Consider the following 288358-nt stretch of genomic DNA (forward strand, 5'->3'; position numbering starts at 1 on the left):
ACACACCTGGAGCCCGTGCTCTGCAACGAGAGGCCTGTGTACCACAATGAAGAGTAGCCCCTGCTCGCTGCAACTAGAGAAAGTCCGTGCGCAGCAACGAAGACACAACACGCCCCCCCACCCACCCACCCAAAGACAAGAAATAAGTTGGTGAAGATGAGGAGAAAAAGGAAACTCTTGTGTACTGTTGGTGGGAACGTAAGTTGGTGCAGACACTGGAAAATAATATGGAGAATCCTCAAAAAAATTAAGAATAGAATTACTAAATAATACAGCAGTTTCACTGCTGGGTATTTATCCAAGGAAACAAAAACACTAACTTGAAAAGACGTATGATCACTGCATTATTATCACAGCATTATTAGAACAGCCAAGACGTGGAAACAACCTAAGTGTCCATTGAAAGATGAATGGATAAAGAAGATGTGGCATATATATACAATGGGATATTACTCAGCCATAAAAAGAAACGAAATTGAGTTATCTGTAGTGAGGTGGATGGACCTAGAGTCTGTCCTACAGAGTGAAGTCAGAAAGAGAAAAACAAATACCGTATGCTAATGCATATATATGGAATCTTGAAAAACAAAGAAGGTTCTGATGAACCTAGGGGCAGGACAGGAATAAAGACGCAGACATAGAGAATGGACTTGAGGACATGGGGAGGGGGAAGGGTACACTGGGACAAAGTGAGAGAGTGGCATGGACATATATACACTACCAAATGTAAAATAGCTAGTGGGAAGCAGCCGCATAGCACAGGGAGATCAGCTCGGTGCTTTGTGACCCCCTAGAGGGGTGGGATAGGGAGGGTGGGAGGGAGGCACAAGAGGGAGCAGATATGGGGACATGTGTATGCATATGGCTGATTCACTTTGTTATACAGCAGAAACTAACACAGCATTGTGAAGCAATTATACTCCAATAAAGACGTATAAAAAAAACAATATAGCATATTCGAGAGTTGCTAAGAGAGTACATCTTAAAATTTCTCATCATGCACAAAAGATGTATAACTCTGTGGTGACGGACGTTAACTAGATTTACTGTGATCATTTTGCCATATATGCAGATACTGAATCATTATATTGCATACCTGTAACTAATAACATGTCAACTGTATCTCAATTTAAAAAACGGAGCACCTTGAGCAGAGTGATAAAAGTACTGGGGCATTGCTGACCTGGTTTACACGAGCCGACCAGGTGCAGCTAGGAGTTGAGCCCCAATTCCCAAGTGTTTCCATTTGGATGAGAAACCATATGGTTGCTTAAAAAACATATCAAACCCTTAGGGACATTGGACAAAACAATGGGAAGTGTCACAGCCACGAGAGACAAAGGACTGAGGGACTGTCACAGACTGAAGGGCCCTGAGCTGCAGAGGCTGGACCCTGGGGCAGGGAAGAGGCATGAGTAGGAACCCTCTGAAGGTCACAGTTCAGAATATGGCGCCATATCCACGCAGCGCCTCATCTTGGTAACTTTGCTGAGCTGTGATGCTGACATTTGGGCAGTCTGGGTAAAGGGTACAGGGATTTCCTTGTACTAATTTCACAAATTTTCCTGTTACGTTTAAATTTCAAAGCAAAGAATTAAGTAATAAAAGAAAAAACTTTAAGTTTTAAAAATATGAGACAATCAAGAAAATCTAAACTGGACTATTTGAAGATATGAAGGCAGTATTCAATTTTAGGTGTGTTCAATGGTATTGTGGTTTTTTTTTTTTTTTTGGTATTGTGGTTTTGTTTAACAAAGAGTCTTTACCTTTTAGAGAAACTACCAAACTTGTGTGTACACACACACACACACACACACACACACAGTGACCGTGTGCCTCTGAACCTGTCTCAGCAGGTCAGCAGTGAGCCTCGATTTTCAAGCTTCCGCCGCGCAGCCAGGGGTCGGACACACCCACGCGTGGGACCCAGGGGAGGCCCAGGGGTGAGGTGAGGCCAGAGGGCTGGGCTCGCAGGTAGTGGGGGAGGGAGCCAGGGGAAGTGGCGCGCACGCGTGTGTGTGTGTCTACACGCGTGTGTGCGGTGGGGCAGGGACTTGCGAAGGAATCTGCGACGTGGCAGGACCCCTGAGCGCAGAGCAGAGAGTCTGGAGTTACGGGTCCCGGAAGCCACAAGGGGCTGTGAGACGCAGACAGGTTCAGGCTGACAACAGGAAGCTCGTGCCGACGGCAGTGTAGACGGCTGTGTGGACGCAGCCATGGGACAGAATCGGGTGTGGGAGGGAGGCCCCAACCTGAGGGCGTAAAGATTCCTTTCAAACAACTGGGGTTTCTCTTTCTACACAGGTGACAGTCCCCGTGTCACGTGCTAGTTTTGTAGGTGGACCTGATGGCCGCCTGGATGTGGTGACGGGTCAGAAGCCTCATCCGACTAAAAATACCCCCCCGACTCCCGCCAGTTGGCCCGAGGGACTGAAGTTTCCACTGTCACAGGGACACCTCTGGCCAAGGCACTGTGACCATGGGACCCCTGCCCACCCCACCTGGGATGGGAACATGGATGGCTCAGCAGTCATGGCCGGCGTTTCTCTCAGGATAGAAATGTGCTCCCACGGGATGGGGTGCAACGCGTCCATCCCACCCGACACCCAGCACTGCAGGTAGGGGGCCGGCGGGGACCACGACAGGGCGTGGGGCTCAGGAGCAAAGTCCAGAAGCCTCGGGACATGGGACAGACGCAGGCCCGTCACCCCACCCCCCTGCCCTGAGATTCTGGGAAAATCCTCAGGAGTGCTTTCGGGGTAAAGAAAGCTGCCAGCAGGGATCCTTTGTCGCCCCGCAAGGACACGCGGTCGAATGGCCCCCAGCGCCCACTGCCTCAGCCTTCCCGCTTCTGCTGCCACCGTGCGCGCGCACCCAGCCAGAGGGAACATGCAGGAGCGAGGCCAGGTCCCCTCTGCAGGGACCCCACGTGTGAAGCTTGGCCGCAGGGAGCGACAGCTGGCCCAGCTTAATCCAGGAACAAAGGACGTGAGGAGAAGGGATGGAAACCGAGCCCAGAGGAATGTGAGTGACGGCAGGGCCAGAAAAAGAGCCGCTCGGGCCCTGGACAGGGTAGGAAACAATTCGAGGCAGTTCCCCGAGGAGTGCAGCAGGTCACCGGCAGAGCCGCCACCGTGTTTATGCATAAACCCATCCTCCCTCTTTGCAAAACACAAATGAGTTTAATTTCAAAGAGCAGAGGCTGTGTGATCACTTCTTTCACAGCAATCCCAAGACCCCAGGCCCCAAAGCCAGGAAGAAGTGGGGAAAGGCCCCTCCGCCCAGAAGCAACGGATGGAACCAAGTGGCCTCAACAGTCCGGGGTCCCCAGATCCCAAGGTCAAAACAGACTTTCTTAAAGGGGTGGCCTGGAGTCAGTGTCCTGAACTTACAATTTTGGTCCAACCTGGTTACCAACCAGTGACACTGGACGAGTCATCGCCCCTGCTGGTTCTCTGCAAAGTGTATGGGATGGATTTGATGGGCGGGCTGCTTCCTCCACCTTCTTGATGGCAGGACTAATAAAGTGATATTTTTATCAACATTTTCTGCTTAGAAGAGACGCCTGTAATCCCCTGAGTTTCTAAGATATCAGAGACTCTCCCCGAAGTAATTTATGAAGTCAGTGCAATTCTCGTAGATTTCTCTTAGGACTTGGCAGGCGGATCCTAAAACTCGTACAGAGAGAAAAGGGCCCAGAGCAGTCTAAACAGCTGCGAGGAAGAACAGGAAGGGCTTTGCTCTACCCGCCTTCAAGACGCTGGTAACGGGAGGACATCGGGCGGCCCTCGGGGAAGCTGAGGGGGACAGTGTCTTTTCCCAAGCGCTGTTTCTCCTGGACGTGGGCAATTAAGGCAGAAACAAGGTTTCCAAACTGTGGTTTTCAGAACCGTGTGGCATGGGGCCTGTTCAACCCCGGATTCCCACACTTCCCTCCACACTCAGGAGCTCAGCCCGCTGGCTGCCAAGTGACCGCCTGGCTCGTGTCTGGGAGCCCCAGAGAGAAGCCCCCCAGCACCTCCGAGGGGGTGACTGCACACAACCGGGGCACTTCCCCATCCCCCCAGCCCCCATCTCAGGACCCTCCCACTGGACGCCCATGCCAAGGAGTCTAATTAGCCCACAAGGTCACTGCTGAGCCAGCATGGACAGCAGCGCTGCGACTGGCTTGCTCCCTGCTGGGATGCTGTCCCCTCCCCAGGGCTGTGGAGCTCAGGGGGGCGCAGGGCTGGGCCGGGCCAGGTCTAAAAGCCCCCTGGACAGTCCTGACCAGACCCGGGGGAGGCCACTGGGCCCGGGTCTGAGAGACCACAGGGCACTGAGGCAGGTCTGTGCCAACGGGTCTGACCACCTGGGGCGCAGGGACAGGAGACAGCAGCCCCCCGTGCGGCGCCGCCGGCCCTCCTGTTGCTCCGGTCGAGCCGGACAGGCTTTCACCACGGCTGCCAGTAAGCCCCGAACACGGCCCCACCCGACGAGAACCTGAGTGTGTGTCCCTGGGGAAGAGGACATGGGACCAGCTGGGAGGCAGAGGGACCTGACCGCATGGACCCTGAGGCCGTCCCCGCGGGCGCACCTGGCCCTATGCCGGCGAGGACGTCCAGGGGTCAGTGACCCTGGGCCGAGGCCACCGAGCTGCGATCCTCAGCCTGGCCTCGGACAGCCCTGACCCCAAGCCAGGGAGGCCGATGCAGACCCACCGGCTCCTCTGCCGCCAGGCTGGTCCCCGCGGAGCCTGGAAGGCCCGGCCCACCCCCCAAGGGTCAGTCCCGCACGAGGGGCCCGAGGCCCCCAGGGGCTCAGCCCTACCACCACGGGGCCATTGGAAAAGGGTGACCCGCTGATTCCATGCAAGACCTGACCACCTGGGAGCTCAGGGAAGAGCAGAGACACTTGGAAAGAATCTGGAAGACGATTCAGGACAAAAGCCCTGCTGAGGGACAGAGAAATGGAGCCAGGGAACGAATGAGCCAGAGCTTCTCTAGGGCCCTTTTCTCCCTCAGGGCAGATGCCACACATTCTGGGCAGCTGGGAAGAATCTCTTCAGAGGAAAAACAGAGCTCCTGCCACGGCGGCCTGGACTCTCTGTCCAGGGAAGCCGCAGAATCTGGCGTTAGAGCCACGTCCGCTGCGTCCGTCCTTGGGGCGGGCGGGCCAAGCACCTCGTGCGCGGTGTGAGGAATAATCCACACGGAACACGAGCCCAGACGCTGCGCCTCATCCTGGGAGCATTTTGGAAGGTCATTTTCCCCTTGACCGCGGGAGCCAGGCACCCACTGCCCTCCTTCAAGCCTCGTGTGTCGTTTCCACAAGACCAAGGCCAAGAGCACGCGGCAGGCGTGCTCGCCACCCAATCCTTCCACCCGCGTGAAGGACACAGACGTTTTATTCAGGGGACGACGGGATGGAATATTCACTCATCTTACGTAGAACAAGACCCAGCAGTCAGAGAAGACAACCTTCAAAGCAAAACGAACGGCCTATTTTCAGGAGAGACCGTCACCCCACGACGGCGCTCCCGACAACGCTTCTATTTCTTACTCTGGAACGCTGGTGGCCGCAGCCCAGCCCGCTGTGTGCCGAGCAGCTCAGAGAAAAAGATCGTGCAGGACGTGGACCAATTAAAGTCACTTATGCATAAAAATATTTGGGGGGAGAAATACCACCATTTCCTACCAAGCTGCTTTAAATGATCAGTTTCTCCTTCTCTACCACGGAGTCTGACGATGTCCCCTCCCGAGCCCAATGTCCTGTGCTGTCACTGGAGCCCCACCCCCAAAGGCAGTCGACTGCCTCCGTCCTTTCCTCCCTCTCTGCCCTTCTTAACAGAGAGGACACGACACCTGTACTGAGAAACCCGGGAAGGCAGAAAGGCTTTGCTTCTAAATCATTAGAATAACGAAGCCCGGCGCCAGGCGTCAGTGAACTTGCCAACGGAAAACAGACAGAAGCAAGGTCTCCCCAGGTTCAAAGATGACCGGGGCCGGCGGGCGGGTGGGTTGGCCGGTGCTGCCCCCTGCCGGCCACCTCCCTGGGAGCCGCGGCTCCCGTCTGTGGGGACCTGGGCTCTCGGTGCCGGGACACAGTCTGACCGTGCACCCGGGGGGAGGGGGCGCACGAGAGAAACAAGCGGGAACATTAGAAAGGGGGCGGACCTTCTCTAACATGATGCTTCTCACCTCTGTACTTTCTCTAATTAACATTCTTTTACAATTTGAAGGACAACATAATGAAGAAAAAGCGATGTCCACAGCACCGCCTCGCACAGTGGATTGGACAACTGGGCGACACTTGTTGGGGAAGGGGCGCGGAGGCGACGCTCGGGGGTGGCGTGGCGGACTCAGGGTCGGAGGAGGGGCGGGCAGAAGCGCCCTTCCTGTTTCAGCCCTCCTGAAACCAGCGTGGCTAGATATCCACCCACCGGCTCGTGGGAACGTGTAGGTCATCGCCGCGGGCATCTCGCTGGCCCGGCCAGAGACAGTGGTGACCTTCCCCCCGCCACGAGCTGGGAGCTGTCGCTGCTGCCGCCCTGCTCCCAGAGTCCCCTGCTGAGAGTCCCGGCCACAGAGCAGAGCCAACCTGGGTTCTCCGTGCGAAGATTCCACTTTCCTGACGCTTCCTAACACCTGGCCAGCGCCCCTGCTGGTACCCCCAGTGCAGGCTCACCCGTAAAGGGCCGATGTGCCCACAAGCGGGTGGCCCCCCTGCCCCTCCCGTTAGGTCCCTCGACCTCCCTGTCCTGTTTCTTTTTCTTTCCATTTATTCCCTTGCTGCTATTGTGACCCATGGAGTTGTCTATTGCAAAATAAACGTAGGTGTAGTTGCTTAAATTCCCAGGAGGAATTTATAAAGAAAAGTAGCAAAGCCTAAAAATAAATTGTTGTGCATTATTCACATCCTAGAGAAAAGCTACCTTTAGACTAAGACCCAAAATTGAGAAATGTAAACAAGTTACGTGGAGTGTTGGTGGGTGTGTATCGTCGGGGTGTCAGTGTGTGTCTTTAAACTGTAATAAACCTCAGTACTCCTACAATGTTTCTTACTGTGTCAATGTGACTTTAAAAAACTTACTGAGCAATCACATTGATTTTATTTTTGTCGTATTTGTTTCTAAAGCTTAAGAGAAACAAACACGATGACACAAAGTAAGTGAGAAAATATTTTTATATTCTGGAGGCTGAATGTTGCTTTTCTAACAGCCCATATGTGGGGAGCACAGCCAGGGGAACCAGAGCGGTCTGGACCTGGGTCCTGGCTCTCCCCACCCAGTTCCTTGTGTCCCCAGGCTGTGGCTCCCGGGGGCTCTGACCTCCGTGAAGGCAAGTAAGGCCTCTGCCGGGAGCCCACAACTGGCGAGAGCAAACAGTTCCCTTGGAGCCAAGTCTCTTGGGAAATCGATGGCTGTCGTGACCCGCTGAAGCTTGGTTTCTTTAGTGTCTGCTCTTTCCTCGCGGTTGGTAAATTTCCCTTCTTTCCACTTTAAAGTTAAGATGTTTCGGCCCCTTTCTTGGAGCTTGGCCATGATGGTGGAGCAGGAAGACCCCCAAGCTCACCAAAATGACAAATATTTACAGAGCAACTACCAATAAAAAAAAGACCAGAAACTACCAGAAAAGATGTTCTACAACTAAAGATATAAAGAAGGAAGCACAATGAAATGGAGACGGGTAGTAGTGGCAGAGCGTATACATAGGAGCATGATACTGTGCATAGAAAATCCTAAAGACACTACCAGAAAACTACTAGACTCATCAATGAATTTGGTAAAGTTCCAGGATACAAAATTAATACACAGAAATCTGTTGCATTCCTATATACTAACAATAAAATATCAGAAACAGAAATTAAGGAAACAATCCCATCTACCATTGCATCAAAAAGAATAAAATACCTAGGAATAAATCTACCTAAGGAGGCAAAAGACCTGTAGTCTGAAAACTGTAAGATGCTGATGAAAGAAAGTGTAGTGACACAAACAGGTGGAGAGATATGTTCTTGGATTGGAAGAATCAATATTGTTCAAGTGACCATACTACCCAAAGCAATCTACAGATTCAATGGAATCCCTATCAAATTACCAATGGCATTTTTCATAGAACTAGAACAAAAAAATTTTAATTCATATGGAAACACAAAAGATCCTAAAGAGCCAAAGCAATCTTAAGAAAGAACAACAGAGCTGGAGGAATCAGGTGCCCTGACTTCAGACTATACTACAAAGCCACAGTAACCAAAGCAGTATGGTACTGGCAAAAAAAAACAGAAATATAGCTCAATGGAACAGGATAGAAAACCCAGAAATAAACCCACGCATCTATGGCCAATCTACCACAAAGGAGGCAAGAATGTACAATGGCGAAAAGACAGTCTCTTCAATAAGGGGTGCTGGGAAAACTGGACAGCTACATGTAAAAGGATGAAATTAGAACATTCTCTAACACCATACACAAAAATAAACTCAAAATGGATTAAAGACCCAAATGTAAGACTGGATACTATAAAACTCTTACAGGAAAACACAGGCAGAACACTCTTTGACATAAATCTCAGCAATGTCTTTTTGAATCCACCTCCTAGAGAAATGGAAATAAAAACAGAAATAAACAAATGGGACCTAATTAAACTTAAAAGCTTTGCACAGCAAAAGAAACCATAAACAAAATGAAAAGACAACCCACAGAATGGGAGAAAATATTTGCAAATGATGCAACCAACAAGGGATTAATCTCCAAAATATACAACACTGTAGCTCAATATCAAAAAAACCAAGGAATCCAATCAAAAAATGAGAAGACCTAAATAGACATTTCTCCAAAGAAGACATACAGGTGGCCAAAAAGCACATAAAAAGATGCTCAACATGACTAATTATTAGAGAAATGCAAATCAAAACTACAATGAGGTTTCACCTCACACCAGTCAGAATGGCCATCATCCAAAAGTCTACGAACAACAAATGCGGGACTCCCCTGGTGGTCCAGTGGTAAAGAATCTGTCCTGCAATGCAGGGAACATGGGTTCAATCCCTGGTCGGGGAACTAAGATCCCATATGCCATGGGGCAACTAAGCCCGTGCGCCACAACTACTGAGCATGCATGCCTCAACTCAAGAGCCCTCATGCCACAAACTACAGAGCCCACGCACTCTGGAACCTGCGCACCACAACTAGAGAAGAGAAAACTCACACACTACAACTAGAGAGAAGGCTGTGCGCCACTAGAGAGTAGCTCACACGCTGCGAGGAAAGATCACGCATGCCGCAACAAAGACCCGATGCAGCCAAAAATAAAAACTAATTTTTTAAAAAGAATTAAAAAAAAGAACTATAAATGCCAGAGTGTGTGTGGAGAAAAGGGAACGCTCCTACACCATTGGTGGGAATGTAAATTGGTGCAGCCACTATGGAAAACAGTATGGAGGTTCCTTAAAAAACTAAAAACAGAGCTACCATATGCTCCCACAATCCCACTCCTGGGCATATATCCAGAAGAAAACATAATTCAAAAAGATACATGCGAACTTACCTGGTGGCGCAGTGGTTAAGAATCCACCTGCCAATGCAGGGGACACGGGTTTGAGCCCTGGTCCGAGAAGATCCCACATGCTGCGGAGCAACTAAGCCTGTGCGCCACAACTACTGAGTCTGCACGCCTAGAGCCCGTGCTCTGCAACAAGAGAAGCCACCGCAATGAGAAGCCTGTGCACTGCAGTGAAGAGTAGCCCCGGCTCACCACAACTAGAGAAAGCCCGCACACAGCAATGAAGAGCCAATGCAGCCAAAAAATAAATAAATAAAATAAAAATTTTTTAAAAAGGTCTACAAACAATAAATGCTGGAGAGTGTATGGAGAAAAGGGAACGCTCCTACACCATTGGTGGGAATGTAAATTAGTGCAGCCACTATGGAAAACAGTATGGAGGTTCCTCAGAAAGCTAAAAATAGAGTTACCATATGATCCTGCAATCCCTCTCCTGGGCACATAACTGAAAAAGATGAAAACTCTAGGGACTTGCCTGGTGGCACAGTGGATAAGACTCCGCACTCTCAATGCAGGGGGCCCGGGTTTGATCCCTGGTCAGGGGACTAGATCCCACATGCATGCTACAACTGAGAGTTCACATGCCACAACTAAGGAGCCCTCCTGCCACAACTAAGGAGATCGCAAGCCATAACTAAGCAGCTGGTGAGCTGCAACTAAGGAGCCTGACTGCCGCAACTAAGACCAGGTGCAACCAAATAGATAAACATTTTTTTAAAAAGATGAGAACCCTAATTCTAAAAGATACATGCACTCCAGTGTTCACAGAAGCACTATTCTAAATACCCAAGACATGGAAGCAACACAGATGTCCATCAACAGATAAATGGATCAAGAAGGTGTGATATAGGGGCTTCCCTGGTGGCGCAGTGGTTGAGAGTCCGCCTGCCGATGCAGGGGACACGGGTTCGTGCCCCGGTCCGGGAAGATCCCACATGCCACAGAGCAGTTGGGCCCGTGAGCCATGGCCGCTGAGCCTGCGTGTCCGGAGCCTGTGCTCTGCAACGGGAGAGGCCACAACAGTGAGAGACCCGCGTACCACAAAAAAAAAAAAAAAAAAGGTGTGATATATATACACAATAGAATATCAGCCATAAAAGAATGAAATAATGCCATTTGCAGCAACATGGATGGACCTAGAGATAATCATACTAAGTGAAGTCAGAAAGAGAAAGACAAATATCATACGATATCACTTATATGTGGAATCTAAAATATGGTAGAAATGAACTTATTTACAAAACAGAAACAGACTCACAGACATAGAAAACAAACTTGTGGTTACCAAAGGGGAAGGGGAGGAGGATTAATTAGGAGTTTGGGATTAGCAGATACAAACTACAATATATAAAATGGATAAACAAGGCCATACTGTATAGCACGGGGAACTATATTCAGTATCCTGTAATAAACCATGATGGAAAAGAATATGAAAAAGAATGTATATACATATATGTGTGTATATACATAACTGAATCACTTTGCTCTACACCAGAAACTAACACAAAATTGTAAATAAGCTATGGTTCAATTTAAAAAAAAATTTTTTTAAACCAGTTCTAAGAGGGAAGTTTACAGCGATACACACTCGGAAAAAAGAAAAATCTCAGATAAATAACCTAACTTTACACCTAAAGGAACTAGAAAAAGAACAAACAAAACCCAAAGGTAGTAGAAGGAAAGATACCATAAAGATCAGAGCAGAAATAAATGAAATACAGACAAAACAAAACGAATAAGAAGATCAATGAAACTAAGTGCTGGTTCTTTGAAAAGATAAACAAAGTTGATAAACCTTTATCCAGACTCATCAAGGAAAAAGAGAGAGGGTCCAAATCAATAAAACCAAAAATGAGAAAGGAGAAGTTACAACTGATACCACAGAAATACAAAGGATCATAAGAGATTACTATAAACAACTGCATGCCAACAAAATGGACAACCTAGAAGAAATATACAAATTCCTAGAAGTGTACAATCTCCCAAGACTGAACCAGGAAGAAATAGAAAATATGAACAAAGCAATTACCAGTAATCAAACTGAATCAGTAATTGGGAAAAAAAAAGAAAAACACTCCCAACAAACAGGAAGTCCAGAACCAGATGGCTTCATGGGTGAATTCTACTAAACATTTAGAGAAGAGTTGAAGAGTTGATTCCTATCCTTCTAAAACTATTCCAAAAAATCAGAGAGGAAAGAATGCATCTGAACTCATGCTATGATACCAAAACCAGACAAAGATATCACACAAAATAGAAAACTACAGGCCAGTATCACTGATGAACACAGATGCAAAAATCTCCAACAAGACATCAGCACATTGATTCCAACAACACATTGAAAGGACCACACACCATGATCAAGTGGGATTTATCCCAGGGATGCAAGGATTCTTCAACATCCATAAATCAATCATTGGGATACACCACACTAACAGACTGAAGGATAAAAACCATTACGATCATCTCAATAGATTCAGGAGAAGCTTTTGACAAAATTCAACATCCATTTCTGATAAAAACTCTCCAGTAGTGGGTATAGAGGAAACATACCTCAACATAACGAAGGCCATATATGATAAGCCCACAGCTAACATCACACTCAATGCTGAAAAGCTGAAAGCATTTACTCTAAGATCAGAAAGAAGACAAGGACGCCCACTCTCACCACTTTTATTCCACATGATATTGTAAGTCCTAGCCACAGCAATCAGACAAGAAATAAAAGGGATCCAAACTGGAAAAGAAGAAGTAAAACTTTCACTGTTTGTAGCTGACATGATGCTATACACATAAAATCCTAAAGACACCACCAGAAAACTACTAGAGCTCATCAGTGAATTCAGTAAAGTTGCAAGATACAAAATAAATACACAGAAATATATTGCATTTCTATACACTAACAATGAACTGGGAGAAATGGAAATTAAGGAAACAATCCCATTTACCATATCATCAAAAAGAATACTTAGGAATAAATCTAAGGAGGTAGAAGACCTGTACTCAGAGAACTATAAGACACTGATGAAAGAAACTGAAGATGACACAGATGGAAAGATACACTGTGTTAATTGACTAGAAGGATTTATACTGTCAAAATGACCATACTACCCAAGGCAATCTACAGATTCAAAGCAATCCTTATCAAAACACTGATGACATTTTTCACAGAACTGGAACAAATAATTTTAAAATTTGAATGGAAACACAGAAGACCCTGAATAGTCAAGCCAATCTTGAGAAAGCAGAACAGAGCTGGAAGAATCACACTCCCTGAGTTCAAACTATACTACAATGCTACAGTAATCAAAATAGTATGGTACTGCCACAAAAACAGACAAACAGATCACTGGAACCGAATAGAGAGCCCAGAAATAAACACACACACTTATGGGCAATTAATCTATGACAAAGGAGGCAAGAATACATAGTGGAGAAATGACAGTCTCTTCAATAAGTGGTGTTTGGAAAACTGGACAGCTACATGTAAAAGAATGAAATTAGAACATTCTCTAACAACATATACAAAAGTAAACTCAAATGGATTAAAGACCTAAACGTAAGATCAGACACCATAAAAGTCCTAGAGGAGGGCTTCCCTGGTGGCGCAGTGGTTGAGAGTCCGCCTGCTGATGCAGAGGACATGGGTTCGTGCCCCGGTCCGGGAAGATCCCACATGCCGCAGAGCGGCTGGGCCCGTGAGCCATGGTGCACGGAGCACAGAGCCTGTGCTCCGCAATGGGAGAGGCCACAACAGTGAGAGGCCCGCATACAGCAAAAAAAAAAAAAAAAAGTCGTAGAGGAAAACATAACCAGAACACTCTGACATAAATTGTAGCAATATTGCTTTCAATCTGTTTCCTAAGGCAAAGGAAACAAAAGCAAAAATAAACAAATTTAAAAGCTTTTGCACAGCAAAGGAAACTACTGACAAAAGACAATCTACTGAATGGAAGAAAATATTTGCAAGTGTTATGACCAATAAGGGGTTACCATCCAAAATACATAAACAGCTCATACAACACAATATCAAAAAACAAACAAAAAAAACAATTAAAAAATGGGCAGAAGACTTGAATAGACATTTTTCCAAAGAAGATATACAGATGACCAAAAGGCACATGAAAAGATGCTCAACAATGCTAATCAGAGAAATGCAAATCAGAACCACAATGAGCTATCACCTCATACCTGTCAGAATGGCTATCATCAAAAAGAACACAAATAACAAATGTTGGCAGGGATGTGGAGAAAAGGGAACCTTTGTGCACTGTTGGGAATGTAAATTGGTGCAGCCACTGTGGAGAACAGTGTAAGGATTCCTCAAGAAAAAACAAAAATAGAACTACCATATGATCCAGCAATTCCACTCCTGGGTATGTATCCAAAAAAAGAAAAATGAAAACACTAATTCGAAAAGATACATGCACCCCAATGTTCACTGCAGCATTTTTTACACTAGCCAAGATATGGAAGCAATCTAAGTGTCCATCAACAGACAAATGGATAAAGAAGACGTACATACTAGCCATAGAATATTAGCCATAGAAAAAGAATGAAATTTTGCCACTTGCAGCATTGTGGATGGACCTGGAGGGTATTATGCTTAGTGAAATAATTCAGACAGAGAAAGACAAATACCATGTTGTCATTTGTATGTGGAATCCGAAAAAAGAATATAACAAAACAGAAACAGACTGACACAGAGAACAAACTAGTGGTTGGTTACCACTGGGGAGAGGGAAGGGGGAGGGGCAAATAGGGATTTGAAATTGTCGTAGTTAATACCTAACTGCATAAAAGCTGTACCAGTCACATCCCCAGTATAGGGAGAGCCCTCCCCTCACACCGTGCCAGCTCGGCTGGACGGGCACTCCCACCAAAACACCTCTCTCAGCACAGTGATTTTCTTTTTTTTAAGAAGAGTTGGCTTTGTTTTTTCTTTTTCTTTTTGGCTGTGTTGGGTCTCTGTTGCTGCGCAGGCTTTCTCTAGTTGCAGTGAGCGGGGGCTGCTCTTCGTTGCGGTGGCTTCTCCTGTTGCGGAGCACGGGCTCTAGGCACGTGGGCTTTAGTAGTTGTGACACACGGGCTTAGTTGCTCCGCGGCATGTGGATCTTCCCGGACCAGGGCTCGAACCCCTGTGCCCTGCATTGGCAAGCAGATTCTTAACCACTGTGCCACCAGGGAAGCCCCTTTAATATTTATTTAGTTGGCTGCACGGGGTCTTAGTTCCAGCACTCAGATCTTCGTTGCGGCATGCAGGATCTAGTTCCCCAACCAGGGACCGAAGCCAGGCCTCCTGCATTAAGAGCGTGGAGTCTTAACCACTGGACCACCAGGGAAGTCCCAGTACAGTTTTGTTTTTTGTTTTCGGTACGCGGGCCTCTCACTGTTGTGGCCTCTCCCGTTGCGGAGCACAGGCTCCGGATGCGCAGGCTCAGCGGCCATGGCTCACGGGCCCAGCCGCTCCGTGGCATGTGGGATCTTCCCGGACGGGGGCATGAACCCACGTCCCCTGCATCAGCAGGTGGACTCTCAACCACTGCGCCACCAGGGAAGCCCCCCAGTACAGTTTTAATACGCCTGAGGGCGAAGTCTGTCCTCCTTTCAGAGTTGGGGTCATGTGACTTCCCTCCATGAGGACTGACCACGGCCTCTGTCTTCCTTTCATTGGGTCTTTTTTTTTTTTTTAACTTTTATTGGAGTACAGTTGCTTTACAATGTTGCTAGTTTCCACTGTATAGCCATGTGAATCAGCTATACATATACATATATCCCTTTTGGATTTCCTTCCCATTTAGGTCACCACAGCGCACCGAGTAGAGTTCCCTACACTATACAGTAGGTTCTCATTACTTATCTGTTTTATACATAGTATCTATAGTGTGTATATGTCAATCCCAATCTCCCAATTCATCCCACCCCCTCTTCCCCCCTTGGTATCCATACGCTTTGCTCGCTACATCTGTGTCTCTATTTCTGCTTTGTAAGTAAGATCACCTATACCAATTCACTGGGTCTTTTTCTTGGTTTGTAGGAGCTCTTCATGAAACAAGCCCTTTGTCACATGGGTTGCAAGTTTAGCCTTGTATTTTTTTCCAATTTTGCCAAGAAGAAATGGCAGATAATTATGTAATTAAATTTATCAATCTCCTCTTTAATGACTTTGGGGGCCTGTGAGCTACAAAATAGGCCTTCTCCACTCAAGAGTATAAATATAATTGACTGCGTTTTTATGTGTTTGTGGTTTTACTTTTCACGTTTAAGTCTGAGTCATCGGGAACTTATTTCCATACACGAGTGAGATCCAATTGTATCCTTTCAGCTGCTTACCCAGTCCCAACGCTATTTACCGAATGATCCATCTCTCCCCTAAAGATACGGAAAACCACCTTATACTCCAAATTTCTATTTTAAAGCCTAGCTTACCCAGCTGAAGTGATCCTTTCTGTGGCTTTCAGGTTTGACGTGCAGTCCATTTCCCTATCCATCTTTAAGAGTTCTCTGTTTGTAGCCTTAAATAGCACTTCTGAGTCTGAGCTGACACAGCACAGGTGAGGCCACTCTTCCGCCCGCGATCCCGCCCGGCAGTAACATCTAAGCACACCGCTTAGAAGAGGCTCTGGGGTGCCACGTGTATTGCTTTATCTAATCTTCCCAGAAACTCGGGAGGTGGGGAGGTGATCCGAGGTCAAGGCGCAGGTCGGGGTCTGCCGGCAGCACCAGGCAGGGCCGGCTTCAGCGGCCAGCCACCTGCAGTCCCGGCCCGTGCCCATCCTGGAAACCATCCTTCCCGCAGAGCGTGGAGCCACTGGGCCTCCCCGTGCTCACTGAGGGGCAACCTCACGAGGCTCGAAATGTCTGAAAAACGACGCAGGCGTAGCTCCTAGCCCAGGCCCGCGAGGGGCAAAGGCTCCCCAAGCAGAACCACGCGATGCTGGGTTCCTTCCTGACAGCTACCTGCCCAGGCCGCGCCCTGCTCCCTCCACTCTGGGGTCTTTCCTGGGGAGACACAGGCGTCAGTGCCAGCAACGTGCAAGGGCAGCTCAACTCCACCACGGGGAGCTCTCGGGCTGACAACTCCTGGTCTGCGCTCCAGCCCCGACCTCTCGCGAGACCACACCTCCGCCCGCGTGCTCTCAGGGACCGAACTCAGCAGCCCAGCACTAAATTCGTTTCCTCCAGGGAGCCTGCTTCCTCGTCCTGTTGCTAAAATGCGTCCACAACCCAAGCCAGACGCGTGGCAGACGCGCTCAACAGGAGGTCCTGAGTTAACAGCTTCCCTGCTGCCTCGTGGTCCTCGTGGTCCACGGGCCAAGGCCTGGCCTGGGAGGAGAGTGTAGTCTGATTTTCCGCGATGCCACCTCGCACATCAAGGGTGTGACATGAGGCTCGAGAGAGAGGGGCGGGACAATAACCCACCCTTTGGGGCCCTGGGATTGGTGGGGAGAAAGAGGAAAAGGCGGAGACGAAGCACCAGCGTGAATGGCTGGCAGGTGTGTCCCGAGGGCGCCAGCCGCTGGTGGGAAGAGCCAGCACGCGGGGCGGAGGGGGCTGGGCGCCATGGCAGGCGGGGGAGGTCTTCGCACGTCCCCGCACAGCACACCGTGGGGACTGGGACGCTGTGGGCCCCTCCGTCCCACACGGAACCATCCTCCACTAAATCCTGTCCCTTTTCCTTTAAGCAGTGCCATTCAAATTGGTCCTGGTCTCACCTCCTCCACCATCCTAGCTGCGTGTGTCCAGTATTCCCCCCTCAGGGACAGCTTCTCGAAACACGAGTGGCTGTATGGCTTCCTCGAACGAAAAAACACCCTCAAGGATAAATGTCAACCTTGCAACACTGCTAAGGGCAAACCCAGGCCTGCGCTCCCCGTCCCCCGCTCCCCCCCGCCCCCCGCCCCGGCCTGAGCTCCTCCCTCCCTTTCCTCCGGGTCACCCCGTCCCTTTCCCGAGGCTGTGGCAGTGAAGGATCCCACCTTCTCCAGCCTGAGAGCCCCTCGGGACGGTGACACTCCGCAGCGACAGCAGGGAAAGAAGCGGACGGCCATACGTGCGCTGAAGACGCTCTGACCACACTGTGCCCTGTCTGCACGCCGCTGCTTTCCTGCGAGATAACCTCTCCCCCGAGCGACCCCGGAATGACGCCCGTCCTCCAGCGTGCTCGATGCCCCTCCGTCCTCCCCCTCCCCCCGCTTAAACCACCGCACACTTAACTCCTCATGTCCAATCACGTCCCGCCTCGTCTGCTCCCAATGACCGCCACCCCCCCTCCTGTCGACCACAGGCTTGACGAGCTCGGAGGGTCGAAGGCCAGCAGCACCTGGACCAGCACAGGCGCCCGAGAAACGTCCGCAAGACCGCACGTCAGACCCCGCACAGGCCTCCTGCGCACAGTCCTCTAACAATCAACGAAGGCTCCCCGGGCTCGGCCGCGTAGACCCCTCTTAACCACGTACCTGACAAGGTACAGGTGCTCAAGAAACTGAGGCGTCGGAAAGACCGGAAAGGTGAACGGAGGACGCGGGTCCCTCGGAGGGAGCTGCCCGGCCTCTGCGGGAAGGAGCCGCTGCAGGTCCGGCGCCCCCCGCGCCCCCCAGCGCGCCCGCTCACCTGTAGGCCCAGGGAGACACGCTGCGCAGGTTGGTGGGCGGCCGGAAGCGGCGGTCGGCGGGCCTGCCCCCGGCCGGGCAGCTGGCGTTGCGCGCCTGCTCGCGCGGGCCCAGCTGCAGCGTGTGGTGGAAGGCGCCGAGCACGCCGGCCGCCAGTCGCCCGTACAGCTGCTCCAGAAGCTCCTCGGGCCGGTCCGCGCAGCCCCGCGCCCGCGCCGGCCGCCGGCCCGCCCTCGGGGCGCCCTCCGCCCGGCCCGGCGACAGCGCCAGCAGGACGCCGGCCACCAGCGCCCAGACCTGCGGGACAGGCCGCGCTCAGCGCCGCGCGGAGGAGGGGCCCGCGCCCCGCCCCGCGCCCCCGCCCCCGGGGCCCCGCCCCGCGCCCCCCGCCCCGCGCCCCCGCCCGGAGGATGGGTGCTGACCACGCCGGCCCCCGCGCGCCCTCCCCGCCCGCGCGCCGCCCGCGGGCACCCCGGGGCCCTCCCCCGAGGCGGCCCGCTCGCCCCCCGCCGCCGCCGCCCCGAGCAGGGGTCCGCGTGGGCCGCGGGTGCGCGGTGCGCGTGTGCGTGTGCCGGCCGGGCTGCTGCGCCGCGGGCTGCGAGTGCCTATGACGGCGCCCGGGCCCCTCGGCGGCCCCCGCGTGTCCTGGGCGCGCGGGCCCCACGAGGCGGCCCGGGACGGAGGGCGGCGGCGCCCGGGGACCGAGACGCGGCCGCTGCGCCGCGCACTCACCGGCGGCCCCAGCATCGCCCCGAAGTGGCTCCGGTGGTCGCGGAGGCGCGGACACGTCCCGAACGGAGCCGCGCGGCGCTGAGCGGAAGGAGGCGCCTCGGCTGGAAGGGAAGTCGGCCGGGTCCGGCCGCCGCGAAGAGCCTACCAGACGAAGGCGCCGCGGGAGCGGGACGGGCACCTGGAGAGGCGCGCGCGGGGCCTGGAAGCAGCTTCTTCGCCACGACTTCCTCTGAGGGACTGGAGATGGAGAGCGTTCCGAACGGGGGGCGGGGGCGCTTCTCCTTCCCCCAGACACCAGGAAGCGGTCCTTATCTGCCCCACTAGCACCTCCGAAATCCAAGCACCATTCTACCCAGCTTGCACTTTTATGGCCGGAACTGGGCATCCTTGGGCGCTACAGGGTCGGGAACTCCTGCTTCGTGATGCCGGGACTGTAAGCGCGCGCAGTCATGTAAAATAAGCCTAATACTTTGTAAATAAAGAAAATATACTTAACACGAGGGAATTCTATTTCAAGAACCAAAGCAAACGTGCTCGTTCGTTCATTCTGTAAATGAATGCTTAATGCTTTTTAGGTGGTGGGCTAGTGAATACGCTCATTTTACGGCAGTCATACTTGGCCAATGAAAACAAATGATTGATAACAGCTGAAAGGTTTTCGAAGGTATAGAAAATACATAATTGATTGTTCTCTAAATGCTTTCCAGCTTTGGTATTTGACTGCCTTGTAACTCACTGGTTAAACTACATTTCAGTTATGCTGTGTAGAAAAACAACACTTGTATGCCTTGAATATTCTATAACTGAAGAGTTTAGGGATTGTCCTATTGACTGCTCAAAATCCCACAGAAATCTCCAATTTAAGCCATTTAAGCTATTTACAGCTTGGTGAGTAAACGTTTGTTTTGAGGTTACAAGACTTTTTTTCTGATTAGTAGAGAAACTGTTCTTTCTGGTAAAATGGGAATAAACGTATCAGTGCACGAACACACACTGTTTTTTTAAATGTGGTAGAAGTGTGGGAGTCCTTTAGGAGACAGCAGTTTCATCCTTTGAAAGGTAAGGCAATACAGCGCCACACCGCTCGTTCTATATATTATTCAACAAAATATCTTCCATTGTCTGATAACATGGCAACTTCTCTCTCCTCCCCTGTTACTTGGAAACGAAGGTATTTACTTTCCAACACTTTTCATTTTATGAAAGATCATAAACTACTGAAGATGCTTGCCCACTTGATAGAACATAAAATGCATTTCTGTGATGCTAAGCAGAGTTGAGAAATTGTCTTCTCAACAGGTGCAAAATGTCTGCAGTCAACTGCCCTCAAACCTCAACATACTTATGAACGTGCGAAATAAACATGCTCTTAGTTCGGCCCAACATTAAGACGAGTGAGAAAAAGGCGACAAAACACTCAAAGGCAGCCTCGTCACGTTCCCTTGGAAGCTAACTCCTCTACAGTGTTCTCCGCAACGAGAGCCGTTCCTCTCTCAGCCCCTGGATCACTCAGTCCCCCAGTGCCAGACCGGCTGTAGCTCCCTGGCATGGGAGCCGGGGTAGGGGTGGCTACGTCCACTTACCTTCCTGGGTTACTGACGGATCCAAACCTCCTTCCCTCCTCCGAAGGTCAGGTCTCCCCACCAAGAGTTCTTTCTGTCGTCTTCTCGGGCAGCACCTGGAGGTCCCACCACGCCTGCACCTAATTCCCGCACCTTTAACACCTGTGGAGGAGCCACCCAAGACCCGGCCTCTAACTGGCTACCCCAGCTCCACCTGCTTTCCCCCCGCACGTCTCGACTCTGGAAGCCTGTGCTCCCCCACCGCGACCCCTGCGCTCATTACCGGGAGCGGCTCCCCGTCCGTCCGAGTGTGTGAGTGGCCCCCGACACCAGCACCTTCTCTCCGCACCTGTCCTGTAGCTGGCTGTCTGACCTCGTCTGCTGACCCTGCCTTTTCACCAGCCACCCCAGGCGAGTCCTAGTTTCCCTTCTCGGCTGGGGCAGAGTTGGTGGTTCGACGCGATCACCACGCCCCTGCAAATACCCTGGTTCCTTGTTCCTTTTTCGCTCTGTGACATCTGCCTGAAACAACCCCACTCTGTTCCGTTCATACAGCTGGGCGTGCACCGCATCTCAGATGGCCATTCCACACGCGGGCCTGCCACACATTCCGAGTTATATACTTCTCCCGAGATGTCTAACTTCCGTCTCCCTCCTCGGATCTCTCCTCCCCACCTCTCGCCTGCCTGGGCTCCGAACGCACGTCTGTCGCTTAGCCCTGCTGCTCGCGGCCCTCCTGACGCACAGCACACGGTCTGCTCGCTGCTTTCCCGGGGCCCTAGCGTGGTAGCACTGGCTGACCGGACGCGACCACCTCAGAGAAAGGCAACCCCGGCCGTTCAGCGCCTCCGCCACAAACGCTGCCATCGTGCTTTTCTCCTCTTGCTCACAACCCGCACACAGGCCACCGGTAACTCTCCTGAGCTCTCCCTCCCAAACGTGTGCTGGGCCGCACCGACCCTCACAGCCCCCAGGCGCCCCTCTCCCACGCAGGCCGCCCGCCCCAGCCAACCCCCTCAGGGCGGCGGGCTCGCTGCTCCCGAGGTTAGACCACGTCACGGGCGCCTTCGCTGTTACAGAGTGAAGCCTCAGGCGCCGCTGGGCTCCACGAGGCCCGGCCCTGCCCCGGGCCTTCAAGCTCCCCACCGGCGCGCAACACCCCCGAAGCGCGTCTGCCTGCTGCTGATACAAATGCCCCGGAGGGCTTCCCCAGCTCGCCCCCTCCACCACCGTCACGCTCCGTGGCACTCCTCCACTTCACTCTTCGCCGCCCTTAACACCACCCAAAGCCCATCAAAAAAATACACTTGTCCGCCTCCCCCGCCAGCATTTACGCTCCTTGAGGGCAGGGCCCTGCTGTCTCGGTCACGACCGTAGCCTCAGCCTCTCGCACACACCAGCCGTTTAGTGTATTTGGTGAACGGCTGCCCCATCAGATCGTAACTTCTTCTGCGAGCAGGGAATGTGCTCTGGTTTTGGTGTTTCCCCTCCCGCACCCAACACGAGTGTGCATGCCGTGGAGACAGCGTAAAGTGAGGTGGAGGGCCCACTCTCTCTCGTGAGGTGTGACAGACCGGCCGCGTCTCCCCGGACTGCCCACCACCGCACTCCTCTGGACGGTGCCCGCCAGCCAGACGTACCGTAAGAAGGATGCCCGCAGTCCTGGCTTCGACCCCGCATTTCACCGGGAAGCACAACTCGAGGCTGCCGCGCTGGGGGCTGAAGGGGCCACGGGCTGCTGCTCTCTCACTACTTTACTGCCCCCAAACAGCTGCTTTACTAGTGCTGGAATCCCCACAACGCAACACTTCCAAAGCAACTTACCTGAATACAGACTCATCAAGGGTGCGTCCCAGCACAGCTGTCAAGCTGCAAACCATGAAATCACTAGAGTGTTTCCATTACTCACACGTTGTTTCAATGAAATTACAGAAGACAGCAGCACAAACTGTAATAATCAGTGAGTAATAATACTTACGTGTGTGGAGGTACTAGGGAGTGCTACAAGATCTATTTCTTACTGTGGGTCAATGTTTTCAAGAGGGTAAGTCAGTCTCTGGCCTAAAGTATTATTTTCACGTTTTTATTCCATTAAAAGCAAAACAAAATCTAAATCCATACTCACAGAACAGAATACACTTATTTAAAGTTTTGACAGTGTGCAAAATTAAAGTTTGGGTATTTAATCCAAACTTTAACATGAGTATTATCTTGTAAGGCGATTCCTTCCCTTTAATTAATAAATAATACATTAAAATATATATTATTCTGGAAGCAAATCATCTCCTAATTCTTCATCAGCAAAATCATCCTCGTCGACTCTCTTTTTGGCTGCAGTTCTGGGTCTTTCTATTTGCGGGCCAAGCGGATCCACATAGGAGGCGTCTAGGTTTCAGAACAGATGGTTGCATTAGAGGAACAGGGAAAAACAGCAAATGTGAAACCAATGAGGCTCATCTTCAAAACTGAACCACCCAGAATGAAGAGAAACGCTCTCCCAAGTCATGTAAAACTTCTGTCTGTGCTGGAAAACCCTTAATAACGCCCAGGTGGACGCGTCTGCCCGTCCCTTCCAGTCCAGACCTGCCAGGCCCGGGCACTTGCCTAGCTCCTTGTTACTGCTGCTGTCATAAGGCTCCTCCGTCCTGGGCAGGGCTCGGAGCTGGGCGCTGAGCCGCTCGCCTCTGCTACCGGCACCACAGTTCTGGCTGCCGTCTGGAGACACAGGAGCAAAAACACATGTGTTCAGCACAGTGGGCAACATCACACTGCGTTACAAATCTTAACGTCTACTTATCTGTCAAGAAACAGGAAGGCTGTTTCATTTGACAGCCAATTTCCAAAGGATGTAATCCTTGTTTTTTGAAATTTAAAAGAAATCTCTTGTTGGGAACCTATAATATAGTCAAAGCATCACTCAAGAGTAGGCTTCATCAGACCCTTTCCACCGTGTGCTTGGAGACACTGGCGAACACCCCCTGGAGCGGAGTGGGGCAGCGGGTGGGGGGAAGGGGCTGGGTCGTCGCCCACGTGGAGCCTGGGAGCCGTCAGAGGCCTGGGCAGGTGAGGGGCGGGAGAGGCCGGCGAGCCTGGCCCAGGCACCGCCCCCCAACTCTTCACAGGCCTGGAGAATGAGTACAGAAGGGGTCAGATGTGCCCGGCAGAGGAGGATAGATTCTGGCCCAATTTAAGGAAAAACCTTAAAAGGATTATAGAATCCAAATATGGAATGGAAATAGTGCATAAGAGACGTTCACACCCAAGACAGAATAAAAATTAGACTGAAAAACGCAGTAAACCATTAAGTATCACACGCAGTAAACGACCAACAATTTTAACACAAAACCTTCATAACCCAGTACGCGGAGTCAGTCAGCAAACCCGCTGTCCCCCAAGGGCAGACAGGGCCGCAGGAGAGGCCACCTGTCCGGCTCCCGGCCTCGGGAACATGCTGTCCCTCTCACCCCTCATCCCTGCGGACGCTACGGGGCGGCCATGTGGACCCTGAACTCGTGGAGCTCAGCTCTGCCTGTGCACGTGCATTTGATTTAATTGTTTTTCTCAACTGATGTTTTGGCACCGAGCTGTTAAAACCTGAAGCCAAAATTTTGCATTTAAGGGTAATGCATTTTTTATTTCAAGTACTTAAAACAAGTTCATTTCATTTTAAGCTTATTCTGTAAAAAACAAACTAAAGTACTGAAAATCCTGCAAAGCTCTAAAGCAAACGCTGCTGCTTCCCAGCGCGATTTGTGTAAGTGATAATAATAACATACTGTGTGCCCAGCATCGGCGTGTGCAGGTGGGTCTCACGCCACCTCCCGGGGGGAACCCCCTGTGGGTGACGGAGCCCGGAGGCTGGGTGACCAGAGACTGCCACATACGTGAACGTGGGTTTGGTGGTAGTAGTGGTGGTGACCTTTTACATACACGAGGCCGCATGTAATCTGCATTCTCTCCTTTGAGATACAGCATTGGTTCTCCAGGTGTGGTCCCAGGACCAGCAGCGGCAGCTGGGACCTGGTCAGAAACACAGGACCCCGGGCCGGTCACCGGGGTTGGGGGCTCGGGTCTGTTTTAACCAGCCTTCCCAGTGACTCTGCTACACACTCAAATCTGCTACACGTGAGGAAGGGTGCTGAGGTCAATCAGCAAATTAACAGAGACCAGAGTCTGGTGCACAGAAAAAGAACAATTTTCAAGGGCCCTCAGGCATTTCAGAAACAGCCATTTTATACAAACGAATAATTATGATGACATGTTCCCTATGGTCCTCTCTCCTAGGCAACACTTTTAAAAACCTAGTTGTAGGCGCTGCACTTAATTTTAACACATCATACTTAACAGCTCCAGGCTGGCCTCACCTGGATCCACATAGAAAATTGTCCCTTTCCCCTATTTGAGCTGCGGGTCTCATCCAGACAGAGTGCCAGAGAGTTCCAGGCTGAGACGTGTGCCGCTGGGTCTCCCGGGGCAGAGGTGGAAGGTGGTGGGCCCCGGGCACCCTTCAACACGCAGGCCGTGCTGGGAGCTAGAGGGATGGCCAAGCGACCTCGGCCCACGGGGGGCTGCAGGGGGCGGGGGCGGGACGCTGCTGAGGGGGGGCTCATCCACAGGGCCCAGGGTGTTCCGGGGGCCGCAAGGCGAAGCAAGGAGGAAGCCCAGTGGGCTCAGACCCCAAAGCTGGGCGGGCCGGTCCCCGGCCTGTGCGAGCTGGAGGGGGGCCGAGAGCCAGGCTCCGGGGACAGGGAGGGGCCCCAGGAGGAAGTGGGGTGTCGGCGATGATGGGAAACAGGAACAAAAGAGCAAGTGTAGAGAGAGAGAGAGGCAAGCCCCCCCGGGAGCCGGGAGCTGCTTTAAACCTGCCCCAGAGCCAGGTCCACGACCCCTGGCCCACAAGGCCCACGGCCGGAGCTTCGGCTCCAAGAAGCGTGTTTGTGCCCCAGGACTGCCTGTTTGTGCTGGGCTGCAACGCACTGTATGGGAGAAAGGAAAACCTACTAAGAGAGAAACGGCAGTGGTGGGGAGGCTGGCCCAGGAGGCGCCCTCCTCTGCGCGGGGTGGCACGTGGGAGGCGGGTCGGGGGCCACTCTCTGGGGTGGACACCGTCGTCTGGGCTCCGGCTCAGCACCGGCAGCTCTCAGGACACCTCGCTTGGAGGGCTGGAGTCTCCCAAGTGGACCCTGAACGTGAGGACCCCCAGGGGCCTCAGCGACACGTCACAAGCCCACGGTGACCAGGGAAGGCCCTGCGGACCGAGGGCAGGCTTGGTGATGGGTGTGCGTTAGGGTTACTCTGAGCTCAAGATTTTCAGCGGGACGTGGAGGATCTTAGAGGGTGGTGAATCTGGTCCTAAACTCAGTAAGTAACTGACACTTCCCTGGGGGTTACTCCTTCGAGGGACACGCAGTTCAAGAGCTCCCACCTCGGCCAGCTGGCAGGCTGCCCAGACCCTCCCCAAGCTGCTTCAATGCTTTTGGCAGACGCAGGCCCACAGCCCCTCAACGACAATCCAAATTCCAAAGAGCTCTAAAGCCAGGTTTCCAGGCAGAAACACAACTTCACGTCAAGAATAAAACCTGACTTGACCTGCAGCTATTCCGGGCCATTGCTTATCCTTAGTGTGAATATTCACGCTTCCCTGAAGTAGTGAGACTCCTTGACTTGGAGGTGCTCCCCAGGGGAGGTGCTCCCCAGGGGAGGTACAGGGTACATGGCTAATGCGTCACAATACATACTTCTCTAAACTCCGCAAGATGCTGAATTCCACCGCAGGTGGCCCTGCTGGACAAGGGACTGAGAGCTGCTGGGACAGGTCTCCAGACCAGGACCTGGATGGAGGGCCACCCACACGCATGGGACGGGGAGGGGCAGAGGCGGGGAGGTGAGGGGCGGCCCCGGCACACACAGGGCCCAGGCTCAGGGCCGCCCTGCCAACTTCTCAAGCTCTGGGTGCTGGTCCCTGGGACCAGGCCTGGGGCTTCTGCTGGAGCAGCGGGACTGACCCTCGGGGAATCCAGATGTCCCGCTGGACCAGGCACGGCACTGGCTGTCAGCGCCTGGGCGCACCGAGGGAGCAGAGCTCCGCCGTCGAGGGTGCTCTCCGTCCCAGCCACGCCCCCACCCCCGCCAGGCGGCGCCCTCAGCAGATCAGGGCCCGAGTGTCTTTCCAAGTCGATCCTGATTTCCTTGAGGGCAGGGGCCCTGTCTCATTCGTCCCCATGTCCTCGGCACCCAGCGTGCATCCAGTAAATGAACGAACGAACGAAAGAAAGGCCTCCCTAAACCGAGGGTCGCATTTCTCTTTGTTGTGACTCCTGACCACAGACAGACACAAGAGGATGACGTCGGGTCCTGTCTGCACGACGGTGCTACGAGCGGACATGATACGGATCCCAATTTAGCATTTGTTTTTCTAATTAGTTTCTTTAAAACCATCCAATTTCCCCTAAATATAACTTCTACTATCCCCTGAAGTAGAGACAGAAGGTAGATTTTGTTGATGGGGAAAAAGGGGAGGAAAACTTAACAAACCTTCTTATTAAGTAACAGTGTCCCCAGCAGCCACAGAATCGCCCAAAGCGACAGCATTTGCGTGGCTGGTCCAGAGACACAGGGCTACGGCTGGGACCATGGCCATGCCGCCCAGTGCCCACACCGGCACCACTGCTACACTACAAGTGTACAGGTCTGTCAGCATCCAGGTGACGACCCCAGGCCCCACGGCGCCTCCTCACAACGCAACCTAAAAAACGTGACACAGTAAAACCCACTAGTATGGACACCCGTGATAATCTATCCAATGTGAACTGTCTATTCATCAATTAGCAGAAACAGGTCCGTTTATTCAGGAACCAACACCCACTAACACCTACAAACACTCGATTACACAGCAGCCTGATGCTCACAAAAGTAGAGTAGGTGAAGTTTAACTGTGTATAAAACAAACAAACAGGACATCTTCAGATTACTTCAAGGTGCTTCTAGAAGCCCGTGTACTAGAAATCTGTCAACTGGCACGTCCGGGGAGACAGGAACAGGGACACTCACCACTGCCAGCGCTCCCGTCTCTCCTGCCGCGGGGACCCCCGCTGCCATCCCTGCCGGACTTGGTGCGCTAAAGCAAGAAGGCGACACGTTAGAAGGGCATACTGGATGTCAGCTGTACTGTAATGAAAACAGGAATAAATGATAGTCCTTCAAGGTCAACGATAACCAAGCACCGATTTCTAAAACACACGTTAAACTGTGCGTCCCTTAGGCCTTACTGTCCTGCCTCCCGAGGCTGGGCTCACTGGGAGTGGCCCCTGAGTCGGCCCCGCAGGAGGGAGGCCCGGCTGCCTTGTAAGTACGGGGGAAACCCTGAGAAGGGCCACCAGTCCCGCCAGACACGCGAACGGCACTCAGGCTTCAAAGTGCAGGGTCGTCCTTGCTTCTGCAAACAACTTAAAAACCAAGTATTTCCCAGATGTGAAAGCTCAGGTCTTAAACGCAGTGGCTGAAGGGGTGGAGGGAGAAGGGGACCTTGCGAATGGGCTATTTCTGCTTTAGCCCCACTTGACATGATTAAAGGACAACAGGGTTTTGAAAGTCAGCTTCCACAATAAAGGCACTGTTAAATCTCTATACCTAAGATCTGCCCAACAGTCTATTTTCTTAGACACCAACTCACCCTTAAGACATAAGAATTATCTCCAAACTGTGACATTCTTAGGTTTCTTTTTACACGCTTTGCTGCGCCTAAGTTAGAGCTTCTGATTAAATGCTGACTCCAGGCTCTTGTATGAATAATGGTTTGTTTAGAGAAGAGGGTAGTCAGTGAGCAGAAACAGACGGCTTTTGACAACTATTTACAATTGAATTAAAATTTCTTAACATAGATTGGTATCTTATTTAGATCTTCAGTAACGTAAACATAATTTCATCATTAATTCAAAGGACACCATTTATTCCCCCAACCCTGACAACTCCCCAAATATTTATAAATTATCAGGTCACAGATGGGATTACTGACATTGTAGTCTCCTAGGAAGAAAAAAAACAATCTTTTTCAATGATTCAAGACTCATTTCTGTAGAGACACAGATGTAGAGAAACAAACGTATGGACACCAAGGAGGGGAAAGTGGCAGGGGGGTGGGATGGTGGTGGGATGAATTGAATTGGGATTGACATGTACACACTAATATGTATAAAATAGATGACTAATAAGAACCTGCTGTATAAAAAATAAAATAAAATTCAAAACACTAAAAGACTGGGCTTCCCTGCTGGCGCAGTGGCTGAGAGTCCGCCTGCCGATGCAGGGGACACGGGTTCGTGCCCCGGTCCGGGAAGATCCCACATGCCGCGGAGCAGCTGGGCCCGTGAGCCATGGCTGCTGAGCCTGCGCGCCCAGAGCCTGTGCTCCACAACGGGAGAGTCCACAACAGTGAGAGGCCCGCGTACCGCAAAAAACAAAACAAAACAAAACAAAAGGCTCATTTTTGTAAAATGAAACACTCTCCTAAAACTTAGGAACTTCAAATATATGTAAACATGCTTGAGTTTCTTCTATTAAAAAGAAACCTCCCCAGAACTCCATCTCTCCCTCTGCCTTCACAAACAAAAGAAAATCTAAAAATGATGCAACAAAATAAATATTTTAATATCTCTAATCAGATTTTATTTCAGATTAGTAATTGCCAGCATATCTGTAAGACGTAGACAATAAAATAATTAAACTCATAAAAACAAATGTCCACGTAACTTGAAACTTTTTTCCAAATCAAACGTGGGAAAGATCTAAGAAACTGTAAGCTTAGCACAGGACAACCTAGGAAAGTGAGCACGCGCGTCGATGACTGCCCCCGTCACACCGTCTTTGCGCCTGTCTAGAACTTTCCCATGCTTTGGCTTCCACCCGCCTTTGCCTAATTCACCCCCTCAAGCCCTCGCTGTTTTCCAGCCTGGAAGCCCCCTGCCATGGCAAGCCCATCTGCATCAAGACCCCCAGGTGGGGCACGTGGGGACGTGGCCTGCTTTGCTCCCGGGAGAACCCAGAGCCGGCTGACTCAGCCGAGCCCCATGGACCCGAGTGGACTGGCGCCCGCCGTGGGCTCAGACTCCATCCTCCTGGGCCCGGGACCGCACGCCCCCTCCCCGGTGCGGCCTCCTCCTCGTGGGCTTGTCCCCCAGCTCCACCAGCTCCCCCGGCCAGCCCCCCTCACTCCCCGAGGCCCCCATGACTCCACTCACTCGTCTGTGGGTGGAGGTCAGGGTTCTCGTCCTCTTCCACCCATTTGCCACTGGAAATCAATAAACCCCACCGTGATCAATCTTGTGTCCCCGTCGCCATAGCAGCTGGAGCAGCGAGTCCGTGTGGAGGTTACAGAGACGGCGATGTCACAAGTGAGACAAGAACGTTTACCGGCACATAGGCTCGATAAGGTTCTAAGTTTAAAGCAATGTGACCTGTGGAGACTCGGCCAAGTCTTCTCTCAGACCATCCACACCCAGAGGCTGGGTCGCGGGGCCTTCAGGGGACGGAATGAAGGGGAGCCCTCAGAGGGTCAGGTCCCGCCACCCCCCGGAGCCCCGGGAACTAAAGGGACAGGGAGGGGATGACAGAGCGGGGCTCCGTCAGGCAGGTTGGAAAGGTCAAAGTGGCCGCTACATTCACACCATGGCCGTGAGGGTCTCGGGGAGGGACGCGTCAGCCGCGTGACTGGAGGGGGTTAAGCTGAGGTCCAGTTTGGGGAAACCTTCTGGAGAAAGAGAACATGAAACTCTGAAAATAAAGTAGGCACAACAATAACAACTTATTGGGAGGGGCCGGTGCAAACGGGCCCCAGCCCCACAGCGAATGCCAGGGGGCAGACCACAGGCCCAGGGACACAGGCGCACTAGAGCGTCACGTTTTGTTCTCAGCAGGAGACACTGCCGCCTTCTCAGAGTTTCAACACCTCATAAAGTTCCCAGGAATCCGGACTCACTTCCAGGGGTGTGAGGTACGGAAGCGGGACTGACAGAAGATTCTCATCACAGCAACACTGACACGTCAAACAGCCACAGAAAGGGGCAAAAAACGACAGAGGCCTGCCTTTGCTGACATGGGAAGCTGCCATGTTATCTTCCTCAGTGAGGGGAAAACTCAGGTTACAAGACAGTATTTTTATAAAAATCCATTTTTGTTTAAAAAAAAAAGTCCCATTTAAAAAACGTATTGATAGGGCTTCCCTGGTGGCGCAGTGGTTGGGGGTCCACCTGCCGATGCGGGGGGCGCGGGTTCGTGCCCCAGTCCGGGAGGATTCTGTGTGCCACGGGGCAGCTGGGCCCGTGAGCCATGCCGCTGGGCCTGCGCCACGGAGCCTGTGCTCCACAACAGGAGGGGCCGCGGCAGTGAAAGGCCCGCATACAGCAAAAAAAAAAAAAAAAAAAAACGTATTGATATGTTTGCATATATTTGTAAAAATGCCTGGGATTATGAAATGTCAAAATGCTAACAGTGATCTCAAAGTCGTGGCTGAACGATTTTCACTTTTTCCTTAACACATTTTTATTTGAATTAAAACGTTACTTACAAAAGTAATCTACCTGAATTTTTAGAATAACATTTGTTTCTTCAATAATATGAAAAAAAAAAGATGCCATACCCACTTTGGGGGAAACAATGAGAGAAGAAGGTACAAAGAGAAGAGGAGCAAAGTAGATATAAATAAAATGATGGAAAATTGAACAGGTAAGTGTTGGGAAAGTGTTTTCTCCCCGCCGTGAACACACGACACTGCTCTCCTGCAGGGGACAGGCAGAGTCTCCAGGACCCGCGCAGCCCCACATTGTCACACTGTCACCTGCCCCCGGAGGACAGTGGTCACAGGACCCAAGGGTGAGGGCTGCAAACTCTCGCAGCGATTTGACGTTTCTGACATCCAAGGATGCGGTCGTTTTCTAGCAATGTCGGTGACAGACTGGGACAAACCTAAGTTCACCGTGGACGGTTGTGAAGGCCAGCCGAGAACACTGTCCTCATCTTACTGAAGAGAACCAGGTCTGGAGCGGACTGGGGTTGGGGAGGAAAGCCCAGGGTTCCGTCCACCATCCTGGGCTTTTATTCCGTAAGAATTAGATTTCTGTCTTAGAACAAGGAGCAGTTGTTACCTAGTTAAGGATCCTTAAGAAGATTGGCTCTGACTTCAAATTCAAGAGAAAACAGAATTTAAGACGCTTCTTTGCAGCTTCAACTCCAAAGAACTCACGAACGTGGCCGCACCTTCCTGCCCTCGGACCTCTCTCACACCTTCCCGTCTCCACGCCAGGCCCTGAGGTCCAGCCACACCTCCCCCGGGGACCATTCGGACCCCTGGTCGTGGGCCGAACCCCATCCAGTGCACACGCTGCGTGTCTCTGCTGGGCAACAAGCGACCTGTGTTTGTCTCGTTCTCCTGCCAGGTGACGAGCAGCTGGAGCACCTCGTCCATGTCAAGTGTCTCCTGAACAGGTGAACCAAGGACCCAGCACAGGGTGATGCCAGCAGGCGAGGACTCCACGGCCTTTAACCAGAGCATTGCGGAGTCTCACCCTGGAAAACGTCACGGCCCAAATCACCACACACTTGATACCAAGGATGAATGCTATATGAATTACCCTGTGTTTCTGTTGAACTTTATAAATGCAGTAATGTATAAAATGGGCGAAACATTCTCGCAGCTTTCATTACATACGTAAACTTTAAAAATTTTGCATTTTTCCTTCAGTTAATTTAAAGCTGTGTCTTTATGAGATCTTCATACAAAATCTTTTTCTTTTTAAGAACTTTTAAGAACGCTTTTGAGACCAAAAAGGTTTCTGCTCAACTAGCTTCTGGTATAACTGGAAATTTGAGGATAAGTACCAACTATATTTTACATTAGTTTTGAATGTCACATATTATTTTAAGTTGGCCAAAACAAAGAATTTCTTGAAATTATTTGACTTCTTTGGGGGGAAAATGGCAAATACTGGGAGAGGAATTCTCCTTTTGAATATTGTAAAAATTTAGAAATTCGATTTTTAAAAAGGAACAAATTATTAATGTACTTCATTTGTGAATGAGCAATTAAAACTTTGTGTTTTGGGGGCTTCCCTGGTGACGCAGTGGTTGAGAGTCCGCCTGCCAATGCAGGGGACACGGGTTCGTGCCCTGGTCCAGGAAGATCCCACATGCTGCGGAGCGGCTGGGCCCGTGAGCCATGGCTGCTGAGCCTGTGCGTCTGCAGCCTGTGCTCTGCAGCCAGAGAGGCCGCAGCAGTGAGAGGCCCGCGTACCGGGAAAAAAAAACAAAACAAACTTTGTGTTTTGTAAACTCTCTCTTTCCCCATCTTCTTTTTCCCTCCTAATCGTTTCCTTTTGTCCCTTAATCCTCTTTGGTGTGGGCTGGTATTTTTCTCTTCCTTGGCATTTTTAAAATACTCAGCCTTCAACTCCTGCCTTCCCATTTTGCTCTCTTCCATTCGTGCAATAAAGTTTGAAGAGTTCCTTGCAGCTAACGTTCTTCTGTTCAGCGAAGCGAAAATGCGAACTGTCTCTTAAAACCCAACAGTGCTGGGGGGCGGCTCCACCCAACGCCCGGGACTGTTTGCCACGGCTCTGCGAACAGGGCACAAAGCTTCCTCCCTGCCCAGGAACACAGGCCCCCAGCACAAAGGCGAGAACAGCCGCCTTCTCCATAAATGTTCCAGAAGAGGACGCACTTCTCTGAAAAGTCAGCCCAGAGAAATGAGTTTCTAGCTTTCATGCTTTAAGACTGGAGCTGGGGGCCTGGGGAGGTCCATCACCCCCATCCACATAACCCTGAATCTGTTTATCTTTCCTTCTTAGGTCTACACAAATCCCTTTCCGTTTTAAAACAGTTTTTAAAAATCCACGGCCTGATTTATTTTGTGTTTACTTTTCCCCTTAAAGCAGATTCTGTATCCTGAGCTGGTGTTTGATCGTTTGAAGGTAACCCTTCGGAAGCATAACACTACACCAGTGCTTCTGGAATGTCTGTGAATAAAAAATTAGTTTGAGAACTTGTTTAAAAACCACATAGATTCTTGGACTCCATATCCGGAGACTTTAATTCTGGGGTTGGGGTAGTCTGGGGTGAGGCCCAAGACTTTGTAAGAAGCCCAGGCGATTCTGAGGCTCTGAGGGTCCACAGGCCACACTTGGAGAGCACTGTTCTGAGGTCCTAGCTCTGATCAAATTAGAGTGAGCTCACAGAGGTACATTCCAGTTTAGCTCATGGAGTGAGCTACCAACTTCCTGGATGCAGAAAAGTAAGGACTATACACCAACTGAAAGTAATTACTCTCATCATCCTTTTTCTCTACTATCTGTAAGGGAGCAGAGCATGGCAGCCAGGAGCCTGGACTCAGAAGCTGGCCTTCCTGGATGTGAATTCGAGGCCTACCCCCCAACAGCTGTGTGACCTGGAGAAAGTTGCTTTGCAACCACGGGCCTCAGGTTTCTCATCTTAAAGAACAGTAATAATAAAACCACATCCAACATCATAGCATAGGACTCCTGTGACGATTAAACTGGCCAGTACGTGCAAAGGGCTAGAGCGGCCCACACTCATCACGCACTGGGTGTTGCCGCTGCTGGTCGCTGATGTCCAGCTGAGCAGACGTCATCAGGTCGGAGGAGGGGAAACTGCAAGCAGAGGAGGGAGATCAGGAAAGGCCACCCAGCCTCTTCACTCCTTTTCTTTTCTGCTGCCAAACTTCTGCCACTGTCAGCACTTGCAGGGGAAAGGACGGGATAAAGACTGGGGCTGAGCTCTGCATTCCTTCTAGCAGCTCAGGTAAAGGTGTGGCGTGGTTATCCAGGACATCCCTGGTCTCAACCCTGTGGGTGGTTCCCAAACGTCTCCAGTTAACAATATGGACGAGCTCGACTACAGACGCTCACAGAGGCCCACAGTGCTTTAGCAAGGAACACCTGAAAGCTAGACAGACTGTAGAAAGTCACCAACTGGAAAAAAGATACCTAACCATGTGGAAATATTCAAAGAAATCAAGATATATCTGTACAAGAGGTATTACACAGGCCTCGGCAATTATTTTATGAAGAAATCCTAATTACGAAGGAAAAACGTTAAGTTTTTGCATTGAGACAGATTCTAAACAGGAGACACACAGGAAAAGTAACAAGAAGTTTTAAGTTCAAATTTAGAAAAGGATAGCATCCTTACTTCAGGCATTGATTTGTGACATTTTGTTTCATAACGAATAGCGTCTCATGCACCACGCAGCCAGGAAACAGGGTGCCTGCCCCACGGCTCACAATCTAGACAAACGCATGGGGGCACGCAGCGATTTCCCGAGTAGGCTGCTCTCATACCCACAGGACTCCTTCTCTGTAAGCCTCTGCTCTCTCTCCTAGGACTGACCTTTTCCACTAATTTCCCCCTCAATTTTGTGTTCATACGTAAAATATAAGTGAGAAAACACCAAGAAAATGTTTCTCTTTATGTAAGATTTAATAAGCAGTCCCGAAGAACAATGGAGAAACTGATCTCAAGGAAACAGAAAGAAAGTGCTCTGTGGATAAGGACTGAGACGTAAAGGAAGACGAAGGAACGGCTGGGACGAGAGCGTGCATCTAAGTGATGCAGGTGCAGTGCGGCAGTGATAAGGCATTAGGAAGAGAGACACTGCTCGAGCACAGTGACACAGCACTCACATGGGTGAGCAGGTAAGGTAAGCACTGCGTAATTTAAATGTATCAACTGTAACTCGTCTGAGCTTACTAAGTGTCCTTAATTACGCCATGGCGAGTACAACATAAGGATAAAAGGTCAGGTCTATGAGAGACACAGACAAAAGCTGACTATGTTCACTGAATACACAAATACTGTGATGAAGAGGAATCAACAGGCCGAGTAGTAATTAGAAAGGGAAAGCCACTGCAGTGACATTCGGTACTCATTGACAACAGTAAAATCACAAGCCCCCATGAGCAAACGAGAACAATCAGGACAGGGGGTGCAGTGTGGGGGGGGAACCGCGGGGTGATGGGCCGCCACGTCAGGAGAGGAGCGCCTGTAGCGGCCCAGGCCGTCTAGATTCAAGGAGGGCAGGGGCTGGCGGGGGGCTCTGAGGAGGGTGCGTGGTGGGCACAGGTCTCGACCTGACCCCTCAATTTCACTTCCCAGGAGTCCTCGGAATCCATGTTTCCTAAAGCCTGAGTGCGGCCCCCGGAAGCAGGAGCTAGAAGGCTCCCAGCTCCTCACTGGGGTGGGAGGCGTCCGGCCGGGAGGCCCACTCCCACTCGGCTGCGGGGTCAGCACATGGGCCCCATGCGGGATCCAGAACTTGCCTGAGCTCATGTGCACCGTTCGGTCACCATTCATAAGTGACAAACCACTGATGCTTAAACTTACGAAGTCTGAAGACTTCCAGATGCACCCACGGTTCTACACTAAGTAACTTCACAGAACTAGTTTTGAGCTCCAAAGAATTTCATGGTTTGAAATAGATACTTCTTTTTGATTCTTCTTCATGAAACAAATGTAATAGTAATTATGATGACAGTTATGATAATTTGATCTTCCAATTTGTACTAGTTTAATTTTACAAAACTTTCACACAGGTTATCTAATTAAATTAGCAATTGGTATGTGGTATTCAGTTGGTCTTCACAGCAGGTTGTAACTATATACCCTAGCAGTGGCATTTTAATACCAACTTGATGTTTTATAGGATTTTTAAGGTCATGCTCATAATGCTTTTGCAACCGACAATTTAAAAAAGAGAATAAAACAATCAGGTCACATCCTCAAAGCAAAAACAAGATAACGACATTTGGAAAGCAAATACGAAATTTAGATTTAATTACCCAAGGTAATTAAATTTTTGGAAAAGCTTAAGCTTAAAGAATTTTCTTTCTATGAAAGGCGGATACTCAGAAATCATGTTAAAGATTTAAATATTCTAGGCTCAAACACAGGAGGGATTATTCTCTCACAGAAGTAAAACACTGCAGGGAACACAGAAATACACCTGAAGCCTCTGTATCAGCCATCCTCAGAGCCGTGCCCTACGATGCAACACAGCAGCCCAATGAACTGCTGTTGTAGGCAAGTGACTGTCTCCTGGTTTCCACAGGCCACGAGACTCTCCAGCTGAAGTTACGTCTACAACTTAACCTGCAGCTATTTTGTACTGGAGAAATTACAATTGTTAGTCTATTAGTAGATTTCCACTAAAGACTACACTGAATCTACTGCACTTTCTCTGATTAGGAACTAGATTTTGACTGAATTTTATCCTAAAACTAGAGTTTTAGTTATTTTTCCTTTCATGCCACAGCAGAAAAATAACTGCAACTTAATTTTACTGACAGAAGCCCAGACATCACTCAGCTGAGCTACAGAAGGCTGACATTTTCAAAACTGACAGCAGTTTTCGGCTCACATGACATACCTGTTCCCTGATTTCTTTCATTTTTTCCAATCTCTTGAGTTTTGTTGCATATTCTTGAACTTCTTTTAATCCAATATCTGTGCAGAGACGAACCAAGAAACGTAGACCTAAATTATGAAAAATATTTTTAGAAAAGTATTTATCCATGGTGTTCAAAGAACAATAAATCAGTAAGCTCAGTCTTCTGGGACCCGGGTAGGAATGCTGCTCACAAACAGGGTTTGTTTCTCTTGAAAAATCACTGCACTTTGTATTCCTGGCCCTCTGAGAACTGACCTCCTGGGAAGACGGTTTAGAGGGACTCTGCCACCCGCCCTTCAGGAGAGACCACAGCATCTATAACCCGAGCCTTTATCTCCTCACCTGCTTCTCCTTTATACCACTTACGACTCCTGACATACTATATACTTGTTTATTGTCTTTTTCTTCCCACTAGAATCCAAGCTCCATGAGGCCAGGATTTTGGTCTGTCTTGTTTTCTGCCACACCCACAGGGCGGGAACAGTGCTGTGTACCAGCACTGCAGTCACCCCATAAGAATTTGTAAGTTAGTGACTAATTCATGACCATTAATGTATTACAAAAGTAATGGTACTAAAATAATCTAAAATGTCACACATTACTACTGCGTAAATTGCCTATGTATACATTTACCCTGATAATGCACAGTAAGAAGGTAATTTACATTTTCTACAAATAATACTCGACTACAGGTCAATTTTTGATAACAGAAGAATGTATTTTAAGACAAAATCACCCTTTGGGTTCATCAGAAAAGTACTCTGCTCAAAGTGAGACCTTACATGAGTGCAAGTGTTTTTCCTATGCTACCATAAGGCAGACTACTGATTACACCTGTTTTGAAAATTAAACAGGCCAAAGTACCTTGGACATTCCCCACGGCACAGATAATCACTCAACTTTTTTTTTTTTAAACAGTTTTTCAAAAAAATAAATTATTTATTTATTTTTGTCTGCGTTGGGTCTTCGTTGCTGCACGCAGGCTTTCTCTAGTTGCAGCAAGCAGGGGCTACTCTTCATTGCGGTGCACGGGCTTCTCATTGCGGTGGCTTCTCTTGTTGCGGAGCACGGGCTCTTGGCGCGCGGGCTCAGTAGTTGTGACTCGCGGGCCCTAGAGCACAGGTTTAGTAGTTGTGGCTCATGGGCTCTAGAGCACAGGCTCAGTAGTTGTGGCACACAGGCTTAGTTGCTCCGCGGCATGTGGGATCTTCCCGGACCAGGGCTCGAACCCGTGTCCCCTGCACTGGCAGGTGGATTCTTAACCACTGCACCACCAGGGAAGTCCCAATCATTCAACTTTTACAGTGAATCTTAAACTCTCTCTAAAGAAAGAAAAGTGGCCTTGCTTGGAGATGCTCTCTTTGCTGTCCGGTGCGGAGGTGCTGCAGCTACTGCAGTGGTCCTCAACCGGCAGCAGCTGCATCCCCAGGGGACACCTGACAATGTCATAACAGGAGGTGTGCTCCTGGCACCCAGTGGGTGGAGGGCAGGGATGTTGCTAGAACATTCTAGAATCCACAGGATGGCCCCACAGCACAGGATTATCCGATCCCAAATGTCAGTGCTGCTGAAGCTGAGAAGCTCTGCCCAGCGGACTGTTGGGTTTCCATTCCCCAAAAGCTATTACTGCTCTCATTTAATCTTTAAAGTATCAGTTCCCCAATGTGACTGAAGTTAAGAATCACATTAAAAGCTGTTAAAAAAGAAACAGAAAAATAAATAGATGAGAAAAAAAAAAGAAATAGGAAAAATCAGAGACCCGGGTCCACTGCAAACCTGCATGAGAATCTCTGTGGGCTGGGCTACAGATTTGTAGTTTTTACAAGTTTTACAAGTAATTCCCATGTATCCTGTTTTCTGACTGGCATTCAGAAACTGCTGTGAGCTAATGGACCCACATGTGACCAGCATTACAAAACTCCTCGCCCCTAGGCTCTTACCAAAGGCCAGAATTCTGAGCTCTCTGCTTTCACAAAAGTCAAATTGAGAAAAATATTACTGAAGGAACATGCAGCACATCTAACCCCTGGATCAGGCTGCGCCACTGAAAACGTGGCCCAGAAAAGATCTGTTTTTACTGAAATGTGCTGTTTTGTGTGCATGGTCATTGAAGGACAACATTCAAAACGGTCTTTTCAAACACATTATTTTATTTGTTGGACGGATGTTAGTAAAGCTAGGAGCTATGACGTCTTCCAGTGACCTTTTATCTACTCTCCTCTGTGTCTCAACACAACTGAAGTAAGAGTTGAAAGGATTTTCTTCTTCCCAAGGAATTACTTTTTATTTTCTTATAAATAGTAAAGATTATAAAACCCACTGTATCTTCCCTTTTTCCTTTAGTCACAAAGCTACTGGGGCCATATATAGTTTAGTGAGAATATGAGACCTATGAATATGGTTATTTTGTACTTTTCCGGATCCTGATCTTGTTGCTGTTACTGTAACACTGTTACTTCAGGTTGCATCAAATCCACTGTGCTATAAGATTGGAAGAAATGAATATTTTATACAAAGCCAACTTTATAAAAGGGAAATAAGTTACATATAACATAATGTTTTAAAATTAATTTGCTACCAGTATCAGCAAGATTATTAATGTTCTATTATCATAAACTCTAAAGGTATTTTTTCAGTCTCAAAAAGTTATAATTAAATGGATGGTTTAAAATGCTTTTCTAGGGCTTCCCTGCTGGCACAGTGGTTAAGAATCCGCCTGCCAATGTAGGGGAGATGGGTTCGATCCCTGGCCCGGGAAGATCCCACATGCCGCGGAGCAACGAAGCCCGTGCGCCACAACTACTGAGCCTTCACTGTAGAGCCTGAGAGCCACAACTACTGAACCCACGTACCACAACTACTGAAGCCTGCGCGCCTAGAGGCTGTGCTCCGCAACGAGAAGCCACTGCAATGAGAATCCCGCGCACCACAACGAAGAGTAGCCCCCGCTCGCCGCAACTACAGAAAGCCCGCCTGCAGCAACGAAGACCCAATGCAGCCAAAGATAAAATAAATAAATTTATAAAAAAGAATTTTTTTTAAATAAATAAAATGCCTTTTCTATAAAATACCAGTTTATGAACTTTAAAAAATAATAAAACAAAATTTATTCTTAAAATTTCATAAAGCTTTGAAATATAGATCTGTTTACTACTGAAGAGAATTCAGTGGTATATTTAAATCCGTCAAGAATTAAATTCTATAAAAATGTGTACTTGCATAGTCAAATTTTCTGATCCTATAACCACATATTTAAACATGTACCGCAAATTATAGGTTGGTATCTATGTATGCAATTACTGTAGCAAAGGTAATTATTACATATTAGGACATAAAATGTGAGAACCTATACTTTCAAAGTTACAAAATGTAGTCTCACTTACATTCAACATTTTCTGGAAATTTTCTGTGAATATCTTTGTACGTATCTAATGCTTTTTGGTAGTTACCTATAAGTGAAGGAGGAAAAACAAACATACTAGCAGATTATAGAAATGAACAGGTTCAGCAAAATACTAATTTAAATTCAATATTCCGGCACCATTTCATTGGTTTAGAAGGATGACTTCCATGTTTGCCACAGGCATAAACAACCGTTCCCAATATAACTTCTGTTTTTTGTTTGTTTGTTTTGGCTGTGCAGCACGTGGGATCTTAGTTCCCGACCAGGGATCAAACCTGTGCCCCATGCGGTGGAAGTGTGGAGTCCTAACACCTGGACCGCCAGGGAGGTCCCTCAATATAACTTCTGGCAGAAAATGTACAGACAAAATAAATCTGAAAAAGGCGCAGAGCGGAAGTAAATGGTTGAAACTTAGTTCTACTTCTTAAAATGAAGTAATAACATTAATTTCAATGTTATTCACTTGGAAAAGATGAAAAATAACTTGTTTTGCAGTTTTTATATTCAAACATTAAAAAGTTTACAGAAAGCATTTTGTTTTGTAATAAAATAATTTAGCTTCACATGGCAGCAAAGAATAGGAAAAACGAATTTTGGATCAAAGACCTGTGCTAAAATCTCAGGAAAGAGTTATGCCCTTACGTCTGGGCCTCCTGCACAAGGGGGTGGCCCGCCGGCCGTGCGCAGGCAACTCGGACTCGCCCTGACATAAATGAAATGTGTATACAGAGAGGTCTTTCCGCCAACAGGAAACACGGTAACATTAGAGACCAACCCGCAAAATGACCTGAGGTCACACCGCACCTGTGTCCCGCTGCCACCTGAGGGGCTCTCGGAGGCAGACAGAGGGCCCTAAGAAACGGCGGGGACCGCTGCCGGTGGTCACGGCTCGCGCTTCCCTGGGTGAGGGAGCTCTCCTGGACATCTGGTTGCTCTATAAGAGGGACTGCATTTTTCACACTTAACTACATTAGCATGTTATTTTAACTAAACATTTTAACCACAGTGTTAACATTTATCTCCTGCTTAATCCTGACATTTTAACAGTATCATTCACTTCATGGCTAGTCCCAAACCATTAACACACTGACACTGCAGAACAGGCCAGCAGCACAGGACGCGATAAAGACTGACACTGAAAACACAACCAGGATGACTAGTAACATCTGCTGTACAAAATCAGGTCCTGCGGCCCCAGTTCTGGGCTCTCCTCAGCTTTTCAGGTGTGAGAGAGGCTCACACATTGGGCAGAGCACACAGGATGTTTAGAATGAGGTGACTAGATGGGACTTCCCTGGCGGCCCAGTGGTTAAGACTCCCCGCTTCCAATGCAGGGGATGCGGGTTAGTAAACGTAACTTTTAACTGTACGTAGTAAACACTGTGTCTTTCGTATAATGTTTGATATGTGTACTATCAAAAGTTAATCTTAATAAATAAATCTACAATAGGAACACATTTATATGCATAATTACCTAAAAGATAGAAACAAGCAACATATATTAAAGTGAATAAAATTAAAGCATTTACCACTTCTTCTAAAACAGCTAGCTACCATCAGCTGCCACTTCACTTGTGTAGGCCTGTAAAAGAAATTATGTGAAATTAGAGATGAAACAAAAATAATCTGTGATGGCCAAACAGTTTTATAAAGCTAAGCTACATATCGGTACTAGCTTTCAATTACTTTTTGACATTTGATTAGGTCGTCTTTATTATTAACAACAGCATATATACAATTTCCTTCATTATTATCTGTCATACTGATATTAGGAAATTTACATTTAGAGCCCTTCAATTAACTCACACCTTTGTTTAGACATTCTTAGAAGAACTGCCTCGCCAGTTTGCGTAAAGACCACAGCATTCTATTTTAACCATTTTTATTACCTTTGCCATATCTTATACTTAGTACCTAAGGCTTAGAAACCTAGGTTTAGGCTTGCAAATTTAGTATCCAAGAGGCAATTTCTGACCTTGTGTTTGAACAATTAGACTTCAACTAAAAAGAAAGTAAAAAAGAAATCTATTCATTCTTTTTTTTCCCTTAAAATAGAAGTGAATTTCTTTTCTAAAATAAACATGACCAGAATTTCTAAAGACTACTACTAAAAATTTCTGAGAAAAACAAAATTTGAAGGAATAAAAGACTAGGGAATAATTTAATGCTCTCCTCACTTCTCTTTTATTTTTTTTCAAATTGAGGTATAGCTGATTTACAATATTAGTTTCAAGTGTACAACACAGTGATTCAAAATTTTTATAGATTATACTCCATTTATAGTTATTATAAAATATTGGCTATATTCCCTGTGCTGCACAATACATCCTTGTATCTTATTTATTTTATACATAGTAGTTTGTACCTCGTAATCCCTTACCGATACCTTGTCCCTCCCGGCTCCCCTTTCCCCATATCTAATGTTAAAATTCAATTTGGCCAAACACAAAACACAACATGACATATCCCAATTATTTTTGAATAATGTATAAAACATTCTGATATGAATTTAAAGACATTTTTAAGAATTTTATTTTTTTATAAGTTTGATTTCTGTTCTGTCTGAAGTTAATATTGCTACTACTGCTTTCTTTCTTTTTTTTTTTTCTTTCTTTTTTTAAAAAAATAAATTTATTTAATTTTGGCTGCGTTGGGTCTTTGTTGCTGCACGCAGGCTTTCTCTAGTTGCTGTGAGCGGGGGCTACTCTTCGTTGCGGTTCGTGGGCTTCTCATTGCGGTGGCTTCTCTTGTGGGCTCTAGGCGCGTGGGCTTCAGTAGTTGTGGCACATGGGCTTCATTAATTGTGGCTCGTGGGCTCTAGAGTGTAGGCTCAGTAGTTGTGGCACACGGGCTTAGCTGCTCCGTGGCATGTGGGATCTTCCCGGACCAGGGCTCAAACCCGTGTCCCCTGCATTGGTAGGCGGATTCTTAACCACTGCGCCACCAGGGAAGTCCTGATTTTTAATATATAATGTATATCAATTACAAACTGAGACCAATGAAACATTTCAATTAGGACTCTTTCAGAAATGAAACTTTGTCTTTGGAATGAGAGAGTCATTTTCTGATTGATAAAGAAATAATACTTGTTTACTGAAATGTGAAAAAGAAAAATACACACAGAAAAGTACCTTGAAGGTATTTTTTAAAACATTTGCATAAAAAGGAAATATATTTATCATAATAAAGACCAAGTCAAATGAAACACAATACAAGAAAATCAAAACGATGCCTGAATGTTCACTAATAACTGTTCATGAACTCAGTATGTCTATCAGATTGTAGACATTTAACTAAACATAAAATCGTAACAGTTACCTACTGTATAAGAGAAGCTCTTTCAAAGTACTGAATGGCTTTTTCACAAAACTGGGTGTCGATGTAATAGGCCCCAAGCCACTCGATGACTTCAATATTGGACGGGAAATACCTATACGACTGGAAAGAGAGGTGTGACAAAAGAACTTCAGTCACAATGCACAGTTCACTCCCCAACATCTTCCCCACCAGCTGGATTAATGTATACAGTGTGATATTTCTTACTTAAAAAGTATGAGCTGTCACAAGTACTGTTCAAGTTTTGAAACTATATAAGATTTGGAAAACTTAAGATTTGTTTGACACATTTTTCAATTATCTATAAATATCTTTTTGATGTACTGATATATGATCTGAGTCAAATTAAGTATGCAATAGACTCAAAAGGGATTAAATCACCCTTCAAGAGAAAAATGCACTGGTACCTTTTATTTTACCTTTTATTAAAATAATCAAAAACTAACTTTATATTCCACAAATGTTTTATTTTAAATTATTTATTTAAAAGCTAATAAGCATTTATAATTTTTAAAAATTAAAAGGCCTGCTGTCTTTTTTATAACAATTCATAAAAGGCTAAAAAGCAGAAGGAAGGCAAGACTGCACACCCACCTCATAGTAATATTGGAATGCTTGGGATTTATCCCCCTCACTGTCATATAATCCTCCCAGTTTAGACAAAGCTCTGGAGTCAGTTGGAACAACACTGATCAGCTGCATTAACCATTCCATAGCTTGATTGGGATCTTCCATTAACTCGTATCTTAGACAATTTCAATGAAGGATAACACAATTTTTCTAAATTCATTGATCAATAAGCAAACCTAAAACCAACATTTCATAAAAATATTTCTTAGTCTATACTAATGTGCTACTTAATACTGTTTACTCTGGATTTCGTCAGGGATGAGGATGAAAAATGGTAACACTTCTGTCCCCTATATATGTATATGGGACACACATATATACATACACACACACATCTTGCTTTTCCTTTTACTTCACTACTACCCACTAAGATCAACGGCCACACTAGTAGAATTAATAGTGTGCTGTTTTATTCAAAGTTTTGTCCAAAATTTGTCCTTAATAAAAATGCCTGGGGCTTCCCTGGTGGCACAATGGTTGAGAGTCCGCCTGCTGATGCAGGGGACACAGGTTCATGTTCCGGTCTGTGAGGATCCCACATGCCGCGGAGCAGCTGGGCCCGTGAGCCATGGCCGCTGAGCCTCCCTGGTGGTGCAGTGGTTAAGAATCCGCCTGACAATGCAGGGGACATGGGTTCCAGCCCTGGTCCAGGAAGATGCCACATGCCACGGAGCAACTAAGCCCGTGCACCACAACTACTGAGCCTGTGCTCTAGAGCCCACAAGCCACAACTACTGAGCCCGTGTGCCACAACTACTGAAGCCTGCTCGCCTAGAGCCCGCGCTCCGCAACAAGAGAAGCCACCACAATGAGAAGCCCGTGCACCACAATGAAGAGTAGCCCCCGCTCACCACAACTAGAAAAACCCTGTGTGCAGCAACCAAGACCCAATGCAGCCAAAAATAAATAAATAAAATAAATAAATTTATTTAAAAAAAAAGAAGAGCCTTCTACTTTTAATGATGACAAATGTGATACTATAAGAAAAACATTAAAATAAGGAAATGTATTCAAACAGCCTCAAACACAACAACTGCTTGACTGGATCCACACTGATCAGGAACTGGGCACCAGCAGGTCATGACACTGGCACCTTCAGAGAAATGAACTGGACAAAACAAAAAGGCTAAAAGAAATAACTATGCCGCTATCTGCTCTAAAATTAACATTTTTTATCAAAAAAATTTTATCTACCCTACCAGAAGCACAGGAGACAATACTTAAAATTTTTTCATCATTATCGTTATTTATTTATTTATTTTTTGGCTGTGCCACATGGCTTGTGGGATCTTAAGTTCCCTGACCCGGGATCAAATCTGGGCCCTGGCAGTGAGAGCGAGGAGTCCTAACCACTGCACCGCCAGGGAATTCCCTAAAGGGTCTAAATTATGCTCAATGAACATCTTGTGTGGACTCGACATGATACCCAATTACTTCAATTACTATGTCTAAAAATTAATAATAGTTGCAACTTCTAAATAATTCCTCCTATAATGCAAATGACCCTTTAAAACAGGATCACTCAAATCATATTTTCATCACATATTAATTTGATAGTCAGGTTTTAAAATATACCCCCATCAATTAATTCACTGGTTAAGCTTATTTAATAAGTGGTACTCAATCACCAACTGAGTGAATTAATAACTATCCTTAAGTTTTTCACATAAGATACATATTTGCTATCTGGTAAAGGACTTGGGCGCTGTTTCTTAGGATTGCGTGAAGTTTCAGGAAACAGTCCAAAGCTTCATCAAGCCGGTTTAGCTTCTTACAGGTAAGGCCTTTACAAAGAAGGAAGAGAAAGAAAGGTAAGCCATAAATACCGGTACTGGCAGTAATTTTCTCAAAGTAACAGAATGAATATTTAAATATAGGTAAATATTCATCCAAAAGAGAAAATAAAGATAAACACAATTTAAAAAAAAAAGGAACAAGGCAGGGGCAGGAAATTCCACTAATGTTTGGCAGACACTAAATTATGAAAGCTTTAGTGTATGTTTTGAAGTGTTGAGGGGAGCAGGAATGACAAACATTGAAAGAACAGCACAAACAGTTCAGAAATGGGCTGGGTTACAGAATTCAGTTAAAGTCAGGGAGGACTAGGACTTCCCTGGTGGTCCAGTGGGTAAGAGTCTGTGCTCCCGGGCTTCCCTGGTGGCACAGTGGTTGAGAGTCCGCCTGCCGATGCAGGGGACACGGGTTCGTGCCCCGGTCCGGGAAGATCCCACATGCCGCAGAGCGACTGGGCCTGTGAGCCATGGCCGCTGAGCCTGCGCGTCCGGAGCCTGTGCTCCGCAACAGGAGAGGCCACAACAGTGAGAGGCCTGCGTACCGCAAAAAAAAAAAAAAAAAGTGCTCCCAATGATGGAGGGCTGGGTTCGATCCCTGGTTGGGGAACTAGATCCTGCATGCATGCTGCAACTAAGACCAGGCGCAGCCAGAATGAATGAATGAATGAATGAATAAATAAATAAATAAATATTTAAAAAAAATAAACAAACTCAAGGAGGACTAAGGGACAAGTAATAAACAGTGCCAGGACAAGTGATTACACATGACGAAAAACCCACACATTCCTCTCTTGAATTTATTCCTTTTTCAAATAAATTCAATTTTTATTTCAAAACTAAATAGAAAAACAAAGCTATAAAAGCATGAAAGGAAAATGATTTTGTAATCTTGGGGTAGGGAAGGGCTTCATAAAGCAATAAACAAATGAAGCCACAAACTTTCAAAAACCAAATTTGACTACATAAAAAATAGAAAAATTCTGTTTCACAGAAGAAATTATAAAGCTCCCTTAAGCGACGGACTAAGAGAGGCATTTAAACATATGAAGAGGTCAAATGGACGGAGGCCTGGTGAGTGACCTCGTGCCCCCCAGGCCCCCATACTCACCCCTCTTCTCCTAACCCCTCAGTGCCAGGTAGAGTTGCTAATGCCCCCTGGTGGCCGTCCCACCCAGCCCAGCCCGGGGAGGAGAGATCCAGCTGCCTGGACACCCTCAGGACACAATGAGACAGACGGTGCATGGTGGGGAGTGGGCAGGCCTCGAAGGTCCCACTCCGCCTCAGCTGCAAACTCCTAGATACGAGGAGAAGGCCAGGCTCATCAGACAAGGAGGAAAGATCGTCACAGTAAAGAGAGGATAACATGAACAAGCCAACCAAAGAAGCAGGAGAAGAAACCTTCAGAGGAAACTTCACTGAAGCCAAGACATGAGCCTGCACTGCATCAACATGTGTCTGCAACAGCACGAGCTCATGATGGGGTGGGGGTGGGGGAGATGAGGGGGACACAACGGGGGGATGCCACGACGGGGGCACACGATGGGGGTCATGACTGGGGGACACGACGGGGGGGCACGACCGGGGGGGCATGACGGGGGGGGGGCACAACCGGGGGGGCATGACAGGGGGACACGATGGGGGTCAGGTGACCTCTGACAGGCAGGGGAGGGATGGGGTGGTGTGAGCCTTCAGGTCTTTAACAGTTTATTAAAGACAAAATCTGAAGTAAAAATAACAAAATGTAAAAATGTGTTAAATATAGGTGGTAGGTACAGAGGTATGCTTTTTCTCTCTCTTTTTTAATGTTTGAAATATGTTTGTAATTAAAAAGGAAGGGACTTCCCTGGTGGTGCAGTGGTTAAGAGCCCACCTGCCAATGCAGGGGACACAGGTTCAAGCCCTGGCCCAGGAAGATCGCACACATGTCACGGAGCAACTAAGCCTATGTGCCACAACTACTGAGCCTGCATGCCACAACTACTGAGCCCACGTGCCACAACTACTGAGCCCGTGTGCCACAACTACTGAAGTCCATGCACCTAGAGCCCACGCACCGCAAAGAAGAGTAGCCCCCGCTCACCGCAACTACAGAAAGCCTGTGCGCAGCAACAAAGACCCAACGCAGCCAAACATAAAAAAATTTATAAAAGAAAAAAAAGGAAGAAAATGAGATTTTTTCCCCCACCTATCAATTTGGCAAAAGTTGAATTATAATATCCAGTATTAGCAGGAATTCGGGAAACATTCTCATACCACGGTGGGAGGAACCTGGAAGTCTTTTTAGAGGGAATTTCGGCTACATCTACCCAAATCTCACAAGCGTCCAGATTCTGAGTCATTAATTCCATTAAAAATAGTCTATAATCCAAGAGTCTTCTTTTCAACTTTTTGTTGCAAGGAACTCTTCCTCTCAATGAATTGGAGCTTTATAAGCAAAAAAAAAAAAAAAAAAGGCAATTTTGCCTGTTTCACTTACCAATATTATAAAGTGCTTCAGTACAAGAAGAATCATTTCTTAGAGCCTCTTTATAGAATTCAGCTGCCTTCTCATAGTCACCATTTGCAAAAACTGTATTCCCTTTATTAGTAAGAGCTGATGGGTTATATCTGTCAGAGTTCACAGCTAAATCTGCATAGCTACTGGCTTGTGAGAATTCATTCTCCTGAAGTACAAAAATATACAAATTATTTGAAGTTCATTGTACCCCTTCTGCCTCTTCTGAGATTACAGACATGATAAAGGGACTTTCTGAGATTACAGACAGGATAAACAAGCACATAGTTTACATATCTTGGTCTCGCTGGACTCACTCCACAAAAGGTTTTACTTGTCACGAAGTTTCTTACAACCGACTGCTCCGCAGTCATGGTCTGGACACCACCACCACTTCCATAGCAGCGGTTCCATCTCCAGCACCCACTGACTGCAGGTGGGAGCTCTCCACACCTATGGCACCCACACAGCTAGAGGCCCCACTACCCTCCTGCCCCGTCACCCTGGCTGCATGGCCGGTGGGTACCGCATCGCCACAGTCCACGCCTCCGTTGCGTCCCCACTGCCAGTGCCTAATTAGGACACGGCTGGGCTGGCATTCACCTGTGCCGCGAGGGCCTCACTCCTCTCACAGCGTAGCTGCTGGTGCCTCGTGGGCGTGGCTGAGGGAGGGGCACTGCTTCCCACCTCCCATCCCCCCCCCCCCCCCCCCCGGTGGTCCTTGTCCAGTGGCCGTGGATGTGAACGTGTGGCGGCACCTTACCCTCTGAAGGCCCTTCCCAGTCTCGCCCCCCCGCCCAGCTCACCCTCGCTCCCCACCCATGTCCAGCTCTTCCTCCTGCAGAGGACCCAGATCCGCGCCGGGCTGGGCTGTGGACCACAGAGGGCATCCGAGTCCCACAGACCTCTCCACCAAGTTCATGGGCACCTGGGTTGTTTCCACCCACTCCTGGTTATCATGAATAACGCTGCTCTGAACATTCACATACAAGTATCTGTGTGGACTCCCTAAGAGCGGGGTGCTGGTGTCATAAACACTAAACCATGTAACACTGTCTTTTAGATTAAGCTTCAGGCACAACTTAGAAGAGCAGTGACAGGTTGCTGACGGGACTGGAGAGCTGTGAGGGGATGACCTCAGGGTCCCGGGAGGGCAGAGCAGCGGCACATGGAGGGGAGGGGAGGGGAGGGGCTGGGGTGGGGGGAGGGGAGGGGAAGGGGGAAGGGAGGGGAGGGGGGAAGGGAGGGGAGGGGAGGGGGGAAGGGAGGGGAGGGGAGGGGGGAAGGGAGGGGAGGGGGGAAGGGAGGGGCAGGGAGGGGAGGGGAGGGGAGGGGAGGGGGAGGGGGGAGAACACAGGCAGCTGCAGGTGCAAAGGCCCAGCCCTGCTCCAGCGGACCATCCTGCAGGGTGGGCTGAGCCTCGCTTGGCTGCACTGGCTGAGCCTTCCCCCGCCCCCCACCCCGGGGGCCTTCATTCTCTTGTGCCTCCTCTCCGCTCTCACGATGCCTGCCCCCCGAAAGCCGTCATGCTTTGCTAGTTCCTTTCCTGTCTCCTCCACGGTTCTGCACTCTGGCCTCCTCAGCCCCCAGCCCTGCGCCCTGCTCACACCCTGGAGACACCGCCTGCTGTCTGCGTACCAGAGACGGGGCTTCAACAATTCACAGTTACTTCTCACAGTTCCGGAGGCTGGAGGTCGAAGACCAGGGGATCAGCAGGCCTGGTATCTGGTGAGGGCCCACGTCCACATCTGCAGATGGCCTCCTTGCTGTGTCCTCACAGGGCACAGGGCTCTGGTCCCCTTCTCCTCTAATAAAGGCACTAATCCCATCATGGGGGCTCCCCTCATGACCTCAGCTAACCCTAAGTCCCCACCTCCAAATACAGTCGCGTTGGGTGTTAGGGCTTCAAAGATGCATTTTGGGGAGACAACCATTCCGTCCATGGCATCTACCATCAAAGCTTAAACCTCTACAGAGACAACCACGCATTTTACCTCTAACCCTGATTCCCATCTGAGATCAGCTCCACAGGTCCTCCCTCTGTCCTCCTTCTGAGACGGCCTCGCGCTCACATGCACCACCCAAGCGGCCCGCAGACCAACCCAGCCGTGCTGTCCTTCTCCACCCCACTTCTCCAGAGCCCCTCCTTGGGCAGCAACCTAAAAATACCACAGTACCAACGTAGTCATGAAAAGCAGAACTCACCAAATAATACAGGAATGAGAGGTTGGTTGCAGCTGCACTCTTCACACTACTGTCCTTTTTTTCAAACATTTTTAAGGTCTCTACAGCCTAAAAATGAAATGTCTGCCAGTTATTACCTCTGTAATATGATAGCATTTAGGCTTCAGTTTGGGGACAAGACCAGGGAATGCAGAGGGGTGATTAGTGTGTTCAGGAAAACAGATGACAGATGAGAATTTCACTTGATTATCAGTACTTGTGAAAAAGAATTCTCAAAACTGGGATAGAAAGCAATTCTGGGAGCGTCACAAAGTGACCTGATACAGATCCAAATGTAACTACACTCTGAAGCCATGAGGAATTTAAAGCACGTTTTTACCCCCTGGCAAGTCTGAGATGCCCCGACATGGCAGGACACTTGGGATGCCAGGCTCCTTGCACGAGAGGTGGATGAGTTCTCCACCTAGAAGTTACTGAGAGGTACCAGAAACAGGAAAAAGACGTGGTTTTTCCTTCCTTCCTTTACGCTACATTTACTGAATAGAAAATGCTTGGCCGCTGGCTCCTGGGGAGCAGCTGTGTCCAAGCAAAGCCCTGCTCAGCTTCTGCAGGGGCCGCAGCTGCTGCTGCTGGACGCCCGTGCGGTCCGAGCCCTGCGCCGGTGGACGCCGTGCGGTCTGAGCCCTGTGCCGGTGGGCGCTGTGCGGTCCGAGCCCTGTGCCGGTGGACGCCGTGCGGTCCGAACCCTGGGTCGGTGGACGCCGTGTGGTCCGAGCCCTGTGCCGGTGGACGCCGTGCGGTCCGAACCCTGGGTTGGTGGACGCCGTGCGGTCCGAACCCTGAGCCGGTGGACGCAGTGCGGTCCGAGCCCTGAGCCGGGCCACCGAGCACTTGACTCCCCTGCGGCCAAGGGCAGGAGACCTGCACACGCGGTCGTAGCGCAGTAAAGAACTGCTCTCTTAAAGGGTCTTGATTACTCGAGAGAAAACTGTTGGAAGTTTCTAGACCATTAGTTTATAACCCCACAAAGTAAATTCTGGAAGAGAAAAACCCGAACGCCACACCGTCCATCTTGAGAGCCCCTTTCTCACTTTCTTTCTTGGAAGGCTCTTCCATAACAAGAAGCTCCTAAAACTTACCTGGAAGTGATTCCCTGCAGAAGCTACCTCACCAACCCTACCCAACCCCCAGCTCCTCTTCCGAGCCTCCAAGCTTTACAAGCTGCATTTCACATTGAATAAGAATTGAGATGTTTTTATCTTTACTTTCAGATTGTGTCACTATAAATGTATGTGCTAATTTAAAATATAAGGCAAGTGGGGACTTCCCTGGCGGTCCAGTGGTGAGGACTCCACGCTGTTGCTGCTGAGGGCGTGGGTTCAACCCCTGGTCAGGGAACTAAGATGCCACAAGCCGTGTGGCATGGCCAAAAATAATTAATTAATTAATTAAATATAAGGCACGTGAATAGGCATAACTCACATATCCACTGAATCCTCTGCCTCAAGTAGACTGCAGAGGGGAAGAAGGCTGCTCTCTGATATTTCTGACATCCATAAAGCAGAACCGAAGGCAAACTAACGACAATGGTAATTTTTTAAAAACAGAACGCTATCAGTTTATATCGCTGCTTTCAAAGCAGCTGTTCATATTACAGTCAAGGAAATGTGGGGGCTGGATCTTAAAATGCTGATATTTGTTAATCTGTGGCTCATCGATAACAATACTTTAAGACTACGTTTAACACCAAATCTATTCTCCCCACAAGATCGCTACGAATCCCTGGGGGCTTCCCTGGTGGCGCAGTGGTTAAGAATCCGCCTGCCAATGCAGGGGACACGGGTTCGAGCCCTGGTCTGGGAAGGTCCCACATGCCGCGGAGCAACTAAGCCCGTGAGCCACATCTGAGCCTGTGATCTAGAGCCCACGTGCTCCAACTACTGAAGCCCACGCGCCTAGAGCCCGTGCCCCACAACAAGAGAAGCCACCGCAATGAGAAGCCCCCACACACTGCAACAAAGAGTAGCCCCCGCTCATCGCAACTAAAGAAAGACCACACGCAGCAATGAGGACCCAACACAGCCAAAAATAAATTAATTAATTAACTAAAAAAAAAAAAAGAATAAAGTTGTGTAAAAAAAAAAAAAGATTGCTACGAATCCAAACAATACATAAAGAACAATGCAACCCAAAGCTATTACTCAGAAGAATTAACAAAAATATTTAGAACTTAAAACATTCATTTAAAAACATGGACAGAGTAAAAACATATTTCAAATTTTAAGCTTCTAAACTACAACTATCCTGAAAAGGCTAAATATTCTAATAAAAGGAACATTCTCAGGTATTTTTGGCTTTGAAATAGGCTGTTTTCATACTGTTCTTTACACATTCAATGAATGCATCTCTAATATTTCTGTTTTTAAAAGTAAAATAATGTAAATCAATTTATAAAGAAAACAGATAAAAGTTCACAATAAAATTTAGTTGTAAATGGCAAAACAAATAATGAAAATAAACACTGTTAGTTTGGGGTTTTTTCCCCAAGAAGAATTAGGAAAATAGACAAATCTCCGTTTGGGTTTTCTTTCCTGGCTGATTCCGTCCGCTACGGGCTTCAGCTTTCCTCTGGGTATGTCTGTCCACCACCACTGGCCTTCACCCCATCCACCTGTGGCTTTAGTGGAGTTCTTTCTCTGCTACAAAACAACACTATCACCACAAAAAACCATACTCTGAGATTCCAATTTCAGCATTTTTTTTTGAAAAACATTTACAACATTACGCCAAGTTGTAAGTGAAGCATCTTCGGGCTTCCCTGGTGGCACAGTGGTTAAGAATCCGCCTGCCAACGCAGGGTACGTGGGTTCGAGCCCCGGTCCGGGAAGATCCCACGTGGCACAGAGCAACTAAGCTCGTGTACCGCAACTACTGAGCCTGCGCTCTAGAGCTTGCGCGCCACAACTACTGAAGCCCGCACGCCTAGAGCCCGTGCTCCGCAACAAGAGAAGCCACCGCAATGAGAGCCGGTGCACCGCAAGGAAGAGTAGCCCCCGCTCGCCGCAACTAGAGAAAGCCCGCGTGCAGCAATGAAGACCCAATGCAGCCAAAAATAAATAAATAAATAAATAAAGCATCTTAATCAATGATCCTTATGAGTTAAGTCAATCCAATCCTTTTTAACCTAAAAGTGTTCCTTCCAAACTGCAACTGTGTTATACCTACCTCGTCATACTTACAATACACAACAAAAGAAACACAAAGTAAAAGCAGCGATGTAAAAGAAAGCAGAAGTTACATTTTTAAAACATCAGTAAAATAACTGATATTAAAATTGTATATAGGCAAACGGAACAAAGAATATTTTGAATGAGAACAGCTAGGAAAGCAGCAAACAATATGATTTGGGTTAAATGAATTTAAATATGAAAAAATTAGCGGGTTTATTCCTTAGTGAACACACCTTTAAAACATGGACGATAATACAGTGTTAAACCTTTCTAAAAAGACCATTTAAAAGTATCAACAGAAAACTCGGAAAACGGCTTTCTCTATTTTGTCATCTGTAACAGTACTTCTCACACAGACACGAACTTATTTTTCTTGGTCCACAGATGACTCCAGCAAGATAGCAAAGACCAATCTGTCTCACTTCACTTCTACTTTTCAGCATCCCAACAGGATCAGAGTTTCATCTGTGGCATTTTTAATGCCCAAGGGTGTGATGCTCAAATGGCAGAACAGACACAAAGATACCTAGAAAGTCTTTTTATGCTTTACAAACAATCATTAAGCACGCTGAAGCCATACACACCGTGGGCCAGCCGGTGTGCTGCCCTAGTCTTCACGACACAACAACGCCATGGGCACCGGGCTGCTTCCCCTTCGCTCACGTCCTCGGGGCAGATGCCCTTTTCCCTCCTCCCCGAAAAAGGGGTCAGTTACTTCTACTGTCTCCAGGAAAACAGAAGGTCTTAAATAGGAAGAAAGCCTGAAAACTGGCTCAGGAGAGCGTGGAGGAAAGACACTGGGGCTCCCTCTGGCCCTCACTCTCTGGGTCTAAACGCGGAAGAGCTGAGTTTTCTACATTGCAGGCATATATGCTACTAACCACTGGTTTTATAAACTAGGGTATCAAGTTTCATTCTCTATTCTCCTTTGTGATCCCCGCCCCCTTTTAAAAAGCTGTTCTTCTGTTCTCCTGTGAGGCAGACTGTGGAAGGGGAGCACCGTTCCACCCCACCCCAGGCGGCAGGACAGTGGTGGGACCAGTGACAGATTCCTTTCGTGCCCAACGCAACGTCAATGAGTAAACCAAACACGTAAAACAGATGCCAGGAGAGCTGCTCAGGCACCAGGCTGCTGCTCCGGCTCCTGGCCTCCCCCACTGCCCGTGTACGAACCCTGACTCTGAACAGCCTCTGAGCTTCAGGAAACACTTTGAAAACCTCTGGGGAAAGCTGACCTCTGGACTAGAATACGGTTTAGTCATTTAGCAGCCATGTTTTACATGGCAAGCGTTTATATTTTAAGAAACAGGACAGGGGAATTCCCTGGTGGTCCAGTGGTTAGGACTCCACGCTTCCACTGCAGGTGACATGGTTTCAATCCCTGGTCAGGGAACTAAGATCCCACATGCCGTGCGGCCAAAAAAAATGAAACAGGACAAACAGGTCAAAATTAAAACCATGATATATTAGAGGAAATTATGTTAAGGTAGAAATAAAAATATTATTCAACTTCAGAATAATCCCAGGTAACAGTAATCTAGAAAGGAGTTTCACAGTATTATCGCTTTGACCAGTTAACATTAACTTCCATCTAAACATTTTTTTAAACTTACTTGATTAAAGTCCTTTTGTCTCAGGTACATAATTGCTTTGTTTATTTCCAGATCATTTGCCAGCTCTACGTACTGAGAAGCTTTCACAACTTCAACACACCTATAAAGTAAAGCGTAAAAACGGTTATTTTATTTTGTTTTAATATATCTAGGTTTTCTTAACTGTGACTTTTCAAAAGTGTTTAAAAGTGCCCCTAGTGTTCTGTAGGACTGAGCACCTGACTCCTTCCAACACAGGCATTAAGTTACAGAGCTCTTCAGTTCCAAACCCGTTTTATCAGCCAATTCTTCATTAGCCTCTTGCCACGTCTAATTATTTATGGTATTTTAAATAAAATTCTCATTTTAAAATTAATAAAACAACTTCAGTTTGTAACAGGCAAAATCGTTTCTATATATTTTTTCATCTTAAATGCTCTGATGGTGAGAAAAATTCTACAGAACTTGAGAATATATTCAATTTTTTGTGTACAAACTTGAACAGACTTTCGTGGATCCGTTGCTCAGGGCACACAGAACATCTACTGTTACTAAACACCAGGCAATGTGCCAACTCCTGTAAGCATGAGCACACTGTCCTCACCACAGCCCTGAAAGACGGGCATTATCTCATGTCATAGATACAAAAATAAATCGCACAAGTAGAAAACTGCCAAGTAAGAACCTGAGCCCAATTTCTATTGCTACCAAAGCCCACTGCACCAAGACTAATGCTTTCGAAATTGAGGGTCATGACCTTTCAAATAACAGAAGAGAAAAGGTATCAAAGGGTTGTGCATAACAAGGGCAAGGCGGTGCTGCGTCGTTTTCTCACTGAGGGTCTGGTTCAAAGAGGTTTCAAAGCCACTGGCTTAGACAAATAATCTAAAAATACTGGGACTTCCCTGGCAGACCAGTGGTTAAGACTCCACGCTCCCAATTCAGGGGGCTGGAGTTCAATCCTTGGTCAGGGAACTAAATCCCGCATGCTGCAACTAACACCTGGCACAGCCAAATAAATAAATATATAATTTTTAAAAATAAAATTAAAAAATAAAATTATTAAAGCAAAAGATCCCTTTCTTCAAGCAGAACATTTTTTAAACCCTGATTTATAAAACAGTCCTTCTGCTTGGAGTGGTGAGAGAGGATGTGAAACCCAGCCTGTCAGGCCCCCCTGGAGGACCCTCTCAGCAAAGCAGCGTGGAGGGCTCCCCAAAATAAGGGGGAAACCCTCTATTCCACAACGCACGCAGCAAACAGTCACCGAATGTCTACAACGTGTGAGACGTTACGTCTGGTACAGGGCTACCAGGACACACAAAATACAGTTCTTGCCCTCGAGGGGAAGCAGACCTGTAAACTGAGTTAGGTGTAAGAACCGCAGTGAAGAAATACAGGAATGGAGGGGTGGAGACACTAGGAAAGGTATTCCAGACATGTCTGAGCTCGGTTTAAGGGAAAAGGATGAATCGATTTGACAAAATGGGAAGGGTGTTCCAGGAAGAGGGGCTCACAAACCCGAAGATGTGGAAGATTAGAAAAGTGGGAAATATTTAAGACGCTGACTCATTCCCTGAGCTGCCGTCAACAAATCAAGTGGCTCAAAGACAAAAGCATGATGCTCTTCCCCTCCTGTTCCCAAACAGGATTCTGCAAAAGGATTATGCCCCACAGAAAATTACTGGAGTCACTTTTTTTCTCAATTTTCTAAAGATGGAACAAAGCTCCCACCATGCTAGACAGACAGGATGCCTTAGAACCTTTGGGCTAATTATCCAGAAGAATCTATACAGGAAGGGCTGCCAACATCTCGGCCCTTGAGACACTCTTCCCTCTACTTACAACATCCTCCCTCCCTTCCCCCACTTTTATTCCTACTAATCCTTCAAGCCTCAGCCCAAATGTCACTTAATCTGGGGAGCCTTCCATGACACCATGACAACAAACTACAGTAGCATTAGCAATTGGGACTAAGAAATCACACAGCACACAATAAAACACAACTTGTTACATTAGTATAACATAGCACTCACAATGCTTTGTGATTGCTAATATAATTATCTGTCTACTTAGCTAATCAAGGAGATCTTAGGTGACAACCAACATTAGCTAAACTGTACATTTCTCGAAGGCAGATACTTTTTATCCTGAACTTCCAACTGGCCTGCAATAAACAATAAATTTTTTTTCTTGTTATATACAACACTGTAAGTCAACTATAATTCAATAAAATATTTTAAAAAAGAAATAATGGCTGAGAACTTCCCAAATCTGGGGAGAGATGTGGACATCCAAGTTCATGAAACTAAGAGACAACCCCAAAAGTTCAACTCAAAACAATTTTCTCTATGATACGTTGTAATAAAACTATCTAAAATCAAAGATAAAGAGAGAATTTTTAAATCAGCAAAAGAATCTGCCTGACAATGCAGGCCCTGGTCCTGGAAGATCCTACATGCCGTGGAACAACTAAGCCCATGAGCCACAACTACTGAGTCTGTGCTCTAGAACCTGCGAGCCACAACTACTGAAGCCTGTGAGCCTAGAGCCTGTGCTCCACAACAAAGAGAAGCCACCGCAATGAGAAGCCTGTGCATCATAATGAAGAGTAGCCCCCGCTTGCCACAACTAGAGAAAGCCCGCGCGCAGCAACAAAGACCCAACGCAGCTAAAAATAAAATAAATAAAATTTTAAAAAGTCTAATATGACAAAAGTAATTAGTTTTGATAAGTTAAAATGTTAAATTAGTGGAAAATTTCACTCAGACTGGTTGGCATTTTATAAATACTTAAAATTTCACTTACATACCAACTACTAGATTGCAAAGACACAACTATAATCATCTTCTTAAAAAGCTAAAAACATTAGAAAATTAAATGTATATGATTTAGTAAACATTAAGAGAATTCAAGTTAGATTTAGTAACAGTAAAACAACATTTACTATTCAGTATAATTAAAGATGAACAGAGTTCATTTACTGTGAGATGCTTGTCTCCCAAATCAAGGAGATCTTAAGGTTACAACCAACATTTGGTGTTCACAGAAAGGGATAGAGTGACTTGTACTATACATTGATCAAAACATATGTGGAGTACATGTACAGATACAGGGACATTTTAAGGAACTTGTTTATAAACTAGGCAAGCAACCAGTCAGGTAGAAAACCAGCCGTTTTAGAAAAACACATTGTATCTGAAATGGATGAAAAAACTGGAACTGTTTATCTGAAAAGAGAGAAAACTTTGAAGAAAGCCCTAACCGCACTATCAGCAATAACTGGCAGAGCCGCTGATTCCAAACAGTAGCAGGCACGCGCTGTTTCCCATTGCTGCCCCCATGAGGAGCGCCATCCTGGAAGCGTGAAAAGCGTGCTGGCTTATGAAGCAGGGAAAAGGAGGCTACAGTAAGAAAGTGACACGGAGCAGGGCGCTTCCTGCTCCACGTGAGGCTGGGGATCCCGGATGGGTAGCGAAGCGCTGAGCTGGGCAGCGGGAACCACTGACCGCCATCTCCGCCTGCAGACCTCCCCTCATACTCAACAACGACAAAGAACAGCCAGAGAAAAAGAACGTGCTCTTGGAAATGTAAAAGAAAACAATTAAATGGAATAGTTGAATGAGAAATTCAAAGAAGTCTCCGAGAAAGCAAAGCAGAACCAAAGTTGGAAAATATAAGAAAGATAAGTGACAAGGAAGTCCAAATCCAATTGATAGAAATTTATAACTGGAAAAGGAAGTAAATTAGCAGAGAAATAGTATAACATTTTCTCAAATTAAAGAAAACAGACTGCAAATTGAGGGGTCTATTGAGTGCTTAAGAAGAAAATAGAAAAAAAAAGACAAATTTAAACACATTATGAAATTTCAAAACAAAGCTACAGAGAAAATGATAAAAATTACCAGAAAGAAACTGCAGGTCACCTACAAATAGCAAGGATGAGACTAGCATCAGAATTCTAATCAGCAACAGTGCTAGTTAACAGTGAAGAAATGCTTTTTGAGTTCTAAGAGAAAACAAGTTACAACTTAGGGTATTATACCCGATCAAATAAATGATCAATCAAGAATGAGGACAGAATTAGACACTTACAGACATGCACAGACAGATCTTAGGGGGTTAATTCAGGAAGAAATCAAGGAAAAAATAAAGATGATGTTCAAAAAGAAAGAGGATCCAACATGGGAAAAAAATGAAGGTAAACCCCAAGATGACATTCAACGCCAGCCTAAGGGAACCAACGGCTTACAGAGACTGGGGCAGGGAGAGTTCCGAGAGGGAGAACTCCAAATAACCTAAGAGAAGCAAAGAGTGCAAGAGAAGACAGAGAGGTAACTGGAGACACCAGAAAAACAAACGTCATAGGCCAAATATGAAGCCTCCAGAACAAACTAAACCAGGGAGACAATGGATTCCATGGTGAGAATCTGGATCGTAATGAGGATATGGTAAAGAAAGCATACGTTACTTCCACCAAGAAGAAACATGAAAAGTAATTAGAAAACGGGAGCTGTAACTCTTCTGTACTTACTTGGTTTTCTAACCATGTACATGTATCTTGGATTTTAAAAATTCTGGTAGGGTACCACGCAGAACAGGTCACAGACTCACTCTATACTGGTTCGAAAAATCATAGAAAAGAGTTTCATGAAGGGCAACGTTGGATTCAATACAATGAAGAATTTTCTAACCCTTAGAGATGTTCAGAAATAAAGCAAATGATTTGAACACCATAAGAATCCAAGCAGAGGATAGATGGCACCTACATGGGATGCTATAAAGAGGATTCTCGTACCGGGTGGAAGAAACAAATTCAACTACTCATCCAAAAAATGACCTAAGATTTTTCCAGCTCTAAAAACCCTTCACTCCTATCTGGGAAATATATCCACAGACAATAGCCTTTTTAGGTGTGAGAGGTATTGCTCAGGATAAAAAGTTTAGTAGTACTGACAAATTTAAGGTAGAAAAAGGACATAATGAGAAAAGATAAAGTAAAAAGGAAGAGGGCACAGGCTGGAATTTATACAACGAAAGCAATTATGTACCCACATATCAAATGTAGCACACTTGCCTTAGTACTTAATTTACAAAATGACATGAACAATAAGAAAAATATGTTAGAACTTTTAGAGTGGCCTATACTAATCTTACCATATAATAGTATTTGCTTGATAAGTAGAAATCAATATTTGCAATTATTTACTTTTCTAATAACAAAATTTTAAATCAATAAAAGTATAAACTAGAAAACATCATGTCCATCCAGTTATACTGAATTTCTCTCTTACCAATCATAACCTACAGCAAAAGATGTTTCAATTACAGGAGCAATGAGTTTTGCAGCTGTCATGATGTATTTTTCTGCCATGGCTTTCCTATATCAAACAAACAAAAAATATTTAGAAATATGGTATAAAAAGAGTTTCGATTTATTTCTTAAAATGTAAGTGTAAACATTGTCTGGGCAGCTATGCTAGCAATCTGTTTACAAATCAGGTTGAAAACCACGACTGGGAAATGCGATCAGTAAGCCATGACTGCCCTTGGGGTCAGCAGTTCTTGGTCTGTGATCCATTCTGAGGAAAGAAGGAAAGAAAGAAAGTGGGGGAAGGGAGGGAGAAAGAAGGAAGGAGAGAGAGATACACAGGACTCTGCAGCTGAAGCTGCATAATCTGCACTGTCTGTGGAAATGAAAGGGTGAAAACTGCCACTACAGTGGTAAATACTAAAACTGAACTCCTACACGTCTCTATAGATTTGCCTAATCTTCACCTTTCATTTTATAAATGGAATCATAGAATATGTGGTCTTTTGTGACTGCCTTCTTTCACTTTATCACAATGTCCTCAAGGTTCATGTGTACTGTAGCATATGTCAATATTTCATTCATTTGAGGGCTAAATAATATTCCATTGCATGGATGGAGCATATATTTTTTACCCATTCATCAGTTGTGGACATTTGGGTTGTTTCCACTTTCTGGATACGAATAATGCTATGAATATTCCTGTATAACTTATTATGCTATTATGTGGATGTATGCTCTAATTTCTTTGGGGTATGTATCTAGGAGACAAATTGCTGAGTCATATGTTGTTTAAGAAGAACTTCCAGACTTTCCCAGAGCGGCTGTACCAGTTTACATTCCCGCCATCAGCATACAGGGTTTCAGCTTCTCCACATCTGCATCAACACTTACTGTCTGTCTTTTGATTCAGTCGCACTAGTGGGTGTGAAGTGCTGCCTCACTGCGGTTTTGAGTTGCACGTCCCTAGTGAATACTGAAGTTCAGCATCTTTTCATGTGCTTATTGCCATCTGAATATGTTTTGAAACAGTGTCTATTCATAGCCTTTGTACATTTTTAATTAGGTTTTGGCGTTTTTATTATTGAGTTGGAAGAGTTCTTCTACCTACTGGAGAAGTAGGCCCCTTCTTGGATACATGGCTTGCAAATATTTTCTCCCATTCGTTAGGTTGTTTCCACATCCTTTTTTTTTTTTTTGGTGGTACGCGGGCCTCTCACTGCTGTGGCCTCTCCTGCCGCGGAGCACAGGCTCCGGACGCGCAGGCCCAGCGGCCATGGCCCACGGGCCCAGCCGCTCCGCGGCATGTGGGATCTTCCCGGACCGGGGCACGAACCCGCGTCCCCTGCATCGGCAGGCGGACTCCCAACCACTGCGCCACCAGGGAAGCCCTATGATCCATTTTGAAGTAATTTTTCTGTATGGTGTGAGAGAGAAGTCCAACTTCATTCTTTTGCATGAGCATATTCAATCGTTCCAGCACCATTTGCTGAAGACTATCCTTTCCCCATGGAATTGTCCTGACAGTTTTACTGACTATAAACGGAAAAGTTTATTTCTGGACTCTCAATTCCATCCCATTGCCTTTTATGTATGTCTTTATGCTTCTAACATAAAGTATTATCACACTGTCTTAATTAGTGTCGCCTTGTAGCTTGAGTCCTCGAACTCTTCTATTCTTTCTCAACACTGTTTTGGCTGTTCTGGACTCCTTACATTTCCATATGAAGTTTAGGATCACCTTGTCACTTTCTGCAAAAACACTACTGGGATTCTGATAGGGGTTACACTGAATCTGTAATCTGGGGGGCACGGCCATCTTAGCAATACTAAGTGCCTATCCATAAACATGTGATCTCTTTCCACTTATTTAGCATTTCTTCCAATGATGTTTTACAATTCTCAGAGTACAAGTTTTGCATTTCATTTGTTAAATTTATTCCTAATAAATTATTTTTTATGCTACTGTTAAATGTAATTGTTGATTTCATTTTCAGATAGCTCACTAGCACTGTGTACCACACTTCTCTAGTATTCTGTTGATTCTTGCATGTTTATCTTTTACTCTGGAACCTTGCTGAACTCGTTTATCAGTGGTAAATTTTTTTAGTGCATTCCTTAGGACCTTCTATATACAAGATCATGTGATCTTCAGAGGTAAGTTTTACTTCTCTCCAATCTGGATAAGTCTTTTACTTTTCTTTCTGTCTTTCACCATTAAGTATTATAATGCGAAACTGTGGGGTTTTCATAGATGTCCTTTATCAGATGGAGCAACCTCCTTTCTACTCCTAGCTTTTGTTGAAGTTCTTTTTGTTTGTTTGTTAAACAAAATCCAATATGGATTTTGGATTTTGTTCCCCCCCAGTTTTCCCTGTTTTTTTTTTTTTTTGGTTTACTGAGATGATCACGTGGCTTTTGTCCTTTGTTCTACTGATATCCTGTATCATATTAATTGAATTTTAGATGGTAAACCATTCTTGTAGCCTTGGGATAAATCCAAATTAGTCATGGTACATAATTCTTTTCCTATTGTGTTAGTATTGTTGGTTTGCAAATATTTTCTTGAGAACTTTTAATCTATAGTCATAAGATATTTTTCTGTAGTTTTCTGTCTCTTCTGTTTTATTTTGGTATCAGAGTAATACTAGTTCATAAAATGAACTATTTTCTGGAAGAGACTGTATAGAAATGATGTTTATTCTTTAAACATTTTCTAGAATTCTCTACTAAAACCATATAGGCCTGGAGATTTGCCTTATAAATTCAATTTCCTTAACATTCAAAGGGCTATTCAAACGATCTATTTCATATTAACTGAGTTGTGGTAGTTTGTGTTTTTTAAGAAAGTGGCCCATTTTGTCTAAGTTTCAAATTAATGTGTACAGGGTTGTCTGTAGTATTTCCTTAATATCTTTTTGATGTATGCAGGGTCTGTAGTGATAGCTACTATTTTGTTCCTAATACTAGTATTTTGGGTCTTCTCTCTTTTACCTTCATCAGTCTTGTTAGAAGTTTGTTAACTTTACTGATCTATTCAAAGAATCAGCTGTTTCACTGATGTTCTGTATTGTTTCTCTCTTCAGTGCCAATGATTTCTGTTCTTTTATTATTTCTTTCCTTCTGCTTCTTTTGGGTTGACTTTGCTCTTCTTTTTCTAGGTTCTTTATTTTTTAATTGAGGTATAGTTGATGTACATTATATATATATAAAATATATAATACTTGAAAAATATTTATATATATAAAATCCCTGAAACTTATAAGTTTCAGGTGTACAACATAGTGATTCACAATTTTTAAAGGTTATATTCCATTTATAGTTACAAAATATTGGCTATATTCCCTGTGCTGTACAATACATCCTTACAGCTTAATTATTTTATACTTTTTCTAGGTTCTTAAGCTGGGAGCTTAGGTTATTGATTTAAGACTTTCCCATTGTCATTCTAATTGCTTTTCCCTTATGGGTTGTTTTCTCTGCCTCCTTACAAGACTTTGTGATTTTAGGGACTTCCCTTTTGGCCCAGAGTTTGAGACTCCACACTCCCAAGGCAGGGGGCCTGGGTTCAATCCCTGGTCAGGGAACTAGATCCCACATGCCGCAACTGAGAGTTCGCATGCCACAACTAAGGAGCTGGCGAGCCTCAAAGAAGATAGAAGATTCTGCATGCCACAACTAAGTCCTGGCACAGCCAAATAAATAAAATAAATATTTTAAGAAAAAAAGACTTCGTGTTTTTAATTTTCAGAAGTTTAATCATGATATATCATGACATGGATTTTCTTGGGTTTATCCTCCTTGGGATTTCTTCAGCTCCTTGTACTGTAAGTTTATTTTCCTTGCCAAATTTAGGAAGTTATCAGCTATTATTTCTTTAGCCTAATCCCCTTCATCTCTCCTTCCCAGATTTGATGACACAAATGTTGGTTCTTCTGTAATAGTCCCAGAGATCCCTGAGGCTCTGGTTGTTTTGGTTTTCGGTCTATTTTCTCTATTTGTTCAGATTAGATAATTTCCATTTTCTCTTCCAGTCACCAAATCTCTCCTGGCTCCCCTTCATTCTCCTGTTGAGTCCCTCCACTGAGCTTTCCATTTCAGCTGTTATATTCTTCGGTTCTAAAATTTCCATTTGGTTTTTCTTTATATCGTTTCTTTGCTGAGACTCTATTTCTTTTCTGAGGCTATTCTGTCATTTGTTTTAAGTGTGTTCATAATTGCTTGTTGAAGCATTTTTATCATGATTGCTTTAAAATTTGTCAGATAATTCTAACATCTCTGTCATCTCAGTGTTGGCATCTATGGACTATCTTTTTTCACTGTTTGAGATATTCCTGGTTCTTGGTATGACGAGTGATTTTTGATCAAAACTTGGACATTCCCTGGTGGTCCAGTGGTTAGGATTCCAGGCTTTCACTGCCGTGGCCCAGGTTCAATCCCTGGTCAGGGAATTGAGACCCCCTGCAAGCCACGGCACAGCCAAAAAGAAGCTTGGACATTTTTACATTATGAGACTGAATTTTAGAAGATGTGGTATATATACACAATGGAATATTACTCAGCCATAAAAAAAGAATGAAATAATGCCATTTGCAGCAACGTGGGTGGACCTAGAGATGATCATACTAAGTGAAGTAAGTCAGACAAAGACAAATATCATACAATATTACTTCTACATGGAATCTAAAAAAATGATACAAATGAACTTACTTACAAAACAGAAACAGACTCACAGGCATAGAAAATAAACTTATGGTTACCAAAGGGGAAGGGGGGGTGATAAACTAGGAGTTTGGGATTAAAATATACACAATACTATATATAAAATAGATAACCGGGACTTCCCTGGTGGTGCAGCAGTTAAGAATCCACCTGCCAATGCAGGGGACACCGGTTCAATCCCCGGTCCGGGAAGATCCCACATGCCGTGGATCAACTAAGTCCGTGCGCCACAACTACTGAGCCTGGGCTCTAGAGCCCGTGAGCCACAACTACTGAGCCTGCATGCCACAACTACTGAAGCCCATGTGCCTAGAGCCCGTGCTCCGCAACAAGAGAAGCAATCACCAATGGGAAGCCCGCGCACCAACAGGAACCTACTGCATAGCACAGAGAACTATACTCAGTATCTTGTAATAACCTATGGAAAAGAATCTAAAATAAATATATATATAGTAAATCAACTACATTTCAATAAAAAAGTAAAAATAAAATAATGTTCATTCAGGCTCTTCAATACTACTTTCACCCTGATTCTGAAGATTTGGGCAAGTGATGTATTTTTATTTTGTTATTTATTTTTAAAAATTATTTATTTTATTTTTGGCTGCATTGGGTCTTCGTTGCTGCGCGTGCATGTGGGCTTTCTCTAGTTGTGGCGAGCGGGGGCTACTCTTAGTTGTGGTGTGCAGGCTTCTCACTGCGGTGGCTTCTCTTGTGGCGGAGCACAGGCTCCAGGTGCACGAGCTTCAGTAGCTGTGGCACACGTGGGCTCAGTAATTGTGGCTCGCGTGCTCTAGAGTGCAGGCTCAGTAGTTGTGGTGCACGGGCTTAGTTGCTCCGCGGCATGTGGGATCTTCCCGGACCAGAGCTCGAACCCGTGTCCCCTGCATTGGCAGGTGGATTCTTAACCGTTGCGCCACCAGGGAAGCCCCAAGTGATGTACTTTAAAGAGCTGAATGTTTTTGTATTTTATTGTGAAAAAAAGAAAAGTGACGTAGAAAAAAAAGACTGAATTTTATTTAAATCTTCTGTTTTAGCTGTCTTTCCTGACACCACTGCAGCAGGGAAAGAAGAGACACCACCGCATCACAAGCCAGATAAGGGGAGAAGCCCATATTCCCCGCACAGCCTGCTTTGACACCTACGTGGGAAGAGGTCCTTGCTTCTGCTGGGTGGGATGGGAGTCCCTGCATCCCCCGGTCCCTACTGACACCATGGTGGGATGGTCTTGTTATGGCTGAGTGATGACTGAGGCCCTGATTCCCCACTGCCCCTCTGACACCAGGCAGGAGGGAGGGTCAAGAGCGCCCTGTTACTGCTGGGTAGGGTGGAGTTCCAGGCTCCCCACGTGCTGTCCACTACACCACAGAGTCAGAGTGGCAGGGCTCCATGAGGGCCTTGGGGGTTAAAGTCCTGCTCCCTACTTGGTCTGCTGGGGTACTGAGTGTCTCCTTACAGCCCTGGGAGTTGGCTGTTGCTGGCATGTGTGGGGATGGGACCACAGCTCTTTTCTGTGCATCTGTCTGAAAGTTTTCTGTCTTGCTAGCCTACCCCTTACCTTGTCCTCTGGCTTTTCTTAGAGCCTTTTTTAAAAATGCAGCCCCTGGCTCTCTGACTGCCAGCTTCTTCAGCTCCAAGTCTGAGCAATGTGAGGGGAATCACTGCCATGCTGTTCCTCAAGCCCCCGGGTCCCTTGATGATTTGCCCTCTTGTCTCTACCTTTCTTCTCATTTTGTTGTACATACAATTTCTGGGGTTTTAATTTGTACTCAGAAGTGTAAGTTTAATTTTTACTGTTAAACTAAATCCTAAAGATTAAGGGCCCTCCATCCACACAATGGAATATTATTCAGCCTTAAAAAGGAAGGAAATCCTGTCACCGGCTACACCGTGGATGAAAAGTGAGTCACAGACAGACAGTACCGTGATTCCACTTCCATGAGGTCCCTAGAGCAGGTCACATTCATAGACAGAAAGCAGAGTGGTGGCTGCCAGGGGCTGGGGGAGGGGGATGGGAGTTGTTTAGTGGGTACAGAGCTGCAGTTTGGAAGATAAAAAGAGTTCTGGAGACTGGCTACAAATCAATGTGAATGCACCTACCACTACCTTTGAAATGAAGAATTACATATCTTGGTTAAGATAAATTTTATGTTATGTGTATTTTATCACAATTAAAAAAAAACAAACTAAGAGCCCTCTGTGATGTGATATAACTTCTAAGATACCTGTTGCATATTCAATAAATATTAGAAGGTACAAGCCATACTTGACAGAGACTAGGTACCATATCAGAGAAAGGAAAAAATGAAATAAATAATTTTGTCTTTGGGAGTTGAAATTTATTTGGGGGGCATGATAAAAATACAGAGAGATATAAATTTTTGAACAAAGGTAATATGAACAAAGTTCTAATATTGCACCAGAGGCAGAGGGAAAGCAAATTACAGAGAAATAGAGTAACTGAGTAATAATAATTGGGATTAGCATGAGGACTGAGATTATATTGAAGGAGAAAAAAGAATCTGGTGGAATATAGAAATGGTGAAACGACAGCACTATTCAAGAAATATACTGAATACAACAAGTTTTGAAAGAAATAATCAGAATGCACATTCAACTCTTACAGAAGTTAAGACTACATTATTAAGTTTTAATCATGAAGTGCCCAAAATATTACCTTTCACGTTCCATTTGCCTTAGATGATCATTTTTTATAGCTTCAATCACTAAATTAGTATGTGGGTCATCCTGGGGGAAAAAAATGAGTGATTCAGAAGTAAGAATCAAGAACTAGATTTCTAATCAACCTCACCCCTAGGCTAGCTGTATAAAATGGAGAATATATTAATCTTTCTAAACTATTTTCCCTTATGTAAACTTTTTCTTCTTACTTCTGATTACCTATCACATTCTCCACCGAACTAACATAGATTCTAGCAGCTGATACAAGGTCAGGCTGGAAAGAATAGGGCCAAGTACACAGAAGCTGTGGTTGTTAGTACAAATGTGTGATATTATAAATTCTTAACTCAAATATAAATGCTTTAATGATCATCAATTACTTAGTATGATCCATATTGCTACTTCCTACTGAAAACATAGATGATTTCTTTCACAACATGTATGACTTTTTCTCAATATGGAAGTTATATATAATAGTTAACATCTACCCAGCACTTACTATGTTCCAGGTACTATTTTAAGCATTTCACATGCATTACCTCATTTAATCCTTACAACCCTACATGGTAGGTTGTTCTAATTAGTGCTATTTTAAATATAGAGGAACAAGGAGAGTTAAGTACTGAGTAGTGGGGCCAGCCACTATGCTGCGACACCCTTACACCCTATCAGGAAGACCTATTAGGTTCAATTTATGAAACTGACATTACTATACATTGTGATGTATCAACACAGGCAAGTGCACAGGGTACGACTCCATATAAAATAACATTAAAGAATGACAATTTTTCCTAAGATTCTCCTTTTTGTTTTTTTGACTAAAATTGTGCAGTCTGTTTTAACCACAATCTCTAGCCCTATTTCAATAGCCCTGGTGTCGACCTAATTTAAATAACAAATGAAAATGATAAAACACATTAATACAGGGCTGGGAGAAACCTGAAATGTCATCCACTCCAACTTTCTCATTTCTGGAGACAGAAAAGCACAGGTAATTAGGAGCTGGCTATGTAACAGTCTTCCTCATACTCACATTTGGTGAAATGTATTTACCATCTTCATCAGTTTCTAATGGAACAGCAATCAGCTTTTGGAATGCCTTCTTCATTTTTTCTCGATCTCCAACAGCAAAGTAACTAAGAATTAGGTTGAAGCCTGCCTTCAGGTTTGGTGCCACACTCATTATGTGCTCAAATGAATTAATGGCATCTGAATACTGCCCAGTTTTAATAAATGTAACTCCAATGTTCTGCATAATTTTAATCCTAGAGAAAAATAAACATGGATTTGCTTTAAAGGTCTGAACTCCCTAGTATGGCAATCAAGACATTCCACAAATAATTTCCTTCTTTTCTTTCCCACTTTACTTCTTTTTTGTTTTGTTTTGTTAAAGCTATATTGATGTTTACTTTACACATCATAAAATTCACTTATTTTAAGTGTATGATTCAATAATTATTGCTATATTAACACAGTTGTGGAACCAAAACCACATTCCTACTTTGTCATTTCCATCACCCCAAAAAGAACCTGTGCCCACCTGCAGTCATTCCTCGATCCCACCTGTAGCCCCAGGCAAACACTAATTTACATTCTGGCTCTCTGGATTTGCCTTTCTAGACATTGTACATAAATGGAGTTACAATACGTGATATTTTGTGTCTGGCTTCATTCAATTAGCATAACCTTTTTGAGGTTCCTCCATATTACAGCATATAAGAGTACTTCATTCCTTTTTTATTGCTGAATAGTATTCTATTGTATGGCTATACCACATTTTATTTATCCATTGACTACTTGATGGACATTTGGATGGCTTCTACTTTTTGGCTATTATGAATAATGCTGCTATAAACATTCACGTACAATACTTTGTGATAACACATGTTTTCATTTCTCTTGGGTATATACCTAGGAATGGAATTGGTCATATGGTAAATTTGTGTTTAACTTTTAAAAAAAAGCAACCTAATTATTTTCCAAAGTGTCTGGGCCATTTTATATCCCCAACGTATGAGGATTCCAATTTCTCTACATCTTCCTCAACACTAATTATTGTCCATATTTGATTATAGCCATTCTAATGAATGTGATCCCACCTTATTTCTAACCACTCCTCAATATAACCCCATTTGAACTAAATCCTTTTACTCCTAGTTCTCTGATCAGATCACAGTATTTCCCGGACTTTTCTCACAGTGCTCCCTTTGTCGGGAATGTTACCCCTTCGCTTGTCTTCACTTTAGTAAGCAATCCAAGTATACCTCCTTTCGTTAAGCCTTTCTTGACCTTTCTTGTTCTCAATAATTATTCCTTCAACTTAATTACTATACTATCTCTTGATTATGGACTGTTAAGCACTTAACATATACTATATAATATTATTATCTTTTTCTAAAATGCTCAAATTCTTGGCCTCACCTGGGTTAAAAGTACCTCAAGGGCATTGTGTTCCGTAAGTTAGATATTTGCTGATGATAATGAGATATCATGCATAATTTGAAAACAAACTATTGTGAAAAGTGGTATTTACAAAGAAATTAACTTTCACAGAGGCTTTGTACTGTGCCTAGGAGAAATTATGACCAGTGAGTATCCTGGTACCTTCCTATGTTCCCATAGTTATAACCAGACCATAAGGTAGTCTACTGTTTCTGCTCCTGAAATACTGTAAGAACAGGAAACATCCCAGCATCCCCCTCTTCCCCCCTCTTCTAAGATTCAACAGTAACCCTTCCTCTCACGCTTCCCTTCTCAAGCTGTAGTAAGAATGTAAGGAGGTCTTGATTTCCAGTCTTGCATTCTGGAGTCTGGTATGTTCTAAAGAACCGCTGTTTGATTTGGTGTTGGCAGTAAGCTGTATTCTGGCGCTAATTGCCCGCAGCGTTATTCCCTATATAGGCCCATTAGCTTAGTTTTACTCCAACTGATCACATATTATGCCTTCAACCTTTAACTTCCATCACACAAATGCATGCAGGTAGTCACAAGGGGACAGACCAAAGTACTACAGCTACAACAAGAATCTAACACCTCTCATGTACAGATACCATAAAGCACTCAGCCCACTGGCAACGCGTCAAGAGTGACCTTGTTTCTGAAGAACGACACTTAAATTCTACACACTTACCTCATTTCTTTATGGACACTTGGAATTTGATCTAAGGCCATTCGGTAGAATTTAATGGCTTTGGAATAATTTCTTTGCTTTAAATAAATATTTCCCATATTCACTTTCAACCGTCCTAATTGAAAAAAATTTAATGAATATATAATATCCTACTTTGTTCACTTTTTCTATGATATTTTAGATGACCTTAATTTATATTTTTTGAAGGTCTTCTCAACTTATGAAGCTTCAGACATTAACTAAATTTCTCACTTTAAAACAGTTATACTATTTTCATGTATGTGCACACTAAACTTCTGCAAGGAATTGGAACTTAAGACAGATGGATTCCTGGAAACATGGCTAGAAAACAAGAGTGACATTATAAAACTGGAGTTCTGTTCTTCTAAGAAAACATGGGACTTAAAAAGTATTAGATAATTCAAAATTAGACCTTCTTTTGGGCGTTATTCCAGCATCTCCCAGAGCTGCAAGATGTACAGTTTATCCTTTTTTCCCCACATTTTCTACGGTAAGCATTTATGAATTGGTGAGAAAAAGTGTTTCTACAAAACTTGAGACTCAACTCAAATGCAACATCCACTCAGAAAGCTTGTCTAGACTTTCCAACTCGTACTCAAGTGACCCCACACCTCTTTTCACCAGGACCTGGGGGTCTGAGGTAACGGTCAGCTCTCCATAGTCCTGACCCTTCTCCACTCTGCAGGGCCCACCCCACGGCGCAGGATGAAGAAGCCTGGAGCTCAGGAACAAAAAGAGTACACTTACCCGGTTTAAACTATATGATGTAATAGTTTAATAAAATATTAAAGAAAATGATATTCTGATACACTTTAATACTGAGACCAAAAAATTACACAATATAAATGCTAAATATAAACAAAGGTCTCTTGTGGATAATTATACAAGGGAAAGCATGTTCTGTAGGTTGCCCTGGCTCATTCTACCTGTGATACAGAATACTGTTTTCATTTACTGTTAGGCAATGTATCTTATACCAACTGTATTTCTTCATTTGTATTTGTGTGAATTTTCATATCTTTAAGCAGGGCACCTCTATCATAAATATGAATTTGCTCAGAGTACAGATCATTTCATTATAAGAAAGCATAAAATGAGGAAATGGTAAATTAACGGTACAAAAGAACTATACTTATTGGAAAAACTGACTATACACACTTACCTGCATTGCTAAACATCTTATTTTTCACTATAACTTGATAGGTGTTTAGTGCTTCAGGATACATTTCATTAGCTGAATACTGACTGGCCAAGTTGAAAAGAACCTAAGGAAAAAATATTGCAAAGAGACACATAATGATCATTTTAGGTCCCTTTTGCCTATAATCTTTCTAGAGATTAAAACACTATAACAAAGTTAGATGCTTCTATCAAGATTCCCAACCCATTAAGCAATGAAGTACACAGAGAACACCTTGCATTCCAATATGAACCAGAACATTAAGACAGGTGGGAGCTTCCCTGGTGGCACAGTGGTTAAGAATCCTCCTGCCAATGCAGGGGACACAGGTTCGAGCCCTGGTCTGGGAAGATCCCACATGCCACGAAGCAACTAAGCCCGTGCGCCACAACTACTGAGCCTGCGCTCTAGAGCCCACGAGCCACAACTACTGAGCTCGTGTGCCGCAACTACTGAAGCCCGCGCACCTAGAGCCCGTGCTCCGCAACAAGAGAAGCCACCACAATGAGAAGCCTGCACACTGCAACAAAGAGTAGCCCCTGCTCACCGAAACTAGAGAAAGCCCACGTGCAGCAACAAAGACCCAATGCAGCCAAAAATAAAAAATTAAATAAATTTATAAAAAAAAGACAGGTGGAGCTTTCCTCTAAATTTCACCTAATTTTCCATGTATTCTTTCTAATTAATGGATTTGCTATCTTTTAATCTCAGGAAGATCCACAAAGAATAAATGTGTATTATTACTATAGCTGGTAATAAAAGGAATAAGGAAGAGAGTGGACCAAACTCTCTTTGTAAATATAAATTAAACATCATGTGGAATACCTTAAACCTTAATTTGTACAGTATTGCTGCTCTACGTGCAAATTTATAATTTAAATCATTAAGTTACAGTAAATTATGTTCCTAAAGGAAAAAAAATAATCATCACAAATTATTCCCAAATCTAAAGACTCCATGGAATTTAAAAATATTAGCTATAAAAAAAATATTAGCTATAAATAGTAAACATATAAAAATTCTTCTTGGGCTTCCCTAGTGGCGCAGTGGTTGAGAGTCCGCCTGCCGATGCAGGGGACACGGGTTCGTGCCCTGGTTCGGGAAGATCCCACATGCCGCGGAGCGGCTGGGCCCGTGAGCCATGGCCGCTGAGCCTGCGCATCTGGAGCCTTGCTCCGCAATGGGAGAGGCCACAGCACTGAGAGGCCCGTGTACCGCAAAAAAAAAAAAAAAAAAAAATTCTTCTAAGTTCTAACGTCCTTTTTTCCACTTGTTTAGCATACGAAGACTTTTCCTACTGAAAACATACCCTTTTAAACAGCAGTATAAATATCAAAGCAGTGTCTTTTCAGAATTGAATAAATTTTGCTAGAAATTAGCTGGTTTTTTCCCCCTACTCTCCTCACAGAACATTATCTTATTCACCTAGTTTGAAGTTCTCTAAAATCACAGACCAAAAAGTCCACATTAGAATCTCGTTATCGGAACCTCCCTGGTGGCGCAATGGTTAAGAATCTGCCTGACAGTGCGTGGGTTCGAGCTCTGGTCCGGGAGGATCCCACATGCCACAGAGCAACTAAGCCCGTGAGCCTAAGCCCGTGAGCCACAACTACTGAGCTTGAGCTCTAGAGCCCGCGAGCCACAACTACTGAAGCCTACACGCCACAACTACTGAAGCCCGTGTGCCTAGAGCCCGTGCTCCGCAACCAAGAGTAGCCCCCATTCGCGGCAACTAGAGAAAGCCCGCGCGCAGCAACAAAGACCCAACGCAGCCAAAAATAAATAAATAAATAAATAAATTAGAACCCCATTATCTCTCTATGTTTGGTGACGGATGTTAACTGGACTTATTGTGGTGGTCATTTCAAAATATATACAAATATCAAGTCATCGTGTTGTATACCTGAAACTAACAGAACACTGTATCCCAATTATACCTCAAAACAAAACAAAATGAATCTCGTTAAAGTATCCACACTGAATAGAACCCAAATATTAGCAATCTTCACGAGTCCTTGGCTGGTAGGTTTACAAGTATTTACTACATTATTAAAAATGACTAATTAACTAACTAAAGAAGATCACTGTACATACCAAAGATAAGAGTGGTCCCATGAACTAAAGAGTATTATTAATCTAATTCTGGGCACCTTAAGTCCAATAAGGCTTAAAGAACAAGAGAAAACAAAAAAGAAAAAGAAGTTCTGGAATCTATAAATTCTCGCCAAGGTAACTGTACTCAACAGGTACTTCATACTTACTGAGTAAGTTAAATCCAAATTGATGTTTTCTGGACTTGTAACTTGTTCTCGTTGCCTCACCAGGACTCTCTCTTTTCTTCCTGCATCTTTTGCCTTTTCTAAGGCCTGAAATCAAATGTATACTGTGTAAACTCCTCTGAGCACTCACACGGAATTTGGTGCATTCGGGAAGTGTCTGCGGGAAGCAGGGGTGGCTGCCATTACCCCTGGGTTCCCTGATGCCCCGTGTGCTCCTATCATAAACTCCCCTTCTATTGTTTAAACGGGAGCTCTTCCTCCCGCATGGAAAGGCCGAGTGTCTTCTCTGGGAAAAAAGAGGAAGCGTGGGGGTTAAGACCTGGAGCACACCTGCTCCACGTCGAGGTTCTCCATCACCTCACCTCCCACCCCCTTTCGGTCTGACCATGTCTATCTACTTCCTTTTTCCTCCCAACTCCTGAATCTTTGGTGTTTTAATTCAATCTCATGAGGTAGGAATTTAGGTGGATTTGTTTGGTTTCTCGGATGCTCAAAATACAGACAAGTATTGGATCATGGATCATGGATAACTGCTACCCAATACGACAACAGATCCTTAGTTTCGCTCAGATCTTACTCAGGATGCCAAGAACCTTTTATCAATTTCCACTGAGAGACTGACCACAGTCACATTAATTAAATATGGAATTTTTTTTTTAGAACTAGATAAAAAAGCACAGGTTCTGTGAGCAATAAAAGTAGCTTATACTGGGGCTTCCCTGGTGGCGCAGTGGTTGAGAGTCCGCCTGCCGATGCAGGGGACGCGGGTTCGTGCCCCGGTCCGGGAGGATCCCATGTGCCGCGGAGCGGCTGGGCCCGTGAGCCATGGCTGCTGGGCCTGCGCATCTGGGGCCTGTCCTCCGCAGTGGGAGGGGCCACGACAGTGAGAGGCCCATGTACCGCAAAAAAAAAAAAAAAAAAAGTAGCTTATACTGAACCTTTCTAATGGTATTCATTGATCTGATAACTAAGTCACAGAAATTATATTTATGTGGTATGATGACCAAAGTAATGTGAACAAAGCAAACTAAGAGAAAAGATTCAATTTAAAAAAAAGCAGCAGAGTTGGATTGCCAAGAAGCAAACCACGATTTTGCAGTTTACCTAGGACAAAATACTTTAGAGCAGTCAGCCTTGAAGGAGAAAACAGCCCTTAGTGCTGTGTGTGGGCCATGGGCTCCACCTGCAGCAGGCTGTGCGTCCCATTCAGCAGTCCACCAGGCTGCAAAATTTAGCCAACCGATGCAATGGAATTTTTTCCCCTCCTTAAATGACCAATGTGAAAAATTACAAAATCAGCCAATTGTTTTGACTTCAGAGTTTATGAAGCAGAGTTTCAACTGCAGGTTCTCAAAATAATTATTTCAGTGAAAACTCTAAGGCCAGTCCACAACAAAATGAAAGTATTTATCTATACATGTGCTTACATAGGTACATACATAAAGATACATATGCACACACTTCACAATCTTGAATCTTATAGTTTATGAACTCACCAATTTTAAGTCTCCACAACTGTTAGCAATACAGCTTTCTTCTACCAACTCATTTACTTTCTTCTCTAATTGTCTTATCTTTTCTTCTGGACTGTTAAAGAAAAAAGTAAGTATATTTGAATCATTCAACCACTAACAATACACACAAAATTTAACCTACTTTTAACATTGTTCATCATGTGCTTATAAACTTTAAGAGTAAGTCACAGATAAGACAAATATATAAGGGGCCTTAAAGAATAAATGTGCCACTGTTTTTAATAACTACATTATATAATTATTCATAATAGTAAAAATAACCAACATTTATTTAGCATAAGTGTAATTTAATTTTGAGCTAAATGCTTTACCCTAATTATGTCACTTAATCTTCACAAGAATATTTGATACAAGTACTATCATTATCTCATTTCACTGACAGGGAAACTGAAGTTTAGAAAGTTAAGTATTGGCGGTCCAGTGGTTAGGATTCTGTGCTTCCACTTCAAGGGGCACGGGTTCGATCCCTGGTCAGGGAACTGAGATCCCACAAGACACACAGGGCGGCCAAAAAAAAAAAAAAAAACGAAAGAAAGTTAAGTACTAAGCCTGAGATCATACAGCTAGTAAGTAACAGAGCCAGGATTTAAACACATGATAAGGTAACTCTAGGGCCATGCTATTGCATTACCATCCCCAAAGGAAAGCAGATTCTATGGCAAATGAAAACTTTATCTATGGTTAGAAAGACTGAAGACCCCATAAAAGAGAGAAAATTATTTACTACCAAATAGATACCACAGAGACTTTTTTTTTTTTTTTTTTGGCCGTGCTGTGTGGCTTGTGGCATCTCAGTTCCCCGTCCAGGGATCGAACCCGGGGCCATGGCAGTGAAAGCACCAAGTCCTAACCACTGGGCCGCTAGGGAAGCCCCACTCACCACAGAGACTTCTAACGAGGTGAGGAAGTTTAAAACCCTGACTTCATTAGTAGCAAACGAAGTGTCCCCAGATCAGTCATGTTTCAAACACAACATCAGTGTTGCTTTACTACCACTTTCTTTCAATAAAACACAACACTCTGAATGTACGTTACTGCCTAAATAAACTTTTACTACAAATATATCACAGTAAACATCAATTCTCTTAATTCTCTACAAATGGACTTTTAAAAAGAACACAGGAATAAATTTCACAGTATAGGTTTGTCTATAAAATCATATTCTTCAGTAAAACCTGGGATTAAGACAACATATTTTATTAGTTTATAGAGATTGCAAAATTCTAATAATAGATGGTGGCTTTCTAAAGGTTAAAAAGTTCAGAATTCAAAGTACGGAATTCTATTTTCAAGCTGTCTGAAACACTCTAATAAATGTCTTTAAATGTTGCTTACAGGTTGTTATAATTAAGCCTAAAATATCAATATAAAAATGTAATGCTAAAACTCTGTAAGAGAATTTTATGAAGACAGTGAAAGTCACTACCCCATCCCTACCAGCCGCCAGGAGAATGAACTCTGTGCAGACACTGCTGGGCGCCTCCACAGGAGCCTGCCGCCGCCCTGCGTCCCTGAACGCGAAAGCTAGGCTACAGGAGAGTCTCACCCTCCTGCCGAATGTCTGGTTCCATCAGGCACGTGTGATGAATTTCTGGCCAATGAGAAATGAAGACGCGTCTGCCTGGGGCAGATGTCTCCCGGAAAGATCCCTGCTCTTCAAAGAGGACCTAAGACTGAGCACCTTCTGACTCTAGGTTTTATCAACTACAGGAAGGTTCTGAGCTCCCGTGGCCCTCCTGGAATCACGAGGATGGGCAGGCTCTTGAGAAGAGCCAAGAGAATCAGAAAGAAGCTGAAGCAGCGTGAGGTTATTGAGAAGTTAAATTAACCATCCTCCAGGCCTCCTGTTATGGGAGATAATAAAACATTCTTGTTGTGTGTGTTTTTTCTGACGTTTCCAGCTGTTAGCAGCTGACAGGATCCTAAATGACATATTTAAGTAAGATAACATGTATTTGTTAGCAAACTTGCTGTCATTAACTAGGATACAAAGTACACTGACTTTCTATATAAGTTCCTTATTAGTCAAAAAGAGAAATTATGTAATTTATACAATAGCCCAAATACCAGGTTTAAGAATTACAATTTAAAAACATGAGCCCTGGGGCTTCCTTGGTGGCGCAGTGGTTGAGAGTCCACCTGCCGATGCAGGGGACACGGGTTCGTGCCCCGGTCCGGGAAGATCCCACATCCCGCCGAGTGGCTGGGCCCATGAGCCATGGCCGCTGAGCCTGCGCGTCCGGAGCCTGTGCTCCGCAACCGGAGAGGCCACAACAGTGAGAGGCCCGGGGACCGCAAAACAAACAAACAAACAAACAAACATGAGCCCTGGAAGTAGACCGCCTGGGTTCAAGTCTCAGTCCTGCCGTGTACTAGCCTGACCCAGCGAGCTCTCCGTGCTTCCCTCCCCCTGAACTGATGACACAAGAGCTCAGGGAAGCTCGTGCACAGCGCAGGGCACGCAGTGATCGCACAGAGAGCACTCGGTAAATGCTGGCTGCTATCACTATTTGTAAAATCTAATGGTGCTTAGATATCAGTAAATGTACACAGCTGAATTTACACCGTAGCTTTTTAGCTACTCTCTAGTCAATGGCACAAAACTAAGTTAATTCTATAAAAAATTATATTTCTCAATATCAATATGACAAACTAACTTATACATTTTCTTAATTTTTTTCTTTGAAATATTCTTTTAAAATAAGAATATCTTATTACATGTACAGCAACATTTGGCCTTCAAGAGAATCAATACTGGCACGTACAAAAATCAGATACATCTTCGAGTCAATAATATTACAGTAAAACTGCATGGAATACACAGGGCTGCTTTTCTGAGACTTGATTCTTTTGCTAGTTCCGAGAACCAGGGATGATGCTTTGGTTACTATTCTGCTGACATGAACTTTTCAAATACATAAGGATTATGTACTTGAGAAGTAAAAGTTAAGAACATGCAACCAACCACAGCAGAGCAGCACAGGACTTGCATACCTGTCTTCGTTCCTGGCCTCCAGGGGCGGTGCAGGGCCCCGCGACTGACCGAGGGGGTCGAACGCAGAGCCTGAGACACAGTCAAGAGTTCACGTTTAGTGCTCAATCCAGCACAACTGAATGGATATGAAACCGCGCACATGCTATTTAATTTACCTATTTATTAAATGGAATGGACATTTTTATGCTTACATAAATATTTTGCATATGAAGAAACTGGTAAGATTTTTAACATACATAAAAACATGTAAATAAAACTGTGTGTTACCATGTAAAAACAAAAATAAATATCTCTCAGTATTTATTTCTCCCCCATAGTAATCAGTAATCTATCCCTATTATGAACTCTAAATGGCCAATCATGTGAGTAATAACCTGGTATTAGCCTTTTAATTTTCCATTACTGGTATGATAATCATTAATTTTTGTCATAACAATTTTATTTAAAAATTATTATTTAACTTATCATATATTTAAATACTGTTTTCACCTTTAATTCTTTAGCTCTAACTCACACACAAATTTTAGATGTAGAGCTCGGCATATTTTGGCAGATTACATGCCAGTGTAACTACCACCTCAACTGGGATGCAGAACATTTTCATCACCCCTTTCCTTTCTTAATGGTACCTAAAATAATCAATGGCATGTTAGATATGGTAATATATTTACACATACAAAAACATTTAAAAAATTTAAAGATCTGAAAAAAATTAATAGCTGAAATAGAACAAACCTCTCAAAGCTGCTTTGGTAAAACCAGCTGCTCTCACTGCTGTCATGGGTCTAGTAACTCCATCCTTAGGAGAACAAGCATCATTTAAAGAGCATTCTTAAATAAGACCTGCCTCTTACTTGCAGAGCTGCACGACACACGTTGTAAATACAGCCTAGCGTGTAACACTGGTTTCGTCCCCTGCCGGCTTGCTCCGTGCTCCCACCTCCTCATGTGCCGGCCTGTCTGCCCTTCACCTTTCCTCTGTCAAATTCTGATTCCTTGTCTAACTGGACTTACTCCCAGTTTGAAAAGAAAAGCACTCTTAAGGATTTTTAGATAGTACCTTACGCAGCTTAGTAGCTGGCTACTCCCCTACTTTTGGTTGGTCTCCTATATGCCTAAGAGAGAAACCACAGAAACTGCTGTAAATGACAGCAAAGGAAGAGCGGGTCCCAGAGTACATCCTACAAGCAAACTATCAGGCCTATGTCCATTCCCAGTGGGATTTCATTTGAGACCTGAGTAAATAAATCCAAAGAGACTTTGCCACCAAAGATTTCAAACGGTCCAAACTTCAGCCCACAGTTTAAAGAACCAGGGTCACTATATAAGTAACAACTTAAAAAAACTTTGGTAATAATATTCTAAGTCACAGGAAAGGCCCAAAATGAACACCCACACAATGGAGATACCTGAATAGCCCCTGTCATTGGTCTTCCCATTGACGATGCCAGGGATGTCTTGGACTAGTAAACAAAAAACTAAGTTAAAACGATTCCAAAAAATGCCTACATTTAATTTTATAAACCAAAGTATAAAAGTTTTCTTTATAACATTTTTTCCTTCATCCTATTGGCAAGTAAACCTAAACATAATTTTTTCCCATTTATCTCCCGAGGATATAGGATCAAACAATAAAACTCTAAAACAGGCATTGGCAAACTATAACCCGCAGCCTTTGTACTGGGACACAGCCGCAGTCCATTTGCCTGTACATCGTCTGTGGCTGCCTCTCTGAAAATGCTGAGCTGGGTTCCGAAGAGCCTAAACCACAGGGCCCTTCACAGAAAAGCTTGCTGTCTCCTATTCAGAAACATCACCAAAAACCAAATTTATGAGTGATACCTGCTTTGGCTGATTAATAAACGTATGCATCACATGACACACTGTTATATAACGTATAAGGCCACTTTCTTCATTCACAGGAAGGGACACTTGGAAGGCAAGTGCCCGGGACCTCTAGGTTCTAAAACCATTTTTATGACCCCTAAGAAATATTATCATAAAGACTAGGAAACACTATTTCACCTCATTCCTCCATTTTTCTCCCATTCCTTTATTATTTCACATAAGCTAAAATATCCAAATTGTAGGTACTTTGGGCAAGATTTAGAAGATTTTATTTTATGGATTTTAATATAGCATCTTTCCTCCAACGATCTCAAATAAAAGCAAGACCCAATTATATGCCTCTGAAGTTTTTCTTAAATTTTATTTTTTCATGTATTAATTATTAAGTTTTTAAAAATTATAAACATTATGTTTAAATAACATCTAACCTCACATAAGATATATGAATGGAATACACATGACATTTGGTTATATTATATAGAAAATGAAAAGAAGTCAATCAACAAACACGAGGTTTACAGGTAGGAAAAGACAATAAAATATTTTCTGTTATATTTAAAACCAAAATGACTAGAATATTCAAAGCTATTAATCAACAATATATAATGTTCATCACTAACCAAAATGGAAAATATATCCAGGTCATGGGCTGAAAGGTAGCCAGACTTATTTAGAACTAACTGCCTAAACTGAACTTATGTATGAGAAAATGCATCTTCATATCTTCAGCTTAAGAAAACCTACCCCACATCCAGTAGCTACAGGTCTAGCAACTGCTGTGCTTGGTATTTTAGCAGTTATCTTGGGGAGGAAAAAAAACATAGTTAATAGAATTCAGATTAAGTTATATAATAGAAAACTGGAAAAGAAATAGAAAATATAGGCTCATCAATAGAGAAATATTTATATAATATTTAGAATAATTTCTTTTAAATTATTCTAAATATTAACGAGCTCAAGTATTTTAAGTATCAGGAAGGAGACCTATTCTGGAACTCATTTTAAAGGAGAAAAGGGACTTTAGAATGACTTGAGGGGCCAATAAGACAGATGAGTCTTCACGGTCACGCCTACCATTCATTTTGCGTGATTATCACTGCCAGACCGCTGGGTCTAACAACAGACAGAGGATCTCAGGGAATCTGGGGTTGAATCTCAGCTCTCCCTCCACTTGCTTGTTTATTTTATCTCTTTGAACCTAAATGTTCTCATCTCTGAAATAAAGATACAAAGTATGTTGATCACAAAGTTGTAACTGGAATCAAACAGGACCACAGAGGTGAAAAAGTGCGCTAAACAGGTTAGCTGTTGGGCATCTTTGTTTAAGTATTTGATTAAAACATCATTTTTAGAGGAGTTCTACTTCTGGCTTGACGGACCACTGTTTTAAACATCTCTCCCTCTAAGAACTACTAAGGCGGCTGGGGACAAAAATATTTTTGCTAAAAATCAGTTTGTATACATTAGAGAACCATCAAGGCCATGAGGAATTACAAGGCCTCAAGCTGAGGAACAGAATGGAAGACTGAGGGCTGAGATGCGTCTGGGCTGCTCTTCTCCCAGGGGTGTCTGTTAATGCGGAAGGCCAGGCCGCAAGGGTGAACAGAGCTTTTCACAGAAGACAGGACTGAAGACATAAACCCTGGAGCTGGGCCTGCTGAGGTGGCAGCCCTGGGAATCCTCCAGTATTCAGACTTGACTAACCTCCAAAGGCTACACTCAGACTGGAAGGGAAATCAGAAGGACACCAGCCCTTGTAAGACCTGAGCCCAATTCAGAATCATCTCAAACTCAACTGGCTTGAGGTGATTCAGGGTTCCTTGAATCTCTGAGGCCATAAGCAAAAGTAAATTCTCTCCAGTAAAAGGTATCTGTCCTGATAAGGCAGCCACTACCCACATGTGGCTGTTGAGCATTTGAAGTGTGGCTCAGGCAATAGGACCTGGATTTTAAAACGTTACTTACTTTTAAATGATTTAAATAGTCACATGTGGCTAGTGGTTATCACACTAGACAGCAGAGACATACAGCTGTAAATTATCTCTAAAAATTTTCATTTACAATGCCTGGCATTCAATCTAAAACAACCAGACACATAGGAACAAGACTACCTAACCAAAACCAAGAGAAATAAATGGAAAGACAGGCAGAAGGGGAAACATGCGATGGAAACATCAGACACAGGCTTTAACACAACTATGGTTGATACGTTCAGCGAATTAAAAGACAAGATGACAATTTCAGTAGACAACTAAAAACTATAAAAAATGGATGAATGGAAATTCTAGAACCGAAAACTGAAAATAACGTAAAATTCTGGCATTGTCCAGAAAGTAGTAAAATACTAAATTATACTAGACTTTGATAAGTTAAAGATGAGTATTGTAATCTTTACAAAAACACTAAAAAATGGCTAAAGAATGTAAGCTCCCAAGATAACAGAAGGAGAAATGGAATAATAAAAAATAAACAAAAGAAGATAAGAGGGCTTCCCTGGTGGTGCAGTGGTTGAGAGTCTGCCTGCCGATGCAGGGAACGCGGGTTCGTGCCCCAGTCCGGGAAGATCCCACATGCCGCAGAGCGGCTGGGCCCGTGAGCCATGGCTGCTGAGCCTGCGAGTCCGGAGCCTGTGCTCCGCAACGGGAGAGGCCACGGCGGTGAGAGGCCCGCGTACCGTACCGCCAAAAAAAAAAAAAAAAAGGAGATAAGAAAGGAGAGAAAATGAAACATAAAAAAGGCAGGAAAAAATAAACAGCAAATACTAAGGCAACAAATTTAAACCAAATCCGTAATTTCATTAAATGTAAATAGACTAAAAGAAGAAGATTATCTGACAATATTAAAACAAATACAAAAAACCCAGAGCTCTATTCATGCTGCTAATAAATACATCTTAAATATACAGATATGAGAATGCTGGAAGTAAAAAGATGGGAAAGACATACAATGTAAACACTAGACAAAGAGAGCCTGAGTAGCTCTAGCAATATACTAATATTTGACAAGACAGACAAACAGCATTACTAGAGATAGGATATTTTATAACAATAAAAGGGTCAATTTAACACAAAAATATAACAATTCTAAATGTCTTTACTCCAAATATATAAATCAAAAACCTAAAAAAAGGAAGAAAACCACAATCACAGTGTAAGATTTGACCGTTTTTCTCATTAATAGAACTGTAGTTCCTCTCCACAAAAAAAAATCAGTAAAAATACAGAAAATTTGAACAAAACCATTAACAAACTTGACTTAATTGACAGATAACAGGTCTTGGAAAAACATGAAAAGGAAGGATGTGGGTCTCAGCAATATTTTTCTGTGAGAACAAATTGAAGGAAAGAGACCATTTTTCTTTTTAACTACTCACTAATGACTAGATCTGTTCTTCTGGGTTTTAGTTTTGGCACTGGACTGATCTCTTAAGTGGACTGGATCCTACGTTACCTCTTTCTTTCTTCACCTTGCACCCTCACCCACACTGCCTTTCCTCACAGATCTCAAGGGCAATCTGAACTGTGCACATCCTTAAATATTCAACTGTAAATCTATCTTCTAAGCAGCCTCTTCTGATTGTCCCAACTAGTGATAAAGAACTTATCTTTGTGGTCCCATAGCAATTTATACTCTTTTTACAACACATAATATATTATGCCTTGTAATTTCTATTTCTGTCCATTTTATTCTCCTCCTTAAGTTCCTCTGGAGCTAGCTGGAATTTTATCCCTCTTAAGTGAGCCCAGTCCCTTTCATATAACAGTTGCACAAATTTTTCCCATTTAATACAGTATGTAAGGTGTGATGAAAATATCATTCAAGGCGGCTGGAGACCTGAGCTCTGTCCTGGTTACAGGTAAGTGTGAGACCTCGCCTCCCCAGGCTTGTTTTCCTCATCATAACGTGAGGATCTCTGAAGTCATTTCTAAATATGATGAAGGACCAGCCTGGAGACATTACCACCTGTCTGATACCCAGAATCACTAAACTGAAGACAATGTTTGCTTATTTACTAAGTCATGTGATAAAGATCTGTGGAGGACCCACAGCAGGCAAAGAGAGAACAATATGATGGTCTGCCTCCTCAGAAAGCTTATGGCCTTGTCATTAGCCAAGTGTAAGAACTTAGCCTACAATTTTCTTTCCATAATGAAGGTAAACTTAAAATTAAAATATAGCTTGCGGAATGTGTAGTCAAGAATTGACTTCACCCAAAGAGAGGTCTGGCTTTGCCCTTTGCTACTGGGAGGAGATCTGCAGGCCCCTGGAATGTCCTGTATGACACACCCCTGTTTGCCTGGGGGCTTTGGCCACCAGACAGTCTAAACTTCAGACTTATGAGCCTGAACCTCCAGGAGGGGCTGGAGACAACGGGCAGCCATGAGGACAGTATGTGATGGAGCTCCATGAAAACTCTGGACACCACAGTGGTGGGAGGGCTTCCTTGCTGGCAGTCCTCCCAAGTACCGTCACCACTCAGAGTGGCTGGGAGGTTAATGCTACCCAGGGCTCCACAGGGAAAGGATGACCAGAAGCCCCACGTTTGGACCCTCCCAGACTGTGCCCTGTGTCTCTCTTCTCTGGGCAGATTTAACCTGTATCCTTCCCCTGTAATAAACCGTAAGCATACCAGCTTTCAGCAAGTTCTGCGAGTCCTTTCAGAAAAGGACCAACGCTGAAGGTGGTTTTGCAACTGGTGTCAGAAGTGAGGACGGGGCTTCCCCGGTGGCACAGTGGTTAAGAATCTGTCTGCCAACGCAGGGGACACGGGTTTGAGCCCTGGTCCAGGAAGGTCCCACAACTGCGGAGCAACTGAGCCCACGAGTCACAACTACTGAGCCTGCGCTCTAGAGCCCGCGAGCCACAACTACTGAGCCCACATGCCACAACTACTGAAGCCCGCGCACCTAGAGCCCGTGCTCCGCAACAAGAGAAGCCACTGCAATGAGAAGCCCGCACGCTGCAACAAAGAGTAGCTCCCGCTCGCCACAACTAGAGAAAGCCCGTGTGCAGCAACAAAGACCCAACACAGCCAAATAAATAAATAAATAAAAATAAAATAATTTTTTAAATAAATTAATTAATTTAAAAAAAATTGGTCAAATGATCTTAAACAAGGGTGCCAAGACCATACAATGTGGAAAGGTCAGTCTCTCCCAAATGGTGCTGGGAAAACTGGATATCCACACAAAAGAATGAAATCAGACCCTTAATCTTGTATCACATACAAAAATGAACTCAAAATGGATTAAAGGCCCAAACGTAAAAAGACCTAAAACTATAAAACTCCTAGAAAAAAAACATAGGGGAAAATTTCATGGCATTGGACTTAGTAATGATTTCTCAGCTATGACACCAAAAAGCACAGGCAACAAAAGCATAAACAGACCAATGGGACTACATCAAATATAAAAACTTTTGTGCATCAAAGAACCCGATCAACAGAATTTTAAAAAAGCAACCTACAGAACGGGAGAAAATATCTGCAAAGCATATACCCAATAAAGAATTCCTACAACTCAACAACAAAAAAATCAAATAACCCAGTTAAAAAATGGGCAAAATACTTGAACAGACATTTCTTCAAAGATGATCTACAAATGGCCAAAGAGCATAAGAAAAGACAGTCAACATCACTAATTATCAGAGAAATGCAAATCAAAACCACAATGAGAATCACCTCATACCCATTAAAATTGCTACTATCAAAAGAATAGAAAATAACAAGTGTTAGTGAAGCTGTAGAGAAACTGGAACCCTTGTGCACTGTTGGTGGGATTGTAAAATGGCGTAACCACTATGGAAAACAGTATGGAGGTTCCCCCAACAATTAAACATAGAACTACCATATGATCCAGCAATCCCACTTTTGGGTATATATCCAAAGAACTGAAAACAGGGTCTCAAGATATTTGCACACTCATGTTCGTAGCAGCACTATTCACAACAGCCAAGAGGTGGAAGCAACCCAAGTGTCCATGGAACAAAATGTGGTCCATCCATACAATGGAATGTTATTCAGCCTTAAAAAGGGAGGAGATCCCGACACAGGCTATACCGTGGATGAACCTTGAGGACATTATGCTACATGAAATAAGCCAGTCACAAAAGGACAAAAACCGTCTGATTCCACTTATATGTAGTACCCAGAATAGTCAAATTCATAAAGACAGTAGAAGGGTGGGGGCCAGGGGCTGGCGGAGGGAGATGGGGGTTGTTGTTTAATGGGGACAGAGTTTCAGTTTGGGAGGACAGAAAGTTCCAGGGATCTGTTTCACAACAATGGGAATTAATTTAACACTACCAATGTGTACATTTAAGAACAGTTAAGATGGCATAGTATGTGTTTTTTACCACAATAAAAAAAATTCACTTACTGGAGGTCTTCTGCCGTGACTAGTTTTCACAGCTTGCTGAAAAGCTGTGTCATTCTCCAATTCCTAAAACGAAAAGGCAAATTTCACATCCAACATGAAGTGACAATTTTTTAAATGTTTAACCTCGACTGCTTGGTGTTCATGATCCTCTATAATCCACCGTCCTCCATCTGCTGACATCCAGGTAGGGCTCAAGGACTCCCGTCCTCAAATCCCCCTCACACTGTACAAAATGCCAAAGTCCCTTCCCCCCTCGGGGAGAGGAGTAATGACAATGTCAGTCAAGTTTAAGGCCATTTCACTGGCTACGGTTCAAATGGGTGCTATCAACACACATGGTTAAAAGATCAAGTCTGCAAGGATATGGCCTTTCTACTGTTTCTCTTTTCCAAGCAGCTGGAGCAGTAGGAACAGAGAATCACCCTCATCCTTTTTCCCTCTCTCCCTCCCCTCTCTTCTTCCATATTCTTGACCATGGCTAGGAGCCTTACCTGAGAAAACCTTAGGACAGAAAAGGCTGTATTCTCTCCCAGAAATGGGGCAAACACTTGCTCTGGTTTCATCTCTGCTTGCCCAAGTGAAAATGGCTTTTCATCTCACGGGAGAGGTAAAGTCTGAGATTCAGACTAGAGCCAGCCTAGGCTCCAGCGGGTCCAACCTGTGATGCCACTTGGAACCAAAGCCTCCGTTGAAATAAAACGTTACTATGCTTTGCTGATTCCTAACCTATGCTTACATTCTCCCTGAGGAATCTGAGGAAAGTAACATTAGTCAAGTGCAAGATACCAGTGTTTCCGAGTTTCCTGGACAAAATGCCATTGTAGCCTCTCTCAAAAGCACCAAGCCTCGCCAGCTGCCAGTCTAAGCAGCCTTTGTCCCCCGTCTCTTCAGCAGCACAGGTTCGGCTCTAGCCCTCCAGACATCTGTGCTCAGTTCTCACACTCACCTCTGATTTACTGCAATCTACTTCCCACAGAAACATACTTGCTGATTATTAAAAAACAAACACAAACAATACACAAAAAATGGAGTCGATATCAATTAGCTTTTTAAAACCTTGGAGACAATTAAAGTAAAACGTCTGTATAACCAAAACGCTAATACAATGTACTTTAAATGTGATTATGTACAAGGATTCTTCTTTACTTTTACTTCAAATAATCTTCATAATCTTCCATATCAACTACATAAAATGAAGTACACAAGTCTCAGCCATAGAAACCAGGCAACTTTCACACGAAGCACAAAGCCACGGGCTGCCTTTGAAATAATTATACTACCTTGGCACATCTTTTAGGAAAAGCCTTCCAATATTGCTCAATTATTAGTAAAATTTGATTAATCAGCTCAGTGAAGTCTCAATGACAAACTAAAAACTGTCAACAAATTCTCCATTACAAATACCAAATCAACACAATTTTTGTCATTTTTTTCCTTTGTTCATGATTTGATTAACAATTTGCATAATCTATGAACACCTTAGCAACTGTTTCAAGTAATTCAGCTATATATTAATTTATACCAATTAATTAAAATAAAAGAAAACCACGGGTAAACCAAATTTTTTATTTTACTGTGTGATTTATTTTTGTGTATGATACTCTGAATATTTGCTTCAAGTTAAATAATGAAGCCACACTGTGATGACCTGAAGAGTTAGGAAGTTTCTCTGATGTTTTTAAGAATGATTATGATGATATATTAATTCCACTTGTGGGACTCTCCCCAAGGAAATGTTTGATCACAATAGAGAAAATTATTTATGCATAAAATTGCTCATTGTGCTATTGTTATTAATAGGGGCAGAAAACTATAAATAATTATCCTATAGTCAGAAAATAATCAACTGTATATAGTCGGTATTATGCAGCCATTAAAATTATATTTAAATTTTTAGGACCATGAAACTTTGTTTATGATGTAGCCAAATGTAAATAAGCAAACAGAAAAGTAAACATTAGTTCAATTCCAAACATGCTAAAAGAAAATTGTATGTGTATGCATGAACGAAAGACAAAGCAACAAAATGTTAACCGTACTCATTTCTGACTGCTGGGTAAATTATGGGTAATTTTGTTTTTCAACAATGAGCACATATTTTTTTTTTTATACATATAACTTTTACGACTGGGAGAAAGGGGGAGATTCAATGGTTTTCATAATTTATACTAGCTTAGGAAAATGCCCATGCTTTAATACAAATTTTTAAAAACTAGTCTATGTAATCATATCCGTATGAGTGTTTGTATACAGGGACGGAAGAACCTGAATATATTAAAAGACAAGGGAATACAGCAAAACATCGGGTGATATATCTAATACAGGTGATCTTCAGGTAATAGTATTCATGTCATTTTATTTTTTTCTCCAATCTTATGTATTTTTCAAATTTTCTATGATGAACAGTATCTCCTAGATTTTTTTTTTCTCCTAGATTTTTATTTCATATAGAGTAAGTGAATGATTTCTATTTTCTTTTCTTGCTTTCTCTCTAGGTCTCCAATTCACAGGCAAACTTTTTTCTCCAGAGGAAAAAACAATTCAAAAATGACTGAAAGCCATATGAAAAACTCTAGAATGAGATTTCCTAAATTAGTTTAAAGTCCTCTAAATGCTAATATTTGATTCTTAAATACTAGCAAGTAAATTAACGCCCACATCCTTCATCCTTACTTTTTTTCACATGCTAATTAAAGATAACTTTATAAAGAGTTTTCTTTGGTTTTTGTCTTTTACAATTTGGAAACTATAACTCTCACAATAATGTAAACAGATTTAAAATATTCAAGTATTTGTCTTAGCAACAATTTCATCCTGTAATTACTATACTACTAAATATTAAGCAGATATAGGTTTGTTGACATAAGCGAATATTCATAAAAGGGAAAAGGTTACGAAACAGTACACACAGTATGATACCATTTTATCCAAAAACATACAGATACAGTATACATATACACATACATATGTGCATAGGGAAACATTTAGCATTAAGCACTGTAAGTTAGTTAATGTTTATCTCTGGGTGGTTTATTTCTGGGTGGTTTCATAGACAGTTTCTATGATTTTAATTTTTCTTTATATTTATTTCTATTCTCTAATTTTTCTATAAAATACTTGTATAATTTAATTCAAAGAAGAAAAATAACTACATGACATTTCAAATTTAGAGCATTAAAAAAAACTGATTTTAGGTACTTCAAGTGATCTAAATCTTGTAACTTACATATTCAGATAATTAGTACAGAAGAATACAAGTATATAATTGATCCTAATTCTTTCCCATAGACTTTTTCACATCTTTATGCTGCAATTATTACTACTGGTAGAAAGTACAGTCTTCAGTAAATAGCACTTTTCTAGGCTTTTAATCAACTTACTTAATCTAAAGCATGATAAAGCAGAACCCTCAAATCCAAAATTTCCATGAACCAGCTGGTTAGCAAAGACCAATGTAAAAAAAAAAAAAATTTTTTTTTTTACCTCGGTATCATAGGTTGGATTGTAGTCATTATAACCAGAATAAAGATCATCTTCATCTGTCTCTGGGGCCAGGTGTACATTTTCCATCATTTGTACCTATGAAAAATCACTGCTGTAAATGTATTCTTCGAATAAGAAATAATTGTTAATTGAAATAAAGTATACCTATTTAACAACCTTTCTGGTCAAATTTATCTCTACATGTGTTTATGGCTTAAACTTTTTTTCATTTCAAATTCTTAAAACTAGATATCAAAACAGACACAAAGGTCAATGGAACAGAACAGAGAGACCCCAAAAAACCCATACATATATGGTCAACTGATTTATGACGAAGGAGCCAAGAATATACAATGAGGAACGGACAGTCTCTTCAATAAATGGTGCTGGGAAAACTGGACGGCCACATGCAAAAAACAAATCTGGGCCCCTACCTTACACCATAAACAAAAATCAACTCAAAATGGATTAAGGACCTGAAACAATAAAACTCCTAGAAGTAAACATAGACAGTAAGTGCCTCGACATCGGTTTTGGTGATATTTTTTTTGGATCTAACACCAAAAGCAATGGCAACAAAACTAAAAATAGATAAGTGGGACTATATCAAATTTAAAAGTTTCTGCACAGCAAATGAAACCATCAACAAAATGAAAAGGCAACCTACTGAATATCTGCAAATCATATATCTGATGAGGGGTTAATATCCAAAATATATAAAGAACTAATGCAACTCAACAACAACAATAAAAACTCGATTAAAAAATGGACAGAGGGGACCTCCCTGGTGGCGCAGTGGTTAAGAATCCACCTGCCAATGCAAGGGACACGGGTTCGATCCCTGGTCCAGGAAGATCTCACATGCCTCAGAGCAACTAAGCTCATGTGCCACAATTACTGAGCCTGCTCTCTAGAGACCACGAGCCACAACTACTGAAGCCCACACGCCTAGAGCCCGTGCTCTGCAACAAGAGAAGTCACCGCAATGAGTAGACATTTTTCCAAATAAGACATACAGATGGCCAATATGTACATGAAAAGATTCTCAACATCACCTATCATCAGGGAAATGAAATCAAAAGAGATTTCAGCTCACACGAGTTAGAATGGTTATTATAAAAAAGATTGGGATTTCCCTGGTGGTGCAGTGGTTAAGAATCCGCCTGCCAATGCAAGGGACACGGGTTCAATCCCTAGTCCAGGAAGATCCCACGTGCCCCAGAGCAACTAAGCCGTGCGCCACAACTACTGAGCCTGCGCTCTAGAGCCCACGAGCCACAACTACTGAAGCCCGTGTGCCTATAGCCCGTGCACTGCAATGAAGAGTAGCCGCTGCTCTCCGCAACTAGAGAAAGCCCAGGCGTGGCAACGAAGACCCAACACGGCCAAAAATAAATAAATAAATTTTAAAAAGAAAAAAAAAAAAAGAAGACCCAACACAGCCTAAATAAATAAATAAGACTAGAGATGGTCATTCCTTGGCAGTCCAGTGGTTAGGACTCCATGCTCTCACTGCAGAGGGCCCAGGTTTGATTCCCTGGTCAGGGAATTAAGATGACATGAGCCGTGTGTTGCAGCCAGAAAAATAAAGACTAGATATAAGCACTGGTGAGGATGTTGAGAAAACGGAACCCTCATGTACTGTTGGTGGGAATGTAAGCTGGTGTAGCCACTGTGGAAAACAGTATGCAGGTTCCTAAAAAATTAAAAATAAAGTTACTGTATGATCCAGCAATTCCACTTCCGGGTATTTATCTGAAGAAAATGAAAACACTAACTCAAAAAGGTATTTGCACCACTACGTTCATTGCATCATTACTGACAATAGGCGAGATATAGAAACAGGGCTTCCCTGGTAGCACAGTGGTTAAGGATCCGCCTGCCAATGCAGGGGACCCGGGTTCGATCCCTGGTCCGGGAAGATCCCACATGCCTCAGAGCAACTAAGCTCGTGCGCCACAACTACTGAGCCTGTGCTCTAGAGCCCACGAGCCACAACTACTGAGCCCACGAGCCACAACTACTGAAGCCCACGCACCTAGAGCCTGTGCTCCGCAACAAGAGAAGCCACCGCAATGAGAAGCCCGCACACCGCAAGGAAGAGTAGCCCCCGCTCGCCGCAACTAGAGAAACCCCACGTGCAGCAAGGAAGACCCAACGCAGCCAAAAATAAATTAATTTTTAAAAAAACGAAACAAAAAAAACTAGGTGTCAAAACATTCATTCATTGCACTTGTTTCACATTTATTCCACACCCACTACATTAAAAGGACAGTGATAGACACAGCTGATTGTACTGATTTTCAAGGAGCTCAGTATCAAGTGAAGAAAGGTATATAACAGTCAATTATAATGCAAGGCAGAAATCACTGAACACCTACCACAGGGCTGAATTAAAGAGACCAATAACACAAAACGTCAGCAAGCATATGGAGCAATGGGAATACTCATATGTTGTTTAGTGGCAGTGTAAAATGGTACAATTTGAGGAAACAATCTGGCAGTCTCATAAAATTAACATATATCTCTTATGACCCAGCAATTCCACTCCAAAGTATTTATCCAAGAGAAATGAAAATATATGTCTATAAAAAGATTTGTTTAAGTGTATTTACATGAGCTTTATTCACAATATCCAAAAATTGGCAACAGACCATACCCATCAATAGAATGGATAAGCAATAGGTGGCATATTTAATGCAATGAAGTACTACTCAGCAATAAAAACCAGTGCACTGATGACATTTATAACAATACATAAAAATCTCAGTTATGCTGAGTGAAAGAAGCCTCACACATAACAGTACCTAATGTATGTTTCAAGTCCTAGAACAGGCAAAACTATGGCAGAAAACAATCAGAACACTAGTTGCTTCTTAGAGGTGGGGGGTAGGGACTGAATGGAAAAGGGCATGACAGAATTTTCTGAAGTGATAAATGTTCTATATCTTGACAGGTGATTTGATTACACAGACGTATGCATTTGTGAAAACTCAGTAAATGCATACTTAAGATTTCTTTTTACTGTTTGTAAATTTTTTCTTGAATGAAAAGACTATAAACAAATATTGAACTATAATTAATATACATACTCAACTATTTAAAGGCAAACTTAGTATCTGTAATTTAGTTTGAAATGTGTAAAAATAAGATGGATAAAAGGATCAATGTGATAAAGCAAGTACAGAAAAATGTTAATGGTAGAATCTATGTAGCAGGTATGATGTTCACTGAAAAATTCTTTAAAATTTGCTGTAGATTTGCAGAGTAAATTTTCATAATAAAATGTGAAAAAAGTACAAAACAAGATGAAACAGATATCAAAGTAAAACAGAAGCATGGGAGAAACATAATTATTGTGCATGTCTACTGTAAATGTGGTAATTATCAGAGAACTGGGGACGAATTCCCAGAAGATCACTCATTCAAATTGAGTCAATATTTTTGGCAATTTGGGAAGGGGGCTGTCCAGTTACCCAAGAAATGTAGTACTGAATTACTTTGTGTATCTCAAAATACATATTATCTTTAAAGCCTGTACAATATTAAGTGCGTCAGTAAATTCCTACAAAAATTTCAGCTTAATCTTATTGCTCAGTAAAATGCCAGATATATGTGGCCACTCATAAAATTTTAACATTACTTTAATAATAAAATTATTAATCTTTTGATATAATTCACATACCATAAAATTTACCCTTTAAGTACCGTTCAGTGATTTTTAGTATATTCACAAGGTTGTGCAGCCATCACCACTATCCAATTCCAGAACATTTCATCACCCCATGGAGAACCCTGGGGCCCTTTAGCAGTCACTCTCCATTTCTCCCTCCTCCTGTCTCAGAGGATTTGCGGATTCTGGACATTCCATAAAAAAGGAATCATCCAATATGTGGTATTTTGTGTCTGGCTTCTTTCACTTAGCATTTTTTCAAGGGTCATCGATGGTATAGCATGTATCAGTACTTTATTCCTTTTTATCGCTGAATAATATTCCATCATAAGGATATACAACATTTTGTCTGTTAATGGACATTTGGATTGTTTCCACTTTTGACCATTATGAATAGCTACTGCAGGACTTCCCGGGTGGTCCAGTGGTCAAGAATCCACCTTCCAATGCAGGGGACCTGGGTTCAATCCCTGGTGAGGGAACTAATAACCCTTTTGCCGCAGGGCAACTAAGCTTGTGTGCTGCAACTACGAAGCACACAAGCCACAACTAGAGATCCCACGCACCACAACGAAGATCCTGCACGCCGCAACTAAAGATGCTGCATGCCACAACTAAGACCCGATGCAGCCAAAAAATAAAAGTAAATAAATATTTTTTTAAAAAACTACTGCACTGGGGCTTCCCTGGTGGCGCAGTGGTTGAGGGTCCACCTGCTGATGCGGGGGACACGGGTTCGTGCCCCGGTCCGGGAGGATCCCACATGCCGCGGAGCGGCTGGGCCCGTGAGCCATGGCCGCTGAGCCTGCGCGTCTGGAGCCTGTGCTCCGCAACGGGAGAGGCCACAACAGTGAGAGGCCCGCGTAACGCAAAAAAAAAAACAAAAAAAAAAAAAAAAAAAAACTACTGCACTATGGGGAATTCTCTGCCGGTCCAGTGGTTAGGACTCAGTGCTTGGCAGAGCCAAAAAAGAAGAATCCCTTATATGTTCCTGATACTAGACCTTATCAGATAAATGACTAGAAACTATTTTCTCCCATTCTGTGCACTCTTTCCCCCTCTTGACAGTGTCCTTGGAAGCACAAAAGCTTTTAAATTTGATGATGCACACATATTTTTTGTTTGCGCTTTGGGTGTTACAGCTAAAAAACCACTGCCTAATCCAAGGTCAAGAAGATTTACACCTGTTTTCTTCTAAGAGTTTTATGGCTTTAGCTCTTAGATTTAGGTCTTTTGAGTTAATTTCTCATTACTTTTTGGAGATGAAAATTCACTATGAGAGCAAATGTCAATCATATAGAAATGTTCATTCCAAAATAGCCCCCCAAAATATTGTCAGTGGTAGAAGACATACAAAATATTTTAACTTAAAAGCTTTAGGTCAGGTAATGGGACACCAGTGGTTCTCAAAGGTCAGTGTGTGTCAGAAACCCAAGGGCTGGGACTTCCCTGGCGGTCCAGTGGTTGGGACTCCACGCTTCCACTGCAGGGGACCTGGGTTCGATCCCTGGTCCAGGAAGTAGGATCCCATGTGCCATGCCGCGCGGCCAAAATAACAACAAACAAATCTATGCTAAACTGATAGGCAAAGTAATTTTGAAAAAACGAAAGAAACCCAAGGGCTTGTTAAAATCAGACTGCCACTCCCCCATACCGGTTTCTGATTCACCAAGTCTCAGGTGGGAGTCGCCAGCATCCCCCTCCACCCCTTGGAATGTGGATTTCTAACAAGTTCCCAAGCATTGCTCCTGCTGCTGCTCCGGGGACCACACTGTGAGGACCACTGTGTTCAACAGAAACCACCTAATTACAAGTCCCATTTAAGTCAATTTAGCTTACACGTCTCTCAGAACAACAAGCAACTTTTACAACTGGAGATCCTTTCTTCTGGGCTGTCCCCAGACCAAAACAGTTCAGATCTGAGAGAGACTCGGGGTGACCGACGCGGAGGGTAGGGTGCGGTGGGGAAAGGTGAAGCACTCAGGGAACAGCTAAGGCGGCGAAGGTCCGCCACAGCCCGGGTTTCCCGGGTTCTGCTGCCAAGGCAGCTCCCGGGCTCGCGCCGTCCGGACTGAGCGCGGGAAGCGCCCCCCACCCCGCCTCCCCGGGGCCCCGCCCCCGTCCCCACCGGCGGCCTCTCGCCCCCCGGGGGCCGCACCGGACAGCCCGGCCGCCCACTGGAGCGGACTGACTCCGGCCCGGGAATGCCCACCTCCGCGAGACGGGGCCCGAGCTCGTGCCTCCCTCACCCGCCGAGCCTTCCCGGGAATTTCTGCGCTTCCCGTCACGAACGCTGGGTCAGGGGCTCAAGGGCCGCGCGCGGGCTGCGGGCGGGGGCGCACGGGCCGGCGGCGGGGGAGGGGCAGAGCCCCCGCGACCCCCCACGGCCCCCCCGGAGGGCGGCGGGCACCCGCGCCGCCCGGGGCCCTCTCCTACCTCGCGGCGAGGGGAGCAGGGAGACCGCGAGGGCTGCGGGGTTGGCGCGGCCTTTCCGGAACTCCGCGGAGAGCTGCGCAGCCGTGGCGTTGCCACGCGCGGATCTAAGGAAGCCGCTCCCACAGTGCTCCGCGAGGGGGCGGGGCGATACAGGTGGGCGGGGCCGAGCCTGGAGGGCGGGGAGGGGCCTGAGCGGAGAGGGGCGGGGCCGGCTCCGGCTAGGGAGCTGGAGCCGAGGGGCCCCGCGGAGGCGGTCTTGGCGGGCGGTGAGTGGGACAGGAACTTGGGGGAAGCCCACGTCTCCTAGATCCTGATGAAATCATCCGGAAGGCAGATCACCGGCGGGTGGTGCTGGTTGCTGTGAATAGCTCCGGTGGCCGCCGCACTAGCTGTGAGCCCTGGAAGCGCGTCCGGGCAGGCAGCTGGCTGTCTGGACCCCTCCCGCGGTTCCCCCCGGTCCCGGCTAGAGCCCAGGCCGCCCGCGCGGCCCCGCGCACCTCGTGGTCCTGTCCTGTCCTGTGCTCCTGCCCTGGACACGTCGAGGGCGGCCCGAGACGCGCCAAAGCCGGCACCCAGCCTGAGTGACGCTAAGCAAGAGAACGAGGAATGAAGTTAATAACCGGTTCACATCTTTAAAGTTTGTCTTAAATTTTCAAGATAAATTGGCGGGGAGGCGTCTAAAGACACCAGTGTAATTAGTGAGTTTTGGAAGACTGAGATGTTGTCTCCCTCCAGTGCAAAAGGCGAGTTATGCTCTCTGGCATATTAGGGATGATGTCTGAGCATCGTGCTGGCCTGCAGTTCATCATAAAAAACTGAGGTTTCCGAAGTTTAGGGCCCCTCAGCTGTGACACAAACTCACTGTGCGTGCAGCAGCCGCCTGCGCTACCCCTGTGGGACTGGGGAGGTGTGTGGGCAGAGGGAGTGTGAAGCTCAGGCTGCTTGCTGGGCTGTGACAATAAGGTCCTCTGTCTCTGACCAGGTGTTTCTGCCAGCTGTCAGGACACCCTGTTAGCTTGTCAGCTTGGAGACCTGGTCAAGTCTTAACACGGCTCTTGAGAGTATCTAGCCACCCAGCCTGGCTCAAAGTAGCTGTTCACTACATGTTTTGTGAGTTAATTCCTGAACACTGTAGAGCCCTTCAAATCACTGCACTTCGGTATATGGAAACCATTTTCATTATCTGTTTAGATCTCCAGGCTGTAAATTTGCAGCTCCCTCGATTGTTAAAAAATATATTTATTTATTTATTTATTTTGGCTGTTAGCTGGAGCATGCAGGATCTTCTTTATTTATTTATTTTTGGCTGCGTTGGGTCTTTGTTGCTGTGCGCAGGCTTTCTCTAGTTGCGGTGAGCGGGGGCTACTCTTCGTTGGGGTGCACAGGCTTCTCATTGCAGTGACTTCTCTTGTTACAGAGCACGGGCTCTGGGCGCGTGGGCTTCAGTAGTTGTGGCACGCGGGCTTAATAGTCATGGCACGCAGGCTCTAGAGCTCAGGCTCAGTAGTTGTGGCGCACGGGCTTAGTTGCTCCGCGGCGTGTGGGATCTTCCCGGACCAGGGCTCAAACCCGTGTCTCCTGCATTGGCAGGCAGATTCTTAACCACTGTGCCACCAGGGAAGCCCCCTTCATTTTAAATGTTGTAATGAAGCTACTATTTTTTTAATATATTTATTTATTTACTTGGCTCCATCGGGTCATAGTTGTGGCGTGCGGGATCTTCCTTGCCGCATGCAGGATCTTTAGTTGTGGCAAGGCACACTCCTAATGCAGGGGGGCCCGGGGTTCGAGCCCTGGTCGGGGAACTAGATCCCACACGCCACAAGTAAGAGCTCATATGCCACAACTAAAGATCCTACGTGCTGTAACTGAAGCTACTATTTATTAAGCACATGCCTACATCGGCAGACAAAATGTTAAGGTCACATAGCTCATATTACTAAAATACAAGCTCCAGAGAGAACAGAGATTCTTGTTTCCATCACTTCCAACCTGGAGGGCTAGGCAGCAGACAATCACTGCATTTTGTGGTGTTTTTCTGGGCAGAAGAGGTGAAAGGTTTTCACAGTGCCTAATAAATTACTTATTAGATAAACCAAGTGTTGCCAAGCTGGGGTGGGAATCCAGTGGTGGTAACACCTATGGTGTACTTGAGTAAACTTTTACGAATAAACAGTAACTATAAAACTATGTTATGGGACTTCTCTTGTGGCGCAGTGTTTGAGAGTTTGCCTGCCGATGCAGGGGACACGGGTTCGTGCCCTGGTCCGGGAAGATCCCACATGCCGCGGAGCAGCTGGGCCCGTGAGCCATGGCCGCTGAGCCTGCGCGTCCAGAGCCTGTGCTCCGCAACAGGAGAGACCACGGCAGTGAGAGGCCCGCGTACCACAAAAAAACAAACAAACAAACAAAAACTATGTTATGAGCTCTGATAGTGGTAGATCCACAGGACCTCACGTACACCAGGTGTTAGGGACCGAATTGTCGCCCCCAAATTCAAATGTGGAAGCCCTGACCCCCAGGACCTCAGACTGTGACAGTATTTGGAGACAGGGCCTTTAAAGAGGGATTAAGTTAAAAGGGGGCCTCGCGGGTGCTCTTGCCATCTGGTTTCCTTCTCTCCGGGCTCTTCTCACCACCTCCTCAGCACTCTTGCATCTTCTCTCTTGCTGTCACTCAGTCTGTTTTCCACACTGCAGCCAAAGTGGTCACCCTTCAGTGCAGGTCTGATCACCTCGTTCTCTGCGCAGGACCTTTTGGTGCCCTCTCTCCCCACTGGCCTTGACCTCTGGACAAAGTCTAAACTCCATGTTGTGCCTTACAAGGCTCTTCAGGGGCCAGGACACAGGAATCTGTTGCAGCCAAGAAAAATCAATTCTTGCTAACTGAAGCAGAAAAGGAATTTTTTGGAACGATGTTGGGTAACTCAGAATTGTCAGAGAGGCTGAGGAGCAAAGTTTGGAAAAGCAACAGCAGCTCAGGCAGGCAAGGCCCAGCCAAAGTCGGCTCACGGGAGCGAGCTGCCGAAGTCATGACCAACCCTCGCCGTTTGCTCAGGCAAACCAGGAGCAGTTGGTCGCCCTGCTTAGCCGGCTGCTGTGGCCCTGCCATCTCAGTACCTCAAGGCCCTCTCGCCGGTGGACGCGCTCTCACACAGCTGTGCTCTGGCACGTAGCACTTTACCACTGGACCCTGGTTCCATCATAGCCACTGGGAACCGTTTCTAACCACCCTGCCCTTTGTCTGCCTCCTGAGCCCCAGATGGGAATGCCAGCTTGCTGTGTGTCGGTCAAAGGCCGTGTTCTGGCTTCCAGGGAGCTCAGACGGAGGGTGTCTGCTCCCCGAAGCTTCCTCCCACCCATTTTGGGATCCTCCTAAAATACGAAGGGTGTCAGATGCTGGGCAGCCAACAATGTCCATGGACAAACGTCCACGACACCACTCCTCCCCTTGGCCTCCTCGCCGGCACGTCGTGCCCCGGCCATACGTGCTTTCAAGTCTTCCTCACCCCCAGGCCTTCACAGCACACTATTCTCTTTTCCTAAAATGATCTTTCCTACTGTCCTCTTAGCCTGGCCACCTCTGTCCAGAAGGCCTTCCCTAGTCGCTGAGTACTAGTTTGCTAGGGCAGCCGTAACAAATTACCGCATGCTAGGTGGCTTAAAAACAGAAATTTACTTCCCAGTGCGCTGGAGGCTAAACTTCAAGATCAAGGTGTGGGCCGGCGTGGTTTCTTCTGAGGTCTCTCCTTGGTCTGGCCGCTCTCTGCTACCCCTTCACATGGTCTCCCTCTGGGCACCCTGTGTGTCCTAATCTTCTCCTCTTATGAGGACATGAGTCACATTGGATGAAGACCCACCCACAAGGGCTCCTTTTAATTTAATCCCCCGTCTCCAAATACTGTCACATTCTGAGGTCCTGGGGGTCAGGGCTTCCACATTTGAATTTGGGGGACACGATTCGGTCCCTAACACCTGGTGTACGGTGGATCTACCACTATCAGAGCTCATAACACAGTTTTATAGTTACTGTTTATTCGTCAAAGTTTACTCAAGTACACCATAGGTGTTACCACCACTGGATTCCCACCCCAGCTTAGCAACACTTGGTTTATCTAATAAGTAATTTATTAGGCACTGTGAAAACCTTTCACCTCTTCTGCCCAGAAAAATACCATGAAATGCAGCGGCTGCCTGTTAAATATTTTAAATTATCATGGCTTTTTTTTTTTTGCCCCAAAAGCTAAAAGCAAATTAGCCTGAAAATGTAGAGTGAAATTTTTTTCTCACCTTTTTTAAAAAATAAATTTATTTATTTATTTTATTCATTTTTCCCTGCATTGGGTCTTCATTGCTGCGTGCGGGCTTCCTCTAGTTGCAGCAAGCGGGGCTACTCTTCCTTGCGGTGCGCGGGCTTCTCGTCTTGGTGGCTTCTCTTTTGTGGAGCATGGGCTCTAGGTGCTGGGGCTTCATGAAACAGTGAAATTCAGTGCTTTCTACTGTCAGCATTAAGTATTTTTATTGCTCTGTGTCAGCTATATTCAGGGTCTAACAGTAGCATTTGTTCGTTTGTTCATTCATTCATTCAACTGTAAGAGTTTCACCAATGGATAAGCCAGAAATAAGGCATTCCTGGCAGATGGAAAAACGTCTGGAAGCTGCACTGTCTAATATGGTAACCATTAGCTGCTGGTAACTATTTAAAATAAAGTTTAAATCAATTCAATATAATTTTTATTTGTTTTATTTTTGGCTGCATTGGGTCTTCATTGTAGTGCATGGGCTTCTCATTGTGGTGGCTTCTCTTGTTGCAGAGAACGCGCTCTAGGCGCGCGGGCTTCAGTAGTGTGGCACACGGGCTCAGTAGTTGTGGTTCGCGGGCTCTAGAGCTCAGGCTCAGTAGTTGTGGCACATGGGCTTAGTTGCTCTGCGGCATGTGGGATCTTCCTGGACCAGGGCTCGCACCTGTGTCCCCTGCATTAGCAGGCGGATTCTTAAGCACTGCGTCACCAGGGAAGCCCTCAATTTAAATCAACTATAAAGTTTAGTTCCTTAGTCTCATTAGCTGCGTTCCACAGGTGTGTGTCGGAGACTCATGTGCAAAACTTTTCCATTATCACACAAGGGTCTACAGGCAGTGCTGGGAGGATGCAGAGAACATTAAACTCACTGGACTGCACCTGAAAACAGTTGGAATAAACTATAGTAGTTTGTAAGTGCCAAAGCATGATCTAAAGAATCATCAGTGACCTGATAGTATTTTTTTAAATATGTGTGAGATAAATTCTTCTAAATATCTATAATAATTCAATACAGAATGTTGAGAAATGAATTAGTGTTTTTGTTTTTTATTTTTTTGGCCATGCCGACTGTCTTGCGGGATCTTAGTTCCCCAGCCAGGGATTGAACCTGTGCCCCCTGCAGTGGACGTGCCGAGTTCTAACCACTGGACCGCCAGGGAATTTCCGAGAAATGAATTATTGTTGTATTTACATGTGCTCTTCAAAATTCTCCGTATGAAGAACAAGATGTCACTTCACTGAAACACTGTTAGTCACCACATTCATTCGGTTCGTGTTTGAGTGGGTTTGTTTAATTCCGGGGGCACATGGGGGTGGTTTGGGAAGATGTTAGGTTTTGTCTTTTTGAGGTGGCTTGTATATAACATTGTTGAACTGCGTCAAAAGGCAAGAAAAATCTCTCTTTTTTATTGCAAATGTGTCTCTATCCAGCAATGACTTTGAAAGGGAGATCTAAGTACTTTCTGTACAACCCCAGAAAAGAAAGTCGAGGTCCCTCAGGGTGAGGGTCCTGCCTGTCCTGCTTGCTTAACTGAGACCCCCTGCTGGTTGACTGAGCCCCTTACCTTCTGTCTTGGTTTCTCACCCTGAGCCTTCTGCCACCCCCAGAATCCTGAGCCCAGGCAGAGATGAAATCCTTGAGTGACATCTTCTCTGAGTGAATTCAGAAATCATCTGGAGGGAATTCCCTGGTGGTCTAGTGGTTAGGGCTTTATGCTCTCACTGCTGAGGGCCCGGGTTCAATCCCTGGTTGGGGAACTAAGATCCCACAAGGGGCTGCCCATGTGGCCAAAAAAAAAAAAAAGAGAGAGAGAGAGAGAGAAATCATCTGGGCAGAAGCCATAGTGACTATAATGGTTATGAAATGCTGAGTTTCTGACAAGGAGCTACGATCTATCTGGACACAGTTACATTCAAGCACACGGATTCTCTAGATGATATTATACTCATCACAGCCTCTGTCATATATGGTTGTACAGGTTGTGTGCTGCAGAAGGGGGAGACATCTAAGGAGGGGTTATTCACATAATAGTTTTCATAGATTTGCTGCTTATAATAATAAAAACAATTTTCCAGAAGATGGCAGTAAAGTATCTTGTTCGAAAACATCAGTATAGTATGACAATTTTCTGGGGGTGGGAATATAGTGTTTTGAGGAAAAAGTGCCTTTTTCTTACTTACAGAAAGGTGTGAAATGGCTTATCACTTGCTCTAGGTCCTGTAGAAAATCAGCCCTCTATTACTGGCGAAAATGAACAAATGGAGTTTAATAGGTAGAGGAAAGGAAAAAGAATTATCAGGGATATATTTCGAAATTCTAGCTTCCAAAATGCCGACTCTTTGTTAAAATAATAATATCAATATATTATATGTGTTATATAGTATGAATAATACAGTGTAATTTAAGCTTTCCTAGACCTCATGGGACCGTGGGTATAAATGTGCTTTATGAAAATAGAGAGGAACCCTTTAGTTTTGAGGTACATGTTTCTGTCTCCTCAAAAGTCTCCCCCCTAAAATACAAACTGTCTTCAGTCTTTGGTTCCTCCCCCAAAATACACATTTTTATAGCAGTTACAAGGCTGTCCCTGAGACCCAAATTCTCGAACACTAAGCATTACCATGTATGCACAGATCCTTTCTTAACTCAAAAACATAAATACCATGGCCTCTATTCTCTTAAACCTTTATATACTTACTTCTTAAGAAATATTTTAGGAGGAGGGATAAATCAGGACCTTGGGATGAACACACACACTACTATATGTAAGATAGATAACCAACAAGGACCTACTGTATAGCACAGGGAACTGTAGTCAGTATTCTGTAGATAACCTATATGAGATAAGAATCTAAAAAAGAATGAATATATGTATATGTATAACAGAATCACTTTGCTGAACACCTGAAACTAACACAACATTGTAAGTCAACTATACTCCAATGAAACTAAAATATTAAAAAAATATTTCAATAATCCGAGTCTTAAAAGTAAATTGGGGTCACTTAAGAGCAGGGCATTTGACCAGATATCCCAAGTGGATCTTCTCATTGCTAACGACCCTCTAGGCTGAGTGCTAGGTCCACCGAAGTTGTCCCATTGGTATCTGAACGCTTTCTTGCCTCTGGGCACACAAGCCAACCTGGTACCCTTCCTGCACCAAACACACATCAACAATTTCTCCATGGAGTCCTGGTTCCTTTTAGTGAAAATGGCATTACAGACCAAGATTTGGGCATCTGGGGTTCAGATCAGATTTGAGATACTGGGTATTGTTAAGCCTGGGCTGTTTCAGCGAGCAGAGCTGGAAAATACCTTTTTTTTTTTTTTTTTTTAAGGTGTGAGTTCTTACTGATATTTTCAATTCAATTCTAACATCACAGCATTCCTCTTTAAACTCTTTGTTTCTATAATTATACCTTATTTTATGGTGAAATCTTCCTGCTAACCGAAATCAACATATTTATTTGATTTGTCTAGAATACAAAAAAAAAGTTAAGAATAGCAATATGATATTGGTGTGAAATATAAAACGACAAAATGAAGTTCAAGATTTTCTTGATGGCCAGTAGGCGCATGAAAAGATGCTCAACATCATTAATTATTAGAGAAATGCAAATCAAAACTACAGTGAGGTACCACCTCACACCAGGCAGAGTGGCCATCATTAAAAAGTCTACAAATAGGACTTCCCTGGTGGTGCAGTGGTTAAGAATCCACCTGCCAATGCAGGGGACACGGGTTCGAGCCCTGGTCCGGGAAGATCCCACATGCCACGGAGCAACTAAGCCCCTGCACCACAACTGCTAAGCCCCCGCACCTAGAGCCCACACGCAGCAATGAAGACGCAATGCAGCCAAAAAGAAATAATAAATAAATAAATAATAATTTTAAAAAGAGGGCTTCCCTGGTGGTGCAGTGGTTGAGAGTCCGCCTGCCGATGCAGGGGACGCGGGTTCGTGCCGCGGTCCAGGAAGATCTCACATGCCGCGGAGCAGCTGGGCCCACGAGCCATGGCCACTGAGCCTGCGCGTCCGGAGCCTGTGCTCCACAGCAGGAGAGGCCACAGCAGTGAGAGGCCCGCGTACCGCAAAAAAAAAAAAAAAAAAAAAAAAAAGAGAGAAACTGCCATTGAGGTGGTTTCATCTTAGAAATGAGTGGAAATACACAAGGAATTCAGCCTCTGAAACGTGCCCCAAATTCACCTTAGCCATCATCTGGCCCATCTTCAGTAGCTGAATACTTGGTTACATGTGCAAGATTTGTAAAAAGGAAACTTTGGCGGTGCAAACCCATTCCAATGAATAATACTTGATTTCTAATTATGTTAGAATCTACATGTTTTCATGGGCTGGATGCAGTTTTAACTTCATCAAGTTAACAGCTTCCTCTTCTGAACCACGGACCTTCCTCTCATACTTGAGTCTCAGGCTACCCAAGGTGAATTTCCAAAGATAAATTAGAATCTCATGGGACTTCCCTGGCAGTCCAGTGGTTAAGATTCCCCGCCTCCATTGCAGGGGGCACGGGTTCAACCCCTAGTTGGGGAACTAAGATCCCTCATGCTGCGTGGCATGGCCAAAAAAAGAGAAAAAAAAAAGAATCTCAGAAATCTATAACCAAGGTGTATCAAGATCAATTTCAATTAAGCTAATTAAAAGAGGGAAAAACATGTCAGAGATTACACATTTAAACTATCACCAGGAAGTTCATATGAAAACCTCTCCACAGATTCATATGGATTTCAGATGACATGGGTTCCAATAGAACTGATTGATAAACACAAGCTGTCAATATTTATACAAGTCAAAATTCCAGTCTGAAACACAGAAACCACCCAGATATTTCAGCAGAGTGTCTATCTATCTATCTCTCTCTCTCACTCAACAGAGAATTTAATATGGAGAATTTGTTCTGTCATTCTTGGACTGAAAAGCACAGAACGTCAGGAGGGCCGCTACTCCTGGGACTCAGGGATGCAGGAAGATTTGGGGACTAGCAGAGGAGGGGCCTGGGGGGGAGTGGAGCCTCTGAGGGGTGTGAGAGGCTGTGCCTGGGGGGTCACAAAGCTGGAGGAGGAACCAGCGGAGGTCACCCGGGCGATTGTTAGGGCGACACTAGGAGGATCAGCAAGTGACCTGCCCTGTGTTTTGTCTCCAACCCCCCGCTGGTGGACCGTCACAGGAAGCCAGCGTCAGGGTCACACAACAGAACATATGTAGAAGGGTGAATGTGGAGCAGAGAGACAGCAGTTTAATAATAACTGGCACAGTCTAAACACGCTTCTAAACATGGTTGACCTTTTATGTCGCAACAGTGAAGGCCATGCTTTCTCCTAAGAAGATGCAGTTCTCTCCCCCACAGAGAGGCCCTAACCCTCTCGCCCCAAAGGGAAGAAAGAGCTAAGAGTCGTGGCACCCATCTCTGGGCAACACTCTTGGTGTCCATGTCTAATTTGTTTAAGTCTCACCTGAGGATTTTGTGACCTAATGACTAAATTATAACGTTACACACTACCAACAGCCCTTACATGAAATAATAAGGGAAAAGGAGGAGGGAGGCAAAAGAAATTAGGTCACACACACACACACACACACATACACACACAGATAAAAATAAGAAAAAATGAATGGCTGCAACACACACCACCTCTGCTACTGGTCAGAACATAACATTTATGACTTCTTTTTCCAACTACGTGTTGCAAGTGTACACTCATCCAGCATCTCAGCTGATCAAGGTTTTGTGTGGTGTTTTTTTCCCTAGGTGGGAGAGGGGTGCAGTGAACCAAACATTTATTCTCAAAGGATATAAATCATCCAAAATCCTACTCCCCCCAAAATCAACTTTATTGAGGTATATATGTATAACTGACATATAATATCATACACTCATTTAAGTGTATATTTCAATGAGTTTTGAAAATTTATACACCTGTGTAACAATCACCATAATCAACATACAGAATACTCCTATCGATGCAACATTTCCCTTGTGCTCCTCCTGAGGCATCAGCCCCTGCACTCCCAGGCCCAGACAGCCACTCATCTCCTATCCTTACAGAGTAGATTAGTCTTTTCTCGAGTCACATGTAATTTGAATCACAGGTCCGAGCTTCCTGCTATCTGGAAGTTGAGTGTTCCTATGAGTTTTTTCATAAGCCGAAATGGGTAAATCAAAGGAGCAGTTACCTTAGGACACGTCTTGCTAAGGGGAGCACAAGATAAATGAGATGAAGCACAGACGCTCACAGACAGTTCAGAGCTCTGGCATCTGATGCTGAGATGCTGAGTGTAGTCCCCGGGCCGCCCTTGCTGCCTGGGCCGTGCGCTGCCCCTGTAACGGCTCGCTGAAAAACAAAGGCTGAGCACTGTTTTCGATTTTTGCCTTTTTTCACGACTCCCGTGACTGCCACGAGTCTAGGCACCAGCACCTTCTTAGCAAAGAGCTAGCTAGCACTGCAGAGCAGCGAACAGCCCAGCTGCTGCCACCCCGGGAGCGCGCCCTCCAGGGTGCGCACTCTGCACGCGCCTTGACCGGCTTGCTGCCTGTGTGGCTACGGAAACCGCTCAGATCTGGGCTGGGGAAGCCTTGCAGTCCGGTACCCTCAGCACCAGGGGTACCTGACGCTCTCCCAACTACGTACCACTGTAGCATTTGTGCAGGAAAGAGGTGTGCCTCTGAAAGACTTCATTGCCGACTTGGGAACGTTATCAGTCTTCATAATTTCAGCCAGTCTGATGGGCGAAAGACGACCTCTTTGTTGTGTCGCTTTTCATTCTCTTCTCTAAAGTGAGTTGAGTGCCTTTTCAAATGTTTATCGATAACTTGTGAAATTGCTCTTGCTCTGACATTCCTCTTTTCGCTCCTGACCGGGGAAGACAGAGGAAGGGCTCCGTGCGTCACCCGAGTCTCAGAGTCACGCGTTTCCGCTGCCTAATCGTCTTGACCTGGATGACTGGTGTGCCCCCGTTTGTGCTGTGTGGACAGTGTTGTCATGGGACATGTGATGCCCTTTCCTCCGGTCTGTTTTCAAAAAGAGCCAGGGGTGGCGCGGTGACGTTTCCTTCTCCTGGAGCAGAAACCATCTAGGCCTTCGGTAGGAGGAAACACAGCCTGGCTGCGGCGGGCTCCACAGCCTTCCAGTTTGCCCCTCCCCCCTCCCCCCAGCTTTTCTGCCTGCTGTCCCAAGGCTCCTGGGCCTCGGCCTCATCTGCGGAGAAAGGCGGGGTCTTCCCAGAAACGAACTACCAGTGTGAACTCAGCACTAACCGTCCTCAGCTTAAGGCCTTGAGCTGGTGTGGACGGAAGTGGTGCTAATGTCTTCACACGGGAAGGGGATTCCAGTGATAATTTTGCGGGGTCCTTTAGCGGTCACGCCTTGTGCTGGTCTGGAGGTGTCCTCTCCCCGTGCACCGACTTTAGGGGCGCCGTTGGGAAATGACCAAAACAAAGTGAGTTACTGGAGTCCGAAGTGGCTGCTCTGCCACCGGGCGTCCAGTCCACGTGGTCCTCCCGGCAGCTCCTCCCGTGCGCGCCCCGGGGCGAGGGGAGGTGGATGCTCCGCGCGCCCGCGATGGGCCAGACGGCCCCCCTCACCCGACGCTGTGCTAAGCGCCCCGCCTGCCGGGCCCCGAGCCCGGCGCGCCCGCGGGGCGTGGAGAAGTGGAGGCTCCGCCCGCGCCCCACCCACGGGCCAGGCTCTCCGGCCCTGTCGCGGCTCTGGGGCGGGCGGAGCCAGTGTCCGGGTGGCGCGCGCTGCAGCTGTGAGCTTGGGCACCGCGCGGGCTATGGCGTCCCCAGCGTCCTCGGCGCCCGGCGGGGTGGCAGTAGTCGGCAGGTAGGGCTCGAGCCCGCACGGCCGGGAGGGTGGCGGCGGGGCGCGGGCGCTGTCGCCCGGGGGGCTGGTGGCGCGGCTGCGGTGGCCCCGGCGCCTTCCCGGGACCCGGCCGGCCCGGGCGCGGGCGGGGGCGCACTACGGGGCGCGGCTCCGTTTCGCCCGCGCCTCGGCCCGGCTGCGGAGCGGTGCGGGTGCGGGCGGAGTTCGGTGATGCGGCCCCAGCGGGGACAGTGACGCTTGGCGCTGCGAGTGGACGCAGAGCTGTCGGGCCGCGGGTCCGCACAAGGGTGTTCTCTCACGTTCTTGCCCCAGGGATGGGCGCTCGGAGGCACGGAGGGGCCGGCGCGGCGGGGGGCTCTCGCGCGCTCCGGCCCGAGGCTGTCACCCGGCGAACCCGCTTGGGGGCGGGGGGCGCGGCCCGCGCGATCCGAATCCGCGCCTCCAGCGTGGCGAGGGCCCCCTATCCCGAGGGCATCCGGGTTCGCCGGGAGTTGTGTGTCAGGTTAGCAGCTTAAGTTCCATCCACAGTTTTCTGGTTTGTGCTCCATCTCTCTTGTAAAACAACTGCTGTTTTCATTTTTTAAAACACGCGTCTACGTGCACCTTTCCGTTGGTAAGCTAGCATAGCAGTCTACCCACTTGTCGGTAGTTGCAGTTGGTCGCTAGGCGCACCTACTGGGTGGCTCAGTGTCCGGTTACAACGCCGAGGTGCTGGCCTGCCTGACCCCCGTCACAGCCCTGTCCTGAGAACAAGTCCCTGTCTGGGTGTCTCCTTAGAGCCCTCTGAGGATGGAGACAGGACGCTGTGTCAGATTCCTTTACATGGAGAAGTGGAGTTACCTGTGCCTCTGTCCTTTCCAGGCACGTGGGCATGTGGCTGCCTCCTGAAGGGATATAAAATATAGAAAAAAGTGTACTTTGTCCCAGGCGTGGTGACTACGCTTGCCTTGCACCTTTTGTCCAGGGTCAAGTGTGTATCAACCACGGCCTGGGACTGGTGCCCTGCCGGCACCCAACAATGTTGAGCGAAGTCTGGAGTTGACTGTACAGGTGACCCTTGGACCACTCGCGGGTCAGCGGCGCCCACCGTCCATTCCCACCAGAAAAGTCAGTTTAATTGACAGTCTGTACCCAGCCCCAGATCCTGCTTCCCATAGGATTTACCATGTAAGAAAGCCTGCATGTAAGTGGCTCTGCGGTGTCCAGACCCTGTCGTTCCGGGGTCAACTGCGCCCTTCTCCGGCTCTGGTTCTTGCGGGAAGGAGATACGAAGGGGAGTCAGTTTACTTCTGATTCCTTGAGGGAGGCTGACAAAAGAATTAGACAAGGGCTGGAGAACTTCATTCACCACACGAATTAGGAGACGGTCCTGTCTCCCCCGCATTTTTTTTTTTGGCTGTGTTGGGTCTTTGTTGCTGCGCGCAGGCTTTCTCCAGTTGCGGCGAGCGGGGGCTACTCTTCGTTGCGGTGTGCGGGCTTCTCACTGCGGTGGCTTCTCTTGCTGCGGAGCTCGGGCTCTAGGTACACGGGCTCAGTAGTTGTGGCACACGGGCTCTAGAGCGCAGGCCCAGTAGTTGTGGCGCACGAGCTTCATTGCTTCGTGGCATGTGGGATCATCCCGGGCCAGGGCTCGAACCTGTGTCCCCTGCATTGGCAGGCGGATTCCTAACCACTGCACCACCAGGGAAGTCCCTCCCCCACACCTTTAGCACCTCCGAAAGCAGCCATCGTTGCTTCTGCGGTAGCCCTGCTTTCCTTCCCTTCTTCCTCCCTCCTCCCTGTCCCCTCCTCTCCCCTCTGGTCCCTTTCTCTCTCCCATCTCCCCTCCTGTACCCCTTGTCTCTCTGTCTCTCTCTCTCTCTACCCCATAGGTCATTCCAAGGAGCATCCATTCAAAAGATGGGCCTGGGAAGTGTGAATTAATTGGCTAAAACCTGGTTCCCTTTCATTCTTGGATTTCAACAGACCAAAATATACATATTTCAAAGTTTAGGGAACATACTGGGCCATTGTTTTTCCATTTTATCTTAATAATTACCAGACTCCCTCTTAAAAGTGCATGCTAGGAATACAACCCCTATTTAGTTCTTTTCCATTGATCTTTTCGTCAAGGGCACTTAGCTTTCCTGAGAGCATGCAGGGTGAGCCCCTTCAGAGCAGTGGGCCTGAGAGAGTAAGAGTGTGTTTTTGAAGAATTAAGAAAGGAGAGAAAACCCCCTTGGGTCCAGGGCTGTGCGAACATTAAAGGGGGAAAATCTGGAAACGGCAGCTTTACAAAATGGCGGTAGAGATGGGTCTCCCCGAATCCATCCTAGCGGTGTTGCCAGGCCTTAGAGACCACGGTGTTTCTGAGCCGAAATATGACTTCAGAGCTCCGACGTACACTGCATTGTGTTCACTGAGGTTTTAGGCCTTGAGCTTTGAAGGTAGGATCTGTCTAGGAAGGCCAGCGTGGTCGTGGTCGTGTGTCCCTGGTGTGACCAGCCAAGGTCCTTGGACTCTTTAATCAGCAGAAATTGATAAGGTGCCAGAGGAGAGACTCAGGCAAGGCTTTACTGGGACACGTGCTGAGGGGGTGTGGGGTGGTGGTGACCTTTTTCCTTACATAGGGCGAGGATGTGGGCAGATCCACGGTCCGCCAGAGGGGCGGCTCAAGTGGTCTGCCCACCCCCCTGGTGGTGCTGTGTGCAGTGGTCATGCACAGGACCTTGTTTTTGCCCCTAGCACCTCAGATGAGGCCGTTGGGTCTTTGGTCTTTTTGTATCTTGTTCATAATTTGTCCCCACTGCCCATGCGTGCAGTTATTTTTAGGTCCCTATAGTGTCTTTGTATCTGTAGCTCGAGCAGAGGTGTGTACGCAGGTGTAAGCACTGAGGCAAAGGGTCCCGGGTCCCGGGTCCCAGCCTGTCTCACTGGGGCCCCATGTGCCCTCTTGCTGTCCCCTTTTTCTGGGCACACTCCTCTAGGACTGAGCTCAGGGACCAAGTCCTCCAGGAAAAGTTCTGCTTCTGGGACCCTCCCCTTAGGGTAGAAACTGTCATCTCCAATTGTATGTCCCTCATGCCTGGTCCTAGTACACAGATGTTTGAGCTATTGTAACAGAGATGTGTAGCGGGAAGGCTTGCTAGGATGTTGTCCTATATCAGGCTATGCATCCCCTGAACTTGCTTTCATTTATTTTATTCCAGAATTTTACTTTGAGGTGACTATGTACATTCTTTATAAGAAATTTTGTGAGGCATACATTTTTTCCTGCTACTTCTGCATTAAAGCACAAGACACACAGACATATACACAGACGCACAGAGCAAACCCTAGGACGCTCCAGCTGCCTGTCGTCAGCTCAACACTAAACATGCTTTTCCTAGAAATATTTAATAGCTCTTATTGGCAAATATTCCGTAGCCAACTGAGATTAAGACGGTTTTACTTCAACTTTTGTCCAGTAAATAAGTAACTGTAGAATGGAAAAGTACTTTAAAAAGTATCTAGAGTGGACTTGTTCAAAGCTAAATGCCGTTAATGATAAAATTAGAATTGAACCAGTTTTGTTACTGCACTTTTCTCCCTGGCTGCTTTGCTGCCGTGTAACAGAATAAGTTACCTTTGAATAAGCAGCCTTTGAAATACCAATTCAGATCCATGAATTTAGAAGCTTTAAGTCACGGTCCCCAACCTTTTTGGCACCAGGGACCAGTTTCGTGGAAGACTGTTTTTCCACGGACCAGGGGCGCAGGGGGAAATGGTTCAGGGGGGAAATGGTTCAGGCGGTAACGGGAGTGATGGGGGACGGCAGATGAAGCTTCCCTCGCTCACCTGCCACATACGTCCTGCTGTGTGGCCCGGTTCCTAAGAGGCCGAGGACCAGTACTGGTCAGCGGCCCGGGGGTTGGGGACCCCTACTTTAAGGCATTAGTCATAACGGTAAGGACCCGTTCTATTCCCCAGGCTTGTAGGGTTCAGGAAAAGTTAGCAAGATGTCACTGGCTCTAAGGCCAGGAAGCTAATTGTATTTGGGCCCCAAGTAAGGTAGTGCTGGGGACCAGAAAGCCGTGGGAAAGCGGTGAGCCAGATGCTGCCCCTCCCTCTGGGGTCTGGCTGTGACTCCCTGCTGCACCTGTGCCCGCCCTCCTGCCCCCGCCTGCCCACCCCCACCGCTGTGTCCCCAGCGTTATCATCGTTCAGCCCCAGTAAGTACCTGATGCTCATGTACAGTTTCCATAGTTTAGGCCCAGCTTTAAGGAGATGGGGGCTCAGTCCTCTTCAAGCACAGGGTGCTGGTGTCCGCTTCGTGGTGTCATCGGTGACTGACAGCTGGGGGAGGGGTCCCCCAGGAGTGGGGCTTCTGCTCTCGGCCCCTCCTCTAGGGGAATATAGGCCATACAGACCTTGAAACCCACGACAATAAAAGTAAACTGACTTTGCCTTTAATGCCTGTTGTATGGAATACAACTCATCTCTCCCCAACTTTTTAAAATTTTATTTTATTTTTTTAATTTTTTATTTATTTATTTTATTATTATTATTTTTTGCGGTACGCGGGCCTCTCACTGTCGTGTCCTCTCCCGTTGCGGAGCACAGGCTCCAGACGCGCAGGCGCAGCGGCCATGGCTCACGGGCCCAGCCGCTCCGCGGCATGTGGGATCTTCCCGGACCGGGGCACGAACCCGCGTCCCCTGCATCGGCAGGCGGACGGACTCTCAACCACTGCGCCACCAGGGAAGCCCTCTCCCCAACTTTTTATTATGAAAATTCTCAAACACAGAAGAGTTGAAATACAGAAAAAAGAATACCCACATACCCACCTCTGTATTCAACAATCGTTAAAAAAATTTGCTCTATTTGCCTTTTCGGTATATGATTTATTTAACCAATTCTGAATATTAGAAGGTTAGTTTTTACTGTTTCGCTAGTACAAATTCTACCTTGAGTAACTATTTTTGTGCATTGCTTATATTAACCTAAGATAAATTCTGGAAGCAAAAGCCCTGGGAGCTGGGGAGGGGGGTCCCCATCTCCTCACCTGCACTGAGTGTGATCCGCCTCTGCCACCTGATCGGGATTTTATCTGCTGTCGTTGAACTAAGGCAGTAAAGTATGTTTCCCAGTTAGTTTGTTCACGTTTGTTATTCAGGTTCCCCCCTTTTGTTTGGCATGTTCATCTTTTATTTTTGAGCTTGTAGAACTTTTTGTGTCTTTATCTGTTACAAATAGTATTTCCTTTTGGACATTTGTCTTCTGTTGATTCTTTTAGCCATAAACAAAGTTATGAAGATCAGTTAGTTTACCTGGCAGCCAGCATTCAAGCAGGAGCATCATGGCGGCCTAGAGTGTGGTGAAACATCTTTGATGGGAAGGTTGAGGTCTGTCTCCCAGTGCATTTGTCGACCACGAGGAACCACAGCCTCTGGGAGATTGACATGTGACTGACTTCTGTGTGAGCCCAGCCTGGGAGCATAGTTGGGGATGAACTAGGTGACCCAATGTCAAACTGAATACAAGGATAAATGATTGAATTATAGTTCTAGACATCGTTTAAGTTGCTGCTGCCCCTTAGACCAAGAATGCAAGCCACAAACGCAAGCCACGTGCATAATTAAATTTTCTAGTAGTTACATTAAGAAAGTAAAAAGAAACAGGTGAAATTAATTGTAATATATTTTATTTAATGTAATATTTCCAAAGTGTTATTGTTTCAATGAATAATTGATATAAAGATTATTGATGAAATAGTTTACGTCCTTTTTTGGGGCAGTCTTCAAAATCCAGTATGTTTTTACACTTGCAGTGCATCCCACTTCCGACCAGCCAGTTGTTGGTGGGTCAACTGGGGTGACCAGCATGAATGGTACTGGCCTTTACCTGCGCCTTGCAGCTTGGAGAGAGAGAGAGGAGAGAGAGAGAGAGAGAGAGAGAGAGAGAGAGTGTGAGTGTGTGTGTGTGTGTGTGTGTGTGTGTGTGAGGACGAGGATGTCCTCATGCAGGACTATCTCGTTCAGACTCTGGCTTGGGCCCTGCAGGGTTTCTTTTTTCTTCCTATGCTCTAGAGCAGCTCTGCAAAGATGGAAATGTTCTGTCACCCCTGCTGTCCAAGGCGGTGGCCGTGATCACATGTACCATCGAGTACTCCGAAACGGGTCTCTACTGTGGATGGACTGAATTTTCAAATTTAATTCTTGTTAATTTAAATAGCTGCGTGTGGCTGGGGTCCACCTTATTGGACAGTGCGGGTCTAGGGCACTGAGGGTTTAACAGAAAATTTGTTTGTACATAACATGTAAATTTACATTATTTCATAGTGCGGAAGAATCTGGAGTACAACCTGCTGTGTGATGCTGCTCCCTGCTCCAAAGTTGCATAGAGATGGTTTTCGTTGTTTGCACTCGGCATTTGGGACCAGTGGCTTCACGGAGATACCTTGAAACCAGACGGTGGCCCCTCTCCGGGCTGCCTGGTTGGATTAGGGGCTGAGCGCCTGGGACCGTGGAAGGATTTTGGTCAAGAGGAGGCCTGCTCTGCGCCTCCCCTCAACCACTCTGAGGCTGGGAATGTTTCTGAACCTGAACTGTAGATTAGCTGAGTTGGGGGGAGGCGGGCTGGGGGGCCGGAATGGGGAGAGTCCTCCTTGGAGCCTGTCTCCAGGCTACTGCTCGGGCCCCCCTTCCCCGGAGCTGCTCACACAGTCACCATGGTGAAGCCTGTGGGCCGTCTGTTCCATCTACTGGGAAACGAATGATGCGCTTTGCTACGGTTCCCCGAATGCTGGGGAGACAGAGACTCGGTGTCAGAGACAGAGGGCTTCACTGATCACAGCAGGCCAACAGCTGAGCCCCCCTTTGCACTGGCTCCCCTTTCCTCCCAAGTCCCACGGGGCGACGTCAGGGCGTCCAGGTGGATCCATGCAGATTCAGTGAGGATGCTTCAGGGGAGGGACGCTGAGCCCGCCTCCTTCATTGGAGATGATATTAGAAACCAAGGTTTGGGCGCTCTGCATTCATTTCTTTTCTTTAAATTAAAAAATATATTTATTTATTTGGCTGCACCGGCTCTTAGTGGTGGCATGTGGGATCTTAAGTTTCAGCGTGCGGACTTCTTGCAGCCTGCATGTGGGATCCAGTTCCCTGACCAGGAATCGAACCCGGGCCCCCTATATTGGGAGCACGGAGCCTTACCCGCTGGACCACCAGGGAAGTCCCGAGCTGTGAACAGTGTTTATGTTGCCTCAAGTGCTGGTGGTGGTGGCAGAAATTATTTATTGGAGGAGGAGAAGGAAAATGCTGCCTCTGTTCTTCAGATTCAGTTACTTGTCTGACAGTGGTCAGTTGGGGGTCCCCAGGGGGGCCTTTCCCCTGGGCTCCCTGCCCCCTCCCTGCTGGAGTTTTGGTCTCTGCCATGCCCCCCGCGGGGTCTGGACGGGCACTGGAGTGAGGACTCAGGAGCTCTTGCATGGAAGCAACAGTTTAAGTAGATACCGCTGTTAGAATGTGTAGTTTTAAGATATCAAAGATTTCAGGAATGGGGTGCCGTGTAATTTGAAACTTTCCTCCTGGGCCGGGAATGGAAATGCTCCATTCTCAAGCTAACGGGCGGCCTCTCAATGTCTCTCCCTGCAGTGGCCTCATCGGGCGAAGCTGGGCAATGCTGTTCGCCAGTGCAGGCTTCAAGGTGAAACTGTACGACATTGAGCCACGGCAGGTAACATACGCCCTGGACAGCATCAGGTGAGTCCACTGCACCTGCGGAGGAATCCAGCAGCCCGTGGCCTCAGGTGGTCTTGTTTTCCGTGTCCTCAAGGCTGTAAGTCCTGTGATTTCACTCTCCTTCGCTGTCGCAGCCTTGGAGCGGGTGAAGGCCAGGCTGATGGAGAATGGGATTCACACCAAAGCAGGGACTCAGATTTTGAGGACAGGACTTAGGGCAGTGAAGACATGTGAGGGGCGTGGAGGAACTGAGTGTGGACCCTCAGCCTCCAGCCCGAGTGAGTCAGGGAGCTGCTCTCCTGTGTCCCACGCCCTGGAGCTGTGTGGACTCTGCGCTTCAGAGAAAACTTAGGTCTGGGAACGGTCAGGAACCCACTCAAGGACATAGCAGGACACAGAGTCCAGCCGCGGCTTATCTGACATGCCAAGGACAGGCATCCTCGGCATTTGTCTATACTGTTCGTTTTATAGAGATTCTGCAAGTATTACTTTCCGTGTTAAATATATACAAAAGAACAGGTCGCTTATACTAGTTTATGAAGACTGGAGTAAAACAAACATTCATGAACTTGAGGTCTAGAGTAGTATTATCAAAACCCTGTGTCCACCTTTTGAATCTGACCTCCATCTTCCTTTATTTTGTATCTACCATTACCTTGCCTAAAAAGAAGTTTTATCATATATTTGTTTCCCTAAACAATATATAGTTTAGTTTTGCTTGTTTTTGTGCTTTATAAAAATATTTTTGTGAGATTCACCCATGTCATTGCTTATAGCTGTAGTACATCTGTGTCCATTGCTATATAATATTCTGCTGTGTGACTTTGCTGTTATTTATTTATATTTTATCCTGAGGAACGTTATAGCTGTTTCTAGTTGGGGGCTAATGTAAACAGTGCTGCATTATTATCCTTTCATATGTCTCCGGGTGCTTAAGTGCAAGAGTGTCCACAGTGAGATTACTGGGTCTGTTTTCCTTCTGGGATTCTGATTATATGTATATCGAACCAACTCATTCTAGCCTTCACATCTTTTAAAGTCTCTTTCAACTTTCCATCTCCCTCTCTCTTTGCAGGACATTCTGGGTACATTCTTTAGATCTTTCTTCCAGTTTACTGATTCTAGTTTTAGCTGTGTCTAATCTGTTATTTAAACCATCCACTGAGTTTATTTCAGTAATTAAATTTCCATTTTAAAAGTTCTATTAGCTTCTTTTCCAAATATACCTGCTCATTTTTAATAGTTTCTCATTGTTTGCTGATAGTTTGTGGTTCCATTTTTCAAACCTTTGAGCGTTTAATACATGATTGCTTTATATTATATATCTGATAATTCCAGTACCTGGGGTTGTCTTAGATCAGGTTCCTCAGAATCAGAACCTGAGACAAAGATTCCAGGGCCAGTGATTTATTAAGAAAGTGCTTCTGGGAGAAACCAGTGAGGGACTGGGGTCGGGATAAGGCAGACAAAGGTAAGATTTTGGGAGGAGATCCAGCCTCAGCGAGTTTGCGTGGGAGTCCTGGAGCGTAAAGTGCTCTGCAGAGTTTTCATCCCTGGAGGCTAGGGAGCTGCCTTCACACTCCTGCCTGGGTGTGACTCCCAGGCTTCTGGGTCCAGGGTGGTGCCCTGAGGGAGGGGGCAACGAAGAATTCACAAGCTGGGGGGATGGGCTGGTAAAGGGGATTCGGGGAGATCTGGGGGATCCCCCATGCCTCCACTGCAGAAACCATTGGGGAGTTTGAGGTAAAAACATTCTTTCCTGACTTATTCCCACTTTCATTCATTCAAAAACCCTGACTGAGCACCTCCTGTGTGCTGGGCACGGAGGCTGAAGATTAAGTGGCAAACACAATAGACTAAGACCCCAAACCTCGAGGGGAGGGGAGCGGAGGGGGTCGGACAGTCCAAAGGAGTCACTGGCATGCTTGGTGTCTCAGCGTCAGCTCTGGCAAACCAGGCAGCTGGCCAAATCCGGGCTGCGGTGTGTTTGGTGTATCCTGTGAGCTAGGATTGAATGTAACACTTTTAAGGATTATAAAATAAAAAAGAAGAAAAGTATGTAACAGAGACCTCATGTGGCCACAAAGCCTGAAATATCCCTATGTGGCCCTTTACACAAGAATCGCTCGACCCACGTGTTTAATAGTTGAGATTCCGGTTTCCACTCCTGACGTGTGGGTTTTCCCGGACCAAGCAGTTCTCCGACCCCAGTTGCCCGTCCTACGACTCAGCTCACTTCTGAGATGCCATCAGGCTCCGCAGGTGAGGGACTCGGTCCCGCGAGCCCCTCAATCCAGACGCCAGTTAAGCCCAGTTGTCACCTGTGCTCCCGCCCTGTGGATCAGAGGTTCCCACAGCCCCCTCCTTGGCTTTGCTAACTGTGGCTAGAGCGGCTCACGGGTCCGGGAGACTAGCTACTCACTAGATTTCTGGTTTATTACCTACGGTGTTAGGACTGCAAGTCAACAGCCAGATGAAGAGAGGCGCAGGGGACACGTGGAGGGGCGGGGAGTGTTCCTGCCCTCTGGGGACCCTCCCCTGAATCTCCACCTCTTCAACCTGGAGGCTCTCTGAACCCCCTCTTTGGGTTTTATGGAGGCTTCATCATTTAGGCACTGTTGATTAAATCCGTTAAATCGTTGCCCGCTGGTGACTGAACTCACTCTCCGCCCCCAGGTCGGGGCAAGGCTGTAATTACTGGGATGGTGCCACAGGCAACCAGCCCCTGTCCTGAGGGGCTTTCAAACGTCACCTCATTAACATGACAAAAGACACATTTGTTGCTCTCTTCACAGGAAGTTCCAAGAGTTTTTAGGAGTTCTGTGCCAGCTCTGTGAAGACCAGCTACATCTTTCTTGTTGTAAGTCACAGTATCACAGCAGTAGTAGGTGCTAAGAAGAAAAACAGTTTGCGGTGGTTTATCACGGTAGGGGTGGGAAAGTGTCCCCTTCTTCCCTTCTAGGTTCTTTGGCTGGTCTGATAATTAAACTGATACAAGGCAGATTAACAGGAGAAAACCAGATGTAATTATGTACAGAGGGGAGCCCCCCAAAGCCATCAGGACTCCCCAGGCTTAGCCGGGCAGCTGAGGCTTCTGTAAATCCTGCCTGGGCGGGACGTCAGGATACCGAGGAGGGAAGGCCTTTCCCGGGAAGGAGAGGAGGCCTTGGGATAACAAAGGCTGCCCTATTGTGCAGGGGTTTCTCAGGTAAAACTGTCTCTTCTGACCCAGGCCCCCTTTCCAATGTAAATGTAGGCAGTTGAGGGGGAAGGAAAGAGCCTTTCCTGAATCTGCTGGGTTTTGATTGCTTTTATCTCAAAACAGTCCTTGTGCCAAGGTGGAATATTTTGGGGTGAAAAAACCTGTTCCCCTTCGTTGCCTTGTGTGTTTGGTGACCTCTGAGCTCGAATGAGTTTGGCTGTAGTCTGTGGAAAGCCTGGGCCTGCACTGGACCTAGTGGAGTGTACTGCAAACTCTCCGCTGGGGGTTTTCTCAGTCATGCTCCTGGGTCGGGGGACTGAGGGTCTGACTTTGTCTCCTTCACTCCTGACCCAGGGTCTCAGACACAGGCCCCTCGTGCATGTACCCTTAGGACAACCCTGCCTTTTGCTGGCTTCAGTTCTTTTGTTTTTTTAGTTGATAAATATTTTTTTAATGAAACAGCTCCTTTTTAATACCTACATTTTCTCTTTTTATTTTATTTATTTATTTTTAAAATATTTATTTATTTATTTGGTTGCACTGGGTCTTAGTTGTGGCAGGCGGGCTCCTTAGTTGCAACTCCAGGGGTCCTTAGTTGCAGCTCGCCAGCTCCTTAGTTGTGGCATGCAAACTCTTAGTTGTGGCATGCATGTGGGATCTAATTCCCTGACCAGGGATCGAACCCAGGCCCCCTGCATTGGGAGTGCGGAGTCTTATCCACTGCGCCACCAGGGAAGTCCCTCTCTTTTTAAAACAGATCTTTTTATTTAGAGCAGTTTTAGGTTCACAGCAAAACTGAGGAGAGGTATAGAGCTTTCCTGTGTCCCCCCCAGCCCCAAACACATGCACAGCGCCCCCACTGTCAACATCCCTCACCGGATGGTACATTTGTTACAACTACAATGACACATCATCATCATCCAAAGACCACAGTTAACATCACAGTTCACTCTTAGTGTTGTATAGTAAGTCCCCTACACACGAGCCTTCAAGTTGCAAACGCGTGTTCGCATGTCCATCCACGTAAGTTAGTTCCCCTGTCCGGCGTACACTGTCACGTGTGTGCATCCTCTACAAGTGGACAGCCACTGTGCTTTTGTGTACCTTACTGTACAGTACTGTCTAGAGTACAGTAGCACAGTATCTTCATTTCAAGCCCAGGATGTCCGGAAGCAAGCATAAACGCAGCGGTATATATAGCTGATTGTGCTAGTTGGGTACCTAGGCTAACTTTGTTGGACTTACGAACAAACTGGACTTACGAACGTGCTCTTGGAATGGAACTCGTTTGTATGTAAGGGACTTACTGTACTTTCTGTGGGTTCAGACATATGGACATGTATCCACCATTATAGTATCGTAAGGAGAAGTTACTGCCCTAAAAGTTTCCTGTGTTATCAAATGAAACTTCACGTGCCTGTTGCACAGTGAGGCCCAAAAATGTCAGAGTATGGAGCAGAGAAAGGTTTACTGCAGGGCCAAGCAAGGCGAACCGGCGGCTTGTGCTCCAAAGACCCGAACTCCCCAGTGGTTTTTAGGGAAAAGTCTTTAATAGGCAAAATTTGGGGTGAGCGCTTCAGGGTGTGGGACTTCCTTCTGATTGGTTGGTGGTGAGGTAAGAGGGCGGAGCTCCAGGAATCGTGTGCTCAGCCTGAAGTTACCATCCTCCACCTGGGTTCTGCAGAAGAGCTCAGACAGGTATTGCGATGTGTATTCCTTGAGGAGGAAGGAGGAGGGACCCCGCCCCAAGGCTGCGCTATTTCCTGACCGCTCCTCCCTGGTCTCTGCATCCCCTCCCTTCCCTGATCAGCAACTGTTTGAAGCTACCCTTTGGAACTCAGGGAAGGTCTATGAGGCTGAACCCTTTTTCCTGCCAACAAGAAAAGGGGACACAAAAAGGCTTTTGTACCCGGGAGGGCCCCGCAGGGTCCTGCTCCATTTCACCTGTGCTCCCTCCTCCCAGGCCCTTGTCAGCCACTGAGCTCTATACTGTAGCAGTTTGGAATCACAGTCTGTAGCCTGTTCACGTGGACTTCTTTCATTTAATAATATGCACTTAAGTTTTCCCCATGTCTTTTCATAACTCATTCCTTTTAGCACCGAATAATACTCCATTGTTGGGATACACCGCAGTTTATTTATCCATTTACTTACCGGAGGACATCTTGGGCGCTCCCACATTTTGACAGTTATGAACCAAGCTCCTATAAACGAACATCCACGCAGGTGTTTGTATGGACATGTTTTCAACTCCTAAGGGTAAATACCAAGGAGTACAATTGCTGGATCATATGGTAAGAGTTTTTTTTTTTTTAATAGATTTCCCTTTTTTTAAAAAAAATACACTTATTTACTTGCTTATTTATTTTTGGCCGCATCGGGTCTTTGTTGCTGCACGCAGGCTTTCTCTAGTTACGGTGAGCGGGGGCCACTCTTTGTTGCGGTGCGCGGGCTTCTCATTGCTGTGGCTTCTCTTGTTGTGGAACACGGGCTCTAAGCACAAAGGCGAAGTAGTTGTGGCGCTCGGGCTTAGTTGCTCCGTGGCATGTGGGATCTTCCCAGACCAGGGCTTGAACCCATGTCCCCTACATTGGCAGGTGGATTCTTAACCACTGCGCCACCAGGGAAGCCCTAGAGTGTTTTCAAAAGACATCAAAGGAACAAGGCAGCACAAAGAACTTAGTATTTAATTTAGTGGAGGATGAAAAAATATTGGCAGTTAATCTAAGAAAGAAGTGGAAAATTTTATTTGCGCCAACCTGAGGGTTATAACCCAGGAAACAGTCTTTCAGAAAGTCTGAGGACTGTTCCTCCTGTTAGAGGTCAAAGCACAGTTGTGTACGTTTTTGGGATGAAGATGAAGGGTTATATGTCAAGTATGTATATTTGTTATTGAACTCACTGCTCAAAAGCCACTACTGGAGAGACCACTGTTGGTTGGAAAGGAGAGGTTGCTTTATTCAGGAGGGCGGCAACCTGGGGAGAAGGTGGGGTCATGTTCCAAAAAAAAAAAATCCAAAGATTCTCCTCAACCATGAAATTAAAGGGAGAATCATTGGGGGAGGGGTCAGTCTTCCTCATCTCCCACTGCGTGCAGACTTTCTTCTGATTGGTTGGTGGTGAGTAAAGGGCGGAGCTCCAGGAATCTTGAGCTCGGCCTGAAGTGGCCGTCCTCCACTGGGTTGGGGCCTTAGTTCCGGTAGAACTCAAGGTATTGTGATGTATGTTCCTTGAGGGGACCAGCACCCTGCCCTGGTTTCTCTGCCCTGGGCAGAGAAAAGTTTTATGTTTAAATTTTCCTTGAAATTTACAAATAAAGTTTATAAATGTATAGATTACATGTATAAATAAGTTCATAAATTAAATTTGTAAATAAATTCATAAATAAAATTCCTTGAAGCACGAATTTTATTTCATCAAGGTGATGTAGGGAGCAATAGGAATTTATCGTGAGTGTAACAACCGTTAAGGGGAATACAGTGTAAAGAACGCTGAGGAATTTATGGCGTTCCTAAGTAGGTGAAATTACACTGACTTTGATAAATTTATCTTTTGTTCCCACATTAGTGGTTTGTCTGAGTCGGGGCACAGGGAGTCCCTGTGGGGATGGTAGTGACAGTCGTGCTGGGCCTCACAAGCTGGGCTTTTACTTGGCTTTCTGGCAAGCGTGTTGGTGGAGGCGGTTTGGAGCTGAGAGTTTAGCTCAACAGCAGGCCCAGGGTTGGAGGGAAGCCCAGCCTGGAGAGGCGACCCTGAGCCAGCCCGGTGCGGGCTGCAGACCAGCTCGGAAAGGCCAGACAGTAGAGCTTTAGGCCTTTCAGTCCCTCCTTGTGGAGCTGAAGCTGCCAGTCCGTGTGCAAACAAGGGGCAGGCCTGCGTCCCAGCAAACTTAGTGTGTTAGCACTAGCTTTGGAGTCCATAAAATTGTCACACGTCACAAAGTATTGTTTGTTTGTTTGTTTCAACCATTTAAAAATGTAAAAATCGGGCTTCCCTGGTGGCGCAGTGGTTGAGAGCCCACCTGCCGATGTAGGGGACATGGGCTCGTGCCCCGGTCCGGGAAGATCCCACATGCCGCGGGGCGTCTGGGCCCGTGAGCCATGGCCGCTGCGCCTGCGCGTCGGAGCCTGTGCTCCGCAACGGGAGAGGCCACAACGGTGAGAGGCCTGCGTACCGCAAAAAACAAAACAAAACAAAACAAAAAATGTAAAAATCATCATTCTCTCTCAGGCCTTATGGGAACTGGACTGTAGTTTACTGACCTCTACACTTTTCAGTTCTGTTATCGTTTCATGTTTTATTTTGTAGACCTAGTTCCAGCGCAGCTGTAACCAAGAGCAAACTCTTATGATTCCTCATTGAAAAGTCCTTTGTCCTGCTTCTTGGGGTATTTGTATTAATAGGCCTTATTTTTTAGGTGTATCATTAAAGATCTTGGCCACTTTTAAAGTCCTTTCAGTTATCAGGGAGAACATGGGGAAATTATAAGTAGGGTTTTCTTGTTGCTTTTTTTTTAGGCCAGATTAAAGGCTTTCCTATTTTCCTACTACTTTGCTTAATTAAGATCTAATACTTTAAACTATTATTGGTGGCCAATTAGATTGGCCTGTAAGATTTTTCAACCAAAAAAAACAAAACAAAACAAAAAACACCAAACCAAAACAATTACTATTAGCATCCTTGTTATAGAACAAGCAAGTGTACTGAATTCTTATGTGTCTTAAGACTTGAGTACACACAGATCTTTCCTCATACAGTGGCTTTGTTTTCATAACCCACATATGTGTAAGTCGAGTTCACTTTAATATGCAGAACTGGTTGTACTTCTGACAGGAAGTGGGATTTCGGGATATCTTGTGACTGCCTCTGCTCAGATTGTTGCTGGCAAAAGCCTCCGGGAGAATTGGGTTTGAGTGCTGTCTGGTCACCCTCCTAGGTGGGGCACCACTCAGTTTTAGGTATTGTGACTAACGTAAGGCCACCTGCCCCCCTTTCTTAAATCAGGGGATTTTCCAAATGTGCCATTCCTGCACCGGAGACCAAGTTCAGAGCCTCGAATCCAAGCCTTACTTTTGGGAATATTTTGGTCAGGAAGATGAGTTCTGAGTGTCACAATCTTTTCAGCCAGGAAAGAATTGTCACTGCTTCTTTCAGTAAGAAAACCATCAGCCTGCAGGCCGAAATGGCTGTCGGCTCACGTCGACAGCAACACTGGGTGTTGGCTGTGGTCCTGAGAGGTTCAGGACCCCAAGATGAAGTATCCCTGGCCATGTCTTAGGCACGAGGCTTAAGGAGAACCAACTTTATCCTTTTGTCAAGAAGCATAAACGGTGTATCTTCCCGATTGGGTTAAATTGGCTGGTGGGTCGTTGTTGTGCTCAAGGAGCATCCTTATTATTTTTTAATACTTATTTATTTAGGCTGCATCGGGTCTTAGTTGCGGCATGTGGGATCTAGTTCCCTGACCGGGGATCGAACCAGGCCCCCTGCATTGGGAGGGCAGAGTTTTACCCACTGGACCACCCCAGGGAAGTCCCAAGGAACATCCTTTTGTGGCCCCTGTTCTGTGGTCCTTGTTGTCACACAGGTGAGGACAGAGCTGTGCCTTCCTCTCGGCACCCCTCGGTGTTTGATCTCCAAACACCAGCCAGGATGGGCACAGAAATAAAGCGATTCTTGTCCCCAGAGCCTAGAACATATTGAGCACTAGCTCAATAGTTGTTTTAACTGAGTCATAGGAACGTTTTCTAGAGTCTGTGGCTGTGTTTTTCACAGACTTTTCTGCCGTCTATCCCGCCCTTGCGGTTTGCCTCACTTACCATATTCAGTTCTTCTGAACATCCTGTAGTAGAAAATAAAATGTTGAAACTCTTTTTTTTTTTTGAGGTACGCGGGCCTCTCACCGCCGTGGCCTCTCCCGTCCCGGAGCACAGGCTCCGGACGCGCAGGCTCAGCGGCCATGGCTCACGGGCCCAGCTGCTCCGTGGCATGTGGGATCTTCCCGGACCGGGGCACGAACCCGTGTCCCCTGCATCGGCAGGCGGACTCTCAACCACTGCGCCACCAGGGAAGCTCCAAGTAGCTCCTATTTTTAATAAAAAGTTTGGTATTTTCCCACTTCAGAGACACTGAAAATGATAAAAATGAGATGAATGAATGAAAAGAAAGCGTCCGCACAGCATTCCACCGCAGGGGCCGAGGGCGCCGCGGCATGTCGTCCCGACGTAACTGGGGCCTTTGTGAGCATCAGCTTGACGCACTTGAGCATCCCTGGGCCCTGGGACACGTCTGGCCTGGCCCCTCGTTTCCCAGCTGCCCCCTGCCCTGTGCCTCTGTGATTTAGGATTTTTGTTGGCGGAGGCCAAGTAGACTTGCGTTCATGAGCTTGGTCCTGCCTGGCTCTGCCCTCCCGCTGCATCCTCTCCATCTCCAGCTGCCTCAGTGCCTCAGACCTCAGGGAAGAGGGGAGAAGTAGAAAAACCTGTCCCAAATCCCCTTGTCACTTCATAACAGGCTGACAGTGACGCTCCTCGTGGAGTTGGCCGCAGACAGGAAGCAGGCAGCGAGGACGGGGCTACAGGCGGGGTGCAGAGCACAGGACACCAGGAATCCTCTGAAACAGCTCAGTGCCTAGGTTGTTATATTTTAAACAATTTTATTAAGGAAATGCATGCATAAAGACAACTATTAACTAGAGTTTATAACCCAAACCCACAGTCTCCTGTCCTCCGTCCCTACACCAGGGCTTAGGATCTGACCTGGGAACACATTCTGCTGTTTGGGAAATACTTGTGTTTTATTTCTTTGATAAGTTCTTATCTTTTTAAATTAATAAATGTCTGTTTAAAATAAAATCTCAAAAACAGAAATATACAAAAAGATCACCCATTTTGGACCCTATACTGTTAATTGTTAACATCTTTTCTCCTAACTTTGCTGAAGTTAGGAGCCTTGAGTCCTGGTGCTGGGCTGCCCTCTAGTGGTCAGGCTGGGGCACTGCAGCCTCTCAGCGGGCGTTCTCGGCCTCCGAGTAGTGAGTGTATGAGGCTGAGAAGCCAGCTGAGAGTCGTACCTTTTCCAGGTATTTATGTTCGTCCCCTGCAAAGCTCGAGGCAGAAGTTCTTCCAAAACGCTCAATGAAGAATATTGGAACTCGTGTAACTAGCTTTTTTGGTTTGTTTGTTTTGGCTGATATACCACAGCTCTTCCAAATCATTTATATGATAAAACTCTCACAGATTCTGCCTCCTTTTAAAAAATTGAAGCCTGAGTCCCCTGCATGGTGATGGCCTGCGAGGGCTTCTTCGCGAAGCCATCCCAGAAGCAGGAGGGGCTGCGTCCGCCTGATGCGTCGTGGACCTGTTCTTTTTGCCTGAAGCTTCTTTTTGGTAAAATAATAAAGAAACCTGTATTTCAGCACATCTTTCCGTTTTTTCACAGTAACAGTAGCAAGAAAGTTTCTCTTCCTCAATTTGTAGCTAAAGCAAAATACAAAATGCACAGCTTTAAGAAAAAAACAGAACAAGGGAGCTGGCCGACCCACGTGGGCCCTGGTGCCTCAGGAGTACCGGCCTCCCCGGGACAGGGCAGGACAGGACAGGGCAGAACAGGACAAGGCAGGACAGGACAGGACAGGGCAGGACAGGACAGGACAGGACAGGACAAAGCAGGACAGGACAGGAGAGGACAGGACAGAGCAGAACAGGACAAGGCAGGACAGGGCAGAACAGGACAAGGCAGGACAGGACGAGCAGGGCTGCCCATGGGTTACCTCGGCTCAGGGATGCCCTGCAGACACCAGCCCAGGGCCGTCCCTCCTGTCCAGGCCTCACTCACATGATGCCCGGCCTTCCCGTGGTCTCCTGTTCCCGCAGTGCCTGGTGACCTGAGACCCAGACCCTCCAGGTAACTGGCCACGCTCAAACCATCGCCCCAACCCAGGGCCTCCCCGACCCCTGGCTGACACCCTGCGCCCAGGAGCGCCAACCCAACTTGTTCCCTCCAAAGGACTCCCCGACGGCTTAGTGATAAAACCTGTGGCCTGAAACCATGTGAAAGTGGCTGAGTCACTGGCAGAGAAATCCAGAGAATGTTCTGGAAAGCCTGTGCACGTTTGTGCGTGTGCTTACCTTGTGTATTTAACGTGTCGTGAGTTACAGCCACGCAGCCCTGGTCCACGTTGCGAGGCGCCTCCTTGTGCCCCTCTCCCCAGGGGCCCACTGAGGCTGAACAGCCACTGGTTTCTGGTTTTACCCACCATGGGCCTTGTTTCACCCTTTAAAGATTTTTTTTAAAAAAGTGTAATTTTAAAATACATATAACATAAGATTTATTGTCTTAATAACTTTTTGGTCCAGTTCAGTGATATTAAGCGCATTCACACTGTTGCACAGCCATCTGTCTCCATCACTCTTGTCATCGTCATCTTGCAAACTGAGACTCTGTCCCCATTAGACAGCAGCCTACTCCAGCCCCTGGCAGCCCCCACTCTCTCTCTGTGAAGTTGGTTATTCTAGGGACCTCATACAAGTGGAATCGTACAGTACTTGTCCTTTTGTGGCTGGCTGTTTCACTGAGCATAATGTCCTCAAGGTTCATCCATGGTGTTGTAACCGGAAGTGGGGTCCGGCCACTCGCCACTCAAAAGCCAATAAAGAGGCCAGGCTGGTGGAAGGGAAGGTTTGCTATATTTTGCAGGCCAGCAGCCGGGGTGGGGGGCGGAGGGAGACGGACGCCTGTCCAAAGGCTGACTCCCCCCGCTGACAACCAGGGGGCAGGAGCTTTTCCAGACAGCTTTTATTCTACCGGCAGAAACAGCACAGGCAGCTCTGACAGTCACCATGAAATTGGTCATCGCTGATCTGACCGACGTCATCTTGATTGTTTTAGGTACAGTTAAACTTCAGTTCCACATTCGGTTTGCTTCCATCTCTTTGAGGCCAGTTCTCGGAATTGTGGCAGCTTCTGTCATGGCTACAGTCTGGTCATCATGGAGTTAACTTCTTTCACCCGGTGAGGGTTTCAGTATCTGCAAGACAGCTCACAGGATACGGCTCAGAGTATTATCTCTATCCCTTAAGGGGGAACTAAAGGTCCTTGACTATGCTTAATGACTAAACTATTATTTTTTGGTCTCCTTTGACTGTTTTCCTTTGTTTCTGCATTTTCTCACTTCTCTGATTAAACTTATTCTTTGGCTAAAGTTTTTCCACAGACAAAAGGCAGGCTGAGGACATAGCGTCCTGCTGCGTTTCAGTGTAGCCTGTGTCAGGGTTTCCTTCCCTCTTAAGGCTGAATAACATTCCATTGTGTGGTTGTGTATCAATTCATCCGTCTGTGGACATTGGGTTGTTCCCCTCTTTTGGCCACTGAGCAATGCTGGTATGGACACTGGGGTACAAATATGTGTTTGAGTCCCAGCTTTTAGCTTTTGGGGGTATACACCCAAAAGTGGAGTCACCAGTTCATGATAGTCCTATTTTTAACTTGTTGAGAAACCACCCAACATCTGCCCCCCTGGCTGCAGCTTTTGCATTCCAGCCGGCAGTGCACAGGGTTGTTTCTCCACATCTCCGCGAGCGCTTGGTTTCTTCTCTCTTCTGTTCCCCGTCACCATCCTAATGGGCGTCCCGTGGTTTTGATTTGCATTTCCCTGCTGATGAGTAACGTAGACCTCTGTTTGATTTTGAATTGTTTCCGAATACTCACGGCTCACTCTGCACTGCTTTCCAGAAAAGAGATGAAGTTGCTGGAGCAGTCGGGCTCCCTGAAAGGCTCGCTGGGCGCCGAGGAGCAGCTGTCACTCATCAGCAGTTGTTCCAACATCCGGGAGGCGGTAGAGGGCGCCCTGCACGTCCAGGTGAGTGGGGACACCTGCCCGCCGGGGTTGGAACAGCTAGCCTTCCAGCTCCTTGGGTCAAAGGCAGTCGAAGGCGTGGGCATCGTGTACCTGCAGGTCAGGATGCCGTTCACGTGACAGGAAACACTGTCTTTAACCGTCTGGTACATGGGCTCCCGTCAAACCCCTGGGATAGTGTTATCTTTCAGAGGTGTTAGAACGTTGAGCAAAAATACATTTTCTGGACAGCTGACACTGTTATTTTGTTCTTCTTCTAATTGAATGAGAGATTATGTTCATGTTCTCATATGCAATTGTGTAAAAGCTGAAAGAAATCACCCAAAAGAAACCCTTTTGTTTCTTGTGGCATTTGCATTTAGTTTTTCCAACAACGTCACTCAGCAAAAGCAGGCTCTCTGGAGGCCCTGTTCCCACCGCCGAGGATGCTCCAGGCCGAGCGGGAGGTGCCCTCACAGGGTCCAGCCCACCCGGGCCCACAAGCAGCTCCTGCCCCACTGAGACCCCGGTGTCACCCCGGCTTCTGAAATGTGACACTTACTGCCCAGGGTTGACGCGGGCTTCGCTCCGGAGCCTCTCACTGTCTGTCCAGTCAGTGCTGATGTTTCGTCTGCTCTGTGACGATGGTTGAGCTGAGAATGTGGGAGCAAACCCGGGGCCCGAGCGTGTTTCCTGGTCCGGAGACCAAGGGCCTGACGCTCCTCCAGTTCACACAGCAAAGCTCCCCATCTCCTCCTGGTCTTTCCACCCGGATCTCGTGACACCGAGGGCTCTGAGGGGCCCCGGCGTTACTGCTTAGCCTTCCTGACGTGGCCCTGAGCGCCCAGGGGTCCTCCCAGCACGGTCCCCGCAGAGGAGGGTCTTCACGTGGTTAGCTCGTTTTTAAGGGAAGTGTCTTCTCTTCTGCGACCCTGCTGGAGGAGGGGGATGTAGGTCGTGCAGCTCGTGGTGCCAGAAGAGACCCCCTGCAGGGGCGAGGGGACAGGGGACCGAGGGCTCCAGAGCAGACCTCGAGCCGCCCGCCCTGTACTGAGCAGCTGTGAGGGCCTTTCTGCGGCTTCCTGACCCGACCCCTCGTCCTGGTCCGGCGAGGGTGGGACACCCATGCCTGGTTCGTCGTGGTCACATCAAGTGACCCTAATGCAAGGCCAGGCTCCGTTGCCTCCAATGAGAACATCAATAAATTCCTTTTTGGGGTCAATTTGATATATAATATTTCTGCGATGGAAATGAAAGTTTATAATGACACGTATGATGACCTGACATGTGAACATGTGACCACAGAACACTCGTTCAGACTCTTAACGGTGTCTGACTTGGCGTCTGTCTTCACTAAGTGACTTGAGCCTCTTTTCTTTTTTTTTAAATTAATTAATTTATTTTTGGCTGCATTGGGTCTTGGTTGCTGCTCGTGGGCTTTTCTCTAGTTGCGGCGAGCGGGGGCTGCTCTTCGTTGTGGTGGGTGGGCTTCTCATTGCAGTGGCTTCTCTTGTTGCAGAGCATGGACTCTAGGTGTGTGGGCTTCCATAGTTGTGGCTCGTGAGCTCTGTAGTTGTGGCTCGCGGGCTCTAGAGCGCAGGCTCAGTAGTTGTGGTGCACAGGCTTTGTTGCTCCGCGGAATGTGGGATCTTCCCGGACCAGGGATCGAACCCGTGTCCCCTGCATTGGCAGGCGGATTCTTAACCACTGCGCCACCAGGGAAACCCGCAACTAATGCATCTTAATTTCACCTTATGTTTTCCAAACAAATGAGAAAATAAATCCCCCCCAATCAAAACCTGCGTGATGTGATACCATGTGTTTGTTAAGTTATATTAGGTTTCTAAACATTTATTTTAAAGAATAAAGAAAGTTTGGGAGAATCCTACTCGGGTCCATTATTCCAAAAATGTTTTAGTACTTTCCTGTCTTTGTATTTCTTTCCATTTCTTCTGTTTATTTTCTCTCTTTCTCTAACATACTTAACATTATACTGTAAACAGAATTTTGCCTCACGGTTTTTCTTTAGGACTTTACAGCCTCTCTTGCCTTCCTGTCTCTATCAGATAGAAGTATAATTTTTGGACTTAAAAAAAAACTGTTATGTTTATCATGTGATATCTAACCTGAGAGAACCTTCCATCTAAAAATGACCTCGGGGCTTCCCTGGTGGCGCAGTGGTTGAGAGTCCGCCTGCCGATGCAGGGGACACGAATTCACTCCCCGGTCTGGGAAGATCCCACATGCCGCTCAGCGGCTGGGCCCGTGAGCCATGGCCGCTGAGCCTGCGCGTCCGGAGCCTGTGCTCCACAACGGGAGAGGCCACAGCAGTGAGAGGCCCGCGTACCGCAAATAAATAAATAAATAAATAAAAATGACCTTGAAGCTGAAGGGCCAAGGCCACGGCTGCATCCGCCCCCGCCAGCCTCGCGGCAGCTCCCCGTCCTGCTGCCCGGAGGCTTCCTGCCAGCCCAGCCCTTCTTAGCAATTCCTTATGTTTCCCTTTTTCCCAATTATAAAAGGAAAAATTCTCATTGTAGAGAAATTAATCCAGGCTACTTGGAGACTTTTCTGTAATAAAAAGAGAATGATCATTACTTTAGTGAATTGTCCAGAGTCAGGAGGCAGAGCGCGTGAATTAATACAAACAATGCTTCCACCGCAAACCATCCAGTTGTGGGATTTACTGAGTCCCGAGGGTCACAGCCCCAGAAATGTGAGCGTAGTTCTTTGTGGTCAGTTTGTCTTCTACCCAAACCCCAGCGGACGGGAGCCTGGGTCAGAAGGTTTCCTAACACTCTGCTGAAATGTGGGAGCGTGCAAGAATGGAACCTGAATTTCTAGAACTTAGTGCAATTTTGAAATCAAATCTTGCCTGGCAAGAGAATCTACCGTGCTGGAAAAATAAGTTTATTCTGAAAAGCCCGTCTAATGCATTGGCTGTTACAGAGCATCAAGGCTCGCTAGCTGTGGTACAGAGGCTTCATCTTACCTCTGGAATTTCAGACCTGAGATCAAGGTAGCTGGTAGGAGCCCTGGGAATGGTCATGGAATTAAGTATGAGCTTTAAGTGGACTTACCTTACACAAGCAGGGCAGCAGCCGAGATCTAGAAGTAAAAATGATATTTATCCATGTGGATGTGAGAATTTGCATCTGAACCTTACCTGTAAAATTTAGAAAATGCTAGTCTTTTTTTTTTGGCTGTGTTTGGTCTTCGTTGCTGCGCGCGTGTCCCCTGCATTGGCAGGCGGATTCTTTCTTTTCTTTTCTTTTTTTTTTAAAGAAGATGTTGGGGGTAGGAGTTTTTATTAATTGATTTATTTATTTTTGCTGTGTTGGGTCTTCGTTTCTGTGCGAGAGCTTTCTCTAGTTGTGGCAAGTGGGGCCAGTCTTCATCGCGGTGCACGGGCCCCTCACTATTGTGGGCTCTCTTGTTGTGTAGCACAGGCTCCAGACGCGCAGGCTCAGCAGTTGCGGCTCACGGGCCCAGCCGCTCCGCGGCATGTGGGATCCTCCCAGACCAGGGCTCGAACCCGTGTCCCCCGCATTAGCAGGCAGATTCTCAACCACTGCGCCACCAGGGAAGCCCGGCAGGCGGATTCTTGACCACTGTGCCACCAGGGAAGTCCATGCTAGTCATTTTGGTAAGGACTTGGAGACTGTCAGTAATTACAGGAAGCAGTGTTCACGATAAATACTACAGTTTAAATGTGTACATTTTCTTAAAGAATGCAAGCTTGCTGGACTTTTGGTCTTGGTCCACTGAGGCTCAGAATGATCCTCCTTTTGGTGGGTTGTGGTCGGAGTGGGAGGGTTGTGTTCAAGTGTGGCGGGAGCACATGGGGCGACCAGCACTGAGAGTGCACATTGAAACTCGAATTTCATTTTTCCTGTTCATGTGTGTGTGTTTTAATTTGTAAAATCAGGCTATAATTTACATACAGTAAACTCTGGCAGTTTTAGTGTCCAGTCCTGTGTGTTCTGAGAAATGCGTGAAGTCAGGTCACCCCACCCCCAGCTTTAGAGCATGCCCGTCACCCCACAGAGTCCCCTCCTTCCCCTTTGCCATCAGCCTCCCCTCCCCATCCCAGGCCTGCAGCCACTGCTCTGGTTCTGTCCCTAGAGTTTTGCCTGTTCCATAATGTGGTATAAGGTGGAATCACCAGGGCTTGCACATGCTTTGTTAGATTCATACATAAATAGGTCATGAATTAGGTGCTCTTGTAAAAGGTACCTTCAGAAATTTTCAACTCCTAATTGCTCGCTGCTAGCAGATAGTAATATAGTTACAGTTAAAAGTGTGTTGTTTCATTTATTTAAATTTGGGAGGATTTTCCATATATCTTTGTTATTGATTTCTAGTTTAAGTCCATTATAGTCCCAAAACGTACTTTATGTCATTTCAATTCTTTGAATTTGTTGAGGCATATTTTATAACCCAGGATATAGTTTATCTTGGTGAATATTCCATGTGCAGTTGAGAAAAATGTGTATTCTGCTGTTGTTGAGAGGAGTGAACGTAAATATCAACTAGGTCATGTTGGTTGATAGTGTTATTCGGGTCTTTTTTTTTTGGCTGCGTTGGGTCTTCATTGCTGCGCGCGGGCTTTCTCTAGTTGTGGCGAGTGGGGGCTACTCTTTGTTGGGGTGCATGGGCTTCTCATTGCGCTGGCTTCTCTTGTTGTGGAGCATGGGCTGTAGGCACGAGGGCTTCAGTAGTTGTGGCACGTGGGCTCAGTAGTTGTGGCTCACAGGCTCTAGAGTGCAGGCTCAGTAGTTGTGGCACACGGGCTTAGTTGCTCCGAGGCATATGGGATCTTCCCGGACCAGGGCTCGAACCTGTGTCCCCTGCACTGGCAGGTGGACAGGTGTGAGCTGTGCTCTGTCTGTACCTCCTGGTGGCCTAGGCCCTCCCGCCAGCTCACACTCAGCAATTTGTTGGGCTTTGGGTTGACTTATCACCTGCTTTAGTAGTGCCTGCAGTTTTCCTCTGAGCTCTGCCCCAGGGGACAAAGCCTCCAGTCTCTCCTTGGAGAGGCCCGTCTTTCCTCGGATTTCAGGTTATTGGGTTGTTCTGTGATCTCAGCTAGGTCCAAGAAAAGTTACGATTTTGTAATTTATCTGGCTTTTCCTTGTTTTTAGGGTGGGAGTGAAGTTCTCCACTGCTTTCACGTCCCCATAGGGGACGTGAGTTTTATAAACTGGAATATAATGTTTATATTTAAAATAGGAATAACATTTCTTCAAACATTTTTTGTTGTCCTAAAAATTTCAGAAGTGGTTCACACTTGTTGGAGAAAAAAAAAGAAGCATAAAGTTGTATATGAGGGGGACTTACCTGGTGGCGCAGTGATTAAGAATCCACCTGCCAATGCGGGGGACACGGGTTCGAGCCCTGGTCTGGGAAGATCCCACATGCCGTGGAGCAACTAAGCCCGTGCACCACAGCTACTGAGCCTGTGCTCTAGAGCCTGCGAGTCACAACTACTGAAGCCCGGGTGCCTAGAGCCTGTGCTCCGCAATAAGAGAAGCCACCGCAATGAGAAGCCCGTGCACCACAACGCAGCCAAGAATAAATAAATAAATAAATTTATTTTTTAAAAAGTTGTTCGCCTCCCAACCCCTGGGGGTGAGTATTGTGAAGAGTTTGGAGTTTATTTATCCAGAGTTCTACAACTCTTGTAATCATATATTACAGACTTAACATTTTCATAATAGGAATCCTATTATGATATAATGTTTTACGACTTGATTTTTGTACTTAATAATACATTATGATTGTTTTTTTCCATGTCCTTGTATACTGATCTACCTAGTCGTGTATTTTCTATAGGTTAGGAAATCATTCATTTGTACACTGTTCAATTATTAGCTAAATAACGTGTTTTCACAGTTGAACATTAATGTTTAGAAATAAAACAGTTTAACACATTGAAATAATCTTTATAGTTTGAAGATTAAGAATACAAAGTAAGGCACTGTACATGGTATTGTCTTGGCCCCTGAAAGTTTGTGTGCTAATAAGGTTTAATATACGGGTCGGCAAATTTTTAAAAAATAAAAGGCCAGCGAGTAAATGTTTTAGGCCTTGAGGCTGAGGACAGCCTCTTGCATATTTTACAGTCCTTCAAAAATGTAAAAGCCATCCTTGGCTGTGGGCCATGGACTGAGTTGGCCTGGGTCATAGTCTGCTGACCCTGCTCCAATATGTTGGAGACGTTTTCTTTCCCCAATATTGAGGACTGGCTTCGGATAGGGAAAGACTTTCACCAGTCAGCCTGGCTAGAGGCTCTGGGGGCCTTTCTGCCCTTTTCTGGAGATCTTATCTCTCTGTAATTCCCGTTAGCAGTTTGCCTCGTCCTCTCTTGCTCCCCCTGGTGTCCATGTGCGGCACTGCAGGGTCTCTGGCGCCTCAATGAGCTGTTCCCGAGTCCCCTTTGTTCTCAGCGGCCCCCAGGCATCCAAGGTGTACCATCCCCGTCAGCGCTGAGTCAGGTAGACTGAAACCAGCCCCTCGCAGCCCGCGAAAGCAGGCCTGTGGGTGTGCAGCGTCCTCCCGAGGAGAAGCTGTGGGTTGGGCCTTTCCTTCTGGTCCTGAGCGTGACGGCTTAGGGGAGGGGTCTCGTAGATGACACCCACTTCCACGCACTTGTTCTTGGCTTTGCGCCCGCCTGGTCCTGCGACTTCCTAAGTGGCTTCTGGAGTTCTCACAAAGGCTTTCTGGGCTGAGGTTGTTGCTACGATTTTGTCTCCGGGGCTTCCTATCCCACCGTCTTGATGATGTCACTGTAAGAGTTGCACGACAGAAGAGACAGATCTGGGCATCAGGGATGCCACGCCACGCCATGGCCCGATGTGAGCTCGTCTGTACACGCCTGTCTTGTGCGCTTTCTCTGCGAGGCCCCTGCGTAGGTGGGATTCGGTCGATCGAAATCAAATGCCGTTTAGAAAACGGCGATCTTACTGCTGCTTGCAGTATTTTACTTTGACAAAAGAAACTTGGTTGATGATCGCCGTGTATCATTCTTCTGTGTTTTGAGTTACATTTCTAAGGGCAGGTTCATTAAAAAATGGAACCACGAGGCGTAGGCCCCTTTCTGGCCCTTGGTGGCTTGTTGCTGGCCTTGTGAGTTCCCGGCCATTAAGAGCGGCTCATTAAGACAGTGGATTTCAGGCTCACCAGTATTGGGTACATTGATCTTTAAGATGCTTATTAAATTGATTAATGAAAACAGGCATTTCATTATCCACATTTGTAACAACAAACGTGTCATTGTCCCAACGTTGACATTTTTAATTTGGTTCCAAAATTACTGTGAAACTAAATGAGTGACCCTACTTCCCCCTAAACTTAAAAAAATAGAAGCTCAGATCTTCGTGCCCTGGTCCAGGAGGATCCCACGTGCCGCGGAGCGGCTGGGCCCGTGAGCCATGGCCGCTGGGCCTGCACGTCCGGAGCCTGTGCTCCACAACGGGAGAGGCCACAGCAGTGAGAGGCACGCGTACCACGAAAAAAAAAAAAAGAGCACTGCAGGACTCTTTTGGAAAGATGGGGTGACGACATTATAGCAAAAACTGGAGAGTTGACATAACGTTGACTGTATATAATATAAATCTAGATAGAAATCTAGATATCTATATGTATCTAAACCTTTCTTTATATAGACAGAAACTTAATTATCCCTTATGCCTTAGAAGTTGTAGGTTGCTGAATTAATACTCAAAGTCAAAATCAGCATGTGTCTAATATAAACATATTTATTTTATGAAATCTGTTAGGTGGAGTATGTAGATACCAACTAAGGAAATAATTTTCAATCTTATTGCTCAGTTAAAAACATGGTAAGTCCATTTGAAAGTGGCCATGGCATGCATATTTAATGCTTGGGAAATAGTAAATACTTTTGCAATTGTAATATTAGCCTCTAGTTATTTTCCCCAAAGTGTTTTCCCTTTTTGCTCTTGGTGGTGGGTGGTCATTGTTGACCGAGAACCTTAGGTACCATACAGCACGTCATGGGGTCCTACCTTTCTCAGAGGTGTATTGTAAGGCATATGAGGGAATCTGGGAATTTAATATTACAAAACACCCAGGAACACCTGGGGCATAACTCCGTGCTGGTGAAAGTCCGGGGGCCCAGCATCCTGCCCCAGGAGCCTTGGGGGCCCCGGGCTGGCGTTTGTTTCCCCCCAGCTCTCGGGCCCCTGCTGTTCCTGGTGCCACAGGCATCCAGGGCTCAGAGCTGCTTACTCGGAGCCACCGCGGTGTTTATTTTCATCTGAAAGTCAATATTCAAAGGCTTGTTGCCCGGCGTATCTGTTTGAACAACTGGGGAAATGGTCAGAAGGTTTCTTTCAAGTTGGTGGCTGTCACCTTTTAGGAGCTGGGTTGTGCTGTGTCAGACCCGGCCGCCCAGGGCAGAGCGGCCTGCCTGTCACTCAGGAGCCTAGTCGCCAGCACGCACCAGCCGCACCTTTGTGCGAGGGACCGAGCTCCTGTCGTCCTGGCCGAGCTTCCCCTGGCCCACGGTGTGTGTTGCGATCGGGTGGGGAGCCTGCGAGGGGTGGTGACTCAGCCAGGCCAAGGCGGAGGCCTTCCTGGAGGAGGTGCTTTCACGCTTGGAACACTTTACGACATCCCTTCCTGCTATTAATCCGTGTGTTACGGGGAGTGTCGGGGCTTTCCTGCGTTGCTTCAGCTGAGCCACTGCCTCTCATCACGTGAGCTGCTGGTGGTGTGAGGGCTTGTCCCCTCCGGGGGAGGCCCCCGCACTGAGCGGCCCCCATGTGCCAGTGTGGCTCTGGGGCCGGACCCGTGGCTGAGGAGGGGCTGGGGTTTTGGCTGGGAGGGCTTGGGGGGAGGGGGAGTTTCCCGTGTCCCCTGTGGGCACAGCTGGTCTCAGCAGCCGGGGCCCCCCTGCACCTGAGGGGCAGGAGGCTGTGTTTATTCCAAGTCGTCCTCCTGTCCTCTTGTTCTTTCCTAAACTGACCCTTGGAATACTTGGTTTGGCTGTGGGAAAGTGTTACTAGTGACAGTCATTTATATGGGTGGAATTCCATGCAATAATTATGCATAAAGCCAGTTGGTTATGGAAAAAGTGCAGGAAAGTATGAAACACATATTATCACTGCCTTACGACCCTGACTCTTTTCTGCCCTTAAATGGAGCGATTCTCAGCAGCTGTGGCTGAGGTCCAACTGCTGCTCTTTGTAGAATGCAGGGCCACATACCCACCACGCTTTTTCGTTTGTACCCTGATATATATATATTTTTTAAACAAATTTTATTTATTTATTTATTTATCTTTGGCTGTGTTGGGTCTTTGTTGCTGCGCGCGGGCTTTCTCTAGTTGCAGCGAGCGGGGGCTACTCTTCGTTGCGGTGCACGGGCTTCTCATTGCGGTGGCTTCTCTTGTTGCGGAGCATGGGCTCTAGGCACGTGGGCTTCAGTAGTTGTGGCACACTGGCTCAGTAGTTGTGGCTTGTGGGCTCAGTAGTTGTGGCGCACGGGCTTAGTTGCTCCGCGGCATGTGGGATCTTCCCGGACCAGGGCTGGAACCTGTGTCCCCTGCATTGGCAGGCAGATTCTTAACCATTGCGCCACCAGGGAAGCCCCTGTACCCCGATATTTTTATTAACTGTCTACTGTCTCCCTCACCTCTAAATAGGGAATCCCCTTCTTCAGAGATTAAGAGATGGAAACTGATGTCTTTTATGAAGAGCGTTGAGAGTACAACTGAATTACCCTGTGACTTAGGTCCAATTAACCAGATACATTTTGGGTACTTTCCTGAGACGTTATTCCTGAAATGTTAGAATAGGTGAGAGTCATTGTTCTAAAAATGAGTTATCTTGAGTCCTGCCACCTCACAAATTAGCTGTTTCTGTTTTTCGCTTTCTTTTGATCCTTACAGAACTTTGCGAAACTTTGTATTGTGTTTCCCCACCCCCACCTGAACCGAGGGTCTTGTTCCACGTTCCATTCCTGCTTCTGGGATAGAGACTGTGTTACTGTCAGGTCGGCGGTGCGGGTGCTGGGCATTGGGCTTGGTCCCCTGGCTGTGTGGCCCCCATCCCGTGAGGTCACAAGAGCCGTCAGCACAGAGGCCCCGGGCGGTACCAACGGCTGAATCTGGCCACATACAGTTTAAAAACACAGTTGTTTGAATGGCTCACTGCTGTTTGAAAGTCAGGATACTTTCACATACGGCGTAGTTTTCTAGTGGCTCTTCAGAACCTGATCATCCGGCAACTGTGAGACTGTTCTCGTTGCACCCTGTGCTTCCTTGTAATTTATTTTTTATTTAAAAAAACTTTTTTGGGACTTCCCTGGTGGTCCAGTGGGTAGGACTCCGCGCTCCCAATGCAGGGGCCCTGGGTTCGATTCCTGGTCAGGGAACTGGATCCCACATGCATGCTGCAACTAAGAGTCCGTGTGCTGCAACGAAGACCCAGAGCAGCCAAAATAAATAAAAATAAAAAAAAAAACTTTTTAAATTTAATTTTTATTAAAAAAATTTAAAAAAAAATTTTGGCTGTGCTGGGTCTTAGTCGCGGCGCAGGATCTTTGTTGCAGCACGTGAGATCTTTAGTTGTGGCACACGAGCTCTTAGTTGCGGCATGCACGTGGGATCTAGTTCCCTGGCCAGGGATCAAACCCAGGCCCCCTGCGTTGGGAGTGCGGAGTCTCACCTACTGGACCACCAGGGAGATCCCCCAGTGCTTCCTTAATCCTAGACCCCAGGTCATTTTCATGGTTTTGCACTGTTTTCCTTAGAATGGAGAGGAAAGTGAAGTATCTCTTATATCCGTGTCTCAGGAAAACAGAAACTAGATTGGAGACGAAGGATTTCCCACCACGTGGCTTAGTTCATGTGCTCCCTGTCTGAGCTGGGGGGACCCCTGTGTGGTTTGCTCCCTCCCGCCCCCCATCCCTACAGGCCCAGGTCTCACCCCCAGATCCTGACATCCTGACCGTCCTGATGGCACGAAGAGGCACAGAGTGAGTCCAGAGACAGGTTCCAGCTTCCAGGCGCTCCTGCCCCTCCCCCTCCCTCCCATCCCCTGCCTGACGCCCCTCTCCTGGACCCTCCTTTCCCCAGCGACCAAGACCCACGCTGCCCGCACCTGGGAACTGGGGACTGGGGAGCGTTCCAGTACCGTCAGCCCCTCCTCCGCGCCGGGGGCCGCCCAGCCATCCAGCCCGATCGTGAAGGAGGCACGTTTTTCTTACATTCATGTGAGTGGCTAGGGTGTGCGATTAAGCATTGACCTTCTGTCCTGTATGGCAGGTGTACCATCAGACACACACACACACACACACACACACACACACGGCCTTTGACGCACATCACCTTATTTTCTCATCAGAAGTATTTACCAGTCTCTCCCTGTGCAGAGCCCTGAGTTCCGTTTCCCTGATCACCTGAGAGGTTGGATACTTGAGCTGCTCCCCCTTCCCTCTTCCTTGGTTTTCTGGTGAAGTAACTGTCATACTCTTTGCCCATTTAAACAAAATACTGTAACTTTTCTTTACTGATTTGTAGCAATTATTTAAAAACCTTAGGTACAAAATCCTTTATTTTAATATTTAATCAGTTTCCAGGCTGTGTTGCTTGGTTTATGCTGTCTTTTTATGAACATACTTTTTTTTTTTTTTTTTTGCGGTACGCGGGCCTCTCACCGTTGTGGCCTCTCCCATTGCGGAGCACAGGCTCCGGACGCGCAGGCTCAGCGGCCATGGCTCACGGGCCCAGCCGCTCCGCGGCATGTGGGATCTTCCCCGGACCGGGGCACGAACCCATGTCCCCTGCATCGGCAGGCGGACTCTCAACCACTGTGCCACCAGGGAAGCCCCATTTTCTCCTTGAGTAAAGCTAAGCACCGTGTGTCTTAACAAACTTCTGCTACAATGGCTGGAAAGTTGCAGAGCGTGAACCAATTTGTGCAGTGATCTGACTTTTCAGGGAAAATGCTGGGAAAAAACACAGGTGCCAATAAATGATTACCTCCTGGAGGTGGAGTTTTGTGAGGTTTGTCTTTTTCCTTGGTCATATTTTCTAAATTTTCAGCAATGAACATGTATTACTTGTGTGATAATAAAACCCACGGATTCTCTGGCAGGTTCATTGGGAGCACCTGAGGGTGTAGTGGTCAAGACCCGGCCCTGGGAGACCGACAGACGTGGGTTCAGGTCCCGCTTCTGTTTCTTCCTAGTTACACGAGCTTTGGCAAGTCCTCAGCTCTGTGCAAATCAGCTCTCACATTTCTAAAACATGTGTAATACATGAGGATGATTATTCTGAGAATTAAATGAAAAGGTATACAAAGTGCTTACCACGTACCAGGCACAGATTGAAATGCTCAGGAAATACCAGAGTTTCTTTTTATTTATTTAAAAATTTAAAAAATTTTTGGCTGCATTGGGTCTTCATTGCTGCGCGTGGGCTTTCTCTAGTTGTGGCGAGCGGGGGCTACTCTTCATTGCAGTGTGCGGGCTTCTCACTGTTGTGGCCTCTCTTGTCGCGGAGCACGGGCTCTAGGCGCGCGGGCTTCAGTAGTTGTGGCTCGCAGGCTCTAGAGCGCAGGCTCAGTAGCTGTGGTGCACGGGCTTAGTTGCTCCGCGGCATGTGGGATCTTCCCTGACCCAGGGCTCGAACCCGTGTCCCCTGCAATGGCAGGCGGATTCTTAACCACTGTGCCACCAAGTCCCTGAAGTGGCTCTTGAGAGGTTTGCGCTGTGAGTTTTGGTTGTAACTGTTGGCGGAATGGATGCTGTTGCTACTTTGTTAGCAGGTGTCCCTGGGCCCAGAACCGCCCAGCCTGTGTGGCTGCTGCAGGCCCCGTGTGGCTGGAGCACTTGAAACAATGCTGGTCAAACTGACACAGGTGTAAAATCCCCACTGGATTTCAAAGACTTGCTGAGGAAAAAAGAAAAGGATGTAAAATATCTCGATAATTTTTAGTGCCAATTACATGCTGAAATGACAATATCTGGGTATATTCAGTTAAGTAAAATATGTTGGTAAAACTAAGTTCACCGATTTCTTCTTGCTTTCTTAATGTGGCTACTAGAAGACTGAGAACTGCGTACATGACTCCTGTCGTTTTTCCGTTGGGCGGCTGGTCTGGAGCATAAGCCTGCCTGGCCCTGAACTGGGTCACTTGTCTTGGTCCCTGCTGCTCCCCTGGGCGGGGCCTGCCCTCTTGGTTACTGTTTAAAGGGAAATAACCACTTGTTTTACTTACCTTTGCACATCTGACCAAGCCTCTGCCTCGCACTGTGCTTCTGCTGGCGCGTTTGTTTCCAGACCTCGGAGAATATGTTTGAGTGAATTATCTGTGAACGTGCTGTATGACACTATATTGACGATGCTGTTGATTGTAAGACATCTTCCAACGTGAGAACCATTAAGGAAAAAAAATGCAAATTAGAAGATGACACAGCATTAGCTAACCCTTGACCTATGTGGTGCTTTGAGTTTCTTCCTCTAGTTTATTTGCAGATGAATGAATCAAAATATTCTGTAACTTTTTGAAAAGACCTTTAGCATTATTGACTCGGAGTCCAGGAAGTTGAAGAGTCCGGCTTCGGAGGGGGACTGCCTCACCCAGCTTCTCAGTGCCTCGGCCTCGCCCTCTGTAAAGTGAGGTGGTGGCGGAACCTACAGCTGCTCCGTTGTCATGAGACCTGCGTGAGCGTCTGTGAATTAAAGCAGCGCCTCTTGTGTCAGCACCTGAGCAGCGCCCGGCACGGAGCAAAGCCCGGCAAAGAGGGACCATCCTGCAGTCCTTGTGTGTGTGGGGGGGTGAATCCCCACTTACAGACCAGGGAACCAAACTCACCAAGGTGACACAGGTAGTGAGCGCCAGGTCAGGATTTATCTTCTCGTATCAGACTGAATTTCGGAGCTAGAAGCGAATGTAAGGTCTCCGGCTCAGTTTAGTGCCACAGGCTCTAGCGATGTGTCTCCCACCATGATCCAAGAATTGGATGCGTGTTGCATTTCATGTGAACTCGCTTCCGCATCAGCTGTCCTCACAGAGTTAGAGAGACCAGCTTAGGTGGGCAGGGAAACTGACATCCTTCCAACAGGAACAGGTGGCACTCAGCCCCAGGAAGGGCACCTAGAGTGGCCCAGACCTTCTGATTTTTCACATTAACCAAGCAAGTGAGAAGTTGGAATTTTTATCTCTGATTTTTAAATCTTGGCTCAGATTTTCTTTTTTTTTTCTTTTTTTAACATCTTTATTGGAGTATAATTGCTTTACAATGGTATGTTAGTTTCAGCTTCACAACAAAATGAATCAGTTATATATATACATATGTTCCCATATCTCTTCCTGCTTGCGTCTGGCTCAGATTTTCTTAATCACATTGCGGTTATGTGTGACCTCTGGTTACAATCTGGTCTAAATGTTAATTATGACTGACGTTAACATTCCCTTCCAGAACCTTCATGAGTATTTTCTTCCTGATCACTTTTGTTTTACTTCCTTCAGAGACGTTTCTCTGGGGCTGGTGGATACGTATGTAACACAGTTGTTTTGACAGTGACTTAAGGAGTGTTAGACTTTTTTTTTTTTTTTTAATATTTATTTATTTATTTATTTGGCTGTGCCGGGTCTTAGTTATGGCGTGCGGAATTCTTAGTTGCAGTGTATGGACTCCTAGCTGTGGGATGCACGTGGCATCTGGTTCCCTGACCAGAGATCGAACCCGGACCCCCTGCATTGGGAACGGGGAGTCTTAACCACTGGACCCCCAGGGAAGTCTCTGTGTTAGAGTTTTATATCCGGTCTTTATTACAAAAACACATTTTAGGTAGGAGGAGGTCTAGGAAAGACTTATCTCTCCTTAACGGAGATGTAAAAATCCTTAACAGAACTAATAAGAACCTGCTGTATATAAAAAAATAAATAAAATAAAATTCTAAAATTCAAAAAAAAAATCCTTAACAGAATGTTAGCAAATCAAATCTAAAAAAATACAAAGAGAATTATATATCATGACCAAGTGGGATTTATCCCAGGTATGCAAGGCTGGTTCAGTACTTGAAAATAAATTAATGTAATCCATTTCAATGCACTGCTACCATTTTTGCTTTGGGTGTTCACTTATATTTTAGAGCAACTGAAAACAAAACATTGATTTTACCTTTGTTTACCCATTTCCAGTGTTCTTCATTTCTTTGTATAAATCCAGTTTTTTGTCTGGTTACTTTTTTCCTTCTGCCTGCAGACTTTCCTTTAAAATTTGTTCCTATTCATAGATTCACAGGTTGGCTGGGAATGAATTCCCTAAATTGTTGTTCTTCTCAGAAAAGTTTTTGTTTCTTCATTTCTGAAAATATTTCTGAAATATTTTTACTGGCTATAGTAGCATTCTGAGTTAACGGGTTTTTTTCTTTCAGCACTTAAAAATATCACCCCATGACTTTCCATCTTCTATGATCTCTCACAAAAAGTCTTGCAACTCTTTTTTTTTTTTTTTGCGGTACACGGGCCTCTCACTGTTGTGGCCTCTCCCGTTGCAGAGCACAGGCTCCGGACGCGCAGGCTCAGCGGCCATGGCTCACGGGCCCAGCCGCTCCGCGGCATGTGGGATTTTCCCGGACCGGGGCACGAACCCGTGTCCCCTGCATCGGCAGGCGGACTCTCAACCACTGCGCCACCAGGGAAGGGAAGCCCCTCTTCCAACTCTTCATTTTGTTTCTGTATATTAAGTGACTTTTTCTCTGACTGCCTTCAGTATTTCTCTGTCTTCCATATTCAGCAATTTGAATATAATATACCTAGATGTGTGTGGATTCGGGGGTAAAGAGGGGTACTTACCCAGCATTGTGTTGTCTGAGCTTCTTGCCTATGTGATTTGGGACTTTCATTAGTTCTGGAATGTTCTTATGATTTCTTTGAATGTTTTCTTCTGCCCCATTCCCTGTCTGTAGAAACTTCGGGATTTCAGTTACACATATGTTAGATCATTTGATATTTTTCCTGCAGGTCTTGCATGTTTTATATGCGCTTCTCTGTCGTTTTGCTCTTTGTTTTTCACTTTGGATGATCTCCTTTGACTGATCTTTAAGTTCACTGATTCTTTCCCAGCTGTGTTGAGTCTACGGATAAGTCAGTCAGAGGCAACCTTCATCTTCCTTTGTTTTTCATTTTTAGCATATCTGATATTCTCTTCTAGTTTCTATTTCTCTGCTAACATTACCCGTGTGATATTGTCCACAATTTCCCTTTAGAGCCTTTAGTGTATTAATCATTTAAAATTCGACGTCAGATTATCCCACCATCTGAATCATATCTGAGTCTGATTCTAATGATCACTTTGTCTCCTGGGTGTGCACTTTTTTGTAGCCTCACAATTTTTTGTTTTGGAAAGTCAGACATCCTGAGTAGGACGGCAGATCTATGCCTGGGATTTGGCCTTTCCTCCTGTGAGGCTTTTCTGTTTTTTTTACATCTTTATTGGAGTATAATTGCTTTACAATGGTGTGTTCGTTTCTGCTTTATAACAAAGTGAATCAGTTATACATATACATATGTCACCATATCTCCTCCCTCTTGTGTCTCCCTCCCTCTCACCCGCCCTATCCCACCACTCCAGGCGGTCACAAAGCACCGAGCTGATCTCCCTGTGCTATGCGGCTGCTTCCCACTAGCTATCTACCTTACGTCTGGTAGTGTACATATGTCCATGCCTCTCTCTCGCTTTGTCACAGCTCACCCTTCCCCCTCCCCATATCCTCAAGTCCATTCTCTAGTAGGTCTGTGTCTTTATTTCTGTCTTACCCCAGGTTCTTCAAGACATTTATTTTCTTAAATTCCATATATATGTGTTAGCATACGGTATTTGTTTTTCTCTTTCTGACTTATTTCACTCTTTATGACAGACTCTAGGTCCATCCACCTCATTACAAACAGGCTTTTATTGTGAGGATTTGAGCTAATCTAGTTAGGAGTTGGGCAAGCGTTAAGGTTTTTAAATTGCTATAGTCACCCTTGGCGCTTACAGGTTTCAAATTCCTTTAGCAATACCTTGTGTTTAAGATGAGGACTGCTGGCCAGAGGGCTTTTCCCTCAATATCGTTAAGTCTTCCCTTTGCACTGCCCTCGGAGAGGATCTCTTTCCATGTTCCTGCCCTGTCCCTTCCCAGAAGTATTCTTCTGTTACTCGTTACTTAATCCTTGCTAGCCTGGGGAAGGGTCTTTCCTTGGGGCTCTGATAAGCCTTAGTTTCAGGCAGGCACTGTGTCCCTGGGGCTTGGGGATGGGAGGTGGGGTGGAGGGGAGAGATAAGGGGGGACCTAGCATGCATTCCTTTTCCTCCCCCAGGGATAAGGGTTTTTATTTCAGTTCCCTTCCCCCACCTACAGTGGATTTTCAGTAATGGTAGGTTTTTTGTGCTTTTGTCTCCAGTCATTTCAGTGAATTAAGATGTATTTGTATCACATATTGAATGAGTCAGATGTTGAACCACAATTGTTCCCGATTATTCCCTTAGAGTTTTCTTGTTGACATTTGGACATTGAGAACTTTATGTCTGAGACGAGTCCTAAGTACTGGAAAATTAGTGGGCCTCATTGTGTCCTTGCCGGGGTGTCTGTCTGCGCTGGGAGTAACATCGTCAATCTGCTCTCAGCACCAGAAGCTGTTATAACATGAACAGAAAATTTCAGCCACAGGTTACTCTTTTTGGCATATATGTAGACTTACAAGAAATGATTGCTAAAAATTTAAACACTAAATTATAAAATGGTTTTGCCACAAGAGAAGGACTTTTTTTTAGTACTTAGCAAGCAATATTTTAATATTTTAAAATATTTAATATTTTAATATCACAGGAGTACCAAGGAATTTCCCTGACACTGTTGTTGGATTAAACAATGGGCAGGTGTGTGGGCGTTATTAACCAGGCCAGCTGAGCCTGCCTTTGAGCTGGCCTTGGAGGTCTTTAGCCAAGACCTTGCTTCAGTTAACGTAGTGGCGCGACACACAAAGCTGTGCTCCACTGCCGAAGCCACACAGGGTGTACAAGGTTAGATGTTTCTGTGGCACAGGTGGCTGCGTAAGACGAGGGCAAGCCCCCCGCTCAGCGCTCTGACTGTCCTCACGTCCTTGCATCTGCACAAAGAGGGGGTCTTGCTTGATGAAGAGGTGGTCTCCTCAGTGAGCAGAAAGGGAGAACTAGCCAGATCAGCGAATCAGCTGATGACCAGTGGGTAACAGAGCTGCAGACAGCTTCTCCTTGGTTCTTGGTTCTTTTTTTTTTTTAATATTATCAGTATTCAATTTAATATTAATTTTCTTAATCTTCAATATTAATATTCTTATTATTCAATTAAGAATAATAAAAATAACAGTGTTCTGTTACCTTCCATTATTCCATCATTTCTTCTGTAACGTGCTTCCCTTGTTTATGTAAATTACTCCTCGGTTCTTAAAATAGAACTCATCCCCTTTTAATTTAAGGCTCTGACTCAGGGCTTCAGAAGTTTCTGTTTTGTTTTTTAAATCAGGAAGGATTGCAGTTTTGTTAATCCAGAGGCTCTGAGTAAACGCACACCTGTTGGTGGGGTATGTGTTCTCATCAGCTGTTGCCAGACGAGTAAACCATTGGGGGTGTTGGTGCTTGTGCAACCCTTTAAGGTCTTCAGTGGGGAGGGGACTTTTCCTTTCTTAGACCAGAGGTATAGGACTGATATAGAATTTTAATGTATTCTTAAAGTCATCCTTGGGCCAACACTCTTTATTGTGAGACTCGTTACCTTTTTTTCTTTTCAGTGCACATGGGAAAAGAGACCAGAAAACACTTTTTCTTGGTTACATGGGGACCTCGCTGCGGGGAGATGATTCCCCATGGGTCTTGTGTTTCTGCACATCCTGTGAGCAGAGGCACCGACTGCCCTTTCATTCTAGACTAGCTTTTCACGGATGCTCGAATAACTCACAGCCTTGGAAGACGGGGAGAGTGTCTCCCTCTAGAGTAAAGGGCCACTTTGCCGTCTCCCCCTGGGGCACAGGTCGGTCAACTTGCTTGTAGTCAGTCGTAAAGGATTTATGTTCCCTAAGCTGTGACACAAACCCAGGATCCACTTGGGTCCCTTTGCATCACCCCTGTGGGACTTGAGGGCGATGTGAACATGAAGCTCGTGCTGCCCGATATCCTGTCAGTAACAGTCTTTTGTCTCTGACCAAAGAGTCTTGTGTCTTCTAAGAGCATCTGTGAAACTGTGGCAGGTTAACTTGTTAGCCTGCAAGCAGCAAAAATCTCAGACTATACTTCCTGACACCGTCCTTAAACATTGCCCTGCCTTAAAACTAATATCAAAAACTCGAAAAATAGAGGAAAAAAATCACTTTTAAGGCCATCACTCTAAGATTATAATCTTAATAATATTTTATGTACATCTTTCCAAATACATATTTCAACATAACTTTAATCTTACTGTAATACAAAATCATATCCTGCTTTCAATAATCAACACTCTTCTGCGTATAAAGTAGTTCATCGTAATTGTAGACATTAGAAAACTTGGAAAATGCCTATTGCCCGGCGATGGGGTCCCTATCACTGTTTTCTGTATTTCCTTCCCATATTTTATGTATATTTATTATAAAGTTATAAGAAAGAATATTACACTCTTTATTCACCTAGCATCACGTCTGGTGTACTTTCCTATTTCATCAAATACTGAAGAATAGTCTTGCTTGCTTTAATGATTATAGCATCGCATTCTTTGGAGGTCCTTTTATCATAATCATTTTACAATAATTTTTAAAATCAATTTTGGAAATTCATTATCTATTTCTATATTGCTTCTGCCTCTCTGTGTCTCTATTTCTTTGTACCCTGCCTCCCTTCTTCTGGGACTATACTTACCTGTATGTTAGAACTTTTCAGCATCTCCACATGCTTTCCTTGTGTTCTTTGCTGTACTTTTCATCCCTTTGTCTCTCAGTACCTCAGTCTGGGTATTTTATCCTGACGTACCTTCCAAGCTATTATTTCTTTAGCTAAGTCTCACCTGCTTTTAAGTCTATCTTTTAAAGTTTTTAATTGTATTTTTCAGTTGAATTTCCATTTGATTCTTTGTATAGCTTCTAGTTATATGGTAAAATTATTTAATATCTCTTAGTTCCTTCAACATTACTTACAGCTGTTATCATGTCTGATAGCAGGGCTCTCCGGCTGCCCTGTGGGTCTGTTTCTAAAGTCTGTGTTCTCTCTTGGCTTCCAGTCCAGGCTCCTCCATCTGTTTTGTTTGTGAGACATTGTTACGAAAAGCTAAGGCTCTGCTTGAGGCTCTTTTCCTGCAGAGGAGCTTCCCTGGAAGAAAGCCAGGCTGGGGGCACATGTCCCTAATTTAGTCGTGGATTGGGATGAATTGAGGCGTGTGAAGGCTGGTCCCTGTTCCTCCCAGGGTACAGCCCTTGAGGGTCCGAGCTACGAGTCCTGGCAGTTACAGCCTTGGGAGCTGATTTTCCCTCATTGCTGCAAAAAGCTCTGCTTATCTCTGCAGGCATTTTGTCTGTGCTTCTGCAAAACACAGGTACCTTGAGGATGAAGGTGGAGTCAAGTGTTAGGCTCGTAGCTCTCCTTCCCCTTTGACCTGAGCCTTGGCCCCGCGGTTCCTCAATGCTTTGGTTGCTTCCCAGTAACTTCAAACTGATTTTTAAAATAATACATTTTCAGCTTTCTAAAAGTTGTTCTCAGCAGGAGGGCTTGTCCAAGCAATCCAGCCTACCGTGGCCAAAGTGGAACAATCTCCACAGCTCAGTTGTTGCACATCCCCTGCTGTGCAGTGCTGGCCCTGAGGTGTGGTGGTAAATGAGACCTTTTGGAGGCCAGATGGGAACACTTTAATGTTCCTTCTGTTATTATGTGTGTGTTTTTTCTCCAGTAATTCCACTTAAGAGCAGTTTGTGTACTACATTAGTATTCTGACTTCGACCGGATGGCACTGGGAGTGTCTGTCTGTCCTCAAGGCAAGTGGACAGGCATGGCCCGCTGGTGTGGTGCCTTTTATGTCGTTCTCCTTGCTTTTTTTTTTCTTCGTTACGCGGGCCTCTCACTGCTGTGGCTTCTCCCGTTGCGGAGCACAGGCTCCGGACGCGCAGGCTCAGCGGCCATGGCTCACGGGCCCAGCCGCTCCGCGGCATGTGGGATCTTCCCGGACCGGGGCACGAACCCGCGTCCCCTGCATCGGCAGGCGGACTCTCAACCGCTGCGCCACCAGGGAAGCCCTCTGCTTGCTTTTTTGTTACAGCACCTTGCCTGCTCTCTTATGGCTACATGCATCTATGTTCCCCACCAGCACCTGTGCTTCTTGAAAAGCAAGGACTGCATCTTCTTCTATTTCTTGGCAAAGTTCCTTGCATAGACTAGTTCCTCAGTAGAGTTGTTTAAATTCACACGTTAAAGCTAATGTTTCGTGACTTGTCCGTCAATTTCAGACTTCCGTCTACCCAAGGTCACCTCAGTGGGTCTACTTTTGCAAGATTCCCAAATATTTCTAGACCAGTACACAGCCACATACACCACGAGAGGCTTCGGTGGGACGTGGCGCAGTGTCCTGCTTTATACTGGGCGTGAGGCGGAAGTCATTGCATTGGATGCAGGCGAGAGACTTTTTTTCTATTAAAAAATACCAGAGGTCATGCTTACAATGGAGAACTATCTGTGGGATTAGCAGCGTGGCTAGTAGCTGAATAAATGGGGGGAACGCCAGCAGGTAGTAGGCGTCATGCTTACGGGGCCACTGCACGTGTCCCACAGCTCCAGGAACAGCTAGTACTGCCCCATGGGCTGCACAAAGGCAGGAAATGTCCTGTGTTTGCTCTTCAGCCCACTTTAGACATTTCCTCTAAAGTAATGTGAGGCTAGAGGGCAGTAAATACGCGTCCACTGAAGTTGTATTAAATTGATTACCACGTTACAGAACTTGTCATTCATTACTTCGTTAATTGATTGAACAGACGTCTACCGACTGCTCTTGGAGCTGGGGATATAGCCATGAACGAAAAATAAGAATTCCTGCTCTCATGGGACTTTCATCTTTGAATCCTGTTTTCCAGTACTGATGTTTTTAAAAATATAACCATTTTTAAAGTGACAGTTCAAAAGATGGGCAGTGTTCTCCTAATACTTTTATTTTCTCCTACATGTGAGGCAGCTTTTCTGAATGTAGGAATATACAGCTGCTCCTCCCCAGTCTTGGAGTTTGCACGATGTTTATTTGTATCCCAGTACACCCGGATGTGGTCAGATGGTTACTGGAGGAAACGGCTTTACTGCATCTTTAAGTATATAGCAGGTGTTTAGGAAAAATTTGTTGCTTACTGTTAGACTGCATTGCTGATTATAAATATTTTTTATCCCATAAATCTGATGTTTTAGAAACATTTTACAAGATAATGAGGCTCACTAAGGTAAACCTAGTGATCTTGTAGGCAGGGGACTGGAATTATGATGCTGCTTTTCTGTAGATCATTAGATTAATAGATTGTTAGGGTTCTTCTTTCTGTACTGGCAAGTTAATATATCAGCTGGCGCTAGAGAAGGGGACCAGATTAGATGAAGCATCCGTGTGACGATGGTCTGAGAAGGAGAAATAAATGTGAGTCGACTTTCCAGGTCGGTGATTGAAGCTGTGGGCCTGCGTAAGGTTTCCTAGGTGAGTGGAGGCCTGGGGCTGAGCGTGGAGACCTGTGCCCAGTGACTGGGCAGAGGTGCTTCTCCAGAGGTTCGCCGTGTTACCAGTCTTTATGGGACGAATTTGGGTATTGATTTCTGTTCTTATCTTTATTACGGTCTTTCTATTTTCTTTAGATTTATTCTGTTCTATTTCTGATTTCCTAAACTGGATTTTGGACTTACTTCTCGGAGCTGTTTTAGCTGAACTCACGTACTTCGATGTGCAACATTTTCTTGCTGCCCAACGCTAAGTATATTTGAATTTCCATTAGGATTTCATTTTGACCCATGAACTATCTGGAAGTTAGTTTTCAATTTTCCAAGTCCATTGGGTAATGTCCTGTTTGTGATTTCTGTCTTAAAGACGTTGTAATTAGAGAAAATGGCTCATGTGATATGAGTCCTCTGGATTACCGAAGCCTGCGTTGTAATTTAGTACGTTGGCACCGTTGATAAATGTTCTGTGTGTTTGGAAAGGATGTGTATTTTCTGCAGTTGGCTGCAAGGCTGTCCATGTCCAGTAGATCAAGCTTGTTACTTGTGTTTATTTCTCCCATGTGCTCCCTGAATTTTTGAATGCTTTTCCATAATAATTGAGAGAGGGGTATGGAAAGATCACAGCATATGGTAGGTCTGTCTGATTCTCCTTGATGACCTTTCAACTTTTGCCTTTCTGTATGGCATTCTGGGTCCTTTCCTGGCCTCTGTTTTGTTCATTAATTTTCCCTTCAGCTGTGTTTATCCTGTTGCTTAACTTACTCAGTAACTTTATTTTTAATTCCAATTTCTAGATATTATACTTAGTGCTTTTCCAGATCATCCTGGTCTTTCCGGGTTTGATTCCTTTCTTATAGTTTTAATTAATTTAAACATACTTATTTTACTAGGCTCTCCTAGTTTTCAGTTACGCGAGGTTCTGTCCTTTGCTGTGTCCACGTGGTCTCGCGTGTTTACAGTTGTCGGTGGTTTGTTTTCTTCAGTGTGTCTTTACTTGTGAATCCGAGGAGAGGTGAGGCCTCTTCAGCAGGTGTGCCTCCAGGGTCTTCTTGAGTGTGTGTCTCCTGGTAGTATCATCACCAGCCTGGGAGAGATTTTTATGTAACTTTCTCAGCTTGTGAGTGTCCAGACCACATGTGTAGTATAATTTTGAACCCCAAACCTGGGTGAAATTCAGGCTCATGAATATGAATTCACATATTTGTTTTCCTCTCCCTGCACCCTGTGACCTTCCCAGCTGGAGCCCAGATCAAGACAAGCTCCCTGTCTTCTCCCTCAGCAGATGGGCTGTTTTTGGTTTAAACTAGTTGACCAGTTCCTGAAAATATAGCCTTTTGAGGGTCTCGGCTGTATCACAGGGGCCCTGACTGCAGCTCCCTGAATCCTATGGCCTCTGGTTCGGCTCTTCCTGTGGTCATTTGAACGTTCGCCCTCCCCTGAGGGTCACAGGTCCCTTTAGTGCTGGCTGCTCTGCTTTTCCTTACATTCCCGAGAGGTCAGCTTCGGTTAGAAGGATGACTGCTTTTATGTGGAGTGATCCAGTCTGTGGAGGGAGGACTTTTAGGGCTCCTGGTCCCTCACATGACTGGAAGCAGGCGTCTCCCTCAGTTTACGGGAGAAGCTTTTATTAGCATACATACTCTTCTTTTTTAAGTTTTAAAATGTTTAGCGTGAATTTGCCTGTGCACCTTTGTTTTCAGGGTTATGTACATTTTCTTGTTTTAACAGTTGTTGCGCTGCCAGTTGGAGGAATCTGAAGAGGGCCTATTTTTAGCTAAATTCTATTGTAGGCCACAGGTCAGTTTTCAGTAAACACACGCACAAACCCATAAACAGACGCATACATACATTTCTATTAACTGTCTTTCTAAATTCACCTGTTGTCTTTTCTGACTGGGAGGTAAGCTATCAGGACTGCAGGATGGAGGCAAGCCCAGCGCCTCGGTGTTGGGTGGCCTGGTACTGCGGGTGATGGAAGCAGTGAGCCCACCCTACTTTCCCAGACACTTCATGGTTTGGGATGGAGAGACTCACATTTAAGGACCAGAGGTGAGAGGTCATGGCTCTGTTACAGCATCTGGCAAGAAGCACGTGGCTTGGTGGCTTTCTGAATGTTTGCAGGACAGGACGGGCAATCGTAATGCCACAGTGATTCGTGTATGACCCCACGAGCTTATACTCACTTTATTTAGAAATGCTGTGAAACTATATGCTAATTGCAGGCTTATGGGGACTATTTTAAATTATAATATTTTCATGTCAAACATTTTAACTTAATTGTAAATAAATGATTTCATAAAAGGTACAAAAAAATCATTGGAATGAGGATGGAAATAGACATCACGTTAGGACAGCAGCTGATGCTGTGCCCCTCTGCCTGGCCTCCGTTCCCTGTGGTTACGTGAGGAAGGGCTCCTGTTTAAAGCGAACCAGTCATCCTGGTCATACTCACACGTAATCCGCAGGAAGTCACATTCCTCAGTACAGCCTACACTGGGTTTTGCTTTGGAAAGGTCCCTCTTGATTGGGTATGATTTGTTCTAGATTATTGTAGAACTCTGTTTAGGACTTATAATATGCTTTAAAAAAACTTTTATTTTTATTTATTTATTTATTGTTTTTGCGGTACGCGGGCCTCTCACTGTTGTGGCCTCGCCCGCTGCAGAGCGCAGGCTCCGGACGCGCAGGCTCAGCGGCCATGGCTCACGGGCCCAGCCGCTCCGCGGCGTGTGGGATCTTCCCGGACCGGGGCACGAACCCGTGTCCCCCGCATCGGCAGGCGGACTCTCAACCACTGCGCCAGCAGGGAAGCCCTTTATTTTGATTTTTTAGGAAAGATATGAGCCTCTGGTTAGGGCACAGTGCTGTTTATTGCCTGTGATATTGCCAACTTGTACTTTTCCTTTGTTTTTCTTTAACACATGCTATTTCTGCTAGAGCAAGAAGGTTTGTCTTTTTTTTCCTTGGTAATCGTGCCATGCACCTCTTGAGAAGACTAGTCATAGCAGTCTATTGATGTGATGGATTTTAGAGATTGTGCTCTTGCGAGAAATACTGAAAAGAAATTGGTGATGATTAAACAGGTTGAAGCAAGAGATTTAATTAGTGCTGAGACAGAACTTACAGTAGATCATGTCCATCTTCAAGTTGAGAATGAATTCCCTCTGCCATGATTACCATAGGATTTTAGTTCAAATTTCCTTTCTTCCCATGTCTTTCCTGATAAAATTGGCTAATAGAGCTTCTTTGCATGTAAAATACCTTAAGTACCAAAGTCTTCTAATTTAGTTTTTCTTTCTTTCTGGAAAGAACATTGAAGACTGCTTCCAGATATTTCGCATTAGCAAAGTAGATTTTCTAGCAACAGGATGCCTATCTAAAATGCCTGAATTGACTTTAAAAAATCAACTAAATTTCATTTTCCCCGTGAAAGTATTTGTTTTGGAAAACGCATACGGTTGCACAGCATGTGGGTAAAAACTTCAGCGTTGAGCTCTCGTCCAGCTCGTCCTTTGCCTGGGGCTCATCCAGTCCACTGACTCGTGGCCATGCCCCTTTTCCAGAACAGGCCTGCTGGGCCGGGTGCTGTCATTGGTGACTTTCAGTGATAACAAAACACTAAAGTATATATGTTATTTACTTTAAAATTTCAAGTAAATGGGGGAGAACAAAAGGTTAGACCTATAATACCATCATTCAGTTTCTGCCTTTCAAGAATGGAAGGGAAAAGGGGTGTTTAAACGTAACCCCACCTTTTAAGTATGTGAACCCCCCTTTTAAGTATCTTTTAAGTCACGCGTAAGCTCCCTTTGAGGCGCCATTAATAGCTGTGATGCTTGGAAGATTCCTTAGTGCTTTCCTTGTCCCCAGAGTTTTGTCTGTCAGAACCTGAGCTTGTGGTTGTGCGTGAGACTATCACTTATTATGGGCTGCGTCTCTCTCCCACCTCAAAACAAACGAAACACAAACAAATAGTTGCTTTGAAAATGCTGTCAGAGTTTAATTAAGCCAAGTCCAGCTAATTACCTTCAGCAGTGAGAGAAGTTTCACTCTGACACTTCCCATCTGGTGGCTTTCCCTAGACAGGCCCCGGAAAGACACCATGAGCCCGCCCGGGGATTCGCACCCAGCCGCACTGCTGAGGTCAGGAGAGAGCGAGGTGTGTGTCTCTCGCTGTTTGCTGTCCTTCCCTGCTTCCCTCCCAGCCATCTGTGGGAACCCAGCGACTGCAGCCGCTCTCAGCTTTGTGATCCACCCAAGTGATGACGGTCCTGCGTAACAGTTTGCAGGCCCCCTTCCTCAGGCAAGCCATGAGTAACAGCAAGGAGATGAGCTCAAGGCTTGACAGCGACGGAGGCGTAACCCTGGCCCAGTACATGGGACACAACTGGGTCACTATTAACAACAACAGCAATCAAACTTCAAGCAGATGCGCCGTTAAAGCCCTTACATAATTGTAGCAGGTTTGGGTTTCCTCTGGTTCAAGTGTTCTTGCCTCTTTGATAATCAAATGATCTGAAGAAAGGCATAGAATTTCAAGGGAGAATCTGCAGGACAGGCTCACAATGAGGCCATTCACGGGACTCTTTTATTAGCTTACACTGTATCTGCATCACGTTTAGCCCCTGGCTTTCCTACAAGGCTCCATTTAAACTTAACCCAACTTGCAGACTTAACTGATCCAGGAATTACTCAATACAACCAGCCAGCTACTGTAGCTTTTCCCCTCTGATAAGGGGATGTAACACAATGGGCTTCACAGTTCTTAAATGACTCCGTTTTTTTCCCCCTGTCTTTGAGATGTGGTGCTTGTGTGACCTTTTGTTCTGAATAAAATTCCACATGGTTTGATTATATTTTTTAAAAGTACCAGCAGACACAGTATTGACTTCTTACCCTTAGAGGAAAACGTTTAAAATCTTGTAGATGGTCTAGAAATGGAATTCATGTCATAATATTTACACAGCTAATCTCACTATATTAGATATTAACTATTAGATATTATTAAACTTGAAAATATTTTATTTTGGGGGGTGATTCTGATAAAATTACTGGTAGTACTTGTGCATTACACTTGGACTTTTGCACACTTCTGGTTATCTGCTGGTGTCTGTGCCGTTTCTACTACCACAGTGCTGATAGACTCACCTGGGCACACTCGGCCAGTATGTGGAGGGGAAGCGGCTGGGGAGCCTGACCTCAGAGTGGGAGACCCTTGAGGATGGATTTGGTAGCAAACCACTGAGAGCACTGTCGGCCCCCGCTTTGGATCACACCTCAGAATAGTGGGTCTCAAACTTTAGAGAACAAAAGTCATCAGAAGGTTGGATAAAAATGCAGATGCCTCGATTCCACGCGCAGGGGGTCTGAATCGGTAGGTCTGGGATGAGGGCCTGAGAATTTGCATCTTTAGCAAGCACCAGTTGATTCTGTTATCTGACCCCACTGAGAACCATTCCCCCCGATTCACCAGGGATTGGGAGCTCAGGGACCCTCCTGGGGAGGCGTGACCCTGGTGGGATTTCCCCAGGGGGTGGCAGGCAGGAAGGTTGCTCTGGAATGTCCAGCCAGTATCCTCTTCTGTTCCGCCTCCTTCCACAGCAGGGCGGCACCCGCCGTGAGCACCGCGTTCCCAGGGACCTGCGTCACCCGTGGGCCTGTGCTTGGGTGTCCGAGAACGTCTTCTCACCCCCAACCCCTTCTGTACGTCGTCAGAATTTCCGAGCAGTTGTTATCTGCGGTATATAATCCGAATTTGCTTCTCTAGCCTCCCCCGTTACCGCCCTATTAAAGTAATTTTAGATTTTTAGAAACAAAGGTCTTTGTCAAAAGATTTCCAATTAGAAGTGGACTCTCAGGAAGCCTTTTGGGAGTTATGGATGTAACATGTTTGTTCATTTCATGAAGGTAAGATTCTTCCTTGAAGATAAGTTGATCTGGTGATCAGGACAAACAAGTGGTGATGACTGCTGTTGATATCCCAGCGCTTTGCCTGCAGTGCTGTCGTGTATTCTGTTTGTAGAACCCACCCGCAACGCGGTTGAAGGACTTTTTTATTATGAGAATTTTCAGTCCGACACACAACTAGAAAATACAGTTCCTGTATCTGCGTCACCTGGTTTCCAGAGTTACCAAGATTCGTCATACGTTTCGGCAGCATGTTTTCCCCCTGTTCCTAAATTTTGCTGGTCGTTTCTTAATTGGTTCTTTTTGGAATGACTCAAACATGAAACGCTTTGCTTGGGGTCTAAGTGCGGTGATCCTGAGTAGTAACTGGAAGATGTCCTTTTCAGGAATGTGTTCCAGAAAACCTCGAGCTGAAGAAGCAGCTCTTTGCTCAGCTGGATGGAATCGTTGGTGACCAAGTTGTGCTGAGCAGCTCCAGCTCCTGCCTCCTGCCCACCAGGCTGTTCTCTGGCTTGGTACACGTGAAGCAGTGCCTCGTGGCGCATCCTGTGAGTATGTAGAGCCTGGAGATGCAGTGAGTCTCACCTGGCTTTCCGGGAGCAACGTGTTTGGATGAATCTGCTCGTGCTTTGTAACTGCTTTACTGAGATATAAGTCACATACCACACAATTCAACTCGTACATTTCAGTGGGTTTTAGTACATGTAGAGAGTTGTACAACATCAGTGTCTTACAAAGAATTTTATCCAAAAATCCCTTGAACTGTATATCTTGTCCCTCACGCACTGTGGGAGAGAATGATCAATACTTACAGACTTTCTCCTTAAGTAACTCACCGTCTAGCTGAGGGGAGAGACTGCTAATCAGATCATCCCAGTGCCAAGGAAAGGTGCCACGTTAACGAAAAGTCTAGACCACATGGGATTCTGCAGGTGGGTCACCTGTACTGTGTGGTTTCCTGAACTTAGCTCAGAGTAGGGTCACTTGTGCTGATGTGCATGGTCCGGGTCCCCCCCCGAGATTCCGGTGCAGCAGCTCTGACTTAAACCCTCCTTTTTGTGGTCCCTTCCACCAGACGTTGCCACTGACTGCGCCAACGCACTCACCAGGCGTGCGCTGCGAGGCGTGTTGGACCATGAGCTCCAAGTTGGCACGTGGGCACTCAATCTTTTTGCGATTAACGTGTTAATGTCAGGAAAGGGGAATCAGAGTGGGGATTCAGGGGTCATTCGGTGGACGTTTGAGTACCGAGTGGAGGTCACTGTGACCTTGGAGACCTGGGACAGCCTGCTAGGACAGAGACGCCACTAACTTAGCTCAAGCCCACCCCGGGCCAAGAACGAGCGTGGGCCTCGTAGAATCGCCAGGAGACCAGCTTGATTGCAAGAGCAGGAGGAAGGTGGACGGCTTGGTAATACTTGGATCGTGGAGAATCAAGAGAGTTACTCTGAAGAATGAGAACTGGCTTAGGTGCGGGGCAGCTCCTGCACGGAACTTGGGGCAGAATTCCCAGCACGAGTGGCCAGGGCCTAGGGAGGTGAGGGGTCCTCGAGTGGGGAGCAGGGAAATGCCTCTCTCTGAGCAAGAGGAGGTTAGAGGAGGAGATGAAGACCCAGGGCAGTCATAGATGCCTGCTGCGTCTTCCGTGCTGCTCAGAGGGACAGCCTGGACCACCGTTTACGTGACTGAGTGGTCTGGATGTCCTCACACTGAAGTTTAATGGAAGGTGTAAGAGAATGGTTATAAGATAAGGAGACTTAGACCCAGAGCACAGAGAAGAAAACCAAGCGTTTAGTTACCACTCCATACAGGTGAAAACAGCACCAGAGAGACCTTAACTGAAGCATCCAAATACCAAGTCCCATGAAGCATGTCATGTCTTGCTTCCGTGACATATGTGTGTCCATAAAAAGCCTCTTAGACACCGGGATTGTTACTTGGTTGCTTCAATAAAAGGTGCAGGCCTCTTAGTCAGGAGCTTCTGTTTCTAACCAGTGTTTTTACTTCTAAGTCAGTTTAAAAAACAACTGAATCAAATTGTTCAGAAAACATCCCCTAAGTCCTCTGACAGGAGTTTTACTCCATCTCTCTCTTTTTTTAAAAAACTTTATTTTATTTATTTATTTTTGGCTGCGTTGGGTCTTCGTTGCTGCGCGCGGGCTTTCTCTAGTTGCGGCGAGTGGGGGCCGCTCTTCGTTGCGGTGCGAGGGCTTCTCATTGTGGTGGCTTCTCTTGTTGCGGAGCACGGGCTCTAGGCGCGTGGGCTTCAGTAGTTGTGGCACATGGGCTCAGTCGTTGTGGCTCGTGGGCTCTAGGCGTGTGGGCTCAGTAGTTGTCGCGCACGGGCTTAGTTGCTCCGCGGCATGTGGGACCTTCCCAGACCAGGGCTCGAACCCGTGTCCCCTGCACTGGCAGACGGATTCTTAACTACTGCGCCACCAGGGAAGTCCCCACATCCCTGCTTTATAGTAAAGAGAAGTTCACCGAGGAGAGACATGCTTCCAGTGCTTATCATTCTGATCTTAAAAAGACTAGAGGTTAAACCTTTTTTCAAGAATTCAGTGATTATAGGCAGGAGACAAGTGATTCAACTAAGGCATTGCTTTGTAATTTATTTGAACTAGATGCTATCCTCGCTTGCTTTCTAGGAAGGCTGCGACAGGGTGACCAAGACAGGCTGGGAGCAGAAGAAACCTCTGGAGTGTGTGGACCAGCTGCCTCTCCAGCCAGTCCTAGGAGGAATAATTGCTTCTCTCTTCTGTAGAAGAAATCCTTGTAAAGTGGTTGCTTCATGTAGTTACTTGGTAGATGTGAGATTCTACCAGTTTTCACCCCAACATGGAGGGAAGACAATTTACAGTCAAGCCTCATTCGGGGAACAGTTTCGTGTGCATCTGCTTAGTGGTGAGGCTGATCAGCAGCCTTTAATCAAACAGCCTTTTCCTTTTTCTGTTTTTGTTTTTTGGCCGTGCCCGGCGGCATGTTGGATCTTAGTTCCCCAACCAGGGATCGAACCCGTGCCCCGTGCAGTGGGAGCGCGCAGCCTTAACCACTGGACCGCCAGGGAAGTCCCTCAAACAGCCTTTTCTTTAGATGTAGGAGAATTTTCCTTGAGAATCTTCAAGAGTGGTTTCTCAAAGGAAACCAAGAACACCAGAGCTGGGTGGGCAAGCATTTCCGCTGTGGACAGACTCTTCCTGTCTTAGCATCCATCATGATGTTGAGGCTGAAGAGAGCTTCTGATGTTGTGTGACTTCTAGGTAAGATATGATTGCGGAAGCAGATGTTTGAGGCTCGACGTGGAGAAGTTAAGGAAATGCCAACGTTAGGGAAGATACTGCCAATCCAATCATTTTTTTTAAATTAATTAATTTATTTATTTTTGGCTGTGTTGGGTCTTCGTTTCTGTGTGAGGGCTTTCTCTAGTTGCGGCGAGCAGGGGCCACTCTTCATCGCGGTGTGCGGGCCTCTCACTGTTGTGGCCTCTCCCGTTGCGGAGCACAGGCTCCGGACGCGCAGGCTCAGTAGTTGTGGCTCACGGGCCCAGCCGCTCCGCGGCATGTGGGATCTTCCCAGACCAGGGCTCGAACCCGTGTCCCCTGCATTGGCAGGCAGATTCTCAACCACTGCGCCACCAGGGAAGCCCTCCACTAATTTTTAACACTGACACAGTAGACCGGCAATGACTGTTGTGGAAAGAGGATGGCTGGGGGCAGGGTAGGTAGAAGTTTACGAGGTCAAGACGGCTGGGAGCAGAGAAATCCCGAGGGAGGTCAGGGGTTTGGAGGTAAGCGGTAAATGTACGGGACGGCGGTCTGCACGCTCCGATGTGGACCTCAGCGTCGGCTATGATTCATGCAGTTCTGTGCTCACGTTCTTTCGTTTCCTCCCTGCTCCGTGCATTACTTCATTTCTCGAGTTTCTTGTCACTGGTGCTGAATCTCGAGGGGCCCCGTCCGCCCTGCTGCTGACCCTTCGGAACAGTGAGCCAGCCCTGCCGGAATGACGCCCAGACGCCAGTGCCGTCTTCCTGACTCTCTCTGCTCTGTCTCTCTCCTAAGGTAAATCCACCCTACTACGTCCCGTTGGTGGAGCTGGTCCCACACCCAGAGACGGCCCCTGCGACGGTGGACAGAACCTACGCCCTGATGCGGAAGATCGGACAGTCCCCGGTCAGACTCATGAAGGAGGTGGACGGCTTCGCTCTGAATCGTCTCCAGTATGCCATCATCAGCGAGGCCTGGAGGCTCGTGGAGGTGTGTGCGCCGCCCTCTGTCCTGGCAGCTGAGCAGAGGAGGCAGGAGCCTCTGGGCACGCCATGCGGGTGGGAGAATCAGACACTTGCTCTGTTCCGGACACCAAGGGCAAGCTGTTTCTCTCTGCGTCTCAGAGGTTCCCCTGTGCGTAGGTCACTTGACATTCGGATGTGGTGATGGGCTCCTCTTCCTGCCCTTTCCTGTCGTTACCACGTAATTATCTCTGTGACGTGCTGCATTTTCCCACTATCTCAGATTCTGCTCCCCCCACTCCCAGTATTATAATTTTTCAGGAGGAAAAATAAATTATATTTTGAGTAAACTTGTATCCTCTAAAGGAACGCAGTTTATTTCAAGAGCTTGAGGAAGAAACAGTGGATGACTTTTTTTTTTAATTTATTTATTTTTGGCTGTGTTGGGTCTTCGTTTCTGTGCGAGGGCTTTCTTATAGTTGCGGCGAGTGGGGGCCGCTTTTCATCGCGTGCGCGGGCCTCTCACTGTTGCGGCCTCTCTTGTCGCGGAGCACAAGCTCCAGATGCACAGGCTCAGTACTTGTGGCTCACGGGCCTAGTTGCTCCGCGGCACGTGGGATCTTCCCAGACCAGGGCTCGAACCCGTGTCCCCTGCATTGGCAGGCAGATTCTCAACCACTGCGCCCCCAGGGAAGCCCTGATGACTTTTAAACTTGTTAGCAGCATGCTTGTCTCACATCGAGACAAGAGGTTATTTATATATACATAAATTTGCACACATCTCTATTGACATACGTGTACGTTTATACACATATATGTTTAACATCATCCTTGAATTAAAAGATTTTAGACGTGACTTTAAAAATTGCCTGGCCACACGCGCTCCCACCTGCATTTGTGTGAGGGGCCTGGTCCCTGGCAGGGAGACATCAGGGCAGCTCCACACCTGGGAGTGGTCCAGGCTCTGCCGGTCTGTGCTCCATCCCTCACTTTCTGATGCTTCCCCAGCTTCTGAACTGGTCAGTAGCGTGCTCTGCCCACACCTGTCCTGCTGAAACTCGGCAGAGTGAGCAAGGGTCTGTCCAGGTACGTGCGGCGAGAAGGGGGCTCGGGCTCAATCGTCTTCGCCTGGAATGGATTCACAGCCTCTAGTCTCGACTCCTGCGGACGCCTGGCGGTCCCAGCCTGAGACAGAACAGGGAAGCTGGCCTGGGGGCACCGGCTTTCAGCTTCCCAGTGCAGGATGCACGTGACCCTCCCACAGAACCCTGGCTGTGGCATTTGGTCACATCCCTGTTGGGTTCATCATCTGAGCTGACTGCTCACACTAGCTGCAGTTCTGTGTCCTCACTGTTTGAATCCAGTTAATGCTCCTACATCTTCAAGATGCAGTGTTGGGATTCCCACTGTGAAGTTTTCAGCTTCAATTTCTCGGTGACTGTAAAATGTTTTGGAATGTCAATCAGTGGTAGAAGCACTGAAGTAAAAACAGCCCCTTGGAGATCTGTTTAAAATATTTCCACCAGGACTTCCCTGGCAGTGCAGTGGTAAAGAATCCGCCTTCCAATGCAGGGGATGCGGGTTCGATCCCTGGTCGGGGAACTAAGATCCCACAGGCCACGGGGCAACTAAGCCCGGGCGCCACAGCTACTGAGCTCGCGCGCCTCAACGAGAGAGCCCACGTGACACAAACTACAGAGCCCACCGCGCTCTGGAGCCCGCGCGCCACAACTAGAGAGACGCCCACGCGCCACAACAGCAACAGAAGATCCCACATGATGCAGCTGAGACCCGACGTGGCCAAAAAAATAAAGAAAAGAAAATAAAAATATTTCCACTTGTCTAGAGTACGGGAACTTAATATACCGCAAGAAAAATTCACTATTACAGTGAAACGTTGCGGAGATTTTAGGGCAACTTTTATTTGTAAGATATCTTAGTGCCTGGAAGAGATGGAGAAAAGCCCTGCAGTTGAATTTTGCTTTCTGTCATCTAAACGAGGAACACCAACTCGAGGAAAACTCAAGAGTTGGGAAGTTTTCCTTCCTCTTCTGTTTTCTGGAAGAGATTGTAAAAGTTCTGTTAATTCTTCCTTAAATGTTTGGTCGAATTCTCCAATGAAACCACCTGGCCTGGAGAATTCTTTTCTGGTCTTTAATTACAAATTCAGCAGCTTTAGTGGTTGTAGAACCATTCAGGCTGTCTGTTTCATCTTGGATGAGTTACGGTTTTGGAGAAATCGGCCCGTTTCTTCTGTGGCTGAACTTACGAGCGTGAAGTTGTCGGTGGTGCCTGTCGTGACATCCCTGGGCTCATCCCTGTTGTGGGTGATTCATGTTTGCTCTCTTTATCTTTGTCATGCCAGAGATTTATCAGTTTCGGTGCTTTCCTGAAGAGAAGGCTTTTTGTTTCATTGATTCCCTCCCCCTGCCCCCCCACTGTGGTTTTCCTGTTTTCAGTCTCACTAACTCTGGAGGGAGGGTATCCCTTCATCCTTGCAACCAAGCAGGAGAGAGAAATTCCAGGAAAGACAGGGTGGGAGCGGTGTGTGTGCGTGCATGTGCGCGTGCATGTGCGTGCGCACGTGTGTGCGTGTGTGTGCGTGCGTGTGTGTGTGTGTGTGTGTGTGTGTGGTTCCTGCACGGGCCTGTCCTTCGTGGGGAACCAGGGGAGATGAGCCAAGGTCGGGAAGAGGCTGCGCAGAGCACACTGTCCCGTCCCAGCCCGTGAGCTCCGCAGGGCATCCATTGTGGGAGCAGGACGGGTGCCCCGGCTGCAAGGGCACGTGGGCGCTCACAGCCATGCAGTCCGTTTTTTCCTGGACCGTTTGGCTGCAGAATTGGGACGGAGCAGCCCCTGTTGGCTGGGAAATGCCAATGGCTATAGTCTAGTCATTCGAGGTTAGGTCACTGGGTGACAGGATCCTGTTGGCCAGAAAAGTGATTTTCAGTCGATCTTTAGCTGACGAGCACAATAAGGGAAGTAGTGTTGTAATGACAGACTCTCGCCCAGACAACAGCTGAGCTTGTAGTGCCCGTAAATTCCTGCCCTGTTGAGGGAGGGTCCGTGGAGGCGAGCGGGAGTGAATCACGGAGCCGCCCTTGGGTTCTCAGCCCATCGGAATGTGCGGGTGGTAATGAGCTTTAAATTGCTTACCTCCGGTTTTGTTCATCCTTCTGAGAAAGGTAACATCCAGGTGATTTCTGCTCCTTGGGCTCGGGGCTGCTCCTTGGGCTCGGGGCTGTGGTCTGTGCGGGACCCTTTGAGAGATTCCAGGCTTCCGTGGTCCAGCTTTAGTCCTGGCACGAGCACAGCTGTTATGAGGGCTGGTTTCAGCTAATAAAGTGCATCTCCAGGATCGTGTGGTAAAGTTCACAGATGAGACATTTTGTGGTAAAGCCACTCAAGGGTTTCTGTTGGATGTAATTTAGGAGAGCACAGCGGTCCCTCCAGCATATTTGAAGTCGTTTCTAGATTACTTCCAATACCTACTACAACCTCAGTCACGTGTAAACAGTTGTTCATACAATGTCAGTGCATTTAAATAGTCGTAAATAGGATGTAAAAACTGTGTAAACAGTTGCCTTTCTAGCAAATTCAAATTTTGCCTTTTGGACCTTTCTGGATTCTTTTTCCTGAATATTTTTGATCCACGATCAGTTGAATTCGAGGATGTGGAACCCGTGGATACAGAGGACTGACTGTAAAACACAGGAATGAGCAGTCTTGGCACAGCAAACCACTGAGAATCATCTCCTCATCAGTGACTTCAGTTTGTATATAGTATTTCAGAGCTTACAAAGTACTTTCCTTTACATTTCTCATGATTTTCAGAGTTTTTCAGATCATCCAGTCCTAAAACCACGAGAGACATTGTTATTTTTGCCTTTACAAATTAAGTGGTTTGATCCATGCTCCCCGGTCTGGTAGGGATTCAGACCTGTGCCGCCTGTGTGCCACGGCGTCTGCATTTGTAAGTGAAGATGACAATGGACTGTTCCCCGTCAAGATCTGATGAGGGTTGGACGGGTTACGTCTGTAAAGGGCTTAGAACGTGGCTGGCGTGTACTAATGCTCGAGTAGGTGTTATGGTTACAGTGATGAGGTGGCAACCACGTTTTCTGAATCCCAGAGTCCAGGGATGTAACAGCAGTCACCTGTGAGTTAGCTCCGAGCCGAAATGCTCACATGCTAGGGCACGAGTGAGGTCCTGGGCTCCGGGTGGCAGCTTGCTGGCGAGTCGGCGCCTCAGGCCCCACCCCAGCCCTGCGCAACTGGACTCTGCACTTTATCAACCCCCTCCCCTCCCAGGGGATTCCCGTGCATCGTAAAGGGGGAGGAGTCCTGGCTCAGCCCTGAGACCTCGGCCTCAGCCTTGACGTATGGAATTCCATCTGTTCTAAGATAAAATTGATTTATTTTTTTTTACATTTTAACATCTTCATTTTATTGGCAGCATTTTTCTTCCATAATGGAGCGTTAAATGCTAATTTAACTTTCAATCAATGGAGTCTTAACTTCAATGAGATACAGTATATTCTGCCGTCTTTTTCAGTTCTCTTTTCCCCTTCCATGTTTTCTGTCTTTGCGTGTCTCTTGTTTCTGACCCTCTTTATCTCTGACTCAGGGCTCACAATAGATAAACATGCAGCTCTAACCATCTTTGCTTAGTGGAAAGACTCTTACATGGTTCCGATTCCTAGTCCTAGATTTATGACGCTGAATACCTCTGGTTATCCCAAAAAAGATGTGAAAATTGATTTTAAAACAAGATTTAATTCACTTGTGATTAAAACACAGCAGAACAAACGAATGCTAGGTTTTCACTGCTCCTCCAAATCAAAGCTCCCGTCCCCCTCAGTCCCCCAGATGCTGTCTTCCCCGTCACGCCGGCCGCACGTTTGGCATCAGCGATCCTCACGTGGCCTTTGGTTTCCGGAGCAGGGACGCAAATCGTAGTCTGGTTTTCCTCATTTGTCGCAGGCCTGTGTGAACAGAGTGTCCCTCCAAGGCTGACGGCTCCTTGGGCCTGAGAGGCGGCCCTGCCGGCCCCCGCGAGTCCGGTGCTCCCGGGCGGGCGCTGTAGGCTGGGCTGCGGGTTCCAGCCTCGCCGTCAAGCTACACCTAAACTGGAGAGAACTGCCAACTCCTTTACGGAGGGGCCGACACCGGGGACTGAGAGTACTGAGCGGAGTTGGGGGGGAAGATGACCTAACGCCGTAGACTCGCTGCCCGAACGACCCCTCAGGTTTCTCTCACTTGGGCTGTGATCGCGTGGCGGGAGGCGGTTGTTGGATTTCGCTCTTCTTTTAGAAGCCAGTGAGAGCATGGGTCCGGTTCTCCAAGTTCAAGTTCAACCCCAGAAGTTTGCTTCTCGCACACGGAGCCTTCTGAGAAGGAAGCCAGGTCAGACAGCGAGCCGCCTTGCAGCCGTCCTTTCCTGAGTCTGGGGGGGCCTTTTCTCCATGAATGTCACCCTGAGTACGTACAGGACCTGCCAATGACTCGGGAGGCAAACCAGCACGAACAGGTGGCGAGGATGAAGAGAAGGAGGAGCAGGCTGAGTCACTTGCTCTGCAGGCTCTGGGATCAAGGAAGGCTGCAGAGACTCGTGGCCTGAGTGGCCCGACAAGAGAAAGCACGTTCGAAGCCGTGCTTCCGGGCAGGTGGAAGGCGGGGCTATTTTAGAAGCTCTTATTTAGAGAGAAGGTGTTGGAAACACCAGGACCGCTTAAGGCTTGGCTCCCCTGGAGCGCGACCAGTAGGAAAAAGCTGAGGCTTGAGCAACATGTTACAGAAGAGACCTTGGCGACACCCATCGGTGTACTTGGCAAGAAGAGTCATGTAGAAGGAGTGAAGGGCGGTTAAGGGCGCCAAGAAAGAGGCCAGCTCCTGCCCTCCCCGCCACACCCTCAGCTGTAGGATTTTCTACATGTTACGTCTTTTAAACTTTAAACTTAAAAGTTTAGGGGTTGCGAATTCCCTGGCAGTCCAGTGGTTCATACTCTGAGCTTTCACTGCCGAGGGCCTGGGTTCCCTCCCTGGTCGGGGGACTGAGATCTTGCAGACCACACAGCTTGGCCAAATAAAGAAAGAATAAGAAATAAAAAGCAAATTTATTTCTAAAAAAAACCGTAAACTTTTTTTGTTTTTTGGGGGGGGCCTTGCTGCATGGCTCACTGGGTCTTAGTTCCCTGACCAGGGATCGAACCCGGGCCCTCGGCAGTGAAAGTGCAGATTCCTAACCACTGGACATCCAGGGAAGTGCCTATGTTTTTCTCTCACACAAGTAAAGTGTCTGAGTGGATTTCCTCATGGTTGCCTTTTCCTCCCCCAGCTCTGAGCCTCAGTCCTTCCAGGAAGGATGCTTCCTCTGTTTGCCGCTTTCAACCGGGGCCTGGGCAGCTCTCCCTGCCCCACGCAGGGCTCGGCTTCCTGCGCCGCTGGGTGCCCGGTCCATCCCTGCTTGGTGTTCATCTGCTCCAGGGTCCACGAGTCTTATGACTGCCCATCACCAGGCGCCCTAGGTCAAAATTCACCCATGGAAACTTTTTCTAAAACGTTTTCCTGCCATCTCTGCATTATTTATTGTACCTCCTGAAAACATAACCTCGACAAGGCTGAGGGAACTGTCTTCCCCCGGCCCCTGGAGCTCACCTTTCAGCCCTGGCCCACGTCCCTGTGCTCACCTGGCCTCTGTCTTGCCTTCCGAAGCCTGGGTCAGCTTGTCCGTGGCAGGCAGTCCATCCCCAGAGGACACTGAAGGGTTCTCTGGGTTCCAGCTGTTCGAGCTCTTTCTCCCGTGCAGTGTACCGAGCCTGCTGTGGACCCAGCTGCACTGCCATCCTCCTTAGCTTAGCCTGCTTCTCGGGGGACGCATCAGCTGGGACTACAGGCCCTTCGGAGCAGGTGTGCCCCCCCCTTCATGAGGACCATCCTCCAAATTAACTGAGACCTGCTTTCTCGGCTGTAAGTTGGAAGAGCCTCCTATCAGTGGCCTTCCGTTCAGAGGCAGATGGAGAGGGAGGCGTTTCTCGTTACAGGGCAGCTCTGGAAGGACACCAGGGTCTCAGCATTTTAAGAAGCCCCAGAACTATATCAGGACCCACACCTGTGGCTCAGCAAGTGTTTCATGTCCTTCACTGACCACTGGGAGGCGATCAAATTAACGAGAGGCCACTCCTGGCCGACGCGCGTTAGGCCACGTGTGACAACCTGTGGGCGTGCAGGCACGGCCGGAAGGCGGGGGGCGCTGGGCTGCAGGTGCGTGTCTGGAGCTCCTGTTCCTGCTGGCGCCTCCTGTGCGTGGAGCTGGTCCGTCCAGCTCTCCTGAGGTTCCCTCCTGCATGGGGAGCACCTGGCCCAGCTGCAGCCCGCAGACTCCGACGGTCTCCCTCAGGGCGGTACAGCCGAGAGACTTGATCTGCTGGCTGGGAATCACCAGTCAATTAGAACTCTCCCGGCAGCGATGGCCTGTAAGAAGTAGACCATTTCTGTAATAGGATTTACCCTTTTACGGGAGGTTATTTTCTGAGTAGCCGCGCTGGCGAGCAGCAAAACCCTACTGAAAGGAGAGATCCTGCTGACTTACTGTTTTAGAGACAACTCCAGCCCCATTAACAGATACACGTAATGTAGACACCAACCACATACTAATTTAAAAAACCTGCTTGGCATGCCTGGGGTTGCTGCAGCAGTGTTTAAAGTAGAAGCACCTATGCTAGGATTCTGACCACAATAAAAGAAAATCAGGGACTTCCCTGGCGGTGCAGTGGCCGAGACTGCGCCTTCCAGTGGGGAGCTGGGATCCGCGTGCCTCGGGGCCGGGAAATCAGGGCACGGGGCACAGGCAGTATTGTAGCAAGTTCGCTGAAGACTTTAAGGATGTTCCACATCCCAAAAGAAAAAAAAAATCTTTAAAAAGGAAATGAAATGAAATGTTGTCACTCTAACACCTGACTGGTAATCCCCACCCACAGCTAATCGGGCAGTGATGGCTTTCAGGTCCTCTGCTGTGAGCTGGAAAGTTAACAGGCAGGGCGGGGGAGGGTGGCGCCCCCGGTGGAGGACAGAGGCGGAGGGAAGGCGTCCGCAGGAGAACGGGCAGAGAGGCGAGGTGCAGGTGACCTCTGGGACAGGGAGCCTGAGGCCCGGCCATCCTGCTTCCCGAGGTGCAGGCGGGAGCGGCCCTGCCCGGCCATCCTGCTTCCCGAGGTGCAGGCGGGAGCGGCCCTGGGGGTGCGAAGCTCCGTGGCTGGTCGTGAGGGAAAGGCGGCCACGGGCCAGGTGTGCCTCAGCGTGGAGGCCGAGGGCTTCCGCTGCTTGGCGCCCACCTCTCTGTCGAGAGCCCCGTTCCCGGACGACCCCAATTAGGGCTCCACCACCGCAGCGAGCCCTGGTGCGCTTACATTTGCACGAACGGATGCCTTGGGCTTTGGCTGTATTTAAGGTCCAGACCTTTTCTTTGTGTTGGACTCATAATACTGGTGTTTTTCTCCCTGAAAGCTTTGTTACGAGCGCAGCAAAGTAAGAAAAATCACATGCGGGTGTCACTGCCGCGGCCCAGACAGCTCTGGACTATCGCTCGGATTAAGACAAAGCCTTTCCCCTCTTTCCTTTTCATTTTTTGGTTTCTTTCTGCTAAAAGCTTTATTCTTAAAAATATTCAAAGGGAAAATACCACTTACGTTCCCTACCCTGAGCCAAATTGCTTTTATTTTTCTGTGTTCTTGTCTAGCCTCTGTTAAGAATACTTTCCTCGAGGGCTTCCCTGGTGGCGCAGTGGTTGAGAGTGTCCCCTGCCGATGCAGGGGACACGGGTTCGTGACCCGGTCCAGGGAGATCCCACATGCCGCGGAGCGGCTGGGCCCGTGAGCCATGGCCGCTGAGCCTGCGCGTCCGGAGCCTGTGCTCCGCAACGGGAGAGGCCACAGCAGTGAGAGGCCTGCGTACCGCAAAAAAAAATAAAAAAAACTTTCCTCGACTTTTTATTCATTTCTAATGGCTTCGTGAGATTTCATTCCACTGATCCTTTTGAAAAAACCTAATCGTTCGCCTGCTGTGGGTTGTTTTAAGGTCATTTCAAGTTTTCTGCCGTACGATGCCTCTTTGCACATACGGTCTCCTCCTCTGGCGCCTTCTTCTCCCAGAACAATTCAGGCAGTGGGATCGCCCCGTCGGGCCGGACACCTGCCGAGGATGTGGCCCCGTCTGCCCCTCACTTCCCAGTGGCCTGGCCGGGACCGTCCACCATGAGCTCTCGTCTCCTTGCCCCGCGTCCCCTCTGAGGCGCTGGATGCGGGGGTTTGATGCGTATGAGTCAGTGTCCCGTTGCATCAGCTAAATGTGTTCAGTCAGCTCTTCTCCAGGGTCGCACGGTTTGCCTGTGTCATCCCGCAGGAATGGCCCCGCCCCGCTTCCAGGAAAACACAGGGTGCTGAGCGGCTCACAGACCCGACAGCCTCTGGGTGACAGCGGGGCAGCACTTAGCAGTCTCCCCTTTTTCACTTATGAAAGTCCTGTCCTTGCCTCGCCTTTTCCCTGGAAGGAAGTGTGGGTGGGGACGGGTGAATCAGGGCTTCGTCACTGGCTCCGGAGCCAGTTTTCATATTGTGTGTGGGAGACGCAGTGCTTAGCGAAAGAGTGTAGGAAACAAAGGCATGCAGGCGTACGTGAGTGGAAGGAACTAACTCATGGTTCTAGCTGGTTTCTTGTGAGAAAAACCCGAACCCTCATCATCGTGATAGTCCTTGGTTTAAACTCCGTGATCAGTAACTACGTTATTACTCTACCGTTTGTTCCTAAGGGCTGCAGGGATGGACTTTCTAAAGAGTCCAGTGCCCCAACTCGGGCTTGACTATCTCTGCACCGGGGTCACTGGCGTCTGGCTTGACACTGAACGTCTCTGGGGATCGGGGACTAAGCCTGAGGTGGCCTCTTTCTCTGTAACCCCTTCTCCTGGGCCTCTGACGGGGGCGGGGGTGACGCTGGACCAGCGCACGCTTCCTTCACGCCCCTGGATGTTGCATTTCGTCGTCTGACACACTAAAGCTTTTTTTGTCTCAGTTAAGACATTGGATTGAAGCCTGCGCAGCTCTGGTTGGGGGAACTTGTGTATAACCTCGTCCAGATTCCTGGGAGGCGGGTCTGTTCCTTGTGGTGATGGTGCCGGCCAAGGTGGAGAAGTGTTTGCGCAAGAGAAACTTGAAAATTCAGGACCAGGTGTGGTGAAAAGTAGAGCAAAACAAAGTAGAAGATCAAAAGCTGGGAAATGGTAAAAAAGAACCAGACAAGGAAAGACGGCATGAGAAACGTGAGAAAGGCAAGTGACTGTGAGGCCATATGCCAAAAATATGTGCCTCGAACAAGCAAGTTTAATATGAGAAGGGGGTGATTAGAAGGAAGGGTATTTCTGGGCAGCTGGTCATCAGTAGAGGAAACAGTCCCATGGCTCTCCCTTCAGCAGATTTTGCATTCCTGAGCTACGCAAGACCCCCGCCGCCTCCCCCTTCTTTCGCGTACCCCCGAAGGACAGGCCGAGCACCACGGTCCTTATTTTAGTGGTGTCTTCCCATTCTCCTCCCCCAAGTACCAGACCCAGGATGCCCGAGGGTAAGGATCGTGCTTTGAGCTTCCACTCTGCCCCCTGCGAGGATCGGCTGGGCTGGGCCAGAGGGCCGCTCATTGAGTCACACACGGGCTTTGCCCGTGATTCTCTGAAGATGTTTTATAGATGCGATTAGCAGCTACAGTCAGTTGACTTGAGTAAGGAGATTATTCTCCATAATCTGGGCAAACTTCATCCAATCCATTGAACAGCCTTAAGGGCAGAGCTGAGGTCTCCACCAGCGGCTCCCGCCCTGGATCTCAGATGTGCCGGTGTCCACACGCCGATTCTTTGGCATAAATCTCTTGGCGTATCTATAGCTGAGCAGTTCTGTCTCTCTGGTGGGACCCTGACTGGTACATCCCAGACCTTTCATTGCACTTGAAGTTTGCACCTTGCTTGTGGGCGGCAGTCTGGGAACCTCCTGTGAGCACGCCAGGTGCAAAGTGTATGCCCAGGCCGTGGGTGTGTGTTGGTGTATTGTGGAGTCTTAGACTTTAGCTAAAGGAGGTGAGTTGAGGCAGGAGGTGTTCAGTGAAGGGGCTCCTGCCCACTCTGGCTGGGCTCTCCTCATCCAGTGGTTTTTCAGGACATGATGCAAACCACCTTTTGAACTAGCAGTGATCATAGTGTTCATTGCTCTGTCTGAGATTTAGGAAACTTTTAACCACTTGGGGCTTTTCCTTGTACGTGTGACTTGAGAATTTTACCACGAGATAGAGGAAGTACTGATAGCTATACTGACCCCCCAGGCACACTGGAATGAGGGGGTTTCCAGTCCTCAGACTGCTGCAGGGGTCCTGTCTCTATCCAAGGAGTCGTCACCAGATCCATTCATCTCAAGCGCTTGGCCCGCCTTTTATGCCATAGCAAGGATTTATTTAGTTATTATTGATAATGTTAACATCTAGGCCACAGGTGGCACTAGGGCTCTGGGTGGAGCGGAGCTCACAGCACAACTTGACCTTCAGAATATCCCGAACATGAAGCTTCAGTTCTGCGCTGAGTGCAGCAGGGATGAACCCGGGCATCTGCCTCAGTGGCGTGGACCCTAATCAGCGAGCATCTTGGCTGAATTTCTCGTGGCCGTTTCTTTTCTTTGGATTTAGCTTCTGGGTAAAAACTCAAGCTTAGAGAAATCTGCCTCAGAAAATTCAAATCGGGCAGAAAGAAGCAGTTAGGAAGAGGAAATATTAAACCTTTTTCTCTTTTCTAACTTGTTCAGCTAATGAATAGCAACTGGTCAAAAACTGACCGCCCTCCGTGGATGAAGCAGGAGTGAAGCAAGTGCAGGTCCTCTCCAGTGTGAGGGCGTCGGGTGATGGAGAAGCCCTCTAACGCTTTGATTGGTCGGGTCACTGTTAGCGCTCACGACGCTTACAAATCAGAATTTAATTACTCTGGGTGGCTCAGTGCGCGGGTATTTTGAAATCTTTGGAAGTCAGCTCTGAAAGTACTGAACACAGTTTTGGGAGAAGAGAGTCAAGGCAAACACCGCCGCAGGCCAGGCTGGCTTCCGGGTCCGCATCCTTCCCAGTTTGGTGGTGGAATGGAAACTCGAGGCTGTTGGAATGTTGACCTGGGGGCCAGGGCCGAGGGAGGGTCGGCAGCCCCTGCGTGGCTGCCTTTCACGGCGCTCCCGAGCCTTGAGAGCCTTGGGTGCGGGAATGCCCTTCCTGCCCAAGACATGGCGCGGAGGGAACGAGGGAGAGAGGCGGCCGGACCCTGCGGACCAGCAGTCGTTTCTTGGTGGTTCTGGGCGGCACCACCACGGGCCTTGTGTTCAGTGTTTCCTCCTGGTGCCCATGCCCCGCCCCGCCCCCCCCCCCAGCTCTGCCACCAGGAGGGGAGGGCGGGCGACTGGTGAGTATCTGAGTGAACTGGGTTGATTTGCTCTCAGTAGCAGTCAGATGAACCCAAGGATGGTTTAGAACTAATAGGAAGCCCCTGGTCCGCGCCACCTGGGGACAGCGACACGGGTGCAGCCACATCGGCTCCCAGTGGAGGACGCGCCAGGCCGCGGCTCTGCAGTCGTTTACGGTGGAAATGACGACAGCCCAGATGTTTACCAACAGTAGGACGGATGAGGAAGCCGCGAGGACGGGCGCCTACAGCAGCACACGACTCTGGTGAATCTTGAAAGCGTGAGGTGGAGTGAAAGACGCAAGTCAGAAAAGAACGCACTGTGAATCCATCTCCAAGAAGATGGAAAACAGGCAAAATGCAGACTCCATGTTTCGGGAACGTGGAGGAAGGGATGGTTATTACGAAAGTCAGGATGTTTGCCTCTGGGCGAGTCAGGAAGCCGGCTGGGCGTGCTGGAGGGGCCGCGCGCTCAGCTCTGCGTGCGGCTCCGCGCGTTCCCGTCTGTCACACGCGCGTGCGCACGTGTGTGCAGCCACGCGGAAAGGGCTTCTCACCCAGGGTCCTCAGTCGCCCCGAATCACCCCTGCCCTGCGTGGGCCCCCGGCCCCCCCCTCCTCGCAGACGCCCACAGGGGCCCGAGGGACTGTTTTCTCCCCCCGGCAGCTGGGCCGCAGGGGTGAGGGGCGCGCGGGCCTCCTGGGGGCCTGGACTTTGGCGGTGGAGCCCCCGGCCCAGGGGAGGGAGGGAAGGCGGGCGCCGGGCGGGGGGCGTGTGCGCGCCGGGGCTGAGGGTCCAGGCTTGCTCCACCCCCGACTCCCTGTTCCCGAAGCGGGGCCTCTCCACGTGGAGGAAAGCGCTCCGGAAACAGAGCTGGAGACTTCGCAGCCACCCTGACAGCTTGGGCCGCTTCCCTCTCCCGGCGGCCGCGCGGGTCATCACCTCGCGTCCCTGCTCCTTCCGCAGGCGACCGCGTGGAAGGTAGGGCCGTGTGAGCAGCACGCACGCACGCACACACACACACTCACTGCTCGAAGCTGCCTTGCATCAAAGAATAGCACTTGTTTACGAGCACATCAAAAGCTGAGCGCGGCCGGGCTTGCAGGCGGACGAAGCCTGGAGGACGCTCTCCAGCTCTTCCGACAGCCCCGGGTCTCAGGCAGACGTGCAGAGAAGGCTTCCGCCTTTGCTTCCGACAGGACGAGGGTTGTAGGTTAGAGAAGGGGGGACAGTGGAGGGGCCGGAGATTGAATTGGTATTCGACCATTTCACAGCACACTCTCCTTTCAGGATCCGTTTGTATCCTACAGTTCTGTGATGCCGCGTTTGACGAAACCTGTGATAGTGCTTTGCAGAGAATTTTGGGATCCCGCTCTAGAGAAGTCAGGATGAGAATGATGGTAATGAAACGGTCTTTCCCGAGGACTCACCACCTTGCCGGCCCCTTCTCTCCACTTAGGAAGGAGTGGTGTCCCCGGGCGACCTTGACCTCGTCATGTCGGACGGCCTGGGCATGCGGTACGCGTTCATTGGGCCCCTGGAGACCATGCACCTCAACGCCGAAGGTAGGCTTCCGTTCCGTCGGGTTCAAGGTGGGATTCTGTGCTGTTTAGTGCTTTCATGGTTTTGTAACGGTCAATCTTGCCTTTTCTTACAACTGAATAGAAACAGTGTCGTGCAGGAGATGGCGGCCAGTCCGTCATTCACAGGGAGGGGCTGAGGGGAAAGTCCACGCGGGCTCCACGCACCTCCCTGTGGCAAGAACTGGGGGGCGGGGGTGAGATGCTGCTGACACCGCCAAGGACCCTCCAGCCTGAGGAAGGCAGAGCTGTGTTTCCTGAGAACGATGGTGAAGTGCTTTACAGAGGCAAGAAGAAGAAATAGGACTGGGGACATGACCACCGGCACCTCGACTGCACACACCTTCTGCCCAAGTAGGAGCAGCTTCTGGGCGTGTTTGCTGAGCGTGGGTCTCCTTCCAGAAGGCGGGGAGGCCTGAGGGAGGGGCTTCTGCGGGAGAAGGGCTGGTGACAGCTGCGGGGACAGGCCTGGCTGGCGGCTGCCCCAGAAGCCGACCTCCAGGGGCTGGGGGAGTAGGTGAGAGCCAGTGAGCTGGTGACACTGAAAGAAAAATAACTTGAGAAGGGGAGACTCTCCCAAGCATGAAACTTTCAGCCCGACTTTAATCAACTGAAAAAAAGGACATCATTTGAAAAACAAGCAATAAAACCTACAACAAATTAAGACAAAATAAATCAAAAAAGCTATGCATAAAAATCTGGGAAAATGTCACCTAAATGTTATTACTGCTGCTGTCTCTTGGTGCTGAAATGATAAGTAACTTATCCTTGTGCTTTTTTATGTTGTCATAAATTTGTACAATTTTTGTGTATTGTTTTAAGCATTAGGTTATTAAGTTGTGAAACTTGAGTACAGATAGAAAACAAATGTTGTGTTCAGCTCCATGGTCTACGTTTAACGAACGTGTTGAGAAACTGGAGCATGTCCAGAAGAAGGTGACCGGAGTAGTGTGTGTCTTTCTGTCTGTCTGTGTCTTTTGTGGGGCTGGAGCTAGAACAGAAGACCGGAAACAGCCGGAGGAACTTTCTAGAACCTGGAGCTGATGTGCAGAGAGGCCCTGCTGTGAGAGGGGAGCTGAGGGGCCGGAGGCTGGTGCCCACCTGCCAGACGCTTGGGTTGAGAGGAGACTCCTGCAGTGAGGTCGGGGGGCAAGGGGCCGGGGCAGGTGACCCCTGGGAGTCTGTTGGACGTAGATTTTAGAGTTCCATGGTGTTTTCCTGTTAGTTCAGTCACTTCTCACCACAGTAATTGGTGGAATATAGTTTCCAGTGAGTGAGTCAAGCAGTTTCCTAGATGCGTTGGTGCCCGGCTGCACACGTGTGCGCCCAGAAGCAGTTCAGTACGGGATGGTTTTCCCCGGGGCGGAGCAGGGAGGGGGCAGCGCTGAGCACGGGGCTGCGCAGAGAGCAGCGAGCAGGGGTTCCCACGATCGCTCATTAAAATGAAGCCTTGGAAAATTTCAAATGTTTTTTTCAACCAGAACCTTAAAAGTGAGGAACATATTTAAGCATTTGAAGTGGACGTAGACACTGCCTGGTAACCGTCATGTTTTTCTTTTTCTTTCTACCTTTTTTTTTTTTTCTTGAGAAAAATAAGATAATTCAGGTATCACAAGAAATCTATAGGGAGAGACTGAGAACAGCTTTAACTCTCAAACAAATAGAAACAGAAGCCGATGAAACCAGAAACTCAAGAATCAAATAGTGTGCAGACAGGAAGGAGGCCCACAGCAATTTTTCAAACAAAGCAGAAATGATAAGCAAACCTAATTGGCTTAATATGATAGTGGTGGACGGATGTAGTTTTCAACTTCAGAGCATTCCAGAGACCAGAGTTAGACGGTTTCGAGATCTGGCTTGGCATCAATGGAAACGCTCGTTATTCCTCACAGTGTCACCAGAATATATCAAGAATCCTTCCTCTGGATATAGCTTTATATAAAGCGACGTCTCAGGTTAAGGCTAGTTATTAGTCTTTGAAAGCTACAGTTTATCTGGACGTGGTAGAGGTATTTTAGGATCTGAGAAGCAGGAGGCCAGCACGCCTCCTCCGTCTGGCTACGTTTTAAGGCAGCGCCGGCTCTCAGAGTGGTGGGTCTGGCTGGTGGAGTCAGCCAGCGCCCCGCTGACCTGCAAGCTAGATGACCTTGGCAGGTCAGTGCACTGCACCTCAGTTTCCCCACCTGTAAAAGGGGTATAGCAGCAGTGACCCCCCCACACACACAGGGGTGGCATGAGAATACATGGTGTGGAGACACTGGGCTCGTTAGAAACCAGTGAAATGAGCTAAATCTAATTTCATGAGAATCTGTTCCCCCCCCTCCCCCCGCCGTCTTTTCTTATTCCATATAAGCATCTCTTAAGAAGTTAGGTTCAGGGCTTCCCTGGTGGCGCAGTGGTTGAGAGTCCGCCTGCCGATGCAGGGGACACAGGTTTGTGCCCCGGTCCAGGAAGATCCCACATGCCGCGGAGTGGCTGGGCCCGTGAGCCATGGCCGCTGAGCCTGCGCGTCCGGAGCCTGTGCTCCGCAACGGGAGAGGCCACAGCAGTGAGAGGCCCGTGTACCGCAAAAAAAAAAAAAAAAGTTAGGTTCAGAGTCTTCTAAAAAGGTAAGCTCTATGAGTTTTTGGAAGAGGGTATTGTTGACAGAGCAGAGGGCATGGATGTAAAGAAGATATGGGGGAAGGGCAGACTAGTGGGATAAAAGGTGAAGTGGTTTTTTTCCTTTCCATTTTTTTTTTTTTACATAGTTTTTATTTATTCATTAGCCTGTGTTGGGTCTTAGGGGCTGTGCGCAGGCTTAGTTGCCCCACCCCGCGGGATCCCGTGTGGGATCTTAGCTCCCCGACCAGGGATCGAACCCGCGTCCCCTGCATTGGCAGGTGGATTCTTAACCACTGCGCCACCAGGGAAGTCCCTAATTTCCAATTTCAATGAAATTGTTATTCTAGAATAATTCCCACTCAGTTCACCTTTCATGGTGTAGAGAAGCCAAAATTATCGTTGGAAATATTTAAAGGCCTCCTTTTTTACCCTCTAATGGAAGGGGATGTGTTGCAAATAATAGTAAGAGTGATACCTTCACTGGAAAGTTGTCAGTAAGGCAGGCACACCGCGGATCCTGACTGTAAGTCACTGTGAACTTCCTGTGTCTGGAGCGAGTGGAGGCTCCCAGCCTCGCCACAAACAACGGGCTGTTTACCCTGAGAGCTGAGTGCATGTTATAGAAAGTGTTTTTATGCTAATGAGACTGAAGTTTTAATTGGTTTTCTGAACAAGTTGGGGAGAAGTTATGAACTGTAAAGAGTTTCACCATATTTTATTCTGTTCTGAAGAAATAAAAGCCCTTTTAAAACTACAAATTGTATAAAAGGCAGTAGGGAAAAAAAGATTCTAGAAAGCCCCTGGGAGACTCAGATAACTTCACAGGGGCAGTGAAAGAGGGACACTCGTTCAGAAAACGTAAAGTGACCCAGAGGTGAAACACGGCACCTGAATCGAGTCCCGTGGCCCATTGCTGGGGGTTGGGGGCCGGGGCAGCTTGTTTCTCCGAAAGTGGGTGAGTTCGCGGCTGCAGCACATCTGCCTGCTCTTTTCTCACTCAGTGTCTCCAGCTCACTTGGTTCAGCGTCTCTGCTTCCCCAACACGAGTCAGCTGTATTTGTGTCTGGATTTTATCACTTTGAGTTTGAATAAACCAACAAATCGTAACAGTGAAGTAAATATTGAGCTCTGGACCGTCCCCTGGTGCTTCTGGTAAACACAGTGAAACCCCTCATCTTAAAAGGGAGCGTCCACCACTTAATTGCAGGTGCTAACGTCAGAGACGTTGCATTTTCCAATTCTCACCCTTCGACCCACTTTCTCTTCTAAGACAAAGTGGGTATCATTTTATCACCCTCTGAGAGAAGGCAAACGATTTGGGACAAATGCAGTTGAAATCAGCGAATTTAGGAGATGCACCAAAAGCAACCCCACAGAAGCTGTTTTTCTTTTTTAAGGCGTAACTAGCGGAGATCATTTTTATTTTAAATGAATCGCGCAGCTTTCGTGGGGTCGGTGAGGGCCCAGCTCTGGATCTCTGCAAATCCTGCAGTTTCGTTTGTTCCCTTGTTATCTTTTTAGCCTGACTGACCAACTGCCGAGTCTCCCTGGTTTTGAGAGAGGTTGGCAAGGGGCCAGCGCAGCTCAGCGGCTCCGGGGCCAGGCTCCCGAGGCGACCTGCCTGGCGGGCAGGAGGGAGGGATGGGGGAGGGAGGGCCACGCTGTGTGCCGATTGGTGAGTCCAGGCAAGCCCGCCCCGCGTGTGGGCAGCTGACGGGCTTCCTCTTGGAGTCGGCCTCCGCCAGGCAGCCCGCGCGCTGCTCCTAAGTGCGGCGCTTCCCTCCCCCCGCCAAGCCCCGCCAGGGTGAGCCTCTTGTCCATGTGCTTCTCCACCAGAATCCTAGGGCTCCATCTTCGATTGAGGGCCCGGCGTAGTGGGAAGTCGTGTGGCCGGGGCTCAGATGCAGGTCGGGGCGGGTGGCTGGCGGCGCCCTAACCCAGCGGCCACAGCCTAGCCAGCCCCTGGGGTGAAGAGCCCGTGTTAAGGCCGCCGCCGCCCGGTGGGTCAAGTGCCAGGTAGAATCCAGGGATAAGAGCGGAGTGGGCAACGGATTTAGTTGAACTTGACATCTTTGGTCCTTAGAAAATGCATTCGAGCCATGTACACGAGTAACCTCATAGGTACATCGTTGAAGGAGACGCTTGTGGTGAAAACAGGATTAATGTGATAGTCGAGGAATCAAAGCAGGAACGTGGGCCGACCCAGCGTCCCTGAGAGGCGCTGACCCAGGCCTGGAGGTCGGGTTGCTTCTCGGGCCTTTATTACCGAGAAAAGCTTGAGGAGTGAGCCCAGGGCCGCTGACAGGGGTGCCTTTCCCATCCGCAGCCCTGCCTCGTCCACGGGAGGGTGAGCCCAGGGCAACACCCTCCGGACACATTCTTGGTTTGAGGCGCCGACAAGAGTTCTCTGACTTGGGCATTCTTGTTTTCTTGTGCTTCCAGGTATGTTAAGCTACTGTGACAGGTACAGCGAGGGCATGAAACATGTCCTAAAGACTTTTGGACCCGTTCCAGAGTTTTCCGGGGCCGCAGCTGAAAAAGTGCACCAGGTGTGTAGACTCCCTGCCGGTGGAAGGCGAGGATTCGTTTGTAGCCAGGCTCTTTGGCTTGACTTTGAGGTTCCACGTCCCTGACTGTCTATAGCCCCGTCAGGGTCTCAGGGGACCCTCCGAGCGGTGTGACCAAGGAACTGGCAGGTCATTTTGACTCGTCTGAAGGAACCGTCGGCCCCTCTGGATTTGGAAAGTTACATTAGTTTAGGGTTTGCCAGGCTTCTTTTGTCTCTGAAAGCAAATTCAGAGTTTGCATAAATAGGAGAAATTTCCCCCCCTGCCAAGTTAGTTGCTCTTCATGCTTCTTTCCCCTTTTTCCCTCCTGTCTTTTCTTTTTCTTTCCTGTTCCCAGGCCATGTGCGTGAAGGTTCCAGATGACCCGGAGCACTTAGCTGCCAGGAGGGAGTGGAGGGACAGGTGCCTCATGAGACTTGCCAGACTGAAGAGCCAGCTGCAGCCCCAGTGAAGCCTCGCGCGACCACTGCCGCCCGTGCTGGAGCCCGTTCGCTGGAAGCACGAGCCCCTGTCAGGGGGCTCAGAGACGCGGGGAGGCCTTGGGAGCCCAGCAGGCAGAGCACGACCTGCTCTCCACTAGGCAGGCGCCCCGGTGAACTGGGGGTCAGAGCAGCGCTGAGGTCTGCGGGCTGGCTCCCCTGCCACCAGGGCAGCCAAGAGAGCAAATGGCCTGAAGATTTTACCATTTATTTCCCGTGTGGTTCCATGTGGATGCCCTTCATAGCCAGTGATCGTAGTTTCAGGTTATTTTAATCTGCTGCACAATATTTTTATCGTTATTTTCCGACCTCTCGCCGAGTACTCTGCGGCCCTGCATTTATGAGGCAACTCCCTTCATTTTCTTGATGCTTATTCCAAATAAAAGCGTTTGATTCCATAAAGACGCCTTTTCCTTCTGTTCTTTCTGCGCAAGTCGGTGATCCTGATGACGAACGTCATCTCGAGTGACCACGACGGTCGAGTCGTAAGCGGATCCTTTGTTCAGGGCCCTCTGCCATTCGGGGACAGCCCACAGTTTGGGCCAGAGTTTCCCACGGCGCCACGGTCGGGTGTGCTTGGGAAGCCCCTTCTGGGGGTGGCGTGCAACCCACCGACGCCGCCACAGCGAGCGCGTGACCGATGACACGGCCCGTCTCCGGCCGTGAGCAGGACGAGGGTGATCCTGGGCTGTGGAGGCCGCACCCAGGACGGGGGCTGGGCCGAGGCTGGGGATCCCGGGCCGGCCGGTGTCCGCAGGGCAGCCCCCGGCAGGGAGAGGGCGCTGGAGCGCACAGACCTTCGCTCGGGCCGCGCCCCCGCCCAGTCTCCGGAGCCCCTCCCAGCCCCCGGCGGCGGCGGGGGAGGGCGGGCCGGCGGGAGACCCCCTTCCGGCTGTAGCACGGGGCGCTCCTGGGCGAGACCCTCGGCTCCCCTGAGCCGGCCTCGGGCTGCCCGGCCGGGGATCCTCGCCAGGTTCTGACTGGCCCTGGGGACCCTCCCACGCTGGACCCCCTTTGCCACTCTCCCTTCGCCACGGCCGAGGGCTTGCTCTTGTTGGACAGCCCGCAGGGCCACCTTGGCCTCTGGAAGAGCTGCCACATTGTCCCTTCCTGGGCTGTGGCCCGGAGCGCGGGCTCTGACAGCCACCTGCTTGTTTCAGTCCGGACCCGGGGCCGGGCGTCCCTGGCGGGTTTTCTAGGTTGGATGGAACCATACTTGGCACTACAGCAAGCGGAGAGCTCACACACACCCCCACCCCCAAATTGTCATCTGCCCAGGTGGCGCTGGACAGGTAGGACTCGAGCAGCACGAGGACACCTGGCACTCTGCCTGGAAGTCCCTCCTGTCCTTTAAAGGGCGTCGCGTCGCCAGTCCAGTGCTGGGGCTGCCTGCCCCCCCGGAGCATCCCTCAGGTTCGAGGTGGTGACATTTTGTTTCCCTCCTCGGCAGGGAGCTCGTTTGTATTCTGCCGAGGTAAGAGCTCTGTTCCATTCCCTTTGGCCCGGCGTTGCTCCTTTTTTCAGATCTCCAGGCCCACGAATTTTGGGTCACTGCCCTTCCCCCAACACGCCGCTCGGAATTCACTCCTCCCACTGGCGTCCCGGCTGCCCCGGGCCCTGGGCACCTGCAGGCCTGCGGCTCCCTGGGGCTCAAGCTCTGGGTCCCAGCCAGCCAGGCCTGCGGACGCTGGGTTTCAGCCCAGTCCCGGGCTCGGGGCTGGTACACTCCTTTCTTTTCCATAAGGATCTGAAATGACCCCTTCACATTTTTGGAAAAACTGCCTTTTAATTTTCTGTCCTTAGATATGCTGTGCTTCCTCTTCTCTTTTCCTTTTTTTTTTTTTTTTTTTGCGGAGAGTGGAGCTGGCTTTAACCTGAATAATTCCCGAGTAAGTTCACTTCCACCACCTCTTTTCTTCCAGAAGCTGGCTGTAGAGAAATACACAGCAGATCAAAGTTTACCTCCTAACTCTCAGGCCTCTCGTCAGGATGACTCTAAGAGGCTCCCCAGAGAGGAGATCGTGGACCCCAAACGTTTCCTCTGTTGCACTTCATGTTTCTGTGTAGCGGCTGGGTTAGCGTGCGAAGTGTGGACCAGTAGACAGGCCCGTGGGCTGGGCCCGACCCCTCCTGGGCACGGGCGCCGGGTGGGTTCAGCTGGTGTCGGGAGCTGCTGGTCCCTGCGGTGTCTGCCGGGTTGATGTACCAGCTGCGGCTGAAGGCGAGGACGGTGACGCCTCCCATCTCACATGTGCGGGCCTGGCCGGTGCCACCTCCCCCCGGAAGCCCTCCTGTCCCTCTGCCAGTTCCCTGACACTCTGCCTGGACCCGCGTGCGTCACCTCTTCGTTCTGCGCAGCAGCTGTGGTGTCACACGTCGGACCCCGGCCGGCTGCAAGGGCTGAGGAGTCATTTGATGTCTTGCTCCCGGTGGCACCCAACACAAAGCACGTTCCCAACAAACCGGCCCAACCAAACAACAAAGGAACTCGACATGTCCACTTCAGGCCACCTCTGGCAACGACTGGGTAACCAGCCCTCTGCTGAGGACGAATAAGAAACACATGCACAAAAATCTTCTTAAAACATAGAAGAGCTAAAACAAGACGTGAGGCATCTGGGCCACGGTCTGAAAACCCAGGGAGGGCACACAAGCAAGGACACTTCCTGAACCACTGGGGCTGCGTTAACACAGCCCGGAGCCGACAGTGGGGCTCTCTCTGCGTCAGTAAGAAAAGCAAACCGCCATGTGCTAAAGCACAGTAAAGTGTCGAAGTCGGAGTTGCTTTTTCTTCTTTTTTAAATAAATTTATTTATGTTTGGCTGCGTTGGGTCTTTGTTGCTGCGCGCGGGCTTTCTCTAGTTGCAGTGAGCGGGGCTACTCTTCCTTGCAGTGTGCGGGCTTCTCATTGCGGTGGCTTCTCTGTGGAGCACGGGCTCTAGGCGCGCAGGCTTCAGTAGTTGTGGCACGTGGGCTCAGTAGTTGTGGCTTGCGGGCTCTAGAGCACGGGCTCAGTAGTTGTGGCACACGGCCTTAGTTGCTCCGCAGCATGTGGGATCTTCCCGGAGCAGGGCGGGAACCCACGTGCCTTGCATTGGCAGGTGGATTCTTAACCACTGCGCCACCAGGGAAGTCCCTGAGTTTCTAATGAAACTAAGAAATTAAAAAACCTCGGGACTTTCCTGGCGGTCCAGTGCTTAAGAATCTGCCTTCTAATGCAGGGGACGTGGTCAGGGCACTAAGATCCCACATGCCACAGGGCAACTAAGCCTGCGTCCTGCAACTAGAGAGAAACCCGCACGCCGCAACGAAAGATCCTGCATGCTGCAAAGACCCGACGCAGCCAAAAAAAATATTAATAAATATTAAAAAATAAAAAGAAATTTAAAAACCTCATCAGTCGCTTTTGGAGCTGTTACAGACTAACGCGTTGTTGTAAAAAATGGCAAATAAAGGAAGGGACACGTATCTGTCATCTGCCCTCTCATCAGGCCCCCGCACAGCAGGCACACACGGCACCCACCGGGCACTAGGATCTCCTGGACACTGGGCTCACACCTGTCTCCCCAGTTCCCTTTTCTACGTGACCCACTGGCCCTGGACCCTCCCACTGGCTGCTGGGCAGCTCTGCAGGCTTGGCCATGGGGGCCCCTCGAGGGCATCTATTCCCAGCTCTGTGTCCCCTGATGTCAGATCGAAATCGGCCACCATGTCCACCATGGTGTGTGTACACGTGTGGGCATCCGGAACTCAGCAAGGCTCAGAATCAAGGCCTGTTTTTGGTGTGTGTGTGTGTGTGTGAAGGTTAAACCCTCACCAGCACAGCACAAGCTGGCATCAGCCTGGTGAGTCCTGCTTGGAATATACAAATCAAGTGTTCCGAAACCACCACACAGAAGGAATCGGACCCACCCGACACTTGTTAAAAAGACAGATTCTGGGTCTTCCAGAAAGTCCTGCTGACTCGGAGTGTCCACAGGCAGGGCCCAGGGATTTGTGTTTTCGCAGGAATTCCAGGTAATGCTGGTGCAGCCAGCAACACCTCCTCCCTCCCCACCCACCTGACATCCTCCTGAAACCTCTGCAAAGACAAGTTCTGAGCCCCTCCCAGGGGGCCTGGATGACCCTTGGCTCCCGGTCAGTCCACGAACCAGCATCCTGTCCTGCTGCTCTTCTCTGCTCCCGCCCTTTCCAGGACCATTTGTACAACCGACCCGAGGGGTCTCCTCTCTCATGATTATGGGATTCTCCTTATGCAATTGGAAGGGCAGCTATGTTTCAAGAAAATGGTACTTTCCGTAAGAAAAAGGGAATTCTCCAAGTATGTGAGATGCAAGTGAATTGAGCTCTTTTGAAACTTTGAGTCATGTCGTGTTAAACGTGCCATGAAAGCCTTATACAACCGGACCCGGTTCAAGGTTCGACATTTACATGGCTCAGAGACCTGCTGCTCTGGCAGCGTGACCTGAGAAAGAAATAGTGGAAAGAAGCATCTCTTTATTAGTCCGAGATCTGGAAGCCAGTGTCCATGATGGGCCGTGCTAAGAAAACGGTCTTGACAGAGTGAGAAAGTTCACGTGTCACAAGAAAAGCTAACCTTTGATATTAGTGAAACTTTGAAAACTGAACCAATAATTCTTAAGACTAAGAATCGGGAAAACTGTTTCTGACAATGTAGGGAAACACAAGTCACCTGAACCAGGCACCCCTCCAAGTATTAGGGCCACTGCTGCGCTTAAAACAATAAATGCTTTAGAAGAGTGCCCTGCATAGCTGAGCAAACCGTGCCCGGCCCAGCTCGGCGGGAAGATACTTACTGCTTTCAGGCAACCTATAACTGAAGACCTTCTCATAATATACATGCAACACGTTCACTGTCTGTCTGTCTATATCCCTCCCTACATAATATATACTGCAGATATAACTATATATAACATATTTTCTATTCATATCATATATTATATATGGTATTCTATAGATAACTATATATATATAGTTATATATATATATATAAAACAGTTTCTCTCCTCCCCTCTCTCTGTGTACATGTCACATCCTTTTGCTCTTGAATAGCTTCAGAAGTTGTTAGATCCATAAAGCACTTTGCCTTATCTCTAACCCATAATGGAAAACACTGCTTGCTTATGATGAGAGGCTGAAAAAGCACAATATTTTGATGGTGCTTGATTGACATTTTCTACAAGAGAATTTGGGGATTTCAAAATATACAAGTAGAGTGTCTTCACGTTGTGTTACCAAAGCCAAGGTAAGTCCTAGTTTTCCCAGCTTAACAGAGTATTAGTTCCACTCTAGTGCTCTGATCCTAAAATACAGCTTTGTCTCTTGTCTTTATCTACAGTGGAAAACTGGGATGTTACAGAAGACATGTACCTCAACGTTAACTTTCTTACTTTGAAAATAATGTCTGAGTTGATACGGCAACTGAGCTCTATTAGTTGGTAAACCTTCTCACCTCACTCTAAACCACAGTACAACCCTTTTATCAGGTGGTAAATTATAGACTGCTGGAGTCTGAAGAAACTTCAAAGGTCAGATAACACCATGTGATGTATAGTGCTTTACAGTTTATCATCGATGACCTCATTTATCTTTACCATTATTATTCCCACTTTGCAGATGGAACTAAGATATTGGATCACAGAGCTGGTAGGTGGTAGAGTTGGGTCTAATCTATGGTTTCCTTGCCCCAAATAATACTATTTAGCATTTAATTGTGCACCGACTGTGTTTCTGACACTGTGATGGGCTCTTTTTTTTGTTTTTTTTGTTTTTGTTTTTGTTTTGCGGTATGCAGGCCTCTCACTGTTGTGGCCTCTCCCGCTGTGGAGCACAGGCTCCGGACGCGCAGGCTCAGCGGCCATGGCTCACGGGCGCAGCCACTCCGCGGCATGTGGGGTCTTCCCGGCCTGGGGCACGAACCCGTGTCCCCTGCATCGGCAGGCAGACTCCCAACCACTGCACCACCAGGGAAGCCCTGTGATGGGCTCTTTATATACATTATCTTTGATGCATAAAACCACCCTGGAAGGAAGTACTTTCTTTATGAATTTTGCAAAGGAGACCAGAATCCAGGTCCGTCTGGTCTCAAAGCCGGTTCTTTCCCCTCTTTCACTTCCTTTACTATTAGGAACAGCATAAATGTGTTCCCCAGGCAACCTAGGGAAGGGTTAATAGCAAAGACTTGGAGGACCCTGAGATGGTGCCCACGATTCCCAAGTTGTCTTCCATCTGCAAAGGAGCTGATCACACGTTGGTCTCTCCTTTCGGTCCGTCTCGGCCTGTCCTTTTGTGAATGAATCCTTCTCTGTGGGCGGATAACATCACAGGTGAACTCCCAGGAACTGCTCGCAGGAATTCAGCATCGCTTTTGCTGCAGATGGAAGCTTTCTTGCCCAGATTCCCCAAATCGAGCCTTGTTAAGTAAGAGAGAGCGAGCGAGGGGAAGCCTGAACAAGGTGGCACAAGAATTTGTTCCAAAGTAGCTGCTTCAAAGATTAATTCATGTTGATTTGAGTCTTTGAAGTAGAATTTTTGAAGAATCACCTCAGGGATGAGCTTTTGTGGTGGAATCTGTGTCCCTACCCTGGGGGTTTCCTGTCCCCTTTTTGTAGGTGAATTCCCATCTATGACAGATTCACTCAAAAGACAGCACCCTCAGCATCGTGGGGTAATAACTGGGAAGAAGAATCAGGCCCTAGACTACAGCCTGGAAGGCACTGTTCGTTGTGAGAACACAGGATCTGAGCTTTCTCGGGGCTGGGGCATCCTCATGACGATAGGACGTGTCATTTTCTCTGGGCGAAGCCTCAGAGAAAATGAGCCCCATGGGCAGTACTGTTTGCTACCAGCATGTTGCTGATCCATTCTGTGGTTTATGAGGTCCTGGGTATAGTTACATGTAATTGGTGGTCAGCCAGATGGAAGTTTGGTAGGAAGGGAGCTTGGTGGGACAGTGCACTTTCCAAATTTGGGTCCTCCAGGGAGAAATGCATAATGCTGGCCGTTCCACGGCCACGAAGGATGAGAAAATGAGTGTTGTGGTTCCTAATGACTCGTTTCAGGAAACAGGGCATCGAATGAACACCTGAGGGGTTAGGTGAGGGGTCCGGAGGAGAGAGCGGCGGGTTTAAACCCATAACTTGCCACCTGGTCAGTTCCCCAGGGCGGCCACTGTGAGCCAGGGACACTAGACTCAGCACAAAAGGAAACAAAAGGTTAGACTTGATTGTATTAACCAGATTCTGTTTTTATTTCCCAGAAATTGTTAACAGGCTCTGCCGGCGACAGGACTAGCGCTGACCGGAGATTCCCAAGGGGCTGGTTTGAGACTCCGTTTCCAGGAGACCCGAAACTGGAACGAAGCTCAGTCTGGCTTTGCTGACGGAGGGTTTAGCATAAGAGACTCCATTTTGGGCCCTTTGTCTTGTTTTTTTTTTTTTTTGCGGTACTCGGGCCTCTCACTGTTGTGGCCTCTCCCGCCGCGGAGCGGACGCGCAGGCTCAGCGGCCATGGCTCACGGCCCCAGCCGCTCCGCAGCATGTGGGACCTTCCCGGACCGGGGCACGAACCCGTGTCCCCTGCATCGGCAGGCGGACTCTCAACCACTGCGCCACCAGGGAAGCCCTTTGTCTTGTTTTTTAACAACAGTAATACAGAGATTGGGGGGCAAAAAGTAGAGCTGCAGAGCTGCCCTGATTCCTACCGTTGGGAGCCCAATTCCATAGCCTTCTTTTCGACTCTTCAAGTTACCCGATAGCCTCTCCATTCAATCCTTTCTTTTTTTAACTTAATTTTCATTTTATATTGGAGTATAGTTGATTTACAACGTTGGGTTAGTTTCAGGTGTGCAGCACAGTGGTTCAGTGATGCATATGCATACATATCTAGTCTTTTGCAGATTCTTTCCCCATATAGGTTAGCACAGAATATTGAGTAGAGTTCCTTGTGCTATACAGTAGGTTGTCGATTATCTATCACAGTCAAACTTTAATTTTGTGCCGCTCCACATACAATGTGAGCACCTCATACCATTATAATTCAATTTATGCCCCAGTCCTTTATGCTGTCTTGTCACACGTTTTACTTCTACTTACATAGAAATCATACAATAAACCCATTTTTATTATTTTTGCATTTTACAGACCACGCTTCTAAAGAACTGTGTTCCCGTAGTTTACCATGCGTGGTGATTTTCATTCTTTCTTGCAGATTCAGGTTTAGATCAGGGATTTTTCCCTTCAACCTGGAGAACTTCCTCTAGCAACGAATTCTCTCATTTTTTGTTCTTCTGAAAATGTCTTTTATTTTGCCTACATTTTCAAAGGAGATTTTCGCTTGACCTAGATTTCGAGGTGGCATTTTTTTCTTTTTGAAGGTGTTTTTCAATTCTCCTTTAGCTTCTACCCCTTCTGTTCATGTCAGTCATCATCATTTTTGTCATTTCTCTGAGGGTAACGTGTTTCCTTTCTTCTCATTAGTTTTTTTCCGAAGATTTTTCTCTTTATTTTCATTTTTCAGAAGTTGACTAAGATGTGTCCTCTGTGTTTATCACGCACGCGGGTCGCTGAGCTTCTTGGCTCTGTGGGTCGTCTTGTATCAATTTTGGGAGCAAACGGCCGTTATCTCATTCAATGTTCTTCTGCCCATTCTCTCTGTCTGTTCCTTCTGGGCTCCAATTCGTATGTTAGACCAATCATTTGCTGTTCTTCCACAGGACTTTTCCTCTTTGTGGTTCAGAAAATGGATCATTTCTACTGACTTGTTTTCAAATTCATGATCCTCTTCTAGCTGTGTAGTCCTTAGTGAGGCCTAGCCACTGAATTTTTAATTTCGGCCCTGTTTTGTTCAATTCTAGAATTCCCTTTGTTTTCTTTTTGACATTTCTAGTTCTCTGCCAAGACTCTCTCTCGCGGCCCTCCCTCTTCTTTCCCTCTTTCTTGTGAATCCCTTACAGATTTGTCAGAGCTGTTTTAAATGGTTCATCTGCTAAATTCAAAATTTAAGTTATCTATAAGTCTATTTCTATTATCTTGATTATGGGTCACATTTTCTGTTGTTTTGTTTTGTTCTTTTGCTTGTCTAGTGCCTTTTTAAGGATGACTACTGTTTGGGGAATTGTGGATGACGTGTTGTGGGGACTTTGAGTTGCATCATCTTCCTCTCCTGTGGGTTGCCTTTTGCTCTGGGGTGCGGTCAGCTCCTGGCTGGGCCTCAGGCCTGTGGGCTCCGGCTGTCACTGTCCCAGGGCACAGCCTTCAGCCCCTGCTGAGCTGTAGTCCGTCCGGTTTCTCAGGAACAGCCTGCGGGTTCACCGAGCCTGGTCCTGAGCTCAGGCTCCGGGGACCTAGGCCTCCACCTTGGCTTCCTGCGTGTCCCCGCGCTCGGGCTGCCACTGCTGAGGACACAGGGGAACCTCACACTGATTCGGTGCCTCCCCTCCATCCGCCATGCTTCCTGGGACGTTTCACCTCTGTCTTCAGCCCAGTTCGATGGCCACTTTCTGCTCAAGTACCTGTTTTGCTATTTGGCGACTGGACAGCTGGTCGGTGTGGAGCCGGCCGGGGTGCCGTCCTCCCTTCGGGGAAGGGGCAGTACCTGCTCCTGCCCTTCTAGCCACTGGTCTTCATACTCTGACCAGTCTGTCATGGTCATGAGGATGGTTAGTCCAGTACGAGCTCCCCTCCCGCGGCTGGGACCAGAACGACCTGAGCAGCTCCGAAAAGCCTGGATGCTGTGCCTACACCTCAGGCCACCTACGTCGGAGTTTCTGGGTGTGGAACCCACCATCCGTATCTTTTTTTTCTTTGTTGCTTTTTGTTTTGCAGTACGCGGGCCTCTCACTGTTGCGGCCTCTCCCGTTGCGGAGCACAGGCTCCGGACGCGCAGGCTCAGCGGCCATGGCTCGCGGGCCCAGCCGCTCCGCGGCACCTGGGATCTTCCCGGACCGGGGCACGAACCCGCGTCCCCTGCATCGGCAGGCGGACTCCCTACCACTGCACCACCAGGGAAGCCCAACCGTCGGTATCTTTTAAAGCACCCAGTGATTTCTGTGTAACCAAAGTTACTGGAAACGTTTATGGAGCCCTCGTATGTCTCAGTACCTTGCAGGAATTATTTTTCTTAATTCTATGGCAGCCTCATTGTTTTCATACAAGGGAACTAAGAGTTAGATGTGCAAACATTCCAAGGTCACACCGAACGTTCCAGAGCCAGGGCTTGATGTAGCCAGCCCGACCTCAGACCTGCAAGTTAACTCCACGCTTCACCGCAGTGCGTGAGGACAGCAGGCTCACAGGAGACCGAAAGTTTCGTTTTGAATGAATAGGACTCCATCACGTCGCCATCACTGACTTTGAATTTCCCCTGTTGTAGGAGAGTCATGATGTTGTCAACATTTTTCCCCTTGTAAAGTATTCTGCATAGAATATTTTGTACCTAAAGCTAAGTGCGTCTCTGTTTACTTAGGATAAATTATCAGAAGAGGAATCAGGTTGTCTATAGATAGAAATGTTTAAAAATCTTGGTACATTCTGCTAGAGACTGCCAACAGTGTACCTGAACGCTGGGTAGACCAGAGCTGTGGGTACGTTTTTCACTCGGAAATCAAGAATAGGATGGTTTTTATTTTCACCCAGCCATCTGGACTGGGAAATTTGACTTCTAGTCCATCTTTCTGGTAATGACCTTAAATGTACTGAGCTTCACATCTGCCCACTGGAATGTGCATGGGCTTCCTGGTGGGACAGTGGCGGCGAGAAGAGCGTGGAGGGTGTCCGTGTCCACGGCGTGAGCACTCCTGTCCTGGATCAAGCAGGTGTATCTGGCTGCGGCTGAGTCAGCCATGACAGGCGTCCCTTAAGCCACCTGAGTTTCCTTGCCATTGTTACCTTTTCATAATCCTTTGCCAAATTTATCCTTGGACTGATTTGTGAGGGTTGATAAAGTAATAAGATGAGGTTTTAAAAAAACATGTTCCACCCTTTCTGGACTGACTACCTCCTTGTTCAGCGGTGAAAAGCAGGAAAAGAAGGGGAAGAGACGACAGGTGTGCGCAGGGCTGATGTGCCCAGGGCGTGATTGGAAGAACTGGCTCGTGCTCTGAGTTCTTTCTTTTTTAAAACATATTTATGGGCTTCCCTGGTGTCGCAGTAGTTGAGAGTCCGCCTGCCGATGCAGGGGACGCGGGTTCGTGCCCCGGTCTGGGAAGATCCCACATGCTGCGGAGCGGCTGGGCCCGTGAGCCATGGCCGCTGAGCCTGCGCGTCCGGAGCCTGTGCTCCGCAACGGGAGAGGCCACAACAGTGAGAGGCCCGAGTACCGCAAAAAAAAACAAAAAACGTATTTATGACAGATGGATAACGTGGCATTTGTAGATATTTTCAAAACACTGTTTCTAGTAGAAAATACAATGTAAATCGAGGCAGGTTTTCAACACACACAACTCTGCGATGCAATGTCTGGAATGTTCCTTCCTTTTTCCCTTTTTAAAGTGGCCTTTTCTGGAGAACTCTAACACAGAATTGGCAGTTCCTCCAAGGCAGAGCAGCGCTACATGGAACATTTAAAGTCAGGCTGAAAAGCGCTTCTGAGGTTAAATCTGGGATCTGCTGAAATATCCAAACAACTCCCTGACTCCCGTATGAATCTATACTAGAGCCAGTGTGAATCTATACTACAGCCAGGTAAAAAAGCATCCTGCTCAATATTTTTATGAAGTTTACTAAACTCCCAGTGTGAATCTATACTACAACCAGGTAAAAAAGGGTCCTGCTCAATATTTTTATGAAGGTTACTAAACTCAGAACCAATTTCTGTCACGCCCACAGATGTGCAGGAGGGGGCGCCTTCCCCAGACGACCAGTCGTGAAGACGCCGCTATTGTTTCCATGAGGTTCACGGACGTGTAGTTTACATACAGTAAAATGCACACATTGAAGTCTGCAGTGTGAGTCCTGACGAATGTGTGCACCTGGGAACCGCCACCCTGGTCGAGACATGGGACGTCCTCCTGAAACGTGGGGATCCCTGTGCCCCTAGCCCTCCCCTACCCCCTGCCCCGGGCGACTACTGGTGTGGTTCCTGCCACTGGGTTGGTTCCTGGGCTCTGGACTCCAGGGACGCGCAGGCGGACGGCGGGGCTCTGTGTCCGGCTTCTCTTCTCCCAGCTCTTGTCATCACTCTGTCGTGTGTGTCCGGAGTTCATTCTCTTTCTGGTGTGCAGCGGCCTAGGTTTCTGTCCTCTGGCCGTTTATCCGGTTGTCCATCACCAGCAACAAAGACTTCTTGTTCCCGCATGGTTTGGCTTTTATGAATAAAGCTCCCATGAATTTTTTTTTTTTTTTTTTTGCGGTACGCGGGCCTCTCACTGCTGTGGCCTCTCCCGTTGCGGAGCACAGGCTCCGGACGCGCAGGCTCAGCGGCCATGGCTCACGGGCCCAGCTGCTCCGCGGCATGTGGGATCTTCCCGGACCGGGGCACGAACCCGCGTCCCCTGCATCGGCAGGCGGACTCTCAACCACTGCGCCACCAGGGAAGCCCCTTCCTTCCATGAATGTTTGTGTATAAGTCTTTTTGTGAGAATAAGGTGTTTTTTTTGTTTGTTTGTTTTTCGGTTTCTAGAAGTAGAATAGATGAGCCATATTGTGAGTCTGTTTAACATAAGCAGCAGCAGCCGGTGTGGTCGGACGGCTTACGTTCCCACCAGCGACGACGATGAGAGTCGGCACCGCCTCAACCTCGCCAGCACTTGATACACGTGGTCTTTCCATCTGAGCGTTCCCGTGGGTGTGAAGCTACCTTCACCGGGGTTTCATCTGAATTTCTCCTACGATGACGTGGAGGCTCTGTCCTGGGCTCTCTGGTGCATCTCCTGTGAAATGCTGTTCAAGTCCTTCACTCTGTTTTTAGTGGGTTGTCTGTTACCATGGGTTTGTAGGAGTCCCTTCTCTATTTTGAATGGAAGTTCTTTTGGGAAACACCGTGTCCGGCAAATATTTTCTCCCAGCCTGTGGCTAATCTCATTGTTTTCTTACTGGTTCCTGGGAGAGTTCCCCCCCCCTCTTTCTTACAAGTTTGTACGTGGATTTCCTTTCTCCATGCTTGTCAACTGTGGCAACTTCAGCACTTTTAGGAAGTATTGTTTTTTTTACAAAAGACATACAATTCAGGCAATCTTGGCCTTTTCTCCATCACGTCTTGTCATTAGGAACAACAGTTTGAACACACTGAAGAGATAAGAAAAGAAAAGAAAAGAAAAGAAGGCATTAGGGCAACACAGGTTCTGGGTCATCTGTCTCGTTCCGTGCAGGCCAGGGAAGCAGCCCCTTTCTCGCTTGAAGGCAACTGAAGATTTATATCAAATTCCTGCTGGAAGCTTGTGTCTCACCTGCAACTGCTTTCAATCACCAGCACTACAGTGTGAAAACCATCGGTGGGGCCAAGGCTTCAGCCTGGGGGTGGGGCAGGGGGGAGAATGACCAGGTGGAAATTGAAAATGCCCCCGACAGAAAGCTGCCCCTTTTCCTTCAGCCCAGGCTCCCGAGCCCGCGGGGAACGGCCGTCTGTGCTGGGCCCCGTGTCCTGAAGCTCCGTCACAGCCACAGGCCTACATTTTGGTTACAGGACATTTTTAAAACCACCAGACCCTGTGTAACCTCGGGGACCCTGTGTACACCCCAGACCCCAGAGCTGAGTGGACGTGAGCCTCCCGACCATTTCTCTAAACACAGCCATCTCCTGAGTGAGGGCGTTTCTTGGAATGGCCGTCGGGGTCACCGCCTGCCCTTTGAGTTTTACTGCAGAGCTGCTAACATGGCCTTTCCTTACCTTCCGCTGCATTAACCACACGTGGGACCTGGAAAACAGTGGTGATATTTACTACAAATAAGAATTTGCACAGAAAAGGCAGGAATGAGCAAGTATGAGGACAGACTTAAGGAAAGCTGGCTGTTCGAGCTCAGACTCATGAGCTAATAGGTATGAGTCGGGGGTGGGAAGAGGCTCAGGGTCCGTGCTCAGAACCCAGACGAGACGCAGGCGCCTTGTCGGACACACTCTCAATGAGCCTGTGACTTTTACTCTGAAGACGCGATGCAGGCGCCTTGTCGGACACACTCTCAGTGAGCCTGTGACTTTTACTCTGAAGACGCAATGCAGGCGTCTTGTCCGACACACTCTCAATGAGCCTGTGACTTTTACCCCGCATATTTCAGTTGTACTTTTTAAAAGCAACACCGTGTCACCTTTTCTGGGAGAAATGCTTCATGCTGAGAATGCAGAGCAGATTTAAAGGACTTTGAATGAATTGGGGTTTATGTCTGAGACAGATGTGCCGATCTATCAAAAGTCAGCTTGCGTTCTTCTCCTCTTCCCGGGGTGCAGAGAGCAATCTGGGGAGAGGAAGAATTTCCCTGATGCTTTCCCTTCTCTCCCGTCTGAACCCACCGCCGGCCCTCCTCCTGCATCGGCTGAGCCGGGATGGGCCCCTGTGGCGGCCGTGGGACCTCCCTGGGGCGGAGAAGGGAGAGCTGGGCTCCAGAGTCTTGAGGGAGGCCTCTCCCCCGCCTGTGTGTTTTGGAGAAGGCGGGAAGGAGAGGCTGGGTTCGCACCAGCTGTAACTAATTCCTGCGGTGGGGCCCGCACCTCGTGCCGCGTCTCCTGTCTCCTGCTCTGTTCGCTTCCCGTGTCCACGGGGCAGGGAGCCCGAGAGAAAGACCCAAGGCCGAGCCTCGTGGGCCAAGGTCTCGGGCTCGCCTGCAGTGGGATTTGGGAAGAGGGAGGTTCCACTCGGCAGCGGGTGGTGGAGACCTCGGTGCCTCTTCCTGCAGCTCATCTCTCGGTCCTGACCCACCACACACACGGAGAGGGGCTGCCGTGACCACCCGTCCACGGTGTAGGAAACAGGCTCTCCTGAGGGTGGGGGTCGAGGGGCTTTTCTGTTTCAGCCCTGAGCTGTGAAATGTCAGGGAGACAAGACGACCACAGGCCGGGTCCCCATTTCTCCTCCAGGACTTTGTGATCCAGTCAGAGACTCGAGACTATCACACAGGAAACAACAAGAGGGTGACTGGTGTCCTCACAGGCTCGGGCGACGCACATGCCCAGTGGTTTGGAGGAGCCTGTGGGGCACAGCACGCGGGAGGGACCTCAGGAGGACAGAGGGGCTGAAGATGTGGCCTCTTGTGAAGGCTGGGAGGGTCCAGGCTGGGTGCGGGACGGGCGCCGAGCTGCGTGAGACGCAGGGAGGACCGCCTGCCCAGACCAAAGCCAAGGCGGCGTGTGGTGAGTCAGGGTCCCTTCCTTCCCAAGTGTGGGACGGGTCCTCTCCTGACCACAGGGCCTCTGTGTGGGGATGGGGCCTGGTTCCTGGCATTCGTTCCCCATCTTCACACAAAACAAATGCACGAGTCTCCTTCTTGGGACTTCCCTGGTGGCACAGTGGTTAAGAATCCACCTGCCAATGCAGGGCACACGGGTTCGAGCCCTGGTCCAGGAAGATCCCACATGCCACAGAGCAACTAAGCCTGTGCACCACAACTACTGAGCCCACGTGCCACAAGTACTGAAGCCCGCACGCCTAGAGCCTGTGCTCCGCAACAAGAGAAGCCACCGCAATGAGAAGCCCATGCACCTCAACGAAGGGTAGCCCCCGCTCGCCACAACTAGAGAAAGCCCGCGTGCAGCAACGAAGACCCAACGCAGCCAAAAATACATAAATAAATTTATTTTAAAAAAAAAAAAGAGTCTCCTTCTCCAGCCCCATTGCCGTTAGGGATCTGGGTCTGATTTGCAGGCGCTGGGGCCTAGGTGAGGTGGACGCCCCTCTGTGCCAGGCAGCCATGGTCTCCCCACTCCACGGGGAGCCCAGGTCAAGCCGGCAGCTGGGAGGAGGTGGGGAGGCGGGCGCCCGCATGCAGCTGCCAGTCCCCACGATGCGACTTGGGTTGGAGCCGGGAGAGCAGGTGTGGCTTCCGGGCCCGATGGAGGCTTTCAGGGCTGGAGGCTTCCAGACCCGAGGAGAGGCGGCAGCTTCCGTGGCGGTCAGGTTCTGAGGTATAGCTTTGGGAATCACTCCTGAACCTGCGTCTGTTTCTTCAGCCCTTACACAAGTAGTGCTGTAAACTGCTGAGTATCCTACAATAACTCTCCTGCTAAAACTCAGCGGCAGTGGCTTGTTCTGGACCTGAGCCCTCCTGACACAGCCTCGCCCTGGTCTCACACACACAAACAGCCGTGAGGATCTTCAGCAATTGAGGATGAATGAAGTCATACACGAGGCATGTTGCTCCCCTTGGGAAAGAGAAAGAGGTTCTGTTAAGACGGCTCCTAACAGAATTCATCCTGGGAGCTGAGAGCTAGCAAAGCTGGGCCGGAACCACGGCCACCCCGCCAGCCCCTGGGTGTGTCACCGGGAGCGTCTGCAGAATCAGCACAATGATCCTCCCACTTGTGGTTTCTTACGGTTTGCTTGGCGCCAAGACAATTAAATGCTTCTCAGAAAGCAAGCTCCTAGGAGCGAGGGAAGATGGATCTCCACCTGATAATTCATCATGTCTTCTGCATCTAATTTAACCACCAAAGGAAGATGGTTCTCTCGCTCTCCCGTCATCAGGGCCTGGGTCGCTCTGTCTGGGACTCTGGGCAGGGGCACAGTCGATTTCCAAAGACAAGCTGGTTGTCTGGCCTCCTTCCTCTGTGTCGCCCAGTGAACAAGCCTCCAGCCTGAGAGGGAGAAGAGAACGCAAGGGCAGGTGAGCGCTGTCCTGCGCAAACCCGGCACGTGGTTACTGGGTGTGTGAGCAACGGGTCTGAGGGGGAAGCACGCCCCTCAGAGGCGGTCTGCAGCCCGGGAGCAGGGGCGCCGTCATCCGCGAGGTCGCCCACGTTGAGCGCTGGGTTCTGGGTGTTTGCTGATCTGCCACCGGCACTGCCCTCGCTGGGCCCCCCTTGGCTCTCCAGGCCTGATCGTGGCCACGTCCCTCACCATCTACCCTCCTGGCCGGCCATCTCCCAAACACAGGGTTAATCAGGCCGCTCCTCTGCTGGCAGCCACGTAAAGTGTTAACGTCCTATCTTATCTGTGCCCATGGCCTCTAAGCCTTTCCCCATTTGAATATTGAAACGTAAGATTACCAAGATCACCCTGGACACCAAGAAACCTCGCCCACCTCCCAGCCCGTCCAGATCAGCAGTGAGAACATAAACCTTGAAGCCTGAGGGGGCCTTAGGGACCAAGGCCAGGGCTCGCCAGCATTTAAAGGTCAGGCTGGAAAAGGACGAAAGTAAAAGTGGCCGTGGAGGAGTGGTAAAGAGACTGCGATGGGACAGAAACAGAGAAGAGTGTGGTGAGAACCAGAGTGGCCCAAAGTGGCAGGTTCTAAAAAGAGGTCAAGTACGTGAGGACAGGGAACCGATGCAGCGGGGCGGGGGGCGGCGTGGGGGCAGTGAGGACAGACGTCCAGTGGAGACCGTCTGTGAAGGGGACAGAGAAATGAAGGGGAGGTAGAGGACGGGGGTCGGGGGACGTTAGACGTAAAGGAGGTGCTCCGCACCACAGCACGCTCCGTGCTGTTAGGAGTAACCCTCAGGTGACAACCCTCCAGTGAGGGGTCCAGAGGGTGTGGGACCGAGGGGTCCTCAGACTGGACGCATCACCCACTGCAACAGGGGGACTGACAGGCTGAAGTGGACCGCCAGGGAGTTCCGGTCGACAGAGGTGAGTCAAGGTCATGGGCTAAGAGGACGCAGGTCGAGAAGGCTTGGGGGAGGAGGAAAGGCCAACTCTGAAACGGCCACTGGTAGAGTGGGTGACGGCGGCAACTTCAGCGACTCTCCCCATGAAACTGAGACACGCTCGCTCCCGCCATATTCCCGGGGCTGGGATAAGCAGGGCTGGGTTTGGCTTCTCTGTGGGCACTCAGGGGCCTGTGCTAGCCCCGGACACCAGCTGCTCCCTGGGGCGGCCCCCGGAGCCAAGGGGGGCCCCACACTGCCAGGAAGGCCACCGGCCATCCTCTCTCTTGGCCCTGGGCCCCCTGAGGAGAGGTGGAATTGTGGGACACCAACACCTCCACTGCTGACCGAGTGGGTGCGTCCGAGACAGGATGGTGAGACATTTACCTTTCCACAAACCAAAAGAGTCCACTTAAAAAGGCGCCCTCAATTACACTAAATGGGCTGTTTTAAGTGGGTCTGTATAGACAACAAAAACTACAGGTTTTTAAAAAACAGCTTTATCGAGATAGAGCTCACATACCAAACAGCTCACCCGTTTAAAGTGTGAAATTCAGCATTCTTAGTTTATTCACAGGGTTGGCAACCACTGCCACAGTAAACTTAAGAACATTTCTATCCGTCCATAAGGAGGCCCCACAGCCATTAGAAGCCCCTCCCCGTTCCCCCTCCCCATTCTCCCCCTCTCCCCTCCCCGTTCTCCCTCTCCCCTCCCCGTTCTCCCCCTCCCCTCCCCGTTCTCCCTCTCCCCTCCCCATTCCCCCTCCCCTCCCCGTTCTCCCTCCCCTCCCCGTTCCCCCTCCCCTCCCCGTTCTCCCCCTCCCCTCCCCGTTCCCCCTCCCCTCCCCATTCTCCCCCCCATTCTCCCCCTCCCCTCCCCATTCTCCCCCCTCCCCTCCCCATTCTCCCCCCTCACCTCCCCATTCTCCCTCTCACCTCCCCATTCTCCCTCCCAACTCCCCATTCTCCCTCCCACCTCCCCATTCTCCCTCCCCTCCCCATTCTCCCCCCTCCCCTCCCCATTCTCCCCCTCCCCTCCCCATTCTCCCTCCCCTCCCCATCCTCCCTCCCCTCCCCATTCTCCCCCTCCCCTCCCCATTCTCCCCCTCCCCTCCCCATTCTCCCTCCCCTCCCCATCCTCCCTTTCCCCTCCCCATCCTCCCTTTCCCCTCCCCATTCTCCCTCCCCTCCCCATTCTCCCTCCGCTCCCCATTCTCCCTCCGCTCCCCATTCTCCCTCTCCCCTCCCCATTCTCCCTCCCCTCCCCATCCTCCCCCTCCCCTCCCCATCCTCCCCCTCCCCTCCCCATCCTCCCTCTCCCCTCCCCATCCTCCCTCCCTCCCCATCCTCCCTCCCCTCCCCATTCTCCCTCTCCCCTCCCCATTCTCCCTCCCCTCCCCATTCTCCCTCCCCTCCCCATTCTCCCTCTCCCCTCCCCATTCTCCCTCCCCTCCCCATTCTCCCTCTCCCCTCCCCATTCTCCCTCTCCCCTCCCCGTTCTCCCTCCCCTCCCCGTTCTCCCCCTCCCCTCCCCATTCTCCCTCCCCTCCCCATCCTCCCTCCCCTCCCCATTCTCCCTGCCCCCAGCGAGCCCCAATCTACTTCCCGTCTCTGTGGATTTGCCTAGTCTCGATACTTCGCATAAATGGGCTTGTACAATGTTTGGCCTTTTTCCTGACTTCTTTCACTGAGCATAGCGTTTCCAAAGCTCACCCACGTGTGTCAGCACCTCGTTCCTCTTCGTAGCCTCATAACAGTCCACTGTACAGATGGGTCACATTTTATTTTTTCATCAGTTGATGGTCATTTGGGTTGTTTCCACTTTCAGATTATAGAGCTTTTTTTTTTCTTATAATTTTATTTATTTTGGCCACGTGGCACACAGGACCTTAGTTCCCAGACCAGGGATCAATCCCGTGCCCCCTGTGGTGGAAGCGCGGAGTCTTAACCGCTGGACTGCCAGGGAAGTCCCAGGTTACAGAGCTTTTTAAAACGACTCACAACACAGTTTCTCCACTCACTGCCCCGTGGGGGAAAGCTCGGCCGATGCATGTGGTTCCAGCCCGGGCTCGTGGCGAGCGCTCCTCCCTGCGACCGCAGGCCCCAGCAGTGCCGGCCGTGGGGAATCACGCCCTAGGAACTCCGCACACAGCTGAAAGTCGGCCTCATTGCTCTTGACACACTTGTCGAGTTGCTTCAATATCTACCCTGAGAAGCTCCACCCCGACAGGCACAGTCTAGCTTGAGCCGGGGTCTAGTGACTCAGCGCTGCCCCATGGTGCAACACTTTCTAATCTGATCAATTGAGCTTCGTTGTACGATCAGATAGTGAGATGAAAAATGTTCGTTTTGGTTACAGGCTGCAGCTGCGTCCTGGAACCTTCTTCAGGCCGCGTGTGCAGGAGGTAAGACATTAACATGGGTTTAGGGCAAGTTTCCCCTCACAGACGTGATGAAGCTCGTCAGCCTTCCAGGGGTCCCTGTGGACCCCCCGGGGGTCCTCCTGTTTCTCAGGTTTCACTCCTGCTGTTGGGCCCAGGCAGGGAAAAGCCCCGACCTCCAAGCCTTGGGCAGAGTGAAGAGAAGGTCACTGCCGGTGTCAGCTTCAGTCCGCTGGAAAAAGGAAAACAGAGGCGATTGTGTTCTCTGGAAGCCGAGGCTCCCAGCACAGCGTCTCCTGTTTTCGAAGTAGGAACGTGTCCACAGCTAATATTTGGATGGGCCCGCAGGCGTCTTTCTGCTGTGGAGGCCTGGGCCGGTCCCTTCAGAGACAAAGAGCTCCTGCTGGGCGCCTGGGGAGAGGGGTGTTTGGCTGAGGGAGGGCAGGGCCAGCCTGATTGGGCTCTTCTTGTTTTAGGCAGAGTTTTGCAAAGGGAGCGGCTAAAGCAGAGTGTGGGGTGTCTGCTCCAGAGACCCTCTGTTTCTCCACCCAGCACGGCCGGTTCCTTCAGGCGCGGCCAAGGACAACACTGGCCCACGAGCCTGGACCACATGGAGCTCTCGCTGCAGAGAGAGTTAGGAAGCAAACAGAGCTCACTCGGCCCAGCCCCGCTCAGCTGGCTCCTCTGAAGCCTCACCCAGGGCGGCAACGCGCGGGCAGGCAGTGGGCCTGGGCCGAGCCTGGGCACCTCCCGCCCACAGACAGCAGAGGGTCTGAGCAGGGAAAGCACGGCCGGGCCCCGATGCACACGTGGTGCAGGTGCAATGACCTGAGAGGCCGTGAGCCATGTGCAGGGAGGTGGCGGGGAGTGCCCCAGGGATGACTTGGTCCGTTTTTAAAGGGCAAGAAGTCCTCTGGGACAGCACAGAGGCAGGGAAGAGGGCTGCGGAGGGAGGGGCGGCACCCCACGTCGCAAGAGCAGGTCAGGCAAGGGCCCAGGTGCAGCCGTGAGATGCGCCGGCGTGAGTGAGCTTAGTGGTGCGTGTGGGTAGCCACGCAAGCGACTGGCCATCGGTCTGCAAAGTCTGGTGTGGACGCTCCTCTGTGGACACTCATCACAGTTTATCACGTTATTTTTTAAATTGTCAGTCTTCTCACTAGATTGTAAAAGTCATAACTATTTCATCAACCTTAAGAAGAACTTGGGGACTTCCTGGTGGTCCAGTGGGTAAGACTCCACGCTCCTAATGCAGGGGCCCCGGCTTCGGTCCGTGGCTGGGGTACGAGATCCTTCATGCCACAACTAAAAGATCCTGCGTGCCCCAACTGAGGCCCGGCACAGCTAAAATAAATATAAATAAATAAACATTAAAAACACAAAACCCTTAAGAAGACTTGAGTAACTGGAGAGCCGTATTTCATGGTCCTAGATGAAAACACTTCATTTTGCAAAAATGGCAACATTCCACATTAAACTATAAATGTTTAACGTAGTCCCAATGGGACTACATTAATGTACATAAATGTTTAACGTAGTCCCAATGGGATGCTTTTGTAATGTGAATCCAGATTTAAATTCCATCAGATTTTTAAATGAAGAATCATATTTGCAATCACATATTGAAACTGTCATAATAAAATAGATGGTGCTCATGTAGGAACAGCTAGATCAACAGACCAGAGGAGGAAATTTAGAAACAAAATTAGGCGTATATGGGAATTCAGTTATTATAATGGTCACACTGTAAGTGGTGTTGGAATAACTGATTGGTCGTTTGGAAAACAAGTCACCCGAATGGGGGCGCACGTGTGCGGTCCAGGTGTTCTCAGCTCACAGCGCAACGCGTCTGCCCCTGCATCCGCCAGCTCTGTGGTCTTGCACAGCCAGGGGACGTCAGTGTGTAAGAAGGAGTAACGTGTCTTCTGGGCATCGGCCCCCATCTGTCCACCTGCTAAGTACGCCTGGGGCCCTGCATCTTGTCCAGGAAGGCTTGTGTCCCCTGTGGGGGGTCGTGTCCTCTGAAAGACTCTTCTTTGAGCCCGTGGGCTACAGTGGATAAATGTCCGCCTCCAACGGCTGGATTTACATTTAGGGAGAGGCTGGCCCTTCTCCCAGGGGCGAAAAGAGCCAACCAGGCAACTTACAATGAATTCACTGGTGGGCTTTCTGGGAAAGGTTTCAAAGTGAAGGACTGCCAGGAATGTTATTAGGTATATTCAACAATATGATTGTAAACCAATTCCATTAAGATTACTTGAGTGCCTAGAAAGGGGTAAGAAAAAGACAGGAAGAGCTTTTAATAGAAGCTGGTGAAAGGGCTTTGGAGAGGGAAAGCGGGGCTGGTTGCGCAGCCGTGTGAGTGCACTTCATGTCCGAGCTGTGCACTTAAGGCCGTTAGAACGGCAGGTTTTATGTACATTTTACCACCTTAAAGAAAAGGAGGGGGAGGAAAGAGAGCTGAAGGTGAGCTGCCCGCCCTGTGCCGAGCCCCCTCTTCCCTGCCCTTCAGCGCCCGCAGGCCGCGCCCAGTGGGTGCTTGTCTCCTTTCTCCATCTGTCAGGAGGGTCCCTGGCGCCCAGGCTGCAGCCTCTCAGGACACCCCTCCACCAGGGCCTCCGACAGTCCCCCTTCCCCCCCACCCCGCACGTCCTCGTGTCCCCACAGCTGCACGGCCCGCACTCTGTCCCCATCTGACGCTCTCAGTGCGGAGACCACCTGCGTCCTCCCCCCGCCGCCCGCACGGGATGCGCTCAGTTCCCGCTGGAAAAAGCAGCCAATGGGTCCGAACCTCGTGCTGGTACTGCGGCCGCCTCGGAGCACCTGCTGCCCACGGCGGGGCTGCACACAGAATACTCAGGACCGAGGATGCACATATTTACATCCTGAACACTCGAGTGCGGGCATTTTCCTGGACTCGGGGCTATAGAAACATATGTATAATACTGATATATTCTTAGTGAAGATTGAAAATGGAAGATATAGAAAAAATAACTAATAATTTGCATCGTAATTCACATGAATTTAATTATTTTTCTTATAATACGTTATTATTCCTGTTACCATCAAGCAAGCCAGGGCTTATGGATAAAACATCGTCAGGTGAGGTGACTCAGGTCTCATGGTTTTGGGTGAAAACTCTGTGATTCAAGCTCAAGTGTCTGATTCCGAAGCACAGGTTTGTTTTTCAGAGGAAACACAGCTAGAATAAATTGCTGGAATAAATCAGTCATTAATGACCCATGTCGACAAAGGGAGAGAGTGTGTTTGAAATCACGGAATCACCACCCCTACACGCACTGGCCCCAGAGCTCACTAAAATGCTTAGAGGCTTAGGGTCGGGGCAGAAACCGTGGGCATTTGGCCTTGTCTCGCATAAGCTCTCTTTGTGGAAATAGTTGAGTAAGATAAGACACAGTCTCTTTCTCTCAAACACAAATCGCGTATCGGTTTAGGAAATCAACATACACAGAGTTGAGAGAGACTCAGGCAAATTTTGATTTTTTATAGTCATATAAGCGATTTAAGTGCAGGATGGAAAATTTTTAAAGATACATAAAGAAAATGATACAATCTCACATAGTCCTGCACCAGTGACAACCACAGACAACGCTCTGGCGCACGTGGTGGAACGTGAATCCACGCTGACTGAGACCACAGCGCTTCATACAGTAGCACCTCACAGCCCACCCGGTCCCAGCCTTCCCTTTAGAGGCAGAGCCACACAGGGACCGGGTGGCCGTGAGCCGGGGGCGGCCTGGGCCGAGGCCAGTGCTGTCTCCACCTTTCCCTCCATCCTCAGGCAGGGCCCCTGTACTCTCGGGGACACACCTCCAAGGTCACCCAGACCAGCTCCTGGGACAGCTGGACCTGCCCCCGTACCAGGACAGACGGGCCTGCGTCAGAAAGGCAGCCTGACCCTCAGAATGTCCCTCTGCTGGGCTCAGGCGGCCACCCAAAATCTGTCCTCCTGTTCCCCGTTCCACCAATGACACCTCAGCAGAGTGTTAAATTGACACGACTTTCCGGCACCCCTCCCGCCTGTTCGAGGGGTTGATTTCCACTTAGGGGGGTTTATTTAGATGGTTTCCTCTGACGGCATCCCCGGCGTCCACCTGGCTTCCGGGCCAGCTCTAAACGGCTCTGGGGCCAGCCTACTGCCATGGAAGTTGGCACCGCCAGACGCAAGGACCCCAAGCATTTTGAAAATTAATTAATTAATTTTTTGACGCTCGCTATATTCATACTTCTTGGATATTTTATAGTAAGAAAGTATTCGCATAATCCTTGAGTTTTGTGGGGGTTTTTTGGCTGTGTTGGGTCTTAGTTGCGGCACACAGGCTCCATCGTTGCGGCGCACGGGCTCAGTAGGTGTGGCGCACGGGCTTAGCTGCCCCACGGCATGTGGGATCTTAATTCCCCAACCAGGGATCGAATCCGCAACCCCTGCATTGGAAGGCGGATTCTCAACTACTGGACTGCCAGGGAAGTCCCCCCAAGTATTTTTATCTTTGGGACTTTTTGAAGTTATTTTGTAATGGGAAGGAAACTAGCCCCTACTGGATCGCTGTGATGCACGGGTGTTATAACAGGTACTTTATGTAATTCTGTCCTTTTTTTCTCACAACCATCCTTATCATCCCCATTTTACTCATGAGGAAACCCAATCATATAGGTAATAAACAGTTAAACAAGGCTGAAATTCAGATCTAACTCTAACATGTTTTCTTCTGTGAACGCTGCTGCTTCCAGGAATGTCATCTTAAAGTCTTCGCACATTCTAAAGTGTAGTTTGTCCGAGTGACAGTCACTCCCCAGGGGCCGAGCATCCCTTTGACATACAAAGTGGCCAGTTAGCATTTACGACATACTTAGTAGATGTTCCCTCACGAGTTGTGGCGTAAAAGGAAAAGAGTCGAGCGAGGTAGGAGGTTGTTGGGTCTGAGCCCCAAAAGCTCCGGGGCAGAATCGAGTTTCGATGGGTGGAGTCCTGGGTGGTGACGGGGCGAACCCAGGCCTTTGTCGGGAGCAGCCGCAGGCCATTACCTCGGCCGTGATGAAGGGTCCAGGGCAGAGTAACGCGAACCCACCCAGCGGCGCTGAGGCGGGCTGCACGCTGAATTAGCTAGAACCCGTTTTTCTGGGACGGAAAGTATGAGTGAGTTAAGTGGCCCAAATATACGCCTAGACCTACAAATGACCCAGGGCAATGATTCCACTGCTTATGACTCAAATCCTCTCCCTATAAAATGGGACAAACAATACTGCACTCCCTTTACATCCTGGAGAAGTTGGGAGAATTTGCAGAAGTTATCTTAACCCATAATCCTGGTTACACCCCCAGTACAGTCCTCTGAGTCCTTATTTCTTGCATCCCAGAACCACAGGAAAAGAAGCTTTCCGACACAAAACACAGAAATTACACAGCGCCACCCGAGTTAATTCTAAAATTCAGTTTCTACCAAATCCAGGCACCCTGGTGGTTACTGCTTCATAAAACTGAAAGGTCTTAGAGACGACCCGGTCCGGTGATGGCAGGTGTCTGCCCTGTGTCCAGTCCCCAGCGAGACCACCATTCCACGGCGCCTCAGCGGCCTTCTCAGCTGGCACCTGCACCCGCACCCCAACTGACTGCAGCTGGCATCGGAATGGAAACCTATTTGCCATCCCTGATCGAATCCTACCCTTGCCTTTTAGAGAAGAAGTGGACGCCTGGAGAGTGAAATGGTGAAACCAGAATGGGGCCAGGACCTCACAGCCGGTCGGTGGCAGAGCCAGCCCTGAGGTCTAGGGCTCTGACTTTCAGCCCCAAGTCCATGTCCTTCTCACTCCTTTAGGGCTAACGAGACCCAGTCTACTAATCACTTATTCATAAGCAGGTACTGAGAGCCTACTGTGCACCGGGCACTGTGCCCTCAGCCAGCCAGGCAGGAGTTCATAAACCACTGGCCCTTTGTCCACTCAGCATGGGCTGGATCAAAATTCAGCGAGACAGCGAGAGCGAGAGAGAGGCAGGGAGGGAGGGAGGGAGGGAGGGAGAGAGGGAGAGGGAGAGGGAGAGAGAGAGGGAGAGAGGGAGAGAGAGAGAGAGAGAGAGAGAGAGAGAGGGAGAGAGAGGGGGAGAGAGAGAGAGAGAGAGAGAGAGAGAGAGAGAGAGAGAGGGAGAGGGAGAGGGAGAGAGAGAGGATAGATACTATGGTGTCACTTTTCCCAGGGCTTTTTTTTTTTTGGTACACGGGCCTCTCACTGTTGTGGCCTCTCCCGTTGTGGAGCACAGGCTCCGGACGCGCAGGCTCAGCGGCCACGGCTCACGGGCCCAGCCGCTCTGCAGCATGTGGGATCTTCCCGGACCGGGGCACGAACCCATGTCCCCTGCATCGGCAGGTGGACTCTCAACCACTGCACCACCAGGGAAGCCCTTCCCAGGGCTTTTAAACTTCTCAAAAAGAAGTTTGCCAAGTTAATAGTAATAAGATAGCTCGTGATCCCTCCCGACTACTAGCAGTCTTGTTTGAGAGTTTTTTGTTCCTTCTTCTGGTCTCTTCCTGGCCATTGAGCTATAAAAATCTATGAACATGACTATATATAGTTTTGATGGAAAAACTATTATGGCAGGACACTTGAATACATTGCTCCAAGTCTCGTATCACGGTTTAGGAGAGAAAAAAGATCTAAGCGTCTTGGTTACATTTAAATTATCAACCTAAATAAAATGCCAGTTGAAGGTCAACTGTGTTATAGGGGAGACAGCATTGGACTAAGTTTCAGAAGCCCGGGTTCTGGTTCTGTTTTCCCCAGGCAGCTTGTGACACGGCGGGCCTCACCCCAGTACTGCTGACCCTCTCCCCACGTGCAAAGTGCCCGTGCGCTGCCTGCCCGGGAAGGCTATTCAGACTAACGATAATAGTAACAGCCGCGCCGCTACTGTGCTTTACCATTTGCAGCACTCTCTCACAGCACCTCTGAGAGGTGAGTGGGGCAGCTATACTTACCCCAATAAAGATGAGAAATCCAAGCCTCAGAGAAGTGAAGTAACTCGCTCCAGGTCACCCAGCGAGAAAGTGGCTTCGGGGGAGCCTCTGTTCTCCGTGGGGCGCCTTCCCACACGCTCCTCCAGGGGAGGCTGCTGTGGTCAGGACCCGCACACACCGTGTCCCGGGCTCTCGGAGGTGGAGGCTGGCCCCCGGCAGGTTTTCCGGCTGCAGGAATTAGGACGAGCTGCTTGCCGTGAACAGTTTCTCTGCTCGGACGCCCTCTGCGTGTTCCAGGCCGGTCCGCTTCCCCGCCACGCACGCTAGGGACTGTTTCCACCTGCGTCCTCCTTGTTTAGGGACAATCCACACGCACACACGCGCACTCACACACGCGCACGCAAGCACGCACGCACACGCACGCACGCGCGCGCACGCAAGCACGCACACGCGCACACTCACGCGCGCACGCGCACGCAGGTGCCACCTCCTGCAAGCATGCCTTCCAGTGGAACGGCCCAGTACCAACTCCTCAGAACGGCCCGCAGCAGCCTCTTAGAGGGCTGGGAAGGTCACGGCCCAGGCACAGGTCTTGCTCAGGAAAAGGCCGGAGGAAGAAATGGAAACGCACACCAAGTTGGTCAGCAGTTTCCCTCTGCACCTGGCTGGCCCCAGGGCACCCGGAGACCAGCAGGAACCCCTGGTACCATCCCCCTGACCCGCTGGGGGTCTGCGCCTTACGCCTGCGCTTACAGTGGCCGCCATGCCTCCCGCCCCGGGCCAGGGTGCCGGGCTGCCGCAGACCCGGCCTGGGCGCGGTCTCCATTCCGGGCTTTGTGGGTGGACAGCTGCGCTACAGCAGCGGCTCGAAAACTATTTAAAGGGGTGTGTGTGAGAAACAGAAGACAGTGCCCTACGGGCCGTGAACTTGGAGGCTTCCTCGCCCACCCTCCTTCATGGGAGCGAGATGCTGGCTGCAGCCTGAGCGTCGATCTTATGGCCTCCGGTGGGTCGGGACCTATGGCCCGCACTGCGAAGGGCACCTTTCGAGGGCGCCCTCGTGGCCCCTGCTTACAAGAGGACAGACCCCGCTCATGGGGGCGGCTCGCAGAGCTGCCAGGCCGTCAGCCCAAGCCCCGCCCAGCCCCGAGCCCCCCGCGTGCTCTTCCCAGACCCCGCCATCCCCTCTCTCCCACAAGCCCTGCTCCCGCGGGGGTGGGGGGGCGGCCTCTTCATTCCTCCCCGCCATCCACGTGGTTGTTGCCCACTTGTGTTTCTTCTTCAGAGAAATGTCTGTTCACTTCCATCGCCCATTTTTTATTCAGGGTGTTTGTTTTTTGTTGTTGTTGAGTTGCTGGCTCAGGAATTCATGAAGTCAGGATTTATACTGAATCTGTTAAAAAGTTCTAACTCGATGGCCCGGCCCCTGCCGTAGTGGAGAGGCAGGAGGCCAGGAAGGTGTTAAGTTCCTGTCTGAGAAAAGGCCCAGGAGGAGTCTTGCGTTGACGGAACGTCCAGCCCCTGGGTGCCCGCCACCGGCTGTCAGACGGCCCCGCTCCCTCGGCTCGGGGGCGAAGGGCTGTCTTCCACTCGCGGCTGGCAGTCTGCTCGGTTGCATGAGTTGGTCCCCAAGTACAGACCGGAGACGCGGCAAGAGGAGAAGCAGAGTGTGGGCCCGGGCTAAAGATAGGCTGCCCGCAAAGGGGCGTTCCCGCTAAAGGCCATCGTCCTGTCAACGGGGAGGCCAGCCCCTGGGGTCACGCAAGACCTGGGCCCGGGCCGCCCGTGTCCGGGGTGGGGTCCTCTGCCTCGTCGAGGGGAGGCCAGGCCGGGACGTGGTCGCCATCAGGCGAGGTCACAGGACAATGAGGAACCCCCCCATAAGCTGGTGGGAGCCTTCAGAACCCGGAACTGCGACAGACGCGGGGAGACCTGCCATCACCACTGAGCCTTCTGTTCATTAAAATAATCTGAATTGTCCTTCCAGAAAAAGTTCATATTCTCTCTATTACCTCCCTTCCCCTTGTCCTTCTACCTGGGGTGGGACCTGGGTGGGGATTTAGGCTACAGAGTTGATTTCTCCCTCATGTCAAGTCCTAAACATGCCTTCCAGGTCAGCACAAGAGGATTCGGCCACGACGCCACGCGTCCCATGGCTCTGCCGTTCTCTGTGTCCAGGACCTCGTTGTCAGCCACTTCCACGGTATGTGGAGAGGCTCGCCTGCCGTAAACAGCCCCAACGTGCAAATAAAACACCACCTGCGCGCACGGCCCGGTCACTCAACTCAACAAGCAGGAGTAAACTTCTCACAGTCGTTCCTCCAACACCAAGAAAATCATTCAATAAGATTGGGAAGTAAATACAACAGTCAAAATGGAAAAACGTTACAGAAGATTAAAAGGGAGCTTGCAGACATATGGAGACACACTGAGGGTCAAAGCCTCACTGTTAACTCACAAATGGGACAGACGAACAAGGGACAGAGCTGGATGCTGGTGGACGTGAATGACCAACAAAGTTAGAGAGGTCTGGCGGCACCTCAGAGAATGAAAAAGACAAGAAATTAAACTGGAAAGAAGCTAATAGATAAAAGTGACAAAGGGGATCAAAACAGGACCCGAGGTGGGGAAAACTCGGGCAAATGCAACAGAAGATGCATTCAAATATGTAACACAAGAGCATTTTCCCAATTAAAAAAAAGAACAGAACTCTGAATCCAAAAAGCCACATTCCAGGAAATTCTGGTATAGAACACTCATGAATTTCAAGGTAAAGAATGGATCCTTCAGACATCGGGCAGAAACATCAAAACACATACAAGCCTCCCACCAAAATCAGTGTGAGCTCTGACATCCCAACAGCAACATCAGTGCCACAGACTCTGGGACAGCACCGGGCACCCGAGGGCACCCGAGGGCACTGGGCCGGCCGGAGGCCGAGGAACAGGTTTGTATTTTTGATAGGCTTGTGAGAAAAATCAGAAGAATGTGTAAATCCGCCCCGTCAGGACTCCAGCGTGCTGCCCTTGACCGCACAGACGGGTGAGTAAGAGCTTCAAAGTTCTGTGTCCACAGGGCAGGGAGCAGCGGGGTGGAGTGGTCGGGAGGGGCTGCCCCCCCCCAGGGGCGCCGCTGGTGTGGGGGTGTGGGGGGCGGCGGTGGGCCCAGGATGCCCGTGGCCTCGGCCCCTCCTCATGGCAGAGCTGTACACTGGGCGTTGTGTTCCTGTTTCCCTTTTTTTTTTTTTTCTTTTTGCGGTACGCGGGCCTCTCACTGTTGTGGCCTCTCCTGTTGCCGAGCACAGGCTCTGGACGCGCAGGCTCAGCGGCCATGGCTCATGGGCCCAGCCACTCCGCGGCATGTGGGATCTTCCCGGACCGGGGCACGAACCCGTGTCCCCTGCATCAGCAGGTGAACTCTCAACCACTGCGCCACCAGGGAAGCCCCCTGTTTCCCATCTTTGAGAAAAGGGCAGCTAACTGCAGGTGGGAAGGCGAGGAAGATGAGGTGAGGCGTCCACACGGGAAGCAGGACTCCGATCTGACGCAGGTCCCTCAGGAGGCCTCCCTCTGGGGTGGGCAGGGAGGGTCCCGGCCGTCCCAGAGCCATTCCACTAGGGGGCCACACCCGCCGGTTCGACCCAGCCGAGACTGAAGGGTGTACACCAGACATCAGCTCAGCCGTGTGCACTGGGGCCCGGGATGCCCTGACCCTGGTTTGTGTTGGGACAGCTGTCCGACGAGTGTTCCCTCGAGGCAGCGGTGAAGGTGTCCACACTGAGGAGAGCCGCTTCGTTGAGGCGGGTGAGGCCCCTTCCAGGAAGTGCTGTGTCCCTGCGCCCTGCCGCATGGCCGCGCTCTACTCTCTGAACAGACTGCCCCCGAGGGGCTTGGCTTTCTGCTTCCTAAATTCCGATCCCTTCTAGCGCTGCTTCCCTGCGATTCGAGATTCGGGCCAGCCCTGAGGGGTGTGGATTTACTCATCTGCTCTTAAAGAGCAGCGTTATTTAAACAACGCACCAGAGGTTACTGGGAGGCCCTGCCAGGTGGCACAGCTCGTAAGCGGCAGAGCTGGAATTTGAACCCAGGTTAGGATGACCTTGAGCTATGTTCTTTCCACTGTGCAACGCTGCATACACCAGAAGCTAAAAACATGGAAAATATATAGAGTAACAGAATCGGATTTTTAAACTACTAAGGTAAATCCGAACGTTGTGCTGAATCTATCAGGATTCAATGTATTAAGGGCAAACGTGAGTCCTACACGTAACGTTCATAAAAGCACCTGCATAATTAGAGCACAGCACGGCCAAGAAAAACACACTTTGGATTGTTTTTAGTGGACGCCATTGGAGTTCTGCCCGTGACTCTGGACCTCAGTGCCTCGGCCCCTGCCCCGGTTTCATCACAGCGTGTAGATTCCTGCCCGGCATTCCGGGTGTGGCCATGCTGGGCATCCAGCTCAAGCAGTGCAGGTGTGTGTCCTGGGCAGTGACAAAGGGACTTGACCTTTCTGGTGTTGGAGGAATCTTGGGTGGCCTGCACACAGTTAACCAGAGACGAAAATTCACAGGAACAGGACACCTGAACAGCCGTCCAGCAAGAGGACGGATTGGCACCAGAACCAACACAGGAGTCAGAGACCCATTTCCACTGCACTGAACAGCTAACTTCCTGGGGAAACAGCAGCCCAGGGGGCAGTTGAGAGCGCTGCAGCTGGGGCACACCTGGCCTGAAACCCACTTCCCTGCAGATTCCGAGTGATGGCTGGAGGCTCTTTACCCATGAGCGGTGACGCAAACTGCATGTCCTGGAGGAGCGCCCAGGGTGGAGGAGAGGTGGGTTCGTGGGCCTCGCTCAGCACCAAGCCAGGCACAGAGCCAATGCCCGGGGCCAGACCGCCAGGTCGTTATTTCTCACCCTAGAGCTGCCCAGGAAGCGCTGGAGGACCTGCGTCTGCCTCTCAAAAGACTTCCAAGGTTGAGGCCCTGCACTTCACCCAAGAGCTAATTTAGGGGACTTCCCTTGTGGCGCAGTAGCTAAGACTCTGCGCTCCCAATGCAGGGGGCCCAGGTTTGATCCTGGTTGGGGAACTAGATCCCGCATGCATGCCGCAACTAAGGAGCCTGCCTGCCACAACTAAGACTTGGCACAGCCAAAATAAATAAATTAATTAAAAAAATATTTTTTTAAAAAAAAAGCTAATTTAGGAAGATTGACACCACTGAAAACACGACAAAAAATACCTTGTCTCACTAACAAGAACGCGCTGACTGAAGATCCTGATTGCCAGTTGGATTTTCGCCTCATCGATATTTTCGAGTGGATTATTGATGAAACACTGGATTCAGTGAGAAGACAAGTGCCCGGGCTTTCCCTGCGTTTCGTATGGTGGCGTGATGTGACCGGGGGTGTCTGGACCCACGTGACCGCCCGGTTTTGCGAGTTCCCATGTGTCATTGGGGGTGTTGATTCATCATTTTCCTGGTTTTCAGTATTTTGTGGTCATTTATGTGTTTGGTTTTTCTGCTTGGAAAGTGCATCAGTAGATGGAACTTTTTCTCAGCGTGACACGGAATCATCCATGTTAACACAGGGTCATGAGCTGAATTTGCCTTTTGAAGTCTGAGAAGTGATAGGAGGGGCTGATGAGTCAGTGTTTAATAGAAGGAGAGCAGATGATGCTCTGAGGGGCGGGTTTTCTTTCGTTTCATTGTTTTTAGCACTTTTATTGAGCACCAGGGGTGAAATATGCAACTTGGAGCAGCTGTTTCAAAGGGACTGAGAGTCTTTGAGTTTTTAGTTTTTCAATAATCATGGACTCAACTCTGAAACTGCTGCTCACATGCCCTTCACAAACAGCGAGCAGCTGTGAAACGGGTTCGTGTGCGACTCCACACACTTTGCTTGCTGGGATTCTTGTCCTGAGGGATAAAATGTTCCCTGGAGAGAATGTCACTGACAGGGAAGAGTCCAATGTCCTAAGAGGCTAATTCTTTTTTTTTAAAGAGCAGAACAAAACATTATAAACTCATTACTATAAAGACAACTGTCTTCAGCTTCTTTAAAGATGAGAAAAATGGGGCTTCCCTGGTGGCGCCGTGGTTGAGAGTCCGCCTGCTGATGCAGGGGACACGGGTTCGTGCCCCGGTCCGGGAAGATCCCACATGCCGCGGAGCGGCTGGGCCCGTGAGCCATGGCCACTGAACCTGCGCGTCCGGAGCCTGTGATCCGCAACGGGAGAGGCCACAACGGTGAGAGGCCCGCGTAAGTGGAAACCAGTGGCTCCCAGGAGTTCAGAATCTTTGAAATAGTTTTTATTACTCCAAGTGATATTTGAGTTTATAAGGTTCCTTTTGGTGGCTTGTGCCTTTAGTTAATGATTCATTTAGAAAAGGCAAAGGCCTGAAGAACGCTGGTTAGTGAGCTCCTGTCTGGGGAATGTGTTGGATCTAAGATGACCCGGATTAAAATCTGAATCACATCAGAGTCTGGATACCACCTCCTCCAGCGGTTCTTCCCTGAGTCCTCATGACGCAGTTACCCCTCCCGGCCTGGCCCCAGGACGCTGCGGGCACCCACCCCTTCCGCACTCGGTTCCGCTCCGTCACCCGCCGGGGACTCGGTTCCTCGTCTGCACCCACCAGTCCTTGTCTGTCTTGTTCAGAATACTGAGTACTTAGCTGAGTACCTGTGTGTGGAGGGAATGGAAACCTCTGTTGATAAATGAGTTTTGGAATGACATCCATAGAAATGAAATTGTCACCAGTCAGGAAGCGCCTGGATGTCACGGCACAGAAAACTTCTCCTGGGGCTGGGAGCTCCTGGAGGGGAACCTGAAGACGGACATCATCACGGGCGAGAATCCAGGCAGATGAAGCTCCTGGTGGTGACATTTCCATTCTTTAAATCAGGCATTTCTGTCAAAGTACCGTTATGTTTAGAAGTAGGGGATTCACACCAGCAGTAACTGGCGCGCTCACCTCGGGCGGCAGTGACTCCCCCGGGGCTGCTCTCCCCGCGCGTTTGGAATAAGCCCTCCGGTTACGAAATGGCCGAGAAATGCCATTTCAGGAAGACTGTGCGATAGGAGCCAGAGGAGGGCTGGTGGTACGAGAAGAGGAAGCCCGGGGGCAGGAGGAGGGTGAGTGAGACCCCGCGACTCTGGTGGAAGCTGTAAGGAACCCCGAGCCGGGAGCCTATGGGGCCCAAGGAGCCGCTCGAGGGACCAAACCTATCCTAGTGTCGGAGATAGTGTAACGTGAGAGCACCCCAGGGCTGGGCTGAGGGAGGCGAGAGCCCTTTTGCTTCAAATCCTGCTCAACCCCAGCTTACAGTGTGGCAGTGACTTTCCCACGCAGCCTCCTGGGAGCAGGCGGGGCTTAGGGGGTGGGACGCGCGGGTGCCCTGAGCTGAGGTTGGAGATGCTTTAGGCCCCAGGGCAGGTACCCAGGGCAGTGGGGCTTGGGCCGTGTCCAGGTGTTCTAGCCGGGCCCAACCAGGAACCAGGGGTCCCAAGCACGTGGGAGGCACGCGGGAGATGTCACCGCAGGTTTCCCACCAGGGCCCTCGCGCGTCACTCCACCAAGTCACTGCAGCCGCCTGGTCCGGAGGGAGAGCAAACGCCATCGCGCCAGGCTCTGGGCGGTGCCTGAAATCCCCCGTTAAAGACGCAGAGCCCTGCTGAAGCCCCCAGAGTCACGAGCACCCTGGGAGGTCCTGCTGCCGGACCGGCCGCGTGTGTCTGCACACCCTGCTGGGCCGCATGGGCTGAAGCCAGCACCTCGCAGGTGAGGCCCTCGCCCTCCGAGAAAATACTTTGCTCTTGGGCATTTTCAGCACTTCTTTTATGAAAAGGAGGTAGTACTCGAGCTGCACTGCTTTCTTCCAAAAACAAATTGGAAACTCATCTTGTTTTGCTTTGGGGTGAAATGAAGACTAGTAATTGGACCTTTTGTTTTTTTGTCTTGATTGTTCATTTTTGTAAGAAAGTGAAAACAAAGCAAAATACAAATGGCTGTAGAAAATGCTGCAGGATTCAGCAGTATGTTTAAAAGTAAATGCAGCGCTAGGAACGGGGGGGAGGGGGGTCCCCAGGGACGCACACCACGCCTGCTCCGCCACCGCCAGCCCCGGGACCCCTCTGGCCACACGTTACAGAGCTCGGCAAGAGCGAGCCTGTTCTACCCCACCTCTGCTCTCACATCTTCTAAAAAAACAGCTTTGATGAGACTAACTTACATACCAAACAATTTAAAGTGTACGATTCCGTGGTTTGGAAAATACTGTATTACTAACTTTAAAAATTGTGGTAAATATATGTGTACATAACATCAAATTTGCTATTTTAGCCATTTTTGGGTGTACGATTCAGTGAGTGGCATTAAATACATTCACAGTGTTTACAACCAGCACCACTGTCTGTTTCCAAGTCACTCTCATCACCCTAGACTGTACGACCATGAAAACACCAGCTCCCCTCCGCCAGCCATCTTTTGCTTTCCGTCTCTGAATTTGCCTCTTCCAGGGTCCCCGTATACGTGAACTCATACAGGCTTGTCTTCCTGTGTGTGGGTGGTCTCACTGGGCCTGTTTTCAAGCCTCGTCCCTCTGTAGGGTGTATCTGCCCTTTACCGCCTGCTGTGGCCCTTGTGTGATGCGCCATGTACCTGTCATCTGTAAATGGGCATTGGGGTTGTTCCCACCGCTTGTTATAGTGAAGGATGCTGCTGTGAACGTGCGTGTGCAAGCATCGTTAGGGATATCCCTAGGCATGGAGTTGCTGGATCATGTAGTGAGCTTGTTTAACTTCTTGAGGTACCACCAAGCAGTTTTCCACAGCGGCGGCACCTTTTCACACCAGCCATGTACAAGGGTTCCGTTTTTTTTACATCTTCAAAAAAAAAAAAGAAATTATAACCATCCTAATGGGTGTGAGCTGGTATCACATTGTGGTTTTTCTTTTTTTGGCGGTACGCGGGCCTCACACTTCAGTAAACCTCCCTCAGATTGATAACATGGTAATAATGTGATGTATCCACTCTGTCGAATGACTTTCCTCTTATATCCGCAAATAAATCTCAGGTATTTTCACATGGAGGAGACAAAATCCTTGTGTTGTAACTGCAGAAGATAAACCCCTGGGGTAATTTCCTCACAGGGGTCAAATGGCCAACTGGCCCAGAGATAAACCTGGGACTGGAGACCGAGGACACCTGACCTATCATCACGCCCCGCCCAGCTGATTACAGTACTTAGGCCACAGGTAGGCGTTCGGCGGATGAGGACAGAATCCTGTCTCAGCCAGCATCAAAGCTGACTGCATCCCGAAGTTTGCAGCCGGGGGACAGGGTGCGGGGAGAGGAGCTCCTGCGAGGTACGAGGCTGGTGCTCTGACAGCAAGATGCTCTCAGCCCGGGAGCTGGTCCGCAGGCACTGCCCACCGCCTGCCTTTCAGCTCCCCTCCTTCCCTCCTCTCGTCTAAGGGGCTTCATAACCCGCTCCTTCCTGACTCCTGGGGCAGATCTGGGCAGAGACCCTGAAAGACGAAAGCAGGGCGGGAAGGAAGATCTGACTTCATAAAACTGGCATCAGGACAAGAGGCAAAACCTGACGCTCTGAGCCTGGTCATTTCCCGTCGCCTCGTGTCAGCGGTAACTTCTGAAACTCCACTGTTTCTCAACCTTTTTGACTACGACCCACAGTAAGAAATAGGTTTTATATTGTGACCCACCACACACACACACACACACACACACACACACAAGCACACATGCAAGCACACACGCAAGTATCTAAAACAAAATTTATACAAAGCAATACCTTGCAAAATGCCGTGCATTCTGATATTTTAACTCTTTTATTTTAATTATTAGAAAATTCTGGGTGTGAGCCATGAAACTGATTTCAAAGCCTGCCGCTGGGCTGCGGTGGTTTGGAAATCAGGAGGCTTCCCTCATCGGGGCAGTGAATATGAGAGACCCCTACCCTCACCACCATGTGGGGCTTTTTTGGGAAACGTATGACTCCTAGATTTCTTCATTGTCTCCGATTGGCAGCAGATCTGAATGCAGCATCAGCTCACACACGTCCGAGGAACTTTCCCCAGTCTCTCTAGCTCAGGATATGAAGCCTTTTCAGAGCCTGGGTGACCAACGGGGCAGGATCAGGTGCACAGACTCACGAAGAGACGGACCCTCGAGACAGCGGCACCGCACAGGGCGGGCCCTGCTGCACCCGGAAGCTTGGCCCTCTTATGCTGGGGCTTACAAACGGTTGAAAGAGACAGTTAGGCAGAGGGTACATAGACTTCCCCCCCACCAGACGGTACGTTCGTTACAACTGACGACCCTACAATGACACGTCATCATCACCCAGGGTCCATCGTTTGTATCACAGTTCACTCTTGGTGGTGTACATTGTATGGGTTCAGACACGTGTCCATTATCATAGTGTCATACGGAAAAGTCACAGCCTTACAAACCTCCTGTTCCCCACGTATTAATCCCTCCCTCCCCGCAAACTCCTGGCAACACTGGTCTTTATACTGTTTCCATAGTTTTCCTTTTCCTGAATGTCATAGGGTTGGGATTGTACAGCCTGCAGCCTTCTCAGATGGGCTTCTTTCACTTCATAATGTGCATTTAAGCTTCCTCCTCGGCTTTTCGTGGCTTGATAACTCATTCCTTTTAGCACTGAATAATATTCCTTTGTCTAGATACACCACAGTTTATTTATCCATTTACCTCCTGAAGGACATCTGGGTTGCTTCCCATTTTGGGCAGTTATGAATGAAGCTGCTATAAACACCTGTGTGCAGTTTCTCTGTGTAGACGTAAGTTTCAGCTCCTTTGGATAAATATCAATACCAGGAAGTGTGGCTGCAGGATCTTATGGTACGTGTAGGTTTAGTTTTTGAGAAACTACCAAACCGTCTTCCAAAGGGGCTGCAGCACCCTGCGTTCCCGCCAGCAGCGATGAGCGCTCCTGTTTCCTGCGTTCCCGCCAGCAGCGATGAGCGCTCCTGTTTCCTGCGTTCCCGCCAGCAGTGATGAGCGCTCCTGCTGCTCCACAGCCTCGTCAGCATTTGGTGTTGTCAGTGTTCCAGATTCTGGCCATTCTAATAGTAATGGTGGCATCTCGTTGATGTTTCAATTTGCAGTTTTCTGATGACATGTGATGTGGAACATCTTTTCATATTCACACTTGGCCATCTGCATCTCCTTTTTGATGAAGTGTCTTTTAAGTTCTTTGACCCAACTGTACATCAGGTTGATTATTGTCTTATTGTTGAGCTTTAAGCGTTCTTTGTATAATTTGTATAGCAGTCTTTTATCGGATATACATTTTGCAAATATTTTCTCCAAGTCTGTGGCTTCTCTTTTTATTCTCTTGACAATGTCTTTCAAGGAGCTGAATTATAGAATTTTAATGAAGTCCAGCTTATCTATGATTCTTTAATGGGTTTTGCCTTTCGTGATGTACCTATAATGTCATCATCAAACCCGAGGTCGTCAGATTTTCTCCTGTGTTGTCTTCTAGGAGTTTTATAGTTTTGTGTTTTACATTTAGGCCTGTGATCTATTTTGAGTTAATTTGTGTGGAGGCTGTAAGGTCTGTGTGTCGATTCATTTTTTGCACCTGGATGCCCAGTTGCTCCAGCACCATTTGTTGAAAAGGCTAGCTTTCCTCTGTTGTATTACCTTTGGTCCTTTGTCAAAGATGTTGACTGAGTTTTCGTGGGTCTAGTTCTGGGCTCTCTATTCCATTCCGTTGATCTGTGTGTCTTCTGTTTTGCCCGCAGTGCTCTGTCTTGATTATTGTAGCTTTATAGGAAGTCTCGGTGTTGTCCTTCTCCTTCAACAACGTGTGGGCTACTTTAGGTCTTTTTTTAAAAAAAATGAGTTTATTTATTTTTATTTTATTTATTTTGGGGTGCGTTGGGTCCTCGTTGCTGTGTGCAGGCTTTCTCTAGTTGTGGCGAGCGGGGGCTACTCTTCGTTGCAGTGCACAGGCTTCTCATTGCAGTGGCTTCTCTTTGTTGCAGAGCACGGGCTCTAGGCACGCGGGCTTCAGTAGATGCAGCACGCGGGCTCAGTAGTTGTGGCTTGTGGCCTCAGTAGTTGTGGCTCGTGGGCTCTAGAGCACAGGCTCAGTAGTTGTGGCGCACAGGCTTAGTTGCTCTGCGGCATGTGGGATCTTCCCAGACCAGGGCTCGAGCCCGTGTCCCCTTCATTGGCAGGTGGATTCATAACCACTGCGCCACCAGGGAAGCCCCCTCCTACACTTTTTTTTCCTTTTTTTTTTTTTTTGCGGTACGCGGGCTTCTCACTGCTGTGGCCTCTCCCGTTGCAGAGCACAGGCTCCGGACGCGCATGCTCAGCGGCCATGGCTCACGGGCCCAGCCGCTCCGCGGCACGTGGGATCCTCCCGGACCGGGGCACGAACCCGTGTCCCCTGCATCGGCAGGCGGACTCTCAACCACTGCGCCACCGGGGAAGCCCTTGTCGCTGTTTTTATCTGTAGCGTTTCTTTTGGTGCGTTCTTAGATTCCCACGTCTCTGCTTACACTGCCCACCTGCCCCTGTCTGCTGTCTGCTGATCCACTGGAGCACTTCCTCAGCGTATTTTCCACATTTGTCTTAAATTCCCAGTCTGATAATTCCAACATCCCTGCCATGGCTGAGTCTGGTTTTGACGATCGCTCTGTCTCTTCAGACGGTGTGTTCTGCCTTTCGTATGGCTTGTGGTTTTCTCCCGATAGCTGGGCGCGATGTCCTGGGTAAGAGGACCTGCTGTCAAGGAGCCTTCAGTGCTGTGGTGGTGAGTGGGGAGGGGGGCCCCCGCAGGCCCAGGGTGAGCCTGTGTCTCTGGGGAGCCTGAGCCTCTGCATCACCACCTTCACACGTGCGTCAGGTCCCTGCCCCCTCAGCTGGGACAGGAGGACTGGAGCTCCCTCCCCCAGGTCAGTGAAGCTCTGGTTACACAGTCTCCCCTGAGATCAGGCCTTGTTAAGGGGAACCAAACGCTCTGGCTTATTTCACGGTGGTTTGGAGCACGAGGGGAGTTTTCACCGCGAGGACCTGGCAGGCTCCTGGTGGCAAAGCTCAGGAAAGCCGGGTGATTCCCGCTCTGAGTGGCTCCCTGGAGTTCGATGCAGCCGCCGCAGCTCGGGTGCGCTTACCTCTGCGTAAGTTCCCACCACGCTCCTCTCGTGGGTGAGCTGCGGTTCTCTGCTTGGTCTCTCCCATTTGGGGACAACGGTTTCCCCTCTGACCTCACTTCGCTCACGGATCTAAGAAGAGTCGTTGAGTTTTCCATTTTCTCAGCTTTTTACCTGTTGCTGAGTGTGTAGCAGCGGCTTCAAAGCTTCTTACCTGCAGAAGCAGGACCCGGAAGGGGTCTTACTGGCTTTTTAGGAAGAATTTATCTGAACTATTTTGGTGTTTCATGGTCCCAGCTAAGGAACTGTCTCCCAGCCCTGGGCATTTCAGGCTCTGGGCCGGCTCAGCAGAGATGTCTCCCACTGGTGGGACTCATCTGGGGGAGCAGAGCTCAGGTTCCCAAGGTTTCTAGTGCTTTCTATAAAGCACCCTTACCTAGGAAATATGGCTGCAGAGGTAGGAAGTTGGGTTAAAAACTTAGATATAGGGCTTCCCTGGTGGCGCCCTCGTTGAGAATCTGCCTGCTGGTGCAGGGGACACGGGTTCGAGCCCTGGTCTGGGAGGATCCCACATGCTGTGGAGCAGCTAGGCCCATGAGCCACAACTACTGAGCCTGTGCGTCCGGAGCCCATGCTCCGCAACAAGAGAGGCCGCGATAGTGAGAGGCCCGCGCACCGCGATGAAGAGTGGCCCCTGCTCGCCGCAACTAGAGAAAGCCCTCGCACAGAAACGAAGACCCAACACAGCAAAAATAAATTAATTAATTAATAAACTCCTACCCCCAACATCTAAAAAAAAAAAAAAAAACTTAGATATAAATATGCCCCTGTGTGTATGCGATGGGGTAGCACTTTCTAAATGATGGGCATGGAAGTGCCTTGGGATGTGCATGGTGCCATCGGGAGGGACACGTGTGTGGTGGTTGCCCAGGCCCCACACGGGAGCAGGTCTCCCCGTGCACAGGTCGCAAGTCCCAGCCCCGATACTACGGATGGGTCGCCCCCGAGCTCCACTGCACAGATCTGCACCTTCACGGTCATCGTGACCACAGACCACCAGCTTCATCTTTCTAGTGCAGGAAAACAGTTTGGCTTTTGATATTTGGGGATCAAAGGAAATGGGTGTGTGCGCGATTCTGTAGCTAATTGCGGCTGCAGAAGGCGGCGGGTGTGTTCGCTGCGAGGGGCCCACCTGGCTGCACCTCACCCTCTGCCTTCGGGATTCTTTGGATTCTGTGAAGCTGGGGGTCCTCTGGGGTGCCGCTCGGAGGACACACCGGCTCAACTTACTCTTCTGTAAACTGGGCCCGGGTGTTGGGAGGTGGGTTGGTCTCTGTCCCAGCATCGAACAGAGGTCGAGTTGTGTTTGCTCCCAAGCTGAGTGCAGATAGCTTTTTGCATTTTATCGTGTAATGGCCCCAGTCTCGTTTTAACATTACAGAACGAAACCAATTCCTCATAATCATGCACACACACACACACACACACACAATCGGGTACATCTGAAGCATGTGAGAATCTAGAACTAAATAAGAATAATTTAAATGCAATAAGGTAGCAATGTCCAGGTGAGAGTTTAGGAGAATGTATTAGTCAGGGTTCTCCAGTGAAACGGAATGGATATGATGTGTACATAGAGGAAGAGATTTATTCTAAGGAACTGATTCATGTAATTAGGGAGGCTGGTGAGTCCCAGATCTTCAGGATGGACCGGCAGCTGGAGACTCTGAGAAGAGCCCGTGTTGCCATGCCAGTCGGGAGGCGTCTGCTACAGAATTCCCTCTGACTCAGAGAAGATCGGACTTTCTGTGCTCTTCAGGCCTTCAACTGATTGGATGAGGCCCACCCACATTACGGAAGGCAACCTGCTTTGCTCAAAGTCCATCAATTGAAATGTTAATCTCATCCGAAAATGTCCTCCCAGACACATCCAGAGTGTTCGACCCAATATCTGGCCCCGCGGCCCAGACAAGTTGACACATGAGCTTAACCGTCACCAGTACACCTGCTGTCCACCGGACACCCACACACATCCCCTTGGAGCACACGTAACCTCCGATAAAGATTAACTACAAGGCCGTGCCGCCACCTCACGTGGTACAGCCATCCTTTGTGCACCACAAACTGAGTCTTTTCCAGAAAAGGATACAGCGTCCTTGCATGAGGTTCAGTCTTCTCCTTGATATCATAACTTAAATACTAGGATGTAAAGTCAACACATCTTGTGTTACATGATAAGGCAACAGAAGAGAGAAGAAAACAAAGGTATGTGCTTAATATTTACACGCAACGTATTCATAACAAAACAGGACAGATATACTGAAGGCAACCACAGTCCTCAGGTCTGTGACTGGTCGCGTGGCCATAGCTGGTATTTAGAGGTGTCCTCTTTGCCCGCCCATTCCGTGGTCCCTTGGCCATAGCTGGTGTTTAGAGGTGTCCTCTTTGCCCGCCCATTCTGTGGTCCCTTGGCCATAGCTGGTGTTTAGAGGTGTCCTCTTTGCCCGCCCATTCCGTGGTCCCTTGGCCATAGCTGGTGTTTAGAGGTGCCCTCTTTGCCCGCCCATTCCGTGGTCCCTTGGCCATAGCTGGTGTTTAGAGGTGTCCTCTTTGCCCGCCCATTCCGTGGTCCCTTGGCCCTCAGCAGGCACCTCAGCTGGTCGTGGGTCTTCACCTGGCGGGTGATGCAAACCTTCGCTCCTGAAGGGTCTGGGCCATCAGTAGTCCTGCCTCGTTGGGGTGTTGTAGTTTTCCACTGACCTTAAGCCCAGGGCCTGGCGGTGCTGAGATGCCCTAGGGATCTCCGGTGCCGCAGAATCTTCACCCCCATCTCCACTGTGGAGCTGTCATCCAATTTCCCCTTGGCAGTAGGATCAGCCCCCCCAGCCAGCAAGGAACCCCCTCCTCTGAGGGTTGATTCCGAAGCACGAGGAGCCCAAGGTGGCCAGGTGGCCGCCTCCCAGTTCAGTGGAACCGTTTTTGTGTCTCCTGGTGGAAGACTTTCTCCCTGTGGAACTAGGACCCACAGGCCCGGAGAGCATTAGGTTGCGGGGGTGGGGAGCAAAAATTCTGCTAGTGGGGCACCAGGGTGCTAGTGAGTGGCCCCACCCCTGACCCCTGGACTCAGCAGTCCCAGCTCTGGGAGCCCCACTCCGTATACCTGATGCTCGCTCAGAGCCTCCTGGAGACCCTTGGCCCAGCCCTGCAAGCTATTGCCTCCTGGCTGGCACTGTCTTCCAAAGGCCATCCTGTCGGTCCAGCAAGCCAGCTGCTTCAGGAAGGTGGGAGCATGGAAGGCCCAGTGAATTCCACGAGCGTGGGCCACTGCTGCATTTCATTTGCTGTGAAGGGATTTCCCTGGTCCAAAGCAATGCTGCCTGGAACACCGTGACGGTGGATAAGGCTTTCTGGAAGTCTATGGACCGTAGTTTGGGCATTGCATGAGTGAAGGCAAATCCGCATGCAGAGTAAGTGTCTATTCCAGTAAGAACAAGACGCTGCGCCTTGCATGATGCAAGTGGCCCAATGTAGTCAACCTGCCACCAGGAAGCTGGTTGGTCAACCTGAGGAGTCAGTGTTGCCATACTGGGGGCAGGCTGGCCTCTCGGCCGTGGCCACAGCCAGGCCAGCCCTGGTGAGTGGAAGTCCACGTTGCTGAGCTCACACGTGACCTCCGACTCTGCCGCTGCAGCCACCTTGTTCACGAGCCCCGGGGTGGCTGAGGAGAGAGGCCGACTGGTGTCCTCAGATCAGATCAGCCCATCGCTTGGTTACCGATCTCCTCTCCGGAGATCATCACCCTCTGGTGAGCACCCACACGGGACACACGTACCTCCATGTTTCTGCCCTTCAGAGAGGTCTACACACGTGCTTCTTCCCCAGACTTCTTTGTCGCCAATTTTCCAATCGTGTTCCTTCGGAGCCCCTGACCGTCCAGCCAAACCACTGAGCACAGTCTGTAATCACACATCTGGCCGTTTCTCCGTCCAAGCAGAATGACCAGCCAGCACGCTGCTCAGCGCTACCTTCACAGGTAAGCGAATACATCGGAGCGTCTGCCACAGGGCCGGGCTCTGCACCAGAGCATCTCATAACACTTGGCCGGGTTGGGGTCTTTGGCATTTTAACAATTCAGTAAGGAATGATCAAGGCCTATTCCATTGTGGACCCAGAACACTGAATACCTCCTCCAGAAGAAGTAGAATTCCTGGTGCATATAGTGGCTAGATTCTAGATAGACGGCAGAGTCATCAGCCTGATCTAAAACTGCAGATAAAGAAAAGCGAGAAAACTCTAAAATCCTGGAAGCACAGGGGGCGAGTACTTTTGTTGGCTAAACAGACATTAGGAACATGGGAGTCACCCCGGGATGAAAAATACACATAGAGAAGAAGTTTTACCGAATGCTGTGATTTGAAAATCTCTGGAATGGAATATGGGAAGAGTGGAAGACAAAGGCAGTCATTATGTAATGTTGCTTGCTTTTGCTTTTTAAAGAAGGATGTTTGTTTGATAACCTATTACGCATAAACTAAGTGAAGGGGAGGTTAAACTTTTACAAATGAAAAAGCAGCAGAACCGGAAGTCCACACAAGGCCCTTCTAGTCATAATATTTAGGAACAAAGGCCTAAGATCCACCAGAATCAAGAAAATGATCTGTTTACTTATAATTTATACGTCACCTATTTGCAGAAAGCATTTGGTGTAACTTAACATTAAAAAGCACAAGGAGTGACTTCCCTGGTGGCGCAGTGGTTAAGAATCCGCCTGCCAATGCAGGGGACACGGGTTCGAGCCCTGGTCCGGGAAGATCTCACATGCTGCAGAGCAACTAAACCCATGCGCCACAACTACTGAGCCTGCGCTCGAGAGCCTGTGCCACAACTACTGAAGCCCGCGTGCCTAGATCCCACGCTCCACAACAAGAGAAGCCACCGCAATGAGAAGCCCGCGCACCGCAACAAAGAGTAGCCTCTGCTCGCCGCAACTAGAGAAAGCCCATGGGCAGCAACAGAGACCCAACGCAGCCAAAAATAAATAAATAAATTTTAAAATAAAAAATAAAAGCATAAGGAAAGGTAGTTAACACTTAAATGTGAGGTGGTCGGTTACGAGGGAAGAGATCATTGCTCCAGGGACCTCAGGCCCGTAGGGAGTTTTACTCCTGTTTCTAAGGCGAGGACAGGGCTCTTCGATCGCTTCCCAGCTTCCTTCACAAGCTCCTCCCCTTTCCCCTCGCCCCGCCTCCTCTCCCACTCGCTCTGCCTTGGAACTTCCAGTCCACGCCCAGGAAGCCACCCACCAGCTGCATACTATCACCTCCCAAACCTGTCCCTGTCCAGGCCGACATGTCAGTGCCCAGACTCAGCAGGGCCAAGACCAGCCCCATCGTCTCCCTCTCCACCCACAGGCTTGTCCAGGCACCTGGACCACACCGCCATGATCCCCCATGGAATGAGTCACCAGGGTTTGTTCTAGCAGCGCCCACATGAGCGGCCGTCCTCCGCATTCACACTCCGCCCCAGCTCCAGAGCTCGTTTGCTCTCCTGGGACCTCACAGAAGCCTCCCCGTGGCCTTGCCTCCCTCCCTCCGCCCTCTGCCCCCTGCACGGTCCCATGGAGGTTTCCTGGAAAGTCAGGTCTGGGCATCTCAGTCCCGGCCCGGGGTCTCCCCCAGCCCCGCACGGTGAGCACGATGCTGTTCCCACGCCGAAGCGGCCTGTCTCGGTGAGCAGCTGCTCCGCCCAAGCGCGTTTTGGAGAGAATTCCGGTTTGTGTCTAACTACAGTAATTACATTCATATTGTTGCAAATATTTGTCACATATTGTGTGAATCACACGGATTCTTCCAAACAGAGCAGCCGACATAGTTCACCTGCGATGGCCCAGGGCCACCACCGTGGGTCCCCACGACGGGCTGTGTTGTAACAGAGCGGGGTCCGCGGGGTTCCTCAGGCCCCCAGGCTGTTCACCTCTCCACCGAGCCCCAGTCCCATCAGAGCTGCTGCTTCCCCGTCCTCTGTTCTCACCGTCGGCCCGTTTAAACCCAACGCCATCTCCCGCATTTCTGATCTTCCGACCTTTGTGTCTGTGGATATAAACACGGCTGTGAGACCGGTGATCCCCTTTTTGCACGTAATTCTAAATCGGTGGGCTCCAGTCTGAGGACTTCTCCTCTGAATCAGAGTGCACGTGCTTCCTAACACGTGCTGCTCTCCGATTACTCTTCCCCTCGTGCGGTGAATGTGATGGTGTTCTCGGAGCAGCACGATGGCTTACGAGCTTGGATGATGTGGTCTGCTCGAGGTTTGGTGAACTGACTTAGGCATTCAGCCGTGTGTCCAGCAGACAACAAGAAATAAATGCAGAAACCCCAATCCGTGGCCTTGTTGTTTCCCTCTTAACCCGTGTACTCTCTCTGGAAGTTCTCCTCAAATGAACCCGAAGGCCAGTCCTCCGGGGATGCAGGGGTCCCAACCCAGGCTCCGCGGTCCCCATGCCCACCAGCACCGACAAAGTGTGCAGATCCCGATTCCTTGAGGGGTTGCCCCAATCGCGAAGGATACAGAATGGGTCAGACGTTAGGGACTGCATAAAGAAATCAAACACCTCTCATAGAGCCTGGGTGAGGACGGAGAAAACCAGCTCAGGGCTGGCAGAAATTCCTGAGAACGTGACACTCAGCATTGAGGCCACCAGGCTTGTCACTATGGACCTTGATTGTTTTTCAAGGAGAATTTGAGGAAGGAAGAGGATCTTTCCAACATTGTGATAATTGTAGAAAGAAGCCAAAGAACTACCGTGATTGAGGGCGTTTTGTCTCAAAGCCCACGTGCTCTGATGCGTGTGTGTGTGTCTGTATATCTGTATCTTCCGTCTCCTAAGCCCTTTAAAGGTTTGTATCGTCTTATAGCTCCTAACATTGTGTTCCGAATCTAAGACACTAACTAGATTTTTATTAACTGTTTCCCAGCGTATCCAGGTGATTTAAGTTCTACCTGATGACAGGAACCATTTGATAAGAAACATCCTCTCGATGGTGTTATGTATATTTGGAAGCATGTGGTATTTGACCAGGAAAGAAAGTGCACATCTAAGGTGCTGGGGAAAGGCTGGGTCCCCTAGTGAGCCCTGCAGTTTTGCATGTCCGGTAAAATCTGGGTTCAGCCTGGACTTAGGAGGCATCACACCACTTACTGAGTCACACACACACCCTTCTTGCGATTCCTGTGTTTTCCCAATCACTGTCTTCCCAAACCAGATTCCGTGAGTACTAACAGCTGAAACTCACACAGCAATGTGTTCTGCCAGAAAGCCCATCAATGGGGCTAGAAAAATTACTTAACGTCAGAAGTCCCAGTGTAGGGCGGACCCTGGCGGGATCTCCCGGGCTGCCCTCAGCACTAAAACAACGTGAAGCCCCTCCTCCAAAAGCAGCTGGGCTCGCCGCTCTCTGTACAGCCGTCAGCGTCTTTTAATTTTCTTCTCACCAGCCTCCAGTCCACCCAGATAATGGCCGGATTCCTCTTGAAGGGACATTTCTGTTTGATGGATCAAATATAAAGAGAATATAAATAAGAAGATGTGGGTAAGAACACAAAAGAGCACCCGGACCCGACGAGCAGGAGACATTCACGTTCCGCCTTTGAAACCCTGCAGCCTGGCAAAGGCCTTGAGAGAGTCTGTCTCCCAAACATACCCTCGTCTTTTGTGTTTCTTGAGCATTGGTAGCGCAGGAGAAGGGCCCTCGCAGGGAACCTGGGACGTGCTGTGAGGGGACAGCCCGGTGCAGCAGAGCAAACGTGGGCTTCAGCGCCAGACAGATCTGTTCCAAGACTGGCCTCACCGAGCCCCGGGGACCGATGCAGGTAACGTGACACTTCTGAGCCTCGGTCTCCCTGTCCATACAATGGGAATACACCGCCTAACCCTGCGTGGTTAGTTTGAGGACTTGAAGGAAGGCATGGGAAGCCCCTAGAACAGCCTCTGGTACAGGCTTGGCACCCAACAAGCGACCCTCTGTGATTTCACCATATCTCTGGGACCATGGCCCTTTTAGTGTATTTTGATCTTGCTGTGTTGGATTAGCCCGAGGGGTGAACCAAGGGAGAGGGTGACCCCTCCCAGCACCTTTGATCTGGTCCGAGGCGGGCAGCCCGCACCGCGCACCCAAAGGCAGTTTACACGACAGTGTCCAGCGGCACAGGCCAGGGCTGGCTCCTCTGGGGTCCAGAAAGCGCGCTGGAGGGCTCTGTGTTCCCGCCGCTTCTGTGTCTGTGGAGGCATCCTTTAGCCGCTCTGAGCCTCGTTTCTCTCTTCCATAAAGAAGGCGTGACCTGTGCGCAGAGACCCCTGAGGCCCGACGGGGAGACCGTGCAGGGGACGCGCTCCGTGCCCACAGGCCACGCACACAGACCAGCAAGGGTCAGCCTCAGTCGGTCACTGTCCCCTCCCGGCGGCCCGTGCTTCCGCCTGCTGCCAGCCAGTCCCTGACAGAGCATTAGCTGGTCATGACTGTGTTAGTGGACGTGGCCTGGCACGGCCCGCCCTGGGTGTGCGTGTGAGCCACACGTGGGCGGAGGCCGACCTGCCGCACCCGCTCCAGCGGGGCTGCGTCCTGGGGGCGACGGCAGCGCAGCCGCACAGCTCGGTTCGCGTCCCCAGTGAGCCCTGGGACACCGGGGTGACCTCTAGCCCGCCCCACCGCTCCCCCTGGCCCGCTGCCGGGGGTGCTGCAGCAAACAAAAGTCCGCCCTATGCGTTCCGGTCCCGCGCGGAGGGCGTCAGAGGGCCAGCAGGTGCACAGAACCACGCCGAGCACACGGGCCAGGGTGTGCGGACCCCGCAGGGCAGGGTGGGCGAGCGGCTGGGCCACCCGGGGCTTGTGAGCGCCTTTTAAACACAGCGACCGGGGAGGCCTCCGTGTGGGGTGCCTGAGTGAGATCTGACAGAGGTGAGGGCTGTCTGGGGAGGCGTTTCCGCAGGGGCCGAGGCCCTGGGGCGGGAGGCATCTGGCGTCGTGGAGGGGCAGCAGCGGAGCAGGTGGGCTGGGCCTCTGGGGGAGGCGAGGAGGCCGCACCAGCAACCTGGGGGCCACCTGTGGCGATGCAGGCGTCGACCCCCAGCGAGGTGGCAGCCCGCCCCCCAAAATGAAGATGCTGAGCAGGTAAGTGACGTGATCTGACTGCACACAGGACACTGGCTGCTGTGTGGAGAAGTCTCTAAGGGCCGAGCAGGGAGGCGTCTGGCGGTCCCGCAGGCGGACACACGGGCGGTGAGATCGCGGTGCCGGGACCACGTGGAGGCTGCGAGCAGAGGCTGCTTCTCCGTGTTTCCTGAAGGCCGAGCTGATAGGATTTGCTGACGGGTCGGTTCGGTGTGAAAGAGAAAGAAACGGTGCAGACGGGCTGGGAAAGTCGGCCCCTGGCCCTCACTGAGACAAGCCACGGGGGCACGGGGCTGAGAAGGACACGAGTCCAGGGGAGAAACAGTCTCAGGTGGAGAGACTTCCAAGGCAGCAGGGCGAACTGGAAAATGTCCGACAGCTGGCTCTCTGCGGGAGAGCCCTGATTTGCACCATTTGCTTATTTCCGACGGGCAGACACTCCCACCACAGGTGAGGCCAAGCCAGCAACAATACTGAACGTGGCGCTGGGGACAGATGTGCAGGACTGGCCCCGGAGAGCACCACGGCGGACGTGTGTGCCCGTGTGCTGCCACCAGGGAGCATGTCATCCACACGGCCGTCACGTCTCCACACGACGTGACGTTGGCCCAAGGGCTTGAGGGAACCATGTGTTCCTCTTCGTTTCATCAGTGCAAATGCAAAACCTGCAAGAGTTCAATCAGCATTCCTTGAACAGAACCGAGCTTCATTTTAATGCCGTATTCAACCATGTGAAGAGTAATGCACGTCTCGCCATCACAGTGAACACTCAGGGCAGGCTCATTCTTTATATAGTTGACGTGTGCTAGGCGCTGAAACAAGGTATTTATTTCTATAACACTTAGTGAAATAAATCCTCCTGAGGCTGCCTGTGTAAGATCCCTTTTTATAAGTAGTCAAAATTGACCTTAAACTGAGCTGAGCGGCATAGGATTCTAGTTCTAATATCCTAATGATTTAGTAATTAATAACTTTTACATTAATCAGAAGAAGAATATGGAAAATAAACTATTAAATAATAATAAAAAGGAAGAGAGACTCTTCCCACTTTTCTTTTCTTTTCTTTTTTTTTATAAGTAGTGAGTTTCCATCAAGGCAAGGAATGAATTACAATCAAGGTCATTTCCCATCTAGCGGGTCCTTGTTGACTAGTTTCAGGTAGCTCCTCTGTAAAATCTGTTCTGTCTGTCTCAACTCTTCATACTCTGTTTTCTTTTTCTTTCTCTTTCTTTTTGCCACGCCACACATCTTGCGGGATCTTAGTTCCCCCACTGGGGAGTGAACCCTGCAGTAGAAGCGTGGACTCCCAACAACTGGACCGCCAGGGGAGTCCCCATACTCTGTTTTCCAAACTAAACATCAATAACCTCTAACAAGGAGGCGCTAACCAACCCCTCCCTGCCACAGACCCTGCTGCCACGTGACTGGGCCTTTCCTATCTCGTCTCACTTCCTACTCAGTGTCATCGGCTTTCCTTCATCCTAATGCTATCAAAGAAATAGTGGAAAGATGGCAGATCGAATGCATGTTTTATCTGTTCTCTTCCCCAAGCCCCATTCAAATGACCACAAAATTATGTATTTAAATGTCTAACTCCCCAAGGATAAAATCAGAGGGAAGACGGTAGCAGATGAGACCGAACCAACAAAATGTGGGAATGGAAAGTGGACGAGGGAGTGGCCAGCGCCGTCTCAGCAGCAGGGGGACAGCTGTGACCTCACTGCTGCAAGGGGGTCTGCAGTCACTTGCAAGTTCATGTCCTTGGGCCTCCAGCAGACTCTTGCTCAGAAGAAGGGACAAGGCCAAAGGGCAGAAGGGCCCTCGCTGACAGGGCAGGCGTGCAGGACAGGCAGCTGCTGGCGCCCCGTCCCCCTTCCTCAGCTCCCTCTCTGCTGAGAACTGAGAGCTGCGGGGGGAGGGGCAGCAGTCCCTCTTGCCTGTTGCTTCTGGGGCAGGAGTAAGAGAGAGACCCACCTGCTTCAGGAGCGACAAGGCAGAGCCTCTCCCAGGACATGGAGGGAGGTGGAAGCAAAAATCCTGGAGCACCACAGGAAGGGGAGGAAAATGTCTGGGGTCCAGGATCCTACGTGTCTGCCAAGAAGTGGTCTGCAGCTGATGAGGGAGGGGCAGGAAAAGCCTATTCACGTTGGATACAGGCAGTTTGGTTACCAAGGGGACAGGAGTGGGGGTGGGAGTGGGGATCCATCCCTGAGGCCAAGGTGCGCAGGGCCTGCCCAAGACTGAGACTGAAACGGGAGAGCAGAAACCCCCCTACCCCCGCCCCAAGCCACACACTTAGTAACAGTGGACGGCGGTCTACTGTGAGGGTCGGGGGATGCCTTGGAGAGAGGCCCCTCCTCTATGGTGCAGTAACGCAGGGACAGCTAAAGCTAGAAACTGGCGTCAGGGAAACTGAGAAAACCTCTAGCTGCTGGGTCCCCTCTCTGAGCTCAGGCACAACTGTGTCCTGTTGCCAGAGGCAGTGGAGGCCAGCGGTCCAATGACGGTAACGACGGTAACGACGAAACCCAGACCCTGCTCATCTACTCTACATCTGCTAAGCCCTCCACACCAAGTCCTGACAGCAGACACACGCCCATCTCTGCGTATAGATTCTGTTTACCTAGGTCTCTGCTATTCTTCTGGCTGCAATGTCCTATATTCAATCAAAAATTACAAGACATATGTAAGAGCAAGAAAAAAACACCCATTGTTAAGGGATAAAGAGTCAACAGAATGAGACTCAGAGGTGACCCAGATGTTGTAACTACTTCTTTAAAATAGTGATTAATCTGTTAGAAGATCTACTAGACAAGGTGGACAGCATGCATGACGACTTTCAGCAGAGACATGGGAACTGGAATAAAGACTCAAGTGGAAAAACTGGAAGTGAATAAACATGACATCAAATTGAAGAACTCCTTCAATGGATGAATCAGCAGACTGAACACACGCCAAGGAGAGACTCAGTGAACTTGATGGGAAGTAAACAGGACAACCTTAGACTTCTCAGCAGCCACCTTAGAATCTGGAAGACGATGGTTACTACCTTCAACCACCAGTCGAGAATGAGGTTAGAGACAGTTATACGTGAAGGGTCTCAAAAAATTTGCTTTCCATGCACCTCTTCTCAGGAACTTCCTCAAGTGTTTTCTCCACCAAAACAAGGGAGTCAACAAAGAGAAAGGAGGAAGACATGGGTTCTTTCGTCGGGAACCCAACAGACGTAAGAGGCAAAGCGAGTCTCCAGGACGACGGTGCAGGGGAGGTGGCTGAGCATCTGGCCTGGAGGTCAGAGGAGGACAGAGGCTCCAGCAAGACGATCGCCAAGAAGAAAGTGGGGCTGGTGGATACGGTTATAAGCGCCGAGCTTTCACCCAGGGTGGGAGAAAGCTAACTGGCCAGAGAAGCCCCATCGGCCATCCGTCCGACCAGCTGCCTGACAAGCTGACCTTCTCCTCGTTACGTCACCGCCCACCAGCAGGGCCACATCTTGGATCTTGTCATCGCTCAGACCTGCTCCACCTCCAGAGACTTCCTGCCGGAGCTGCCTCTCCTGACACCTCCACACCTTCACACCCACGGAACCTGCTCTTCCTCCCCGTCAGGAGTTCCGCTCCTGAGCCCGCCCTGTCCTCCTGTCCCCGTCACCTTCCTTTGAAGGCAATCACCTGCTGCCCTTCCCACTCAGAATGGGAACTCCTTTACCTGTGGTTAAAGACACGATGAGGTCATCATGATTGCGCATAGTATTAACTTAGAATGCTATTTCTAAACTTGACTTTGGAATTCAGGTGGTGGTGTTTCTGCTATTTCCAAGTGTCATAATTCTGTGCTACGTAATGAGCACTATAAAATAAGTAAAAATGACCAGTCTTAGCGAAAGGATTATTGATTGCTAACACAATTATCCACTGAGGATTTTCGCTGCAAGGGGCTCTGAAGGGAGGAGATGACGTGCCTGCTGCCCAGCGAAGGAGCTTCAGGACTTGGCTGAAGGCCACTTCCCGGGACAGACCTCCAGAGAAGCAGGCAAATGAATGGCAGTTTCTAGAACATGGCAGAAATTCAAGAAAGCAGGACGAGAGTGGATTCTAACTGCTAATAGGATCAAATGCCAAAGAAAATGGTCTAAGTAAAGAACACCCCAGCGGAAACGCGTCCTGGGGGAGCTGGTACATCGAGCGTGGACATGGGCTGCATTGCTATTTGGTCTAAGGCCGTGGTGCTCCAACTTTTTACTTTTTTAAGCAGTAGAACTCTTTCTTCAAATTGAAACAAAAGCAGAGCTCTGATTAAAACTGAGGTCAGCGGTCTGGAGCCCCACTACCCAGTCCCACTGACTTTGGAGGTGATTCCAAAGCCCCTCTCTAGAACTAGGAAGATGGGCGACCGTGTGGAACTCTCCCCTGATCCAACCCCCCCTGGTTCCTAGCATCACTGCCAGCAAGTACAGTAATATTTATGAAGACACTTGTCCTAGACGGCCTGAACGCACGTGTGGAGTTACAATATCTAATAAATAATGGAATCTGATTTTTTTTCTAAGAAACTTTCTCAAATTCTTGCAAAGTTCCTACGTGCTGTTCCTTTTATTTTTTCTCAGCTCCAGCACCCAGACACCCAACGTTAGGAGCGTCAATGTCACCTTCTTCAGCATCTCTCTCAATTGTTCATCTATTACTCAAATACCTAATTAGTAATTAGTTATACACATATGTGTGTATACATACACGTATGTATTATGATAGGCAATTGGGAAACAAATTGGAATAAGGCATAATCTGTGCTCCCCAAGAAACTTGGAATCTAACAGAGATGAAAACTGATAGAAGATGCATAGATATTATGGACACCCAGAGAAAGGACATATAAATTAGCCTGATGACAGTGAACAGAGGTCAAGGAACACTTTCCAGAGAAATGACATTTGACCAAGTATTGAACGAGAAACAGGATTAAAATAAAAACAAATGATTTGCTAGAGAGATGGGCAAAGTCCAGATTGTGAAAAAGTTTGTGCTTTTCCTCTTGTATTTATGTGACATTCTCAACCAGAGAAAACTGTAGTCATGGGGGACAGATGAGTGACCGCTAAGGTGAGGGCTTAGCTCTCTGTACCCTGCCTGTGGTGGAAGTTACACAGACCTACTCCTGCGCTAACGTTCATAGAACTGCAGAGCCTCCAGAGACCAAACTTACTGTGCGATCAAAAATACACAACTGCCTCTCAATAATCATGAGTCGCTCTCTCAAGGCCACCCATTCAATGCATTGGGGGAAAAATAAGTCTTCAGTGGTGGTTCTTTTTGTTTGTTTCCTTTGCTCATTTGTCAGTTTTCTAAACTATTCATTATTTATATTCCTTTTTAATTGATCCCATAATAATGACATATTAGAAAGTTTGAATCCCATTTTAAAGTAAGAGTGATACATTTTAACCTTTCCAAACCCTGTATGATTTTGCAAAATAATATTATAAAATATAAAACGAAAAAATATATATATAAAATGTAAAATTTTTAAAGGAATAGTGACAAATAGTTTAAATTTTCTAAAGTTGGTACAGAGTTATTTATCAGCAATTTTCAAATGTAATCTCTTAGCTGAATATTTTTAATAGACCATACTGCAGTTATGAAAAAATTAACTGGATTTCTTAATGCCAGTAACAAATATTTTAAACGCTGAAAATTTCAAAAGATAGCATTTACAGTAGTATGAAACATGTCAAATAGTTCTCATTATATGCAGTAGTTGCGTTCCATGAAGTCACCGCAAACACTGAACTAGCAAATCCTGAATCATCTTTCCTGGGGAAATAAAGGCTGAGGTTCCTGTGAGGCTCTGGCCATGTTTTCATCAACGGATCAGTACATAACCTTGTTTTATGTGTGTTCTGTTTAAAGACACCTAATTAATATATATTGTTGATTCACAAACATTGAACTCATAGCCAACAGCACTATAACTCCAGCCTCAATAAACCGCACCTGACACATGTATTTTCTCCCTAAGGTAAATACATCCCAGCCTTCTTGTATTTCGGACACCAGACAGCACTTCAGCCCTACGCTTTGTGGCTATTTTAAATGCAGAAGTACTCCTTCTCCCCTTAAAAATAAATTAACCAGAAATGTGGGAAAGGTGACATTAAATAGATTTCGGAAAGGATACTTGTCTACAGTACGAGAGCGGAAATGAGAAAGCAGTACCCAACCCTGCTGGACTTCAGCTGGGAGTGTGCATTGGGTGACGGGTGACTCAATGTTTTTTGCCACAAGTATTGATTTTGGAGTCAGAAATAAATTTTAGCGACTAGGCAAACTTGCAAATTGCAGAATCCACACACAAGGACAATTGACTGTTCCCGGGAATAGATCCAATAAGAGGTGTTCAAGACACGGTAAGAACATTCCTGAGAGGAAGTGAAGAAGAGATCTAAGGAAATGGAAGAATACCCCATGTTCTTGATGAGAAGACTCAATATGGTAAAAACGTCAATTCTCCCCAAAGGAACACAATGCAATCCCAACACAGTTTTTAATGGGAATTGAAAAGCTGATTCTAAAGTGTGTATGGAAACGCAAAGTGTCAAGAATAACCATCATCCTCTTGAGGAAGAGTAACGAGGAAGACGTGCCCTACACGGTGTGGTGATGGGACAGGGCAGGGAAATCCCCCGGAGAGGGACCATAGCCGGGAAGAGAAGAGTCGGCTGCGATGCTTGACTTATGACCAAGGCAGCCCTGCAAACACAGCAGTGAGGGAAGAATTTTCTTTTTTTGATAGATGGTCTCGATCAATTAGCTGCCCATATGGAAAAACATGAACCTTGACCGTTACTTCACACCATCAGCAAAATCATTGCAGTTTAATTGTAGCTCTAAATGTGAAAGGCAAAAGAACACAAAAAGTATTAGCTATAAAGGAGAAAATTAATAAACTGGACTGTTTTGACAATTATCTACTTCATACTTAAATTACTTTGAGAAATTTACTTAATTTAAGATCTAAACTAAGACTTCAGTTCAACAACAGACTCCATTAAGAGAGTGAAAAAGCAAGCCACAGAGTGGGAGAAAATAAAAAATATATATATATATTCTTGGAAAATAAAACAATTTATATTTATTTTATATAAAATAATTTTAATAATTATGTATTTTATTTTAAAATAAAAACTCCTATAGCTAAATAAGAAAAATGACAACCAAATTAACAGGGACAAGGCCCTTCCTGTTTTCCCACACCCATAGCATCTCTCTTGGTCCAAACTTTCTCTTCTTAGAAGGACAGAGTTGGGTTGGATTAGGGCCCACCCCAAGGCCTCATTGTAACTCAGTCACCTCTTTAAAGACCCTGTCCCCAGGCACAGTCACATTCTGGGGCACAGGCATTAGAGCTTCAAGTGTGAACTCGGGGGCAGGCTCAGTCCACAGCCGTCCACCCCCGGTTCTCCCAGGGTCACATCCCTCTCACGGCAGAGCCCCTTCCTGCCATCCCAACAGTCCCAAGAGCCTTAACTGATTCCAGCGTCAGCTCACAGCAAAGATGTTTAAAGGGGACAGGACGCCCCTCAGGAGCATCTCCCAGGAATCCCCAGGGTCTAAATTGTCCATGTTTTCAACTGTAGAGATGAAGACAGGCTCTGACCAGCCCCTGGGAGGAAAGGCGAGCCTGCTGTGAAGAGGCCAGGGCAACAGACCTCGCCGTCGGGGAGCCGCCCTGTGAGCCATCAGGCCAGGTTCCTCTTTGCGGTCAACAGAACAGTTTTAAGGCAGAGACCCTACAATGGGTCCACAAAATCCTGCAGCTGGAAAAAGCGACAAGGATGCAGGAGTCGGTGATGCCCTTACGAGGCAGATAGCTTAGGGGAGTTTAACGAAGAAAGTGAGACAGTTAACGGTGATGCCCTTACGAGGCAGATACCTTAGGGGAGTTTAACGAAGAAAGTGAGACAGTTAACGGTGATGCCCGTACGAGGCAGATAGCTTAGGGGAGTTTAACGAAGAAAGTGAGACAGTTAACGGTGATGCCCTTACGAGGCAGATACCTTAGGGGAGTTTAACGAAGAAAATGAGACCGTTAACTCACTGGTGAGTGAGGCACAGGGCAGCACACAGCCCCCTGGACGCCTTAACGACCACTGTCCAAAAGGAAGAGCAGCTGTGTTTGGGACCCAACGGCTAAGCCTCAGGACCTCCTTAGATGAAAACAGTCGGTTAACTTGTTTCACTCCGTATGACAGTCTCTAGGTTCATCCACATCTCTACAAATGACCCAATTTTGTTCCTTTTTATGGCTGAGTAATATTCCATTGTATACAGGTATCACATCTTCTTTATCCATTCATCTGTTGATGGACATTTAGGTTGCTTCCATGACACAAAGAGAAAAACAAATATCTTATGTTAACACATATATGTGGGATCTAGAAAAATGGTACAGATGAATCTATTTGCAGGGCTGGAATAGAGGGGCAGACGTAGAGAACGGACTCGTGGGCACAGAGGGGGAAGGGGAGGGTGGGATGAACTGGGAGATTGGGATTGACATATATACACAGCTAGGGGGACAGCTAGGGGGAACCTGCTGTGCAGCACAGGGAGCTCAGCTCGGTGCTCTGTGGTGACCTAGATGGGTGGGACGGGGGGAGGGAGGTCCAAGAGGGAGGGGATCTATGTATTCATACAGTTGATTCACTTCACTGTACAGCAGAAACTAACACAACATTGTAAAGCAACTATACCCCAATTTAAAAAAAAGAAAGAAAGAAAATAGTCGGTTAAAATACAATATTGATGTCAACGTTCCCAGCATGGGCCGTGGGTGAGAATCTAAAACATATGTCGCTGGACTTCCCTGGTGACGCAGTGGTTAAGAATCCACCTGCCAATGCAGCGGATGAGTTCAAGCCTTGGTCTGGGGAGGTCCCACATTCCACGGAGCAACTTAGCCCGTGAGCCACAACTACTGAGCCTGCGCTGTAGAGCCTGCGAGCCACAACTACTGAAGCCTGTGCGCCTAGATCCCGTGCTCCGCAACAAGAGAAGCCACTGCGGTGAGAAGCCCGCGCACTGCAACGAAGACCCAACGCAGCCAAAAATAAATAAATTTATAAAAAAATAATAAAATAAAATAAAACATACGTCACTGCCCTGCTGCACTGGGCCAGTTAATTCCAAACCTAAAACAAGGTTTCAAGTGCAGGACAGAAAATACCTAAAAGATAAAAAAGAATAGCTATTATAAAGATGAATATAACAAATGACTGTATTAGACCTAACATTAAGCAAAATGGGTGAGAAAACCACAGAACAAAATAAAAATAAATGACAGCTAGAATGTTTATAATATGTATTGCAAGATGCTGATATTATTAATTCATAGAATCTTACACCCAGATTTCCAGATTTAAAAGTAGGCACAGCATATCCACAGCAATTTGCAAAAGGACAAGGCAAGTGGCGAATACAAATGGGAAAAAAAAAAAGTGTAACTCATGGAAGTAAAAGAAATGCAAGTTAAAAGGAGTTCCTTTTTCTTTTTTCTTTCTTTTTTTTTTTGCAGTACGCGGGCCTCTCACTGCTGTGGCCTCTCCCGTTGCGGAGCACAGGCTCCGGATGCGCAGGCTCAGCGGCCATGGCTCACGGGCCCAGACGCCCCGCGGCATGTGGGATCTTCCCGGACCGGGGCATGAACCCGTGTCCCCTGCATCGGCAGGCTGACTCTCAACCACTGTGCCACCATGGAAGCCTGGAGTTACCATTTTTAACCTTTAAAATTGGCAAAGATTTTCAAAAATTATAATTCTCAGGGTTGGCAAGGGATTAATGAAATAGAAATTCCTCAACAGGTAACAAAAAGTCTTATAATAGTCATCTCTAGTGACCTGGGAAATCTGCTTTTAGACCTCTACACTAGAGAAATAATCAGAGATGTATTGAAAATCACTGCAGTTATTTTAATAGCAAGATATTGAAATTATTCAATATGCCTAAAATTGGGGGAATGGCTAAAAAATTGAATTACAGTCATAAAATTGAATACCATTCAGCCACTAAAAATTATACAGGTTCAGTTCCAGACCACTGCAATAAAGCAAATATCACGATAAAGTGAGTCACATGAATTTTTTGGTTTCCCAGTGCATGTAAAAGTTATGGTTACACTATACTGTGGTCTATTAAGTGTGTAATAGCACTGTGTCTAAAAAAATGTACACACCTTAACTAAAAAGTACTTTATTGCTAAAAAATGCTAACCATCATCTGAGCCTTCAGCGAGTCATAGTAGTAACATCAAAGCTCACTGATTACAGATCATAATACACATAATAATAATGGAAAAGTAGGAAAATGTACCAAAATGAAATGAAATGAAAAGTACCAAAATGTAACACAAAGACTCAAAGTGAGTAAATGCTGTTGGAAAAATGGTGCTGATAGACTTCCCACAAGCCTTCTATTTGTAAAAAGTACAATATATGCGAAGTGCAGTCAAGCGGAATACAATAAAACGAGGCATGCCTGTATTTCCAAATAATATTTTAAAAATATTTTGAAATATGCTCACATTATAATGTTAAATTAAAAAGGCAGTTGGGACTTCCCTGGGTTCAATCCCTGGTCAGGGAACTAAGATCCCACATGCTGCGGGGCAGCTAAGCCCCCGTGCCACAACTACTGAGCTCGCACTCCTCAAGGAGGGAGCCCATGTGCTGCGAACTACAGAGCCCACGCGCTCTGGAGCCCGCGTGCCACAACAAGAGAGAAGTCCACGCGCCGCAACTAAGACCTGATGCAGCCAAAAATAAATAAAAGAAAGAAAGAAATAATAAATCTAAAAAAGAAGAATACACGAGTGACGATTCTTATAAAAAGAAGACAATGGCAAGGGGACGCAACAAGGAAACAATCCAAGGAGAACTCAGCACTGTGTCACAGGTGCCACCTGCTCGCAAGCCGTGTGCCCTGGGTGAGTCATTGACCTGTCCAAACCTCAATTTCCTCATATTATAAAAGGGAATAACTCTTTTGTTGTAAGAATTGAGAAGACATATGTAAAGCAATTTGTAATGTCTTAACACAACAGTGCCTCTAAATGATGTATTTAAATAATAATAGTGATACTAGTCATTGACATTTATTAAATGCTTATTCAGGTTCAGACACTGTGTTTTGAGTATTATTTATTTAATCTTCGAAACCACCATGGTGTTAGGAACTATTCTCTCCATTTTACAGAAACTGAAGGGCAGAGAAGTTAAAGTAACTCGACCAAGCCCAACAAAATACATTAAAAAAACCCAAACAATCAGAGATAACGATGAGGCAGAGATGAAGCTGTGATGTAGACTTCACATCACACCGAGATCTCCACGGCCCGTGGAGACCCGCTGAGGAAGGACAGCGGGTTTGGAGGCTCGAATCTGCAACACGGTTGGTCCAGCCGTGCTCCTCGTGTAGCTTCTGGTCTAAAATAAAGGGGCTGAAGCGCCAAAGGCTGTGAGCTCCCTCCCTCCCGCCTGTGTGTGTGTGTGTGTGTGTGTGTGTGTGTGTGTGTGTGTGTGTGTGGCAAAAAAAAAAACCCACGTAACAAAATTGACCATCGGCACCATTTTTAAGTGTGTAGTTCAGTACTGTTAGTATACAGTCGGCGCTTTCTGTCTCGGGGTTCCCCACCAGTGAATTCAACCAACTGTGAATCAAAAATGGTCCCCAAAATTCCAGAAAATTCCAAAAAGCAAAACTTGAATTTGCAGTGCTCCAGCAATTGTTTACATAGTATTTACATTGTATTAGGTATTGCAAGTAATCTAGAGGGAAGGTGATGGAAATTCCAGTCTAACTTTTATTAGAGCAGCAGCTTCCTTTTTTTTTTTTCTTTTTTTTTTTTGCGGTACGCGGCCTCTCACTGTTGTGGCCTCTCCCGTTGCGGAGCACAGGCTCCGGACGCGCAGGCTCAGCGGCCATGGCTCACGGGCCCAGCCGCTCTGTGGCATGTGGGATCCTCCCGGACCGGGGCACGAACCCGTGTCCCCTGCATCGGCAGGCGGACTCTCAACCGCTGCGCCACCAGGGAAGCCCAAGCAGCAGCTTTCTTGCTCCTCGTGCAGCCTTCTTCCAAAAGGGCTGCGACCCGAGAGCGGTCACAGAGCATCCGCGCGCGCCCTCTGGTCTTTTGCACCGGTTATGACCCTTTCAGTAAACAGTGGAACACACTGACAGAGGTTGTTTCACTCTAATTTTGGGCCTTGGGGTATAAAAGCTGGGGAGAGGAGCATGAAGTGAATGCGCGCGGCCACTCTCCACTTTGAAGGAGCCCCTGAGCCTCACGGGCCAGTCCCATCGCGTCCCCCCGGCAACCCCCTCCTAGGAGCCTCCACGTGGTGCTGTGGCCACCGGGGCCACTGAGAGCTCAGATCCCGCCACCCCCCATCCCCGGGACCAAGGATCAGAACCCCAGGCCAGGCCCGGCGTCAGGGGAGGGACTTTCTCAGGCCCCGGGCCCCCCACTCGCTGCCACCTCCTTCCCGCCCTCTCCCCCTCCCCTCCCCCTCCCCTCCCCTCCCCTCCCCTCCCCCCCCTCCCCTCCCCTCCCCCCTCCCTCCCCCCTCCCCCCTCCATCAACTTGGCCCCATTCATGAGCACACGCTGGAGGCGGGGACAAAAGACTAACAAGACGGGCACCCTGCCCTTCAGGAGATGGCCATGTGACGAGGGAACAGCAAGCAGGACCCCACACACCAACCGGAACACAAGCCAGCAGGTGCTGGCCCATCTTCATCTCCCAGAACCAGAGGGTCGGAGGACGGCCTTGGGGCCCCATTGATGGACTCGGGCCTCGACCTCGAGCTTGGCACAAAGCTGAAGACCGCACGGCCCAGTCCCTACAGCCCCATGCGTGGGAGCCAGAGGGTCATAAATCACTAGGAAGCAGGTGACAGGTCGAAGGGGGGGGAGTGTGAACTACACGCAGCGAACATGGGAACCAGCCCTCGATCCCACCCCGCCAGACCCCTGAAAACTAAAGTGGATAAAAGGAGACCCCAAAATGCTCATTTTTAATTTGACTCCCTCTTTCAAGAAGAAAAACCTATCAACAACAACACAAATAATCACGTTAATGCTGTGTGTGCTATACTGTTGACACAAAGTTTAAAAAGCGCCCTGCTTCTCAGCAGCAACTACAGAAAACTGTGGGTGCGTTTGTGTGTTTTGTTTTGGTTTCGGGGTTTGCTTCGGAGAGACAGCTTTGACTTGTTTGATTTCTGTAGGATAATAAATAACAGTTGGCAATAAAAAAATGTCAGGACTCTGCCGCAGCAGTCAGGCTCCCGAACAAACAGTCTTCAGTAGCCCTGGAAAACCAAACACCAAAAGGACCTTCACTGGGGAAAAGAAAAGGAAAGACACAGCAAGCACCCCAAGCCTCTGCATGTTTGCAGAAGTCCAGCGTTCGGAGAAGCTTCCTTGCTTGGCCCACATCTGCTGATTGGTCATTTGTTATTCAGGTTAAAAACAAAACAGAAGTGGGCATTGTTCTGATACTTGCCCTGATAATATCCCAAGAAAACTCTAGAGCTGGCAGGAGAGAAAAGCAGATAATGGTCAATGCTGTCACTTGACTTTGAAAAGCACTGATTTTTCTTTTAAAGGAACATCTTCAGTTTCCAAGACCGTACACGGTTTCTCACTGCAGCTCAAAATTTTCCACTGGGCTCCCTCCTGGGAACAGACAGGGCCCAGGGCAGACGCTGCGGGACCCACCACAGAGGCCAGGGGTCGGCTCCGTCCTTGGACTGCCTGCCACTCCCCCGGAAGAAGGACCTTCTGTTCCTCCTTTGCCTGTAAAGAGGACTCCTCAGACCGGCGCTCTAGGTCTTTTGCAATCACAGTCGAGTTTCCTAGACCGAAAAGAATTACCCATTATATTTATTAAGTGCTTCGATAAATTATTTAATCCTCCAAATAGCGCTTTGAGGAGGCTGCTCCCGTCCATGTCGCCAAGGCAGCCTTTCCCGGGGTGGGGGGGTGGGGGGGTGCGGGTGGGGGAGGTCGTCGGTTGCGGTCAGTGAGAGCGGGGGAGGGGCCACCCGCACCTGCCGGACCGACCCCCGTGCCGTGCTGGTGGCTGTGTCTCCCACCCACTGCTTCTCCGCGTCACTGGCACCCAGCACCGGCACTGCTGCCGTGACTCACTCTCCCTGGAGCCACGCCCCCGTTACCTTTGCCACCCCTCCTGTCCTCACCTCCTCCCCGAAGCCCGTCCCGGTCACCCCGCGGCCCGGCATCTCTGGGTGCCGATCCGAGTTTGCAGACGCTGGCTTGTCGGCTGGTGGGTGGCAAGGGACGGTCTGATTCAGACTCGGTTTCCAGGCCCTGATCTTCAATCATTACGTGCGTGGCCTTGGGGACGTCCCTTCACCCCACGAGTCTCGTCACATCACCTCCCAGAGGCACTGAGGGCCGGGCTCACAGGGCGCCCTCCACCCCCTACGAGCGCTGGGGGGCCTGGGGTCTGGGGGACGGGGTTCCTGCCTCGCGCCTTAGACGTGCCCTCAGCTCCACGCCCACCTTCAGTGCCAGTCCAGTGACAGCCAGAGAATGGTGCAACTGGTAAGACCAAAGCCAACAGGAGAGGAGAGGACAGGCGGACAGGCAGGGCGAGGCGACAGGAGGACACAGCGCTTGGCCCAACACCTTCCCTCTCTCAAGAAACTGCTGGAGGACATGCTTCGGCAAAATGAGGGAATAACGCAAAGAAGAAACGTGGTCCCAGGAGGGGCAGCGGCGCCCGAGGGGGCGGCGGACGGGCCCGGGGGGGCGTCCAGACGGTGGAGGGGCAGCGGAGAACAAATGGAGCGCGGAGAAGCAGAGCCCCGTCCGGAGAAGCAGAGCCCCGTCCGGAGCTCGAACAGCGCCTCCCGAGCACGTGACGGGCGCGTGGAAAGGCTGGGAAACCGAACAATGGCCACACAGAGAGCCCAGCGGAAGGAAGCGCCGTCCCTGCGGCTGCGGGGGCGGGAGGTCGCGAGGGAGGAACGGCGCAGACAGCAAGCTCGGTCCAGAAGTGACTGTGTACGCAGTTAAAGTAACATAGAGAACCAGTATGTATTTAACCAGAATCTGGGACGTGGATTTGTGACGAGGACAGAGGGAAGGGGTGGGCACTGGGTGGGAGCAGTGAGGGTGAGTGGAAGCCAACCCTCCAGGTTCCATAAACGTCAGCAGGTCTAATCAGGAAGTAGCAGAATAAGCACATTGTGTAGAAATCACGGGGTAACTCTCAGAAGAGCTGTAACAAATGAAGGGCTTTGGTTGCCTTTGGGGCAAAGTGTCGCTGTAAGGAGAGGGGTGGGCGGAGGGCTGAACTGTTTCCTGAAAGCCTTTTAGGTCTACTTGAAGTTTTAAACTGTGTATACTTATTATTTTGATAAAATTTTTAAAATAATTAGTATTTCAGTCAATATTCAGTTAAACGGCATGAAATACAATTAAAACCTGTATTTCACAAATGTAAATAATGGAACATAGTTTTACCAGGACACTCAGCAAGTATTTAGTCCCAAATGAGACAGAACTGGGAAACAGAACCTCCCAGGTGAAGGGACGGCGGCCTCGCCCTCGGCAGCCCCAGAGGAGTGTTGTCACTGCCAGTGGCATCTGACCCCGCAGACTTAATAATGGATTTGAAATGCAAGACCTCTGAAGACGAAACATTTAGCTATAAACGTTGTTTTCATGATGGAGAGGAATCTAGGACAACTTAAGGACAAGGAAACGTTTATGACCTGAAACACCCAGGTCAGCCGTCCAAATTGATTAGGCCATGCCCCTCCTCCCTTCCACAGGCCCTAAAACATGCCGCTCTGGGAAACAAGGAGGGCTCTGTCCTAAGTTCTCTTCCCTTAGGAAGTTGGGATAATCACCTCCCCTCTGAGTGCAGTGCGCATCTTTCTTTTCACACATTAGAATACTGCTCCACTCACAGAAGTGAATGAGATTTAAGACTCTGAGCCCCACCCAAGAGCATGTGGTTACGAATATCCCCGAAGGCCTTTACTTATGGGCTGTTTGCGTTGTGCAGACGACGCTATGGTACATTTCCCGGGGGCTGATGGAATCCTGGACTGAATGAACCCCAGTGAGCATCGGACGTCATCACAGGCACAGAGTGGAGAGAGGCCTGGAAGGAAGAATTCCTGTCCCGGAGGAGCTCGTGATCCCACTAAGGATGCTGTAAACCTACAGAACAGGCAGTTCGAGAAGGTGCCTGAGGAGGAAGGAGGGGGAAGGGAGGGGTGATTTTCTGCTGGAACCATCAGGCGAAAACCTCGGGAAGCAGGCGGTCCAGCAGACTGGCCGCAGCTCCCACAGCCGCTCATCCCAGCATATCCTGCTGCTCTGACTGTCCCCTCCCTGTCCAGTCACCTGCTGTTACCCTGTCGTCCATCTGTTGGAAGAGAGAACATCCATCTCAAAGTGGGAGTTGTGATAAAGCATTTCCTGATTGCTCACTTGAAACACTGTCATTGGGACTTGCCTGGTGGCACAGTGGTTAAGAACCCACCTGCCAATGCAGGGGACATGGGTTCGAGCCCTGGTCTGGGAAGATCCCCCATGCCGCGGAGCAACTAAGCCCATGCGCCACAACTACTGAGCCTGCGCTCTAGAGCCCGTGAGCCACAACTACTGAGCCCACGTGCCACAACTACTGAAGGCCGTGCGCCTAGAGCCCATGCTCCACAGCAAGAGAAGCCACCAAGATGAGAAGCCCGCGCACCGCAACGAAGAGTAGCCCCCGCTCGCCGCAACTAGAGAAAGCCCGCGCACAGCAACGAAGACCCAACACGGCCAAAAGTAAATAAATAAATGTTTTTTTTTTTAAAAAAAGAAACACTGTCATTTAACTAAACTGCTGGCCCTTCCTCACGCCCCTACCTGGAGCTCCCAGCGATCTGCTGCATTTCATTGTCTAAAATTGTGTCGTTCCCAGTCGTGGCTCCTGACACCAGCTTAAAGCAAAATGGACAGCAGTTGACAACCCATCTGCACAACTGTCAGGAAACTCTGAGAAACCACAAGATTTCAGGCAATGGCTACTAAATACTAAACCCCACAGGCCTCCATCTGCCTTGTCACCACTGTAACCCAGTGCTCAGGACAGAGGGGCCTGATAGGCCTCTGCTGCCTTGAGAAAACACGTGAATGGCCAGTGCACTTATAAGAAATCCTCCAACCCCGTTTCTGGGTGGTTACCAGGAAAAACAACACTAACTTGAAAAGGCATCTGCGCGCCATGTCCACTGCAGCATCATTTACAATAGCCGAGGTCTGGAAACAACCTAAATGGCCATCAGTGTTTGAATGGATTAAAAGAAAGATGTGTTCCCCACACAATGGAACGTTACTTGTTCAGCCTCAAGAAGGAAGCCCTGCCGTTTGCGACAATGCGGATGGACCTCAAGGGCATTAGGCTCAGTGAAATACGTCAGAGAAAGGCAGGTACCGTATGATCTTACTTCGTACAGCCAACAAAAACCAGGCGCGTAGATACAGAGAACAGACTGATGGCTCTCAGAGGTGGTGGCGGGGTGAGGAAGGTGGGTGAAGGGACTCAACGGGCACGAACTGCTAGTTGTGAAATAAGTAAGTCATGAAGGCGGCAGCACACAGCATGAGGGCTATAGTTAGCAACACTGCATGTATATTTCAAAGTTGCTAAGCGAGTAGACCTTAAAAGCTCTCCCCACAAGGAAAAAACAAAATTCTGTAACTGTGGATGTTGACAGATGTTAGCTAGACTTACCATGGTGACCATTTCACAGTATCTACAAATATCGAATCACTGTATTGTACACCTGCAACCGATAAAATGTTATATGTCAATTATACCTCAATCAAAACAAAACAAAACAGAGAAAAACCCCAAAACCACAAAAACAAATTCTCCTTGGTAAGTAACAAATGGCAAACTGTTTACGCCTACAAGAACTTCTGTGCTGTGAAAAATGCATAGAATATTTTGAGGCTCCAAGAAAATGTTTCTAAAATACCTGATCTTATGAAAGGAAGAGGCTGAACTCAGCCACGTGAAAGCACTGTTATCAAAGGAGTGACTGTCAGGCTCTGAGCTTGGAAAAGGAAGAAGGGAAATAATGAGCCCTGCTCAGGGTGAAGTGACCTGCCCGCTGCCGCCCAAGAAGGCACAGAAGAGGAAACGATGAATAAATGGATCACATTGAAGGAAATGACAGAGTGCGACAGCCACCGGGACAAGAAGGACATGAAAGAAAAACTGGAGAGACTCGTTAGGGAGAAAAATTTTAAAGATAAAAGGTTTTAATTTCAAAGCTTCCCTTTTTCCCAGCATGTTTCTGAATAGAGCTTGAAAAGGAAGCAAAATGACCCCAAACCAAAAAGTGGCAGCAGAATTCCCCAATGCAGAGCTGGCGACCACCGTCGGGGCCAGCAGGGACCCCCCCAGGCCTGTCGTGCTCACCAGGGGGGACCTGCGGCAGCGACGGGGGACTCGCACATCCGCTCAGGCCACGCTCGTGTCCACACCCGCTCGGAGTCGGCTCTGAGACACACAGGAAGATAACACGGCCCCATTTCTCACTTGGCCGAGCGGTGCTTCCCCAGCTCAGACACTTCTTTGTAAGCAGCCCAGATGCAGAACAACTTTCGGGTGTTTCCAAATATCAGATCCACTCACCGGGTGAAGCTCCGTCCGAGAGCAGCTTCTGTAGCAGCGGGGCCCAGGGTCAGCAGGGCAGGTCCTGGGTCCGCCTCTCGCTCCAGGGAGACGTCAGGCTCGTCCCCGTCCTGCTCTGAGACGTGGTTTCTTAGGTGTGAGGGCTACAGTTGCTCTGCAGATCGTGTCAGGTCGCTGCGCAGACAGGCTTTGCACGCTGTCGACCTGCATTCACACAGGCTCCGAAGACAGAGACCCGTGATGGGCCAGAGGCGGGGGCATGGCCAATCCAGGCGAGTACTGTATGGGCCTGACGCTGGGCCCAGCCAGGGGGTCCTGCACCCCAAAGGCAGCTCGGCTCAGGCTGAACCCCACGAGGAGAGAGCCCCGGGGCGGGGGGCCGTCCTGGGTGCGCCGGCCCCAGCCCAGCTCCCGGCGGACAAGCTGCATGCGATGGGCAGAGCCCACAGGATCCTGAGAAATAACCCACCAGTGGTTTTTAAACCACTAAGTTTTGGAGCCATTTGCTACACAGAACCGATAACTTAAGCGACAACTCTAATAAAAGTTTCCATCGTTGACAAAACGGTTCCTTCGACAGGCAGCTCTGCAGAGGAAGCCGTCATTCGGGTGACTAAGCCCTCCTCTGGGTTTACGTTAATTAGCAAAGCTCCCTGTCCACAGAGGTGGGAAGAGGGACCCACAGCTGGTACCTGCCGGGCACCAGGGCTGCTCACACCTGGCAGCTCAGCCACTTTCCCCAACCCTCCCCCAAGACCCACAGACAGTTGGCTTGCTACAAATAAAACACAGATTTTTACTCTTTTCAGTTTCTCCTTTTAAAATTAAAAAACCCACTGAAGGGCTTCCCTGGTGGCGCAGTGGTTGAGAGTCCGCCTGCCGATGCAGGGGACACGGGTTTGTGCCCCGGTCCGGGAGGATCCCACATGCCGCGGAGCGGCTGGGCCCGTGAGCCATGGCCGCTGAGCCTGCGTGTCCGGAGCCTGTGCTCCGCAACGGGAGAAGCCACAACAGTGAGAGGCCCGCGTACCGCAAAAAAAAAAAAAAAAACCCACTGAAATAGTCACACCACGTACTACAGAAAAGGAGGGCAAACGGGCTTGGAGATGTGAGCTGAGGCTGTGTCACCCCAGGGCAGCAGGTGGCTGCCTGGGCCCAAGTGCTCTGCCCGGGGCGGCCGCCATGCCCTGTGTTACAGCCGGGCGTCCAGTGGATCTGCGCCGGGTGCTGGTCCTTCCTCTGCCCCAGTCAGCCCTGGACTGTCTACGAACCGGTCACTCTTCCTGAGCTGGCCTCCCACCTGGTGTTTCCGCAGGTAATCAGCTCCCAGCCATCGGCCGCGTGGCACAGGCCTAGTGAGGAAGCGCTGGGGAAGTGACCCTTGTGCCACGTGGAACATCAGCATGCTTTTCAAACTCTCGTTGCCCAGACAGGTCCCCGTGGACAGCACCTGGAGGATGTCGCGGACGAGGGGGGCCTCGAAGAGACGGGGGTCAGGGGCAGGCTGTGCCCTTCCTGTGATGGTTCACTTTAGGAAGCAGAATCAAGGGGCAACTTTCCAAACAGCGGAGCTGCTACTTCCAAGTGTAAAAAGACCCCAAGAGGTACAGCCTTTGACGGCTACAACCTTAACCTCAAACTTTACGCCCCCTTCACCTGTGTCTGGGTCCACACTGCATGACAGATGACAGAGAAAAAGGGTCATCGTTACGAACATTTATAATCAACCTCATAGAAGTCAATTGTTTGGGCTGAATTACTCACATGATGAATGGAACCTGACATTACATTTCCAAGACCTCAAAAAGGCCAGAAACTTAGACAGGAGAGAGCTGGTCTTCTCCAGGTGGGCGCGGCTGGCACAGAGACAGAAGAGCAGTCAGTGTAGACCGGAGCATCAGGACCCGCTGACCGTCCCTCTGAGGCTGTGGGTCTCTCTGAGAGTCTAATCAAGGCTACGACACCTTCCCTAGAAGGACGCACGTAAGCTTGGACACAAGCTTTGTGGACAATTGCGTGGAGCTCAGGGACCAGAAGCCCATCCTTGTGGCTTTGCTGGCAGAGCATGGGCTCCAGACTAAGACTCCTCCACACGATGCCTGGGGTCCCCGCCCCGAGGCCAGGAGATGGGAGCTCAAGTCCTACCTCTGCCATTTCCTAGCTGTGCATCTTGGTCACACCACTTAACCCTCGACCGTAGAATGGGGATCACGCTTGTATTTCAAGGACTGTTGTGAAGCTTCAAATCAGTTAAGATACACCCGATAGCACATTATCTGCACACAAACAAATGTGAAAACAATGCCTGAATATGTGGGTGACGTTCGTCTGCAAGCCCTAAGCAAGCGTTGACTCCGCTGAAGGACAGAGACGAGGTTTCTGGGTCACTGTTGGCCACAGGCCGTCACATCTGTGAGCAAATCAGAGACCAACACAGTACCTGGAGGGACCGGGGTCGGGGAGCCCCAGCAGCTCAATGCAGTTCTGCCAGGGACCGTTGTAAAGGACAGGAATGAAGGGTGAGTAGGTGGCCTTGCTGTCCTTCCAGGGGACTCTCCGCTGCAGGAGGAATGAAACAATGTCACTGGTAAGCTGGCCCTGATTTTGTGAAAAACTGGAAGGAGGGATGAGCCCATAGAACTGGGGTCCGTCCCGGGGCTCCTGCAGAGGCCACAGACGTCCGTCCGACATCCCCGTTCTCTTCTGTCACCTCCCGTTCACAGCGTCACGCCTCTGCTCTGCTTTACAGGACGGAGGTGTTCCTGCCACCCCCATTTCTGCCGGTATTTCATTCCAGGCACATGAGGTGGCGGGAAGAGCCCAGGTCGGGAATCAGGAGGCTGGGTTCAGACACTCTTACGTGTCTGGGCAGGTGCCTGCCTACGTGTCTGGCTCTGCCTCGTCCAATAAATACTTGTGAAATGAAGAAATGAATGACCCTCTCTGAACCCCTCGCTCCTTCCTCACCTGAGAACCGTTTTCCAATGAGCTCCCGTGTGGGAAAGCACCACAGGATCCGTGGGGCACGGACAGTGAGTGGTGTGAGGACACCCCCCCGCCGCTGAAGACCGGGAGAAACCACGCGGAGGGGGGCTCCCCGTGGGCAGGGGGGCCGCCAGCAGAGCTCAGCAGTCGTCACACCCACAGGGCAGACCTGGGTTCAGCAAGACAGGTCTTTGCCTCGATGTCACCTGTGCCCACCGAGCCCGAGAGGTGTGCGTGTGTCCACCTTTCAACCGCACCTGCCTACGGACGGCGGCGGCAGCTCCGCAGGGCTGAACCACGTCCCCCAGTGCGGGGTAAGGACCACGTCAGTGTCGCTCCTTGCCCCACACTTAACTACGTGGACTTGGGTGTCAGCTATCGAGGACACTGGGTTTTAATGACACGTGAAAAAGTTTACAGCAACATCACACCTACAGAAGCTAATTCTACAGAGCTGATTTCCTAGCAAAGGAAGAGTCTTTAAAATCATTACTCAGAAAACTTACGTGAGAGAAGAATCTGAAAAAGAATAGACATATGTGTATATATATATGTGTGACTGAGTTACTGTGCTGTACACCTGACACTAGCACAGCAGTGCTAATCGACTAGACTCCCATACAAAATACAAAGTTAAAAGAAAAATCATTACTCAGGTTAAGGAGATGAGTGCTCATTCCAGTTAACAAAACTCCCTGCACACCTGATGTGGACAAGGCACTTTACGGGCTGCTGTGCTGGGTGCTGGGTGCCGGGTGCCGGGTGCCGGGTGCTGGGTGCTGGGTGCCGGGTGCTGGTGCTGGGTGCTGGTGCTGGGTGCTGGGTGCTGGATACTGAGTGCCGGGTGCTGGATACTGGGTGCTGGCACTGATGCTTGGTGCTGGGTGCTGGTACTGGGGCTGGGGGCTGGGTACTAGAAGAGGCAATGATATTTCTGTTCTCAGGGGTCTTTTATCCTGAAAACATGCAAGTAAACTCTCAGTATCACATATCACAGAGCGACCTCAGTACGGAGTAATCGTGTGAACGACACACAGAACGGTCAGGGGGAAATGCCTGTTATTCATGAGAACCAAGAAAAGCAGCTGTCAGCTGAGCCCTGAGAACAGGAATGAATTTTCCAGCTGGAGGAAGCAAAATCCAGACCCCAGGAGCGGCATCGCCCAGAGACGCGCAACGACCGGCACCAAGTGCGTGGAGGGCATCGAGGACGGATGTGCCCGAGGCCGGCCGTGCGGGTCCACGTGGGAGGCAGGCGCCCAGGTGGGGCAGGGCGGCCTCAGGGGCAGCTCCGCGGCCGGAAGCTCTCCTCTAGGTGCCCACTTGAGGGCCTGGGCCGCCAGCCCGCAGCCTCTCACCTCCTCCGGCCACTCCGCACAGGGGGTTGGGGGCGTCCCGGCCCTCTGCCTGCCTGGCCCCCGGCAGGCCCCAGACAGAGGGTCCAGGCCCCCCGCACGGTCCCCAGGGCCACCCCGCCCCCATTCGTGGACCCTCAACAAGCGAGGCGAATGAAAGAACCTGCCAATGAAAAGGTGACAACGGCCCAAATAAAGTCACCAGAAAGGTGAGAACAGAGACAACAGAGAAATGGGAGGAGAGAAGCAAGGTGGTGCCCCAGGGAGGGGAGGACGCCGGTGAGTGGGAGGCTGGGATCCCGGGTGGGGCTGGATGGGGCAGCGTCCCCCCCACCAGGCTCTCCCCTCTCCCCTCCATGATTTTCTGTGTGATCAAATTTGGCAGGATCAGTAATAAGACACTTTCGAGTCTCTACTTCCCCACCGACCGTTCCCTCGCCCTGTTGGAAACTAGCACACAAGGGACAAACTAAATCAAAGTTCTCACTAGCCACGGGTCTCGGGGTGTCATTCACCTCGATTAAGAGGAAATGGCTCCAAGGTTGCAATGGCCTGTCGCAGAAGATGCTGCCCGTCGGTGCCACCTGATTCAGGGATGTGAGTTGTGGACCAGCTGATGCTAAGCTGCTCTCCTGGCACCAGCTGGACGTGCACAGGCCAGGACGCGACCCGGAGGGGGGGCCCGCCTCCAACTGCTCCCAGGCAGCGTGGCTGCGCGTCCTCCGAGCCGCACAGAGGTTTTCATCAAAGATTAGACAGGGCAGCGGTGGGCACGGCCCTGTTCCGCCGACACGGAGGGCTGCCTGCCTGGACGGCCCGCGCTGTGGGCTGAAGGAAGCCTCGGGAGTAAAACAGCTGCGGCTTTGGGTCAAAGTCCCGCCGCGGCCGGACAGCCCAGCGCACTGAAGTCAGCTCCCATTCTGCAAACAACCCCAGCGGAGTAGACGATAGGTGTGTCCAAACCCTCTTTGCTGCTCAGAAAATAACGCTTCGGGAACCCAGACCTGCCAACGTGGGGTGCTCCCTGCCTGTCCTCTGTAAAAGCCAGAAGCCCCTATAGCCCTTTCTAAGCAGCCGCCCCGCAGACACTGCAAAGGAGGGACCCTGAGTGTGGAGGCCGGAGCCCCCGACATAAGGCAGCTGAGAGGAGACACAGACAGCAGAGGGGCTGAGGGGGCCAAGGGCTGCAGCCCGGGTCTCCCGCCCTCGCTCGGCCCCTGCCAGGTGCTGTGTGAGGCCTGGAACACCACAAGTCCTCACCTATTTGCTGAGCAAATGAGAGAGAAATCGCCGCAGGGATCCGTGTGATACAGAACACATCTCTTAAGAGAGGAAGCTGTTTCAACATTTCAGCATTTGTTGTGAGTAAATGCTGTTAGCTACAGAGCACTCTTCTGTGAATTAACGCCAGACCTTAAGCTAAAGAGCTCGGGGCTTTTCTGTACTGATTTTTTAATTAACAGACTTTATTTTTTAGAGCAGCGCTATGTTTGCAAGCACAAAGTATAGAGAGTTCCCACACACCACCTCTCTCCTACACAGTTTCCCCACTATCAACATGCCCGAGAGATGGTACCCTTGTTACAATAGGTGAACCTATAGACACACATCATCATCGCCCAGAGTCCATAGTTTACACTGGGGTTCACTCTTGGTGGTGTACTTTCTATGGGTTTGGGCAAACGTATAAGACGTGTCTCCACCATTCTAGTCGCATACAGAGTAGTTTGCCCTGAAAATCCTCTGTGCTCCATCTTTTCATCCCTCCATCCCCCCAACTCCTGGCAACCACCAATCTTTTTCCTGTCTCCATAGTTTGGCGTTTTCCAGATATCATATAGTTAGAATCATACAGTCTGTAGCCTTTGCAGACTGGCTTCTTTCACTTAGGAATATGCACCTGTTTCCTCCATGGCTCTTCGTGGCTTGACAGCGCGTTTCTTTGTAGCACTAAATAATATCCCACTGTCTGGACGCACCACAGTTTGTTTATCCATCACCTACTGAAGGCCATCTTGGTTGCTTCCAAGTTTTGACCGTTATGAATAAAAGCGCTATAAACATTCGCGTGCAGGTTTTTATGTGGACATAAGTTTCCAGTTTCTTTGGGTAAATACCAACGAGCACAACTGCTGGACCCTATGGTAAGACTAGCCTTGTAAGAAACAGCCAACTGTCTTCCAAAGTGGCTGTAAATTGTGAATTCCCACCAGCAGGGAGTGAGGGTTCCTGTTGCCCCACACACGCTCTGCAGTATTTGGACTTTTCATGGTTTTGGATTTTAGACATTCTAACAGGTGTGTAGTGGTATCTCATCGCTGTTTTACTTTGCGTTTCCCTGGTGTTGTAGCTAAAAAGTCATCACCAAACCTAAGGGTACCTCTAGATTTTATCTCCTATGCTATCTTCTAAAGTTTTAAAGTTTTGGATTTTACATTTAGGTCCATGATATAACCCATTTTGAGTTAATTTCTGTGAAAGGTCTGTGTCTAGATTCTTTCTTTCTTTCTCTCTCTCTCTCTCTTTCTTCCTTCCTTCCTTTTTCTTTTCTCTTTCTTTGTCTTTTTTTGCATGTGAATGTCCAGTTGTTCCAACACCATTTATTGAAAAGACTATCCTTTCTTCGTTGAATTGGTTTTGCTCCTTCATCAAAAGTCAGTTCACTGTATTGATGTGGGTCTGTTTCTGGGCTCTCTGTTCTGTTGCACTGATCTGTGTTTCTGTTCTTTCACCAGCACCACACCTTCCTGATTCCTGTAGCTTTATAATAAGTTTTGAAGTTGGATAGTGTCCATCCTCCAACTTGGTTCTTCTTCAATATTTTGTCATCTATTCTGGGTCTTTTGCCTTTTGCCTTCCTGCTCTTTTGCTTGGTATAAATTTGATGATCGTCTTGCTTGTTGTTGTATCCACACATAACTTGCTGAGATGTGGACTGAGATAGCTTTAATCTAGAGACCAAGTTGGGAAAAGCTGGCATCTTAATAACGTTAATTCTTCCTGTCCAAGAACATCATTGTGGGTTGAATGGGGTCCCCCAAAACGACATGTTGAAGCCTTAACCCCCAGTACCTGTGAATGTGACCTTATTTGAAAACAGAGTTTTGCAAATGTAGTTAGTTAAGACGAGGCCACACTGGATTAGGATGGACTCTAAATCCAATATGACTGATGGCCTTTTAAAGAGGAGAGAACGGTGACCTCAGAGACACCCAGGGAGGAAAACCATGTGACCACAGAGGCAGACACAGGAAGGAGGACCTGGAAGCCTAGGAATGCCAGCCACCACCAGAAGCTGGAAAGGAGCAAGGGCGCATTCTCCCCTAGAGCTTTCAGAGGGATCAGAGCCTGGCCCAAAACTTAATTTTGAACTTCTAGACTCCAGAACTGTGAGAGAAAAAAGAAATACTGTTGTTTTGTTCACTCAGTTTGTGATATTTGTTGCAGCAGCACTAAAAAACGAATTCAAACATGAAATATCTCTCTATTTATTTAGATCTGTTATTTCTTTCATCAGAGTTTTGTGGATTTTCTCATATAGGTCTTGTACATATTTGCTAGATTTATACCTATTTAATTTTCAGGTGCTAATATAAGTAGTGTGGTGTTTTTAATTTCAAATTTCAATTGTTCATTGCTGATATATAGGCCAGTAATTGACTTCCGCGTATTTAATCTTGTGTCCTGTAATTTTTCTATAATTGCTTGTTAGTTGCAGGAGAAATTTTATTGATTCCTTTTTTTGGTCATGTATAAAATAAGAGAGTTTTATTTCTCCCTTCGAAGTCTGTATGCCTTTTAATTTCCTTTTCTTGTGTTATTACATTAGATGGTACGTCCAGTGGGATGTTGATTGGAATGTAGGGCCTTGTTCCTGATCTTAGGGGAAAGCATTGAAACATTTAGAAACAAATAACAGAATAAAAAGCCAGCTGTGGGGCTGGAACACGTCACCCAAACGGAAGAGATGGTTTTTGCCCTGTGTTGAGGTGGTCCCTTTTTTGGACACTAGCAAATGCAACACATTCTCTGTGGCTGCTTTGGTTGCAAAGTTCTTTCCTCGATGGTCCTGGAACAGCGGCCGCTGGTCTGGAGCATGACCGCTCAGGCGGTGTCGTGCGGAACCAGCCGCGGGAGTGGGAACGTGGGCAGTCCTGCCTCAGGAGCAAGAGCCATTTCCAGGCTCAGCTGCTGTGCTGGTGGGCCCCACCAGTCAAGATGCAGACCCTCACGGAGTGGCATCTACTGTGGGGTAAGGACCCTGCCTGGTGCTGTGGGAATGAGAAAACGTCTTAAACTGCTTATAATCCCCAAAGAAGTTTACAATCTACTTTAAAAAGTGAGTTATTTAGGGACTTCATTGGTGGCTCAGTGGTTAAGAATCTGCCTGCCGATGCAGGGAACACGGGTTCGAGCCCTGGTCCGGGAAGATCCCACATGCCGCAGAGCAACTAAGCCCGTGCGCCACAACTACTAAGCCTGCGCTCTAGAGCCCGCGTGCCACAACTACTGAAGCCCGCGTGCCACAACTACTGAAGCCCACGTGCCCAGAGCTCACGCTCTGCAATGAGAAGTCAGTGCACTGCAATGAAGACCCATCGCGGACAATAAATTAATTAATTAAATTTTTAAAAATTGAGTTATTTTACTATGCCAACGTTTGTGTCCTGCCTGGGGCGGCCTTGGGCATTCAGAGCCGACCTGTGGGAGGGGGCGCGGGCCGGGTCTTTGCCAGGAGCGCGGGGCTGGCTGAGGAAGGCCCCCTTCGCTTCCCGGGATGAGGGGGCAAAAAGCAGAGGTGACTAATAAAATAACCCCTTTAACTCAATAACGTGGTCATTAATGAATAAAGACCCACAGTCTCTGTGCCTCCAGGCTGCTCTCTGACAGGGCCTTGCACGGGCGCCTGGCGGGCTGCTAAGAGGGCGGCAGTGTCCAGAAAAGAGTAGGCTAAGTCCCGGGAAAAACACAGCCTGCGCCGAGCACCGATCCCACCGGGTCGAGCCCGTCGGAAGCCTGGCTGCGGGCCCACCTGGGCCCACTCGGCCAGGCCTGCTCCCGGGGGGCGCGGGCGCGGGCGCAGGCCCTGCCCCCGACCCCCCGGCGCTGCGGGGACACCAGGGCCGCCCCGCCGGGCCCGGACCGGGCTGGGCAGGCCCCGCGCCCCGCGCCGCAGAGGGAGTGCCCGCCCGCACGCCCGTGCGCCCCGCAGCCCGCGCCCCGGGGCGGGTGCGCTCCGATTCCCGCGCGCTCGTCTCGCCTCCCGCCCGAGGAGCGTCAGGACAGAGGCGGGGTGGGGCGCGGTTAAAAGGCGCTGCAGGTGGGAGCCGGGCCATCCCAGAGCGGGCGGAGGGCAGCTGCAGACGTCGCACTCCCGCCGAGCTCGCGGCTCCCTGCGGCTCCCTGCCCTTCCTGCCAGTCCGGCGGCCGCGCAGGCGCCGCCCCGCGCCCGGACCCCGCGCCCGGACCCCCGCGCCCGGACCCCCGCGCCCGGCCGCATCCCCGCCGAGCAGGTGAGGGGGGCGCTACCTCTCGGCCCCTCGGGCGGAAGGCTTGTCTCCGGAAGCCGGAGCAGGTAGGTCGGCGGCCCTTGGCCCCCTCCCCCTCATCCCCCGCGCCCGCCCCCGTCGGCGACCCGCTCCAGGGCCCGCGGGTGGGGGGCGGTCCGCGAAGCCGCCCGCGCCCCGCATCCTCCCGCGGCCCGGCGCGCTCGCAGGAACGAGGAGGGACTGATTTGACTTTTACACCGGGCGGTCCCCCCTGACTCGCACAACAGGTTTTGCGGATGCGTCACCTCGTGGGTACAGGTGCCCCTTTCCCCCACCTCCTCTGCTGCCTTTTGGATTTTCTTGGCTTTCATGGGTCCCTGACGAGGTTCGGCTCGCGTTTAGGGGAGCGGGACTAGCCGGCAAGCCCAGGTGGAACTGGCCGGAGCGGCCGCTGGACGTAAGCCCGGGAGCCTGTGAGCCGCACGTGACACTAGCACAATCACTGGACAACAGTACTTGTCACTGGTGACACATCTCAGTAAAAGGTGGCGGCACCGGAAGGTACTTCCTGTCTTGTGGAGGAGACCGGCCCCAGGTGTCACCCGGCACAGGGTGTGGGCTTTTGACCGGCTTGGCCTCCCTTCCTGCAGAGCAGGACGGAGTCTGAGGTGAGTGCGGCCTGGATACAGCTGTGGACGCCTGCAGGGGCTGGGGGCCTGCAGCCACGCAGGGACCCGGGCCAGCGACCCCGGCACCATGTCCCCCAGGTCGAATCTGGCCGTGGGTTTAGCGCACGGTTGAATTCAGCCACGCAGCCCTGCTCTTTCCCTTGGGCGGACTTGATGCCACACAAGTCTTTTCTTGCCCCAGTTCTGGCAGTCTGGTCAGTATTCTAGAAGAAGACGTCCTGCCCCAGCCAGACTCCTTAGAATTTCAGGATGTGCTGTGTAGAGCTTTGTCTGCTGCTCCGAATCCCAGGGCCACTGGGGTGGTGTTGGAACCCTGCCAGGCAGGGGAGAAGGGGTTATGAAGAGAGAACGTCCATAGAGAGAGCCTGTGATATAACTGGGGGAGGGGTGTTCCTGTTGCCATCACCGCGTGGATCCAACCCAGAAGGCGTCAGTCAGTTCAGCTGCTTCACGGTGTCTTGATTTAAAACAAAATTCTGATTCAGGAAATGGGAACTTCATTCTCTTTTTCTTTGACTTTTCTGAAGTATAAGAGCTTTAAGAAGGAAAAGAACCAGCAGAGGTTCTGACTGAACAATTTCAACAGGGTGAGAGGAAAATTCTAACTTGCGGGTCCTTACCATGCACCCCTGGCTCAGTCTGAATGTTCTAGGAGCTGTGAGTGGTTTGTATATTTTAGTTAAAAATTTTAGATAGAATGAAATTGTGGGAAAATAATTTCTGGCCCAAGCTTCTGGGTCCGTGAGGGCATAATCCTGCCAGTGGCTTCATTATCATGGTAAGATTTCTGTTTGACTCATTTGATCCAGGAGAATGGACCGGGGTCCCCAGAGGGCTTTTTCTGTTTTTATTCCCAGGATCATTTAACTCCAGCTGGACTTAAATGTTTGGAAAGGACACAGGTTTGCTTCAGGGAACAGAGACTGCTAAATGGAAAAAAAATTTTTTAACTCTTTGAATTCTCCAATGGATTAAGAATTACATGTACGGTATTAAAATACTCCTTCCTGAAAAAATATTTTGTGGGTTTAGATTCTAAATAATTGTGGCAGTTTCCTCTGGACTTTAACTGTATACATTAAATGCATTTTTGAATATACATATGTATTCAAATTAGAACATATTTTAATTTTAAATTTATCCTTTAATAAATATTGATTGTATTCTCCAAAGAATTTAATTCAGAAGACCCCATGATATAACACACCTCCCACATATGGACATACGATTACATTGAATCTTGGATTATGATAGCTCAGAACCATCAAAGTTTACTTTGGACAAAAAAAAAAAGAAGTCCATGTAATTCTATGAATTGTCCATTTTTATGTTTAGACTCCATAGACAGGATTTTTTTCATTTTTATTGAGTTAATTTTGAAGAAGTCTATAAATCCTAAATCCATTTTATCACTGGTCATTACTTTGAAGGGACAGTTGATGGATTTTTGAGTCACTAAATTTAAAAATCAGCTATCAGTTTGTCCCTTGGATGACCTGAGATTTCCAGAGACAAAAGGAAAAGATTCTTCTTGATTACGGAGAGAGTTTAAGAATTTTTTTTTTTTAGGCTGCTGACTTGTGGGGTAAGGGAGTATATCCAGTTCCTCAAACTCCACCTTCTTTTTTTTTTTAATGCTCAGGGGCATGGGCCTGAGGTTTGGGATTGGGCATTATTATCATTATTGTTATTATTTAGAAAGGGAAAAGGATCCACACTAAAGATTTTATTTTGATGTTACTGTGTATTTGAAGTACAGGGCATCAGGAAACTGGCAGGTCCAGACACCCCCCTTAACCGTTCTGGGGACGAAGGAAAACTACCACCCGGGGTCGTGCAGTGGACCCCCGGGGAGGAGCTGAAGGGCTGTGGCCACAGCTACTAGTTTTCCTGTCACGGGTCACACCCTCACTGCCCTCCGGAAGCTGCACCCGGGTTCCCGTTCCTGGGGATGCTGAGCGCCACTGGTGGCCCGGTGGTTGGTGATCGATGGTGCAGGGGAGCCGGGTCCCAGAAGAGGGAACCTCACCCTGAGTCTCCTCTGGCCGCAGAGCTGCGAGTGCCTCAGGCGCTGCTTTTGCCTTGGCGTTATTGCGTCTCATCAGCACAGACTCCTCCGCTGTCCAGAGCCAATGTGGACATGGTGAGGGATGCTCTGTCCCCAGGTCCGACAGGGAGTCGGGGATGGCTTTGGAGGGAGTGCAGATGCTGAGGGGATGCTGGGGCTTTAGTTTTGGTCCTGTCGTCAGTGAAACTGACACGGCTTTGTTAAGCAAACTAGTTATGCTTAAATTCTTAAATAAGAATTTTTAAAACAAGAAATTATATTACTGAGGCAGAATGCTAATAGATTTAAACTATTTGAATTTAAGAGGGAAGCACCATCTCTCTTCCTAACACTCTGTGTCATCAGAAGTCAGGTCACTGATTTCCTATTTTCAGAGCTAAGCAATTGGACCACAGCTGTGTGTCCGCAGTGACTAGAGACACTGCACAGCCCAGTGGCGTTTGCTTCTGTGAGCTTGATTGTCAACCACCTTTCTACACAGGAGCCAAGCAAACTTATTCTTTGCCTAAAAGACAGCCAGGAAGGTGCCAGTTAAAATAAACCAGTCTGGGGACTTCCCCGGCAGTCCAGTGGTTAAGACTCTGCCTTCCAAGGCAGGAGGTGCAGGTTCGATCCCTGGTCAGGGAACAAAGATCCCACACGCTACGGAGTGTGGCCAAAAACTAAAAAAAAAAAAAAAAAAAAAAAAAAGTAAAATAAAATAAACCGCTCTGGTTCACAAAGAAAGAGTTAATATTTTGCTTTTTATTGAACAAAATTTTTATTATTAAAGCTTTGTTTAATACTAATTGTGAGGGGTACCGACAGAGGCAGTTACTTTGGAAAGTAATTTTCAAAGTGTCTTCACATCTTCTGCCGCCAAAATGTTTCTGGCAGGCCCCCCTGAGGCTCTCCTGCCGCGGAAGAGTCCTGGGGGCAGTGGCTGCGGCCTCAGGGCAGGAAGCCTGGCGGGGGGGGGGGGGGGGGGGGGGGGGGGGGGGGGTCCACACCCCCGGCCAGTCTTCTAGGAGGTGAGGTGAGCTCTGCTTCTGTTCGAAGCCTCGACAGTGACGTTCATCCAGACGACAGGGCTTCTCCCTAAGGGAAGGATGGGAACAGACGCTGTAGGAAACCATCTCATTTCTTTTTCACCCTTTAAAGGCAAATTGCTGATTTTTAGTGAGAGTCAGTAAGTATCGTAAAACAGATTATTTTCTGTTCAGCTTTGCTGCTTTGATAGAGCGTGTAATCTGGGGACCCAGGAAAGTCAAAAGAAATAAAGATGCTGCCACAATAATTGCCCCTGTTTTTTAAGAGATGCCCCAGGGGGCAGGAGTCAAGGATTCTGCTCTAGAAAGCGGGGGACCTCGTGGGGGGAGATTTGACCTCCTGACCTCTCCCATGACGTCAGCCTCTCCTAATTCCTTCAGGCCAGTGGCCTCTGGCCCCTGGGAGGGGGAGGGTGCTGCCTTACTCAGGCAGCTGAAGATAGACAACTCAGAGAGGAAACAGCCTTCTTACCGGTTGGGGAGTTTCAACTCTCTGCACTTTGGAGGGTTGGAGAAAATGTGACCTTTATTTGAGAAATCAAAACCTTGCTGGTCGGGCGTTGAATTCCGCACTCTTCAGTGGGAGATGCTTACCAGTTAACTAGAGAATATCTCCAGCTTGTAAACAGACAGGATGGACCTCCCAGGTGAGCCGACACTGTAAACTACATTCAAACCTCAAGATATTTGTGTTTCTTCCTTCCACTGGGTGCGTCCCGGTGCTTCCAGGTCAGGAGGGCTACAACTGGGCAGATTTATTCTAACAACTTCCACCAGGAGCTGAGAGTGAATTCTACAGTTCGTAGCTCTCCAATAAGGTTTTTAAATCAAAGACTCATTACCGTGGACTTGGAAATCCTTTAGGTCATGGGGTCAGTGGTCTGAGGCGGGGGTTAGACGCAGATCCTGAGACCAGTCTTCCTGACCGAGGCCCCCGTGTCCCCCCAGACCCGCGTCGGAGGCTCACACAGCCTCTGATCAGAAGCATTAAGGACAAGGAAACACAGCTTTAAGGAGTGTGTGTTTAAAGAGCTGTGCTTTTTTCTCAGCTCTCCTTTTCAAAAAGCAAAAGCCTGGCTGTGTGTACATCCGCCTTTGAGTCCCGCTTAGTCCTGGATCCACACAGGAATCCAGCCCCCAGCCCCTTCGCTGCTCCCGGGGCTCCTTCCAGGCCCTGGCCCCCGTTCCCGGCCAGGTGGATGCCCACCCGTGTGCGGGCCGTTCTGGAAATGTGCGTGAAGAGCCGCCCAGGGCGCCCGGGCTCCACTCTCCTCACCAGCCTGAGAGGGAGAAGCCTGAGCCCACGTTCAAGTGCAAGAAAGTCTCCCCCAGGGGGGTTGACAGAAGGCCTTTGGGGCCCCTCCCCCGAAAAGGCTATGAGAACTTGGGTGAGCGTGTCTTTCTGAGGAGATGGTCTTTCAGAAGATTCTCAAAGGGTCCATTATTCTTTTTTCTTCTGAGCAGAATACTGACCGACTCTGGTCTGCCGTGGCACTGCAGAAGGGGTCCGTTTGCTTTGTGCAGAGTTTCTTTAGGAGTCAAGGCCCCTTCGCCTCAGGATGTTGGATCAGAGCCTTCACAGGGGACCCTGCACTGCAGGTGGGGCTGGTCCTGCACCTGCGGCTCCTGCTGTAAACTTGGCACCTGTCTGGCAGGGGAGCAGCGCTGCCCATTAAGGGGAGAAAAGTGAGCACTTTCTGTAAAAGCCTGTGGTTCTATTCTGGAAGAGGCTCTTTGAGTAGCTTACGGCGTTAGGTTTCCTAAGAGCACATGATTATGGCAGGTCATGTTGTCCAAACTAGAAGTAAATACAAGCATATTGTACAAAGTGAACTAATGAGTGTTTGGTTTCCTTTTTTCCTCTTCGTAGTCCATTGGGTAAAACAGATTGTGTCATTCCAGTGAATGATTTTTTTTCTTGGATAAGCCCTTTAACAAATAAAATCTACTGAGGGGGCTTCCCTGGTGGCGCAGTGGTTGAGGGTCCGCCTGCCGATGCAGGGGACACGGGTTCGTGTCCCGGTCCGGGAAGATCCCACATGCTGCGGAGCAGCTGGGCCCGTGAGCCATGGCCGCTGGGCCTGCGCGTCCGGAGCCTGTGCTCCGTAGTGGGAGAGGCCACGACAGTGAGAGGCCCGCGTACCGCAAAAAAAAAAAAAAAAAAAAAAATCTACTGAGGAACGTCTGTGATCCCTTGGGCAAAGCGAAACAGGGATTAAAAGGGAGCTTGGAAATGAGTGTGTTTGCCTGAGGTCCTGGGTTAGTGGCTAGTGTCAGGCAGCAACCTAACGTATAATCCGAGTTCAGCTGGACCCAGAGGCTTGTCAGCCCACGCCAGACGCGAGAGTGCTTTCAGAGTGGGTGCTGTCCCTCCCAGAAAACCACCTCCGAGCAGCTCGCGGGGTGAGCTCAAGAGAGACGTGCTCCTGTCTGTAACATTACAGCAGCTTTACAAATTGCAGGAAGGTTCCACTAACTACCCTGTGCTCATTTTCGCCTGTTCAGGATAAAGCGGCAGCATGGACTGGGGCACGCTGCACACGTTCATCGGGGGCGTGAACAAACACTCCACCAGCATCGGGAAGGTGTGGATCACCGTCATCTTCATCTTCCGCGTCATGATCCTGGTGGTGGCCGCCCAGGAGGTGTGGGGCGATGAGCAGGCCGACTTCGTGTGCAACACGCTGCAGCCCGGGTGCAAGAACGTGTGCTACGACCACTTCTTCCCCGTGTCCCACATCCGGCTCTGGGCGCTGCAGCTCATCTTCGTGTCCACGCCGGCCCTGCTGGTGGCCATGCACGTGGCCTACTACAGACAGGAGGCCGCGCGCCGGTTCAGGCGCGGGGAGAAGAGGAACGAGTTCAAGGATCTGGAAGACATCAAACGGCAGAAGATCCGGATCGAGGGCTCCCTGTGGTGGACCTACAGCAGCAGCATCTTCTTCCGAATCATCTTCGAGGCTGCCTTCATGTACGTGTTCTACTTCCTGTACAACGGGTACCACCTGCCCTGGGTGCTGAAGTGCGGCATCGACCCCTGCCCCAACCTCGTGGACTGCTTCATCTCCAGGCCCACGGAGAAGACCGTGTTCACCATCTTCATGATCTCCGCGTCCGTGATCTGCATGCTGCTCAACGTGGCCGAGCTGTGTTACCTGCTGCTCAAAGTGTGCTTCAGGAGATCCAAGCGAGCACAGACGCAAAGAACCCCCCCCAACCACGCCCTCAAAGAGAGTAAACAGAACGAGATGAACGAGCTGATTTCCGAGAGCGGGCAGAACGCCATCACGGGGTTTCCTAGTTAAACGGGGCCAGGCACCGCGCAGCTGACGTAGCGTCGCGGAACTGCGGCCTTCCCCAGAAGGCAGCGCCGACCGGGCGTCCTGGCTCTCAGCTGAGACTCTGTCCTTACAAATGGCTTTCACCATTCATAGACACCCGAGTTAGCTTTCTGTAGAATAATTGGGCCATGAATGTGCCACGTAATCAAATGTGTGGCCCGGCTCTACAGCCGGGCCTCGGTGTGACTTTTACATGTGGGTTTAAGTGGACCGTCTGACATGGCGGTATTTCCTGAAAATTTAAGGACGTAACTGTTGTCAATAAAACATTTATCTAGAAATTGATACTTTTATTAGGAAGAGATATTTTTATAGGATTGAATGTTTTAGTTCTGATTTTGAATTTATGTAAAGTATTTTTATAATGACTGGTCTTCCTTACCTGGGAAGACACACAATGTTAATTTTAGAATCATGCCTTCAGTGTCTAATATTTAAGCTTCCTCTGTCTCGTCGTAGGTATTGTTTTTCCTTGTCTGCTGACAAATGTGTGACCTGTCATGGCTCTTAGGGTGGAAAGGGTTCACTGTACCATGTATTTTCACTGCTGTCTGGGCACGGCCGGAACTGTATGGAAGCGGGAAGCTTTTCGTAGGGGCTGATTTGCAGTCCTCGTGAACGGCTGACGCAGGAACGCGCTCCCTCAATAAAGATGAGCCCTTTGCTGAAGCTTCTGTTCCTTCTGGGCCACTGCGTCGCTGGCGACCTGAGGGGCGGCTCGGGGCAGGCTGCTGGGGAGGCCGCGTGGCTGGAGTGCTGGTGTCCGCGCACCCCTGCACCCTCTTCCCATCCCTCTGGCAGGGTCGCTTTAGCAGCCCCCAGGCCTCAGCTTGGAGAGGGGTCGGCTGCTCCAAGACATGGAAGGTGTCCCCTGGGTCAGCTTCCAGCCCCTCGGACAAGGGGAGAGGGCCCTTCAGTCCACAGCTCTGCACCCACAGGTGGTACAGGGGAGGGCTTCCTCCCGGGCTTTCCAGGTGGGACACGGATGCCTTTAGTGGGGGTATTGGTGCACCAGCCGGGGACCCATCACCCTGGAGATGCCACACCCCAGGGCCACCCCTGTGAAGGGCGCAGTCAGCACACGTGCTACGCATAGGGACGGACACCTGGTGAACCGCGAATATCTTCCAGGGCTGGACCTGCGTGCCGGGGTTCCAGACCCTCTCCCCAGAAACGCAAAACAGGAAGTCCCATTTTCTTCAGAGTCCGAAGCAAATTCCAGACATATCCTTTCATCCATAAGTATTTTCATAGCGATCCATGAAAACCAAGATCTAACCTTTAAGAACAAAACCACGATTTTTTCACAGGGAAGATCCAGTCCGCCTCCATAATTCCTGATGGTCCCATGACAACCTTTCCTGATAAACGGCTGTTGAATGGGTCTCAAGCAAAGCCCATAAACAGGATGGGGGGACATGGGGGGGATGAAAAGGCTGTGATGGCAGCCGCACTGCGTGGGAGAGGCTCGTCCCGCCCGCCGTGCTCCCAGGGCTCCCAGCCACCCCCTTCCTCCATTTTCCCTCTCTCCTCCGCTCCTTCACTGCCCTCAATGCTCCTGCCCCCGGAGCTGTGTCTCGGCCGCCCCTCCGGGTCTGAGGTGGTGGCCACACTGCCGGCCTCGCTCACCCGTCACCTCCCAGCACCTTAATCTGGGCCCAGCCCCGCTACCAGCCCAGGCCGCCAGAAGCACCAGTGACGTTCTGACACCAGCGTAATGGCCTCTTCTCAGCGTCATCCTCATAAAGCTCTCCCTGAGGCCGTGTTCTGTCTGGATTCCGAGACACTGTCCCCTACCCTTGGGCCTCCTGCGCTGGCTTCTCTCCCTCGCCCCCTCCCTCGGGTGGAGACCTTTCCTCTCCTCTCCCTGCACTCTTCCTTGTGAGATATTATCCCCATTTTACAGATGAGGCCACTGAGGCTCAGACCAAGTTTACGCAGCTAATCAGCAGCAGGGCCAAGATTCAAAGCAGGCTGAATGTCTCCAGGATCGGTGGCTTCGCTGCCGCTCCCACAGCTTGGTGCTCAGGGACCACAGTGCCAACATGCCCATCATCCCTCATCCAGCTCCAGCAACCATCTAGCCGTGCCCGTTCACATTCGGGGGGTCTCGCCCGATTATCCCCCAGCCTGGATGACTGTAAAGCAAATCTCAGACAGATCGTTTCTTCTGCAGATATTTCAATATGGGTCCTTTAAGAGTATAGACTGGGACCTCCCTGCTGGTCCAGCGGTTAAGAATCTGCCTTCCAATGCAAGGGACATGGGTTCAATCCCTGGTCGGGGAACTAAGATCCCACATGCCGCAGAGCAACTAAGCCCGCGTGCCACAACTAGAGAGAAGGCCGAGTGCCACGACTACTGAGCCCTCGCACCACAACTAGAGAGAAATCCGCACGCCACGAGGAAAGATCCTGCATGCCGCAACAAAGATCCCACGTACCGCAACTAAGACCCGACACAGCCAATAAATAAATATTAAGAAAAAAAGAGCATAGGCTAAGCTTTTAAAACAAAAACAATGCCACCATCACACTAAAATAGCTAGTCCATGTTCATAATTTCCCAATTGTCCTGCTCATGTTCTTTTCTTTTTTTAATTAAACTTGTTATTTTGAGATAACTGTAGACACATGTAGGTGGAAGAAATAAAACAGACGTCTCGTGTGCTTTGGGCAGTTTCCCCCGATGGTAACATCTCGAAAAACTACAGTCCAAGACCTCAGCAGGACACAACACTGACACAGTCCAGATACAGAACATTTCCATCACCACCAGGATCCTGGTGGGGCCCTTTTATACCCATACCCGATACCCTCCGATTCCGATCCCACCCACTCCTGGCAACCACTAATTTGCTCACCGTTTCTCCGATTCTGTCATTTCAAGAAAGTTGCATAAACGGAATTGTGCAGTACGCAACCACTGGGACTGGATTTTTTTCTCAGTGTAATTCTCTGGAGACTCACTTGGGTCACCGCACCAGGAGTTTGCTCCCACTGCTGGGCTGCATGGTGGTTGCACGTTTCATTTTTGAAAGCAGCCGGTGTTTTCCAGAGCAGTGGCATCATGACACACCCCCACCAGCAACGTCTAAGTCACCCGGTCTTTCCTGAGCCTCGCCAGCATTTGGTGGTGGTGTTATTTTTCATTTTAGCCATTCTTCTTATTTTCAATAACCGGTTCTTAGATTGAAGTATAGTTGAGTTACAATGTTGTGTCAGTCTCAGGTGTACAGAAAAGTGATTCAGTAATACATATATTCCTTTTCAGATTCTTTTCCATTATAGGTTATTACAAGACATTGAATATAGCTTCCCACGTCATTTTGTCATTCTGATAGGTGTGTTGCATGTGCATTTCACAAGTAGCTAATGAACTTGACCACCTTTTCATGTGCTTCTTTGGCATCTCTCTGTCCTCTTCAGTTCTTTCGCTCGTTCTCTAATTGGATTGTTTGTTTTTCTACTGTTGAGTCTTGAGAGATCTTTATGTACTGTAGACACAAGTCCTTGGACACAGATAGTGGTTTGTAAATATTTTTCACTCTGTGGCTTTTCTTTTCATCTTCTTAACAGGGTCTTTTGCAAAGCAATAGCTTTTCATTTTAATGAAGTCCAATTTCTCATTTTTTTAATTTTATGGGTTGTGGCTTTGGTGTCAAATCTAAGAACTCTTTGCCTAGCCCTAGGTTCCAAAGATTTTCTCCTATGCTTTTTCTAAAAGCTGTCTAGTTTTATGCTTTACATTGAAGTCTGTGGTCCATTTTGTGTTAATTTTTATAAAAGGTCTGAGACTTGAGGTTCACTTGTTGCCTGTCGACATCCAGCTGCCCCAGCACCATGTGATGAAAGGCTTGCTTTCCTCCATTGAATGGCTTTGGCACTTTGTTAAAAATCAACTGGAGGGCTTCCCTGGCAGCGCAGTGGTTAAGAATCCGCCTGCCAGTGCAGGGGACACGGGTTCGAGCCCTGGTCCGGGAAGATCCCACATGCCACATAGCAACTAAACCCGTGCGCCACAACTACTGAGCCTGCACTCTAGAGCCCGCGAGCCACGACTACTGAAGCCCGTGCGCCTAGAGCCCGTGCTCCGCAACAAGAGAAGCCAACGCAATGAGAAGCCCGTGCACCGCAACGAAGAGTAGCCCCCGCTCGCTGCAACTAGAGAAAGCCCGCGCGCGGCAACGAAAACCCAACGCAGCCAAATATAAAATAAATTTTAAAACAAATCAACTGGGCATGTTTGTGTGGGGCTCTCTCTGGGTTCTCTGCTCCACTGACCTCTGTTCTCTCCCTCCACCAGCACCACAGTCCTGATTCCTGTGCTTCATTTATGTCTTGAATGCTCGAGTGATTCTTCCCTCTTTATTCTCCTTTTTCAAATTTTTTCAGCTACTCTAGTTTCTTTCCCTTTCCATATAAATTTTAGAATAATCTTGTCTATGTCTACAAAAAAATCTTGCTGTGTGTTCGATAAAAATGGCATTAAACTTGTATATCAATTTGCAGAGAATTGACATCTTTATTATGTCAAATCTTTTATCCATATACACAGCATATCTGTTTATTTACTCAGTCTTTGATTTCTTTCATCAACATTGCATAGTTTTCAGCATACGAATACGAAAAGTTTCATTTTATGTAAAAAGTAAAAAGATTTACTTCTAAGTATTTCATTTCCTTTGAGTGATTGTGAATAGTATCGTATTTTAATTTCATTGTCCGTATGTTCATTGCCAGTATATAGAAATAACCGTTAAATTTGTTGGCTTATTTGCTTATATCCTGTGATCTTGCTGAATTCATTTAAAAGTTCTAGATTTCTGTAGTTTCCACGGGATTTTGTGCACAATCATACCATCTGCAAATAGAGATAGTTTTATCTCTTCCTTTATGATCTGTGTGTCTTATATTTCTTTTTCTTGCCATGTAGCACTGGCTAGAACTTCAAGCACTATGTTGAATAGGAATGATAAAAGCAGAAATTCTTGTTCCTGATCTTAAGGGGAAAGGATTCAATCTTTCACCACTAAGTACAATGTTAACTGTAGGGTTTTTGTAGATGCTCTTTATCAAGTTGAGCAAGTTCCCCTCTATTCTTATTTTTCTGCTGGTTTTTATTATGAATAGGTGTTGAATTTTGTGGAAAAAAAATATTGCATTAAATGATATGATCATGTGATTTTTCTTCTTCAGCCCATTAATATGATGGGTTACCTGGACTAATCTTCATACAGAAACAACCTTGCATCCTTGAAATGAACCTCACTTGGCCATGGTGTGTAATTCTCTTTATATATTACTGAATTTCGTTTGTTAATATTAAGCCTTCTTACATCTACGTTCATGGGGGATGTTGGTCTGTAGTTTTCTTTTTTTTTTTTTTTGTATTGTCTTTGTCTGGTTTGTGTCAGGGTAATACCAGCACCACAAAATGAACTGGGGAATGGTCTTGCCTCCTCTGTCTTCTGGAATAGGTCATGCAGAACAGGTGTAATCCTTCTTTAAACATTTGGTGGAATTTCCCAGTGAAACTATCTGGGTCTGGACATTTCTTGAGTTTCTCTTTAACAAATTCAATATCCTTAAGAGTTACAAGGATCTTAAAATTATCTATTTCATATTTGGTGAATTGTGATAGCTTGTGTTTCTTGAGGGAGTGATCCATTTCATCTAACTTGCAAACTTTGTAAGTATAGAATTGTTTATAGTACTCCTTATTATCCTTTTGATGCCTGCAGGGTCTGTAGTGATGTGCCCTGTTTGATTCCTGATACTGGTCATTTGTGTCTTCTCTCTCTCTCTTTTTTTCTCCCTTTGTCAGTCTTGCTGGAAGTTCATCAGTTTTATTGATCTTTGCAAAGAACCAGCTCTTTGTTTCATCAATTTGCTCTATTCATTTTCTGTTTTCAATTGAATTGATTTCCTCTCTTTATTATTGTCTTGCTTTTGCTTGCTTTGGGCTTATTTTTCACTACTCTTTCTAGATTCTTGAAGTGGGAGCGTGGTCTATCGACTTGCGTCTTCTCTTCTTCACTCATGTTTGCATTCAGTGCTGTAACACCCTATCAGCACTCCCGTAGTGTGTCTTGCAAATTTTGATCCCTTGGATTTTTTATTTTCATTCAATACAACGTATTGACCCATGGTTTATTTAGAGATGTGTTTTAGTTTCCAAGTGTTCAGAGATGTTTCCGTTTTCTTTCTTTCCACTTATTATTGATTAATAATTATTGACCTCCACTTTGATTCCACTGGTTCCATCAGAGAACACACTCTATTATTTCAACTATTTTAAATGTGCTGAGGTTTCTTAATGGCCCGTGTATGAAGCATGCCTCTTTATCCTGATGCCTTGGTATCTGTGGCCTTACTAACACTGGGGAGACGGCCCCTCCCAGGGCTGGCTAATTCCTAGAGACAGCAAACAACTCTTCTGTGACGTGCACTTTTCATATGCCCACCGACCAACCCAAAATCCACACCCACACCCCCTCTCTCAGGCTCTCACAGGGCTGTCACACGCCAGACCACTGTCCACCTGCCCTAATCACCCCAGAGCCAGGCCCCAGACCAGTCGCTGAAATGTTTCACGCTAGCCAACCCTACGCCCGTCTGCCCTGCCTCGCCTCACCTTTCCGACAGAAACCGCACTGAAGGGTCTGCCCGAGGGCCCTGCCTTGTCTGCTTCCTTCTCACCAGCTTTCAGAGCTGTTTGCTTTTATATAATTTCCAGGGGTTTTAGTTGTACTTGGCCAGGAGAATAGGAAAAACGACATCAGCTGTGTTCCCAGAAGTGAAAATCCCCTTCTTTTCAAAGAGCAGTTAGCTCGGAATCACTGAAATCCATATGCTGCCATCGGTTAACGTTTCTCTCAAGCCTCTTTAAGCTGCTGGTTCCCCTCCACCTCTTTTTATTTCCTTGCAAGTTTCTTTTCTTAGAATCTGGGTCATTCGTCTCCCAGAGTTTCTCACAGCGTAGACTTTGCTGATTGTGTATTCATGGTGGTGTTTCATGTTCTTTCATCCTCATGTTTGCTATAAACCAAGAGCAGGTGTGACGTCAGCATTATTCCCCAGTCTCTCTCACTGGCGTCTCTGTGCTCTCCATCCCCATCCCTGATTTCCCCACATATATCCTCCCCACCCCCCTGACCGCCCCCCTCCCCCCGGCATCGCACGAGCTCCCTCCTCCAGCCCGTCCTCCTAGACTAGTTCAAAGTCTTCACTCCCAAACACCCTCCCCCAGGGTCACTGTGGTGTTTGTGCTCCAAGGTCCTTGCTTCTCCGCTGGGGGTGGGGGGGCTCCTGGACAGAGCAGGGCCAAGCCTGCTCACTCTGCCCCCCAAATGTGTCCCTTCACACAGCGAGCACCGGTGTGTGTGTGTGTGTGGAATTCACTGCGGTCCTGATCACCAGCCCTCTCTCTCCAGCTCCAGGGCAGGGCAGTGGGAAGCTCGCCCTGTGCCCTGCCATGGGGACCTGGGGTGGCTTCCCGAGGCCCAGGGAACAACCTCCCAGCCACCAGGGACACTTAGGTGAATGCTGATGCCACAGCAGACATGGCTGCCCAAGGCCTTTTCAGGTCATTGTCAGAGGGAAAATTTGGAGAAGTGACAGAATGCCTTGAAGTCATTCAGATGTCAGAGCGCAGCAGGAAGAACTCACCATGATTTAGTTCCTCTAAATTAACTGTGAAACCACGGCCAAGAATCATTTTAAAACTAATACTGCAGACCTCAGAGACTCCATCCTTAATCAACCTCAGGAACATGAAGGTTCTTGTCAACCTAAATCGTTTCTGGGTGTGATTTATTAGACAGACACTAAAATAATTTATTTCTAGCTTGTTTGCTAACATAACTTTTAAATTTACGGAGTCAGGACTAATGTGGTATTTTAAATTGTAGTTAGCACTAAGCTCTAAGTAAGTAATCATTTCTTTGCATCCGTGTTACCCTTATTCACCGCTTATTAGCTAAGAGATTGGTTTCTATCCAAAACACAGTAATAGGGACTTCCCCAGTGGCACAGTGGTTAAGAATCCGCCTGCCAATGAAGGGGACACACGGGTTCGAGCCCTGGTCCGGGAAGATCCCACATGCCGCGGAGCAAATAAATCCGTTCGCCACGACTACTGAGCCTGCGCTCTAGAGCCCGCGAGCCACAACTACTGAGCCCGCGCACCACAACTACTGAAGCCCGCATGCCTAGAGCCTGTGCTCCGCAACAAGAGAAGCCACCGCAATGAGAAACCCGCACACCGCAAAAAACAGTAGCCCCCACTCGCCACAGCTAGAGAAAGCCTGTGCGCAGCAACGAAGACCCAACACAGCCGAAAATAAGTTAATTAATTAATTTTTAAAAAACACATATTAATAAAACCTGAGGCAGTGTCTTCTGATCTGTCTTCTGGTCCTCAGTATCCAAATAATCAATGTTCAGATAAAGGAAGGCCTAAGTTGAGAAGGGAATCAATTGCTTCTGGTTGAACTTCAGCCTTGAAAGGACCCGGGAATGGCCTAGATTCTGCCTAACAGTCGTGAGGAACGGACATCTGGGTCCAAAGAGCTCCTCCTGGCAACACCCCAGAGCCTCTCCCCTTCTCACCAGACACTGGGATTCGGGATTTGATCCCATTGTGCCTCCACCCTGGACACGGCAGTTCTAACGCAAACAGGAGGCGGACAGCCCTCGGGTGCAGTGCGCGTTGCAGGGTCGGGATCCCAAGTTTCCCCTGAGGCACGTCTGTCAAGACAGTGCTGAATCCAGCCACAAAATCGTGAGGACAAACTAACACATATCACAGGCCATGGGTTCCCAAAGCCACTGGGTCAGACTGTCTGGCCCCACAGCCCAGGAATCTGCATGTTTAAGAAACTCTTGCGCTGGTTTTTATGCAGCCAGCCTGGTCCCACTTTCCCATGGAGCAGTCAGGTTCAGCACACCCTCCCAGCTCCACTCCAGTCTAATTCAGCCAGCTCGGTGGGGGGGGGGGGGTCTGCATTCCAACACCCCCTCCACGGGGAGCCTCACGCTGGATTCCAGAAACACTCACATTTCAGTCAGGAGCCTTGACAATAGCTGCCCTCTGGAAGTGCTGTGCACGGCGGCAGGACGCTAAAAACCTGCACAAACACTAGGGCCTGCTTCTCCTCTTTGCAGCCCCCGTGGACCAAAAGCAAGAGTCTGCCCTTCCAGCAGCCTGTCGTCCACCCCCCCCCCAGCTCCCGCCCTGGGGAGGACGTCCTGCTGGCCACTCAGCAAACACCCTGCGGGGGGCCAGGCCCTCATCTCCTCAGACAAACCACAATTAAAGGCGCTGATACACACTCTTCGGGACCTGCTGCCCGTCTTTACCCCGATGCGCTGCCTGCGTCCTCGCCCCTTTCCTGCCAGCTCTTCTGCTTTGTTCTCGTGCCGCTATCTGCTTTCTCCTCCTTTTCAAAGGGTTCTCCTTATCTTCCCCCAGAAAGACCTGGTCAGGGGCCAAGCCCATCACGAGGTGACAGCCCAGCGGCACGGTTTGCTCCGTCAGGGGACCGTACCTCTTGCAGGTCCAGAGCCCAGGATGTCGTTTTCACCACCATCGATGTTGGGACCACATCTTCCCTCCAAGGGTGGAGGTGGGTCGATTTCTGGCTCCAGCTGTTCCTTCCCCCAACATTTACTCCATCCTTTATGCAAAGGGAGTCCAAGGCAGGTGCTGGACTGGATTAAAAATGCTCTCACAGAGTTGTGTGATAAAGAAAACCTACAACGTGCGGCACACTTCAGAGCACCCAGTCGTGTGTAAATGTTTAACACAGGGACCTCTGCCTTGGAGGATACCCAGAGACCCCTTCGTTTATGTGTGTGTTTTGTGTGTCAGTTACACAGTCTACATTCGTGGTCCAAACACGTGACTTCTACAAGTCTGTTTTGTCCTTTGGTAAATTGTAGGCAGGCTATGCTGTCTGAAAACATAGCATCCTAACAACCTAGTGCAGAATGTCACACAGTCTGTAAGGGAAGATGGCTGCTTCCCACCAGACGGTGGCTGAGATGATGCTGCCTCCGTTGAGGATGAGACCCTCCAGGCTGACCCACACCGCTTCCCCCAACCATCCACTCTCCGTACGGAGCCCCCGACCACCAAAGAGAGGAGCCCAAGCTCCACCCTCAAGGGTTTATTTCAAAGGCAGTAAAGAAACAACAATAGGCTATCTGTCTATTGTCTCTTCTTTCCCAAAGCACAATAGTCCGACACCCACTTTTGACATTAAATACGTAACCCATTAAAATAGCCGACCTGTGACCCTGAGCTTACTAGACATCAGGGCATCAAGTATGTGTCCTTTTTTAGATAAATAATTTTATTGTTAGTAAAAGACCCAGTCAGATAGCACTGTTGCTTCTCCCCCATCCCACGAGCCCACATCCTCAGACCATAGAGGAGCCCCGGGGAAACAAGTCCGATGGGGGAAGGCATCTTCCAGGGTCATAAGCGGCTGGGAGCTGCTGGGGTTCTTGGGGCAGTGAGCTCGCAGGGGGCACGGCAGAGGAGGGGCGGCGCTCAGGGCCTGGGTGTCTTTCCTGCTGTGACACCACTTCTCCTGAGGCCACAGTGATATGCTTTCGCCCTGGAAATGACGTTCCAACGTTTTGTGACAGAAGTCTACAGCAACCAGTACATCTTACACTGGGACTAGCACACGTGTGAGTATGAAAACACACACGAAACACACATTTCCTAAAACACGACTTAACTCTTATTAAGAGCAGTGTGTTCTGATATTTCCTATTCTATTCTATTTCATTTAATTGTGGAAAAAAAGGAAAGACAGTTATTTCCCAGCCTATTAACGAGGTCGCGACAAGCAACACTAAAGGACAAGAGTATCCATCTTTCTTCAGCGATCGTCCCCGTTTCCCTGACGAGTCTTCCCAGTGCCATCTACTGGGAACTCTGGGTATTGCAAGCGCCTTTTCCCAGCACAAAGATTTTTCAAGGATGAGGTGAAACCAGAGCAATCTATACACCAATACAGTATGTGCTTCTTCCCCCAACGTAGAAGGGGCTCTGAAACAGTTTAAGGAGAAGTCTAGATGAATGGCTAACACACAAACCAAGCTCTGAATTCTAAGATCAAAGACACCATGTCCAATTTCCAAAGAGAATTTCCAAGCCAGAGAACACCCACCTGACCGGGCTTGTCGGTGCAAAACTGACCCTGGAATCAGTGGTTTCCAGACAGCGACAGACCTGGGACCGTCCACACTAGCATTTCACAAAAAGCCGCTGTGGTCTAGCAGACACAATCCAACAAAGGAATCATTACTCTGCAGCCCTTGGTCAAACCTATGCCTATAATTTTTTTTTTTTTTTTTACTAAAGCCACCCATATTATGAGTGTTTACTAGACCCTAACTTATTCCCAAAGCTCTTCAAGATGGTATATGACACAATATTGTTCTGACACACTAACATGTAGAAATCTCTTTTGTTCCTTTATGAGTTGTGCAGAATTTCCTTTTTGACAACTCACCAAAGCGTACAGAATTTAATTTTTATATTCAATAGAAGTCAATTTTCCCCACTAGTTTGCCTGGGGAGTTATAGCTTTGAATTCATTTCTGACCAACACATGCTTTTGATAGAAATACATTTGGAAGCATCTTTGTAATCTCTCCACAGTCTGCTTAAATAATCATACAAGAGCTATACGGATGTATTTGCCACTAAGAGCATCTGCTCGTCTAGTAAAGCCAAGGAAATTGACTTATTTTACCATGGCCTTGCAGCTGACACATCTGAGAACTCAAATTGCCCCCAAATATTTCATGTACGAACATAAGAATAGAGTGAGGAAAGTGGAAAGGCTTATAACATTTTCAAATTCAAAAGTGGGAATTTTTATGACTTTAATTTGAAACTGAAGAGAAGAACAATTAAACTAGTGAAATCTGAAAGTTTAACATACTTGGAATGTAACAACTGACCCTTTCCCCTAAATTATTTGACATTAACAATTTTCAGGATACATAAGTGAGGGTGTGGGTCAAAGGTACAGAGAGAAATCTTGTGAAATGCCCTTCTCCTGTGATAATTATATACAAAAACGTGAAAGGCCACTCCTGCTTTCAAATGATATTATCGTATGTAAGTCATTATTAACAAATTATGCAGAGACTTCCAGGGGCTCTTAATATCTGCTCATTTGAGGAGGGCTGAATTTTCCCTTTTTTGCCAATTATTAATATGATTAATATTTCAACGGCAAAGTCGAGAAAGTGGCTGCAGACCAATAGCTCGTGGCTCAGAGACATCCAATGATCCCCGAACTGCCAGGTGTTAGCACGGGGATTCCTCTCTCTCATCAGTCCCTTCTTGCCTTGAGACATTTCTGCTATCACCTTCTGCTATCACGTATGATTTGTGAGTCAGAAATTTAACTGAGACATTCTTCATGTACATTCAGACCATCCTTCCCAGGGGGAACTCAAGGGGCTGCCCCATCAGGCAGCTGGCAGGCAATCATTCATTAAAATATATTAAGAAATAGGATTTGTCTCACACTGATTTCTTGCACAATAGCAGCTTTTTTTTGGCTTATTTGTAAAACAACTGTCAACTTGAAATATCAAATAGCTTTACACATTAGCACTTCCCCTTATAGCCTGACAACTGCATCACTTTAATTTTTGATTTTTTTAATAACGACTTTTTAAAATAAATTTATTTATTTATTGCTGCACTGGCTCTTCATTGCTGCATGCGGGCTTTCTCTAGTTGCAGAGAGCAGGGGCTACTCTTCGTTGCGGTGCGCGGGCTTCTCATTGCGGTGGCTTCTCTCGTTTCCGAGCACAGGCTCTAGGCGCGTGGGCTTCAGTAGTTGTGGCACGCAGGCTTCAGTAGTTGTGGCACGCGGGCTTCAGTAGTTGTGGCTCGCGGGCTCTAGAGCACAGGCTCAGTAGTTGTGGCACACGGGCTTAGTTGCTCCGTGGCATGTGGGATCTTCCCGGACCAGAGCTCGAACCTGTGTCCCCTGCATTGGCAGGTGGATTCTTAACCACAGCACCACCAGCAATGTCCCTGCACCACTTTAAATACCTGTATAAAAGATCAGCTAAATTTTGAATGCCTGGGATTTGTCTTTTTGCTACTAAGTACTTATGTAAAAACCTTAGTCACACATATCTCTGACACTGTGAGGTGACAGGTGCAGCTGTAACACATACCCACCAGTTTAGCCATCAATATTTATTCAATGATACCCGGACCTTCCCTGAAAAGGGCCAGTCCTCCGTATCAGCTTCACTCAAGATCTACCCAGGAGACGCCAGAGTTCTTCCATAAAACCGAGTCCAAGACTGTGCTCTATGTTGCTTGCTGCCTAGTTGATGAGGCTGGAGAGGTGGGCGCATCGGGCTGGGGAGGCTGAAGCGGAGGGCAGGATGGGTCAGGATGACCCTTTCAGGATGAAGACCTGAAAATGAAGGCTTATTTTCTTTATTTTTTAAAAAATTTATTTATTTATTTATTTTGGGGGGCGTTGGGTCTTCGTTGCTGTGCGCAGGCTTTCTCTACTTACGGCAAGCGAGGGCTACTCTTCATTGCAGAGCACGGGCTTTAGGCATGTGGGCTTCAGTACTTGTGGCACACAGGCTCAGTAGTTGTGGCACGTGGGCTCAGTAGTTGTGGCTCGCGGGCTCTAGAGCACAGGCTCAGTAGTTGTGGCACACGGGCTTTGTTGCTCTGTGGCATGTGGGATCTTCCTGGACCAGGGATCAAACCCGTGTCCCCAGCATTGGCAGGTGGGTTCTTAACCACTGAGCCACTAGGGAAGTCCCTGAGGCTTATTTTCAATGTTTACATATAACAAAGTAATGCTTTTAACCAAAAATAATGCCGCAATATGATTGTGCTATTCACAGAATAATTACAGGATTTTTAAAACATTAAGCTGTGATGTGATCTGCTAAGTGCACAGACATCTAAGCTCGTGTGGCGATAACTTCAAATGTCCAGACGTGAGACCCTTTTTCCATCTTACCCTCCCTCCCCTCCTCTGCTCTGGAGGACACGAAATACCTCCACGAGATTTCTTGCCCCATCCGAATCCGAGTCTGGTTGGGAAGAAGACACCAGTGCACAGAAAACAACAGAAGTCACACCAAACAGAAGACAATCAGGTGCTGCGTTGTAGTTAAGATTTAAGAGCTGTAGGGGTTCTAACCATAAATCCTCAAATACAGAGTGGCTAGGATATTCAATCAGACAGCAATACACTGTCATTATGCAAATCAGGAGGATAAGTCAGGGAACACAGGAACAGGAAGTTGAACAGCAACCTGCGATCATGATATAGACACGAAAAGGCAAGGGGAAATCCTTCAGCGGGGGAAAGCGAGTCAGCTTTCAATGTCCAAACCGCCTTTACCAGCTGGCTTCCTGCAAAGGTTCCAGACACTTCCTTCACTCCAATCCCAGAGCCCCACAGAGCGATGCCCTGACAACCTGAAGGGCGTTCCCTGCCCCCCAGCTCCCAGGAGGCTCAGGCCAGGAAGGTTCCTCCAGGCCACCCACCTTTGCCTTGTAATTTCCAACCAGCCGATTCAGCACATGTCTCAGATGGGCCTTGTAGGGCTTTGTCTGTTCATGAACAGACACTCCTTCCCGGACTAAGACCTGGGGCTGGAAGGTGGGGTAGTGACAGGGGGACAAACTCAGGTTCGCCCAGCAAGAATGGCCTAAACTGGCCCGTGGCGATGAGGTGCAACCTTTAAAAGGAAAAGTCAGTACCTTTACGCTAATGTTCACAATCACGGGAAACCCATTTCTAAGGCCACATCTGCCCTGTCAGGGTGAATCATCTCTGCTCAACTTAAAACCGACCTAAGTGAAGCCAAGCGTGGGAGCGAGCACGCCTGCACCTCAGGGCTGGCCCCTTTGCAGGAATCCTGGGGTGACTTTCCTGCCCCCCCGTGCGGGACACAGTTCCCCAGACGCGGCCCACTCTTGCGATTTTAATTCTCCATCCACTTGCTTTGTGAATGTCAAAATACCCAGCCACATGTGAACAATGAAACCTTGTAATCCGAGCTCAAGCTTCCGGGAGAGGAACCGAGCTTCCCAGGGAGCCTCTCCAGAAATCCCACCAGCGCGCCCCTCCGAGACGTGTGTGCAGGGGAAGGGGTCGGTAGACTTCATTCCGGGGGGGCTCCCCACCCCGAACTGAGTAACCTTCTTGCTATTTCTCAGCCGTGGGAGTAGGAGGACGTGGGCAGGGTCCGGGGGCACCCTCTGATGGGGCGCAGGGATGGGCCCGCGTGCAGGGTCCCTGGCGCTGGCCTTGTGTCCTCACCACGTCCAACTCCGGCCCTTGGCACGTAGTGGAAAGTGATCGAATCAAACAGGAACTCAAGGAGACATTCGTTAAGTTTGCCTGCGAGGTTTGGGGGAGAAAGAAGCAGGCCCTTGGCCAAGCCCGGCGGTGCAAGCCCGGCGGTGCCCCCCCCACCCCGCCCACCGTGAACCCACATTCCCAGGAGGGAACCGGCCCAGGGCAACCGCGCTGCCCGGGGGGAGCCTCGCGGGGAACCGGACCTCCGGCCTGAACTTACTCTTCAAATAAAAAATAATTAAAAATAAAAATTAAACCGTAGCTTTGCCTACGACCGTGCTCTTGAACCGGTCCACGTAGAAATAACAATAACAGCAACGACAACGATCCTTTAACCTCACCCTCTCCCCAAAATCGCAGGGAGCCGGGGCTCAGCGTCGCCCCGCTCGGACCCGGGCGGCCGGGGGTCTGGGGGCGCGGGGATCCGGGGTGCTCGGGGGACTCGGGGACACGGGGAAGCGCTGAGGACCCGGGGCCGGTGCGCCCCGCCCGCGGCGCTGGGGGCGGCCGGACGCCGAGGAGCCGCCCCCTCCCGGACTTTCTCAGCAGCTCCGGGGAAGAGGCGGGGTGCCGGGCGCGGTTAAAAGGCGCCGACGAGCGCACAGGTGTCCAAGGCCCGAGCGCCCGGCGCGCCGAGCTCTCCCGACACCGAGCAGATAGCGGCCTCCGCCGCCCCCCCGCGCCCCCTCGCCGCCGCCGCCGCTCCGGCCCCGCCGAGCGCTCCGCGAGACCCCGGGGAGTCCGCCCCGCCCGTGCGCCCCGCTCCAGTCGGTAAGGCCGGCTCCCACTCTCGGCTCCTCGGGACGGCTGGGGGCTGCGGACCCGGCGGGGAGAGACCCCAGGAGGCCTGGGGCTGTGGGACCCTCGGGAAGGGACCCGGGTACCCCGGGCTGGATCCGGCGCGCACCGAGGCCCCGCGCCGCCGGGTCCCGGGCAGTGGCGACAGCGGCGCTGGGGTGCAAGGAGGGTGGCGATCGCGAGCCCCTGGCCGGCAGCTCCTCGGGCCGAGTCTGGGGTTGGACCCGGCCGACCCCGCGGTGCGCAGCGCGCGGACTGGCCCGGAGCCGGGGCCGCGCGGGGAAGGAGGGCCGGACAGGTGCGCGGCCCCCGAGCCGCCTGGCAGTCGGCCTGGTTCCTCCGGGGAAAGCCTGGCACAGACACCGGCGCGCTTCGCCTGCCGCCACCAGGAGCCTGTCCACCAGGAGCCTGTCCACCAGGAGCCTCGACCTGGCCGAAGGGTTCGCTCAGAGAGGAAAGTCCATCCCGTGGGTTACGCGGAAGCTTAACCTGGAGGAAACTGACCTTTGCCTCCTGGCGCCGCTTTGCCGCCCCGCACAGCCGGATCGAGTCCGCGCTGTGGTTGCCTGTTTTTCTCCTGCAAATTCGAGAGCGGCGTTTCCAGGGGGCGGTGCAGTCGGGGGGCAGGTGGGGTGGGGGTCGGCTTTCGGGGCGCTGGTCCAAAACCGGGGAGCCGTGCTTTAGGGCCGGCTGCGTCGGCCCTGAACGTCCCCTACCGGACAGGGAAGAAGCCTAACCCGTCCTCCAGCTTCCTGAGAGCTGGCCCCTGCGGCCGTCCCCCGGGACTCTCTCGAGATGTGTGGCGACAGCCGTGTCCCCATTTGCCCTTTGAGTCGGGGTCGGGAGTAGTGTGCGGCCAGTCACAATTACAGACACGGGGGGACGGGGTGGGGCCTGTGGGCCTGTGGGCCACCATCAGCAGAAGTAAGGACTGCGAAGCTAAGGAGTAAGGGATCCCTTTTGCCCCTTCTGGAAGCTAGTACTTCACCCAGCAGCCTCCCGACAGGACAAAACAGCTCCTCTGCCCCCGACCCCACCCCCGCAGGTGTGGGCCGGCCAGGAAGGGCGGGGGCCAGCACCCCGCTGCTCACTGTGGAGAGCAGTTTCATCCCGCTGGGTCGGTCCGCCTCTCCCTAGCCCATCGGGATCCAACTTTAATTTGCTCCTCTTTCTCAAGGATCTTTAGAACAGGTAGCTGCAGCCCAACCAGGCGCTTTAAACAACAACAAGAGTATAGGGTTTACTTGGAACTGTCTTCTTCGCAGCCGCTGCTGACTGGACTGGTTTGAGGGGTGTGGGTCCTGCACTGGGCGCTGGCCTCATTCCAGATTTTTAGCCAGATGTACTGATACACGCCAGACGGTCTGTTTCTGTGAGTGTCCTGTTTCCATTTAGTAAGGGCCAGCGAAGAACTGGAGGGTCTGATTTCACAAGAGCTTTGAGTACACTGCTAGGGCAGGACGGACCAGGTGCAGAACCTAAGCCCTCCCGGACCGTCTGTATTTAAGGGTCAGGGCTGAGCCCAGAGCAGACCTTTTCCCAGGGATGTTTCTCTCTTTCGAGCTGAGCTGGCTGAGCGTTTCACGAGGATGTCTCAACGCTCGTAGCTCTCCTGCCCTGACCCTTCTCATGTCTCTGCTGTGGCCTCTGAACGAGGTGGCCTTGGATGGTTTCAGCCAGACCTCTGGTGCCCCCAGCAGCGCCCCAGAGGCAGCAGGGTGATCAGACTCTCCCCAACCTGCTCAGGAAGCCCATCGGGAGACAGGACCCGACTTGCTTAGAATAAGGAGAGCACTAAGCTTTTAAGTAAGAGAAGCTGGAGGACTGAGAACCAGTTTGGAAGGAGTGGACACATTACTCATCAGATTGTGGAGGGTGGGGTCTTGTTTAAAAGAGGCTTGATTGAGACAGACAGGTGTGACTCTTAAGTATGTGAAGACTGTTCATAGCCTGGGATGAAGAGGCCACTGGCTGGTGGAAGGTGAGCGCACAGGCTTCCCAGGTCCCTTCAGTAGGCAGCACATCACCCAGCAGTGTCGGTACTGACCTTCAGTACCGTGAGGGTGCCCGGTAGGGCCAGTCCTGGGGAATCACCGAGTTAAACGTTGTCATTTTTTTTTTTACAATGCACCCCTTTAGAAACACTTCTAAACACCATAGTCCATGATAAAAATGCACCGTCGCAACACTTTCCAAACCTGAGTACTAACCGATCGGTCAGTCCCAACAGGACAGCAAGGACCCCAATCTATACACAGAACAGTCACAAAAACCCACGCACACAGGGGCTTTTCTCCATGGAAGGACCATTTCTAACCTGCCCCTTTTCATATAGAGACAGGAAGTGAAGCCCTTTGGGAAACATTAAACGTGGATTTTACCATTGGGGACAATCATTTCACTGCTGCATCCCACATCCATGAAAATGAATTGAGATAAGTGAAGGAAGGAGGTGCTGCCGTGAGACTTGGCCTCTCGGCCTTGAAGGCCTCGAGGTCGTCCCCGGCTGGCACGAGGCCAGGGTACCGTCCAGAACAAGCACTTGGGAGGGCTGCATGCCGTTGGAGGGTTGGGGAGACCCGCGCAGGGGTTCAGTCAGCGCCTCCAGCAGGGCCCTGCGTCGGCGCGCACGTTTGCCGGGGTGCCCCACCCCACGTGTTGATCGTGTGCTATGGACTGGGTGCGCTACTCGGCTGGATATACCCCTCTTTACTAGAGAACGCGGTCCAGGTGTTCTGCGCACTACGCGGCTAGCCCTACGGCAGAAGAGGTTGGTTTGTTTTCCTCTTGGGTGAGGTAGTGTGAGAGCCGGCATTTGTTCGGGAAGGGATCTCTGGGCGCTCACTTGCCCGGACCCAGCAAGCCCCCCACGAGCCGGTCCTGCCCGGTCCCCTCCATGTTGTGTCACTTTGTCTTTTCCAGCGCAAACTGACCGGACGAGAAGATGGACTGGGGCACGTTGCAGACGATCTTGGGGGGCGTGAACAAACACTCCACCAGCATCGGGAAGATCTGGCTCACTGTCATCTTCATCTTCCGCGTCATGATCCTTGTGGTGGCCGCGAAGGAGGTGTGGGGCGATGAGCAGGCCGACTTCGTGTGCAACACGCTGCAGCCCGGGTGCAAGAACGTGTGCTACGACCACTACTTCCCCGTGTCCCACATCCGGCTCTGGGCGCTGCAGCTCATCTTCGTGTCCACGCCGGCCCTGCTGGTGGCCATGCACGTGGCCCACTACAGACACGAGAAGAAAAGGAAATTCATGAAGGGAGAGATAAAGAGTGAATATAAGGACATCGAAGAGATCAAAAGCCAGAAGGTCCGAATCGAAGGGTCGCTGTGGTGGACCTACACGGGCAGCATCTTCTTCCGGGTCATCTTCGAGGCCGCCTTCATGTACGTCTTCTACGTCATGTACGACGGCTTCGCCATGCAGCGCCTGGTGAAATGCAACGCGTGGCCCTGCCCTAACACGGTGGACTGCTTCGTGTCCAGGCCCACGGAGAAGACCGTCTTCACGGTTTTCATGATCGCCGTGTCTGGAATTTGCATCCTGCTCAATGTCACCGAATTGTGTTACTTGATGATTAGATATTGTTCCGGAAAGTCCAAAAAACCAGTGTAACACAGTAGCCAGCTTTAGATACAAGAGAGCGTGAGAGGATGGAGCAATCAGTGCTCAGCTGTGGGGCACGGTCACCCGCGCCACCCAGGTCCAGCGTCTCGTCTTCAAGGCCACCTTTGACCCCCTGTAGATCTCACGTGCGACCCCAGATGCCCCCAGAGGCTGCACTCCTGCGAGTGTCCGAGCCTCTGCTGCTCTCCGAAATCGGTCCGGTGAGGCCCGAGCCAGCGGGAGTGACAGTGCCAACAGTACTTCCCTATTTCAGACAAAGGATATGGCGTTTGTCTTCCTTTCTTTGAGGAAAGGAGAGAAACGCCAGGGCCTGAAGACGATGCTGAGAAGGTCTGGTTGATCCCCTTAGGGCTACCTGTGCCATTTCCCTTGAATTAAAGGTAAACATGAGAATACTGGGTTTTTTATTTGCTTTGACGCTTTAGTCTTTAACAATGGACGAGGTTACCTAATGCTTCAAACTCTGTTATACTTTTTTAAGTGAAAATTTTAAATAAGATATGTTCTTTTGATCTACAAGGAACCATTCATTATACGTTCCTCTAATTTCGAAGGCTCAGATTTTGATATGTAAACGGTGTACCGTTAGATGCTCTCAGTGAATTTAAATATGGCCTTTCAGGTATGAATGGTTCGCAGCGCCACCAAGAGGCTGCCCGTTGCATGAACTGTGGCGCGTGCTACCTGGAAGCATTTCAGCTCTCAAGTGAAACAAGCTAGAGGTCCTTAGTGATGGCTTTGAATAGCAAACGGCCTCATTTCAAAAGCTTAGATGTGATTTTT

The 288358-nt window shown here is 48.7% G+C and overlaps 4 protein-coding genes across 4 annotated transcripts in view; 3 read left to right on the forward strand and 1 right to left on the reverse strand.

Moving 5' to 3' along the window:
- Positions 1–22528: 22528 nt before the first annotated feature.
- Positions 22529–97328, reverse strand: IFT88 (intraflagellar transport 88). The gene is made up of 26 exons (XM_082675670.1): positions 97231–97328; positions 91122–91217; positions 87639–87701; positions 82006–82062; positions 80823–80876; positions 80149–80212; positions 79413–79482; positions 76380–76470; positions 74866–74970; positions 72587–72689; positions 71404–71518; positions 69307–69538; positions 68269–68339; positions 60853–60939; positions 55580–55679; positions 50758–50844; positions 48535–48721; positions 45941–46049; positions 44230–44380; positions 43622–43737; positions 41829–41881; positions 40280–40345; positions 36876–36982; positions 27497–27563; positions 23051–23161; positions 22529–22831 (listed from the first exon to the last, which is right to left on the reverse strand). The coding sequence occupies exons 2-26, from the start codon at positions 91209–91211 to the stop codon at positions 22710–22712; spliced, it is 2478 nt and encodes an 825-aa protein (XP_082531796.1). The 5' UTR covers positions 91212–91217; positions 97231–97328; the 3' UTR covers positions 22529–22709.
- An 11928-nt stretch (positions 97329–109256) lies between these two features.
- On the forward strand, positions 109257–183004 carry CRYL1 (crystallin lambda 1). Its single transcript, XM_082675590.1, has 8 exons — positions 109257–109371; positions 116985–117092; positions 130006–130132; positions 159103–159264; positions 162778–162972; positions 176873–176978; positions 182040–182146; positions 182502–183004. Exons 1-8 carry the CDS (start codon positions 109322–109324, stop codon positions 182613–182615), a joined length of 969 nt encoding a protein of 322 aa, XP_082531716.1. The 5' UTR covers positions 109257–109321; the 3' UTR covers positions 182616–183004.
- Positions 183005–260584: 77580 nt separating this feature from the next.
- Positions 260585–267716, forward strand: GJB6 (gap junction protein beta 6; the record flags this gene model as incomplete). The annotated part of the gene is made up of 2 exons (XM_082675621.1): positions 260585–260712; positions 266917–267716. The coding sequence occupies exon 2, from the start codon at positions 266931–266933 to the stop codon at positions 267714–267716; it is 786 nt and encodes a 261-aa protein (XP_082531747.1). The 5' UTR covers positions 260585–260712; positions 266917–266930.
- Positions 267717–283815: 16099 nt separating this feature from the next.
- GJB2 (gap junction protein beta 2) overlaps positions 283816–288358 on the forward strand; it is a 5114-nt gene continuing 571 nt past the window's right edge. The window contains exons 1-2 of the mRNA XM_082675437.1: positions 283816–283911; positions 286861–288358. The exon at positions 286861–288358 is cut by the window's right edge and continues 571 nt beyond it. Of these exons, the coding sequence (XP_082531563.1) occupies positions 286883–287563 (681 nt within the window). The 5' untranslated portion in view covers positions 283816–283911; positions 286861–286882 and the 3' untranslated portion in view covers positions 287564–288358. The remainder of the gene's footprint in view (positions 283912–286860) is intronic.

This window comes from Grampus griseus (genome assembly GCF_964374135.1).
Source record: "Grampus griseus genome assembly, chromosome: 18".
In the NCBI taxonomy this organism is placed as follows: domain Eukaryota; kingdom Metazoa; phylum Chordata; class Mammalia; order Artiodactyla; family Delphinidae; genus Grampus; species Grampus griseus.

What these genes read in the sequence shown, in the direction of transcription:
- CRYL1 (XM_082675590.1), top strand. Translation starts at nt 109,322, where the DNA reads ATGGCGTCCCCAGCGTCCTCGGCGCCCGGCGGGGTGGCAGTAGTCGGC. An exon ending in GGGGTGGCAGTAGTCGGCAG is followed by an intron (nt 109,372 to 116,984) that starts GTAGGGCTCGAG and finishes CTCTCCCTGCAG; the next exon opens with TGGCCTCATCGGGCGAAGCT. An exon ending in CAGCTGAAAAAGTGCACCAG is followed by an intron (nt 182,147 to 182,501) that starts GTGTGTAGACTC and finishes TCCTGTTCCCAG; the next exon opens with GCCATGTGCGTGAAGGTTCC.
- IFT88 (XM_082675670.1), bottom strand. Translation starts at nt 91,211, where the DNA reads ATGATGGAAAATGTACACCTGGCCCCAGAGACAGATGAAGATGATCTT. An exon ending in CAATGACAGGGGCTATTCAG is followed by an intron (nt 80,213 to 80,822) that starts GTATCTCCATTG and finishes TGTTCTCCTAAG; the next exon opens with GATGGAGTTACTAGACCCAT. An exon ending in CATTCCAATATTACTATGAG is followed by an intron (nt 43,738 to 44,229) that starts GTGGGTGTGCAG and finishes CTCTCTTTCCAG; the next exon opens with TCGTATAGGTATTTCCCGTC.